The sequence below is a fragment of the Pinus tabuliformis genome, chromosome 3_2 (assembly GCF_031772625.1).
Source record: "Pinus tabuliformis cultivar Carrire ecotype Pingquan chromosome 3_2, CPIR1, whole genome shotgun sequence".
Taxonomy (NCBI): Eukaryota; Viridiplantae; Streptophyta; class Pinopsida; order Pinales; family Pinaceae; genus Pinus; species Pinus tabuliformis.
This window is the reverse complement of record NC_142302.1, coordinates 1,247,255,816-1,247,544,173: the sequence shown is the minus strand read 5'-3', so window position 1 is coordinate 1,247,544,173 and position 288,358 is coordinate 1,247,255,816. Positions and strand designations below refer to the sequence as shown.

The window sequence follows — 288,358 nt, the reverse complement described above, 5'->3', positions numbered from 1 at the left end:
GTTCAGCAGGTGGTGGATTACTCGAGGGAGTATCCATAGGTTCAATTGACGGGGCTGCCCTGCTTGGTCCCTCTTCCTCGGAAGCAGCTGCTTCCTTCTTGACCACTACCTCGACCCGCTGTGAAGCTGTCTCGGTAGGTGGTGGACTCATTGGATGGGTATCCATTGGTGTTTCAGCCAACATCTCCCCTCTTGGTTCCCTTGTTTCAGAAACACCTGTCTCTTCCTCTCTTCTAGGTTCCTGGGAAAGGTCTCTTTGGGAGTCTGCGACCAACAGACCTGTGGCAGTTGATCCCTTGACCGACCCATCAAACTTCAAAATAGGCAGAACGGAAATGTCCTCCTCTGCGCGTCGGGGAGAGTGAGACACCCTCGCCCCTCTCGGAATGGAGAAATAAGAGGGGAATTGAAAGAAGTTTTCTGCCTGATCTATCCCAGCCCTGGTTGTGACCTCGAGCTCTTTTCCTTGATCTGCAACTGTTATGAAACCAGCTCACAAAAATATAGAAAAGATAGATCAACACCTTAGGAATAAGCCTCTTCTAGGGGGAAACGTCCTTTACATTACACAAATGAACAATTCTTGGATGATACAAATGACAAGACCTCCTTTCTATATATAGGAGTCTAAGGGGTCATAATATAATCAGAGCCGACATAACAATAATAATGTAAGGGCACAATAATAACATTAGTGGGCTTCTATGAGGCACACTAATAAGAATATGGGGACTACATGGGCACAACAATATAATAAGGGGGTCGTACTAATAACAACAAGGGGTTAAACTAGTAGTATAGGGACCTAACATGCCCCTCTCCTTCAAAAAGTGTTGTCCTCAACGCTTGAGTAGTTCTTGATGCTTCTGTATAAAATTCTTGTCCTCCCATGTGGAATATTCAGTGGGTAAGTTCTTCCACTTGATGAGATACTCTGAAATTGATCAATTTCGTAGCTGTCGGGTTCTCGGTTTTGTAAATGCTTCAGGTTCCAATATGCTTTTTCCTTCCTTGTCAAGTTCTGGCAATATTGTTGGAACTGGGATATTCAATAGCTTTTGAATGAGTTCCCACCCTGCTTTGCCATTCTTCCATTCATACCTTCCTTTGTTTATCAAATTTGGTTGGATAATTGTACCAACCTCTACCATTTCTGCAACCATATGTTCAATTTCACTCCTTTGGGCATATGGATATCTATAAGGTTTGACGTTTGGAGGAACACATCCTGGAATAAAATGAATAGCATGATCATGATCACAAATACCTGTGAGACCTTTGGGAGTCTCAAATACCTTGGAATGATTGTCCAAGACTTTTTGGAGATCTGGAGAAATACATGATTTCGATGTGCAAACAGTTAGCGAACATAATTGTGCAATTACGCCTCGTTGTTCTTTCTTTAGAAGCTTTGTCATTTCGTCAGAGTTGATTATCTTTCCTAGTTTCCCTGTGATACCCATTAATTCAACTTCCTTTCCTTCCAAAGAAAATTTCATAAAAAGTTCTTGAAAATTAAAAGTTATTGTACCCAAGGATTGTAGCCATTGGACTCCTAGTACAACATCAGCACCACCCATTGGAATGAAAAACATTGGGCTATTCAATACATATTCTCCCATGGATAGCTTGATATTATGGCACTTTCCAGAGCAATTTATGGTTCCTCCACTTACAACCGTCACTTGACACTCTAGTGCTGGATCTAGGAAGCAATTCAAGTCCTTGGCTATCTTACAATTAATAAAATTATGGGTACTACCCGAATCAATCAACACTATTACCTTTTTCTTCTTGATATGTCCTTCTATCTTTACAGTTTGAGGAGTGGTAATTCCAACGAATGCATTACAAGATATGGTTGGATTCATTTCTTCTTTCTTTGGGGTTGGTTCCTAGTGAGTATCCTTTTCTTTTGATGTTTCTTGATACTTTTCTTCCTGATATTTCACTGTTTGAACCTTCTTCTTCTTGATATGTCCTTCTATCTTGAGAGTTTGAGGAGTGGTAATTCTTTCCAATGCTTTACAAGATATGGTCGGATTCATTTCTTCTTTCTCTAGGGTTGGGTCCTGGCGCATATCCTCTTCTTTTGATGTTTCTTGATCCTTTTCTTCCTCCTCTTCATACTCTATGTAAAATAATTTCTTCTCAGCACACTTATGACCTTTAGTGCATTTGCTATCACAATTGTAACAAAGCCCTTTTTTTCTTTTTTCTTCCAATTGTTGTGGTGTAACCCTTGTAGGTTGTGGAAGGCTAGGAGAAACAACACTTCCATTATTATAGTTGTGAGGGGTAGACTTCCTTGTTGCCATAATTTTACTTTCCACTTTGTAACAAATCCCTTTTTCTCTTTCCAATTTTTGTGGTGTTGCTCTAAAGAAGGTGTTGCTCTTTGTATCCTCATAATGTGCTATCATTTCCTCCGTGAAAATTGACCAGGTAACAAGTTGTTTACGAGAACAAAGCCCTTTATACCATAAAAATTGATCTAGTTCTAAATATGAAGATGCAATACATACCTTTTGTAACAATGGTACACCATGTAGATCAAAATATTGCTCCATCTGAAGTATCCAATTTACCAGATCCTTGCCATCAAACTTCCTCATATCGCCTATTCTTGATTTTAGGAGCTCGATCTTGAAGCCACAATAACTTTATAGTTTTGGTTCTTCCAGTTCTGAAATTGCGACTTGCAGTAGCCCTCTGCTTCCTCTTTCTAATGCCACCAGTTTGATCGAATTTAGATTCTCCAAGAAAGAGTTATGCACAATCTCCCAAGATGATCTGATTATATACCTTTTCAGAAGGGCGAACTTGTATGAAATGCCACATGTCACTGTGTTAACCTTAGGATCTGAAAAATATACAAAGGAAACTACAGTCTGTCCTCTTTCTGTAACTGCATACGAAATTTCAATCTGATGCTCAAAACAAAAGTTATGATGATTTTTCCCAGGTCACCTATTTGGAATGTAATTTGAGAGTCAGCAAAAGGCCAAATTCCTCAGATCATATCTCCGTAAATATAGCACGAAAAGCTTTGAAATTCGGACCCGAGCTTCAGAATGATTTCAACCCAAATGGGTTTTTGTTTTAGCATCTGAAACGTCGCAGAAAAAAAGTTATAGTGCAAATTCCACGATGTCCTGTTTGGAGCAGCGAAACCCTAGAATCCAGAGCTTTGATACCAAATGCTATGAAACCAGCTCACAAAAAGATAGAAAAGATAGATCAACGCCTTAGGAATAAGCCTCTTCGAGGGGGAAATCTCCTTTACATTACACAAATGAACAATTCTTGGATGATACAAATGACAAGACCTCCTTTCTATATATAGGAGTCTAAGGGGTCATAATATAATCAGAGCCGACATAACAATAATAATGTAAGGGCACAATAATAACATTAGTGGGCTTCTATGGGGCACACTAATAACAATATGGGGACTACATGGGCACAACAATATAATAAGGGGGTTCTACTAATAACAATAAGGGGTTAAACTAGTAGTGTAGGGACCTAACAGCAACAGCTCCACTCTGGGTCGAGACTTCTTCCTATCCCGTGGTTCGTTTAGCCTCTGGCTCCTCTTGTCCTGGTCCATCTTCCTCCATTAGCTCTACAGTCGAGGCTGGTTCTTGTGGGACAACCTTGACCGTAATGTCGACAATTTATTCTACCTCAACCTACCGCGGTACCTCTTCTCCCATTATGGTGCTGCCAATTTTATCCCTTGGCTCCACAGTCAAGGTTGGTTCTTGTGGGACAACCTCGGCCATGATGCTAATGGCTTCTTCTATATCAACCCTCTCTTGCTGCAGCCCTTCCTCTTCCATTGGTTCCACAGTTGAGGCTGGTTCTTGTGTAACAGCCTCGACTGTCCTTTCCGCTTCAAGTTCTCTGTTTTGTTCTGACTCCTCGGTCTCCATCTCCATTTCCTCCAGTTCTTCTTGATCTATGTACTCATCTTCTGCTACTGGCCCTTCCTCCATGGCTTCCGGCTCTTCCCCCATTGCTTCTGGCTCTTCCTCTCTAGCGGCTATAATAGTTGCTATTTCTTCCTCTGTAGATTCTCAGAATGTTTCCCACAAGATTTGAAACTAGGAAATTGCATGCATGACCAATAGCCGAACCAGCCTGTGGTTAGTGATAACTACCGCAACTTGTCGTGAATGCCGAGCAGATTGCGCCATTAGCTGGAGGCTTTTTAGCAGGAAGAAAGGCATGTTTAATGAAAAGGCTTCCGACTGTGGAAACTGGAGGTGAGCCAACACTCTGAAATGGTATTTGAATACAGTGGTATACCTCCCTTCACAGGTTATGTACTTCATTACAAAACCTGCTACATCACCCCATGGGTGTGGTAATGAATTTCGGTCATATCCTCGCCCTTTTTGGATGACATTCTCACCAGCTTGCAGAAATGCTTCGGGGAACTCCGAGAGGGAGGTTCTTCATGAAAACCATCTCTGTCCTTGCTGTGGTAGCCCGCTGACCTCCGCGATGGCTTCCTCTACTTCCTCTGTGACAAGGATTTCTATTCCTCAAACCCGAGAGCTCTCCTCACCTAAATTGAGTGCAAATTCAATTGCAACTGCTTTGTTGAACCCCTGCAACCTGTCAAGGTAGACGTCCCAACCTGCATTTACAAAAATCTGCCATACTTCCTTGTTGTTTCGAGCCACTATTGTATCCTTCGGCTCATGGTGCACAACCAACCCACCCATCGCTGTAGAACGATAACAGCACGGTGGACACAGTTGGTAGGCAGGGGAAGAGTGGCCGAAATCCGCACTACAGTGGAGATGATAACAACAAATGGTCGTGAGATAAAAAGGTGGTGAAAGTGACAGGTGAATTCTTGGAAAGCGCAGCAATGATGGCAAGTTATTGCAGTGTAATTGAATGATTACAATAATTAAATGCATTGTACTAGAGAAAGGACTGATGAGGTTTTTGGTGTACGACTTCAAATCCCAATGCGTTAGAATCATCATTATAAAATCACAATTTTTTTTTATTCCCGTTCACATTGGATTTGGTAATGATGTGGTACGAATATAATTAATAATACGTCGTCGTTTGCTTATGACGAGACCCCCCAACTTAAACACGACCATCTGTGGCACGTAATAATCTCTTTAATGGAATATTTTAATTAAATCCGTAAGAGTCAGCGGGGTGTACCTGGCGGTGGAGTAACAACACTGACAGAGTAACAACAACGGCATAGTAACAACACCAATGTAGTAACAACAACGACGGAGTAACAACATCAACGGAGTAACAAAAACGGTGGAGTAACAACACTGACGGATTAACAACAACGGCAGAGTAACATCATTGACGGAATAATAGTAACAGTGGAGTAAAAACACCAACGAAGTAACAACAACGACGGAGCAACAACACCGACAGAGTAACAACAACGGCAGAGTAACAGCACTGACGGAGTAACAACAACGACGAAGTAACAACACCGATGGAGTAACAACAACGACGAAGTAACAACACTGACAGAGTAATAGAAACGATGGAGTAATAGCATTGATAGAGTAACAACAACAACAGAGTAACAACACCGATGGAGTAATAGCAACGATGGAGTAACAACACTGACAGAGTAACAACAATGACGGAGTAACAACACCGATGGAGTAACAACATGAAATATTCCTTGAAAACTTTTCTTTCAGCTCCTTGTCATAATTCGATCATTATCCCTACGAAAGGCAAACAAGTAAGTAGTAACAACATATATATATATATATATATATATATAATCTTTTATTATTATTATTATTATTTATTTATTTTATTATTTTTTTAATAGGCAGAGAGAGCATTCTCTGCACCAACAACCATCAAACCAGATTTATCAGAGAGATGTTTGATGAAGTCATCCTTAGAAGATGGACGATGGTATAATTTCAGACGATGTCCATTCACTAGGAAAGAAGTACGAGTTCCATCTATTGTAATTAGTTTGATTGTTCCATTGTCGAATGCAGCATCCACTTCATAGGGTCCCATCCAACGAGTGCGAAGCTTCCCTTTAAAATCTTTGAATCGGGAGTCATAGAGAAATGCCCAATCTCCTGTATGAAACACCTTGTTCTTGATGAATTTATCATGCCACTTCATTCTCTACTGCTGAATAGCAGTAGTTTTCTGGACATCCACTGAACGGATCTCATCTAACTCATTGAGTTGTTCCAACCGGTGTTTCTGGGCTTCTGATAAGTCTAATCCCACTTCCAAGGCTGTTCTGAGCGTGCTGATCTCAAATTCTACTGGGAACAAGGGGGATTTCCCATAGACTAACTCAAACGGTGAAAACTTGGTTGTATTCCTCCATGTTGTCCTATACGCCCAAAGAGCTTCCAAAAGTTTTTGAGACCAATCCCAGCGATGACTCGCTACAGTTTTTGTCAAGATATTTTCCAATACCTTGTTTGTACTCTCTACTTGTCCATTCGCCTGAGGATGGTAGGGAGTTGTCACTCTATGTTTAACCCCGTATTTCTGCATAAGCCTTCCTATCATGTGGGATGTGAACTGTGCTCCTCCATCTGAAACAATCTCCCTTGGAGTACCATATCGAGCAAAAATCTCTTCAAAAAGAAAATCTGCAACCACCTGTTCTGTTGCTTTCGCCACAGCTTTGGCTTCCACCCACTTAGTTACATAATCGGTGTAGACTAGAATGTAAACCTTCTGGTGAGACGGTGGGTTGAAAGGTCCAACGAAGTCAATGGCCCACTTTTCAAAAGGTTCGAGGACTATCTGAGGTTGTAGTGGCATCTCATCCGATTTCCCAGGCTATCCCATCCGTTGACAACTGTCACATCTTCGGACATAATCTCGAGCATCACGAAAGATAGAAGGCCAGTAGTATCCCATTTGTAGCACCTTGTGGCCTATTCTTTTATCTGTGAAATGTCCTCCACAAGGGCCATCATGGGTAGCCTTCAGTATTTCATAGATGTCATCCTCTGATACACAGCGCCAAATTTGTTGATCAACCCCTATATGAAATAGGTACCTTGCCATCCACGAATATCAGGTACTTTGATGAATAATTTTCCACTGATCCCAGTTCGACAAATGATGAGGTAACTTCCCTATAGCAAGATAGTTAACAATATCTGCATACCACGGAGTGTTAGTGGAAATTGCAAAAAGATTTTCATCTGGAAAACTATCTTCGATGGGTGTACCTTCAACATTATTTTCTAGTCTAGATAGAAAATCAGCAACCACATTATCCTTACCTGGTTTATCTACTATGGTAATGTCAAACTCTTAAAGTAACAAAAGCCATCTTGTAATACGACCAAAAGTAATGGATTTATTCATCAGATACCTGATTGCTGCATGATCAGTATGTACAAAGGTGGGGTACCCGGTAATATAATTCTGGAACTTGTTGATGGCATAGATGACAATGAGGAATTATTTTTTAGTCACTATGTAGTTCAACTCAGCTGGAGCCAAGTTCTTACTAACATAGTAGACTGCATATGGTACCTTATCCAGTTATTATCCCAAAAACTGCCCCAACTGCTGTCTGAGAAGCATTCGCATGGATATGGAATGGTAATGTCCAGTCTGAACCTCGAAGGATCAGAGTGCTACATACATGTTCCTTGATCTTCACAAAGGTTGCATCACAGTCATCTGTCCAAACAAAATCTGCATCTTTTGTCAGCAATTGAAAAAGTGGATGGGCTACTTTGGCAATGTTTTCTATAAAGCACCTGTAATAACCAGCACAACCAATAAAGCTACGTACCTGTGTGGGTGTTTTAGGTATCGAGAAGTGCAATATTACCTTTATCTTAACTGGATCCATTCGAATTCCAGCAGCTGAAAGTAAATGTCCCAAAACTATTCCTTCCTCCATCATCATGTGGCATTTTATCGTACTCAAAGAGACACGTGCCCGTTTACATATTTCAAGTACTTTTCTTAGATTTTCCAACCCCTCCTTGAATGAATCCTTGTATGGAGTGAAATTGTCCATATAAATCTCAACACTGTCATCTACCAGATAAGAGAAAATCCCCAAAATTGCCTTTGGAATGTTGCAGGTGCATTACAAAGACCAAATGGGAGGACCCGGTATGCGAAAGTTCCCCAAGGACATGTGAAAGTGGTTTTATCCTGATCTTCGGGGGCTATCTAGATCTAGTTATACCTGCTAAATCCATCTAGGAAGGAGAAGAACTTCTTCCCAGCCAGAGTATCCAAGACTTGGTCAATGAATGGTAATGGAAAATGGTCTTTCTATGTTCCCTTATTTAATTCTCTATAATCCACGCATATCTACCATTTACCATTTTTCTTAGGAACCATCACTAACGAGGAAACCCATTGACTGTGCGAAATGGGGTAGATAAAGCCCACATCCAGTAGCTTTTGAAGTTCTCCCTTGAAAATGTTTTTCAGAGAAAGGTTCATCCTTCTCTGAGGCTGTCTCACAGGATGACAATCCTCTTTGATGTATATATGATGGGTGCATAAATTGGCAAGGATCCCTTTCATGTCTGTATAATCCTAGGAAAACCGTTCCTTGTGTTCTCGAAGAACGTCCAAGAGCTGTTTCGTCTGGGATTTTGACAGATCTGGATTGATATTGAGGGTCTTCCCTGGCTCTATTTCCACCGAAACGCTGTCATGGGACGCAACTATAAGTAGCTCATCGAATCCATCGGCTGTTCCGATACTCTCTTGTGTTTCACAGCTCAAGACGGACTCTAGAATTCGTTGATTTGAGTCTAAAACATAACAAGGATCACTAATAAAGGTAGTAATTGTATCATCTTCTGTTTCTATTTTCAATTGAAGGGCTTGTCCAATAATAAGGATTGGCCTTAATTCCTCATTCTCAGATTTAGATTCTGCCTTTGGTAAAGGTTTCTTGCGGCCTGATGGTTTTGCTGATGGACTAGGTTCTGCAGGAGGATATAACATTAAATTCTTAGTACTCTGTCCATTCGAGATAACCATATGTCCAGATCGACACCCAATATAAGCATCTGTCGTTGCCAACCAGAGTCTTTCCAAAATCAGGGGATGGCCACCAGCCGACGATTGCATTTGCAGCACTAGGAAATCCACAGGGTAGTACCATGAATCAACTGAGATTGTAATATCTTCTAACTTCCCTACTGGTTTAACCATGGATCGATCTGCCAGCTCTAACACAATAGGTGTAGGTTTCAAGTTCCAAAGACCCAATTCCTACATAGTCTCAATAGTAATGACATTTATGGCATCACCCAAATCTACTAGCACGTTTGGAATTTCTATTCCATTAATTTGCACGGTTAAAATTGGGTTCCCTGGATCCCCATATTTCACAGGCATGATCTTCCCCATCATAAAATCAGATAGCTTCCCCACCACATGAATGGTGAGTGGGTCCCTTGATTTCTTTTTAGGCTTCTTAGCACAATATTCCCTAAGAGTTTTTGCATATATAGGTACGTCCCTGATTGCTTGCAGTAGGGGAATCTTAAAAAACAAATTTTTCAACTCCCCTAACAAATCAAACTCAGCTTGAGGGATCTGTTTACTCAAAGCCAACCTTTCTGGATAGGGTGGTTCAGCTTGGTGTTTTTGAGTAACTAGCGGTTGAGGAGGTGTATGATTTTTGTTGACTTGGTTTGATTCCTCTTCAACCATTTCTGGTTCCTTTACCTCATCGCCAACTTGTTCAGTGATATCAAGTGAGGGTTGAGCATCTACTACCCGCCCAGATCTTAAATTCATCTCATACAATTCTGCGGTGGAGATGTTGTATGAAGGTAGGTTGAGGGTGTCAGCTTGCTGAGCCCCTTTATTGTTAGGATTTGGATTGGGTTGGATGGGAAGTTGAGGACGAATAGGTTGATTACCAGGGGGTACATTAGAGGGAAACTAGAGTTGCTGTTGTGGCATTGACTGGGGAAACTACCCAGGAGGAGAAGGTCCTCGCCAGTTAGAAGTCCACGAGGAACTCGAACTAGCTTGAGGAGCCCATTGCTGCCAAGGTGGAAACTGGTACTGGGGCCACATAGGTGGATAAGGCATGGACTAGGGACCCATATTAAAATTACTAAAATATTGAGATGGATTCGGAAACATACCTTGATTTCCCATTGACGGCCGAGGTTTCCATGGCTTTTTAGGTCCCATAAAGTACAACTACTCCATCTCTTCGCCCGTCCCTTGAAAAACTACTTTCAATCCTAGCAAGGATGGGCATGAACTTGTCGCATGATTCAACTCACAGATTGCACACTCCTCTATAGAGTTTAATGGGCATTCCCTCTGTGGGTGTTTCTTCCTGCACTTTGGGCAAAATATAGCCATAGTTCTTTCCAATTCTAGCTGTTTCTATTTTACCTACAATGTGTCTATTTGTTCAGACAAAGTAATCAGGATATCAGTCCTCAGGCTGTCTAGCAGATTTCCAATTTTTGCATTTGTGACACCTCCACTAGATACTTTTGTTGATTGAATCCCTTGTTTATTCCTTGCAACTCCCCTTGAGCATTGGATGCACAATTCATAGATGGTGTCGAAGTTCACCTTTGATATATCTCCCTTTCCGACTATAGTTAACAATTCCAGAGACTCCTCTCAAAAGGCCCGGAGAAGGATAATTTTCAAAATGTCCTTATCCAGGTCAGAGTGACCTGATCTCTGCAATGTCTATTTAAAGTGTTCCACACAATTTTCCATATTTTCGTCCTCTTTCTGTGTAAACTTGAAAAGATTTTCCTTAATGTCCCGTGATTTATAGTAATCCTAGTACTTCTCCAGGAAAGCAGTTTTCATCTCCTCCCATGTTGTGATAGTCCTTCCCCCAAGACCCATAAACCATCACAGGGTTATCCCTTTTAGCGTAGCAGGGAATATTTTCAATTTTTGAGCATCTGTTATATAATCATATCCCCGACACACAATGTCAAATTCAAACAAAAACGTGTCAGGATCTTCTGAAGTAAGCCCATGAAAGCTAGGTAAAGCTGTTAAAGGAATGGGCTTTGTTGGTGCGCCAGTCCCAAGATCCCCAATTGGGAAGTCAATAGTGGAGGTTGTAGGTGCCATGAATATCCTCCAATACTCACTGGGGATTTCGGCAGGCTCTGCAGAAAATGATGGAAGGGCTCTTATCACAGGGGTTTGAGTTGCCTTAACAACACTCCCTCTATCCTTTGGTGATAGAAATATCCCTACAATTTCTTCCCTTCTATCACAATGGCTTGACCCTTCAGACCTCCTCTCTGCAACCTCTTCTTCCCTACTGGAATGGGCCGGTTCCTCAGATGTTCTACTTGCAACTTCTTCTTCTTCTGCTACGAGCAATGGTACCCCTTTATCAAGTGTACTGTTGCTTATCTCTCCGGCTGTTAGAAGGGTCTGTTGTATGAAATCAACAAGGGGTGCTATAGACAACACTGGTTGATCTACATATTGTCCTTCCGATCTTTTTCGTATACCCGGCCTTACAACAACACGAGAAGATGCCTCTGATTCAGCTTTCACGATGATTTGTTGGATATAAGTGTTCCTTCCCAAATCTTGTCCTCCCTTCTTTGGGGCTCTTCCTCTGCCCCTTTTATTCAAATCTCTATTCATACAAGTTGATGTGATGAAAATGTCGATATCATCACAATGCTCAAGACCTAGAGCAGGGTGTCAAAAGACCATTCCCTCCCTAGGACGAGAAATCAATGGAAAGGAAAACAACTTAAAGAAAAATAAACCTAGGGTTCAGGGCCTGGAGCAGGGCATCAAAGGACCCTTCCCTCCCTAGGACAAGAACCCAAACAAAAGAAAAGAATACACACAAGGGAATCCAACACTCGGAACCTGAAGCAGGGCGTCAAAGGACCACTCCCTCCCCAGGACAAGAGATTGGGTTTTCCCAAAATCAAAACAAACAAGAATGCAAAAATAATTTAAATTCAGGGCCTAGAGTAGGGCGTCAAAAGACCACTCCCTCCCCAGGACAAGAACCCAAATAAAAGAAAAGAATACATACAAGGGAATCCAACACTCGGAACTTGAAGCAGGGTGTCAAAGGACCATTCCCTCCCCAGGACAAGAGATTGGGTTTCCAAAAATCGAAACAAACAAGAATGCAAAAATAATTTAAACTCAGGGCCTAGAGCAGGGCGTCAAAAGACCACTCCCTCCCCAGGACAAGAGATTGGGCCTAAAAATGGATACATAAAAACAAAACAACAAAACAAAGAAATAACTACACTCAGGACCTGGTGCAAAGTGAGAAAACTCGTTCTCTCCCCAGGACAAGAGATTGACCCTCTGGTTGATACAGATTGTGTCTTGCACCTTGTTGGCCTTCCCTAGCAGCGGCCCCAAAATGTTGGTGTCCAGGTATGAACAAATTTGTCAACCCTTTTCCTACATTAATTTATCAATCTGGGTGCATACTCTTTTCAAGGTAACACGTAAGGTATATGTGGGGGAAAGATTACACTCTACATCAACCAAGGGTTTGTGGTTAAGAAATCAAAACATCGTTGTAACAGTAACAAAAATAATTGCAAAACTTAAAAAGGAATTCACAACAATCTATGTAATATGCAACAACAATAAAGAAATAAATGCAGCAAGTAAAACAACACACAAAAAGGAAACACGCAACACCTGATCAGAAGAGCGGGCCCAACTCTCTGATCAGGGCTGCGTTTACTCACAACCGAAGATCGAACAACAAAGTGTTATATTTTATTAATTTGAAGAAAACTGTTACAATGCATCCCCTGGTATGGCTAACCCCCCACACAGGAATGACCCATCTTTTATATAATACAAGGGTGATAACATCTTCCCCCAAAACCCAGCAACTACATGCCCAGAAATATACATCAGTTCAAAACAGCACTAGTGCCAAGAGAGCAAGAACAGAAATGATCCAAAATGGATTGGGAACAGCTGCAAGTTGGTTATGATGTTTTAGCGCTGCTGAACGACTGCTGTGAATCGCAGAACTGCCGCTATATGCTGGAAGATCAACACTTGTTCTCCGGAATCTGCGGACATAACACATTTTAGTGGCTCGCATAGGTAAAACCCTCGTGACTTTACTTCATTAATTAAATATTCCAAGAGATAGAGAAAGGAGGGTCACCTCATAGATTTAGCACAATAAATACATGTTAATGGGTGTAAAAAGGATGAAAAGATGAGTGGAAATGCAAGGAAAAGGTAGGCAGATTTAGCGCCCAATAGGTCCTACCTTAACCCCCTAATTTAAATATACTTATGAATTAGTTAATTAATGTACGAGTCCATCCTCTTTGGATAAGGCCCGTTAGATAGTCAGTGTATAGTTGATGTAAAATGGTTATATTTATCAAATGATGCCCATTACATGGTTGGTATTGATGATCAAACCACAAGTAGTTAGGATTTCTCTAGTAAGAATCTATTTATCTAGAAAGATACAGAATGTTTATTGAAGTGTTGTTGCCATATTTGTATCTCTATCCATTAAGAAGCTATCCTATTAAAAAAAGTTTTTGAACATTTCTTACGCTTTTAGAAATCATCAATACAAGAATAATATTCACATATATCATCTCATTGTCTCTTGTATCTACCTTTTACATTAGTATTTATTTGAATACCTTGTTTATGATAAATTTTACAGGTTAAGGACCACTACATAGGATAGAAGGTATTACATTTAATTTAAGATTATAGTTATAAATCAATTCCAAATGTGTTTGGTTTTCTTCCAAGTTTCACTAGGGTATCAAGTGATCTAGGAGGATCCAAAAAGGCCCAAAATTTAAAGTCCTCAAATCTCAACAAGACTAGCACCAAGTTGTGTAGATTTTCAAGACCATTCTAATGGCATGAACAACACCTCAATCCAAGCCTGTATGACAAAGTTATGCCTAGTCAAATTTTTGGTCAAACTAGGCAAAAGTCAAATTCAAATGATGACATGGCAGTTCGCACTACTTATGTCAGCAGGTTGATGTGGCAGTCTGTACTACATATGTCAGCAGGATGACATGGCATCCCAAGGACGTGCCACATGTCATGCACATAAGGCATTTTTGGGCATGAGTTAGACCAAGTAAAAATGCACCATGTGGCACCTCCAGAGTGCACCACATGTCATCACCAAAGCACACCACTTGTCACCCTCTACTCGTTTTCGTGGCAATCCAGTCAACACATTGGTGGATCAATCCAGGAACACCACGTGGTAGCACCTAATTGGCTAGTTTAATTGGGAGTATGACAAAGTTTGGTTGTTTTAATTCATTAGAGTTGTTTTATATATTGATATAATATAATGGATTTTAACCAAGAAAATGGAACTGGTGGGGTTTGACCCTAGGACCCCTTCAACAACCTATGCATTAACATAAACCCACTAACCAATACACCCAAATGTGGACTTTCTAAACGTTTCCTGCCCATTTATATATAAACCCTTCATATCATTTGTTAAGGGGGAGGCCGCAATCACATGAGGAAGGAAACATGCATTCGGACAAGTGGCAAGTTGAGAGGAAGTCTAGAATGGGCACATATCCTGAGGAAAATTCTAGAATATTATTATAACATATTTAATAGATTATTATGATCTATTGTGGCACAAAATTTGACGAGGAGGTGAAGTATCCAAACTTTATGAAGTTTATACTCATTTTTCTTGAAATTTCCGAGAAACATATTTGAGAGCTCATGGAAAAAGTCCACATGTGTTATTAAATGCTTGGCATGAACTTTGAGGTAGCCTTGCATATGTCAAAAGGTGGTAGTGTTTATACTCTACAGTTGTAGAATTCTGAGGTGGAGTTGCTGGTATGGTGTATGTTGTAGTTTGAGCAATCAAGTTTTGGGTCATCCCTGGATGTGAGGTATTGTCATGTAATTTTCCATGTATTTTCCATTATTTTGCCAAGATAATATAGAGGCATCTCCACTTTGAAGTTGGGCCCGAATACTTAGCTCACACATTGTGAGTGAACTCTGTTAACAAATATTGGTGCATGTTTTATAATGTCTTCATTTTGTGATGCTTCTTCATGAATGTTGCATTTATCATATTTCCATGCTCTTTAAGAAATTTTGTTTAACGTCAACGAAGAAAAGATCCTGGATCATCAAGGTCATTAAAAAGGACCTTATTTCTTCCAATAACTAAAATTCCACAATATTATAATTATTCTCAAGATCAGAGTATGTTTTCCAACTCCATTAATTCATTTTCCAACACTATAGTTCCAATTTAGCTTATGTTGAAAATCAATTCCACAATTCTTATACAAAATGGAATTCTTCCAATTTGTTTTTATCACAAACAAAAGGAGGGCATGCAATTTGTTTTAATTTAATGATCATTACCATGACTTTACTTGTATTTACAAACATGTTAAAGTTAGTACAAAAAAATTTGAAAATTTTGATTTGCTTATCAAGGTTAGATGGGCACCTTGTTAAAGGACAATATCATTTGCATATAGGAGGATGACTAAATCTACCAACAACATGCCCATACCTTATGCTCCTTCTAGGTGATCCTCTAACTTGTCAATATAAATACAAAAAATAACAAGCAATAAAAGGCAACCTTGTTTGATCCAGATATTGACAATTGATTTCTTCTAACAAGCTCTCATTTCAAATGTTTAGATCTTCTATCACATCATTGATGCAAATAATAAGATGTTCCATTTCGTAAACAAATCAATTTTAACAAATAAGGCCATGAAAATAGAAACATAGAAATTGATTTTGTTTTCTTTATAAGAAGTTTAATGAGTACTCACATAATTAATACGATGTTTAAATCCTTTTTATTTTTTTCAATAGTTAATTCTATATCTTAGATAATAAAAAAATATAAGTGGTTTTCCAAAGCACAAACTTGAAATACCATCCCATTTAGGGAAAACAAATAATTAGGTGGAACTAGAAACTCTAGTATGGCCATTATTAAGTTCATAAAGAGGGCCTAGGAAAAGAGTTTATGAGGGAGAGATATAGATCATCTTTGATTACATAAATAAGAGGAATGGCAATTAATCTTGGAAAATTATTATTAGTTAATTGATTTGAATAAGAATTCTAATAGAAAAACTAGGACACAAATTTGTTCACCATAAATAATGCTAATTAGGTCATGTTGCTTAGTTAATAAACAATGCCACATTACTCAAGATTGATCTTGTTAAATATATATAAACCCTAAATGTTTGAGGAGAATTGGAAAATGGACCTAAGAGAATTTCTTAAATCCCCCACTCCAAGGTAGACCACTTATATGTCATAAGTGGTTCCTCTCAATTATCATATCACCTTTTACTCAATAAACCACGCAATGGAAAGAAATAAAGACAAGGAAAAAGTTCTCTAGTAAAGTTGGCAATACAAACACTTTGGTAAATAGCCACATCCCAACATAGGAGTGAAAGTATTTTTTCCTACTTAATCATTAGATGTTTCAATGTTGGCCGCCCTCACCTTCACATCCTAGCTCTGTCTATTTGCATGCCTATTTTCTTTGCTCAATTCCATATTCTTTGCTTTTCTTTGGCCTCGCCTCATGGAAAATTTCCTAGCTCACAATGGAAGACAAAGGTCATGAACACATGTGCTTGTTATTACAAGCAATAATCACACTACAAATCTACTTCATACATGAGTGTCTTTGAGGATTTTATGGCTCAACATGTTCAAGATGGTTAACTAACCTCAAACTCCATTGTCACAAACAAAATAAGGCATCCAACAAAAGAATCATAGAAGCATGTTGTTTATTAGAGAATTTTGTCTACAAAGAAAAAGATATTGCAACACAATGACACACAATATTTTGTTGTAAAATGTAACTAGTTTTGGTCTTCATAATGACGTAATTATGATCTTTGTAAATGATGAAAATAAGAGAATAAAATTATTTTTGTAATGCCTTGCTTCATGGATTTCATGAGCAAGAGTTTTATCTAGATGGCTCCCATTGAGAGCCTTAGGATTTATCATTAGAGTCAAAGAGTCAATGTCATGTATGGAGTATCCCTTCTTGGGCATATGTCAAATATATTCTAGTCTATAGGACTGTAAAATAGCCCTCCAAAGGCAAACACGATTCTCCTTCTTCATGTCGGCCTTAAGATGTGTGAGGAAATCATGTTGGATTACCTATTTAAGAGACACACCTATTTGATGTTCACATCGGCTTATTTTATAGACGAACTACTATATATATGCGGTTGAGCTCTTCGCATTAGACAGTGAGAATTTCAGATCTCTCTGTGGTTTTCAAATGGGTAGTTATAATTCACAGTTCGGAGATAAGATCAGATAAAAGGGACAGCAAGTAGAGACAACAAGGACGTGTTTAAAGGGTGATCACAGTTAAAGAGAATATCGTACCTCTCCTAGAATTCAGATCACATAACAAAGGACAAGTTAGATATATCTATGATTTCGAATAGATGTGGAAGAGGCTAATTCAGATTCGAGTAGTAGTGATAAGATTCAAATGCAATCATAAGAAGAAAAAGGGATTACGGGTCTCTGTCTAGGGCTAAACACAGTCAACATAATTTCAGATAGATACAGTGACAAGGTCGAGGAAATCGCAGTGATAATTTTGGTGAAGAAGCGTGATAAAGGTACAAGATGTTGTCTTACAGTCAAAGAGTTCAATGATGAGTTCGGAAGACAAGTATTTTGGTGATGCTACAGTGGTCACATTTTGGTGACACTAAATTGTTATGTCTTGGTATCATCTATAATGTATCTACAACTTATTGAAGGTTGAAGAGGAAGAAGAGGATAAGTCAGTCAAGAGAACTTGTGTCTTGGTCTTGGAGTGGATACTAGGTCAAGGGTCTTAAACTTAGTATTCGTCAATTGGAATCTCTATAAGAAGAATTTGTGGGGGTTTTCCTCTCAAAGAGTGAGAGGTTTTGGCCCTGGCTCATAGCCTACATTTTGTGTCTCTTGTTTATTTATGTTCATGCATTGGTTATTGTTTGATGAAGAAGAACAATAATAATCTAAAGAAGAAGAAGATCCTAATCTAGAGAAGTTAAAAACATTCACAAGTAGTTACTAATCAAAGAGAAATCACCTAATGCTAATGCCCTAGATTTCTCAACATGGTTTCAAAGCTAAGGTGTCAAAGTTAAGAAAAGGGCATGCAATCATAGAGACACTCAAGGATCGAGTTTTTAAGAAAGGAATCAAAGCAAGTCGAAGGGTATCAAAGCGAAAGTTCAAGATCTACATTGAAGAATCAAACCCTAGATCGAAGAAGCAGTCTACACCAACAAAAGTTTTGGATCCTCTAAGTCATCATTAAAAGACCACAAAGACCCTCATCAAGTCGAAGAGATCTACAATGCAAGGTAGCCCAAAGTATAGACATCCAAGAGAAGGACTTCAAGGACTAAGATCACATCATCTTAGAGAAAGTCGAAACCCTAGAAGCATTTATTATCTACACTCATTCACCACTGAAGAAGTCAAAGTATCTTGAAGGCTAGAAGGCATTGTCATCATCTTCAAAATCTATAAGGCAAGTTCCCTCTCATTGAAGCAAGGATCCTCTCCTTATCCTTGAAGAAGATCATCCGAGGAAGAAGCAAAACATCCTCATCAATCACCATCAACAAAGAGAGCTAGATCTAAAGGCATTGTCATCATAAAAGGAGCAATCTCCTTTTATTGAAGAAGGGATTTTCATTTGGAAGAAGATCATCCAAAAGAGGCACTAATACATATTCTTCAACCATAATCAAAGTGATCAAGTTGAATATTTCATCTTCACTTCTCAAGTAAGTATCTTTCATTCTATAATAAAATTTGGTAAAATGACTTTGTTTTTGCAAGGAGATATATTATCTGGTTGGGTCATCGAAATTCCTTGCATGGAAAAGGAGGATAGACATAGTCCTCGAATAAAGTGAAGTCATTGAAAAGGTCTCCTATGAATACATGGAAATGGATTCTTATGAAAGGTCCCCTCATATAGCAGTATTGGAGACATCAAAGAAGATGTATATGATAAGCTCGTAGAACTATTCTCTGAAGATGCGATAAAGTAGGTCATATCACTTAGATTTGATCTACACAGATTGAAGGTATCAAAGGATAAAAGGTTATCGTCATAAGATCTAAGTTGCAAGATTTGGGATGAGATAATCTTCATAATCTAACTGATGAACAAGGTAACAAATATGTGAGGATAAGAAGGCTATCAACAACTTGTGGTTTCTATGCAAGATAGAAGAAGACAGGTTGGGGGCAAAAAGTATTCATACATTTGTCAAAAGGAAAAGAAGAACATAGATAAGATTCAATGCTATGAGCATTACAAGAAAGATTGTCCTAAGCTCAAGTAGGGAAATAACAAGAAAGATAAAGAAGAAGTCCATTTCACCGAAGAAGTGGAGAAAGCTGAAAGAAAAAAGTTCAGGGAAGAGGAAAAGCATTAGAAATAAGAGCTTGTGACATCACCATAGGAAACATGAAAGATGTCTGATAATCAACTATGAAGGATATATCTCTTGAGAACCTCATTGGAAACTTAAGAAAGAAAAGAAGTCATCCATGACAAGTCTCATCATACATCAAGTCAAAGGGAAACATCTGTAGGATATGGATATGCAAGACCCTAAAGAGTCTCTGATGGAATCCTCATTGAAGGATTCACCAGTCTAGAGTGGACGCAAGTGTTTCATCAGGAACTCCAACATGTGGAATTCATAGGATGATGATATGATGACATAAGAGATGAAGCAGATCAAGGGGTTGAAGATATTTTCAATCAAGGAAGTTGTTGAAAGAAGCCTATATGACCTAAAAGTAAATGAGGTATGTATGCTTCTATTTGTTTTTAAGAAGTCATGTCGTATGGTTGCAAGTAACTTGGATCATTGATCTATTTTGAGAAGCATGATGAAAGGAAATGAATCTCATATGAAATAATGTTGGAAGGCATGAGTCACACTAGATGAAATCAACATAATATGTCCTCATATGAAGTATGAGGTGGTTGACTACAATTGAGGAACTCTGAATGGAAGCTCTTGAGAATGAAATGTGTGAAGAAAGGAAGGAAGAGGTCGTGAGATATGCAACCATGGTAAAGACAATCAACATCTGAAAGACCAAGAAGTTTTGACTAAGAAATCTCCTAGAAAGATATGAAGACTCTGATGGAAGTCTAAAAAAGATGGAGACCCTTGACAATGGATATCTTTGGGAGATGTGTCAACATGTATGTAGGATGTTGATACCTACGAGAAGATGTCATGATGAAAGACCATCACAAAGGTAATTTTGATTTAAGTGTTCATTTCTTATCTTTGAACAAATATCTGGATGGGCTTATGCAGGACTACCAAAGGGAAGAATTGTGGATGACTTCCAAGAGGGCCATATAGAAGGATGTAAGATCCTGCCAGAAAATATAGCATGAAGGCGACAACAAGACATGAAGCAAGACCAGATGAAGATTAATGGATCACTTTATGATGAAAGGAATGATGACATGACTAATCCATGGATGAAAGTGATGGATGGTCTATGCCCTATGAAGAAGGCAGAAAAGATGAAGACTCCTTGACAAAGAAATTCATGACATCGAAGGAAGGAGCTCTTCAAGCAGTTGGTTGTGGAGCTTTTGTGGGTCCCTAATTAAGGGGGAACCTTAAAACAAGTTTCTTACTTGGAAGAAACTTGGAAATTCAGAAGACAAGAGGGAGCTTAGGTACATTCCTTCTATAGGAATGAGTACATTCCATTAGTAGAATTAATATGTCCTCCCTAATTGAGAGGGAGAGATAGACACATGATTCTAGTCTTCACCTAGGAAGACATAATGGAGGATTGGGTAATCATCTGGCATCCGCTACTCTTTGAGGATGGGATAGGGAATCCAAGATAGGAGTAGTCGTGGACCGATATTCTTTGAGGAATGGCTATCCAAGAGAAGAATAGTCCAAAGTAGGTCATACTACGTGAACACCCAGGTGGAGTATGTACCTTGAGAGACAATGATTATGGTGTCTATGAATCATTGGTCTTGCTAGCATTGTTCTCTGATAATGTGGATAGAGTTTTTAGTCAAGGCCTTACTAAGTGACAATTCTGGTTGGTATGATGCTAGACATACGAGTTACCAATCCGATTATTCTTATGAGGAATTCTTCAGATTGAGAATGACCAAGTACCATTATGAATACCTCCCTAGTTAAGAGGGAATGTTGTAAAATGTAACTAGGTTCGGTCTTCATAATGGCATGTAATTATGATCTTTGTAAATGATCAAAAGAAGAGAATAAATTTTTTTTTGTAATGTGTTGCTTCATGGGTTTCATGAGCAAGATTTTTATCTAGATGGTTCCCATTGAGAGCCTTAGGATTTATCATTAGAGTCAAAGAGTCAATGTCATGTATGGAGTATCCCTTCTTGGGCATATATCAAGTATATTCTAGTTTATAGGACTGTAAAATAGCCCTCCAAAGACAAGAACGGTTCTCCTTCTTCATGTCGGCCTTAAGATGCGTGAGGAAATCACATCGACTTACATATTTAAGAGACACACCTATTCGATGCTCACGTCGACTTATTTTATAAACGAACTACTATATATATGTGACTGAGCTCTTCACGTTAGACAATGAGAATTTCAGATCTCTCTGTGGTTTTCAGATGGGTAGTTACAATTCACAGTTCAGAGATAAGCTCAGATAAAAGGCACAACGAGTAGAGACAAAAAGGACGTGTTTAAAGGGTGCTCACAATTAAAGAGAAGCTCAGACCTCTCCTAGAATTCAGATCACAGAACAAAGGACAAGTTAGATATATCTTGTAGAATTTCCTGCAAATTCTCTACAAATCTACCTTTGAGATCTATGTAGAAAATCTGACTGTAGATTAACTCGATAATGCAATATACCAAAGCAAAATACTATAATCTACTTCTACTATCAAACTTGCAGAAGCTTAAAGATCGCGCTGAATCAAAGCTGAACACATATAACCATAAGAATAAGAATCAATGCACATGAAACACAGAAAATAGTCAGGGGAAAGCCTCAGCTAAAAACCCCACTATCTGTATTATCATACAAGGTGGAAATACATCAGAATTATACAAAGCGTTAGCTCTCATAGCTAGCCAGCTCTCAGTACAATCCTCCTGGATGCTCACAAGCAATCAAAGCTTTTCACAAGCCTTCTCCTCTGCCCTCCAAGCTCCTATTTCCTTGCGCAATTTCTCCTGGGTGATCCTCCTGTTACCAAGTGGAACACTAATCTCTCACACTGATCTCACACCCTATAAAACTGCGCAATCCTCAAGGAACCTTGCCTTGACTGCATGGATGAGTTTCCTTTATAGGAAAATACATGCAACTGATAGCAACCTGTCCTTGACATTTAGCTCAACTGGGTCTTTCTCTGAATAGACATGCATGAGTTTTTGATGAGGGAATCTTTAGTTATCTGGAGTACACTGGTTGAGCGCATGCATGCATCAACTGATTGATAACTCACAATTAGTTCCTTAAACAGTTTGGAACTAATTTAACTGGACTTAACTCAGTAAACTAAGCTAACTAATTACAACTCAAATATAACTCAATCTTATCTCCTTAATTAAGGGATAATCTCCTTAATTTAAGGGATAACTCTTGCATGACTTCAGAAGGACTTCTAACTTGAATTTCTCCAACTAATTAATCCATAATGAATTAATTAATTAATTCCAAGCAGCTGGTGAGACTAAATTCGAATGTTAATTCAAGGACAAATTAAAATTGTAATATTCTGGATTCTTTTTTTATCATTTCTTGTTGCTATTTTCAACACTCCCTCTCAAAAAGAAAGGAATTCAACTCGATCCCGATCCTGAACATTTGGAATGTTCTGCATGCAACACTTCTCTCGACTATTGTTGCTCCAGCAACTCCAGAAAAAAAAAAAAAAAAAAAAAAAAAAAAAAAAAAAAAAAAAAAAAAACAAACAAACAAACAAACAAACAAACAAACAAACAAACATCCAACCTGAATCAGAATGATTCCTCTGTCATCATAGTCGCTGACTACTATTGCCTCTGTCAACTGAAAACTTTGCGCTTCTACTGACTCAACCTTTCTGCACTATTTTCAATCCTTCTCTGCGCTCTTCAGTATTTGACTACTCTAGACTCTGTCACTTTCATCTCTGTCTACATCAAACCCATTGATTCCTCCCACTACTATGTACTTTGGGCTCACGTAGCAAGGTACGATCCATGAGATAAAACCTCTCAATGGACCCTGCCCAATTTCAGCCTTCTTGGGACTATCACTTCACATCACCCCACCTCACACCTGGAGGTATGGTTGCATGTGATCCCTCTGCTGACTCTAATTGTGGCTCCTCCACAATTGTCTAAGACTTCTTCTAGGACTGCATGTTGAGAGGTAATTTACTCTCCCTCTCAACCACCAAGTCTCTAACATTTTCCTTGCTCCTCAAGGCTTTGCATGCATCTTAAACCTCAAGAGCATACAGGTTCTTGACTCGTGAACCGATCTATTTCACCTGTCTCGTGGTGATGTGTCTAAGGAAAACCTTTCCCTTACTAAAGACAACATCGTAGCCTTTTTCCTCCAACATCGCGACCGATACCAAGTTCTTCTTCAGTCCAGGCACATACTTCACATCTTTCAAGGTGATAGGAGCTCCATGCTCCCTCTGAAAAGCAACCGTGCCCACTCCTGAAACACTAAAACTTTCGTCGTCACCCATGTCTATGCACATCTTGAGGTCTTTCTCCTCCAAGGCACTGAATAAACTTTTATCGTCAGTCATGTGGAATGAGGCTCCACTGTCAAGATACCAACCACAACCCATCATCGATGACACCATGCATGCGATGAGGGTGAAGTCCATTTCGAACTAAGAGGCTAATGCCTCACCTTCCGATCCTTTTGAGGATCCCTTCTTGGACTTCTTCGATGGGCAATTAGTCGCATAATGTCCCATCTCGTGACAATTAAAACATCTCACTTTAGACTTGTCACCCTTCTTCCCTCCATGAGAAGAATTCAATTCGAAATGGGACGCCTTCCCCTTCCCTTTCCTTGCCTTACTTGCTAAGGCTAGATTTTCTTCATCATCATCCTTGGATGAAGAACCATCTCGTGTGCTCCTCCTGATCTCCTCCTGCATGAGATCCGACCATAGTTGTTCCTAATCCGGCAATTTCTCCCTTGCATTCACAGAGTCCTAGTAGCTATTCCAGCACTTTGGAAGTCCAAGGAGAGTGAGGCTCACCATATCATCATCGGCAGTAGTTATTCTCATACTTCCAAGCTCATCTCTACAGGTGGTGAGCTTGTTCAAATATGTGGAAATAGTATCGTCATTCTCCATCTTGATTCTTCGAAGCTTATCCTTGAGCGCCAATTTCCTCTGGTCGCTACTGTTCTGGTATAGGTCCTTCAATGTATTCCACATTGAATATGGAGCATCCTTCCCATGGAGACTCAGACAATATGGTCTCGAACTCCCTCAAGGATGATCTGTCTCACCCTCGCCACACACTTCTTCCATTCAACCAACTCTTGCACATTAGTTGAACCTGGTTTTGGGATTTCTTGATCAATGAAATCCTTCAAGCCGTTGTCTTCTAATACATCCTCCTTGTGATATTTCCATGCTATGTAATTTGAGTTTCCTTCCAAGGCATACTCGAGTCTCAAGCCATAGAATGCCATTGGCCAACCTTGAAGTATGATAAGAATTCGATTTTCACCTGCAACCTCGAACTTCAAACTTCGAATTCTATTCTCCGTATACTGTTCACTACTCCGATAAACTCAACTCTAATACCATGTAGAATTTCCTGCAAATTCTTTACAAATATACGTTTGAGATCTATGTAGAAAATCTGACTGTAGATTAACTCGATAATGCAATATACCAAAGCAAAATACTATAATCTACTTCTACTATCAAACTTGCTGAATCAGAGCTGAACACATATAACCATAAGAAGAAGAATCAATGCACATGAAACACAGAAAATACTCAGGGGAAAGCCTCAGATAAAAACCCACTATCTGTATTATCATACAAGGTGGAAATACATCAGAATTATACGAAGCCTTAGCTCTCACAGCTAGCTAGCTTTCAGTACAATCCTCCTGGATGCTCACAGGAAATCAAAGCTTCTCACAAGCCTTCTCCTCTGCCCTCCAAGCTCTTATTTCCTTGAGCAGTTTCTCCTAGGTGATCCTCCTGTTACTAAGTGGAACACTGAACTCACACCTTGTAAAACTACGCAATCCTCAAGGAACCTTGCCTTGACTACATGGATGATTTTCCTTTATAGGAAAACACATGCAACTGATAGTAACCTGTCCCTGACATTTAGCTCAACTGGGTCTTTCTCTGAATAGACATGCATGAGTTTTTGATGAGGGAATCTTCAGTTATCTGGAGTACACTGGTTGAGTGGATGCATGCATCAACTGATAGATAACTCACAACTAGTTCCTCAAATAGTTTGGAACTAATTTAACTGGACTTAACTCAATAAACTGAGCTAATTAATTACAACTCAAATATAACTCAATCTTATCTCCTTAATTAAGGGATAATCTCCTTAACTTAAGGGATAACTCTTGCATGACTTCAAAAGGACTTCTAACTTTAATTTCTCCAACTAATTAATCCATAATGAATTAATTAATTTGTCAGGCTAGGAGGTAACTCCTTAAATCAAATCATGAAATTCATTCAACCTGCTCATAATTATATACAGGAGGGAGAGACTATTAATTTCATCTCCTGGTGACTCTTCATCTTTTCTATTATTTATTTACATTAATTACAGTTGTTCATCCAATCCCTATGATTAGTTGTCAACATTCCCCCCCTTAATCTGAAGGGATGTTGGTGAGTCCAAGCATCGTTCTGAATCTTTCAAGATTTTCTCTTCCAAGCGCTTTGGTGAATGTGTTTGCATTTTTCTCATTAGTGGAACAATGGCGGAGATCGATTGTTTTGGCCTCAACATGATGTCAAATCAGATGATATTTAGTATTGATGTACTTCGTTCAATCATGGAACTTTGGGTTCTTGGCCAACTTTATTGCCGAGATATTGTCAATCATGAGTGGAGTCGATTGTACTTGTTTTACCTGCAAATCTTCAAGAATTTTCCTAAGCCACACAATTTATTTTTTTGCCTCAGCTGCTACCACATATTCTGCCTTTGTTGTGGAATCTGCTGGAACTGATTGTTTGCATGATCTCCAGGAGATAGCTCCTGATCCAAGACTCATAGCATATCCTGAAATAGATACCCAATTTTCTTTGTCTCCATCGAAGTCTAAATCAGAGTATCCAATCAAGCTGAAGCCGCCCACCTGTGTATACTTGATTCCAAGGTCTTGAGTTCCCTTCAAGTACTTTAGAACTCTTTTTGCAGCAGACCAATGTCCCTCACAAGGCTTTTGCATAAATCTGGAGAGGATTCCTACATCAAACGAAATGTCTGGTCTGGTAGTAGTTAGGTAGTTGAGACTTCCTACAAGTTGTCTATACTTTGTTGCATCCTCAAATTCTTTTCCTTCAATGGATGTGAGATTTAAGTTTTGTTCCATTGGATTAGTCAGAGGATTGCATTTAGTCGTGCCAAACCTATTCAACAAATCTCCAATGTACTTCTTTTGAGAAAGGAATATGGACTTCGGATGTTGAGTTACTTCAATACCAAGATAGTAATGAACATAGCCCAAATCAGTCATTTCAAAACCTTTCTTCAATTACTTCTTTATGGATGTAATGTAGCTTTCATTGTTCCCTATCATCAAAAGATCATATACATATACCACAAGATATACAACTGTTTTGCCAACTTTCTTGACAAACAAAGTTGCATCATCAAGATCATAATGTTTGAAATTGAGTTTCAGAAGATGCTCATTCAGTTTTTCATACCAAGCTCGTGGTGCTTGTTTGAGGCCATACAAGGATTTCACAAGTCCGCATACTTTATGTTCATGTCCTTTCACAACAAATCCTTCAGGCTGGGACATAAAAACATTTTCTTTTATATCTCCATTCAAGAAAGCAGTTTTTACATCCATTTGATGGACTTTCCAACCGTTTTGAGCTGCTAGGGTAAAGAGTGTCCGGATGGTAGCCCATTTTGTTGTGGGGGAAAAGGTCTCCTCATAATCGACCCCTTCCTTCTGTGCAAAACCTTTTGCCACAAGCCTGTCTTTGTGCTTGTCAAGTGAGCCATCAGCTTTATACTTGTTCTTGTAGACCCACTTGCAACCAATTGTTTTGGTTCCTAATGGAGGATCAACCAGCTTCCAAGTGCCATTCTTTATCAGGGCATCATACTCCTTTTGGATCACTTCTTTCCATTCATCATGAGAAGCAACTTCTTTGAAGGAAGTTGGTTCAAAATCTATAGAAAAATTCAATTCACAATCATAAGAAACATCCATATCAACAAGTGAATTAGAGTCATCTACATCACCTTCATTTTGCCGGTTTGAATTTCTAGTTCCTGTCTTTCCAACCTCATCAGGATGAACACTTTCAAGTGTCTTTGTCAGCCACTTTGGGGGACCTTTCTTAGATGGTCCAGGCTGCTCCGTTGATTGAGTTGGGACTGAATCAAGATTGAGTCTCCCAATTCTATCAATCACATTACTTAAGGTATCATCTGTTGTTGGAGTTTCATGCGGGGAGAGAGTGCTTCAGAAGAAGATTCCACAGGTTGATCTAGTATAGGAATCCCCCCTTCAAGATGTGGAATCTGATTATCAAATTCTTGAAATGATTTTGCATTTGCGAATCTATCCAAGCGATCAAGTTGCCGCTCAACAACATTGTCATTTTTGGATGATTCAAGAAAGATTACATCTCTAGATACAACAAACTTTTTATTGACTTCATCATAGAGATGGTATGCTTTGGAGGTGTTTGAATACCCCAGGAAGATACACTTACGACTTCTTGCACCAAGTTTGTTTCTATATACCTTTGATATCAAGGCATAACAGGTGGAGCCAAAGACCTTGAGATGCTTTACCAAAGGAATGTGCCCATACCACATTTCATAAGGAGTCTTGTTTCTGATAGCATTATATGGACATCTATTCTTTATATATACAGCACATAGAATTGCATCAGCCCAAAACATCAATTTTACATTTTTGAAAAACATCATGGAGCGCACCATATTTAAGATTGACCTATTCATTCTTTCAACTACACCGTTCTGTTGGGGATTATAAGGCACAATTGTTTGATGTTTGATCCCATGTTGGCGAAGATAGTTTTCAAATTCATTTGAAGTGTATTATTTTCCATTATCTGTGCGAACAGAGCCAATATGAGATTGTGCATCATTTTCAATCCATGTATGAAAGTTCTTGAATGTTTGAAAAGCATCAGATTTGTTCTTCAATAAATAAACCCAGCACATTCTGGTGTAGTCATCAATAAATGTCATCATATATTTATTTCCATTTGCAGAAGGAACAGGATTGGACCACATAAATCTGAATGAATGAGTTCAAGTTTTCTATGTGCTCTTGAATGTGAATCATGAAAAGACTATTTGCTATGCTTTCCTAGAATGCAAGCATCATATTGCTTAAGTTTCCTAGGAATTGTAGGCAAACCAGTAACACCATTTTTCTTCAACAAGCGGAGGTTGTCATAGTTCAAGTGTCCAAATCTAGCATGCCATAATAAACTTGATGGAAGTGTACCTTCTTCATAATTAGAATTGTATGAGAAATGTTGTGCACGAGAAGAGGTACCCTGCAGCTTGAGAAGCCTTTCTTCTTTTATCCCTGTCATGACAAGTGAGTGGTCATATGCTTTTCTCACATCAAGCTTGCCATCAAACATATGAATGGAGTGACCTTGCTGGCGGATGTGGACCAAGGACAACAAGTTTCTCCTCAGCTATGGGAGATATAGAACATGATGCAGAAGAAAGTCTGGAAGACCAGGAAATTTAAGCCTGATTGTGCCAAGCTCTGATGGCTTGAGTTTTGATTGGTCTGCAAAGTATACTGCTCCATCAACATTGTTAGTAAATTCTTCAAAAAAATCTTTTCTATGAGTCATGTGGTAAGTTGCTCCTAAATCAAGCAACCAATCATTTTTCCAAGAAGAAACTGAAGCATTAAATAAGTCTTCATTTACTCCAATATTACAGCGTGCCACAACATAATGAGCGGATTCAGGTGCTTTACCTTTGTCTGTGTCATTAGTTTTACCTTTGGGTTGGTTTCTTTGCTGCTCAATTTTGTCCCAAGGTAACTTGCATGTGGAGGCATCATGTGATCCATTTCTTTTGCAGCGTATGTAGTGCAAATCTGACTTTTCTCCTTGAGAGTGTCTGCCCCCCCCCCCGGCCTCTGAAATATCTTCCTCTTCCTCTTCGACCACCTCTTCCTCTGGAAGAATCTTGAGTAAGATTCTTTTCTTTTTGAGCAAGACACACAACCTCTTTAGAAGATTCAGGGGTTGTCTTCTTTCCAAAAGCTTTCTCTCTTTCAGCGAATTTTTTCACAAGAGAGTCAAAGGTAATATCTTTGAGATTTCCATTTGCTTGCAATGACTCAAGATAATTGGAGTAAGTAGGATAAAGTGCCTTGAGAAAAGCGATCAGAGGAATATCCAGTTCAACCTTAATTGCTTTGATATCATGGATTATAGATTTTACTTCAGATTCAAGAGCAAGAGGATCATTATTTTGTAATTCAAGAGTGAAGAGTTTAATCATGAGTTGAACAACTTCAAGTGCAGAGTGTGAGTCATAGAGTTCCTTCAGTTTTTGTAAGGCTTCGAAAGCATTTGAAAATGGCGAAATATGACAACTCACCTATTCACTTACTGATGCTACAATCAATGCATAGGCCTTTTTGTTCTTATTTTCCCAAATGGCGAACTCCTTGTCTGAGGTAGGTTGTTCTGGTTCTTTGTCTCCATCTCCAACACACACTCCTTTCCACAACGCATTGAAAATGAGGGTGTGTTTTATCTTCCGGGACCACTCAGGATAGTTCTCCTTGCTAGTGAGAACTACTTCCATAATAGATATGATTGAATGCATTGTAAAATCTGTGCTGTAAAAAATACTTCTGCTGGCAAAAAATGTGTTTTTGAAGTAAAAAAAATTGCACTATAGTAGCAATATTCTGAATTCTTATGAAAATCAAGAAACAAGCTGCATAGATCAGGGTTTCTAAGGCTTCATTTGGAAAATAACAAGATCGAATAATATTGGATTTCACAATGAATAATATCAGACAACCAAGTTCCAATCCATTTGGAGCACAACCAACATTTAGGCAGACCAACACTGCAACAAATACTAATCCATTTATCCCGAGGCCTTTTGGGAACACAACATGGATCACAACCTTTAAAACATTCACACCATATATCAAAATGCAGTCAACACATATCTGCCTTTTCAACCATGGGCAGCGCACATAATTCAATACGACACTTCATATAATTCAAGATCGTACAACACTCACCAAAGGCAGGAGAATGCGCTATACAAAAAACATACGACCCTTCACACTATCAACACTTCTTAGATGTCAAGAACTTCCAGACATTGCTAATTACATAGTTGTTGGAATTCAGACAGTTTATTTGTAGCGCAGATTGGCAGTTCAATGTTTGGCGGCACAACAACTGGTGTTTTTGGAGCCACACAGACTCCCTCGCCACTAGCTTCTTTCGTTCCAGCAAAAGGCACCTTTAATTGTTACGCATAGGTGGGAGTAAAACTAAAAACGTGCTCCATAAATACTCTAGAGTGGCTGGGAATGGGAGCGGTAACGTTTTTTTTTGGTTCTTTTACCGCATATGGGAGCGAGGACTCCACGCTCACCGCATCTCCACCAGACTGCGTACAGGAACGAGGTTTAGGGGAGGGGCCGAGGTCGATACCAGGTGGGAGGGTACTATGATACCACTACGTTTCCAGTGATTCCAGCGATACCACCGAGCATGATTCAATGAGATACCACCAAGCCAGTGGATGGTTGGAAGGCCGACTGTTCAGAGGGAATATAAAACGCATATGACAGTGTATGGAAGGTGGGTTCAGGCCTCAGGAGCATGGCAGAGGTGTGAGTTCTGCAAAATAGGCAGAACATAGGCAGGAAACTGATACCAGGAGTTACATAGAAGCTAATTTTGGGAGCTGGCTCTGATACCATGTCAGACCAGGAGGTAACTCCTCAAATCAAATCATGAAATTCATTCAGGCTGTTCATTATTATATACAGGAGGGAGAGACTATTCATTTCATCTCCCGGTGACTCTTCATCTTTTCTATTATTTATTTACATTAATTACAGTTGTTCACCCAATCCCTATGATTAGGTGTCAACATAATTAATTCCAAGCAGCTTGTGAGACTAAATTCGAATTTTAATTCACAATTTTAATTCAAGGACAAATTAAAATTGGAATATTTTGGATTCTATTTTTATCATTTCTTGTTGCTATTTTCAACATACCTCTGATTTCAGATAGACAATGGAAGAGGCTAATTCGGATTCAAGTAGTAGTCATAATATTTGGATGCAATCATAAGAAGAGGAAGGGACTATGGGTCTCTGTCTAGGGCTAAACACAATCAATATAAGTTCAAATAGATACAGTGACAAGGTCGAAGAAAGTGCAGTGATAAGTTTGGTGAAGAAGCATGATAAGGGTACAGGATGTTGTCTCACAGTCAAAGAGTTCAGTGATGAGTTCGGAAGACAAGTATTTCAGTGCTGCTACAGTGGTCACATTTTGGTGACACTAAATTGTTATGTCTCGGTATCATCTCTAATGTATCTACAACTCATTGAAGGTCGAAGAGGAAGAAGAGTCAAGAAGAAGAAGATAAGTTAGTCAAGAGAACTTGTGCCTTGGTATTGGAGTGGCTACTAGGTCAGGGATCTTGGTCTTGGTATCCATCAATTGGAATATTTATAAGAAGAATTTGTGTGGGTTTTCCTCCCAAAGGGTGAGAGGTTTTGGCCCTGGCTCATAGATTACATTATGTGTCTCTTGTCTATTTATGTTCATGAATTGGTTACTGTTTGATGAAGAAGAACACTAATAATCTAAAGAAGAAGAAGATCATAATCCAAAGAAGTTAAAAGCATTCACAAGAAGTTACTAATCAAAGAGAAATCACCTAATGTTAATGCCCTAGATTTCTCAGTATATTTGACCCAAAGGGTTCTAAACATTATATAAGGCATATGTTTTGACATTAGATACACCAATTTGAATTGTCTCTATATGACTATACATTGGGTGCTAAAGTGCTTTAGATTCTCTTTTGAAGATGTTTATTGTTGTTAGTACAAGGAATAGTATGTGATAATCCATTGTAAGAAATGATAGTAGTTTTGCATAAACAAGCACTCAAGTCAAACATTTTTTAGCATTTTGAAAGTCTCATAGTTAAATGTCTAAATGGTATTTATAATGGAAAATATCTAATCTAAATATGCAATGTAACTTGGTCTTCTTTGAAAATGTATATAGATTTTTAAAAGAATGTCTATAAAATAAATAGTGTTAATAATACAATAGGTAACACTTTGAGATCTTCTAATGATTTAAAAATGACTATAAATGTTTCTGTCATCTCCAATATATTTTACACTTCCAAGTGTATGTGTGTATGTAAGTAAATTTCCACATTTTTTAAAATATTACTCTATTACTCCACATCATTGTACTATTGAAAAATATAGAATAGTCCCCATAAACCTCATCTTGATAACCCTCTATACCCCATCAATATAACATTGGGAAACATTGCTTTATACATCTCTTTTCCAAGAGGATAATCATAGCAGGAATTGGACAACCTAGTCAAATCACATGTGTAATATTGATTCTTTCATCCAAAAACAGGAAATGAATAGTGATCCATTACAATTAAATCTAGTTTGAGCAATCAAATTGATTGACAAATGCGTCATAATGATGTTTGATCCCCTAAAATAATTCATAAGTATGCCTCTTTTTAATGAAAACTTGATATCTTCTCTTGTAGATTTAAGAAAAGTTGTTCATAATCTTTCTAAGAACTTTGATTTTATTCATAATGGAGATCATTAATGCAACTCTCTACACTCTTAGAAAATCCCACTTTGTGATGCAAAGACACCCATGAAGTGTTTTAAGTATGAGCACAAGAAGTCTACACAAATAAGCACTATGTTAAGAAGAAAGCACAACGTTGAGAGGAGAAATGGTGTGGCACTATGTTAAGAAGAAAACACAACGTTGAGACGAGAAATGGTGTGGCACTATGTTAAGAAGAAAGCACAATGTTGAGAGGAGAAATGGTGTGGTTTAACTATGAGCACAAGAAGTGTACACAAATAAGAACTATGTTAAGAAGAAAGCACAATGTTGAGAGGAATGGTGTGAGTACAATAGAACATGTATGCATGGAAACAAGTTGGAGCAATATGCAATTTTCAAGAGAGTGCGCCAAACAAATGTGTGAGGAAGAATAATAAAAGTGTGGGGAATGGAAGTGCGCCCACACATAAGCCAAAGGCAATATGTTCAATGCAACGATGCTAAAAAATAAGGTCTACAAAGGATGAATACATCGAACAATGGATGGAGAACATAGATTGGCACAAAAGGAGAATAACAAGACCAAGGTAAACATGGAAGGTAGTTGATGAGATGTGCAACAAAGGAGAAATTGAAGAATCAATCAAGAAGTTGAAAAACCAAAATTTTAGATTCATCTAAATAAATAGCAAAAAGAAAGTGTAAAGTCACATACAATGCATGGAGCACACAGATTGGTATAAAAGGAGAATAACAAAACCAAGGTCAACATGGAAGGAAGTTGATGACACATATGAAACAAAGGAGAAATTGAATAGTCAAAAAACTAAAATGTTTAGATTGATTTAAATAAATAGCAAGAGGAATGTGTAGGATGGTTGTAGCAAGAAGAACGACAACAGACTTAAGGCTCAGCGGACGGTTGTATAGTTGTAAGCCAACATGCAACGACGACAGATCGGGGATAGTGGTTGTGGCATGCAATGTGCAAGAAACCAGGTAGTGGTGCTAGAGTGAGGTTTGTCGATGTTTAGGCAGCAACAAGGATGGTAGCAACAGAGCACTGGAGGAAAAATTGTGGTTGTGGTTGTATTGTTTGGATGTGAGCGGCTCAGAAGGATGCGAATGGTGGTTCGTCAGTGCAAGGAGTCAGCAGCGACGACTTCCGTTGAATTGCAGCTTAGATGGAGAAGCGGGGCCACAAAAAATTCGAAGGACGGTTATTGTAATTTCATTTTTTTAAAATAAATAAATTTATTTATTTGTTTTTGTTTTTATAAATATTTTTTTGTATTTTTTAATACATTATAATTATATATATATATATATATAATTTTAGTCTTTTTCCTTTTTTTATATGTATATTTTTGATCCTTTATTTTTTAATAGTTCTTTCCTTTGACTTCTTTTTTTATGATCTATATTTTTTTCTTTTTTCTTTTTTAAATGGACAAGGGCTTGATGATGAACCTTGCAAAATGGAGAACCTCCAAACTATGTAGTGACATGCTTCAATTGTGACGACGGATAGAGGATTGAACAACTTTGATACTAATGTAACAAACAAAATTCGTTCATGCTCTTATACCAATGTTACAAACAAAGTTTGTATACTCAAAAAGATACTCGAAATATCTGATATATAAGAATGTTCATGGAACAAATAATCTATTATATAAGAATATTTGAATATAAATAACATGATTACAAATGAGGATGACGGTATGCTTATATATCTAGGTGGGTACCCCTTCACAAACGGTCATGTCCTAAAATACATACCTCTTCAATAATAATTACTAGTTAATTAATCGTTATTTATGACTATTACTATTTATATTAATTTTATGTATATTTAGGCCGATAGGTCTTTCTTTTGAATCAATGGACCTCTGATTTTTGTCTACTTTTTTCATTTGGCAATGACATCTATGCCAGAGTGTGAGAAAGACATCTGTCCCTGTCCATGTTCGAATTTTCGAGGACAAGTTGAAGACTGTTGGCTGGGAACACTAAAACCGCTAGAAATTTAGGATCTGGAAACCCTATTTTCTTTATGAGCATCCATGGTGGAAGAGCGCTTCATATCGAAATTATGAGATTTATCTTCGTCTTCTACTTCTTTTTCTAATTCTTCAGACTATTCGACGACCTCCTTGGCTTCCTTAGACGACATGACAGATAGCGACAATTCTTCATGGGGTTTCTCGCCTCCATTGATACCCCATGGCAGCCCTCTCTTCCACATGAAATCTATCAAAGACAGCCTTCCCTCTCGCAAGTAAGTCGACAAGCCACAATTTATTGATTAAGAAAATTGCTCTGTTTGCATTTCGAACAGGGGATGTTGCAATCTTTTGTTGATTTTGGTTGTTTGTTTGAGTAATTTGCAGGAGGGGTTTGTCCAAATTTTTTCAGCGGCGGCAGATGTGAAATGCATGGAAGACCTCACCAAGCCGATGAAAAAACTCAAAGCTCACTGTCATATGCCTGTATGATTAACCCCAGCCACTGTCAGGTGCTTATATGATTAACATCCAATGAGGAGACTAGCCACAACAAGTGGCTAAAAAATCCCCTTTTCTTTGGGTGAGGTTTTGATATTGAAAAACAATTTCTATTTTTTTTGTTTTTCCACAGGGAAGATCTAGATGCAAGTTTTTGTTAGAAGAGCCTCTATGACGATTCTCTTTGATGTATGCAGTAATTGGGCATTGTCATGTTTTAATATTGACAAACAATTTTTCCTGAATTGCAATGTATATTTCTTTTACTGAATTGCATTGTATATTCAAATTTCTCTTTCAGGAATAGTAAATATGCCATTTTTTCTTTTGCAATGTATATTCAAATTTCTCCTCCTTTCATATAGTAAATATACAATTTCTATTTGAAATTAAGTAAATATGCCATTTTTATTTTTCCTGGAAAAGAAAAGCAGCAAAAACACAGTAATACGGCAAACAACACATCATAAATATCCGACTGTTTACTACAAGAACACAAACAAATAAGAAACATTTGTGGCTACTGTGAAAACGTTTGACAAAGAAATTCCACTATTAGGACATAGAACCAAACCGAAAAGGTAGACTAAAACGGAGCAAGAGAAAAAAGTTACAAGTTGCGAGCGTGAAGTAATTCTGAAGACAGGCTTGTAATTTAGGAAATTGGCGCTATAATTTGTTTGAATCGACAATCAATCCATAGCATGTCTGTGTTATATATCTATACAATAGAAGAATGGAACACCAAAATATCAATCTGTGAATAGAATGGCATTTGCAAACAAACAATAACAAGATTAATAATGGAATGGCATTTTCAAACAAATAATAACAAGATTAGTATCTAGAGCACTCCACTCCTCTCCCCTCAACTATTGAAAGATGTATATCAAGTGTAAAATCTCACGTACCAGAGCAGCTATTACAAACATATCTGCAGTAGTATTTTGATTGGAGTTGCAACTAGTTTTTTCTATTTTATATGATTTGAGGTAATAAATCTCACAAATTTTTTTTTTTTTTATTTTTTTATTTTTCTCTGTAACTGGCTACTGGACTTTATATAACCAACCAATCATGACAGTGAATCTTATTAATGTGAAACTTATGCCAGAAAAGTGAAAGAGTTGACTGGTTTACTCTCAAATAATTGAAATCATTTTTTGTTCTGCCATTGGCTAGAGAAATTACAGATTCAGCCATATGACTGCATTGTGTTTGATGACAATGGTGGATATTGAACTGCTTACCCATTATGTGAGTTTAAATTGTGATTCATGTTACAATGAATATACCCATTATGTGAGTTCAAGTTGTGATTCATGTTACAATGAATGAAACCATGATATCTAGGGAGTAAGAAAAGATGTCATGAAATACAATGAAATTCACTTTGAAAGTTAGGTTATAATAATTCTAATTTCTGGGTATATCATAAATGGATATTTTATGCAATTTTCAATACATTTGTTGCTTGTGGCAATATAGCATTGAAAGGCATAATAATTTAGGATTCAGAGATATAAAATTTGTCGAGTGCTAAAAGTGAAAATTCAAAATAGTTTGAGGGTGTTATTTTTAGTTTTTCACTTTTGATCATTGAAAATTTCAATGGACTAAAATCTTAATAGAAGAGTTTCCATGATGAAAGTTTTCTTCGATAAAAAAAATTATTAAAAAATTGAATATTTATTCAAGAAACCCGGGCTGAAGAAAACGATAGAATTCTGAATATTTATTCAGAAAAATAATTAAGTCTTTTTAAGTTATAATTATTTTTGTTACATTTAAATTTAACTGGTTGGAATTCTTATAATTTTGTTTTAATTATAAATTTGAACGGTTTCATCTCCATAATCCGAGTCTCTTGTAACGTTCAAAAATAGACCTGTACAACATAATTTTAATAAAAAAATCCAAAACTTAACTTTGAAAGATGACAAATTGAAACGAAATCGAAAATGTGGATCTCTATAGGATTTTAAGATGACAAATCTTAAGCTGCGAGGATTTTAGGATCTCTATGGCTGCCACTTGGCCCTATAGTTTGGGAGCATTAACAAACTCTCGATCCTTCAGCAGTACAATCTGCACAGCCACACGGCCATAGTTGCCATGTGACACTTGGCTATTCAGATTGAAATGCTGCTATAACGGTAAAATCTGCACAATTTCAGCGGTAATCGCCACATGTCTCTGGCTATGGCGTGCAAAGCACTGAAATCCGCGAACCATTACTCAGATTTCTTAGAATATAGAAAATGTCTTATTGTTTATTTTAATATATTTTATGCTAATGAAAATGGATTATTTCACACTAAGGGCCACACCTTATGTGCAGATCTCCTAAATTTCTAATTTGACTTTGTTTATATCTCTTTGTTTTTCGAAATATTTTAAATCTACAGTTGAAATATATTTATGTCACAAAAAGTAAGTTCATATGGTTGGAAATAATATTGGGAGGTGAATCAGTATTATAAAATCAATAAAAATTTTTCATCTCCAAACTTAGATACATATACGCTACTTCATTTAAGTGAACCCGTGTGTATACGCTACTGTGTCTAATGCAACTAACGTATATCCAGAATACTTATGATTCAGTTAATCCATTAAATGTTGATCTTTAGTTAGTGCATCAAAACTTCATTAACCACATGAACAGTAAGCAGGTGCAGTAAAACAGAACAGAACATCACACATAAGGAGCACACATGAACACCATGATATAAGTTGGAAACCCAATGTGGGTGAAAACCACCTGTTGCAATTCGTCTCTATCTTCCTTTAATAAGAAACTTCTTTTTACAATAGTACTGGTGCAGTCTTATACTAGTACGCAGGCTTCTACCTGCAGAAGGCTAAAACCTTCTTAGCTCTTATACTAGCCGATCTATTTACTAGTACGTAGGCGTCGGCCTACTGAAGGCTCCAACCTTCACTCGTTTTCTAGCTGATCCTGGAAGGGAGCTACAACCCCCTGGCTCTTGTACTGGCCGATATGTTTACCAGTACGTAGGCGCCAACCTACTGAACTCTACGATCTTCCAGGGACCACGTTTCATACATTTTCATACTGGATCCATAAATACAAAATAATCACCACTGCAAGACAATCATCAACTACACCTACATCATCAATCTCTAAATTACCCAATACTGAAACCCTGTCAACAACAGAGTCACCAGAACACAAAACAGACAACATAACTCTGCAACAACAACCAGATCCAACTGCAACTTCAAATATCATACTTCACACTGTATACGCTACTCGGATGAACCCAACCTGCGTGTATATGCGCTTTTACCAAAGACAACCCGCGTACAGATCTGCAAATTCTAACTTATAACTTTGCAGTTATTTTAGACATCAGAACATAACATTTACAGAATAAACATGCGTCAATAATTCAGATCTAGTCTATCCATAATCAAACCATATAATCATAAACATTCCAAGCCTTAATATCCTGATCCATCATCCATCATCATCCGCATAGGTGCATCCTTGATTCAGATCAAGCTAAGCATCACAAACCCATAACCAGCATAGTAGATCTCACACTTCATCAGATATTTGTCACCTTCTCCCTTACCCCTTGGCCTAATGATCTTCACCTTATATAGGTTTAGGCTTCTCTTAGTACCATGGCCAAAAATCATGTTGAACCAATACCTTGGACCCAATACTTGGGGTCAACACTTCGGACCAAATACCTCGGACCAATACCATGGACCAAATACCACGGACCAAAACATAGTTTTCCAACATGTACGCGCATTTACGTCTGTGAACTTGCGTGTGTACGTATGCGTGCCTTTTGCTCTGCTCACTCGTGTGTATACGCACTTTCATCAAGTCTAACCTATGTATACCTTTCTTTTGACCTACTACACTAGATCTGTGATCTGATTAAGTTGCCATCACCTGTATCATACCTCTGAGTGAGTTGCCATCAAGGACAACACCTATATCATAATGCCAACAATCTCCCCCTTTGGACCTGATGGCAACCACTACACTAAGTCACTCTCCCCCTTTGACATCAAGGGCAAAGGGCGAACCAAGATATTCTCTTCTTTGATCTACATTCCGTTGTCCATACTCCCCCTGAGTACATGCTGAAGTTTCTGATTGAGCTCCCCCTTTGTATATGCCAAGATGTACTAATTCGTCCATGCTCCCCCTGAGCACATGCAAGGTCTGCAAAAGTATAACATAACTCTATACATACATCAATCTCCCAATCAAGTGGGAATACACCATTTTTGACTCATCCACCCAACCAAGTGGGAATATACCAAATGTTTATACATGACTCATTACACCATCCATCCCATGCATAGTGGGGTAACAAAATACATCATGTGACTCACAAAGACCAAGGACCTAATCAAGACCATGATAGTGATCAGTAGCTATCATACACCATATGATCTACATTATAAGCATCTAGCATCCAGACCTGTAACCTGGAATCCATTCTTTTGGTCAAGCAAGATATGTCAATAAGCAACATCACCAAAGACTTTTAACCATAATGCCAACAATGCATTATTTGAAGTATATGCTCCCCCTGAACCTGTGCTATGCCATCATCAAAACAGTGACTGAACCATATCAGACTTCTGTACTTCTGATTTTCATCATATACGCGATTGTGCAGCATATAACTCGCGTATATACGCGACTTATCTTCATGATACCTGCGTATGAGATTTAGAACACTGATGTTCCACACTTTCAGCTTCCTCTGAGTATGTCATGTCTGTGTAATCTGCTATGCCACATCTTTCTGGTTGTACTTCCTTTTTCTTCCATATCTTCAACTGTGATGATGTTTTCTTCTTTTGGTTTGGTGTCCACAATCTTCTCCTGCATTCTTTCGCTATATGTCCAAGCTTGTTGCATGCATAACATCTTACATGTTTCATATTCCTCCTAAAACAGTCAATGGCTTTGTGACCAAACATATTGCAAGAAAAACAATATCCCTTAAAGTACCTAGAACGTGATGATCTTTCTGTTTGATGGTCTTGAACCATTCTACTTCTGCATCTGGCTGCAACATGTCCAAGATTATGACATACATAACATTCAACATTATTCATTGGAGGAAATAATCGTCTATCACTTCCAAAGTTAGGAGCAAAAGATTTTCTTTGAGGAATTCCTTTCCTTGGTTGTTGATGGGGTTGTCTTCTCATCTCCTTGTTGATCATTTTGATTTCCCATTAGAGTTCCTTGCCTCGCCTTGTGAGCTAAATTCACCTTTAGCAGATTCATAAAAACCAAGACCAGTTTTGATAGCAGGCGACCTTTGACTACTAAGAATATCATCCAAAATCTTAGTACTATCTTGAAATCGTAATAGTTTATCCTTTTCTTCTATTTTACCTTTCAAGATATTTACCTCAACTTGATGTTGTTCTTCCTTTTCAAGACATTTCTTCTTCAAAATTTCTTCAGACTTTCTTCCTTCTTCCACTTGTTGCCTTAGTTTGAGAATCTCCTTTTCTTTTTCTTCATTCAGCTCCTGCAGCATTTGACGAACTCTGAAGGCATATTCTAGCTAAGCTTATAAGCTGATAACTTCTTCTTTAAGGGCACTTTCCCTTTTGCTGAGTAGATCTTGTTGATCTATGATTTTATATGATACTTCATTTGCTTGTTCAGCTTCACTCTCGGGTGATTTAGAATTTGGATCCTTGCTTCCACTTACCGACAGGCTATCATTATTCCTTTGAGCTATCATCTTCTTTTGACGCGCTTTCTTTCCCATTGTTCATACTCCCCCTGAGTACATGTTGAAGTTTCTGATTGAGCTCCCCCTTTATATATGCCAAGATGTACTAATCCATCCATGCTCCCCCTGAGGACATGCAAGGTCTGCAAAAGTATAACATAACTCTATACATACATCAATCTCCCAATCAAGTGGGAATACACCATTTTTTATTCATCCACCCAACCAAGTGGGGATATACAAAATGTTTATACATGACTCATTGCATCATCCATCCCATGTATAGTGGGTAACAAAATACATCATGTGACTCACAAAGATCAAGGACCTAAACAAGACCATGATAGTTATCAGCAGCTATCATACACCATATGATCTACATTATAAGCATCTAGCATCCAGACCTGTAACCTGCAATCCATTCTTTTGGTCAAGCAAGATATGTCAATAAGCATCATCACCAAAGACTTCTAACCATAATGCCAACAATGCATTATTTGAAGTATATGCTCCCCCTGAACCTGTGCCATGCCATCATCAAAATAGTGACTGAACCATATCAGACTTCTGTACTACTGCTTTTCATCATATATGTGACTATGCAGCATATAACTCGCGTATATACGCGACTTATCTTCATGATACCTGCGTATGAGATTTAGAACACTGATGTTCCACACTTTCAGCTTCCTCTGAGTCTGTCATGTCTGTGTACTCTGCTATGCCACATCTTTTTTGCTGTACTTCCTTTTTCTTCCATATCTTCAACTGTGATGATGTTTTCTTCTTTTGGTTTGGTGTCCACAATCTTCTCCTGCATTCTTTCGCTATATGTCCAGGCTTGTTGCATGCATAACATCTTACATGTTTCATATTCCTCCTAAAACAGTCAATGGCTTTGTGACCAAACATATTGCAAGAAAAACAATATCCCTTAAAGTACCTGGAACGTGATGATCTTTTTGTTTAATGGTCTTGAACCATTCTACTTCTGCATCTGGCTGCAACATGTCCAAGATTATGACATACATAACATTCAACATTATTCATTGGAGGAAATAATCGTCTATCACTTCCAAAGTTAGGAGCAAAAGATTTTCTTTGAGGAATTCCTTTCCTTGGTTGTTGATGGAGTTGTCTTCTCATCTCCTTGTTGATCATTTTTGTCAGGCCAGGTTAGCTCAGAAATTAATGAGCGCAAAACAACTGAATGAGTTTATTCATTAGACTATTAATATTTATACATATACAAAAACGGATCAGTTCATCTTCTAGATGACTGTCCAACTTCACCTCATCCGTTTCGGATTAGGTGTCAACATTCCCCCCCTTAATCTGAAGGGATGTTGGTGAGTCCAAGCATCGTTCTGAATCTTTCAAGCTTTTCTCTTCCAAGCGCTTTGGTGAAGATGTCTGCAATTTGCTCGTTTGTGGAACAATGACGGAGATGGATTGTTTTGGCCTCAACATGATGTCGGATCAGATGATATTTAGTATTGATGTGCTTAGTACGATCATGGAACTTTGGGTTCTTGGCCAACTTTATTGCAGAGGTGTTATCAATCATGAGTGGAGTAGATTGTATTTGTTTTACTTGCAAATCTTCAAGAATTTTCCTGAGCCACACAATTTATTTCGTTGCTTCAGCTGCTGCCACGTATTCTGCTTCTGTTGTGGAATCTGCTGGTACTGATTGTTTGCGTGATCTCCAGGAGACAGCTCCTGATCCAAGACTCATAGCATATCCTGAAGTAGATACCCCAGTTTCTTTGTCTCCATCGAAGTCTGAATCAGAGTACCCAATCAAGTTGAAGTCGTCCACCTGTGTATACTTGATTCCAAGGTCTTGAGTTCCCTTCAAGTACCTTAGAACTCTTTTTGCAGCAGACCAATGTCCCTCACAAGGTTTTTGCATAAACCTGGAGAGGATTCCAACAGCAAATGAAATGTCTGGTCTGGTAGTAGTGAGGTAGATGAGACTTCCTACAAGCTGTCTATACTTTGTTGCATCCTCAAATTCTTTTCCTTCAATAGATGTGAGCTTCAAGTTTTGTTCCATTGGAGTAGAAAGGGGATTGCATTCTGTCATGCCAAATCTGTTTAACAAATCTCCAATGTATTTCTTTTGAGAAAGAAATATGGACTTTGGATGTTGGGTTACTTCAATGCCAAGATAGTAATGAACATAGCCCAAATCAGTCATTTCAAAAAAATTTCCTAATTCTTTCTTTATGGATGCAATATAGCTTTCATTGTTCCCTGTCATTAAAAGATCATCTACATATACCACAAGATATACAACTGTTTTGCCAACTTTCTTGACAAATAAAGTTGCATCATCAAGATCAAAATGTTTGAAGTTGAGTTTCAGAAGATGCTCAGTTAGTTTTTCATACCAGGCTCGTGGTGCTTGTTTGAGGCCATACAAGGACTTCACAAGTTTGCATACTTTGTGTTCATGTCCTTTCACAGCAAATCCTTCAGGCTGGGACATAAAAACATTCTCTTTTAGATCTCCATTCAAGAATGCAGTTTTTACATCCATTTGATGGACTTTCCAACCGTTCTGAGCAGCTAGTGCAAAGAGTGTCCGGATGGTGGCCCATTTTGCTGTGGGAGCAAAAGTTTCCTCATAATCGACCCCTTCCTTCTGTGCAAAACCTTTTGCCACAAGCCTAGCTTTGTGCTTGTCAAGTGAGCCATCAGCTTTGTACTTGTTCTTGTAGACCCACTTGCAGCCAATTGGTTTGGTTCCAAATGGAGGATCAACCAGCTTCCAAGTGCCATTCTTTATGAGGGCATCATACTCCTTCTGCATCGCTTCTTTCCATTCATCATGAGAAGCAGCTTCTTTGAAGGAAGTTGGTTCAAAATCTGTAGACAAGTTCAATTCACAATCATAAGTAACATCCATATCAACAGGTGAATTAGAGTTATCTACATCACCTCCATCTTGTCGGTTTGAATTTCTGGTTCCTGTTTTTCCAATTTCATCAGGATGAACACTTTCAAGTGTCTTTGTCAGCCACTTTGGGGGACCTTTCTGAGATGGTCTAGGCTGTTCTGTTGATTGAGTTGGGTCTGAATCAAGATTGAGTCTCCCAATTCTATCAATTACATCACTTAAAGCATCATCCGTTGTTGGAGTGTCATGCAAGGGAGATTGTTCTTCAGAAGGAGATTCCACATGTTGATCTAGTATAGGAATCCCCCCTTCAAGATGTGGAATCTGATTATCAAACTCTTGGAATGATTTCGGTTTTGTGAATCTATCCAAGCGATCAAGTTGCCGCTCAACAACACTGTCAGATTTGGATGATTCAAGAAAAATGACATCTCTAGATAAAACAAACTTTTTATTTACTTCATCATAAAGGCGGTATGCTTTAGATGTGTTTGAATACCCCAGGAAGATACACTTACGACTTCTTGCACCAAGTTTGTTTCTATGTACCTTTGGTATTAAAGCATAACAGGTGGAACCAAATATCCTGAGATGTTTTACCGAAGGAACATGTCCATACCACAATTCATAAGGAGTCTTGTTTCTTATAGCACTAGATGGACATCTATTCTTTATATATGCAGCACATAGAACAGCATCAGCCCAAAACATTGTCTTTACATTTTTGAAGAAAAGCATGGATCGTACCATATTCAAAATTGTTCTGTTCATTCTTTCGGCTACACCATTCTGTTGAGGATTATAAGGCACAGTTGTTTGATGTTTAATCCCATGTTGGCGAAGATAGTGTTCAAATTCATTTGATGTATATTCTTTTCCATTATCAGTGCGAATAGACCCAATATGAGATTGTGCATCATTTTCAATCCACTTATGAAAATTCTTAAATGTTTGAAAAGCATCAGATTTGTTCTTCAATAAGTAAACCCAACACATTCTGGTGTAATCATCAATAAATGTCATGATATATTTATTTCCATTTGCAGAAGGAACAGGCATTGGACCACATAAATCTGAATGAATAAGTTCAAGCTTCCTATGTGCTCTTGAATGTGAATCATGAAAAGACTGTTTGCTATGCTTTCCTAGAATGCAAGCATCACATTGTTTATGTTTTCTAGGAATTGTAGGCAAACCAGCAACACCATTTTTCTTCAACAAGCGGAGACTATCATAGTTTAAATGTCCAAATCTAGCATGCCATAATAAACTTGATGGAAGTGTACATTCTTCATGATGAGAAATATATGAGAAATGTTGTGCATGAGCAGAGGTTCCTTGCAGTTTAAGGAGTCTTTCTTCTTCTATACCCCTCATGACAAGTGAGTGGTCAGATGCCTTTCTTACCTCAAGCTTGCCATCAAACATGTGAATGGAGTGACCTTGCTGGCGGATGTGGACCAGGGACAGCAAGTTTCTCTTCAGCTGTGGGAGATATAGAACATGATCCAGAAGAAAGTCTGGAAGACCAGGCAGTTTAAGCCTGATTGTGCCAAGCCCTGATGGCTTGATTTTTGACTGATCTGCAAATTATACTGCTCCATCAACATTGTTAGTGAAATCTTCAAAGAAATCTCTCCTATGAGTCATATGACAAGTTGCTCCTGAATCAAGCAACCAGTGATTTTTCGAAGAAGCAAGTGAAGCATTAAACAAATCTTCATTTACTCCAATATTACATTGTGCCTCAATATAGTGTGCAGATTCGGGTGCTTTACCTTTGTCTGAGTCATCAGTTTTACCTTTCTGCTGATTTCTTCTCTGCTCAACTTTGTCCCATGGTAGCTTGCATGTAGAAGCATCATGTGATCCATTTCGTTTGCAGCGAATGCAATGCAGATCTGCCTTTTCTGTTTGAGAATGTTTGCCCCCCTGCCTCTGAAGTATCTTCCTCTTCCTCTTCGTCCACCTCTTCCTCTTGCAGAATCTTGAGCAGGATGCTTTTCTTTGTGAGCAAGGCAAACAGTCTCTTCAGAAGATTCAGGGACTGTTTTCTTTCCAAAGGCTTTCTCTCTTTCAACAAACTTTTTCACAAGAGAGTCAAAGGTTATATCTTTAAGGTTTCCATTTGCTTGTAAAGACTCAAGATAATTGGAGTAGGTAGGATAGAGTGCTTTGAGAAAGGCAATAAGAGAGATATCCAACTCAACCTTAGTGGATTTTATATCATGCATTATAGACTTTATTTCAGATGCAAGAGCAAGAGGATCATTATTTTTCAGTTCAAGAGTGAAGAGTTTAATCATGAGCTGCACAACTTCAAGTGCAGAATGTGTATCATAGAGTTCTTTCAGCTTTTGTATAGCTTCAAAGGCAGTGGAATAGCAAGAAATATGACGACTTACTTCCTCATTGACAGATGCTGCAATCAATGCAAAGGCTTTGCTGTTCTTGTTTTCCCAAATGGCGAGTTCTTTGTCTAATGTGGGCTGCACAGGGTCTCTGTCTTCTTCTCCGACACACACACCTTTCCACAGCTCATTGTAGATGAAGGTGTGTTTCACCATCCGAGACCATTCAGAATAGTTCTCCTTGCCAGTGAGAACTATTCCGACCATTGAAATGATTGAATGCATTCTGTAAAAATATCTCTGCTAAAAAAAAAACTTATGTTAATAACAGACTTCTGCTGGAGAAAAAAAAATTCTTATGCGACAGCAAGACTTCTGCTGGAAAAAAAATCTTATGTCATAGCCTTATGCATTCTGTAAAAAAAATCTCTCTGCCAAAAAAAATCCTTATGCCATAGCCTTATTTTCTTCAAACATACATCATTTCTTATATCACCACCACAATATTATGTTTTGAAAAAGGAAGGCGCTCAAGGGATCTCATATATCATATTAATGCAAAAACTGTTCAAGAGGACAGCGTAATAAAACTCTGAGATGGTCCAGGCATTTGTATTTGTTTAAGAAGATTATAACTCTGCTCCAAGTATACTATAAACTCCGCTGCTGGGACATTACAAACTGGTTATTCAAAGAAACAACCTTCAAAACACTGTCAGGCATCACACCACAGCCTCCACTTCGTTTGCTTTCCAGACGTGCAAAAGCCACAAAGGTTAATGCGTATATAACCATGGTCAATGGGAATATAACGCAGTCTTCAAATCCATGGTCTTGAATAAAAACGTAGTCCACAGCATTAAAATGTATATACCATGAGATGTTTGTCTTAAAAAAAAACGCAGTCCACAGCAGTTAACCATTTCAAGTTTTAAAAAACGCAGTCATCTATTCAGTTCTTATGTCATCAATACACCGCAATCTATCAACGCAGTCGCAGTCTTCAAAACAATACCACGCATGCTTGCATCCATTCTTCAATATACCGCAGACTTTAACACAATACAACGCAGCATTTCCATATAATACAATACAACATAGTTTCAATACAACGCTGATGTACAATACCACACTTCCGCTGCGGAACTTTGTTCTTACCACAGTAAATAACGCAGCACCAATACATTAAAGCAGCATCAATACATTAACGCAGCACCAATACATTAAAGCAGCATCAATACATTAACGCAGCATCAAATACATTTGTATTCTGCTCATACAGCAATTCCATGCAAACGCAGCAATACCAATAGACCTAAACCACAGTTCTTACAAAAATAGAGCGATACCAACCACAGTGCAGCGTAACGCAGTCTATACCACAGTCTTTACAATCAAAAGAAAACGATACCTCAGTTTTCAACAACGCATTCCACGCATCCAGGGGTCAGAGGCGCTCAGATCACCGCCAGAAGCACGCAGTCTCAGGACAGAGGTAGGTTTCATGAGGCAGTAGAAACCTGGCAGAGGCAGGAGCTATTTCTGGGACCTGTGCTCTGATACCATGTCAGGCCAGGTTAGCTCAGAAATTAATGAGCGCAAAACAACTGAATGAGTTTATTCATTAGACTATTAATATTTATACATATACAAAAACGGATCAGTTCATCTTCTAGATGACTGTCCAACTTCACCTCATCCGTTTCGGATTAGGTGTCAACAATTTTTTATTTCTCATTAGAGTTCCTTGCTTCACCTTGTGAGCTAAATTCACCTTTAGCAAATTCATAAAAACCAAGACCAGTTTTGATAGCAGGCGACCTTTGACTACTAAGAATATCATCCAAAATCTTAGTACTATCTTGAAATCGTAATAGTTTATCCTTTTCTTCTATTTTATCTTTCAAGATATTTACCTCAACTTCATGTTCTTCTTCCTTTTCAAGACATTTCTTCTTCAAAATTTCTTCAGAATTTCTTCCTTCTTCCACTTGTTGCCTTAGTTTGAGAATCTCATTTTCTTTTTCTTCATTCAGCTCTTGCAGCATTTGACGAACTCTGAAGGCATATTCCAGCTAAGCTTTTAAGCTGATAACTTCTTCTTTGAGGGCACTTTCCCTTTTGCTAAGTAGATCTTGTTGATCTATGATTTTATCTGATACTTCATTTGCTTGTTCAGCTTCACTCTGGGGTGATTCAAAATTTGGATCCTTGCTTCCACTTACCGGCAGGCTATCATTGTTCCTTTGAGCTGTCTTCTTCTTTTGACGCGCTTTCTTTCCCATTGTTCTACGGATCTCCTTCAAGCGATCAAGCTTCTACCAAAGGACCTGCTCTGATTCCAATTGTTGGAAATAATACTGAGAGGGGGAGGGGGGGGGGTGAATCAGTATTATAAAATCAATAAAACTTTTTCATCTCCATACTTAGATACATATACGCTACTTCATTTAAGTGAACCCGCATGTATACGCTACTGTGTCTAATGCAACTAGCATATATCCAGAATACTTATGATTCAGTTAATCCATTAAATGTTGATCTTTAGTTAGTGCATCAGAACTTCATTAACCACATGAACAGTAAGCAGGTGCAGTAAAACAGAACAGAACATCACACATAAGGAGCACACATGAACACCATGATATAAGGTGGAAACCCAATGTGGGTGAAAACCACTTGCTGCAATTCGTCTCTATCTTCCTTTAATAAGAAACTTCTTTTTACAATAGTACTGGTGCAGTCTTATACCAGTACGCAGGCTTCTACCTGCAGAAGGCTACAACCTTCTTAGCTATTGTACTAGCCGATCCATTTACTAGTACCTAGGCGCCAGCCTACTGAAGGCTCCAACCTTCACTTGTTTTCTAGCTACTCCTGGAAGGGAGCTACAACCCCCTGGTTCTTGTGATGCGCGAGCCTACTGAACTCTACGATCTTCCAGGGACCACGTTTCATACATTTTCATATTGGATCCATAAATACAAAATAATCACCACTGCAAGACAATCATCAACTACACCTGCATCATCAATCTCTGAATCACCCAATACTGAAACCCTGTCAACAACACAGTCACCAGAACACAAAACAGACAACATAACTCTGCAACAACAACCAGATCCAACTGCAACTTCAAATATCATACTTCATACTGTATACGCTACTCGGATGAACCCAACCTGCGTGTATACGCGCTTTTACCAAAGACAACCCGCATACAGATCTGCAAATTCTAACTTATAACTTTGCAGCTATTTCAGACATCAGAACATAACATTTACAGAATAAACATGCGTCAATAATTCAGATCTAGTCTATCCATAATCAAACCATATAATCATAAACATTCCAAGCCTTAATATCCTGATCCATCATCCATCATCATCCGCATAGGTGCATCCTTGATTCAGATCAAGCTAAGCATCACAAACCCATAACCAGCATACTAGATCTCACACTTCATCAGATATTCATCACCTTCTCCCTTACCCCTTGGCCTAGTGATTTTCTCATTATATAGGTTTAGGCTTCTCTTAATACCATGGCCCAAAACCATGTTGAACCAATACCTTGGACCCAACACCTGGGGTCAACACTTCGGACCAAATACCACGGACCAAAACTTAGTTTTCCAACATGTACGCGCCTTTACTTATGTGAACTTGCGTGTATGTATACGCGCCTTTTGCTCTGCTCACCCGCGTGTATACACACTTTCATCAAGTCTAACCTGCGTATACCTTTCTCTTAACCTACTGCACTAGATCTGTCATCTGATTAAGTTGCCATCACCTGTATCATACCTCTGAGTGAGTTGCCATCAAGGACAACACTTGTATCATAATGCCAACACATATGAATAATAATTAATAATCATAACTCTGATTTTATTTGACCACATTAATTTTTCATTTAGTGTTATTTTTTTTTGTAAGTTTGGTAGGACTACATCTTCATCATGTCCATCTTCTCACTCTGATCCAGGGGTTGCACAAGATTTGAACCCAAGGTTTCTGGTTCAATGAGACTTCATTTCCACGGCCATTGCCAATTGAGCTACCCAAAAGGACCATTTAGCATTATTTTAACTACAAAAATTTAAAATATAAAAAATCATAATATTTTTTAAGGTATATTAACGTGCCACAACTTGATGCGGGATATTTTTAACAGGACGAGCTTCCTTGGGAAACATCCTAGCTTTACTAGGCTACAAAATCAACAATGTATTCGAAATACATACACAAAAACATGCATAATATATATGTGAATGAGTTCAACTAGGATCTCAAATATGTTGGAATTCAAGTATGGCTATCCAATGTAAAAAAACCCTAATTTCATAAAAGAATTTAAAAAACCTTAAATTTTAGAATTGAATGCAGGTTGGAGTCCAACACAACAAGAAGACCTCATTATAGTTAAGACAATGACATCCATAATCACTATCATTACCAACAAGAAAGAATTATGTGGCAATCAAAAAAATATAGGCATTAGTATTGATGAATGCAAGTCATTATTCTTTATAGGCCATGATACAACTTCCATTAGGTTAATCTGGATAATCTTCTTTATTGCTATAAACTTAGAATGGTAGGGACTAATAAGGAAAAACCTTGTATTGAATCATATTAGTATGTAGAATTTGAAGTCAAACCAAATTTGATTTGGAGCCCATGTTTGGTAGGGTAAGGCTGGAACAAATAACGACAGATGGAAAATGATTATTAATTTTAAGTTTCATTTTTTATTAAAATGACAAACCAATTACGTATATCTATTAAAATGAATTTCATGTCCATCATTACCATATAGTCTATTTCAAAAAAATAAAATCCTTCATCATCCTTTAAGAAATTCGACTCAAAAATACTAAAAAAATTGCGTCATTATTGGTTTAGTTATTGTAATTGTAGTATCAGAGTTTTGTGTGTGTTTGTATATTGCGTTTGTATAAAGCGGTCAACTTTTAGGATGCCTTGTCGTGTGATAGTTTCCTAGAATCACCTTTTGCAAAGGATGGAATTGTTGCTAATGAGAATGTTGTTGAAGGATTGCAAGAGGTGATCATTGTGCATGACAGTTCTGCACCTGATTCAGAAATATCTGAAGATGACAATCCTGAGCAATAGGTTTACAAAATTAAGAATGAGGAGAATTCTGATCTCAACAATGAAAGTGTGAGTGCATTAACCAGTTTTGATTTTGAACTGGACAACAGATTGAGGGAAATGGAAGGCGATTAACCACATTATAATTTCTTGTTTTTTATAAATGCTTTTGTATGCATAAATGGATCTGACACACTCAATTTTTACAAATTAAACAACTTAAACTTATGAATTTTAAAAATCTATACAAAATTTTGAGCGAAATTAACCAGAAAAAAATACTCAAAAAAGATCTTCTCATCTATTAGTTAGACTGCTTTAAAATATGACATAATTAATTTACTCTGGTTGATTTGTAAAAGGCATTGGCACTTTGAGTGTCCAGTATTTAATGTTTCAGCATGCTGTTGTAATGACATGACATTTGAGAACGTTTTTAGTTACTCCGATATACTTGCATATTATAAACTTGTGAAAAAAATACATTAAAAAAAAAAAAAAAAAAAAAACTTATATTTAATGTCTCAATTGCTATTTGCTTGATTATGAAAATTAAAGTACAAATTTTTCAATTTAAAAATCCTATCGGCCTCTCTTTGCACCTTTTGGGACAATTGCTAGTTTATTTATAACCTTTTTGTAACTTCTGAGGCCATTGCTAGTTTATTCTTAACAATGATTATTGGCAAAGGACGAGATGGATTTTCCAACCTATGAAATATAGCTCCATATAAAACTACTCCACTCTATAAAAGACGCAGCCCTACCTATCGTAAAATCCTTTGCATTTTCATCTATATAAAACTCAGATTCTAAGAAATAAAAGATGATCTTACATGTTAACATCGAACTTATGTGGAATTTCTACTGCTATTATTTCCAATATATATATAAAAACAAAACATAATCCTCAAAAATTACAATAGTCACATCAAAACTAAATATTTTTTGAGGCCTTTCCATATGGGTACATTTCTTTAGTCTTGTTATTTCAGCTGTTGGTGTTTTAGCCACATTTCAAAACGAGAGGGCAATCAATAACAAAACGCTTCAAACTACAATGTTGTCCTACCTTTAGATTTGTACACAATAGAGTTGTCAGCCATCAAGTTATGTATACCTATCATGACTTATTTGATAGCAGATTGTGCACTTAAAAGGAAAGTGATGTTATCTACTATTTAAAGATTAATTATCTGTACTGAAGAGAAGTTATGGAAAGTAGCATGTGTTCATATAAAAAGGAAAAGTGAACTTATTGTAGCAGATGAATCAGGAAGGACGGACAAGGTTTTAGGCAAAAAAAAGGGACATTTTTAATAGACAAAAGCAGTGACATCTCTATAAAAATATTTTAGACCATGCTGGAAAAAAATCGCATGTCCCAAAACAGAACCAATTTCTGTGCTTTGACATATTCTGAAGGTCTTTATATGTCTGAAAATCGCCATGCAACAGCAAAAACAACCTTCCCTTGCCGGAGAAGTGCTTTACACAGTATTCATTACATACAGTGTGAGACCATGACTACCACCTTCGAATAGTATCGACAGGAACCATCATTCTTCAGTACAATATAAGACTTACTTCTTGATTCTCCAGCCAGACGAGCTATGCTGCCATTTATTTTCGGGGATGATTTCAGAATTACTATCTGCCTGCAGTTCCTCTGCCAGCAATTGCCTAATTACAGCTTCATCAGGATTGCTTGATTCTTGATTACTGTGTCCCAACAGTTTCAACAGCTTTTGATCATTTGTGGAGCTACTTTCAACAGGAGAATGAGATAGTCCACACTTTACATTGTTTTCTTGTTGACAACTTGAAGCATTTCCTGTGATAAAATGCTCTACATCCATATCATTGGACTTCAATGTGCTAGTCTTGCTTGTCTGGTGATCATCTGAGTTGAAATTCAGTCCTCTTATTTTCATGGTTCCGATGTTCACTGCACATCCCAACACGGCAAGATAAGCCAGTGCCATAGTCTAAAACAACAAGTGCGGTACTCAAAATTGCATGTCATATCTATAATTTGAATAAAACCATACCTACAGCTTCATGTCCAATCAGGTGAGGCAAATAACGATGGATATGGTCCTTGGCTTGCTCATCAGCTTTCAAAGTCCCACATTCAAAGGAAATGAACAGATTATTGTGCTTCTCTTTGCTCTTTTCAACCATGCAGATGACATCCTCCTCCCACCTGTAGAACTAGTTAACATCAACAAAGTTTCAAATAGTTCCATGAAAACCTTCAAAAAATAAAAGGAAAATACAGTCCCGCTAGATGTTGCTCTTGGATCTTTTTATTACTGTTAGGTATGGTAAGAGGTTTTGTTCAGTGTCCTAATGATACAGTGGATAAAATGCAAATTTGGGACTGGAAAGGATCTCTGGGGAGATTTTGATATGATGAATGAGAAAAGAGTAGGGCTGGATTGCACATGACCACATTGGGTGCAGCAAAGCAGTCTTCGGACAATCTGACACTTGGAGTATCTGATACAAATTGAAGATGGTTGGTTCATATGGTTAAATTTAGTGACAGATGGTTGGTACATGTAGTTAAATTGGCCAAAAGGTAATGTGAGAATTCAGATCAAATTGGATGATTTATGCTCACTCGTAGATGGCTACTTTCCTCAACAAATATAACGTCAGTGACAATGCCAATCGCGTGTCCATTGCCACTAGAATGTTAATTGGGAAGGATTTAAATGCCATACACTAACTTCCCTATAACCTGAATGTATCTCTTTTCAGGAATGTATTCAACAAATCAGCAGAGTTTGGCATTCGGTACCCGACCCATTCGGAGAGGCAGGAGGATAGTTCAGTGGGAACTGGCTATTCAAAGATGAACTAAGATCTTACAGGGCTGGGGCAGAATCGTAGTCTGAGCTAGGCCAGCAAATGAAAGCAAGCTTAGGGGTTGGACCTCTTCATTTTAGAAAATGTAAAAAGACTTGAGCCCTGGAGAGGCAACTCAGAGTTTTTGAAGAATATAGAGTTAGAGGAGCTTGATGGGATAAATTATGGTCAAGAATATACAGAATTTTATTTTGTGTGTTCAAAGAGGCACACTACCGAGAATTTGATCTCCAAATGATTAGCAACGGTTAATGACAGGAGATGAAGCCCAAATAGGAGAGGTCTTTCAGAACTACTTCAGAATATATTCACTTATATAGGTTGTACAAAGAGCAGGAAAGAGCATCATAGAAGCAGGCTTAGGACCAGTAAAAATCAGCACTAACAGCATCTGATATCAATTGGAGATAAAAACATTTAGCTACAGATGGCTGGTACACATGGTCAATTTGGCTAGAACACAATATGACAATTCAGGCTAGACTGGATGAATTTATGCTACCTTGTAGATGCCAATTTTCCTCAACAAACCTGACTTCAGTCACAAGGTGGATCATATGGCCATAATGACCAGCAAGTTAATTAGGAAGCATTCATGTGTTGCATACAAACTTCCTATAAGTTAATTAGTTGGCATATTTGAATTTTGTAGTGAGCTAACTCAAATCTAGGGCACCAAAAAAAAATGGAACTAATAAGTAATAACCACATCATTTTACAAAATAATTTTTTTGCTACATTATTTGCAATGTGAATTCAATGAAAAACCATAAATGACAATAAGAGGGTGTATTTGAAAGTTTTAAAAAAAAATGGAGTTTGCTCTCCAAATATGGAGAAAAGTTAAAACCCTTGCATTTGCTCATGGGCATGAAAATCATAGCAAATGGAAAAAAAAAAACAAGGAAAATGATTGTAGGCAAATAGGCAAGCAAAAATAATCCTAAAACTATCAAAAAATTCATTAAAATAGGGGTTTATTTGAACATACCTATTAATGGAAGAAATGAAATTGTCTCACTGTTCTTCAAGCTTAGATCAACAAAATCTTCGTTGTTGGTGGTGATAATAGCTATTCAACACTCAAACCCTCCTTGGCAGCAAGCACATAGCTCTCCCCTTCCTTCTCCAGCAATCAGAAATGAAAATGATTGAAAAAAAAAAAAACAAAATTGGACTTTTATAGCTACGGCGGCAATTTTTACTGTCTCCCGGCGATATTTTAAGTCGTAGCGCGATATTTCCCCGAGATATCGCCGATATTTCGGAAATATCGCGATATTTTCGGGGAGACAAAATATCGTGATATTTTCTCAGCGATATTTCGTCTCCCCGAAAATATCACGATATTTATGAAAATCGGCGATATTATATACACTGGTATGAATGTTGAAGGAGCATAGTCAAGCAATCAACAGGAGTATTGATGTTGGTACTCAGCCATTAGGAGAGGCAGGATCGATGCTTTGGTGAGATAAGCTATCCAAAGATCAACTAAAGCTCTACAGGGATAGGGAAGAACAGTAGTCAACGGCTCTGACCTCGCCAAGTGAAAGAACACAGGCTTAGCGAATACCTTAAGTGCGCTAGACAAGAGTTGGAATAGGACCTCTTCAATTTAGAAAACAATAAAACCACTGGAGACCCAGAGAAGCAACTCAGACTATTTGCAAAAGGAGAGCTAGAGGAATTAAAATTGATTGGATAAATGATGGTCAAGACTCCACCAAGTTTTATTTCAGTGTTCAAAGAAGCAATGTTGCGAACATCAGCATCGGGATAAAATCAGCAAGGGTTAGGAAAACCAAAAAATTGGGAAAATATCAGTAAAAAAAATCGACAAACATCAGCTAATTAAGATACCATAAAAATATCTTTAAAAATTGGCAAACATCAGCTAGGCCAAAAAATCATGATTTCAAGATAAAATCGGGATGTTATCGAGATGTTCGCAACACTGCAAAGAAGCATGCTACTGAGAATTTTGATGACTCATGGCCATCATCTTGCAAACCTGCTTTGTGATGAAAATAACAAGTGTTTGTGATAAAAAAACATAGCGTAAGCCTCATGAAAAATGAGGGAGATTGGAGGAAGGGAGAAGGCATTGGTGAGATTGCCTTGCTTCTCGCATAACATAGGTTTGAGTTTGTGGAGAGGCTTTCTCTTCATGGTGAGAGGAATAGTGTTGATGTTCACAAATTTGTGAGTACATGAAGGATCTCTAACAGTTAGACTTAGAAATTCCAACGCTTCATTATAACATCATCAACATCAGTTGTAATCAAGCTCTTAGCTGAAAGCTCTACTTTGTACTGAAAAATTTCTGAGCTAATAATAAAGAAAGTCTTTGGGGATAAAGCTTTGTGGTGTTTTTTTCAACATCTATGGTAATATCTTTTTGACTCATTTGCACTTAATATTCTACTTGTGCTAATTAAATTGTTATTTCCATTTGCCATTTTTGGATCTATTGATGTACGTATCTTGCATTGATATTTGGATTAGAGAAACACTCTAGATCTAGAAGCGCTAGTGGGTTTTCGGTTGAGCCCCTAGTCTTCTTTGTCGTTGTGCGATCTAATCCCTTTTGGATCTAACATTATCTTTCGAAAGTGTGTAGAGATTTTATTTTCTGAATCAGATCTTGGGCGTTTGGGAAAGTTTTTGTTCGAGAAATCTAGGGCAGCTAGATTAGGTGATTTCTCTTACTTTGATAATTGTTTGTGATGAATTTTTATTTTAATTAACTTCTTCTTTCTCTTGATTATTTTTAGTGTTCTTATCATCAAACAACTACCAAATCATAAAGAATAGTGAGACAAGACGACACGAGATGTAGGCGACCAACCAGAGCCAAAAGCTCTCCACTTGAGAGGAAAACCCACAAGAATTCTTCTCTTCTTATAGAACTTCAATTGACAATTCCAAGACCTGTACCGTTGACCAAGACCCTCCAAGACCAAGTAAAAGCCTTTCCTCCTTGACAAGATTTCCTTCCAGCGATTGCTCAGCAACTTCTGCAATTTCAACCTCCAGCAAATTCTTCTGCAATTTCGACCTCCCAGAAGATTCTTTTGCAGAAACCCTAGGCCTTGCACGTGAGAGAATTATGGCAGATTCTTCCCCCTTTCCTCTTCGCTTGAGTTAATTCTCTCTCCTAGAGAACTCGGCTTGCAAAGTGTACTTCTTGATGCCCTAATTTTGACTTGTGCACCTCGGTCTTAGTTGCTACAATAGTTGACCTAGTTCCTTTGCACGTGTGAAGAGTAGTAGCCCAAAACAATCCAAAAATCTCGTTCTTCTTTCTTCCTTCTTGACCTGCTTTTCTTTGCACCATTCTCTTTCTTGATCGAACTTGTGTGTAGTGAGTGAGTGCCTTAAGTGAGGTCAAAGTCTCCCTTATATATAGGTCTCCTACTAGGTCGAATTGCTTCTTTTAGGCCGACTTGTCCACTTGTGAAGGCCGGCTTGATATTTGCACCATGACAAGGTTTAGGGTTTAGGGTTTATTTGATCATAGACATGGAATGGTATTTCCTATTGATAAATCTTAAGATCTTTCACATTTGAAGCATCTAATTTTAGTTGTATCTCAGGTGAAGCAATTAACTTCATATCTAATTTGCATCTAGTTTGCATATTGCATTCTCTAAAATTTACCTCCAAGCATAAGTTTGGTTGATAGAAATTTAAGACAAACTTCCCTAACTGCCATTCAATTTCCTAAATTTGAGTTTGGAGCAAAGGTTAAAACGTGTGACCTCGCAGTTCTCTTGTGGTCGAGCCCTTGTAGGAACGAAGGCACATGGGTTGTACTAAAGTCCTAAGGGGGTATCGTTAATTAGGCATTAGCCTTCTCTCTTAGCCTTCTTGCAACAACCTTAGTCCTTACCAAGTTAAAGGAATTGAGGGGAAGTCAAACCTTAGACTAGGCATATAATAAAATTTACTGTTGACCACTACGTGTCAACTACTCATAGCAGTACACCCCCTTTTCCGACAAAAGGTATAGCGCTTGATCAACGTGTCTGTGCCATTCGACTGTCATCATCAACCCGATCATGTTATGTTGTAAACCCAGTCTGCATGTGTAAATTATAAATAATCTTAGCAGATCTAAGTCATGTATGTAAATTGCCTAGGCAAACCTAATTTTCTAGTGATAATCTACGTTCCGAAAGGTTTTTTGTCTCACCGATCCATGATCGGCAGAGTTTTCCTTCAACCTAACCCCAAAGCCAGAATGGATTTTGTCATTAGAATCTTAGGGGAATCCTAGTGTGCTTCGAGTCTATGTGAAAGTAATTTGGAAATAATCCTAATTATTTGGTTAGGTTATTTCAAATTGCTTGATCTGCTAGATTATACTTGTGTCGCAAAACTGGGTAGTCTATGAGGGTCTATGTCAAATGGGTTTTCCCCTTGAGATGTAAAATTGTAAAGGTCATGATGTAAAGTGTCTCGAGGGTTAGAAAAAGTTTTATCCCCTCAACAGTCCTAGAAGGTCCTAGGTGATTTTTCCAAAGGCTAAGTTCGAGGGTCCAATAAAAATAATAAAAAATAATTAAATTAAAAAATAATTAAAAATAAATAAATAAATAAATAAAAATTTAAAAATTAAATAATAAAATAATAATAAGTCAAAGTTTTGAGGAAATAAATGCAAAATTTTAATTTTTTAATATATTAAAATGTATTTAAAATTTCGATGGATGAGATTAAAAGAGATTTTGATCCTCATCGACGGTCAAGATCACTTTGACATGGATCACTCGAACTAGCCGTTGGGAATTTTTTCTTTAAATAGGGTGTCAGGGGTCATTTGAGATCATTCGATCTTAGAGTCGTGTGCTAAAGAAAGCTCTCTTGTAGTCATTTTTTCATGTGCAATAAAGAAAGACTTTGGGGTTGAAATCTTGCTGGTGTTACTCTTCCGAAAATGCTGTAAGATGTTTTATTTCTGTGCATGATTTTTAATTTCAGCCATTGATGATAGCTTTATGAAGAGTGATTTAAACACAGGTATCTTGTTTAGTCGCTAGGGTTTGAATGGTAGTTAAATTTCTGAATATGATGGCAGGTATCTCCATTAAATCTAGATTTTAGTATCGTTTTCTCCATCTTTGTTAATGGTTGAATTAGGTTGTGCAGGAAATCCCTTTTTTAGATTACCGGGATTTCAGGAAAGTTCTCGGCTGAACCAGCCAACTCCCGGATTGCATTTTCTGAAGAGCCCAACTGGTTTTAATCCTGGGCTTATCATTAGAATTTTTGTTGCAGCGACATGAAGGGTTTTCTGAAGCACGTCATCTTATATTCAAAATCTTAAAAAATATTTTCTATGGCACACTGACAAATCTGGCTATTTAAGAGCCAGTAGCCTGTGAATATTGTAATTATTTAGCTAGGGTTTTTAAAGTCTAAAATAGCAGAAATAGAAAAAGGAAAGCAGCCCACATTCACAGCTGCAAATGACTTGAACGCTGCAACTACCTTCAAAGAGTCGAATGTCGAGATTATTGAAGGAAAGAAAGATCCTATTATAGGATTCAGAGAAATGAGGATTTTGGTCGTTGAATATCAGCAACATCATGTACAGGTAAACATTTGCATACAAGGTGAAATGTTTTCATGAATTGCACTACTGGATTCTGGTGCAGATGTAAATATACTAAATACTAAAGTTATTCCAGCAAAATACTGGATCTCTGCAGACAGAAAAGTAATTGGTCTAGGAAACAAAACACTCGAGTATGAAGTGCCAAAAGCTTCTATCTGTTTTGACCAACATTGTATAAACCTAAAGTTTGCAGTTGCAGACATTCCCGTAGATTGTATCTTGGGGAATATCTTTTTGGCTGCAGTAGAACGCCATGGTTCAGTAAGACTGAAAGGAAATAGAGTTGGCTATTTCATTACTGTTCCAACCTCTAAAGGAAGTTCAAAAAGAATTGAGATGCCATACATCTCAAATCCAAGAGTTTCTACCATGGTCCAGACAATTAAAGAACTGGACAAAGCTGAAGCTAAATTGACAGATCTCAAAGATCTAAAATCTACAATACAGGTAGAAAAACAGTTGGAAAATCCTCTGACCAAAAAGAAAATTGCTAATCTCAAAAAGAGGATAGAAGATGATTGTCGTTCAGAAGATTCAAATGCTTTCTGGCAACGAATGCAGTACATAGTTGAACTGCCTTATAAAGCATAATATATTGGAAAGCCTTGTAAAAGCAGAGCTATCCCAATGAATAAAGAATACAGAGAACTGTGTGAAAAAGAAATCAAGCAGTTACTGGACAGGAAGCTTATCAGAGAATCTGATAGTCCATGGAACTGCTATGGATTTTATGTGAATAAAAGGTCAGAGCAAATCAGGGGTATTCCAAGACTTGTGATAAATTATAAACCTTTAAACGTTGTCCTTGCTTATAACACCTATCCTATTCCTCACAAAGGAGATCTTATAGGAAGGATAGCAGGAGCAAAAGTATTTTCAAAATTTGATTTAAAATTAGGCTTCTGGCAGGTCGCCATTTCTGAGAAAGACAAATTCAAGACAGCATTCAGCGTACCTGCAGGACACTATGAATGGAATGTAATGCCTTTTGGTTTGAAGCATGCTCCCTCTAAATTCCAAAAGGTAATGGATTCCATCTTCAGGCCATATTTTCACTGGCTTTTGGTTTATATTGATGATATTTTAATCTTTTCAAAAAATATCCAAGACCATTTTAGTACAGACATTTGTACAATAAGTAAAAAGAAATGGATTAGTCTTGAGCAAGAAAAAGATAGAAGTATTTCAAACTTCTATAAAATTCCTTGGCCACACTATATTTAATGGTTAGATATCTCTGCAAAAAAAGGCCCTGGAATTTTCTGATAGATTTCCAAATGTCATCACTGATAAGACCCAACTTCAAAGATTTCTGGGATGTCTCAAGTTCTCAACTATGTTAGCAACTTCTACCAAGATTGTGCAAAAGACAGAAGTCTGCTAAATCAGAGACTGAAGAAAGAACCACCTCAGTGGTCAGAGGCGCACACAAGGGTTGTCCAGCAAATTAAGGCCAAGGTAAAAACACTCCCTATTCTGTATGTAGCTGATGATAATGCTTTTAAAATTGTTGAGTTAGATGCCAGCGATATTGGATGGGGAGGCATCCTTAAGCAAAGAAAGGATGGGATTGAACAGATTGTTCAGTTCACCTCAGGGACTTGGAACCCTGCGGTACAAAATTATTCCACCATAGAAAAAGAAGTCAAAGCTGCGTGGAATTGTATAGATAAGTTCGAATTTCATCTAGTAAACAAGAAGTTTCTACTAAGAACCGACGCCTCGGCTTTGAAAAAGGCATTAACCAAAGATATTAAAAAGCCTGGAGAAGCTAAGTTTTCCAGATGGCAGGCCTTATTTGCTAACTTCGACTTTGAAGTTGAGCACATTAAGGGAGCAAAAAATTGTTTACCAGATTTTCTCAGCAGGGAGTATATCCAGTATCAAGAACATGTGATGGTGATTGTTACAGAATGGGACCAGGGTCAAAACCAGGAAATTCTGAGAACAATCCTTGATAACCAGAGTTGGTCCGAGTATAAAGAAAATTGGAAACCAACCTGGCAATTAAGAAATACTAAAGTATTAGATGCAAACCTACAAGCTCATACTGACATTTTGCACCTAGTACCTGAAAGGAGAGTGTACCCTAAAGGCAGTAGATGGATCCATGATATGGTCTACACAAAAAGCAGAACAGATGCACTCTTGGCAGAAGATGCTCTTAAAAGCGATTTCCATGACATCACTATGATTTGGTCTCATGGAGGAAATCAACGAGGGATATATCACGGATACTTTTGTATTAATCGCACTAGGAATATCTCCTAGCCAATGAGGACCCACAATGCAGCTTTATGGCCTAGAAATTATCCCAAACTTATTTTCCCTGATACAGTCTATGATTTTGCAGGCTATAAAAAATTATGGTGGGATTTTCTAAATATTGATGGAAAGGATGAAACCCACTACGCTAAATTAACGTGTGGGACAACGGGAATCATGCAAATAAACCAACAGTGCGATTGGTTGCAAGCTCGGTGGGTCGATTACGGAGTTAATAGAACAGCTATCGATCCGGTCTACCATGAATCCTACAGCAGATTGGGATGCAACATTTGTTTTGAGCATAACATCCCCGACTGTTTTCACTCTCCCTACAACAATGTTAAAGAAATGCTACAGATTTCAGATAATGAAACCTTAAGAGAATATATGACTAGACACTATGAGTGGCTTGTTTTGACCAAGATCAAGCATCAAATTGTTTTAAATAAACCCATGATTGTTAGAAGAATATTTACCAAAGCATGGGATGAAAATTTGTACAAAAAGTTTCGGTTTCCCGAAATCACTGTTTTTTAAAAAAGGGTTCTCGTGGGCTTGTCCTTAAAGCCTCCACTTTGTAATAATGATGTCCAGTGACAAGGACTATTTGTGACCAGTGTTCTCGTGGGCTTTGTTGTACTAAAGCATCCACTATGTAAATATTCTCCGTAAAATCATCCACAGTATACTCTAGTACAAAAATTCTTCAGTCACGAGACTCGGAGCACTTCTCCGACTTTTGGTGCGCTTTGAGCCACATCTCAATGGCTGACAGAATATTAGAACGAGGTTTGTCGGCCCAATGACTGGATGTTTTTCCCCTCCTTTTCCTATATAAGAAAGCGGTAAGGCTCATTCGAGGCATTCGAGGTTTAGAGTCTTAGAGATCTGAGAAGCCTGCGTATCAGTGTGCTCGGCATTGGTAAGAACCTAAAGTGGCCGGATCTAGTAGAGGTTTAAAGTCTTGAGTCTATATATTCTGAGACAGAGTCTGTGTCTTGCCAGGAAGCCTTCGGTAATGCTCTCTCCTATGAGAAGCTAAAAGTCCGATAAATGCAAACACAGTCAATCTCTGGAAGGGATACATTGTAATCAGTTCCATTTTCTGAAATAATATGAGAAGAGTGTTGTTGTTCATTCCGCATTTGAGTACTTGTGCGCTTGAGTAAATGTTTGTTGTGTAGTAGTTGTTTTCAAATTATCTTTGCCTTGAAGTTCGCCAAAAGTTCGCCAGAAGTTCGCCAAAGGATAGAAGGGACGCCAGACCGTTAAAAGGCGAGGGAAGCCATGTGAAAGGTCGACAGAGCATGAAATATCCGAGTAGGTTCGTGTATGGGTTCACGTTGGGTTCATGTAAAGGAAGATAGTTGAAGACAAGCGAAGATCCAGCAAGGCCAACAGTCAAGCAAGCTTGTGTGAGAAGCCCCTGCTTAAAATTGGTATCAGAGCCAAAGAGTTTTTGGTTAGGTTAGTACTCACAAAACACTCTATATTAAAGATGGAATCTTTCAGAAAGTCTATTTCTTTCCGTGAACTAGAAGAAAGAGAATCCTCGGCTATCGAAATTCCCCTTCGAGTTATGTTTGCATCTTGTTCTAGTTGTGTGATAAACCAAGCCGAACTAGAATATCAAGAATCACAGCCATCGGCAAGATGGCAGCTTCCTAGCATTTCTGCATCTGAAGTCTATTCAAATCTGTCTGTATTTCATTTAAAAGTTGCTACTAGGATCAGTGTTAAAGAGTCAGTAAGTCACATCTAAGAAAACTCCGATAGTGTACAGTCTATCCCTCTTCTTGATCCGAAGCAATTACAAGCTGAAGCAAAAAGGCTTAAAACTAAATATTTACATTTGGGATGTTTTAGAATCGGCATAAATCCTCTAACCCATCAAGGCTTGAATACTTTTGTGTTAGCCACTGTCAGAGATTTAACCCATAATAAATACACTGATTCATTAATAGGAGGAATAGTTGCTCCTTTGTCTAATGGCCCAGTCTATTTTGACTGTTATCCAAATTTCTCAGTTTATGTCTTTGACAAAACCATTGACCAGATCTTACAACTGCAAATCCAGACAACCGGATTTGACATGCATAAGAAAAGACATAACATTGCCATCCAGACAAGAGGTTGTTTTCGGCATACTAATACTTTGCATCCAGCTGTCCTCCATACGCCCAGTGAAGATTCTAAGTCTAGTGTCGTTGTTTTGACTGATTCAAAAAATCAAAAGATTGAACACCAGACTATCCGTTGGGAAGATCTCACTTTCCCAGAACACTGGGTCGTTTTAAATCCCAAACCTCCAATTTTAAGAAAAATAACTTCTGCAGATATACAAGAAAATCAATCCTCTGTCGTACTATCTTTTCCTACAAGATCCACAATAGACCGCAGAAGAATAGAACAAGCCTACAAAAGCTCATCAGCTTATCAAGATCCAAGCATTATAGATACCGCTTGCTCCAATTTTGTTTTTAATCCTTGCCGCCATATTTCATTATTTGAATTTGCACAGATTGTCAATTTTTCTTCATTAGAAGTAAAATGTCCTGAGTGTCATTCATCCGTAAACTTAAGCACTCTTGCTGAATCTGCCATACATGAGAATCATCATCCTCGGACTGGTGAAGCACCTCCATCCACATCCATAAATCCATGTCCCAATCTGAAAGTGCTCAAATATTCCATTTCCACACGAATCTGACCATGTTCTCATGATGCATGAACTGCCCACTTTAGAAGATCCAAGGCTGACAGAAATGTTCAGCAAAATGAGGCCAAGTAATATGCCTAAGTATGGCTTAGGATATTTGGAACAGATGAACAACCTCATCATAGAATCAAGATTTTGCTCCTTACCACCTGACTGCAAAAAGCCCTCTGTACCAGAGATGCATAAATTTTTTACCTTAATGGATGGCTGCAGAAAGACCAAAATAGAGTCCCAATGGATGAAAGAGATGTTGAATTGGGATATCTAGATTCTACACACACCCTGAGGCAGAACACTTTGGCCTTAGTCATACAGTTGAGGAAAAAAGCAAGCTATCCCAGGAGTGGAAAAAGTACATGGATAAAACAAGTTCCTAGATTTCTTTTTATGTCTGGAAAAGAAAGGCTCAGTCAGAAAATGTGTTGATGACTGACGCAGCATCCTCCTCCTCAGCCAAACATTCTTGGACTACTCTAGATGGTAATAAAGTAGAGACACCATCTACTTTCCCTCCATATAAGGGTATGATCCTAGGAGAAAATCAGAACACTGCAAAGGCCATTCCTTTGGTTCTCAAGGATGACAGTACACTGGGTATAGATGGAAGAATACAAAAAGCCAGTGAACAAATTAATTGGACCAACACGGCAGTCAAAGGGCTTGAAATGAGCACCGCAAAATCTGTTGAAATAAAAGAACAGTTTGATATTGTTCAAGTCTCTCTCAATGATGTAAATAAGTGTCTTAATGATGTACAATGTTCATCCTCTATTGTAAAAACTTGTGTTAGAGAATCACTCAACAAGATCGAAGAAGTAGAAGAAAAAATGATAGACCACATTGGTTCTACTAAGGGATTGTTAACAGACTTAACAGAAAAAGTTGACAAGATGAGTCTGTTAAAAATAGATAAACCAGTCCCTACTTCTTTCTTATATAAAAGAAATGTACAAATACAGAATCCTGTCAAACCTGTTGACAGATTCCCAAATTTGTTTCCAAAAGAAGTAGCTCATACTTCCTCAGATAAATCTGAAGCTACAAAATAGATTTCAATTGCTTCCTTATTCAAGGAAGAAAAAGAATCAGAATCTCAAATTCTTCCTATCTATGAACCACTAGAAAGTCGGTTCAATAAATATTCAGCTCCTGACTTGGAAGGAAAAGGCAAAGTTCCAGAAACACATACATTCTTCCCTGATTCACACAGAGAATGGAACATTGATAACCTCAGTGTTGGCCAGATCAGACAAATGATCGACATGATGTTCACTGAGTACAAGTTAATGTGTCTCAGAGGAAAGAATGAAGTTGAAGCATGTAAGACTATCATTCAGTGTTTTACTAGAACACTTCTCAGATGGTGGGAAACTGAATCATCTCCAGCTCTACTGGTAAAAATGGAGAACGAATTACTCAAAGATGAAGCGGGAGATATTATACATAATTCAGATGGGGCAACCCAGAGCAATATGATTGGGGCTCTGACTTCTATGATATTAGAGCACTCGTGTGGCTCTGAGACGGAGATTGCTGATAAGCATGAGGTCATACTTATGAACCTCAAATGTAATAAGATGTCATAGTTTGAAGACTTTCACTGAGATTGGATGCAGAGAATCTATGAGGTGAAAGATTCTAAAAATCTGCTATGGAAATAGGTATATCTTGCAGCTTTGCCTTCTAGATTTGTTGATTATATTAGACTGCAAGAAATATTTCAATTACCATTTGAATCATATACCTGGGGAGAAATTTATTCTCTCATCACAAAAGCATTGGTCAGTCTGTGTACTAGCTCTAAGGTAAACAGGTCCTTAGACAAATTGTCAAGGCTTCCAGATAGTAAATCTATTTGTAGTAAATATGGTCTAACCATTGATGATCCCCTGGTTAGAAGAAGAAAAGCTAAAAAGAAAGCTAAGAAGGAATATAAACAGACTACCAAATATCACAAAGGCAAAAGACAGGTCTCAAATAGACCCAAAGCCTCTTCAAGGCCTAGAAAGGGATACTACAGGTATGTCCCTAGAACACATTGCTACAAGCCTTCTGATATACACTTGCATACCTCCAAACAGGAGAAATGGAACAAGCTTACTTGTTGGCTTTGTGGTAAGACTGTACATACTTCCAATAAATGTCCAGTAGGAGAAGAGTCGAAGAAAAACAGAGGTAAGAAATCTCAATCTCTGTACAGACGGGGTAAAGCTGTCAAAATTGAGACCCAAACACAGTGTATGAAATGTGGGTCAAGAAGTCATGCAACAGATCACTGCCCTAACATAGTGATCAGAGAACAAATTCAGCAGCAACAACTAGAAGAATCATCTGCTGATTAATTTAGCTCCTCTTCTGATTCTTCATCTGTTGAAGAATTAAATACTCATGTACAACCTTGTGATTGTTCAGATTCAAAAAATTGTAAATGCCAATTTTGCTCTGACTCTGATTCTGATGATTACAGTGAATCCTCCATTGAAGAAGTTTATACAGCACCACAGAAAGAAAAGGGGTTGATGGCTCAAACAGAAGAAGAGGAGATGAAAAACCTTTCATAAATCCGTGCCATGGAAGAACGAGATATGAAGAACAGACTCACTGAAGCATTTCTGGATCAACTCTGTTCTTCCAGTTCTTCCAAAAATTCTGCTAAAAAACCATTGTTCGTAGATGCCTCTTTTGAGCGAAACACCAGGTCTTTCCAGAAGCACCAACTACAGGATAAGGTTCGCTCACTCACCTTGGGGGAGGTAAGCAGAGAAATACATAATCTCAAAACTGAAATTTCTGTTTTAAAGTCTAAAATAGCAGAATTAGAAAAAGGAAAGCAGCGCACAGTCACAGCTGCAAATGAGTGGAACGCTGCAACAACCTTCAAAGAACCGAATGTCGAGATTATTGAAGGAAAGAAAGATCCTATTATAGGATTCAGAGAAATGAGGATTTTGGCCGTTGAATATCAGCGGCATCATGTACAGGTAAACATTTGCATACAAGGTGAAATGTTTTCATTAACTCCACCACTGGATTCTGGTGCAGATGTAAATATACTAAATACTAAAGTTATTCCAGCAAAATACTGGATATTTCTCGCTGTGTCGAACTTTCACACGGCTTCCCTCGCCTTTTAACGGTCTGGCGTCCCTTCTATCCTTTGGCGAAATTTTGGCGAACTTCAAGGCAAAGATAAATTGAAAACAACTACTACACAACAGACATTTACTCAAGCACACAAGTACTCAAATGCAGAATGAACACCAACACTCTTTTCATATTATTTTAGAAAATGGAATTGGTTACAATGTATCCCTTCCAAAGATCGACTGTGTTTGCATTTATCGGACTTTTAGCTTCTCATAGGAGAGAGAGCGTTACCGAAGGCTTCCTGGCAAAACACAGACTCTGTCTCAGAATATACAGACTCAAGACTTAAAACTCTACAAGGTCCGGCCACTTTAGATTCTTACCAATGCCGAGCACACTGATACGCAGGCTTCTCAGATCTCTAAGACTCTAAGACTCTAAACCCCGAATGCTTCAAATGAGCCTCACCCCTTTCTTATATAGGAAAAGGAGGGGACAAACATCTAGTCATTGGGCCGACAAACCTCGTCCTAATATTCTGTCAATCATTGAGATGTGGCTCAAAGCGCACCAAAAGTTGGAGAAGTGCTCCGAGTCTCGTGACTGAAGAATCTTTGTACTAGAGTATACTGTGGATGATTTTACGGAGAATATTTACACAGTGGATGCTTTAGTACAGCAAATCCCACGAGAAAGCTGGTCACAAATAGTCCTTGTGACTGGGCATCATTATTACAAAGTGGAGGCTTTAAGGACAAGCCCATGGGAACCCTTTATCAAAAGACAGTGATTTCGGGGAACCGAAATCTTTTGTACAAATTTTCATCCCATGCTTTAGTAAATATTCTTCTAACAATCATGGGTTTATTTAAAACAACTTGATGCTTGATCTTCATTAGAACAAGCCACTCGTGATGTCTAACCATATGTTGCTTTAATATTTCATTATCAGCAAGCTGTAGCATATCTTTGACAGTGTTGTAAGGAGAGTGGAAGCAGTCGGGGATGTTATGTTCAAAACAAATGTCGCATCCCAATCTGTTGTAGGATTCATGGTAGACCGGATCAATAGTTGTTCTATTAACTCCGTAATCGGCCCACCAAGCTTGCAACCAATCGCATTGTTGGTTTCTTTGCATGATTCCCGTTGTCCCAAACTTTAATTTAGTGTAGTGGGTTTCATCTTTTCCATCAATATTCAGAATATCCCACCATAATTTTTTATAGCCTGCAAAATCATAGACTGTATCAGGGAAAATAAGTTTGGGATCATTTCCAGGCCATAAAGCTGCATTGTGGGTCCTCATTGGCCAGGAGATATTCCTAGTGTGATTAATAGAAAAGTATCTGTGATAGATCCCTCGTTGATTTCCTCCATGAGACCAGATCATAGTGATGTCGTGGAAATCGCTTTTAAGAGCATCTTCAGCTTGGAGGTGTCTGTCCTAGTCTTTGTGTAGACCATATCATGGATCCATCTGCTGCCTTTAGGGTACACTCTTCATTCTGGTAGTAGGTGAAAAATATCAGTATGTGCTTGCAGGTTTGCATCTAATACTTTAGTATTTCTTAATTTCCAGGTTGGTTTCCAATTTTCTTTATATTCGGACCAACTCTTGTTTTCTGGGATTGTTCTCAGAATTCCCTGTTTTTGACTTTGATCCCATTCTGTCACAATCACCATCACATGTTCTTGATACTGGATACACTCCTTGCTGAGAAAATCTGGTAAACAATTTTTTGTTCTCTTAATGTGCTCTACTTCAAAGTCGAAGTTTGCAAATAAGGCCTTCCATCTGGCGAATTTAGCTTCTCCTGGATTTTTAATGTCTTTGGTTAATACCCTTTTTAAAGCTGAGGCATCAGTTCTTAGCAAAAATTGTTTGTTTACTAGATGCACTTCAAACTTGTCTATACAATTCCACGCAACTTTAACTTCTTTTTCTATCGTGGAATAGTTTCGTTCTGCAGGGTTCCAAGTTCCTGAGGCAAACTGAACAATTTGTTCTATCTCGTCCTTTCTTTGTTTAAGGATGCCCCCCCATCCAATATCACTGGCATCTGACTCAACAATTTTAAAGGAATCATTATCAACTACATACAAAATAGGGAGGGTCTTTACCTTGGCCTTAATTTGTTGGACAACTCTTGTGTGCGCCTCTGACCACTGAGGTGGTTCTTTCTTCAGTCTCTGATTTAGCAGTCTTCTGTCTTTTGCACAATCTTGGTAGAAGTTGCTAACATAGTTGAGACATCCCAGAAATCTTTGAAGTTGGGTCTTATCAGTGATGACATCTGGAAATCTATCAGAAAATTCCAGGGCATGTTTTTGCAGAGATATCTGACCATTAAATATAGTGTGGCCAAGGAATTTTATAGAAGTTTGAAATACTTCTATCTTTTTCTTGCTCAAGACCAATCCATTTCTTTTTACTAATTGTACAAATGTCTGTACATGTTTAAAATGGTCTTGGATATTTTTTGAAAAGATTAAAATATCATCAATATAAACCAAAAGCCAGTCAAAATATGGCTTAAAGATGGAATCCATTACCTTTTGGAATTTGGAGGGAGCATGCTTCAAACCAAAAGGCATTACGTTCCATTCATAATGTCCTGTAGGTACGCTAAACGCTGTCTTGAATTTGTCTTTCTCAGAAATGGCGACCTGCCAGAATCCTGATTTTAAATCAAATTTTGAAAATACTTTTGCTCCTGCTATCCTTCCTATAAGATCTCCTTTGTGAGGAATAGGATAGGTGTTATCACCAAGGACAGAGTTTAAAAGTTTATAATTCATCACAAGTCTTGGAATACCCCTGATTTGCTCTGACCTTTTATTCACATAAAATCCATAGCAGTTCCATGGACTATCAGATTCTCTGATAATTTTCTTGTCCAATAACTGCTTGAGTTTTTTTCACACAGTTCTTTGTATTCTTTATTCATTGGGATAGCTCTTCTTTTACAAGGCTTTCCAATGTATTCTTCTTTATAAGGCAGTTCAACTATGTACTGCATTCGGTGCCAGAAGGCATTTGGCTCTTCTGAACAACAATCATCTTCTATCCTCTTTTTGAGATCAGCAATTTTCATTTTTATCAAAGGCTTTTCCAACTGTTTTTCTACCTGTATTGTAGATTTCAGATCTTTGAAATCTGTCAATTTAGCTTCAGCTTTGTCCAGTTCTTTGATTGTCTGGACCATGGTAGAAACTCTTGGATTTGAGATGTATGGCATCTCAATTCTTTTTGAACTTCCTTTAGAGGTTGGAACAGTAATGAAATAGCTAGCTCTATTTCCTTTCAGTCTTACTGAACCATGGGGTTCTACTGCAGCCAAAAAGATATCCCCCAAGATACGATCTACTGGAATGTCTACAACTGCAAACTTTAGGTTTATACAATGTTGGTCAAAACAGATAGAAGCTTTTGGCACTTCATACTTGAGTGTTTTGTTTCCTAGACCAATTACTTTTCTGATTGCAGAGATCCAGTATTTTGCTGGAATAACTTTAGTATTTAGTATATTTACATCTGCACCAGAATCCAGTAGTGCAGTTAATGAAAACATTTCACCTTGTATGCAAATGTTTACCTGTACATGATGTTGCTGATATTCAACGGCCAAAATCCTCATTTCTCTGAATCCTATAATAGGATCTTTCTTTCCTTCAATAATCTCGACATTCAGCTCTTTGAAGGTAGTTGCAGCGTTCCACTCATTTGCAGCTGTGATTGTGAGCTGCTTTCCTTTTTCTAATTCTGCTATTTTAGAAATTAAAACAGAAATTTCAGTTTTGAGATTATGTATTTCTCTGCTTACCTCCCCCAAGGTGAGTGAGCGAATCTTATCCTGCAGTTGGTGCTTCTGGAAAGACTTGGTGTTTCGCTCAAAAGAGGCATCTACGAACAATCGTTTTTTAGCAGAACTTTTGGAAGAACTGGAAGAACGGAGCTGATCCAGAAATGCTTCAGTGAGTCTGTTCTTCATATCTCCTTCTTCCATGGCGCGGATTTATGAAAGGATTTTCATCTCCTCTTCTTCTGTCTGAGCCATCAATACCTTTTCTTTCTGTGGTGCTGTATAAATTTCTTCAATGGAGGATTCACTGTAATCATCAGAATCAGAGTCAGAACAAAATTGGCATTTACAATTTTCTAAATCTGAACAATCACAAGGTTGTATATGAGTATTTAATTCTTCAACAGATGAAGAATCAGAAGAGGAGCTAAATGAATCAGCAGATGATTCTTCTAGTTGTTGCTGCTGAATTTGTTCTTTGATCACTACGTTAGGGCAGTGATCTGTTGCATGACTTATTGACCCACATTTCATACACTGTATTTGGGTCTCAGTTTTGACAACTTTACCCCATCTGTACAGAGATTGAGATTTCTTACCTCTGTTTTTCTTCGACTCTTCTCCTACTAGACATTTATTGGAAGTATGTCCAGTCTTACCACAAAGCCAACAAGTAAGCTTGTTCCATTTCTCCTGTTTGGAGGTATGCAAGTGTATATCAGAAGGCTTGTAGTAATGTGTTCTAGGGACATACCTGTAGTATCCCTTTCTAGGCCTTGAAGAGGCTTTGGGTCTATTTGAGACCTGTATTTTGCCTTTGTGATATTTGGTAGTCTATTTATATTCCTTCTTAGCTTTCTTTTTAGCTTTTCTTCTTCTGACCAGGGGATCATCAATGGTTAGACCATATTTACTACAGATAGATTTACTATCTGGAAGCCTTGACAATTTGTCTAAGGACCTGTTTACCTTAGAGCTAGTGCACAGACTGACCAATGCTTTTGTGATGAGAGAATAAATTTCTCCCCAGGTATATGATTCAAATGGTAATTGAAATATTTCTTGCAGTCTAATATAAAAAACAAATCTAGAAGGCAAAGCTGCAACATATACCCGTTTCCATAGCAGATTTTTAGAATCTTTCACCTCATAGATTCTCTGCATCCAATCTCGGTGAAAGTCTTCAAACTATGACATCTTATTACATTTGAGGTTCATAAGTATGACCTTATGCTTATCAGCAATCTCCGTCTTAGAGCCACACAAGTGCTCTAAGATCATAGAAGTCAGAGCCCCAATCATATTGCTCTGGGTTGTCCCATCTGAATTATGTATAATATCTCCCGCTTCATTTTTGAGTAATTCGTTCTCCATTTTTACCATTAGAGCTAGAGATGATTCAGTCTCCCACCATCTGAGAAGTGTTCCAGTAAAACACTGAATGATAGTCTTACATGCTTCAACTTCATTCTTTCCTTTGAGACACATTAACTTGTACTCAGTGAACATCATGTCGACCATTTGTCTGACCTGGCCAACACTGAGGTTATCAATGTTCCATTCTCTGTGTGAATCAGGGAAGAATGTGTGTGTTTCTGGAATTTTGTCTTTTCCTTCCAAGTCAGGAGCTGAATATTTATTGAACCGACTTTCCAGTGGTTCATAGATGGGAAGAATTTGAGATTCTGATTCTTTTTCTTCCTTGAATAAGGAAGCAATTGAAATTTGTTCTGTAGCTTCAGATTTATCTGAGGAGGTCTGAGCTACTTCTTTTGGAAACAAATTTGGGAATCTGTCAACAGGTTTGACAGGATTTTGTATTCGTACATTTCTTTTATATAAGAAAGAAGTAGGGACTGGTTTATCTATTTTTGACAGACTCATCTTGTCAACTTTTTCTGTTAAGTCTGTTAACAATCCCTTAGTAGAACCAATGTGGTCTATCGTTTTTTCTTCTATTTCTTCAATCTTGTTGAGTGATTCTCTAACATAAGTTTTTACAATAGAGGATGAATACTGTACATCATTAAGACACTTAATTACATCATTGAGAGAGACTTGAACAGTATCAAACTGTTCTTTTATTTCAACAGATTTTGCTGTGCTCATTTCAATCCCTTGGACTACCGTGTTGGTCCAATTAATTTGTTCACTGGCTTTTTGTATTCTTCCATCTATACCCAGTGCACTGTCATCCTTGAGAACCAAAGGAATGGCATTTGCAGTGTTCTAATTTTCTCCTAGGATGATACCCTTATATGGAGGGAAAGTAGATGGTGTCTCTATTTTATTACCATCTAGAGTAGTCCAAGAATGTTTGGCTGAGGAGGATGTTGCGTCAGTCATCAACACATTTTCTGACTGAGCCTTTCTTTTCTAGACATAAAAAGAAATCCAGGAACTTGTTTTATCCATATACTTTTTCCACTCCTGGGATAGCTTGATTTTTTCCTCAACTGTATGACTGAGGCCAAATTGTTCTGCCTCAGGGTGTGTGTAGATATCCCAATTCAACATCTCTTTCATCCATTGGGACTCTATTTTGGTCTTTCTGCAGCCATTCAGTAAAAAATTTATGCATCTCTGGTACAGAGGGCTTTTTGCAGTCAGGTGGTAAGGAGCAAAATCTTGATTCTCGGATGAGGTCGTTCATCTGTTCCAAATATCCTAAGCCATACTTAGGCATATTACTTGGCCTCATTTTGTCGAATATTTCTGTCAGCCTTGGATCTTCTAAAGTGGGCAGTTCATGCATCATGAGAACATGGTCAGATTTGTGTGGAAATGGAATATCTGAGCACTTCGGATTGGTACACAGATTTATGGATGTGGAGGGAGGTGCTTCACCAGTCCGAGGATGATGATTCCCATGTCTGGCAGATTCAGCAAGAGTGCTTAAGTTTACAGATGAATGACACTCAGGACATTTTACTTCTAATGAAGAAAAATTTACAATCTGTGCAAATTCAAATAATGAAATATGGCGGCAAGGATTAAAAACAGAACTGGAGCAGGTGGTATCTATAATGCTTGGATCTTGATAAGCTGATGAGATTCTACAGGCTTGTTCTATTCTTCTGTGGTCTATTGTGGATCTTCTAGGAAAAGACTCAAAATTCTAGCGCATGTAATTCAAAATGAATGTTTGACAGCGACATGTGATTTGGTGGTTGTTCAGACAACAATGAGCTCTGTATGTTGAACTACGTACTGTATGAAAGCACTGACTTCTTCTTTTTGGTTCGATTTGGTGAGTTTTTTTTTTTCTCACCCAATTCGTTTTGATTTTACGGGCAGCAAAGTTTAACTGGTATGGTCAGTCAATTTATTGATTTTGAATGGACTGTCATTAAATAGCGCACAAATTTTAATTGTTTGAATGGCACAGCACCAGGTAATATATGGGTTGACAGCAAAGTACAGATGACTGCAATTTGCACAGTGTTAGGGTGATAGTACAGATGGTAAACAGAATTTGATGGTGATGGTATGCACATCAAACACAAATTTTGTTGGATGGACAAGTGTGGAAATGGAAATTGGCTGCAGGATTGGTGGTTGTGCACACTGGGGTTGTTTTTGCAGCTAGGAAGGAAAAAGCACAATGGCAGCTAATGGCAGAATGCACAGTGACTTCTTATTCTTTCTTTTTTTCTATTTTTATTTAATACGCTTTTTAATTTTTTCTTTGTTTGTTTTTTTTTCTAGATTTTTTTTTAAATATAATCCCTTTTTTTCATTATTTTTTTTTATAATTTTTTTCAAATACTTGATGAAAAATACTTTAAAACTTTGCCGGAAATGGAGAAACTCCAACTTGTGTAGTGAATGCTTCAGTTGCAATGACAACAAGGCTGACAAAGGATTGATGGCCAAAGGTTGGGATCAGCCAACTTGGCTCTGATACCAAAGTGGAACGAACAAAGTTTGACCTTCAAGTTAAATACTCCAAAAGACTTGGAATACAAAGATCTCCATTGAGATACAAAAATATATATTAAAACGTATGAGTAAAAATGATGATACAAATGAGAGTGAGGGGCCTAATTATATACCCTAGACAGGTGTCCCTTTATGAACAGTCATGTCTGCTTAGACATGCCTCTTTGTTTAACTAATTATTATTTTAATTACATATTATTGTGATTATTATTTATTATCTAGATTTATTAATTTTACTTTTACATAATTATATTCATAACAATGTAAAGAAATAAAATAAAATTATTGTAATGTTTGCATTATGGGTTTCATGAGCAAGAGATTTTATTTTAGTATAGGCTCCCATTGAGAGCCCTTAGGAATTTTGTCATCTAGTCATAAAAGTCTAAAGAGTCATTGTTATGTAATGAAGACATGTTACACATTGTAAAGAGTCATACTTGTCTATGTAAAGTCATCCTCCAAGACCTTGTCACTAGCCCTCATCAAGTCGGCCTACAACGAAGAGATTATTCTAGAAGATGAAGTCGGCCTTCTCCAAAGAACATGTCGGCCTAAACAGTGATGACCAACGACTATATATACAAGTGCTTGTCCTCATGTGGACACAAGCAATTTGGTAAAGCAAGTCTACAAAGAAGTGCGAAAAAGAGACTAGAAGAAGCCTCTACATTAGCGCAGCAAGAACGAAGGATAGTGAAGATAGGTGTGGACTGTTTTGGGCTAATATGTCTTCCCACAGATGAAGGTAGCAGATCCGAAGGTGTCAACAGAAGGTCGAAAGATTGCAGCTACATTGAGGTGATCTTGTTTGGGTAAAAGACCTCACTAGAAGGAGCCGAGTAGAAGTGCAATAAGTCTCTCTCTTAAGGAGACTATTCAAGGAAGCGAAAGTAATCTAGGGTTTCTGTGGTAGGGTTGCAAACCTACAAGAAGAGACCGAGATTTTGAAGGAAGCCGAGAAGGAGAAGAGGAAGAGCAGCGTTGGAGAGGAGGCTAGTGACTTGGTCTTGGGAGGACTCTAGTGTCAAGGGTCTTTGTCATGGTCTTGGTATTCGTCAATTGAAGATCTATAAGAAGAATTTCGTTTGGGTTTTCCTCTCAAAGAGTGAGAGGTTTTGGCCCTGGCTGACAAGCCTATATACTATGTCTCTTGTCTCTTTATTGTTCATGATTTGGTAATTGTCTTGATGAAAAGAACACAATAATAACTCAAGAAGAGAAGATCATAATCAAGTAGTAAAAAGACTATCACAAGCAATTATCACAAGTAGAGAAATGATCTATACAATTGATGCCCTAGATTTCTCATCAAAAAGGTCAAAGAAGAAAATCTAGCTACTAAACACAAGGAAAATTTGGAGAAGGGAAAAAGAGGAACCAAAAATAGAAGAACATGATTTTATCCAAAACTGTTGAAGTGTCGTCAAGGACAAATGCTTCAGTTAGGCTCTTAATCATGCTGATCCTCAAGCCTGGCCACAGGGGCATCAAGTTCATAACCTCAAAAGGCAGGAAGAAGGATGCAGGTAGTTTGCAAGAAGAAGCTTACAGATGTTGTTCATCACACCCTGTTGTAGCTGCCAATGTACAGTCTCTTCTTTGCAAGTTGTCATACTTGGTACAGAGTTTCTATCAGTATCCACACCAAAATGCACGTCTTGAAGGGTAATGTGAAGGATTTCCTTCCTGCAGATGACCACCATACATGACCTGATCTGTGTAGCCAGGAATAAATTGTACAGGGACTGCCTATGATACTCACATTAGCAAATTGAAAGACACCGTCAATTCAAAGGTCTATACACTCCAAGATAGGGCAGAGCTTACTGCTCTCAGGGACATGTGTGCTCCTCTGAAGAAGCTTTTGAACGTGTTTTTTAAATGAATGCTGAATTTGATCCTCCACTATACTCCCTCAACAAGTAACATGAATTTGCAGATAAATTTTTCATTTTCCTCCCAATCTGACAGGTCCAGGTAACTTTACACCATTATTCTTGGCAGCCAGCATACAAAATAGTGAGCATTGACAAGTGATCTGCAAGATGTTGGGTTACAACTGATCTTGACCACTGCACAGATATAGACATTGGTGGGCATGTACTAACACAATAGGCAGCACAATATTTCAACAACCCTTTCTATAACACTCAGTTGATGCAGCAAGTCCAATGCACAGCAACCTCAACAAGCATCTAGTTTGACTTCTGGGACAAGTGATACTCAAAAACAACAATATCAACGTTTTCCAAGTGTTTGCAGTTTTGGTCTTTTAGGATCACCTCAGCAGATCTCATGGTCACCATATTACAGCACTCAAACACTTCTCGCAAGTGCAATGCAACAACGACAGCAGTTGACTGGAAAGAAAAATACAGCAGCTGAAGCTGTTTCAGCAAATGAAATGAAGCCATCAACAGCTCAGAGAAACATCTATAGCAAAAACCCTTCTTCTATGCAGGTTCTGACTATAAATTCGTCTTCTTCTCTACTTGCCACTGGCATGCCTATATTATCCATTTGTCATCAAGATCTTAACCTGATGGCAGCCTTTTAAGGGAAACAAGATGGGACTCTACAACAAAAGAAAGAAATGTACTTACAGTCTCATCAACTATTCATGGCTGCTAGTCAGCAGCAAAAACAGCATCCTGCGCAAGTGCAGAAATTAGTTTCAAGAGGCCTTAAAGATAACAGAGAAAACACCAATGAAGGAAGTTGCAGTAAGGGTGGACGTTTAGATGACATGAAAGTATCAGCAATTTCCTAACCAAAAACTAGCACAACAATTAGAAAGACATTAAACTCTACTGCTGCTGGGGGTTATCTCAGGTTGTAATCAATTGATGCTTTTCGGCAGAACATAGTGTCTTTGGGCGAAACCCTTAACAAAGTATGGAAACATTCATGAACTAGTGAATCCACAGCATCAAGGTCAATGTGATATTCATCAAATGCAAAGAATGAAGCATGACAGGGGGAGTTCAACTACCTTAACCACTGCAAATGCCATAAACCATTGTTTGGATGTCTATTTTGGCCTCCAAACAAAGAGGAAGCAAAAGGAGCAGGAGTAACTCATGGGGGGAGATGCAGATAGGGGGAGTGCCCCATTTGCCATTGATGACAAAGGGGGAGAGAATACTGAAAGGAGGAGAGTATTGCCATCAATGACAAAGGGGGAGATTGTTGAGATGTCGTCTTGATTGTCATTGATGGCCAAAGCAATAATATGAAGGTCTGTTGCTACAATGTTATCTCTATATGGCCAGTTGATGATATTCCTTGCTGCCTAAAACAATTTAATGAGAAGGATTCAATGAGTTGAAACTTGATACCAAGGCATCTTATCTAAATATTCAATGACAAAGAACTTGAACTCTTGATTAGTGGACTACCTGAAATTGACCTTGATGATGTGAAGGCCAGTACAGAGTACACAGGATACACTGCAGCATCTCCTTTAATACAATGGTTTTGGGAAGTTGTGCAAGGATTTAGCAAGGAGGACATGGCAGCTTGTCACAGGAACATGAAAGGTTCCATCAGAAGGGATTAAAGCTCTTCAAGGTATATCTGATCCTCAAAAATTTCAAATTCACAAAGCATATGAAGCACCAGAGCATTTGCCATCAGCTCATACCTATTTCAATCAGTTAGACCTTCCTAAGTATTCTTCAAAGGAACGATTATTGTTGGCGATTCATGAAGCTAGCGAAGGCTTTGTGTTTGGTTGATGTTTTGAAAGGACAATTTTCTCACACTAATGGGATATGACAACAGTGTTTTCACATTTATTAAACCATATTCAAGCTGTTGTGGGTTTATGCTTCCATATTTTGTATCAATAAAACATTGCGGTCAACTTCAATATATAAATGACAAGTCAGCTAAAATATATAGACAGGTCGGCTTTACCAATAGATGTGCCTCTTCAAAGGTCAGCCCCATTATAGGCTTGCCCAAATCATATATATAGACCAGTCATTGGGTAATCTAAGGTAAGGAACTTGGTTAAGACCACAAAGCAATTTGAACCTGAGATAGATGAGATAAAAAGAACCTTGGAGCTAATTAAGAGATCAAGACGTGGACTGTTCTTTTGGGTTCTTTATTTATTATTTCTGTTTTGGGTAGAGGTTGTTGGTGGTCTTTTCTCTGCCCTGGTTACAAGTCATTCCTTGTTGAAGTTCAAGACCTTATGGCATATTTTGGAAGATATTTAGCCTCCTTGTGGAAGACTAGATCACGGACTCTTGACAGACCAAGACCTCGGCCTCTTGATAACTATTATGTAACTTGGCCCTGAGGCAAAAGCCTGAAGAGTTCGGACCTGTAGCAGAATCTGGGCTTCAGCTCTTGGAACAGTCATTTATGAGCAGAACCTCACCCCTATTTGGCCCCTGAGCATAACTATTCAAGCTGAACTATACTCCTTGGACCTGTGACAGAGTGCATATTAATCTTGACGCCTGAAGTCTCGGACCTGTAACCTCTGTTTCAGACCCATAGCTCGGACTATACTCCTTGGACAGTGAACAGAGCACTTGACTGTGATTTTCCATGCTATATTTCAGACATGTGTTTTGGTCTAGTTCTGAAACCTGAGTTGGATTAAACATATTTGAAATCTCTTTGAGGATTAAGAGCGAAGTCTAAACTGGACTTGGATGTAAAGTAAAGATTGGCATAAAGTCCTATGACTGTGACCTTGACCAAGCAGCTCAAACCAGTTTTTGAAGAGTTCCTTCTTTAGTAAATTATTTGGAGCACTTTTGAGCGGCCTTTGATGAATCTTTGGATTAGTCCTCTGAGCAAATGTTGATCAGACCTTGTGTAAAATTTAAAGAAGTCTTGGAACAAACCTATTGAAGCAAACTTGAGGACTTGAAGCAGATTTATGGAAGGCATTTTTGAGGCATATCTAAAGCAATCTTGAAGCAGATCTCAAGCAGCCTCATTGAAGAACTTTTGTGTTGACTTGAAGACTGTGTTCGAGCAGATTTGTTGAAGACTGGTTGAGCTGATATAGAGAAGGGATCTTTGTCTACACTTAGAACACTATTGGAGACAGCCTTGAAAGCATTATTTGAGTTAGACTTGGAAGCAACTTGGAGCACTATTGAAGGGTGTTTTGGAAGCACTATCGAAGGCATTCTTGGATCATTATTTTAGATATTTTTGGAGTCTTGGAGACATCTGTAGAAGCAGTTTTGGAGACACCTTGTTGCAGACATGGAGCCGATCTGGAGTTCAAGCTGATCTTGAAGACCCCTTGGAGACATCCTTGAAGTATTATTGAAACTTTGTTGGAGATATCTTTCTAGCCTTGTTGAAGAGACTTTTGGAAGACTTGAAGCAGTATTGAAGTTACCTTAAAGGATTGAAGCAAGTAGAGAAGGGTTGGAGCCCTAGAGGATTGGAGTCCTCATACAAGGTTGGCGTCTTGTAGGTGGCGCCCGGATTGTCTTTGAGGATTGGAGTCCTCATAAGAGGTTGGAGCCTCATTGAGATCAAGGTTGAAGCCTTGAAGAAGTTTGAATCTTGTTGTATTGGTTGGAAGCCTAAATTGTTGTAGAGTGGAGTCTTTACTGTTTCTATTAATAAAAATTATTTTTCTTATTCTACATCTTGTGTTCTGGTTTAACTAGTGATCTTAACTTGCATAATTTAACCATTGTAAAGATATATTGATTCCCCCCCACCCCCCCCTTCATTATTTCCAACAGAATTTGTCTAAGACTCATAGATTTTTCATGACAACCTTTTAGTCATAGGCTATAGCCCTGGTCTCATGCCATACCTTACACAGCCTACCTCACAAAAATAATTTGAATCCAGACACAGAACTAGTGCAGTTCTAGTACCCAATATTATGGAACCATAAGGCCCCTTTCCAATTTTGTCAAGTGCAAGAGCCCTTTGTCAGAGAAGTTAACCATATGGTCACTGGATGGGGGCCCAACAAAATCTCAACCAAAGCACAGGCTTTCCTTTGAGGAAAGGGAACACATGAGAAAAGGGAACAAAACACCCTAGTTCGAATCTATGGATTCCAGGAGAAGCCCCTGTTGTTGGCAAAATTTAGAGAAGTTGATAACTATCATCACAAGAAGTTCAAAGAAGCCATTGAGATTGAAAAACACTCTGGGAATTTGAACAAGGATGATGGTTGGAAGATTAGAACGAACTAGATTCCTGCCCTTTCTTCCAGTTTTGCTTCCTCTTGAATCCTTTCTCTCCCACTTCCTTTTCCGCTTTTAATTTTAATTATCCTTTCTTTTATTTTATTTTTTTAATTAGTTTATCATTATAGCTATGGTTTCTAGTATGTATATATGTGTGTGTGCGCGCACATTTTGGTATAGATATAGTATTTATAGACATATACCTCAATTTTAAATATGCTATAATATATTTGTGCTAAATAAAAAAAATGTTTATGTTACTTTTTATTGTTATTTTCATTTATTTTATTTATTATTTATTCTTTTATTTTATTTTGTTTTATTTTACATTATATTTTTTTCTTTGACTTTTTCCCTTTTTCTATTGTTTATAGTCAATTTTGGTTTTTGAGCTATTTTATTAGTAATATATGGTCAGTGTCTATTTTATTCTTCATATTATTTTATAATGACTTTTTTCTATTTTTCATATATAGATATATATATAATTTGATTATATTATTACTCATTCTTTTCATTTGTTATTATGTTTCATTATCTCTTTTCCTTTAATATTTTTTTCTATTTTTATATTATTTATTTAATTAGTAATATTTGGTCTTGACTCTTAACTCATCAATTTGTTAATTAACTAATAGTATTTGGTCTTAGTTTGTTTTAATTTTTTAATAGTTTAATAATTTTTTATTTTATTTTTTCTTAGCATTTATAACCTTTGGATTTCTTCTTTTTTGACTTCCCTGCTAGCATTCATATTCTTATTAATTATTTGAATGTTTGAAACTTGTTTATTCCCTTTTAAAATCATTTTCATTTTTGACCTCCTAACGTCTCTTCTCCCCGCATCTCTCACCTATTTGTCTATCAACGTTGGATCAGATTTCATATCTCTGTCTTGAGGATGAGCCACACTTGATGGCTCGAAATGTCGACCATAAAAGCTTCAATGTGAGTAATTTGGAAATGCTAGAACATAATGCTCTTCTCACATAAGCCTCCACTCTGAGACAATTGAATTGATAGACAATTATCCTCATGGTTGGATTTTTAGAGATTCCATTTCTTGGAGCTTAACTGACATATTTTTTTTGGACCCTATGGGTGTGTAAAGGTTTCTTTCTTTGTGGATGATTGTTGTCAATTCTCGAAGCTTTTTTATCCTAGTTCTTATTTGGTGCATAAAGATTGATGGTAAAATATTCAAGTCTTCTACAAGCTAACCTAATCATTCCATTGAATGATAAATTCTACCACTTGGAAAAGATGACATTTTGGGGTATCTCTAATCCTTCCTCCTTTATTGGTTTGGTAATTATTTGGTACCTTGTCTTGTCTATCCATCTTGGAACCTGTTGTACAGTATTTGTCAAAGTTCCAAGGAAGCAGAAGTACCAATTTTTTCAACAAGATCAGATCATTTGTCAGCAATTCATATGTCATTGTAAACCCATTTTGCAAGTTGTGTAATGTAAATGATCCTAGTAAGACCATGAATGTATGTAACAACCTAGGTATGCCTATTATTTTGGCGAGAGTTTCATCCTAGGAGGTTTCTCGTCTCACTAATTCATTTGTGTTTCCAGAGTTTTTCCCTCCAGCCTCACCCCAAAGCTAGGGTGGAATTCTTTGTCAAAGTCTTAGGTGAGTCCTAGTGTTCTAGTCGAGTCTTATGTAAAAGTGATTTGGGAATAATTTAAGCTATCTGGCTAAATTATTTTATTACTAATCACTTGGTCTACTAGCTCATATTGTGTTGCAAATTGAGTATGTTTTTTGAGGGTTTAAGCCGAACGAGTATTCCCCCTTTGAGGGTTGAAATTGTAAATCTTATGTAAAAAATATTTTAATGCATGGTCCATCATACTTAGACACCATGGTTAAAATATTAGAGGGTAGAAAAAATAATTAATCCCCTTGTGTCAATTAATTAAATTTTCTAGCAAAATTAAATTAAAATCCTAAGCCAAAAATTTAATTTATTAGAGTCAAAATTAAAATGTCTTGGGAAAATTAAATTCTCCAAGTGAAAAAGATCGTGGGCCTTAAAGGAATTAATTTTTTAGAGGTCCTCCACATAGGGAATATTGAATATTTCAAGAAAAATTGGACCCTTGGGCCTTGTTGGTTAAGTCAAAGTTAAATTTTTGAGGAAATTAACCCAAAATAATTAATTTTAAGCTAATTAAAATGAGATTAAATAATAAATTCGAAAATTCCTCAAAAATAAAAATTCAACGGCTAAGATTAAAAAATGATCAAGTATTTTTCGACGATCAAGATTATTTTAACAAGGATTAAGGAAACTAGGCGTTATTTTTCACTTGGAGAATTTATCTATAAATTAGAGAGTCATTTGAGTCTCTAGCCATCTGATTTCTGGCTAAGAAATTGCTACTGAAGCATTTGTGTAAACTATTGTCCCGCTAGGAACTATTTTTTTCTATCATAATAAAGACTTTTGGGTGCAACTCGAGGTGTACTTGTTCATTGATTTGTGGTATGTACTAACTACGAGCTTCCTATGTTGTGCTAATATATGATTATTTTGAGATAAATACATAGTGTTTGTAGGTACTTTAGTCCTTGGTCTCCAAGTTCACAAACTGTGGGCAAAGATCATTTTCCTTGGATCCTGAATATTTATATGGTTCATTAAATCTTCGCTAAGGCTATAGTGTGCATGGGGTTTCTGAAGCGTTTTTAGCCATTTATCAAAGAAAAAGCCATAAAAATATTTTTCTCAAAAAATTAAATTTTTATAACCTTTGTATATTTTAGATTTTGTAAATATAATTTGTAAATTATATTTGCTAACTTGGGTTTGGGGTTTTAAGAATTTTTGTATATATTTTGTGTTTCCGTGTTTTATTTTCACTTTTTGTAGATTGAATCAAGAGATCAAGCTGAAGTAGAGTTAGATCTAAGCCCTTGAGGGTAAGATCTAGTCTCTAGAAAATTTTGCAAGACTACCCACAGAAAATTTTGCTGCAAAACTCAAATCCGAAAGAGAAAAAAATTTGAAGGGTTTCACTTTTGCAGGCCTCCCGGGCCCAGATCCACCTCCTCTAGCCCAATGTTTCCCTCTCTCCTCCATGCGTCATCCTAAAAAGGCTCAGCATCATTTGTTTTGGCCTTTTAGGGTAGGTCATAAGCCTCAGAGGCCTGGACCTCCCTTCCCTAGCCCTGCGTTGGTGTTTTAGGCCCTTTTTAGCGCTGGTCGTGGGCTTAAGGAGCCTCGTCCCCCTCCATTGCCCTAGACAATTGCCCATTGGGCTAGCCATGGCCTTTTAAGGCCCTAAATTGCCCCAAAAGCCCCAACGTCTAGCCTTCAAGGGCCTTCCTCCTCCAACGTTAGCCTTTTTCGATCTCCTCTTGCCTCTATGACCCCTGAGATCTCCTCTCCCAACCTCCTCTTACCTCAATGCTAGTCCTTTTAGGCCTAGAGTTGCCCTTCCTTGGCCTATTTTGCCCTACTTTCCCCTAGTTCCATCTCTGAACTTTTTAAGATTGATTCCTTGGTGGTTTTGCAGGAGAAATTTGCTCAAAAACTTGTGTTTTCAGGTACATGATCATTGGAGAACTTTTGGGTTACTTGGGCAAGTTGGTCTTCAAGGCCTTGGGTTTAGGGTTTGATCTCTAAACCCTCATTTTGCGTCTGTTTTATTACAGCAGTGATAATAGTGACATAATAGCCCTAAAATCACATTTAAATTGGTCAAAATAGCTAAATTTTCCTAAATTTTGGCCACTTGGGCATCTCAGATCTAGCCTAGATCTAAAAGTCTTATCGCTGGAATTTACTGGATAAATTACTGAATCAGATCTAGAATTTATGAATCACGCATTTAAAGAAGGCTCAAAAAAATTGAATTTTTCAAATTTGGTGAATTTTTACTATTTTTGGCATATTGGGAATTGGTTTAAACATCATTAGCTTGTTGATCTACTGATTTGTTTACTGTTGTTATAAGATATATCACATCTGATCTAGCACTGAATACTGCATCTTAAAGTGGTTTAAAACTCATATTTCACTTTGGCAAGTTATTGGACATTTTACTAATCATTGCCAGTCACTATTGGTTTGATATCTATTGGATCTAAGGTGTTTTCCTTGCTGTTGTTACAAGTTTCTTACTGTTATCCTAACAGTCACATATAACATCTTAAGAGGTCTGAAAATCATAAATTTACATTTGCTGGTCATTGGAAAATTTCATGCTTCATGTGTCGGCCAAATTTCATTGTTTAAAGTGATCTTCTTACTGCTGTTCTATAAATAATAAGTGCTTAAATTTTCTGAAGTTACTGCTGATATGATTATTGAGATCTAACACTTGTTTATCTCATTCTAAGTTTACAAAAAATTCTGAATTTTGCACTAAAAGCACTCCCACACTCAAGACTCTCTTATCTCATTGATGGTCTAAGTTGTTTGAGCATTGAGATCTAATTGGCATTATTGTATTTGACATTTAATTGTGGCATTGTTAAGAAATCATCGGATAATTGCTCTTAAGGAATCATAATCTTAAGAGGTTTTGATATCTTGGTTGTTTATCTTAAGCATTTGGTATCTTAAGTTTCATTGGTCATTTGGCAATTTTCTAAGCATTTTGTGGAATATTGTTGAATATTGGCACTTGTATCTTTGAGCACATGTCTTGCCCTAAGATTGTTAGTTAATCATTGTTAAGTACTCTTGCTATAAGATAATTCACACTAAGTACTTAAATAACATGAACCAATCTTAACTCAAGATAAGTTCACTCAATCTATCTTGCATAAGCATTCTAGGATCTAGCTTGCATTAAGAACTTACCTCCTAGCATAAGCTAGGTTGATAGACTCTTAGGGCACTCATTTTCCAATTAGCTTGAGGGATTCAACTCTTCTTAGTGGTTAACACAGTGACCTTGCAGTCATCAGAGCCACAGTGTCTGCAGCGTCGGAGGCACTGGGTGGGTGGAACACAAGGGGAGGTATCGTTAATCAGGCCACTGCCTGCTTCCCATTGGCTTCCATTTCACAACCTACTCTGAAGATTGTTTCTCAAAACAGTTAAGGGAGAGGTTCTACTTAGACTAGGCACATAATTAAAAATAACCAAGATCATTGCATCCAATGTTTTAAAAACCAGCCGATTTGAACCGGTAACCGGTCGAACCAATCGGTTCACTAGCCGACAGGGTCAAACTGGCCAAAAAACCCAATTTGACCCCACTCTTCGCCAAAAAATTAGAAAAAACGGTCCTAACCGGCCGGTTTAGGACAGAATCAGCCGATTTATGGTCGAACCGGCCAATTTATGGTCAAACCGGCCGGTTCCATCATAAACCGACCGGTTTATTGCCAGGGCAGCTATAAACCCAACATAATGCATTTTTGTGAGTTTTGAAGTTGTTTTGAGGAAAATTTGGGGTTGTTTTCCTGCAAAAATAGTCCCTCCATGAAAAACATGCCTACCCTCTCATTTTCCTGACACATCTCAACCCTAGCAATGTTGGCAATTAATGGTAATGTTAAATTCTTAAAGTAAAAGAATGAAAATGAAAATTAAACGAAATGTCACTTTTACTTAAATTTTTAACATTACCATGAAATGACTTAGGATGTTTGAGAGTGGTTTCGACCTCATTGGATTTCATATGGAAAAACTAGAATTTTAGATTTCACTCAAAATTTAGCAGACTTAATGGTTTTCAGGAATTCATGGTTTGGGGGTTTGCAATGTTTCCATTTGATTCTATCATGAGTGAGGGTATGATTTCATATGGAGAAATTAGAATTTTAGATTTCACTCAAAATTCAGCAGACTTAATGGTTTTCAGGATTTCATGGTTTGGGGGTTTGCAATGTTTCCATTTGATTCTATCATGCGTGAGGGTATGAAATTGGCATTTGATCAAGAGCATGAAGCCCTTTAAGAACCTTGATGTTGGTGGCATTGATTGTTGAACTTTGTTGATGTTGGTGGTATTGATTGTTGAACTCCTCTACCATGGCCTTAACAAGAATGCACCCTTCACTCAAAGGAAAACAACTAGTTAGGCATGCTAATCTTTTTCTACCACATTATAAGGTTGAGGAGATGAACCCTTCACTCAAACCAAAATCATTGGTTAGGCATGTTAAACCTTTTCAAATTCTATCATGTCATAATGTTGAGCAATCCAAGTCCGAAGACTTTGAGCTAGATGATGTTTATGTATCTCTTATTGATGATGTTTATGTATTTCTAGTAGTGTTGAATCAATGATGAGTTTCATGAGTGACCATGTTGATCAGTGATTTGTAGTTTTGATGTATGTTTTTGCTACTACTACTAAAGTTGTAGAGGAGTTTTAGGAGTCCTCAAACTTTGAGCCATATTATTCATGTAGCTCATGTTGATAATCTCTTGTCTAGTAGTGGTGATGAGTTTGATCATGATGAGGAGTGATCATGTTGTTGATCACTGATATGTAGACTTGTAATAGGTCAGTGACCCTAGAGCTTAGAGCATTGTTTTCGGACTCTAGAGGCCATTTACAGCCTCATTGATCATGTATTTTGTTGCAGATATGTATTGCACTCAATGCCATTTTGATCTATTCACCTTTACATGGTATATAGATGAGAAAACCTTGCATATTTTGTCTCTATTGGTTTGGAATCATGGTTTTAAATCTTAAAAATAGCTTTTTTTATTAAAAACTAATTATTTCATGTATTTTTTTAAAGACCGGTTCATTTAGACCTGACTAGTCCTAGTTTGACTGGTTTTAGTTTGAAACCCGGTTTATTAGGTGGACCGGTCCGATCACCGGTTCCGGTTTTTAAAACTATGATTGCATCACACATAGATCCTAGGATTTGCACATCATATAGGTTAGTCGATCATTCAAGCAGCGGATGTCCATCCGGTTACTTGGTTTCAATTTATAATAAGCAAGAAATGTGACTCCATAAGGCACTGGTCTCATACTTAAAATTTAATCTAATCATTAATCTTACTAAATTCTACCGAGTAGCTAGGCCACTCATCCCTGTCTCCCAAGCAAGTTGGTTCCCAACTTGTTTTCCTTCACCTCATTCCATAGGGACTACCGCCCATAGCCTACTATTGGGAGACAGCTAGAATGGAGTGGGCGGGGATCGGAGTGACAGCCCCCACCCTAAGTGGTTGTCGCGGACCGCGGTACCTGTACAATCCGGGCGACCACAGAACCATAGCAAGATGTATTAAGTAATATTGTCAAGCCATAGATGATCTTGTTGGTGAAAGTTGTCCCCTTGAGAGTCCCTTTTTGTTGGGCCTTGATTTCCATTGTTGATCATGACTGGATGAGGGATTATTCTCCTATTTAGTTATAATCTCTTACCCTAATCCTTGAAAGAAAAAGGCCAATTCTTAAGATGGTTTCTTCTTGACCTCATCTGCCATTTGATCTCCACTGCCCTTGTTGGATTTGGCACTAATCTCTACTTCCTTCAATCGACCCTTATGAAACCATGTTCTGGGGCGGCAACTCAATTGGTAATCCGAGATATGTGAAATCAATGAAACTCAAGAGACCTAGGTTCAAATCCCCCTGTTTGCGACCCGGTTTACTGAGAGGAGGACAGGCCATAGACCCCCAGAGGTTTACTAATAGTTACATGTCAGGCGAGCTGTTGGGTTCCTTTGGGTCACAAAAAAAAACCCTAAAAAACCCCAAAACTATGATTTACTAAGGCAATTCTCACTTCACCTTATTCCTCATTGCTTAGCTTTGATAATCCTACTAGTGGTACTGCCCTTGAGCTGAAGGAGAGCCGGCCTAAAATGAAGATGATAGCTTATTGAGGCGATAGTGGTGACCTTCCTAACAGTTGCCACTTGAGTTGTACCTTGTGGATTAGGGTTTTGATCGTTAAGTACAATTTGGGTGGTAATAGGTCCTTAACTGTAAATGGGAGATCAAGAGGTGCAAAGGAAAGCCTTTTTGCTTTTTACCTGGGATATGTTTACCCTCCTACAGGAAAAGGGGGCACTCAGATGAACAAATATTTGAATATATGTTCCAGTTTTGGCAGCAAGAGCATTGAGCAGGGATGAGCCATGGCAGATATTAGTTAGTCACTGAATAAACACTCCAATGTGGTAGGTGTAAAGGGATCTATTTGGGATTTGTGATGTGACTAGAGAAGCTAATCCATTCATTATCAAGATTGGTTGTCCTTAGCATAAGGATTATACATATTTGGCAAATAATTTTAAGGTACCTGCACTAGGAATTTGAGAGGCCAAGAAGTGATCAGGGCTTGGCCGTGTGCTCTATTTTGACTTTGCCCAAAGTTCAAAGACAAGCAGGCAGTTTTTTATTCAATTCCATGATGAAAAGATTCTCTATGAGACTTTTGAGTTTTTGGTTATGTGGGGTGTTGTGGGATATAGAGGTCCTAATTGGTAGAGTTGAAACCTGTTAATCATGCCCAACGTCTCTTAAATGTAGACAAAAAATGCCTACAGTGAACTCTGTAAATTTAGTCCAGAATCTAATCTCGTTAAAAATGTAATCAAAAGTGCAAGGTTCTACCTAGAAAGATTGGTCGTGGAGTTATTGCAAGCTCCTATTTTGCTAGAAAACAAACAAACTTTGTGAGATGACAATGTTTACACCACCCATTGCAAAAAGAGTTATTAAAAAGGTAGGGGATCAAGATGGGCAGCATAGATCAAAATAGGAGCTGGATTGTATTTAACCCAAGTTTCACAGTTAAGGACAGGCATCATAACTCGGGACTAACAAATGGGTGTTGCTGTTATAAGTCAAAAAGAGAAGACAACAAATCATGTTTTTCAGGTATGTTGAGTGCCTTGAGCATTGTGGGCATGGATCTCATCATAGTTTCCTACCGTCTTAGTCAAGCCTCTATGTTGGAAGGGAGTGTTTTAGGGGATGTATGGATTATCAGGAAGCATGTAAGAGGAACATGGAGTACTATTATGCTGAAATGGATTACTTTTGTCTATATAAGAAGATGCAAAGACACCTTTAGTGGGGAAGTTATTACGATCTGTTTTATATTTTTAAAGATAATTAGCTGTAGACTTTTATGCTAGGATGAAACCAAATAGAAAAAATATGACTCCTTAGAGATTGCTGCTAAGGAAGATGTGTTGGACTTATACTGAGATAGGGTGTAAACATGGATGCCATATAGCTATCAGATGATATTAAGAAAACACTGTGCATCTCAATGTTACAAAGAGACTAAGCTACCTTTAGAGTACACCCCTAAGCCACCATTTATAGTAACGCTAACAAAAATTTGAAACTACAAGAAGCAAATCCAGTAATCATGAGAAACACAAACTTTGGATTGGAATCTAAAATTAAAATAATACCCGTGGACATGATCAGCATTCTGGAATCGAGCAGCATCTTGGCCTCTGCACTCCACTATGACATCTTGTTCCTTCTTGCTCTGCCTTAGATGAGGTATGAAATGTAAGAGTATTATGAAACCAAACAAAATGATCTATCAAATACCCTAGCTTTAGGAAAACAACAAGAGAAAATGTGAAAAATATTTTTGATGTCTTGACACTTAAGCAGAAACATCTAGTACACATGGGTACACTAATTGTCTGACAACTGAAAGCTGAAATGCAAAGCCTGAGAGACAAAAAGGTCATCTGAACAGAGGAAAGAATCAACAGAGCAAAAACGTAACAAAGCTAAAATATGAGAATACTTTCAAGTGTTTAATTATTCTTGACACAGAAATTACGATGTCCAGATAATGACCCACAGTAAAAGGTTCTGGGGTTACAATGATAAAAAAATCCAAACCTGATGTCTGGAACATTTTCATGCAGTTTAGCTTGTTTCAATTTAAAGATTGTACTTGGAGAAAATTACATGAACAAACCACAAACCATGCAAATTTGAAATGAAAACAATCTAGTGCATACCAACACAGAATGGCTCTAGAAGTAAACTTACCAAATAGTCAAATATTGTAAGCTTAATCATTCGATAATCTTCACCTCTACTACACTCTCTCTCACATGGCAATTCTGAAATATTTTAAAGAACAGCAAAACAGTTAGCTCAAAACAGAAAACATCAGTTCATGCTTCAACACATCAATTAACCCAATATTTCAACTTGCATTCACATCAAAACCCCATTGCTAAACTGGACATTAAAAAGTGCAACAAGTATCATAAATACTAGGGAAGAAAAACTTCAACTGATTTTTAAAAACCCAATGACGCTAAAAGCATCTAATGGAGAGGACAAAATAATTTATGTTTCAATTATCAAATAAAAACGGCCACTCATACGAAAGCAGGCATACACTAAATACATAGATAATGCTACCCCTCATGTTGTATGAGGTCAAATTAGTTATTTTTATCACAATCCAGTTGCACAAGACAGAAATTTTTATGACATTGATTAATTATTGGACATATACAGGAGCTAATTTTTGGGTGTACACACTTTCCTTAGCATTACTCTTATGGTTCTGCTGACTAAATGCCTCAACAATTAGGTGTGTGATGTCTAGAGGAGAGTGAATAGTGTTGAGAGATTTGCTAATGCCTCTACGGCCAAGCAAGAGCACCATTAATTGACCAATAATACATTACTTGCAGAGCACCAGTGGTACCCTTCACGTGTTTCATTGACATGATGGTACCTTTAGTATGAGGTATCCTTCATCAAATGGTTCCGAGATGGTTAGTGTGGTTTGACATGATGCACATGATGATGTGGTACAAATTTGTCTTGGGGTGGTTTTCCTAGTACATGGGGTTCTATTTCACATGATAATGGCACATTCCTATGGCTGATATTATTTTATTAGAGTGCCTAGTTTATTAACCCCATTTACATGTTTCTAGAGGCAATCATTGGTGCGTTGATGTGGATACACCCTCCTGGTGACAGCTCCCTAGTTCACGAGGGTATATTTTTTGTTTATTTCACATTATTATGGCATATACCTTAGTCTAGATGGAGAGCCACTCTTTATGCATGTTATATCACAAACTAACACCTTTAGATTAAAGTCCAAAAGATCGTACTGTTACCGCCCAAAGGCTTGCCAAGTTCCTTGAAGCTGCCAAGATGGCACACATAGGACAACTGCCCACTGTCACCTCAGCATGAGTCCCCTTTTTTAGCACAACTCCTACTTGAATGGCTATGGGAGGATTCTCTATGTGAGACAACTTCATCCAACAAATGATTGACTAATGCCTTGAATGGGTTCTTGGGTGAAGAGATGTTAATTATTTACTGTTTTACTGATCTGGAAGTGCAAATTATGCAAGAAAACAGTGCTGACCAACAAGATGATTTACTCAAAACTGAAGATAAACAATGTGCTAATGGCTCAAATGAGTAAAGTTTTAATGTACTTACCAAATCTATAAGTTATTCTTGAATTGAACCTTGTGTGTTTTTGCTTGCTGTCTTGTGACTGCAGATCTGAAAATATGCAGGAAAAAGTAGGAAAACAGCAGCAAATCTACCTTTATAGGGCCACCCAATAGTGCCTACACACTCTATAATATATATTGATCATCTAGGGGTGGGGAAGCTAGGACAACAATGTTAGATCACTTTAGGCGCTTCTTAAGATTCAGATCCGCAACAAGTATGAGTTTTCAACTAGCTACAAACTTTGTCACTGTGGTTTTAGGATCAAATCCCACTAGGTAAAAACAAAGAAATTAAATCTAACCTACATATTGGACTTCTAATTGCTAGAATAAGTTAGAAATAGTTCCAGTTTAATAATATATGCTTGAAATACAAATATACACCATTACCAGTTCGATGTGCCCAGGAAGGGAGGATTTTGGCGCTTACCTTAAACCCTTTACTTACGATATATTTTGCTTCGAATAGATTGGAAACTATCACAAAGGTTTTTTTGATCTGTAAACTGTTGTGGATATTCCATTAGGCAGTCGTCACATCATATCTTGCAAAATAAACTGAAACCTATACTATGAAGGGTTAATTCCTTTTAGATTCTATATTTGTTATTACTATGTTGTTTATACATGCAATAGATAATATGTGGAAAATAGAGAACAAGTAAATACACTCGCTCACAAACCACAATGAACACAAAGATATGCATTGGTAAACCGTTACGACAGAAAACCCAGCTAGAAGGAGAGGTTGCTCTGCTCTCTTTTGTTTGAAATGTAAATGATGCAAGTACAAAGGAGAAGGCACTCTCTATGGAGTTGCCTGAGACCTATGGCCCATGGGCTGCTACAAGACACACGCTCTCTTTGTCATGTTCTCCCTCTATCCACAACTAGCTACTCTACTCTACCATGGAACAAAATGCAAGCAAATAGAATGGAAACCCTTTTCCTTCTAGTGGCCCAGTTTTAACACAACTTGATAGCCAACTAAGGGTTAAGTTATATGCCTTCAACTTTCAACTAGAGTTACAACTTTGACCCTTTTAGAGTCTTCTTCATAGTCTTCACATGGCTAACTCCTTTTCCATGAATAATAGGGGTTGATGTGGCATCCTCTTTACTTATGATGGTCAATCACAATAAGTCAAATTCCGAAAGGCATAACTTTTGCATTCGAGCTCCGATTCACGCAATTCTTGCACTATTGGAAAGGTCCTCAAGTGTGAAACAACATCGCAAAGTCCAATGCTTAAGCAGGAAGTTCTTACCCAAAAACATCATTTAAGGCCTCAAACTAGTCTCGGAAGGTTTTAGACCCCAATTCTCCAATCGGAATCCCGCCAATAAAAATGCTCCTATAAGTTGATTCCTTCAATTTTTCTACTCTGAAAGCATCAAGATGTATAAAAATTATATAATGACCCAATCTGGATCATACCTCCTTTCAATGCAATGTACCAAAGGTCATCTTGCTCCAATCTTGTAGTTTTGAACCTCTTTTTGCAAAATTGTATTCTCTGCCAACTCTGCCTAAGCATCTGGTGCTAAATCCTCTATGGAAGGTGGGACTTACTCCTCCCCCTAATTCAACATGAAGGCTCATAAAGCTTCAACTTTTCCACATTCGCTGCTAAGTAAATGCATATGTTTGGGGATAGATTGAGTCTATAGCATTACTTCCCATCTTATCAAGTATCTCAAAAGGACCATTTCACAGAACCTAGATTTTCTTACCCAGACCCTGTAGCCTCTCCGTGTTCAACTGCAACCATATTTTTGTCTCCCACTATGAATGACCTCTTTGTCCTACACTAATCATGCCTAGCCTTGTATTTTTTCTATGACTTCTTCAACGCATCCTGTATCTGTAAATGAAATCTACCTAATCTTTTAGACAAATTTTTCTGCTCTTAAAGCATCCTCTATAAGATCATCCTTGACTCCTCCTTGATGCTCATATCTAACATATAAAGATGAAGGTGGCAAATATCAAAAACATGTCCCAAATGGTGACTTACCAGTTGACATGTGGATTGCTCTATTGTAGGAGTTTGTATGAAAACCAAATTTTCATCTTAGGTCTTCGGATGCTTCAAATTGTAACCCCTCAAAAGTTGTACCAAAGTCCTGTTGACTACTTTTGTTTTCCCATCTATTTGTGGATGGAATGTCGTAGACCTCTTGAATTTTGTGTCCATCTTTTCCCACAATGTAATCCAAAATGTATTGAGAAACATGGTGTCCTTGTCTAAAACAACGCTTCTTGATATCCCAAAATGCACCTAGACCTGTTCAAGAACAAGTTTGTTCCTTATTGCCCCTTTATGGCCTTTTACAGTGCACGATGTTGAAATTATGATGTTCTATGTTGTAACAATCCCTTATTACAAAACTTCTTTATGTTGCAATATTAGATAAGCAATTGTAGATGGAACATAAATCAAATGCACAATAGAAGACAAACAAAAACAAAATGAGACAGAGAATTTAGGTCCAATGACTAGGGCAAAACCCACAAGGGGTAAACCCAACTAGATTCTTCTTCTATTAGAAATCAATTGTTCAACAGAGATATAGAGTACAATGAAAGATCAAGAGAATGAGTAAGTACACCCAAATCTGAAAAAGTTGTAGCATCAAGATCACTGGTAGTAGCAGCAAATGCACACACTAAACCAACCTTCCCTTCAACTGAATCAACCTTGGCTCACCAAGTTCTGCTCTTACTTTCCAAGTCTCTCTCACAATCTTCTCCAACTCTCTATCAAGTTTAAATTCTTCTTTCACAATGCATTGGTAGTGAGGGGAGAAAGAATGAGGCACATATATATGGGAGGAGCAATGAATCCATGCCATAAAGGAGGAGTAACTTGCATGCCAAGAGGGAGAGTAACATGTACCCATTTAGGAAATGTATCTCATGCAGTGTTGCACACATCGCGATCGGGATTTAATCGGCGCCGGGAAAAAAGCGGAAAAAATCGTTAAAATCGGGAAAAAATCGGAAAAAAGCAGGAAAAAATCGTTTGGCACAAAAATATTCATTTTTTTTCATTTTTTTTCAATTTTTTTAATATCTAAACCATCTACAACATAAAATAAATACATTGACACATAAATATGATAAAAAAACTAATATATAAGATGTTTAATATCATTTCTAGCGCTAAAATCACACATAACATTGAATCATGTCCTGAATAGTAAGTCCTGAGTCCCAAGTCCAACTCAGCCTCAAAATATCAACAAAAAATATGATAATGTATCTCATCATGTCATAATGTCATATACAATAAAATGAAAGTCTAATCCTATTGATTTCCTCTGCCCCTCTTGCGAGAAAATGGCACAGCTTTCTCTTTCCCTCTAGATGTAGAAGCTGGTGCCTGTGCTGGTGGAAATGGCAGTGGAGTCTGACGTGCTCTAGAAGCTGAAGAACTAGAAGTAGGAGCTATAGGAGGTAGACCACGTCCTCTACTGGTGGCAGGGGTAGGCTGGGCGGATGGTGTCACCTCGAAACATTACAATCTCCCAATCCTAAAATCCTGAAAAACTGATAAGTCTGCTGGATTTTAAATGAAATCTAAAATTCTACTTTCTCCATATGAAATCCAATGAGGCTGGAACCACTCTCAAACATCCTGAGTCATTTCATGGTAATGTTAAAAATTTAAGTAAAAGGATGAAAATGAAGATTAAGGAGAATGTCACTTTTACTTTAAGAATTTAACATTACCATGAATAGCATATCCATACTAGGGCATAGACTTGATCATTAAGTTGCCCCACTCAAAAATTATTTGTTTCTTTCAAAAAAATTGCATGAAAAAACCCAAAAAAAGTTATAAAACTATGCTGTACCAAGCCCCCACGATTTTTTCCTTAAAAATCGCGATTTTTTCGATAAAAATCGGTATAAAAAAAAGTGGCGATTTTTACGAATAAAAATCGCGATTTGATCGGGCAGAGGAAAAAATCGCGATTTTCCGATTTTATCGCGATTTTAACAACACTGATCTCATGCCATTAAGGAGGTACTCGTGCCTTTGTAACTTATGCTTTTAAGAGAGAGTGTAACATATGCATTAAAAGTGCATAAGAGAAATCTTTTATGACATGCTTTTATTGTGTAAGAGTGTAAGAGAATCCTTTATGACATGCTTTAATGAGTGTAACAGAGTGTAAGAGCATTAAAGAGAGTGCAAGAGGAATGTGCCATGCCAATACTGAGAGTGTAAGAGAACATTATTGAGAACCATGATTGAGTGTCTTGAAATTCCTTTTAATAATAATACTAATAATATCATAAAGAGGATAATAATAATATTGATGATAAAATATTAAGTCGAGATTGAACTATTATGATTGATTAATGATAAGAAGTGATTTTTCATCAAGAATACTTAATTAACAATTGATGCAAGGTGATTTACTATCTTGAAACTTTCTAATTTTAGACTTTCTATTTTTAGAAATCCTATTTTTAAACTTTCTAATTTTAGACTTTCTATTTTTAGAAATCCTATTTTTAAACTTTCTAATTTTAGACTTTCTATTTTTAGAAATCCTATTTTTAAACTTTCTATTTTTAGAAATTCATCCTTGAGCTGCCAATTTTCAACACTAGGGAGGAATTTCTCAGCTAGGGAGGAATTTCTTTCTGCAACAAAGATCTATGCTTTCTCTGCTCATCTCTATCATGTATCATCTGGAACAATGATGTCTCACTTTAATGAAGAAGAAGCATCATAAGGGAGATTCATCCATCACCCTATATTCACTTGGTGGGATTGCCACTTGCCAACATATGACAAGCATCTTGCACAACCAAGTCTCATCTCTGCTTGGGAGGATAACCCACTTGTCAAGGATCTCACACAATCAAATCACATCTTTGCTTGGGGGGATAATCCACTTGTCAAGGATCTCGCACAACCAAGTCACATCTCTGCTTGGGGGGATAACCCACTTGACAAGGATCTCACACAACCAAGTCTCATCTCTGCTTGGGGGGATCCACTTGTCAACACATGACAAGGATCTCGCACAACCAAGTCTCATCTTTGCTTGGAGGGATAACCCACTTGCCAAGGATCTTGCACAACCAAGTCACATCTCTACTTCGAGGATAACCCACTTGACAAGGATCTCACACAACCAAGTCTCATCCCTACTTGGGGGGTTCCACTTGTCAACACAAGACAAGGATCTCACACAACCAAGGCTCATCATCCATGACCACCCTCTCTAGGAAGGGTGACATCCGTCAATCCAAGTTGCTCTCTGAAAACCAAGAACTTCCCTTTCGACGAAGGCTTGGTAAGAATATCAATGATCTGCTCATCAGTCGTTATATGATGGAGTCTTACTACTCCTCCCTACACCATGTACCGGATATAGCGATATTTGACCTCAATATGCTTGGACTTGTCATGGAACACGAGATTTTCTACAAGTTGAATCCCACTCTTATTGTCGCAATTAATTACAATTGTATCCAGAACATGCTCAAATAGTTCTCCAAAGAGCTTCCTCGGCTATACTGCCTCACAGCTAGCCATGCTAGAAGCAATGTACTCAGCTTCAGCCATGCTGAGGGCTACAGACTTTTGCTTCCTGCTCATCCAAGATATCATGGTAGATCTTAAGTTGAAACAGCACCCAGATGTGCTTTTTCTGTCAGTAGAGTTATCAAACCAATCAGCATCAGAGTACCCAAGTAGTCTTACATCTCTCCGGCAATATATTTCAATCCAAGATTGATGGTCCCATGCAAGTATCTCAGCACATACTTTGCAACAATCCAAATTGCATGAGATGGTTTAATCATATATTGGTTCAGAGTATTGACTGCAAAACATATGTCCTGTCTAGTGTTCATTAAGAACATCAGTGCCCCCATCAGTGGTCGATACTCAAAGGATTTGCCAAATCAGGACCTGCAGCTTCACCACATAGCTTCTTGAAGTTCATCTCCATTGGCGTATTCATGGGTTTACATTTTGTCATACCAAATCCTCCTAGCAGATTGATAACATATTTTCCTTGAGAAAGGAAAATCTCACCAAGTTTCTGCCATACTTTAGGACCCAGAAAGTAATGCATCAAATGAAGATTTTTCATTTCAAATTTGGAAGCTAACTCCCTCTTACACTAGAGGATAAGAGGGTCACCATCAGTCAGAAATGAATCATCAACATATAATACCAAAATCAAAGGCATACATTGGACTGTCTTGAAATAAAGATTTGGATCAACATTACTTCTAGTCAAACCAAGCTTCATCAAAAATCTATCAATGTGGGCATACCAAGCTCTTGGAGCTTGCTTCAAACCATAGAGGGCTTTCTTCAGTCTACACACATAAGTTTTCCAGTTATGTACTTCAAAACCTTGTGGTTGCTCCACAAATACTTCTTCCTTGAGGAAACCATGCAAAAAAGTAATCTTCACATCCATTTGGTGAAGGGACCATCCTTGGCTAGCAGCTAGAGCCACAATAGATCGGATGGTTGTATAATGGGCAACAAGTGCAAAGATTTCATCATAGTTTATTCCCTCTTTCTAAGTGAACCCTCTAGCCACAAATCTATCTTTATATTTTTCAAAACTGCCATCAGCGCCATGTTTAATTTTATATAGCCAATTAGAAGACACGACAGATTTACCTTGGGGTCTTGGAACCACTTCCCATACATCATTATGAATGATGGACTCATATTCTTCAACCATTGCATCTTTCCACACTTGAGCCTTCACAGCTTCTTCAAAAGTGCATGGTTCAACTTGAATAATGTTGCTCATGGCTACAACATAGCCTTGGAATCGGCACGGTTTCTTGCTTTCTTTGAAGGTTCCTCTGGGAGCAGCTTGATTATCAGCATCTTGAAGGGTGACACGAAGCCATAAAGGTCTCCTTTTAGCAGGAGGAACAAATGGAGGAGGATCCATGGGTTCATTAACATGATCAATTTCAAGCTCAGGATTTTCTTGTAACTCAAATGCATCATCTTGGCTATCAACATTAACAGGAGGAAGAGGAGTGTCTATTGCCTTTCCAAGAGTTGCATATTCATCAAATTTTATATCTCTAACAAACTCTATAGTTTTTTTACCACGCACATATATTTTGTAAGCTTTAGAATTTTCACAATAACCAACAATCATACCTTTCTTACTTGAAGCTTCCAGCTTGGTACTATTTTCCTTTGGCACATGAAAGTAGACAGACCAGTCAAAGATCCTTAAGTGCCCATTTTGATTTGGGTTATATGTTATGGTGGTCTCATTCTTGATTCCAAATTCCTTGCAGAAGTCTTGAGCTCTTGTCCACTTCATGTCCACTCAAGTCATGGGATGGCTTGACATCTTCCTCAATCTCGATACAAAGGACTAGTGATGAAGCGGGTCTTTCTATCTTTTCTAGGTGTGAGAGTGACCCCTTCATTATCCTTACACCAGCTTCCTCTTAGAGTTTACTCTCCCTCCACATTCTGCACCCTGATGATCTTCAGGATCTGTTTTTCTTGATCGCATCCTCATCAAGAAGTCAGTGAAAGAATCATTCAAATACTAACGCAGGAAGAATAACCAACAATCTATAAAGATCAATCTAAACAAGCGCAGTAACACAAAGAAACAACATAAGACCTGAAAATACTTTTTTTAAGGGAATTGAAGGAAGTTGTTAGCTCCCTCTTGATCTGGCCTCCATAAATTACCGTTGTCCATCCGTCATATGTCATTGGCAGAAGAAATGCATCTTCTTGAACACCACTTGGCAAACTCCATCATGATCCACTCTAATCTCAGGCATTATGGAAACCATCTTTCTCACACGAGGTAATGCTTTGTGGTGAAGATGAGTGAACTTTTGGTGCCACGGTTTATATTGATGATTACTTATCATGAATCAATGCATGGATAGGTTTTCCATTGATTTTATAAAAATCTTCAAATCTTGATCTCAAAGTGAAGGCATGTAATAATAATTATACATATTGACTTCATTGTCTGCAATGATATTAGTTATAATCCATCTTTGATCACTGCAAAAGAGGCTAGTTTAGAAAACTCTCATTCCATCTTTTGCAAAAGGCATGATTCTTACCTACAAGCACTATTGTTAGTAAACACTAATATCAAAATTACTAAAACCCATAAGATTGTGACCTTTCTCATATAATGTAAGAGTCAAAATCCCCCTATCTTCAACATTCAATTTCTATCAATTATTCTTTCATAACCTTCTATGCATTATACTTCTTTTCAAGACAACACTTTCTTGCACATGCATAAATAGAAGTAAAACTACTATTTACTTTTGCATGCATCAACAAGTACCAAAACCACAACTATTAAACACATGCAACACCTTAATCATTATCTGCAAAATTACTATCATATTGTGGGTTCCTTGAAATCTTGGAAGAACAGTTGCAATAAAATTTCAGAAGTATGATTTCAGTAGTAAAATTTCAGCAATAAAATTCAACAGTAAAAATTAAATAGTAAAATTTCAATTGTAAAATTCCAGCGATAAGATTTCAGTAGTAAGATTTCAGTAATCAAATTCAACGGTGAAAATGCAGCTGAAAAAATTTCAGCAGTAATTAAGGAGCAACAAATAAGATTTCAGCAGCAAGGAAGGAGTGACAGTTCTTATCTTCTTGGACTTGTCTTCACCAAAGCTTTGATACCATGTTGAAATTATGATGTTCTATGTTGTAACAAACACTTATTACAAAATTTCTTTATGTTACAATATTTGATAACCAATTGTAGATAGAACATAAATCAAATGCACAATAGAAGACAACCAAGAACAAAATGAGACAAAAAATTTAGGTCCAATGACCAGGGCAAAACCCACAAGGGGAAAACCTACCCAGATTCTTCTTCCATTAGAAATCAATTGTTCAACAAAGATACAGAATACAATGAAAGATCAAGAAAATGAGTAAGTTCACCCAAATTTGAACAAGTTGTAGCATGAAGATCACTGGTAGCAGCAACAGATGCACACATTGAACCAACCTTCCCTTCAATTGTATCAACTCTAAAACACTGAAGCACTAAAGCAACCTTGGCTCACCAAGTTCTTCTCTTAGTTTCCAAGTCTCTCTCACAATCTTCTTCAACTCTGTCCAACTCTCTTTGAAGTTTGAATTCTTCTTTCATAATGCACAGGTAGTGAGGGGAGAAAGAATGAGGCACATATATATAGGAGCAATGAATCCATGCCATAAAGGACGAGTAACTCGCATGCCAAAAGGGAGAGTAACATATGCCCATTTAGGAAATGTAACTCATGCCATTAAGGAGGTACACATGCCTTTGTAACTTATGCTTTTAAGAGAGAGTTTAACATATGCATTAAAGAGTGCGTAAGAGAAATCTTTTATGACATGCTTTTAATGAGTGTAAGAGTGTAAGAGAATCTTTTATGACGTGTTTTAATGAGTGTAAGAGAGTGTAAGAACATTAATGACAGTGTAAGAGGAATGTGCCATGCCAATAATGAGAGTGTAAGAGAACATTATTGAAAGCCATGATTGAGTGTCTTGAAATTCGTTTTAATAATAATAATAATAATAATATTATTATTATTATTATAAAGTGGATAATAATAATATTGATGATAAATTATTAAGTCGAGATTGAACTATTAGGGTTGATTAATGATAAGAAGTGATTTTTCATCAACAATACCTGATTACCAATTGATGCAAGGTGATTTACTATCTTGAGACTTTCTAATTTTAGACTTTATATTTTCGGAAATTTCATTTTTAGACTTTCTATCTTTACAAATCCTATTTTTAGACTTTCTATTTTCAAAAATTCATCCCTGAGCTGCCAATTTTCAACACTCCTTCTCAAATAGGGAAGAATTTGTTTTGCAACAAAGATCTCTACTTTCTCTGCTCATCTCTGCTTTGTATCATCTGGAACAATGATGTCTCACTCTAATGCAGAAAAATCATCATACGAGAGATTCAACCATCACCCTATATTCACTTGGTGGGATTGCCACTTGCCAACATATGACAAGGATCTCGCACTACCAAGTCTCATGTTTACTTGTGGGGATAACCCACTTGACAAGGATCTCACACAACCAAGTCTCATCTATGCTTGGGATGACAACCCACTAGTCAAGGATCCTGCACAACCAAGTCACATCTCTGCATGGGGGGATAACCCACCTGTCAAGGATCTCGCACAACCAAGTTACATCTCTGCTTGGGGGGATAACCCATTTGACAAGGATCTCACACAACCAAGTCTCATCTTTGCTTGGGGGGATCCACTTGTCAACACATGACAAGGATCTCGCACAACCAAGTCTCATCTCTGCTTGGGGGGGTCCACTTCCTAGCACATCACAAAGATCTCGCACAACCAAGGCTCATCATCCATGACCACCCTCTCTAGGAAGGGTCACATTCGTTAGTCCAAGCTGCTCTCTAAAAACCAAGAACTTCCCTTTCAGCAAAGGCTTGGTAAGAATGTCAACGATCTGCTCATCAATCTTTATATGATTGAGTCTTACTGCTCCTCTCTGCACCATATCCCGGATATAGTGATATTTGATCTCAATATGCTTGGACTTGTCATGTAACACAGGCTTTTCCGCAAGTTGAATCCCACTTTTATTGTCACAGTATATTACTGTTGCATCCAAAACATGCAAAAATAGTTCTCCAAAGAGCTTCCTCAGCCATACTACCTCACAGCTAGTGATGCTAGCAGCAATGTACTCAGCTTCAATTGTGCTGAGGGCTACAGACTTTTGCTTCCTGCTCATCTAAGATATCATGGCAAATCTTAAACTGAAGCAACACCCAAATGTGTGTTTTTTGTCAGTAGAGTTACCAGCCCAATCAGCATCAAAGTACCCAAGTAGTCTTACATCTCTGGCAGTGTATTTGAATCCAAGATTGATGGTCCCATGCAGGTATCTCAGCACATGCTTTGCAGTAATCCAAAGTGCATGAGATGGTTTAATCATATATTGGCCCAGAGTATTGACCGCAAAAGATATGTCATGTATAGTGTTCACTAAGAACATCAGTGCCCCATCAATTGTCGATACTCAGAAGAATTTGCCAAATTAGGACCTGCAACTTCACCACATAGTTTGTTGAAGTTCATCTCCATTGCAGTATTCATCGATTTACATTTTATCATACCAAATCCTTCTAAAAGCTTGACAACATATTTTCCTTTAGAAGGGAAATCTCACCAGGTTTTTGCCATACTTCAAGACCCAAAAAGTAGTGCATCAAGTGAAGATCTTTTAATTCAAATTCCGAAGCTAAATGTTAAAATTCGAGTTAAGATGTTCTCTGCTTAATTAGTTAATTCATTATCAATTTCCATAAGACCATAAACCATCAACATATAACAGTGACTAACGAAAGAACATTCAATGTAAATGTAGAAGACAAGCCAAGCCATAAGAACACAAAGATATGGCACAAGCCAGGGAAAAACCCCAAGATGGGGAAAACCCTTGATCAATTATTCTTATTATTATTATCGAATGTTCAACAAAGGAAGAGAGAGTACAACCATAAACTTGCCAATATGAAGATCATAATCACTGTTTAAATTTCAAAAGAACTGCCTCCGCAAGTCTAAGTTCTGATTAGGTTTAACTTCATGCTGATGTAGTCCACTTAACCACCCTTTGTTCACATTCCAGGGCAGCGGCCTTCCTTCATAAGATACGTTGCACATCAATTGATAGATCTGGGCTAATATCATCCTCTTCATGTGCCTTTCGGTCCACTTGAATATGGAGACAAGGCCCACGGCCTAGCTGTGAGGATAAATAACCTCACAGCCTTCTGTGACAAGGGTTGTGATTTACCTTAAGGAGTGCGGCTTACTGTTGGAGAGGAGACTTACAGAGAAAAACCACCATCCAGTAACCCTAGTCCAGTTCGACTCCTTTTCTGCTCTTACACGGTTCTGAAATAGATAATGATTGCGGTCAAAATCAACCATAGACAAGCCCAGACTTACATCATACAAACCTCAGCCTCCTGCCCGAGGAACTCGGCTTGATGTGGGGAAAGGGGTTTACCACAACTAGCCCAAACATGCCCTAAAAACTTGCGGCCTTCCCAACAGAAGATTCTCAGCCCTGTGATGGAAGAGAAAACCCAAAACAGAATATTCCTGCGTCCTCCTTCTCAGCTTCGGCTACCTCAGACATGATTCAACCTTTTTTGATGTGTCAAATGAGGTTGAAAGCACCTCTATATATACTAGTTGTTGGGAGGAAGAGACGTGATATTTGGGCCTATTGAGCCAACATATAGGTGAGGCTGACCTTGTTAATTTTACATGAGAGAAACATAAATTCAAAGTCACACTTCTCCTTAACCAAATTCGATAATATTTAGGTCGATTTTGGTCCTCTCAAAAAGAGGAATTTAATGCTACAATTATTTTCCCTATAGGAGCTGTCTAAAGTGGAATTTGGCCCTAGTTGCCAATTTTAACACTCCCTCTCAACTAGGGTCCACCTGCCAATTCCATCCATCATCAATCATCATGCCATCCTTTCATCGTGAACCATCTTTGTATCTCATCTCTGTTGAACACTAATGTGAATAATAAAGAATAATCGATCGAGAGTGAGTCAAAAGACCTTGCCACTCTCCACTAACAAAAGTCGGTCCACATAACCAAAAGGTGAACTCCAATCGGACTTAATCCCAAATGATCAAGTTGAAGAAACATCATTCATCCTAGACATAGGGAGTAAGGTAGTACACGATGCGTCCATCAGTAGTGCTATGGTCCCAAACCACTTTTCCCAACTCATTGGCCAGATGAGAGGTATTTCCCATGTGTCCCAGACTACATGGGTAGAATGATGAAAGAACATTAGTAGGGAAAGAATATATCACATCTTGCTCACAACCACAGTTAGGGAAAGGATAAACCACATCCTACAATCAAACATCACAACCATCGTAGGGAAAGGATGAACCACATCCTACAGGTATGCAAATCACCGAGAGTAGGGAAAGGATGAACCACGTCCTACACGCACAAGTTACAATCACATGTAGGGAAAGGATAAACCACATCCTACAAACACAAGTCACAATCATCAATCGTAGGACAATTCCTATACGTGGGGAAAGGATGAACCACGTCCCACCGACATGTCAACCACCAATTGTAGGGAATGAACATCCTATATGTGGGGAAAGGATGAACCACGTCCCACCGACATGTCAACAGATCCCTGTATGCATCTATCACTGGGGTATCCGCAGGAGAAGGTGAACCACTCATCCTGCTCATATGCCATAGGAGAAGGTGAACCACTCATCCTATGCATATGTCATCTACAGTGGGGGAAGGTGAACCACTCACCCACAGCGCACCAATAGAGGAAGGTGAACCACTCACCCTATGGTCGCTCATAGCTCAATAAGTACCCCAAGCCCCCAGAAGCTCCCAGAGCTCAATATTTAATCTTAACCAAGGATCCCTTCATATAGGAAACAGTGTCAAGTTGCTTTTTTAAAATCAAAACTATATCAATGGGAGCCTCATAGCTCCTATTCGGCAGCATACAGATGTATATATATATATATATAGCAAACATATTTATTTACAGCAGAGATCTTGACAGCAACTAACAATCCTCTACTTCTTGCACATCTTGAGGAAGAAAGTATTTGACCGATCTTACTCCCTCTTACTCAGGGAGACCACGGCCTAAACTTTGATTTTCAAGGTTGCACAGTGTCCCTCAGACAACCTGCTCATCATGAGATCTGTCCACTCAAGCATGCCATAAAACAGGAATGTCCTTTGCTGTACCATATAAAGTGGTATGTGAAGTAAATCTTCTTTTGCAATATACAACAAAGGTGTGCTCAAATAACTCACAGAAGTGCTAACTCAAATGTCTTCATAGTAAGCCCAGCTTACTGCTTTATGCATTCAGCCACAACGAAACTCCCGGACTTCAGTCTTTCATGAAATAAGGTGAATTATAGCATCTTACTGTTCACCATACTATGCTTCAGCAATTTTACAAGATGTCTGAATCAACAACTTCTCCATTATATCAGACCTTAAAGCTAAGGAAGAAATCAACTCCCTCTGAGTCATAGCTCGTTCTGAATATTTGAATTGAGACCTAGCCCAACGAGTCATCTGCATAATCATTGGGTAAGAGGAGCTATATAATCCATTTGACCATTTCTGCATGAGGAGTTGTCACATAACTTATCCCAGACTTTTGAAATACTCCTATACCCTTTGATCCTCTTCGAAAGAGATTTTGATGATGTGATCAAAAAAGGAAGTTTGTCATCAACTACTGCTCCGATTTAATTACATAAAGAAAGGACAAGATTACTGCAATCATCTTTTTCTTGGTCGAGCATATAAAAATAATGGTGAAGGCTTGAACAATATCAACAGAAGAAAATATTTCTTAATTGACCCAACCCTTTTTCTTTGAATTCCTTCAGAGATTCGGATATAGATTCACCCACCAGATGGTAAGGGTTTATCAAGGATTGAGTAAAGTGCACATCCCCATTTATGACTGGAAATCTTGCTGCTTCTGTACTTCATGGTCACAGGCCCGTAATGGGATGCCAAGTTCTTGTTCTTCAAGAAAGAAGACTCCTAAGGTACTTCTCCCCTTATCCAAGATGCCAAGGTCGAAGGTACTGCATTAGCTGGTTCATATAAGAACAAAGTATACAGGTGTCAATTATCCTCTCTTCGATAGTTGATAGATTGAATCATGGAGATGATGAAGTCATGCCATGTAATTGTTACAAGCAGGTTTACTTCCAACAATATCTTCCAGGTCATGTATATTATTACTTAGGAAATGCCTAGTCTTGAGATGAGAAGCTGGAGATTTTCTTCAACTGAGATCATGACTGGGCTATAATACAATTTGTCCTGCAGACATTGATTCACAAATCTCTACTTGATCTAAAACAGAAAGAAATATAACTTCACATATATCATGTTGTCACCTTGTCATGTTTATGTTGTCAATTCTGTCACAGGAGCATTGTCAATCATATGAGAATTATGTTACTGTCATCGAGGTGTAGAGGTCACTGCAATATTAACAAAACCCTTACAGAATTAGGGTTATTTCCTCCATTGAATGTATCATAGTCTGTGATGAAGGCACTATCACTGTCACCAACACAATCATCAGTGCAACGAGATCATACTGTTATCAATGTTTAGTGTAGAGATCACGGTCTCATATTACTGTTCATTTATCTTAATACAAGTTATAGAGAATGTGTGAGTTACTATAGGATGATGGACCTTCTAAAAAGGTGATGTCCCAGAGTACATAGAATCACAATGGGTAGTGATGACACTAGTGGATAAAATACTAGTCAAATGGGAAGAATATGTCGCATATACATTACCACTGTATTGGATAGAGATGAGAGTTCCAGAGTTAATCAGTACTAAGTGTGAGCAAGATACTATTCATTGTGCGAGCCAGAATATGAGCCGCAGACCCAAAAGCTGACACGATCTGTCATATAACCAAGGAGACAGAGATTCTTTAGAGAACGGAACATAAATAAATGTGATTCTTTAATACGAGCCCTCAAAAGGTATCCAGATTTGACACGAGGAACCAACAATCAAATTTTTGTATGATCCACAGCCTTTAGATCTCATAGTGTTCCTATTCATGAAGCAGGTTATGAAAAGAATTATGATGCATACAGCAGAGAACTGTGTCAACCATAGTATAGTGTACGTACTAATAACCCAGATACAAACCATACCATAGGTTGTTGCAGATCATACCTTGTGAGATTTGGAAAGATTTGAATGCTATAATATTTCATAACGATGCCATATTATTGTGATGCCTTAGATGGCAATACTTGCAGTGCAAATATATACTATGGAGTGATGTCGAGATCAGCCATCAAATATATATATAATGTCTTATAGTAAGATCAGATATCCTTGATCTGAAGCGATGATGCCATACATCATTGTACTGTAGTGAGAATACAATCCTGTAGCATTATCTGAGGTCAACATAAACAAAAATACTACTTGTACGAACCAATGTTTTAAAACTCCGACTCCAACTCCGACTTGGCCGAGGGTCGACTCCGACTCCGACTCCGACTCTGTATCGACTCGGCCGGCTTGATTTCAATGACTTGGTCATTGTAAAAAATACATTAAATATTTATTTTTTATAAAAACACATAATTTTAAAGATTTTCATTCATGTTTCCAAACACACAGCATTAGAATATAGATAGAGGATAACATATGATCAAAGTAAGCTCCTGAACATATCCATTATATCAAAATGGCACCCAGTGCACTGTCCAACACATACACGATGATGATATAGAGATCAAAACAAAAACACATAACTAAGGAAGCTAGAAATGGCCTCTACAACAAAAGTCTGTGACCAGTACTACTGGCTACTGCTAGAGTTGCCAACATCATCTGGCTCAGTGTTACTTGGGAGCGGGAACGAAAGCGGGGAGTGGGAGCGAAAACGGGAGCGGGAGCGACATTTTCAGAAGCTCCCAGTTTGGGAGCAAATCCCGGAGGAGTTCGACAACCAATGTCACTAACATCAAGGTACATAGAGGGATTGGTGCTCTTGATTAAATACGAGTTCCATACCCTAATACATGACAAAATTCAATGGAAACATTGCAATCCCCCAATCCTGAAATGCTGAAAAACTGATAAGTCTGCTGGATTTTGAATGAAATCTAAAATTCTACTTTCTCCATATGAAATCCAATGAGGCCAGAACCACTCTCAAAAATCCTGAGTCATTTCATGGTAATGTTAAAAATTTAAGTAAAAGGATGAAAATGAGAATGTCACTTTTACTTTAAGAATTTAACATTACCATGAATAGCATATCAATACTAGGGATCAGAGTCAAACAGGGAAACCCATGAGTCAGACAGGGAAGCCCAGGGAGTCCCCCACACTCAGAAAAATTAAAAAAATAAAAAATAAAAACGGTTTTTTGGGGTTCACTGGCCGCTGTCTGTAACCCGGCCGGGTTGATACGGACTCGGCCGAGCCGACCAGGTTAATACCGAGCCAGCCGAGTTGTTACACAACTCGGCCAGCTCGGTATTAACCCGGCCGGCCGAACCGGTTCAATGGCCGGGTCAAATTTTTTTTGACCGACTCGGACCAACTCGGCCGAGTTGGTTCCGAGCCGACCGGGTTTAAAAACACTGGTACGAACCCATGCATACAGAGATTCAGTCATCACACAATATACCTTATTAATGTCAGGTTAATTATAGCAGATCAAAGACAAATTTCCGACTGAGGTATTAGACCTTAAAACTGTATTGAATAGGAGCACTTTTCTGTTCTTAGGACAAGATTTCTGCAATTAAGTTGCAGAACTGGGTAATCATGATTGAAGACTTGAACTTAATAACTTCCACAATGATAGAGGTTGAACAGAATTTCTTGAAGGACCGAATAATGAGGCTTTAAGCCCTGACAAGGTCGAGATCATTGAAAGAGACAGCGAAGGTATGTATACGTGATATATTCAAGAAGTTTGTATAGATGAGAGTGACCATACCTTACCAGTGATGAATTCATATAATGTGGAAGAGCTTAGATTTATGTAGAAATTTACAAGGTAAGTTCCTTAGATTGAACACCAAAGGACACCGCTCACAAACAGATCACAGATCAGTACACCAGTATTCTTGACGTGATTAAAACCCTCAAAGAGGGAAACAGTCCACGGCCTGCGCCAACACAGCCACTTCAAGCAATATTATTAATAAAAAGAAAGAAAATTCACATAAGCTTCTCTCATAAACGATCATAGACAAATGACCCTCCATGCTCTTTAAATAGAGATCATGGACCAATCGGGTGTTAAGCCACGGATCAAGTATCGGTAATACCAAAGAGAGAATGAACTGTCAGATCACTTCATGTCTAAAACATATCGTGACCGTCGGATTGTAAGTTACAAAAAGTACATACTAAAGAAACACACTTTACCTAACTATACACTAAACCAAGTTATACTTAATTATTTCCTAAGTGTCGGAATATCTTAACATCCCCCCTTAAGAACAACTCCGGATAGGATTGAAGGATGTACAAAGATGACACAATAGGAGAAGGAATGAGGCATTAGAGCCTATCCCCCCATAATGACAACTTCCAGAAATCCAACCATAACTCGAAGTTTAGTAAACTTCACCTCTGTGAGAGCCTTTGTAAAGATGTCACAACTTGATCATCGGTTGAACAATATTGCACTTCAAGGACATGGTCATGAATGAGCTTTTTGATGAAGTGCATGTGTAGTTTAATGTGTTAGTTGCGCTGATGTTGGACTAGATCTTTGCATAGTTGAATGGAACTTTGATTATCACACCAAAGTGTAGTCGGATGTTGCTGCTGAAAACCAAACTCTAACAGGATCTGACGAAGCCACAAGGCTTTCTTACTAGCTTGAATAGTGCCACGATACTTAGAAAGAGAAATGGCATTTTGTTTCTTGTAAGCCCATGTAATAAGTCCAGAACCAAGAGTGAAGACATAACCTGCAGTAGACTTCTGATCATCAGGGTCACCAGCCCAATCAAAATCAGTGAAACCAACCAACAGAGGAGATGCTCCTACTCTATAATGAATCCCAAACTGAACTGTACCTCAAACATAACGAAGTATTCTTTTAGCTTCTTTCTAATGACTTTCATGTGGTTTGTGCATAAACCGAGCAACAAGGCCAACAACAAAGGAAAGTTCAGGACGGGTATGGGTCAAATACAAAGGTTTTCCAACAAGTTGACGGTATAAGGTAGCATCAACTTCAGGGGAAGTACAAGTGACTGAAAGTTTGACTCCAGACTAAAAGGGAAAAGGGGCTGGCTTACAGTCTTCCATGTGAAAGTGGCGTAGAAGATCACAGGCATACTTGGACTGAGAAAGGGAAATACCTTCTTTGGATTGCAAGACTTGAAGACCAAGAAAATAATGCAAGTGTCCTAACCCTGTCATTTCAAACTTCCTTTTAAGGCTAGACTTCACATGGTTTATAAGGTTGGGATCACTACCAGTAACGATAAGATCATCAACATAAAGAACAAGAATGATAAGGGACTTACCCACTTTCTTGGTGTACACAGTGTTGTCAGAATGACACCTAGAAAAGCCAGTATCTAAAAGAAAGCTATCAATTTTGGCATACCAAGCCCAAGGGGCTTGTTTGTGACCATAAAGGGATTTCTTAAGCAGACGTACAAGGCTAGAGTCTTTTTGTATAAAGCCAGCAGTTTGTTCCATATAGATTTCTTCATGCAAGTCCCCATGCAAGAAGGCGGATTTAATATCCATCTGATGGACTTCCCATTTGAAAGAGGCAGCAAGGGAAAGCACAAGGTGGATAGAGTTCATTTTGGAAACAGGGGAGAAGGTTTCAGTATAGTCAATGCTTTCAACTTGTGAAAAAACCTTAGCAACAAAACGAGCTTTATGTTTATCAACTTTTCCATCTGGTCCAAACATGGTTGTGTAAACCCATTTGCATCTAACAAGTTTTCGTCCCTTGGGAAGAGGAACAAGGTCCCATATAACATTTGCCAATAATGAACGATATTCTTCATTCATAGCTGCGTCCCAATCTGGATGGCCTGAAGCTCTGCAAAGGTGTCAAGATCATAATTCGTTGAAACTTGAGCCAATAAAGCGGAGGCTCTATCGAACTGAGAATGTGTACGACGCTCCTATGTAGGATCACCTGCAAGAGCACCTGTTGCATCCCGAGTAACGCAGACCCATTTTGAAAGCTGAGGAGTTGAAGGAAGATCCCAAGAAGGTGGGGGAGGATTGTCATCCTCGCTGTCATCATCTGAAGAAGGAATGTTCTCAGAAGTAGAAGAGATAGAGAGAGGTGGCACATCCGCCGAACTAGGCTCGTAGGCCGATATATTTTCATCAAACTTTACATCTCTTCTAACGATTATATTTTTGGAGTTAGGTTAAAGAAGTCTACATCCTTTGACATCTTCAGAATATCCAACAAAAATACATTTTTCACTCTTACGTTCTAAGGCTTTATGTTTCTCATCTGGAATATGGGCCCATGCTTCACTTTCAAAAACACGAAAGTGACTTAGTAGGAGTGTGATTTACTATATAATTTGCACAGTTAATTCCTTCTACCCAAAAATTAAGACTAAGTCCTTTAGATTGAAGCATACAATTAGCCATTTCCTTTAAGGTGTGATTCTTCCTTTCAGCTACACCATTTTGCTATGGAGTATATGGAACAGTGTGTTGCAATTGAATTCCATGCTCAGTGCAAAAGTTGATGAATTTGTTGTTAACATATTCTCCACCATCATCAGATCTTTGCTTAAGAATTTGATGTCCAGATTGTTTCTCAACAAAGCCCTTAAAGGCCAAGAACATGTTAAAGACTTCACTCTTGAGTTTTAAGAAGTATACCCAAGTGCGTCTGGAGAAATCATCAATTAAAGTTAAGAAATACTTGTAGCCAGAGAATGAAACAACTGGAAGTGGACCACATAAATCAATATGCACGAGCTATAAAGGGGCTAAGGCGTGCCAAGAGGCACATTTTTCAAAACTATCCCGATGATGTTTTCCAAGTACACATCCGGAACAAACACCATCTCTGCAAGATACCATAGGAAGACCTGTCACCATATTTTCTTTACAAAGATTTTGAAGGGAGCGATAGTTTAAGTGACCAAATCGCCCACGCCAAAGTTTGCTCACTTCATCATTATGAGCAACAAATACCAAGGGAAGAGTTGACGACCCAAAGTTGTCAAACTTATACAACCTTGTAGAATCATCAGCAATGCCAGTAGCTAAAATCTGTCTAGGATCTCTTAGGCCCTTAATTACAACATCATGAGGTGAAAATTCGACGGTTTTACCTTCACCTGAATGAGTTATCTGATATACAGATAGAAGGTTGCAGGATAAGGTAGGAACACATAACACATCATTAAATTTACCATTGTCTAGATGAATAGTTCCAAACCCTACAACACTAAGAGATCTATCATCACCAACATGTATATTTTTGGTGTTACAATCATTTAAAGAAGAAAACATGGCTTTGTTTTTTGCCATGTGATAAGAAGTTTTAGAATCAATGAGCCACTCATGAGAATGAGAAGAAGAAGATACATTTAGTGCATAACCAGACTGAGATGCTTGACAACCACATGCAGAAAGTGTTATTCCATGAAGTTGAAGTTGAAGAGTGCTCCAAATGGATGTTATGCTTCTTCATTGCTGCTTCCAAAGCTTCCATCTTCTTAAAGCATTTGGATTCTAAGTGGCCATCACGATTACAAAAGTTGCAATGTCTATCAATCTTCTTCCCTTTGTTTTTATTTGCCTTATCATTTTGTTGAGTTGATTTTTCATTTTGAGACTGAAATTGCTTAGGACCCTTGTTTGGTTTAAGACCATTCTTTTTAGGATGTTGCTTCTTAGGATTCTTTGAACTTGGTTGCTACTGGGCTGCTAAGGCTTTCTTAGAAGAGTTTTCAATATTAAGAAGACCAAGATGTAAGAGTTTTTTTTTTCTCTTATTAAAGAATCAAAAAAGGCATCAAAATAAGGGGACTTGTAGTCTTTTTCTTGAGAAATAAAGACTTCTCTAGTGGAATGGAAGGTGGAAACAAACACAAAGTAGGTTGGTCCTAACTTAGTAAAAATGGAATAGATAAGGCTACCATCTTCCTTCTTAACCTCAACACCTTCCAAGAGAAGTCTAAGGGTCTTGAACTTGGACAAAAAATCTTCAATGGAAGAAAAATTATTGGGGTCCAAAGTAAGCAACTCATTTTCGAATTAATGGGCACTAATTTCATTTTTAATTCCAAAAATAGTACTGAGTTTTTTCATTGCTTCATCGGGGGTATCAATTTTTGCAATATGGAATCTAAGATTTGGAGAAATAGACATCCCTATTAACCCATGTGCTTGATCTTGCTTATTTTCCTATTTGGCTAGCTTATCTTCATCTTTAGGTTTAGACTGTTGGTCTGAGGCTATTCTATAAAAACCTTTACTTCTAAGTAAATCCACCATGTAGGATAGCCATTGGAAGTAGTTGGTGCTATTAAAAATAACTAGGCATGGACTTTCCATTTTAAAAAAGACCGAAGCTGTAGATGCTGAAACTAAGTGTTCCAATGGAAATATCTTGAAAAATTAGGCCGATTCAAAAAAAACAGCTCTGAAAATGGCTTCCGGATGAAAAAGTTATGCCTTTCTGAATAAAAATTGTTGAAGATTGTTAAATTTAGGTATGTTCTATGTTGAGAGCAATTTACTTCAATATTTCACATTAACTCAATATCAATTCCAAATTAGCAATCACATTTAACATGATAGTAAAATGCAGATAGAACATAAACATAAATCGCAGAAGACAAGCCAAGACAAGAGGACACAAGATGTGGCGATAGCCAGGGACAAACCCCAATGTGGGGAAACCCTTGATCAATTCTTCTTATATGTTCTTCAATAGTTCAACAGAGAGAGAGATAGTACATATACATCAGAAGCCAACCTTTTGACTTATCTAAATAACAGCAGAGATCTTCTCTAAGAAGATAGCATATGAGGTAGTTGATATGAGCTGAGTTGAAAGCATACTGCTTCCACTAATCCAAGGTGACTCCATCACCATGCTGCACCTCACTGTGCTACACTCAATCATCATGTTGGACCTCATTACCATGTTGCACACATCATACTGTTGCACCTTATCATCATGTTGCACCTCCCTGTACTGCATCATCAAGTTGTGCCTTGTCATCATGTTGCACATCCATGTGCTGCATCATCAAGTTGTACCTTACTATGCCCATCACATTGCATCTCATTGCAGCATTCATTATCACAGTGTTGCACTTTGATACACTTGTGCTGCACACATCATGCTGCCCTACACTTCATCATGATGCCCATCATTATGTAACAGCATTCAACATCATGCTACACCTGGCTGTCACATCTTATCATGGACTGGATTAGTTCACTGTTTAGGGTCTCTATTTGCTGCATAGGATGGTAGATTGGACATCCTTCATCATGGACTGTTTAGGCCATCAAGACAGTCCTACCAACCCTCACACATTGGCAGCAATATCAAATTGATCCATGTTGCACCAACCTTGTTTGCATATGGTTGTTTGTGACTGTCTGGTTAGGGCATATAGTTGTTGATCCAAAATGGATTCATTTTTACCTCCAGATTAAGTCTTCAAATGCAGGTGAAAGTAGGCTCAAGTCAAAGTGCTCGTTAATACAAAACCAATGGTGCAAACAGCGTGTAAATCCGAAAGCAGATGAAGAAATTAGAGCCAATTAAAGATTTAGGTCAAAAAGTCAATGCCTACATCAGCAGGACACGTGGCAACCTGGGAATGAGTCACAGGTTCTGGATGATGTCAGCAGAGAAGGAATGGCATATGTGTGATTGGTTCACACCATAGTCGTTGGATCATCTGATCAAAGGAGATCGACGCATATTGCGTCGAGACATGCAAGCAGGTTATCTTTGAAAACGAACACGATGAGGATATTCAAAAGAAGTTAAACTTCATTGAGTTCCGGCAGGTTCTCGCACGCCTCAAAGGTTGGAAATGGTTTTTCAGAAATCTACGCGATTCCACTCAGCGGTCGACACGTAGCATCCCGAAACAGCTTTTCTCGCGTGCTTTCGGAGAATTAACCGACGTGCTAGTTGGAGCGCGAGATTGCACGACAGCCATCGGATCAAGCAGGACAGATCGACGGTGTAGATCGTCCGGATTAGTTGACGAGCAGGACGCGATAACCGTCGGATCGTATGGTATCGAGATCTGCACCAGGAAAAGGCTGGATGGTCGGGGTCAACTCCACGCCCGCCGGTCCTTTGGTTTATCCTCTGTTTTTAGTGTAATCATGTTATTTCGCATTTATTGCAGTTTGTAACTAAACATGGTATATTAATACCATATCACCAAAAAAGTTGAGTGGGTAGTTTTGAACCGTGCCAAGGGGTCTGGAGGTCATGGTGGCCAAGTACGGTCGAGTGTACTCATTTTGACTCGAAAACTCGAGCTGAACACAATGGTGAGATCCATTTTCGTGTTTGAGACTCTGTTTCTGAGCTCACACCTGTAACAGCAATTTGAAGACATAATAGAGAGGTCAACACTGGAAGCGAAAGGACCAGGAGACGTAGCTAGGAAGTCTGGTGAACTCCTTTATTAAATTTGGTTGTGTTGATGTGTTTGAATGTGTTTTCTAATTGTTTAAGTGTTTATGTTATTCGCAATCTTTTCGATCCGTTGCACTAAGTAACATAGGCAACTTCACACATAGTCTATAATACCTTTTTCATTAATTGATCAGTTGTAGCCTTAGACTTCTCCAACAGACTCCCAAACAGCCCTTGAAAGACTACGGCATACTTTAGGATAGCCCCTCCTTTATTACGTTGCTACCTTTGGGCATATGACATCCTTAGCTTCCCTACGCAAGCCCAGTTATGGTGCTATGGCTTGTGGCCTAGCACAACAGCAACTTGTGGCTGTCCAAAGCAACAGCATTTAGCCTTCCTACTACAGCCCACACAAACATATAGATAACCCACCTTAAAACTGCCCCACAGACCTGCCTTATCCTTTGTTGAAACTCGACCCTCAAACCAGCGCTTCGGACATCTAACAACAACTCGGATATCCTTCAATGACCCCTAAAGCAGTCCTCAAACTGCCTCGTTGTCTTTGCCTCTTTGTTGTGTCTATAATAGGGCACCATCTCCATGACTACGTTTAGCTAGGGCATCCTCATCATCTCCATGACTGCATTTAGCTAGGGCATCCTCTCCATAGTTGCGTTTTAGGCCTTCTTCACCATAGCTAAGTTTTAGGCCTTATTCACCATGACAGCGTTAAGGGTTAGGGTATCTCCTTTAGCGTAGAGCATCTTTACATTAGGGCAGCGTAGATTCTTGGTGATGTCTCCTTCCACCAAAACCCAGAAGAGTGGAGAGGAGAGATCTCAAGAGTGTGTCTAAATGGCTATCAAGCCACCTCCTTTTTTACTAAAACGTTGAGCACAAGTGAGGGTTATTTGGTTGCTGGCCGACCTTGACAAATTGTCCCATAACACAAATAAATTCATATCTCCATGAATACTTATCGGAATCGGATGATCTTTAGATCAATCCTACACCTCTCAATGAGAGGAATCCAAGAAAAATATCAGCTGCCATAAATAAGATGGCCCACATGGAGTTTGGCCCTAGTTGCCAATTTTAACACTCCCTCTCAACTAAGGAGAACTCCATCCGTTGATCCATCTACCAGACTATGCTATCTCTGCCATCAGTGCCCTGCACTGCTCTGTTCTGCTGAACCATGAAGAAGAAGAATTGATCGAAAATGTCTCATACCATTCTCTACTAGCCCGAAGTCAGTCCCATTAGAAGAGAGTGTCTCATACCACTCTTACTAATCCAAAATCAGTTCCAAAGAGAGTGTATCATACCACTCTTACTGATCCGAAATCAGTTCCAAAATAGAGTGAGTTATATCACTCTTACTGAACCGAAGTCAATTCCAAAGGAGAGTGTCTCAAACCACTCACACTGTCCCGAAGTCAGTTTCATTGATCCCAAATCAATATTATCCTAGCATAGGGAGTACGGTAGTAACACGATGCGTCCATCGTTACTACTATGGTCGCTATCCTCATTTCCCTACTCATTGGCCAGATGAGAGGTACTTCCCATGAGTCCTAGACTGCATGGGTAGGATGTCTCAGCAGGGGAAGGATGAACCACTCATCCTGCCTACATGTCACCAGGGGTATCCCAGAGGAAGGCTGAACCACTCACCCTGTACACAACAAATCACTAGGGAAAATTGAGCCACTCACCCTATGACTATGTCTCTGCAGGAGAAGGAAGAACCACTCATCCTGCCTACATAGCAGACCACTAGGGGAAGGCTGAACCACTCACCCTATGGTTGCTCATTGCTCCACGATGTACCCCCAAGCCCCCGGAGCTCCCAGAGCTCAATGTCCATATCATACAGGACCCTTACGAGAGAGTCTCTCCACGACTCCTAGTCGTTCTCGGAAAGTCACAAATTTGACCTTTCCCAGGGGCTTCGACAGAATGTCAACGACCTGCACATCAATCCCAATGCGATGGAGCCTTCTTGCTCATCAATGTACCATATCCGAGATAAAGTGCTACCTGATGTCTATATGCTTGGAGCGATCATAGAATATGGGATTCCTCAACAATGAATCCCCCTCTGGTTGTCACAGAAGATCACGGTGGTATCCAACATGTGTCCAAACAGCTCACTTAAGAGCTTCCTCAACCAGGCAGCTTCACACGAGATCATACTCGTAGCTATGTATTCGATCTCAACGGTGTTCAAAGCAACCGACTCCTGCTTCCTGCTCATCCAGGATATCGAAGCGGGAACCCAAAGAGAACCAGCACTCAAAAGCGCTCTTGCGATCCTCCACACTACCTGCCCAGTCAATATTCGAATATTCATGCAGCTTCACATTTCTGGCAATGTATCTCAATCCATGAAAGATTGTGCCCCGAAGATATCTCAGAAGATTCTTGGCACCAATCTAGTGAGGCTCAACCATATATGAGCCAATATGCTATCTGCAAAACATATATCCAGACGGGAGTTCACCGAGAACATCAATGCTAGAATGAGTTTATGAAACTCAGAGGCATTTCCCAAATTAGGTCCGACATCACTACCACATAACTTCTGAAAGTTAAGCTCCATCGAGGTAGTCACGGGCTTGTAGTTTACCATTCCAAATCCGGAATCCAACTCTCTCTTACTTTTGCAAATGAGAGTGTCTGCACCTATCAGAAAGAGATTTGGATCGGCTTCACTCCTAGTGAATCTCAGCTTCATCAGACAGCTATCAATCCTCTCATATCAAGCCCAGGGTGTTAGCTCTAAATCATAGAGAGCTTTCTTCAACCTGCATAAATGAGATTCCTAATCATGAATCTCAAACCCCTCGGGTTGTTCCAAACCTTTGGACTTGCTACAAGAGGGGAATGGTCCCCTTGTAAGATTTTTCTTTCGGTACATCTAGGACATGTACCTTCATGCCCTTCTTGAATTCAGGGATCCCTGTCACCATTTGACTCACATCAGGTAGGGCCCCATAACAAGCAAACCTTCGGTGCTATAGAAGAGATGTGTCAACTAACATGATCCCCAATGGACTTCCTGCAACTTGATACAAACTGCCAACCCTGAGTAAAAGCATCTTTGAAAAATCCATTTTCAAACACGTACCTTTCCATCGATGAATGCCACCTTGAAACCTTTGACTTCCATTGTTGAAATGGACACCAGGTTCTTCTTGAGATTAGGTACATAAAGAACTCCTTTTAATGAATCGTGTTGCCCTCATTCAATTGAGGGGTAACATTTCCTACACCCTTTCCAGGATAGGTGGCACTAACTCCAAGTATAATCCACAGATTGTTTCCATCTCTACCAAATTAGAGAGAGCACCCTTCTATCCAATGAAGTGCCTTGAAGCACTACAATCAATAAGCCAGATTCCCAAAGAGTCTAGAGGAGAAGTAGTGGAGAGGGCCAATATAGGATAACACTCTTTTAGCTTATCAGAAACAACATTTGATTCTTCATACCTGGGGTTCCTTGCTTTCTTTGAAGAGTCGGCCATTTCCTTGATGACCTGCATTACCTGTCATTCCTCCGATCATTGAAGATGTCCCTGGAATGATTGATATCATCATCAAGTGATGTGTCCCTACCATTCGGACACTCCTTCGCATAATGGCCGAACTTATTGCAAGCAAGGCATCTGCCTTTCCTTGCACCCTTAGATCCGGACTTCCCGTTAAAGTGATCTTTCGGTAGGCCATCAGATGCTTCTGCTGCGCCACTTGGATAATATTCTCTGTTTCGACTTCACCCTTGGTGAATTTGAAGAGGGATGAGGAACCCATTGAGCCTTTTTGTTCTTTCGAACTATCTTCGGTGATTGCTCTTTCACTCTTGCATGGGCTTTGTCTTCACCTCACCTCTGATACCATGTTAAATTTAGGTACGTTCTATGCTGAGAGCAATTTACTTCAATTTTTCACATTAACTCAATATCAATTCCAGATTAGCAATCACAATTAACATGATAGTAAAATGCAGATAGAACATAAACATAAATCGCAAAAGACAAATCAAAACAAGAGGACACATGATGTGGCACTAGCCAGGGACAAACCCCATTTGTGGGGAAACCCTTGATCAATTCTTCTTATATGTTCTTCAATAGTTCAACAGAGAGAGAGATAGTACATATACATCAGAAGTCAACCTTTTGACTTATCTAAATAAGAGCAGAGATCTCTAAGAAGTTAGCATATGAGGTAGTTGATATGAGCTGAATTGAAGGCATACTACTTCCACTAATCCAAGGTGACTCTATCACCATGCTGCACCTCACTGTGCTACACTCAATTATCATGCTGGACCTCATTACCATGTTGCACACATCATACTGCTGCACCTTATCATCATGTTGCACCTCCCTGTACTGCATCATCAAGTTGTACCTTGTCATTATGTTGCACCTCCCTGTGCTGCATCATCAAGTTGTACCTTACTGTGCCCATCATGTTGCATCTCATTGCAGCATTCATTATCACAGTGCTGCACTTTAATACACTTGTGTTGCACACATCATGCTGCCCTACACTTCATCATGATGCCCATCATTATGTAGCAGCATTCAACATCATGCTGCACCTGGCTGTCACATCTTATGATGGACTGCATTAGTTCACTGTTTAGGGTCTCTATTTGCTGCATAGGATGGTAGATTGGACATTCTTCATCATGGACTGTTTAGGCCATCAAGACAGTCCTACCAACCCTCACACATTGGCAGCAATACCAAACTGATCCATGCTACGCCAACCTTCTTTGCATATGGTTGTTTGTGACTGTCTGGTTAGGGCATATGGTTGTTGATCCAAAATGGATTCATTTTTACCTCCAGATTAAGTCTTCAAATGCAAGTGAAAGTAGGCTCAAGTCAAAGTGCTCGTTAATACGAAACCAATGGTGCAAACAGCGTGTAAATCCGAGAGCGGATGAAGAAATTAGAGCTAATTAAAGATTTAGGTCAAAAAGTCAATGCCTACGTCAACAGGACACGTGGCAACCCGGGAATGAGTCACAGGTTTTGGATGATGTCAGCAAAGAAGGAATGGTGTATGTGTGATTGGTTCACACCATAGTCGTTGGATCATTCGATCAAAGGAGATCGATGCATATCGCGTCGAGACATGCAAGCAAGTTATCTTTGAAAACAGACGCAATGAGGATATTCAAAAGAAGTTAAACTTCTTTGAGTTCCGGCAGGTTCTCGCACGCCTCAAAGGGTGGAAATGGTTTTTCATAAATCTACGCGATTCCACTCAGCGGTCAACACGTAGCATCCTGAAATAGCTTTTCTCGCATGCTTTCGGAGAATTATCCGACGTGCTAGTTGGAGCGCGTGATTGTGCGACAGCCGTCAGATCAAGCAGGACAGATCGATGGTGCAAATCGTCCGGATTAGTTCACGAGCGGGACGCGATAGCCTTCGGATCGTATGGTATCGGGATCTACACTAGGAAAAGGCTGGACGGTCGGGGTCAACTCCACACCTGTCGGTCCTTTGGTTTATCCTCTGTTTTTAGTGTAATCGTGTTATTTCGCGTTTATTGCAATTTGTAACTAAACATGGTATATTAATACCATATCACCAAAAAAGTTGAGTGGGTAGTTTTGAATCGTGCCAAGGGGTCTGGAGGTCATGGTGGCCAAGTATAGTCGAGTGTATACTCATTTTGACTCGAAAACTCGAGCTGAACACAGTGGTGAGATTCATTTTCGTGTTTGAGACTCTGTTTCTGAGCTCACACCTGTAACAGCAATTCGAAGACATAATAGAGAGGTCAGCACTAGAAGCGAAAGGGCGAGGAGTCGTAGCCAGGAAGTCTGGTGAACTCCTTTATTACATTTGGTTGTGTTGATGTGTTTCAATGTGTTTTCTAATTGTTTAAGTGTTTATGTTATTCGCAATCTTTTCGATCCGTTCACTAAGTAACATAGGCAACTTCACACAGTCTATAATACCTTTTTCATTAACGGATCAGTTGTAGCCTTAGACTTCTCCAACATACTCCCAAGCAGCCCTTGAAAGACTGCGGCATACTTTACGATAGCCCCTCCTACATTGCCGCCTTTGGGCATATGATAGTCCTTAGCTTCCCTACACAAGCCCAGTTGTGGTGCTATGGCCTGTGGCCTGGCACAACAGCAACTTGTGGCTGTCCAAAACAACAACATTTAGCCTTCCTACTACAGCCCACACAAACATATAGATAACCCACCTTAAAACTGCCCCATAGACCTACATTATCCTTTGTTGAAACTCGACCCTCAAGCCAGCGCTTCAGCCATCTAATAACAATTCAAATATCCTTCAATGAGCCCTAAAACAGTCCTCAAACTGCCTCGTTGTCTTTGCCTCTTTGTTGTGTCTATAATAGGGCATCATCTCCATGACTACGTTTAGCTAGGGCATCGTCATCATCTCCATGACTACATTTAGCTAGGGCATCCTCTCCATAGTTGCGTTTTAGGCCTTCTTCACCATAGTTGCGTTTTAGGCCTTCTTCACCATGACAGCGTTAAGGGTTAGGGTATCTCCTTTAGCGTAGAGAATCTTTACATTAGGGCAGCGTAGATTCTTGGTAATGTCTCCTTCCACCAAAACCCAACGAGTGGAGAGGAGAGATCTCAAGAGTGTGTCTAAATGGCTATCAAGCCACCTCCTTTTTTACTAAAACATTGTGCACAAGTGGGGGTTATTTGGTTGCTGGCCGACCTTGACGAATTGTCCCATAACACAAATAAATTCATATCTCCATGAATACTTATCGGAATCGGATGATCTTTAGATCAATCCTACACCTCTCGATGAGAGGAATCCAAGAAAAATATCAGCTGCCATAAATAAGATAGCCCACATGGAGTTTGGGCCTAGTTGCCAATTTTAACACTCCCTCTCAACTAGGGAGAACTCCATCCATTGATCCATCTGCCAGACTGTGCTATCTTTGCCATCAGTGCCCTGCACTACTCTGTTCTGCTAAACCATGGAGAAGAAGAGTTGATCAAAAATGTATCATACCATTCTCTACAGACCCGAAGTCAGTCCCATTAGAAGAGAGTGTCTCATACCACTCTTACTAATCCAAAATCATTTCAAAAGAGAGTGTATCATACCACTCTTACTGATCCAAAATCAATTCCAAAAGAGAGTGAGTTATATCGCTCTTATTGACCCAAAGTCAGTTCCAAAGGAGAGTGTCTCAAACCACTCACACTGACCCAAAGTCAATTCCAGAGGAGAGTGTCTCAAACCACTCACACTGACCCGAAGTCAGTTTCATTGATCCCAAATCAATGTTATCCTAGCATAGGGAGTACGGTAGTAACACGATGCGTCCATCGTTACTACTATGGTCGCTATCCTCATTTCGCTACTCATTGGCCAGATGAGAGGTACTTCCCATGAATCCTAGACTCCATGGGTAGGATGTCTCAGCAGGAGAAGGCTGAACCACTCATCCTGCCTACATGTCGCCAGGCGTATCCCAGGAGAAGGCTGAACCACTCACCTTGTACACAACAAATCACTAGGGGAAGGTTGAACCACTCACCCTATGACTATGTCTCGGCAGGAGAAGGAAGAACCACTCATCCTTCCTACATAGCAGACCACTAGGGGAAGGCTGAACCACTCACCCTATGGTTGCTCATCGCTCCACGATGTACCCCCAAGCCCCCGGAGCTCCCAGAGCTCAATGTCCACATCATACAGGACCCTTAGGAGATAGTCTCTCCAAGACTCCTAGTCATTCTCGAATAGTCACAAATTTGACCTTTCCCAGGGGATTCGACAAAATGTCGGTGACCTGCACATCAATCCCAATGCGATGGAGCCTTCTTGCTCATCGATGTACCATATCCCAGATAAAGTGGTACCTGATGTCTATATGCTTGGAGCGATTATAGAATACGGGATTCCTCAACAATGAATCCCCCTCTGGTTGTCACAGAAGATCACGGTGGTATCCAACATGTGTCCAAACAGCTCACTTAAGAGCTTCCTCAACCAAGCAGCTTCACACGAGGTCATACTCGTAGCTATGTATTCGGTCTCAACGGTGTTCAAAGCAACCGACTCCTGCTTCCTGCTCATCCAGGATATCGAAGTAGAACCCAAAGAGAACCAACACTCAAAAGTGCTATTGCAATCCTCCACACTACCTGCCCAGTCAGTGTTCAAATAGTCATACAGCGTCACATTTCTGGCAGTGTATCTCAATCCATGAGAGATTGTGCCCCGAAGATATCTCAGAAGATTCTTGGCACCAATCTAGTGAGGCTCAACCATATATGAGCTCAATATGCTATCTGCAAAACATATATCCGGACGGGAGTTAACCGAGAACATCAATGCTAGAATGAGTTTATGAAACTCAGAGGCATTTCCCAAATCAGGTCCGGCATCACTACCACATAACTTTTGAAAGTTAAGCTCCATCGAGGGAGTCACGGACTTGCAATTTACCATTCCAAATCCGGAATCCAACTCCCTCTTACTTTTGCAATGAGAGTGCCTGCACCTATCAAAAAGAGGTTTGGATCGGCTTCACTCCTAGTGAATCTCAGCTTCATCAAACAGCTATCAATCCTTTCATATCAAGCCCAGGGTGTTAGCTCTAAATCATAGAGAGCTTTCTTCCACCTGCATACATGAGATTCCTGATCATGAATCTCAAACCCCTCAGGTTCTTCCAAACCTTTGGACTTGCTACATGAGGGGAATGGTCCCCTTGTAAGATTTTTCTTTCGGTACATCTCAGACATGTACCTTCATGCTCTTCTTGAATTCAGGCATCCCTATCACCATCTGACTCACATCAGGTAGGGCCCCATAACAAGCAGACCTTCAGTGCTATAGAAGAGATGTGTCAACTGACATGGTCCCCAATGGACTTCCTGCAACTTGATACAAATTGCCAACCCTGAATAAAAGCATCTTTGAAAAATCCATTTTCAAACACATACCTTTCCATCGATGAATGCCACCTTGAAACCTTTGACTTCCATTGTTGAAATGGACACCGGGTTCTTCTTGAGATTAGGTACATAAAGAACTCCTTTTAATGAATCGTGTTGCCCTCATTCAATTGAGGGGTAACATTTCCTACACCCTTTCCAGGATAGGTGGCATTGACTCCAAGTATAATCCCACGATTGTTTCCATCTCTACCAAATTAGAGAGAGCACCCTTCTATCCGAGGAAGTGCGCCTTGAAGCACTACAATCAATAAGCCAGATTCCCAAAGAGTCTAGAGGAGAAGTAGTGGAGAGGGCCAATATAGAATAACACTCTTTTAGCTTATCAGAAACAACATTTGATTCTTCATACCTAGGGTTCCTTGCTCTCTTTGAAGAGTCGGCCATTTCCTTGATGACCTGCATTACTTGTCATTCCTCCGATCATTGAAGATGTCCCTAGAATGATTGATATCATCATCAAGTGATGTGTCCCTACCATTCGGACACTCCTTCGCATAATGGCCGAACTTATTGCAAGCAAGGCATCTGCCTTTCCTTGCACCCTTAGATCCGGACTTCCCATTAAAGTGATCTTTAGGTAGGCCATCAGATGCTTCCGCTGCGCCACTCGGATAATATTCTCTGTTTCGACTTCACCCTTGGTGAATTTGAAGAGGGATAAGGAACCCATTGAGCCTTTTTTTTCTTTCGAACTGTCTTCGGTGATTGCTCTTTCACTCTTGCTTGGGCTTTGTCTTCACCTCACTTCTAATACCATGTTAAATTTAAGTATGTTCTATGCTGAGAGCAATTTACTTCAATTTTTCACATTAACTCAATATCAATTCCAGATTAGCAATCACAATTAACATGATAGTAAAATGCAGATAGAACATAAACATAAATCGCAAAAGACAAGCCAAGACAAGAGGACACATGATGTGGCACTAGCCAGAGACAAATCCCAATGTGGGGAAACCCTTGATCAATTCTTCTTATATGTTCTTCAATAGTTCAACAAAGAAAGAGATAGTACAGATACATCAGAAGTCAACCTTTTGACTTATCTAAATAAGAGCAGAGATCTTCTTTAAGAAGATAGCATATGAGGTAGTTGATCTGAGTTGAGTTAAAGGCATACTGCTTCCACTGATCCAAGGTGACTCCATCACCATGTTGCACCTCACTGTGCTACACTCAATCATCATGCTAGACCTCATTACCATGTTGCACACATCATACTGCTGCAGCTTATCATCATGTTGCACCTCCCTATACTGCATCATCAAGCTGTACCTTGTCATCATGTTGCACCTCCCCGTGTTGCATCATCAAGCTGTACCTTACTGTGCCCATCATGCTGCATCTCATTGCAGCATTCATTATCACAGTGTTGCACTTTAATACACTTGTTCTGCACACATCATGCTGCCCTACACTTCATCATGATAACCATTGCTTGAATTCCTAGTGAATCCAGCTTCTGAGGACGACCTCTTTCTGACAGGTGCAGACACTCTCATTTGCAAAAGTAAGAGAGAGTTGGATTCCGAATTTGGAATGGTAAACTGCAAGCCCGTGACTACCTCGATGGAGCTTAACCTTCAGAAGTTATGTGGTAATGATGCCGGACCTGATTTGGGAAATGCCTCTGAGTTTCATAAACTCATTCTAGCATTAATGTTCTCGACGAACTCCCGTCCGGATATGTGTTTTGCAGATAGCATATTGAGCTCATATATGGTTGAGTCTCACTAGATTGGTGCCAAGAATCTTCTGAGATATATTCGGGGCACAATCTCTAATGGATTGAGATACACTGCCAGAAATGTGACGCTGCATGACTATTCGAATACTGACTGAGCAGGTAGTGTGGAGGATCGCAAGAGCACTTCTGAGTGTTGGCTCTCTTTGGGTTCTGCTTCAATCCCTGGATGAGCAAGAAGCAGGAGTCGGTTGCTTTGAACACCGTTGAGACCAAATACATAGCTACGACTATGACTTCGGGTGAAGCTGTCTGGTTGAGGAAGCTCTTCAGTGAGCTGTTTGGACACATGTTGGATACCACCGTGATCTTCTATGACAACCAGAGGGCGATTCGTTGTTGAGGAATCTCGTATTCTATGATCGCTCCAAGCATATAGACATCAGGTACCACTTTATCTGGGATATGGTACATCGATGAGCAAGAAGGCTCCATCGCATTGTGACTGATGTGCAAGTCGCCGACATTCTGTCGAAGCCCCTTGGAAAGGTCAAATTTGTGACTTTCCGAGAACGACTAGGAGTCTTGGAGATACTCTCTCCGAAGGGTCCTGTATGATATGGACATTGAGCTCTGGGAGCTCCGGGGGCTTGGGGGTACATCGTGGAGCGATGAGCAACCATAGGGTGAGTGGTTCAGCCTTCCCCTGGTGGTCTGCTATGTAGGCAAGATGAGTGGTTCTTCCTTCTCCTGCCGACACACAGTCATAGGGTGAGTGGTTTAGCCCAGTGTTGCACGAAACATTCCTCCCCCCAAGGATCCAAACTACGATTTGCGACCCGTATGGATCCATGGGGGATCCGCCGTCGGATCCACGTTTCGGAATTTCAAAACCGCGGATCAGGCCGGCGAAGACAATTCCATGAAATTCAGAATTGTACCAGCCCGATCCGCGGTTCGGGATTTCCGAACCGCGGATCCGATGACGGATCCTCCTCAGATCCACGGCGGATCGAGCATGGATCCCAAGCAGATCCAAAGGGAGATAGGCGGCTCCACAAGGTTTCATAGGTTCTAAATATTTTTTATTATTTTTTCTTTGACTTAAGTTGGGTTGGGGCTTCTTGGACGCTCCCAACGTGCTCCCTTGATGCTTCCTAGATGCTCCCTCATGGTAATGTTAAATTCTTAAAGTAAAAGTGACATTTTCCTTTATTTTTCATTTTCATCCTTTTACTTAAATTTTCAACATTACCATGAAATGACTCAGGATGTTTGAGAGTGGTTCCAGCCTCATTGGACTTCATATGGAGAAAATAGAATTTCATATCCTATTCAAAATTCAGCAGACTTAATAGTTTTCAGGAATTCAAGATCAATGGGATTGTAGCATTTCATTAGATTATATCAAGTATGAAGGTATGCAATTAGCATTTAATCAAGAGCATCAAGCCCTATATGTACCCTAGTGTTTGGTGGTGCTAATTGTTGAACTCCTTTGTCACGTCGTTAGCAAAAAATTACCTTTCAATCAAGTCAAAATCATCGATCAAGCATGTTAAGCTTTTTCTACCATATTTTAAGTCTTGGATTAGGTAGTTTGATCAAAATTGGGCAATGTTAACTAATATCCCTAGACAACCGAGGTAGAGGCATAGGCTAGACAAAAGGAGAAGAATCTAGATTCTAGATGGTTTATGCATCTAAATGGTTGATACTCGAATAATTAATCATTAATGTACAATGGATGCTATATCTATCTTGATTTATGTAAAAATATGCATGCTTCCTTATCTTCTACAACTAATTTGGTATTTTGGATGTTTTTTTTAATATAAAATAAAAAATAAAAATAAAAATAAAAAATTTATATATATAGTAGACACTTCGCTTCCTAGAATTTTGGGAAATGATGCTTCCGCGTCCCCACTTCCAAAAAACGTCCCTGTTTTGTCCCCGCTTTGTGCAACATTGGTTCAGTGTTCCCCTGGGATACCCCTGGCGACATGTACGCAGGATGAGTAGTTCATCCTTCTCCTACTGAGACATCCTACCCATGGAGTCTGGGACTCATGAGAAGTACCTCTCATCTGGCCAATGAGTAAGGAAATGAGGACAGCGACCATAGTAGTAACGATGGACACATCATGTTACTACCGTACTCCCTATGCTAGGATAATATTGATCTGGGATCAATGAAACTGACTTCGAGTCAGTGTGAAGGGTTTGGGACACTCTCCTTTGGAATTGACTTCGGGTCAGTAAGAGTGATATAACTCACTCTCTTTTGAAACTGATTTCGGATCAATAAGAGTGGTATGATACACTCTCTTTGGAACTGATTTTGGATCAGTAAGAGTGGTATGAGACACTCTCTTCATATGGGACTGACTTCGGTTCAGTAGAGAATGGTATGAGACATTCTCCATCAATTCTTCTTTTTCATGGTTCAGCAGAGCAGAGCAGTGCAGGGCACTGATGGCAGAGATAGCACAGTCTAGCAGATGAATTAGCGGATCGAGTTCTCCCGAGTTGAGAGGGAGTGTTAAAATTGGCAACTAGGGCCAAAATCCATGTGGGCCATCTTATTTATGGCCGTTGATATTTTTCTTGGATTCCTCTCATCGAGAGGTGTAGGATTGATCTAAAGATCATCCGATTCCTATAAGTATTCATGGAGATATGAAGTTATTTGTGTTATGGGACAATTCGTCAAGGTCGGCCAGCAACCAAATAACCTCCACTTGTGCTCAACGTTTTAGTAAAAAAGGAGGTGGCTTGATACCCATTTAGACACACTCTTGAGATCTCTCCTCTCCACTCATCTGGGTTTTGGTGGAAGGAGACATCACCAAGAATCTACGCTGCCCTAATGTAAAGATGCTCTACGCTAAAGGAGATACCCTAACCCTTAACGTTGTCATGGTGAAGAAGGCCTAAAACGCAACTATGGAGAGGATGCCCTAGCTAAACGCAGTCATGGAGATGATGAGGATGCCCTATTATAGATGCAGCAAGGAGGCAAAGACAGCAAGGCAGTTTGAGGACTGTTTTAGGGCTCACTGAAGGATATCCGAGCTATTGTTAGATGGCCGAAGTGCTGGCTTGAGGGCCGAGTTTCAACAAAGGATAATGCAAGTCTGTGGGGCAGTTTTAAGGTGGGTTATCTATATGTTTGTGTGGGTTGTAGTAGGAAGGCTAAACATTGTTGTTTTGGACAGCCACGAGTTGTTGTTGTGCTAGGCCGCAGGCCATAGCACCACAGTTGGGCTTGCGTAGGGACGCTAAAGACTGTCATATGCCCAAAGGCAGCAACATAGCAAAGGAGGGGCTATCCTAAAGTATGCCGCAATCTTTCAAGGGCTGTTTGGGAGTCTATTGCAGATGGCTAAGGCTACAGTTGTATCATCAAGCTGCATCATCAAGCTATACCTGACTGTGCCCATCATGCAGCACCTCATTACAGCATTCATTATCAGAGTGTTGCACACATCTTGCTGCCCTACACTTCATCATGATGCCCATCATTATGTAGCAGCATTCAACATCATGCTGCACCTGGCTGTCACATCTTATCATGGACTGCATTAGTTCATAGTTTAGGGTCTCTATTTGCTGCATACGATGGTAGATTGGACATCCTTCATCATGGATTGTTTAGGCCATCAAGACAGTCCTACCAACCCTCACACATTGGTAGCAATACAAACTGATCCATGCTGCACCAACCTTGTTTGCATATGGCTGTTTGTGACTGTCTGGTTAGGGCATATGTTTGTAGCCTTAGACTTCTCCAACAGAGTCCTTATCTGCCCTACGCAAGCCCAGCTATGGTGCTATGGCCTACGGCCTAGCACAACCGCAACTTGTGGCTGTCCAAAACAACAGCGTTTAGCCTTCTTACTACAGCGCACACAAACATATAGATAACCCACCTTAAAACTACCCCACAGACTTGCGTTATCCTTTGTTGAAACTCGGCCCTCAAGCCAACTCTTCGGCCATCTAACAACAGCTCGGATATCCTTCAATGAGCCCTAAAACAGTCCTCAACCTGCCTCGCTGTCTTTGCCTCTTTGTTGCGTCTATAATAGGGCATCATCTCCATGACTGCGTTTAGCTAGGGCATCCTCATCATCTCCATGACTGCATTTAGCTAGGGCATCCTCTCCATAGCTGTGTTTTAGGCCTTCTTCACCATAGCTGCGTTTTAGGCCTTCTTCACCATGACAGCGTTAAGGGTTAGGGTATCTCCTTTAGCGTAGAGCATCTTTACATTAGGGCAGTGTAGATTCTTGGTGATGTCTCCTTCCACCAAAACCCAGACGAGTGGAGAGGAGAGATCTCAAGAGTGTGTCTAAATGGCTATCAAGCCACCTCCTTTTATACTAAAACGTTGAGCACAAGTGGGGGTTATTTGGTTGCTAGCCAACCTTGACAAATTGTCCCATAACACAAATAAATTCATATCTCCATGAATACTTATCGAAATTGGATGATCTTTAGATCAATCCTACACCTCTCAATGAGAGGAATCCAAGAAAAATATCAGCTGCCATAAATAAGATGGCCCACATGGAGTTTGGCCCTAGTTTCCAATTTTAACAAAGATGCCAAGGAACCACATGAATATTTGGAAGTTGATGATAATGTTATCTTTAAAAAAAATACCCCCCCATTTCCAAACTCAATCTAATTAGCTCACCTTAAAAAAAGATTACTTTATGTGACCCACTTGTATAAATAAGTGAGAGTCACTTTTACAATGGTACTTTATGAAGTATCCACTGAATTGTAACTTAAATAAAAGATAAAGTGACTTTAGAATATACGTGACTCACTTTTTATAATGGGTGAGAACATTTTTACATAAAGTAACTTTGAAACAAAAGTTACATAACCCAAGACCTCTATTCTCATAAAGTAACTCAACAAAAAGAAAAACTTGAATCCAAGACCTCTATTCTCATAAAGTAACTTTAGACCAAGTGAGCTAGTTAAAAGATTTAGTAATTGTTGGAAAGGAGGAAGTTTTTTTTTTTTTTTGCTCAACGAAATTTTGGGATGCATACTTGCTTTAAAAAAACCCTTTTTGCCTACAAAACAAAACAAAAACCACACAAACCAAACAAACAAGCAAAAGTATCCAAGCCTTATGGTTTAAAGTTAGATTTGGGGTGAGTCCCCCGGAAACCAGATATTTTCATCAAAGTTTCTCATTTTCCAAGATCACACTAAGGCGTGGCAGAAAAGAGCATACGCATGAGAAAAATCATTTCTTTCTGTTTCTGGTTTGCCTAGATCGCACAGAGTCGCTAGGCAAAGAGCATACACAGAAATGAAAGGTATAGATCTGGTAATAAAAAATTTATAGATGACTATAAACCGAAATAAACAGAGAGATAAATAACTATAACTACAAATGAAGACTATATACCTCCAGATCTTAAAAAATGACGTAGCCAGGGCTACCGAAAACCTTTTCGCGTGAAACGAAAGGGGTTCCTCACTGGAACAGATGCTCCTGACACAATAGAGCAGTCCTCTCGACCCGAAAGCGGTCAGAAACAATAGATCTAGGAATCGACAATCGGATGCAGTTGTACCAGCTTTGAATTTGGATCACCAACGGATGCGGCCCTCAAATGGCTCTGATACCTTATAGGAATTTACAGGGTAAGTTCCTTAGATTGAACACCAAAAGACACCGCTCACAAACAGATCACTAATCAGTACACCAGTATTCTTGACGTGGTTAAAACCCTCAAAGAGGGAAACAGTCCACGGCCTGAGCCAACGCAGCCACTTCTGGCAATATTATTAATATAAAAAAAGAAAATTTACATAAGCTTCTCTCGTAAACGGTCGCAGACAAATGAACCTCCATGCTCTTTACATAGAGATCATGGACCAATCGGGTGTTAAGCCACGGATCAAGTATCGGTAATACCAAGGAGAGAATGAATCATCGGATCACTTCATGTCTAGAACATATCGTGACCATCGGATTGTAAGTTACAAAAAGTACATACTAAAGAAACACACTTTACCTAACCATACACTAGACCAAGTTACACTTAATTATTTCCTATGTGTCGGAATATCCTAACAATTTATGACTGTGATGTAGAGATAATCATGAACCCATATGTGAAGGAAAAATTGTGTGCCATTGTCATCAAGCCCTTGTACCAAGCCTTGCAAACATAGTCTCTGAGCTAACCAAACGAGGATGTCATTACTATACGAACCTCGGAAAAATCTGTCATTCGAAATTATGTGACTAATCTATCTAACTCTTGCTTGGCCTTGACTTCTCCTAGCTCCGATACCATGTTAAAATTCAAGTTAACATGTTCTCTGCTTAATTAGTTACTTCATTATCAATTTCCATTAGACCATAAACCATCAACATATGGCGGTAACTAACGCAAGAACATTCAATGTAAATGTAGAAGACAAGCCAAGCCACAAGGACACAAAGATATGCCACAAGCCAAGGAAAAACCCCAAGATGGGGAAAACCCTTGATCAATTCTTCTTATTATTATTATCAAATGTTCAGCAAAAGAAGAGAGAGTACAACCATAAACTTGCCAATATGAAGATCAGAATCACTACACAAATTTCAAAAGAACTACCTCTGCAAGTCTGAGTTTTGATTAGCTTTAACTTCATGTTGATGTAGTCCACTTAATGATCCTAATTGGATCATTTTATTGTTTGTCATCCATCTTGATGCATTTGGAGTGGAAAAAGTGGAGGAATCAGCTCACGGGACCGTTTTTAGAGGCAGGACCCAGTTTAACAAAATGGGGTCTGAAACCTTCCAGAAACGTTTTGAGGCATCAAACGACGTTTTTTGGGGGTAAAACTTTGTCGTTTTGGCACAACACCTTTTCATACTATTCTACACATAGAAATCTTTCCAATGGCGCAAGAATCGCGTCAATCAGAGTCTATATGCAAAAGTTATGCCACTCAGAAGTTGACCTTTCTGTTTTCACACCTATAGTTCGGGAGGATGCCGCGTCAACCCCCATTATTCATGGAAAAGGGGCTAGCCACGTGTTTTTTATGTAAAAGACTCTAGGAGAGTCTATTTTTGTAACTCTAGTTAAGGGTTGATGTAGTCAAACTTAACCACTAATAGACTATCGAGTTGTGTTATAACCGGACCACTAGGAGGAAGAGGCATTCCATTCTTTTGAGAGCATTTTGTTCCATAGTTGAGCAAAGATAGCCAAGAGAGATAGGAGGTAGAGCACACACAGAGGATTTGTGCACTGTAGCAGCCCACGAGCCACAGACATTACTTCTTTGTATCTGCAACCATATTTCCAGACAGAGAAAGAGAGCGAAGCGGCCTCACCTTCCAGCTGGGTTTTCTCCTGAAAGGGTTTCCCAGAGAGCATATCTTGTGTATTATGTGTGTGTGAGCTTATTTTGTCGTTCTCTACTTTTCTGCTTGATTTACTTTTACATGCATGCACTAATTACAGTTAATTTTACAGATCTAGAAATTAAATAAAACTGTAATAGTGTAGAATCTCAGATTTTTAATATAATATTATCAAATATGTTGTGACGAACTGTCCAGTGGAATATCCACGGCAATTTACAGATCACTTAACCACCCACTGTTCACATTCCAGGGCAACAGCCATCCTTCATAAGATACGGTACATCAATTGATAGATTTGGGCTAATATCATCCTCTTCATGTGCCTTTCGATCCACTTGAATATGGAGACAAAGCCCACAGCCTCGCTGTGAGGACAAATAACCTCACAGCCTTCTATGACAAGGGTTGTGATTTACCTTAAGGAGTGCGGCTTACTGTTGGAGAGGAGACTTACACAAAAAACCACCATCCAGTAACCCTAGTCCAATTTGGCTCCTTTTCTGCTCTTACACGGTTCTGAAATAGATAATGATTGCAGCCAGAATCAACCATAGACAAGCCCAAACTTACATCATACAAACCTCGGCCTCCTGCCTGAGGAACTCGGCCTGATGTGGGGAAAGGGGTTTACCACAACTAGCCCAAACATGCCCTAAAAACCTACGGCCTTCCCAACAGAAGATTCTTGGCCCTGTGATAGAAGAGAAAACCCAAAATACTCTACGCCTGCATCCTCCTTCTCAGCTCCAGCTACCTCAAACATGATTCGACCTTTTTGATGTGTCAAATGAGGTTGAAAGCACCTCTATATATACTAGTCGTTGGGAGGAAGAGACGTGAATTTTGGGCTTATTGAACCGACATATAGGTGAGGCCAACCTTGTTAATTTTACATGAGAAAAACATAAATTCAAAATCACACTTCTCCTTAACCAAATTCGATGATCTTTAGGTCGATTTTGCTCCTCTCAAAAAGAGGAATTTAATGCTACAATTATTTTCCCCAGAGGAGCTGTCCAAAGTGGAATTTGGCCCTAGTTGCCAATTTTAACACTAACTCCCACTTACACTAGAGGATAAGAGGTTCACCACCGATTAGAAATAAATCATCAACATATAATACCAAAATCAAAGGCATACCTTGGACTGTTTTGAAGTAAAGATTTGGATCATCATTACTTCTAGTAAAACCGAGCTTCATCGAAAATCTATCAATGCAGGCATACCATGCCCTTGGAGCTTGCTTCAAACATAGAAGGCTTTCTTCAGTGTACACACACATAAGTTTTTCGGTCACGTACTTCAAATCCTTGTGGTTGCTCCGCAAATACTTCTTCCTTGAGGAAGCCATGCAGAAAAGCAATCTTCACATCCATTTAGTGAATGGACCATCCTTGGCTAGCAGCTAGAGCCACAATAGATCGGATGGTTGTATAACGGGCAACAGGGGCAAAGATTTCATTATAGTTTATTCCCTCTTTCTGAGAGAACCCTCTGACCACAAATCTAGCTTTTTATTTTTAAATACTGTCATCAACACCATGTTTAATTTTCTACAGCCATTTAGAAGATGCAACAGATTTACCTTGGGATCTTGGAATCACTCCCCATACATCATTACGAATGATGGACTCATATTCTTCAGCCATTGCATCTTTCCACACTTAAGCCTTCACAGCGTCTTCAAAAGTGCATGGCTCAACTTAAATAATGTTGCTCATGGCTACAACATATCCTTGGAACCGACATGGTTTCTTGCTTTCTTTGAAGGTTCCTAGACTTTCTATTTTTAGAAATTCTATTTTTAGACTTTTTATTTTTATAAATTCATCCCTGAGTTGCCATTTTTCAACACATGAGAACGCACATCTTGTTGAACATGTCAACCACCACAAACAGGTAGTCATGTCTCTCCATAGTTATAGGTAAACCTCTCACAAAGTCCATGGAAATGTTTTCCCAAGAACGAGCAAGTATAGGTAAGGGATGGCATAGACCCTATTCCCACTTATTAGGTTTGCTAGTACAACAAAGTATACATCCTCTAATGAACCTAACTACATCTTCTTGCATCCTAGGCTAGTACACTTACATTTGTAGATTGGCAATTGTCTCCCAAACACTAAAATACCCTGCAACCTTGGAGGTGTGAGCCTCTCTAATCAATTGTAGTCACTCACCTTTAGGAACACATAGCTTGTCCAGGTTGTAGAGTAACTCGTTCTAGAGATGATGCTCAATCTTGTTGTCTGCACCATCCACATGAATCTAGCCCTGTAGCTATCGATACGTCTCCTTGAAGGTCTCATCCTTTCTATATGCCTCGTTGTATGCATCATGGGTGATAGGCTCTATGTGCATCAAAGTTCCCAAATCTATGTCCTTGAAAGCATGTCAACCAACTTGTTTGTGTTGTGCACTTATTGTACTAGATCACTAAATGGGACTATTGTAAAAACCCCATCCACTTTTAAAACCTGGTTTATTATAACTTATGTCGGGCCTACAAGTACTATAGTGGCTAGTGATCTGTGTGGATGATTATCTCCTTTCCCATCAGACAATGTTTCCACTTTTTGACATCTTGCACCAAGACATAGAGCTTCTAGTGTAGCTGAGAACCTCCCCATGAGACACTTAAGAATTGTTGAAGCTTGTGGTAGCTTCAGAAGATCTTCTGCATAGGCTTGGTGTCTAAGCATGCATGAGATGGTTAATTGCCTCTTTAGGTGCTTGCTTGGTGGATTAAATGATTTATGTCTTTTTTCCTAACTTAGGAAAAGTACAATAACTAAATTCAATTAATTATTGTGGACTATTAAGTCAATTTCTAAGGATAAATAATAAAATTATTTAAGTGAAATTAGAAATAATCTCAATCATTAATCTCCTAGATCTTTTAGAAGGGAGATTAGGGTTGGGGATTTGGGCTTGATGAAGATTATAAATTAAGCTTGAGGGAGAGGTAAAGACACACATGTGGAGAAAGCGATTTTCTCTAGAGCAAGAGGCTTAGCTAAACTGTGTATCGCAGAGGAGGAAGAGTGCAAGTTAATTCGACAACATTTCTAGGCAGCTGAATTGTTGGAGATTGCAGGGCCAAATTGCTAAAGCAAGAAGGTCAAATTGTTAGATAAGTTGATTTTCTAGGGTCGAATTTCCTAAGGCGCAGAGGTTGTTCAAGGGGAAGGTGCAAGGCCAAGTTGCTGGTGAGAAGTGGGCCAAAATTCTCTAGGTTGAATTTTTCCAAAGACTAATTTCCAATGGGACAAAATTCCTAGGGCCAAATTCTTCCAGTGGTGTCGAGTTGCAGGTTCCAGTCAATGTTGATTTGGGGTAGCATTGGATGTGCTCTAGCCACGAAAATTGGTGGAGAGGCTAAGGCACATGAGATCTTCAATACCCAGAAAGGATTTGGGCAGATTCTAAGAAGTTTGGGAGATATTAAAATAATTAATATTTTTAATGGAGTCCCTAAGTCTAAACTTAGGGAAAATAAAACATTAATGTGAATTGATATAAAACTGTGTTAGAATGGTCCAAAAGACATGGATCAAGCAAGATCTAATCTTAGCCATTGTTTAGGGACTTAACCTCGGCCGTTGATTTGTCAACGAGAAAAGTATAAGAAGAGGCTTGAAGGTCACTTGGAGAACACACCAAGAGATCAAGATTTTGACTTTCCGGGACTGGGTTTGCTGAGAAAGTTGAGAGAGTCATCAGATTTGCAGCTGAAGGGCAATGAATACAGAAGCAGAGAGGCAAAGATAGCACTGGGAGGATCAGCGCAGTAGCCGGAGAGAGGGATGAAAAAGCAGCCAAGGGTTCACACAGAGCCATCCAGGGCTCATGCAGAGGCAGCCAGGAGCTGCACAGTGCCTCAGAGGGCCAGCGTGGGTGACGCAGAGGGCCAGAGGACTGACGTAGTGCCTCCAGAGGCTAACGCAGGCCAAACCAGAGTGATGTTGGGCTAACGCTGGGCTAGAGAGAGGCTGACGCAATCCCTAGAGGCTAACGCTAAGGTTTCGTGGGGCAGATTGGAGCTGTGAAGCTGTCAGAGTGTTTATCCGAGGTTTCAGCCAGAATATCTGCTTCTGAGTAGAGAGGTACTATTGCCGAGATTTTTCTTTGTTGGGTGAGCCGAATTTGGCACCCAGATTGTATTTTGAAACTGCTTAATAAATCAAACCCTCAAATAGCTGCACCGGTTTTCCCGCATTGGGTTTTTCCGAGGACATTAGTCCAAAAACAACAGTGTCACTTGTGTGCTTGTTTCTGTTTCCTTCAGTTGATGATCTATAATGTGTTGAGCATGCACTTGTATTTATTTCCAGTATTTACATGGTAAATAACTTGTTAACTTAACGGAACAAGTAGGTAGGAATAAATCAGAAAGTACATGAAGGGTTTCTAACGGGTTAGACTTAGAAATTCCAACATGGTATCAGAGCGTGGTTGCATATCACAGGAGAACTGAGGACATCAGTCGAGCAGAGCAGCAGCAACAGAAGAAAACAGCTATCCCGAGTGACAGAAGTTGTTCCTAGCAGAGAAGCAGCAAGAAAGGGGTGATGTAGTGCCTCTTTCATCAAGGTTGAGCCAAGAAGAGGATCAGCGTAGTGGCAGAAGGGAGCAAACTCGACCTACACAGTGTCCGGTCATCTTTCTCAGCCAGGAAGGATTCATGCCCGTGGCCAGGAGGAGCGGATTTTGCTAGTGCCGGGATTGCGCAGAGCCTAGAAGCTCTAACCTTCAGTTTGTTGGAGCCTAGGAGGTTGTGGGTAAGTTGCAGAGTGAAGTTGGTGGGGTACTGTAATTAGAACAATACCTAACAGGGCAAGGCCAACGAGGAGGGAGTTGCTACCGAGGATTTCTAGCCGAGAAATCTGGATCAATGGTGCAACTACACTAGCGATCAGAGTGGGGGCATCTCGACATTGGCAGAAGGGTTTCCAGGAGGGAAATCGAGGCTCAAAGGGAGTCACACCGAGAACTTCCAGGAGGGAAGTAGAGGAGCAGCGAGATGGCAGTGAACAAGGTAAGAGACCAGGACAGACTGGACGGAGCCTCAAACTTCATAGTCTGGAAGGCCAGAATCTTATCCATTCTAGACAAGAATCGTGTCAAGCACTTCGCCTTGAGGACAATAGTTATCCCAATTGACCCAGCTGATAACGACAAGTACGAGGAGGCAATGGCGAGGGCCAAGAGCATCATTCTTGACGGGGTCAAGGACCATGTAGTACCACATATTGTCAAAAAGGAAACGACAAATGAGATGTGGGAGGCCCTAAAGAAATTGTACCAGCATACTTCTGTGCAGAGAAGGATGTTACTAGAAAATCAGCTGCGATCATACCAGATGCAAAAGGGAGAACAGATCGACCCTTCCTCGGTCGATTGAAAGAGATCCGGGATCAGCTGACTTCCATAGGGGCCACACCGAATCCAGAGTTGATGGTGAGAACAGCGCTGAACGCAGTCTCAAAAGACTAGGAGGTGTTCGTCAAGAGCATACTAGGCAGGACGACCCTTCCAGATTGGGAGGAAATGTGAGCTACTCTTCGCCAAGAAGAGATCAGAAGGCTAAGCAAGGTGGGAAGCAGCGGCAAGAGGATCAGAATCATGGAGGAGGAGGTGGATGCTACCCTAACATCTGAGGGAAAGTAGGAGAAACGGAAGAAGAAGAAGGACCTCTCCAAGGTCAAATGCTTCCACTGTGGGGAGCTGGGTCATTATGCGACCCAGTGTCTAAGGAAGAAGAGCAAGGGAGAGGCCTCCGAGACCAAGGATGCGCCAGCAAGGGCAGAGAAGGAAGTGGAGACAGACGATGATTATGCCATGAGTGCACACATACCACTTGAGCGGAAGTGGGGAGACATCGATCTGTAGTTAGACAGACTACAGGCGATGAGGGGCAAGATCCTCAAGGTACCTAGCCTCATGGATTAGACCTTGCTACGGGAGCCCCGAAGAGGAGTAGCAATACTGGCAATGTCAGTAGAGACGGATGCGGATGGAGCGACAGAGGGAGCTACAGTGCAGAATTCCCAAAACAACGTGAGGCTAGCAAGCTGCAACAGTGCGAGAGGCACAGGAGTGTTGCACCAGTGCAGAATGGCACAGAGAGGTGTGCAACGATGCAAGATGCATAGAGTTGTTGCGGCAGTGCAGAGGTCAGAGAGGGAGCAATTGTCAGCGACAAAGGGAGCTTCAGCATCAAGAGTGTTTCTAGTCTGACGTAGATGTCAGAGTTGGGAGATCAGTTACTTACTTCTCAGTAACTGAGTTGCAATGCAGCAGTTAGCAGTGGTAGTGCTATGGGCAGCACGATGCAGCATGATGAGAGGGTTGCAGTGCAAATGCAGCAGTGGCAGTGGCAGGGCCATGGGTAGCAGTACAAGATGCAACAGTGCAGAGGATGTTGGGCAGTAGACCTAGCATCAGCACAAGGACTGATGTCGAATGATCAGAGTGAGGAGTATTACTAGAGCACAGTCTTCGCTAAGAGGTAGTGTTGATTTGGGGTAGCATCGAATGTGCTCTAGCCACGAAAATTGGTGGAGAGGCTAAGGCACATGAGATCTCTGATACCCAGAAAGGGTTTGGGTAGATTCTAAGAAGTTTGGGAGATATGAAAATAATTAATATTTTTAATGGAGTCCCTAAGTCTAAACTTAGGGAAAATAAAATATTAATGTGAATTAACATAAAACTGTGTTAGAATGGTCCAAAAGACATGGATCAAGCCAAATCTAATTTTAGCCGTTGATTAGGGACTTAATCTCGGTCGTTGATTTGTCAACGAAAAAAGTATAAGAGGAGGCTTGAGGGTCACTTGGAGAACACACCAAGAGATCAAGATTTCGACTTTCTGGGACTGGGTTTGTTGAGAAAGTTGAGAGAGTCATCAGATTTGCAGCTGAGGGGCAATGAATACAGAAGCAGAGATAGCATCGGGAGGATCAGCACAATAGCCAGAGAGAGGGACGCAGAAGCAGCCAAGGGTTCACGCAGAGCCAGCCAGGGTTCACGTAGAGGCAGCTAAGAGTTGCGCAGTGCCTCAAAGGGCCAGCGTGGGTGACGTAGAGGGCCAAAGGACTGACGCAATGCCTCCAGAGGCTGACGTAGGCCAAGCCAGAGTGATGTTGAGCTAACACTGGGCCAGAGAGAGGTTGACGTAGTCCCTAGAGGTTGACGTTGGGGTTTCATGGGGCAGATTGGAGCTATGAAGCTGTCGGAGTGTTTATCCGGAGTTTCAGCCGGAATATTTGCTTCTTAGTAGAGAGGTACTACTGCCGAGATTTTTCTCTGTTGGGTGAGCTGGATTTGGCACCCAGATTGTATTCTGGAACTGCTTAATAAATCAAACCCTCAAATAGCTGCACCGATTTTCCCGCATTGGATTTTTCCGGGGACATTAGTCCAAAAACAACGATGTCACTTGTGTGCTTGTTTATGTTTCCTTCAGTTGATGATCTGTAATGTGTTGAGCATGCACTTGTATTTATTTCCAATATTTACATGGTGAATAACTTGTTAACTTAACGGAACAAGTAGGTAGGAATAAATCAGAAAGTACATGAAGGGTTTCTAACAGGTTAGACTTAGAAATTCCAATAGTCAATGCATATTTCCTTGTGATTTCTCTATGGGTCGAAACCCTAATTTTCCTAAGATTAATTAATGAAGGACAATTGTTGTGGGTGTTTATCCATTGTAATGTGTGATTGATATCTCTCTATTTTTTTATTTTTCCGTTGCATATTTATTTTGGAAGTTAAAATACCAATGACTTTATTCTTCAACAATTCAGAAATTATTTGGGTAATAAAATAAATTTATGGGAATAAATAATTGTTGCAAGAAAATAAATTTGAGTCGGTATTAGGAGATTTAACATGGTATCAGAGCTCTAGAAAACTCTGAAGGGAGATATGAGACTAGGGTTTGCAACAGCAAATTTATTCTTTTCATGGCAACAAAATTATTTTTGAATTTTGCAGCTATGGTTTTGTGGCCAAGTTACTAGGTCGATTTGTGAGATGACATCACTAAGCAGTTTGAGATATCAAGACAAGTTGGATGGGGCCATTAACTTCAGTCCCTGGAAGGAGTGGATCACCATAGTTCTAAAAATGAATGGCTTCTGGAATTTGTGAACACGGATATCTAGGTTCCTTCAGATCCTAACCAAGTAGTCGAGCACAATCAGAAGGATGTGAAATCGATGGGTATAATTTTAGATAGCATGAGGGATCATATAATTCCTCACATAATAGGGAAGGACACAGCACGTTAGATGTGGGTAGCCTGAACCGGTCTTTATCAAAGCACACACGGAAACAAGAAGATGGTGTTGCAAAAAAAATTAAACAGCATCAAGATGAATTAATCAAAGACCGTAACATCTTATCTCACAAGGATCCAACAAGCTCGTGATGAGCTAGTAGTAGTTGAGGAGATTGTGAATTATTCAAAGATTGTGAAAGTAGCTTTGAAAGGATGTGCCAAGCATTGGACCAGTTTTGTGGATGGGATCTTGGATATACAACAGCTTCCTAATTGGGGTCGGTAGTGGGATGATTTCATCCAAAAGGAGATCTAGGAGAATTCATTAACTAGAGGACAACGAAAGAGTGGTGATGAGAAAAAGGAGTTTGCTCTTGTTGCACAAGTGAAAAAAAGGCAAAGGGAAGGCCAAGCAAAACTAGGATGGAGGTGGATCTTCATATGGTAAAAAGGAGAAGGACATGAGCAAAGTCAAACACTTTGCATGTCACAAGTTCGGACATTTTGCCAGTCACTATCCAAACAAAAAGAAGGGCAAGGGAAAGACAACGACGGTAGCCACTGCACACATGAATGAGTTGCCTGAAAAGTTCGAGAAAAACTTCACCTTGGTGTCATGCCTTTCTGGAACTATCACGAGAGGTGTTTGGTTTGTGGACAGTGGAGAATCTTGTCACATGACAAGATCTTGAGGCATTTTCACCAACATGACCAAGAAGACTAGAGATATACATGTAGAGCTTGGTGACAATGCCAAGTATGTAGTAGAGGGCATTGATAGTATTTTTTAGATGGACTTAGGAGATATCATGGAGGTGAATGAAAAGTTGTTTATATCGAATTTGGAGAAGAATCTCCTATCAATTTCGGCCATGGAGGACATAAGACTAAAGGTTAGCTTCATGGGAGGTGAAGTAGTTGTTAGGATGAAAGGAATTGATCCCAGCAAGAGGCAAGTAATTGGGATAAGGGAGAAGAATCTCTATCTGTTGAGAGCACAACCGATGAAGGCTCTCGTACATGAGAGTGATACCCAAAGCGAGCTTTGGCACCGGAGAATGGGACACCTACACTACAGGGCTCTTCCTATGTTATGAAGAATGGTTACAAGTTTTCTGAAGATCAAGGTGGAGCAAGAGGGAGTGTGCAAGGGGTGTGCACTTGGCAAGCATGCCAAGATTGCATTTCCTCAGAGCGAGACCAGATCCAAGGGTGTGTTGGACTTGGTGCATTCAACCATTTGTGGTCTTATGTCAATGGAATCAATCACAGGATCATTATACTTTGTGACATCCATAGATGATTTTTCCAAGAAGACATGGGTCTACTTTGTGAAGACCAAGGGTGTGGTCTTCAGTTGGTTTCAGAAGTTTAAAGCTTTAGTGGAGAACCAAACGGGGAAGAGGATTAAGGTGCTAAGATCAGATAATGGGGGCGAGTATACCTCCAATGAGTTCTGGGATTTTTGAAGGGTAGCAGGGATCAAAAAGGAGATCACGACACCTTACCACCCTCAACATAATGGGGTTACCCAGATGAAAAACATGACCATAATGGAAGCAACGAGGGCAATGATTTATGACCAGGAATTACCTATGTTTTTGTGGGCAAAGGCCTACAATACAGTTGTGTATCTACAGAACAGGAGTCCTCACAAAGTATTGGAGGAATTTACTCTTGAGGAGTCATTCACGGGAGTGAAGACAGAGGTAAGTCATCTGCACATCTTTGGTAGTGCAATTTATGTTCACACTCCAATGGAGAAAAGGACTAAACTTAAGCCCTTGTCAGAAAGGGGCATATTTGTGGGCTACAGTGAGGTCTCAAAGGCCTATCGAGTCTACATTCCAGGACAGAGGAAAGTTATCGTCAGTCGAGATGTCAGTTTTGAGGAGAGTTGGACCTTTAGAGGTCTCATGAGAGAGACCCAACAAGGGTAGAGGATTAGGAGCAAGAGGCTCCTAAGGTTGAGCATGGACCAGTAGCACCAGCAGTAGGGACATAGCCTATAGATTTGGAGGAGCGAGATGTTCCTTCGAGCTCTACCAAGAGGAGGCCAAGATGGGCCAAATAGACCTTGAGAGGTGCTGAGGAGCATTTGAAGGCCCCTAGCAGCACTTTCAGGCAAAGCAGACCACCAGCGAGATTTTCCAGTTATCTATCCTTGTCGAGCAGCATCAGTGAGTCCGAACCTTCTACTTTTGAGTATAGCTCCATCATGGAGAATGATGTGTGGGACATGGTGCCAAGGCCTGAGAGAAAATCAACGATCACTTCTCAATGGATCTAGAAGATCAAACATGCAGTTGATGGCAGTGTCGAGAAGTACAAAACAAGGTTCATGGGGAGAGGGTTCTCCCTGCAGGAAGGAGTAGACTACGAGGAGACATTCGCACGTGTTGCCAAATATGCATCCATTAGAGCAGTCATGTCCATTGCTTCAAATATGGGCTAGAAGATACATCAAATGGATGTGAAGATTGCTTTCCTCGGCGGGGTGATTGAGGAGGAGTTGTATATTGAGCAGGATCAGGGCTTTGAGGTGCATGGGAAAGAATCTCATGTGTGCAGATTGAAAAAGGCCCTTTATGGGCTGAAGCAGGCTCCATGTGCTTGGTACACTAGGATCAATGGATATCTTCTTGGTTTGGACTTCACCAAGAGTGAGGTGATCTCCAACTAGTATTATGTACTTGTTAAAGGTGAGTCGCTCATCTTGGTCCTATATGTTGATGATCTTTTCTTGACAAGATCAGAGAAACTCATAAGGATGTGCAAGGAGGATCTTGCTTTAGAGTTCGTGATGAAGGGCATCAGCTCAAAGCATTACTTTTTAGGATTGGAGGTCTGCCAGCAACCAGGAGAGATTTTCCTAAGGCAGGGCAAGTACACAATTGAGATCTTGAGGAGGTTCAGGATGGAGGATTGCAAGCCTATGTCTAGACTGTTGAAATATGTAACTAGGTTCGGTCTTCATAATGACATATGTAATCATGATTTTATGTATTTAATGTAAAAAGGAAAAATAAATTTATTATTGTTGTTCTTGAGGCATGGGTTTCATGCTCAAGGAAATTTATTTTATAGCTCAAGCACCCATTGAGTGCTTCTAGGTTTGTCATAAAGTCAATTGAGTCATTGGAATGTATTGAAGACCCATTTGGGCATGTTACATATTGTAAAGAAAAATTTATTGAGTCAAAGTACAGTCAAAAGACCCTCCAAAACCTCGTCATGGCACAAAAATCAAGTTGGCCTACATGAAGGGATAAGTCGGCCTAAAGATAGCAATTCGTACCCCTCAAAAGCCTATATATAAGAAGGAACTTGACCTCATTTAGGCACACACTCAAGCAAGTTCGATCTCCTAAGATAGAAGTTGGAAAAGGGACGAAAAAGAAGAAGAGCAAGATCGAAGTGTTGGGCCTCTCTCTCTCTCTCTCTCTCTCTCTGTGTTAGGGTTTCTACAGTTACTGGGCAAGACGAAATTCTAAAGTTGCATCGAAGCTGTGAAGCTGCAAGATCGAAGTTGTGAAGTTGCTTCTAGGTCAAAGTTGTGAAGTTGCAAGTTCGAAGCTGCAAATCTACTTCTAGGTCAAAGCTATGAAGTTGCAAGGTCGAAGTTGTAAAGTTGCTTCTAAGTCGAAGCTGTGAAGCTACAAGGTCGAAGTTGTGAAGTTGCATCAAGGTCGAAGTTGTGAATCTACTAGGTTGAAGTTGTAGAAATTGTTGTTGGGGGTCAAAGTTGTTGGAAGGTCGAAGTTTGTTGCTGGAAGCTGTGCAAATCAAGAAGGAAGGTTGACTTGGTCTTGGAGGAGTCTTGGTCAAGGGTCATAGGTCTTGGAATTTGTTAATTGAAGATTCTATAAGAAGAGAATAATTCTTGTGGGTTTTCCTCTCAAGTGGAGAGGTTTTGGCCCTGGCTGATCGCCTATATCTTGTGTCCTCTTGTCTCATTGTTCTTTATTGTTTGGTAGTTGTTTGATGATAAGAACACAATAATAATCAAGTTGAAAAAGAAGCTAATCAAAATAAGTAAAAATATATCACAAGCAGTTATCAAAGTAAGAGAAATCACCTAATCTAGTTGCCCCTAGATTTCTCAACATAGACCGATAATCACTAACTTGAAGTTGAGTGCTTTTGAGGACAAGTTGATGGATCCCACACTATATAGGCATCTAATAGGTTCTTTGATGTATTTGATCAACACTAGGTTGAATATCTGGTTTGCTACAAACACACTTAGCCAGTTCATGGTGGAGTCAAGACAAGTTCATTGGGTAGTAGTGAAGCATGTGTTGAGGTACCTGCACAGTACAGTAGACTTTGGGCTCAAATATGTTGTAGTTGGTAGAGTGGAATTGCAAGGGTACACAGACTTTAATTGGGTTGGGAGTGTTATGGACAGAAAATCAACATCTGGATGTTGTTTCAGCTTGGGATCAATCGTGATCGTGTGGTACAACAAGAAGCAGCAGTCAGTTGCACTTAGTTCAAGAAAGGCAGAGTACATGGTAGTGAGTATGGCAAGTTGTGAAGCAATATGGCTTTGCAAGATACTTGCGGGATTATTTGGTCTAGAGATGGGGCCACCAAAGATTCACTATGACAAACTGAGTTGCATTAAGCTCTCTAAGAATCATATGTTTCATGATTGGTCCAAGCATATTGAGAATAGATATCACTTCATCAAAGACAAAGTCTAGAGAGGTGTTGTGAGATTGCAATTGTTAAAATTGGCAACTAGGGCCAAACTCCATGTGGGTCACCTCATTTATGGCAGCTGATATTTTTCCTAGATTCCTCTTGTCGAGAGGTGTAGGATTGATCTAAAGATCATCCGATTCCGACAAGTATTTATGGAGATATGAATTTATTTGTATTTACTTAACAAATTGTCAAGGTTGGCCAGCAGTTAAATGCGTGGCACACATGCCCAGTGAATCATATAAATACAAGAGAGGTTTATTCATTTTCTCATCATATCATCTCACTCATTCTTCTCTCTCTCTCCATAGCTTTGGGTTATACAAGAAGCAGCTCACATGTGGGAAGAAGGAGGACGCATTAGGGCAAGGAGGACGTTGAAAGGAGCAAAAGCAGCTAAAGGTATCTTTGACCTGCGTTGACCAAGCGTTGACTCATCAGGGGTGCGGTTTTGGTGTGGCCACCTCTCCTAGGCAGGCCACAGATTTTGGCACAAAAATCAAGGCAATCCGTCCACATGTTTGACCAGCATTGACTGCCCTAGTTTTGGGCAGTAGGTTGACTTCAGTCAACAGCAGTTTGACTGTGTTTTTGGGGCTGTTCAAGGGTTGTTTCTTCAAGTTGTTCGAGAGCTACTTGACCAGAAATTGACCATGCATATTGGAGGTCAATTTCAACTTATTTGACCAAGTTTGACTTCGCTGATCTAGGATTCGCTGTTGCTGATATAAAATTACAGAATTCTGATTTTGTACTATTTCTCTCTGCTGAACTATTGAAGATAAAAGAAGATTTGATCAAAGGGTTTCCCCGCATTGGGGTTTGTCCCTGCCTAGCCGCCACATCTCGTGTCTCTTGTCTTGGCTTGTTTTCTGTTGATCGTTTAATGTTCTATATGCACTTTACTTAATGTATATGTGATTGCTAATCTGCGGCTAATAAGAAGAAAAGAAGTAAACTGCTCTAAGCATAGAACATACCATAATTTAACATGGTATCGGAGCTGAGGTGAAGACAAAGCCCAAACTAGAGCAAGAGCAAGAGCAACCACCGAAGAGAAAGTTGGCAAGGCTATCCTAAAAACTTCATGGGGTCCTCAACACTCTTCCCCGCCGAAAACAAGCTCCGTGAGAAGTCTGACTATCATGGATGGAAGATGTCTCTCAATCTGACTTTAGAAGATCAAGAAGTGTTGGACCATGTGAGAGGCAATATTGTTACGCCTCCATCAAATGCATCCACTGCCGCCAAAAGCAAGTGGTCCAAGGGAGAAGTCAAAGCAAGGAAGATCATCCGAGACTCTATCGACAAGCGCCTGGTGGCCTATGTTTCCGAGCTGACAACCTCCAAGGAAATCTACGATACACTGGTGAGTTTATTTAAAGTTAATGATGCAAATCAAGTTTTGTTCCTTAGCAATACGCTGAAGGAAATTAGGAAGGGCAAAGATGAGAGTATGCAAGCATATTTCTTAAGAATCACTGAGATCAAGAATGATCTCCTATCTATTGGGGAAGTAGTTCCTGACAGGGAAATGACTATCACAACTCTTGGAGGACTACCACCTGAATGGTATATATTCAGGACTACTCTTCTCAACAATAATGTCATCCCAGGATTTGAGGAATTAATGGCTAGATGTATTCAAGAAGAGACAAGGATGGAAGCGAAAGAAATGCCCACACTTAAAGGCCATCCCTCTGCCTTTTCTTCTCATGCTAAAAGAAGAAACAATTATGGGGCTAAATCCAAAGGAAAGGTTGGACCGAAGGGTGGAAGAAAAGGACGATGTTACAATTGCAATAAAATGGGCCACTATGCAAGGGAGTGCCCTGATAAAAGGGACTCACACCATGACAATGACCAAAATCACTCTCAAGGCAATCAAAGGAATGGCAGGTCCAATGGCAGAGGTAAAAGAAATGTCGAAAATCAAGGAAGAGGACAACCCTCCAAGAAGGCAAGAAACTCTAGGTATGAATCCAACGTTGTTAACAATAAGCAAGATGAATATTTTCTACCAGTGGCCCTCTCTACTACTGCTCCCCCGGACACGCTGGGAAATTGGCTTATTGATAGTGGTGCCTCAAGGCACTTCACTAGTTTCAAAGAAGCTCTCTCTAATCTGATAGAGAAGGAGACCAACCTGGAAATTGTTCTTGGGGACAACGCAAAATATCCCGTGAAAGGCATAGGGAATGTCACTCTTCAATTGAATCAGGGTAATACAATTCATTTGCAAGAAGTCCTATATGTACCTGATCTCAAAAAGAACTTGGTGTCCGTTTCGGCAATGGAAGACAAAGGCTACAAGGTAACCTTCATCGATGGCAAGGTACGTGTATGGAAAAAGAATTTTAAAGAAGCTTTCACTCTTGGGTTTCGAGTCGATTCATTATATCAGGTCGGAGGAAGTCCGCTGGGTGTCATGTCTTGTGACACATCACTTCAGTCCAAACTATGGTATCGAAGGTTTGCTCACCTTCAATATAAAGCTCTACCCAATGGAAGACAAATGGTGACAGGGATGCCCGAGTTCTGAGTATAGCAAGAAGGTGTATGTCCGGGATGTGCCAAAGGGAAGCTCAAAAGGGGACCGTTCCCCTCAAGCCAAAGCAAGACCTCCGATATATTGCAGCTGGTTCACTCAGACATATCTGGTATGATGCCTATGAACTCCTTGGGAGGATATTTATATTACCTCACTTTTACAGATGACTATTCTCGCAAGACTTGGATATACTTCTTAAAAAAGAAGGATGAAGTGTTCACTTGGTTTCGTCACTTCAAAGCCTTGATTGAGAATCAAACCAAAAAGAAAATCAAGATCTTAAGGACTGAGTATGAATCCAATGAGTTCCATGACTTTTGCAAAGAAGTTGGCATTAAGAGGGAGACTACAACACCATATACTCCTGAGCAAAATGGTGTGGCGAAAAGGAAGAATCGTACGATTGTGGAAGTTGTCTATGCTATGCTTCATGATCAATGACTTCCGAAGTTTCTATGGGCCGAAGCTGCAAATACCGTCGTATATGTGCAAAACCACTGCCCTCATCAAGCATTGGGTTCCAAGACTCTCGAAGAGATGTTCACTGGTAAGAAACCTGACGTATCTCATTTTAGAATTTTTGGAAGTCCGGTATACTTTCATGTGCCGAAGGAGAAGAGGAATAAATTGGGTGCATCTGGAAAGAAAGGAATCTTCGTGGGCTATAGCGAAAACACTAAGGGCTATAGAATCTATGTGGCTGGTCAAAGGGAAATCGAGATTAGCCATGATGTCACCTTTGACGAAGATATGGCTCTTAGCAAAGTTGACAATCTTCCTACTCAAAGGGAATCTAAAGAAGATGACACCAGGGAACCAAAGGAAAAGGAAGATGAGACAATGCCCGATGTGGAAGAACCTATGGATCCTATTGATCCCCCTCCGCAAGAGCCTTCCTCTTCTAGGAAGAGGCCTTCATGGCTAAGGGGGACACTTGATGATGCTGAAGGGCACGTTGCACCCAGGGGAACCTTCCGGGAAAGTAAGAAGCCGACCAAGTATCAGGGATACTTGACCATCATGAGCACGATCATCCAAAATGAGCCTTCATCATTTGCAGAAGCTGTCAAGCATCAAGTATGGAAGGATGCTATGACTGAGGAATATGAGTCCATCATGAAAAACGATGTCTGGGATGTGGTTCCCAGACACCAGGACAAAGCAGTTGTCACTTCGAAATGGCTTTACAAGATAAAGCATGTAGTTGATGGAAGTGCGGAAAAGTATAAGGCTCATTTTGTCGCTCATGGCTTCTCACAAAAGGAAGGTATAGACTATGACGAGATATTTGCACCTCTTGCATGATATACCACCATTCGCTCAATCATAGCCCTTGCTGCTTCACAAGGATGGAACCTACATCAGATGGATGTCAAGACCGCGTTCTTGCATGGTTCGATCAAAGAGGAGGTCTATGTGGAGCAACCCGAAGGATTTGAGATTCATGATCGAAAATCTCACGTGTGCAGGTTGAAGAAAGCCCTCTATGGGCTAAAGCAGGCACCCCGAGCGTGGTATGAGAGGATCGATAGCTACCTGATGAAGCTAGGATTCACTAGGAGTGAAGCCGACCCTAACCTTTACTTTAAGGTTGAAGATGACAAACCTCTCATATTAGTGTTGTACGTTGACGACCCCTTTCTAACAGGTGCAGACCCTCTCATTCTCAAATGTAAGAGGGACTTGGCTTCCGAGTTCGAGATGAAAGACCTAGGACTGATGCACTATTTCCTAAGACTGGAAGTCTAGCAGAAACCAGGGGAGATTTTCCTATCTCAAGGAAAATACGTGGTGAAAATATTGGAGAGATTCGGTATGGTGGACTGCAAGCCCGTGACTACCCCGATGGAGCTTGACTTCAAGAAATTAAGCGGTAGTGTTGTTGGACTTGTTTTACGAAATGCTACCGAATATCGTCAACTCGTCGGAGCATTGATGTTCTTGGTGAACTCCCGTCCGGATATATGCTTTGCAGTCAACACGTTGAGTCAACATATGGTTGAGCCTCACCACACACATTGGATTGGTGCCAAGAATCTGTTGAGATATCTTCGTGGCACAATCACTCATGGGTTGAGATCATTGGCGGAGATGTGAGACTACTTGGATATACCAACACTGATTGGGCAGGCAATGTGGTGGACCGAAAGAGCACTTCCAGGTGTTGTTTTTCTTTGGGATCTGCCTCAATATCCTAGATCAGCAGGAAGCAGAAGTCGGTGGCTTTGAGCACCACCGAGGCAGAGCACATTGCTGCTAGTATGGCCTCTTGTGAGGCGGTCTGGTTGCGAAAACTCTTCAATGAGCTATTTGGATTTACATTGGATACTACCGTGATCCTGTGTGACAACCAGAGCGGAATTCGTTTATCAGAGAATCTCGTATTTCATGATCTCTCCAAGCATATCGATATCAAGTACCACTATATTCGGGATATGGTGCAACGGGGAGCAATAAGGCTCCAACATATCAGTACAGATGAACAGGTCGCTGACATTTTGACAAAGCCACTGGAAAAGGTCAAATTCTTGACTTTCCGAGAACGACTTGGTGTCATTCAGAGACCCTCTTATGAGGGTCAAGTATGATGTATTGAGCTCTGGGAGCTCCAAGGGGGCGCGGGGTACTTCTTGGAGCGACATGTGACCACAGGGCGACTCACCATCCCCTGGTGGTGCACTATGTACAGGGTGAAAGGTTCAACCTTCCCCTGTGACACTCTGTGACAACCGTAGGACAGGATGATTAGTTCTCCTGTGGGCCAGGATGATTACTTCCGTGGCGACTGTGGAACAAGATGATTACTTCTCCTGTGGCCCAGGATGATTAGTTCTCCGTGGCGACTGTGGAACAGGATGATTAGTTCTCCTGTGGGCCAGGATGATAAGTTCTCCTGTGGCGATTGTTGGATAGGATGATTCGTTCTCCTGTGGACAAGATGATTAGTTCTCCTGTCGAGGCATCCTACCCGTGCAGTGTAGGACTCATGGGAAGTACCTCTCATCTGATCAATGAGTAGGGAAATGGGGTTAGGCACCATCAGTAGTACTATCGATGGACGCATCGTTGTATCTACCGTACTCCCTATGCTAGGATGACCTCCATTGATCTGGGATCAATGATACTGATCTCAGATCAGTGAGAGTGGTATGACACACTCTGAGACTGACTTCGGGTCAGTGGAGGATGGTATGATACATCCTCAATCATTTCTTCTTCTTCATAGTTCAAGCAGAGGAGAGCAGAGTAGAGCAGGGCCAAGCAGTGCAGGGCAGTGCATTTGATGGTTGGGATAGTAGCGACGGTCAAACGGATTGCAAATGGAGTTCTCCCTAGTTGAGAGAGAGTGTTAAAATTGGCAACTAGGGCCAAACTCCATGTGGGTCACTTCATTTATGGCAACTGATATTTTTCCTAGATTCCTCTTGTCGAGAGGTGTAGGATTGATCTAAAGATCATCCGATTCCGACAAGTATTTATGGAGATATGAATTTATTTGTATTTACTTAACTAATTGTCAAGGTCGGCCAACAATTAAATGTGTGGCACACATGCCCAATGAAACATATAAATACAAGAGAGGTTGATTCATTTTCTCATCGCATCATCTCACTCATTCTTCTCTCTCTCTCCTTAGCTTTGGGTTATACAAATAGCAGCTCACACGTGGGAAGAAGGAGGATGCATTAGGGCAAGGAGGACGCTGAAAGGAGCAGAAGCAACTGAAGGTATCTTTGACCTGCGTTGACTCATCAAGGGTGCGGTTTTGGTGTGGCTGCCTCTCCTAGGCAGGCCATAGATTTTGGCACAAAAATCGAGGCAATCCGTCCACAAGGTTGACCAGCGTTCACTGCCCTTGTTTCGAGCAGCAAGTTGACTTCAGTCAACAACAGTTTCACTGTGTTTTTGGGTTGTTCAAGCGTTGTTTCTTCAAGCTGTTCGAGGGCTACTTGACCGGAAATTGACCATGCATATTGGAGGTCAATTCAACTCGTTTGACCAAGTTTGACTTTGTTGATCTAGGGTTTGCTGCTGCTGATATAAAATTACAGAATTCTGATTTTGTACTATTTCTCTCTGCTGAACTATTGAAGATAAAAAAAGATTTGATAAAAGGGTTTCCCCGGATTGGGGTTTGTCGCTAGCTAGCCACCACATCTTGTGTCTCTTGTCTTGGCTTGTTTTCTGTTGATCGTTTAATGTTCTATCTGCACTTTTCTTAATGTATATGTGATTGCTAATCTGTGGCTAACAAGAAGAAAAGAAGTAAACTGCTCTAAGCATAGAACATACCATAATTTAACAGCAATACATTTCCACGGAGAAGCAGGTGGCAAATATTCTCATTAAGCCTCTAGTGAAAGGGAATTTTGTGAAGTACAAAGACAAGCAAGGGGTAGTGGAGAATCCCTTCCTTGTTGGGTGGGAGTGTTGAAGCTTGTGGTAGCTTTAAAAGGTACATTGGCTTGGTGTCTTAGCAAGCAGGAGATGATTAATTTCCTCTTTAGGTGCATGGTTGATGGAGTGAGTGATTTATGTTTTCTTTCCAAATCTAACTTGAAAAGTACAATAATTAAAGTCAATTAATTATTATGGACTATTAAGTCAATTTCTAAAGATAAATAATAAAATTATTTAAGTGACTTGGAAATAATCTCAACCATTGATCTCCTATAACTTCTACAAGGGATATTTGGGTTTAATGAAGAGTAAATAATAAACCTAAGGGAGAGGTGAAGACACACAAGTGGAGAAAGTAGTTTTATCTAGAGCGCGAGGCTCAGCTAGACTGTAGCAAAGAGGAGGAAAAGTGCAGGTTGATTCGAGAGCATTTCCAGGAGCTCAAATTGTTGGACATTGCAAAGTAGAATTACTGAAATGGAAAGGAGGTCAAATTGTTGGAGAGGCTGATTTGCCATAGCCAAATTTTCCAAGGCACAGAGGTTGTTCAAGGGGAAGGTGCAAGGCTGAGTTACTAGTGAGAGGTGAGCCAAAATTCCTAGGGCTGAAATATTCCAGTGGAGTCGAGTTACAAGTTCCAGTTAATGCATATTTCCCTGAATTTCTCCATGGTTCAAAACATTGATTTTCTTGATATTAATTAGTGAAGGAAAATTGTTGTGGGTGTTTATCTGTTGTAATGTGTGATTGATCTCTCTTTGTTTTTTATTTTTTCGTTGCATATTAATTTATGAAAGTTAAAATACTAGTGATTTTATTTTTCAACAATTCAGAAATTATTTGGATAATTAAATAAAAATTTGGGAATAAATAATTGTCGCAAGAAAATAAATCTAGGTCGGTATTAGGAGATTTAGCATGAATGGTAGCATACGGGCCTTCCTCCCTGCATCAAGGTTGCTCCCATACAAGGTTACTTGGGAGCAGGAGTGGAAGCGAGGAGCAGGAGCGGGAGCAGAAACGGGAGCAAGGACTGACATTTTCAAAAGCTCCCGATTCTGGAGCGAATCGGGAGCGAATTTTTATATAATATATATTTTTATATATTTTGATGCATATATGTCAACAAAAGCATGTAGAATTGTTGGACACCTAATCCTCAATGGGTTAGTGTGGAAGCCAAATAGACAAAAGGAAGTCCAAGAGACCTTGGGATGTGAAACCCAACAGTCAAACCATGTACTAAAAATGTATATGATTTGTTAATAAAATTGTACTCTCATGTTTTATCTTTCATACTCTTTTTGCCATGTGTGTGCTTAACATGGTATCAGAGTAGGCGTATTCCTGCCCTACATAATTACTTTGAGCCATTTGTTTTATGGCCTTTATGTGCAGGTCATTCTATCACTTATGCATTTTATGAATATTTTCTCAGCTAAATTCTAGTTGCAACCTCTGTCATTTCTCCAGCCCTATTTTTAGAATTCCTGCCCTTGTAACTCCCTTTTCTGCCTATTTGCCTATTCTGCCTATGTTCTGCCCATATTGCAGAAACTGACATCACTGACATGGTATAGAGCTAGAGCGCAGGTTTCAAATGTAGGTTTCTGCATCGTAACTCCACTGCCATTATTCTCTGTCCTCTACCTCTTTCCCTTGATAGAAAATCTGTCTTGATTCTTTGTCTGCCATTTTGTTTCAGACTCATCCTTCCTCTCTACCGCTGCCTGCGGTTAATCAATCTCATACCCTGATGAAACTCGGAGCAGCGAAGAAGAAACAAGCTTCTACCAAGAAGAACGAATGTGTTCCTTGATCTCTATGATTTTCGTTTTGATTTTAGTTTATATTTGATTCCAGGAGAAAGCATCAAGATTGATTTTGCAACAATGCTCCGAGCATCTGCCACGGGAGTGGCTGAGTTGAGCCTCAATTTGGCAGCAACATCAACCAGAGAAATTCGGGAATAAGAAATGTTGATATTCTGAAGTCCATTTCTTATCACACTGTGTCGTAACCCTATAATCAAATTATGTGTTCTATATGCATTGAATGCCTTTGAATATTTATCTCCTTTTTGTGTTCATTAGGAGGTAATCACAAAGCCCTCACAACTTCATTGTGCATGTTAAGACAAAAAGCTATTCGAGATTCGAATGTTTTGATTCACTCAAGATCGGTCTCATAGCTCCAGAAAAGACTCTGCAATTGATCCAGCATAAAGAAAAATGTTTGTTTATTCTCTGCACACAGGAATACAAGTTGTTATATTTTGGTATGTTAAAAAAAAGATTGTTTAGAGAGAGTTTTGATACTTCTACAGTCATTTGTGAATGACTTACTAGTTCTGGAGCTTGATCCGCTATAGGCTACCAGTCTTCGTCTGAGGAGGATTCAACCTTAATGGAGAAGCCAAGACTGTAATATAATTTCCGAATGTCGTTCAAAGCAGCTGCGAGGGTGAAATTGGTATCAGAGGTGAACGCTACATTAAATCTGTGGAGGTCGAAACCACTGCCACAGTGAACGGTTATGTGTTGAGGTTGAGACCCTTCATCTCGACTATATGTGGTCTGCTACCTGACGATGTAATGTTGTGTATTGAATTTCATATGCAGTAGTGCAATGGTGTGTTTGACTACGTTGAATAGTTTTGAAAGTCGTGGCGTTGCGTGGTCGTGTTGACTGATATATGCTTTGCATTGGAGAACGATTTTGAACTCTGCAAGTGAAACGTTAATCTTGAAAATATGTCTTTGATTCCCTGCGCTGTGCATTGAATGCTCTGCTGCAATTGTTGGTCCGACTGAACAGCACCGGCTTGCTGCTGGGCAATCTGCTGCAACTGTGGTTGCGATACTGCGTACATTTTTATGGCCTTGCAACCGCTGAATTTAAAAGCCCTATGTAGAGTCTCCACTTTACACTTGGTTGTCCATCTCCACAGTTTTCCCTCATTCATCTCTCCCTTTTGCTCCATTTTGCTGCATAAACTCACCCAGATCATTACATATGATGGCATTAAGCATGATTTAGGGATTTTGCTAATGTGTGACTGTTTTGTTTAGATTTTGATGTATTTACAGGCATTCCGCAGCCATCTGCTGATTCCGCAGCCATCTGATGATCCCGCAGCCTTTTTGTTAAACTAAAGGTTCCACGTGTCATTTTGCCAAATGAGCCACATGGGCACTTAGGAATCAAGGTGCTCGAGGTTCCTGTGCTATCCGTTCAGCCATCCACGTCATCTGTACCTCCGGTCAACGAGGGTCAAGTTACGGTCAATAAAGGTAGCTTAACGGTGATACGTAAGCTGCTAGGTCACGTCAGTCTAAAAGGTGACTTGTCCGTCTTATGCAGGCCGTGGGGGACATAATCCAACTCTGGATTCAATGCCCATATCGACCAGAACCTCCAGCTCATCCACGCAGCATTATGACGTGTTTTGTTCCTTAATTACGCATGACAGTTAGTTAGTTTTCCAGTTTTAGCTGTACGCATTAGGCCGTCTTTCAGATGCCTATAAAACTAAGCGTTTGCATACGCTGAAGGTTACTTTTTTTAGTTGCTGCACTTTATGAACTTGTTGTTATTTTAGAGCATTTGAAAACTCTGTTTTTATAGTGCTGTTCTAGCACTCTGAGCTGTATTTTTCTGCACATGGAGTAATAGAAACAGTGTTGTTCTGAAGTTTACAATTCTTTGAGTTTTCTTTGGATGATATGAATAGAGGGCCCCTGTTCATGTTAGCCTTGTAAAGTATTTCATGTATTTTATGTGCAGCATTTCTTTATTTCTTTTCAGCATTTCTTTTAGTTGAAACATGTACAGCGTAATTTCCTTTCTTGTTATTTCATTTCCAGCCTTTCTTTTTAGCTGATCAGCATTGTTCTTTTGCAGGTTTTTAAGCCCGGGATTGATTTTGTGTTTGTGTATTTGCTTAAATATCTAGTGGTAGTTTTAGTTGACAGATTCAAGTTGTTGCCCTTATTTTATTTTCATAGCTGATTTTTTAGTTTTATTTCTCAAAGTGGTTTGCTAACATATGAATGATCTTTTTATCATAAATTGTCTATCTTTTAAAGATCAGAATATTAATAACTTGCAGCTGGCTTTGGGTGCTTTTTAGACTAATCTTTAACTACTCTCTAATCGTGTCTTACACAGTACTATGTGTTAGAGGCAGAGAGTTAGAGAGAGCTGAATATCATAACTAGTCTTTAAAGTAGATTTTTCTCATTTTTATCATTTCCTAGACTTATCTTTAGCTACTTCCTAATCGTGTCTTACACAGTACTATGTGTTAGAGGCAGAGAGTTAGGAAGAGATAAACTTTATTATTGGTCTTTTAAGTGATTTTCTTATCTTTTATTTGCAGCAGCATGAATGGTGTCTAATGCCATTAGAAAGTGGTTCTTTGCTTTCAAGTTGTTTATTTCATTCAAGCTTTTCCTTTTCAGCAAGTAGTTAGAAACCACTTACACACACTCTCACTCATCTAGAATTCACTTTACACGCACCATCACTCATCTGTTTATAAATCACCACTCCATTTTAGGAAGATAAATCAACCACAAACAACACCCCCAAACGACAAAAACTCTAAGAGGTTGCTTAAGTACATATAGTACACCTTCACTTCATCAGCTTACGAGCCCCGTGTTGACAATTAATGACATCAATTTAGGAACACTAAATTGACTAAACATTTTGGCGCCGTTGCCAGGGAAGTGAAATTAAGTAGCCATATTCTTAGAAAAAAAAAACATAAAAAAAAAAAGATTTCAAGGAAAGAAGTTGATAACCTATCAAAGTATGCTCTCCTCTTGCACCGCAAGGTGATCTGGAGGATCAGAAAAGAGAAAGTTATTGATTTGGTAGTTTCTTGAGTATGCTCTCTTCTTGCACCTAGAGTGAACTGGAAGATCAGAAAAAGAACTATTAACTTGACTTGAAGGAAAATAAAAATGACATGCATAGAGCTAGAGATTCTATAGGAAGGTTTTTAGCTAGAGCTCGAAGTTCAATTTTTACAAGTCCATCTGCTTCAAGGGATAGACAAGAGACACCCCCCTTATCTCCAACCGAAACTCCTAGTCCTAGAATTCCTGGAATTCAAGAGCCAAGAGTTGACTCTCCTACACCTTCTATTGAGTTTGAACCAGGAAGAGACTCTTCTCTTTCTCCCACAGGAAGACCAATTGTAATTGAGGAATTGGAATCATCTGAAGAAGAAGGAGAAATCTCTTCTCATTCACCTTTTGTAGAGGAACCAGAAGATTTTGAAATCCCTAGGAGAATCATCATGGCAGAGGAAGAAGGAGGAGGTAGAGGTAGAGGTAGAGGAGGAGGAAACAATAATAACAATAATGGAGGTCCCATTGGAGGAGGAAATAGAAATGGGGATAATTCATTTGGGTTTCCCATTGTTAATGAGGATTCCCGAGCCACCATGAAAAACATATCACCATCTGTCCTCCCTAACTTCCATGGGTTAAGGACTGAGGACCCTGAAACATTCTTATTTGAGTTTGAAGTGGTGTGTCGAACTTATGACTACCTGGATGACTCTCAGAAACTCAAGTTGTTCCCTTCAACACTGAAGGATCAAGCCTTGAAATGGTTCATGGGGTTACTCACTCAATCCATTAGGACTTGGGATGAGATGAAACAGACATTTTTGGATAGGTATTTAGACTATTGCATGCCTACTAATCACAAGGACGAGGTTTTTAAAATGATACAAAAATAAGATGAGAGCCTAAAAGATTTACTTGAAAGGTTTCAATATAACTTGAAAAGAGCAAAAATGAATACCTTGGATGAAGAGACCTTAAAAGCCCTCTTATTAAAAGCCATCAGGGATGAATGGATAGACATCTTAAACATGATGGGGAAAGGGGATATTTCTCAACTTTCTCTCAATGACATAGCAGAACTTTGTATCCATCTTTCAAGGGGCAAATCAAAAACTCAAAAAGGGCCTAGAGATCCTTCTCTCCTTAAGGCAAATAAATCTGCAACAGGATCAGTGAGTAGGGCTGAAATCGGCAGTATGCTTGATGAATTTAAAACTGACATCTTAGGGAGTCTTAGTGAACAACTTGATACCCTTAAGATTCACAATAAACAAAAAGCAGAAGCTGAGGCTTTGGCTATCTTTTGCCCGAAATATAGAAAGAAACATGCTTTAAGGAAATGTCCCTTAGATGCACACGTTGTAGAAACATGTGTAATTTGCTCAGAAACTCATGAGACCAAGGATTGTCCCTCAATTCCTGGCCTCAAAGCAGTCTTTCAAGAGGATCCAGATACACTTGAATCTCTCTGTTTTATTGCAAGGAGACCTTGGCAAGGACAACAGAATCAAGGGTTTAACAACTCTATGAATTCTCAATCCCAACCAAATTGGAATCCTTGGCAACAACCTTGGCCTCAACCTCAAAATGCTTTCCAAGCATGGATGCAAAGCATGCAAAATCCTTATGGGAGATTTGCACAATTCTATCAATATCCTCCATCATTTCAGAATCAGCAAGCTCCACAACTTCCAAACCAAGGTCAACAACTATCATTGCCATACCCTCAACAACAACAACCTCCTCCACAAAATCAAAATTCTCAATTAGCACTTCAATCCCAGCAGAAATCAAATCAACTTCCCTCTCAACCATTACCAAACCCAAATAATAGGAACCCTCAAAATGCTTACATGATGGAAGGTCAACCATTCCCTACCTATATGGTTGTTCCTCTCAATGAAGTACAACTTAGATCAGGTAGAATCTTAGATCAACCTTCTACAAGTGTTCAACAACCAAGCATTTCTGAGGAGGAATCTCTCAAAGTCAATAAAAGTTCTGAAGTATCACTTCAAAACCAAAATATCCAAAAAGAAAAAGAAAAAGAATCAACCTCTACAACTCCCATAGTTGAGCAACCTACACCTTTAGCTACACCTCCCTTTCCTGAAAGATTGCAAATTGACAAAGGGGTGGAAAAGCAGATATGGGTGCCTGACTATAGCTTCCTAGATGAATTGAAGAATGTATGTATCAAGATCCCCTTGTTACAAGCCATTAAAGAAATTCCCATTCTAGCGAAGACAATAAAGGAGTTGAGTTTGAAGAAAACAGGAAAAAGAACCAGAGATACTAAAAGGATACATCTAGTTGGAAAAATTGCAGACATTATGATGGGTAAGATTACCATGCAAAAATATGTAGATCCCGGTAGCCCTATTGTCAAAACTCATATTAATGGGGTTGAAATCCCAAATACTCTGATTGACTTAGGAGCCGCGATCAACATCATGAGTAGACAGACCATGGATCAGTTAAAGCTTCCTAACCTTCTTTTTACACCTACTTTGCTGCAGCTTGCAGATAGATCAATCATTAAACCTGATGGTGTATTGGAAGATATTCCAGTCTCTCTAGATTCTTGGGAATATCCAGTTGATTTTATGATTTTAACTCCCAAGAACAATCTAGGAGGACATCCTCTTATATTAGGAAGACCTTGGCTGGCCACAGCTGATGCTTTCATAAGCTGTAGGTCTGGAGACATGTATATATCAGATGGTAATTCCACCAAGAAGTTCAACTTGTATCCCCCAGCAAAAGCTATAACAGAAATAGGAGAAGATGAATGGGTAGAGGATGAAGATACTATTCAACCTGTTCTAACCATCTCTGAGATTAGTGAAGACAGTCAAATTCTAAATACATTAGAAAATTTTGAAGTATCTCTAGAATATGACTCTACACATTTTCAGATAGATGCAGATATTGAATATCTCTCCTCTAGACAGATGTCTCTCTTCTCAATGGAAGAGTTTGGTAGTTCTACAGTTGAAATCCTTCCAGGAAAAACATTGAACATTAACAAAAACTTGGGAAGACCACAACAAGAAGAATTAACTAAACTGTTGCAAAAACATTCCACCGCTTTTGCATGGGAATACAATGACATGAAAGGAATCGATCCTAAGACTTGTATTCATCACATCTACATTGAAGAAAATAGCAGACCTATTAGACAACCACAAAGAAGGATGAATCCAAACCTTAGGGAAATCGTGAAAGAAGAACTCCAGAAATTGCTCAAGGTAAACTTCATTTACCCCATTTCAGATAGCCAATGGGTTTCTCCCTTGGTTATAGTACCCAAAAAGAATGGTAAATGGAGAGTTTGCATTGATTATCGAGAATTGAACAAGGCAACCTTAAAAGATCATTTTCCTTTACCTTTTATCGATCAGGTACTAGACACTTTAGCAGGTAAAAAGTATTTCTCATTCTTGGATGGTTTTAGTGGATACAATCAAATTCAGGTAGCACCTGAAGATCAAGACAAAACCACATTCACTTGTCCTTGGGGAACTTTTGCCTACCGAGTACTCCCTTTTGGATTGTGCAATGCACCCGCTACATTTCAAAGGGCTGTATTAGGAATCTTTTCAGATCTGATTCATGATTGTGTAGAGGTATACATGGACGATTTCACAGTTTATGGTAATACATTTGAAGAAGCTTTGGAAAATTTGGAAAAAGTACTGGTAAGATGTAAGGAAACAAATCTTTCTTTAAGTCATGAAAAGTGTTTTATGATGTTTACTGAAGGGATTGTTTTAGGACATCATATTTCAGGAGATGGAATTAAGGTTGATAAATCCAAAGTTGAAGTCATCTCTAAGTTACCTGTTCCAAATTGCCAGAAGGATGTTAGAAGTTTTCTTGGGTTTACTGGGTATTACAGAAGATTTATTGAAAACTTCACTAGGATAGCATCTCCTCTTTTCAAATTGCTTACCAAAGACTGTGAGTTTAAATGGGATCCTGAGTGTCAATCTGCCTTTGAAGCTTTAAAGTCTAGAATATCTGAAGCACCCATCTTAAGGGGGCCAAATTGGAAACTCCCTTTCCACATCTCTATTGATGCTTCAGATACAGCTCTAGGAGCTGTTTTGGGACAAAGGGATTTGATCCCTTATGCCATTTATTACACAAGTAAGAATTTGACTCCCACTGAGTTAAATTACACTGTTACAGAAAAAGAGTTCTTAGCTGTGGTACATGCGATCAACAAGTTTAGACACTACATAACCGGCTATGAAACCTTTGTCCATACTGATCACTCTGCCATAAGATATTTAATGAACAAACCTGTCACTAATGGTAGAGTTACAAGATGGCTTTTACTCTTACAAGAATTCAACATTACTGTGTTAGATAGACCTGGAAAACAAAACACAGTAGCTGATTTCTTGTCTAGAATCCAAAACACTAATGAGGATTCTCCAGTAGAAGATAAGTTTCCAGATGAATACTTGTTTGCAGTGACTACCAAGACTCCTTGGTATGCAGATATGGCTAATTATCTTGTTACAGGGAAGCTTCCTCTACACTTGTTTTCTAATGAGAAAAGGAAAATCATTCAGGAGAGTGCACATTATTCTTGGATTTCTAATGAATTGTTCAAAACAGGGCCAGATTGTATAATCAGAAGGTGTGTTCGGGAAGATGAAATGCCTGACATCCTTAAGGCATGTCATGATGAACCTTGCGGCGGGCACTTTGCTGACAAGAGGACAGCCTATAAAATCCTTTCTCTAGGATATTATTGGCCTTCTCTCTTTAAAGATGCAAAGCAGTATGTTAGAAGGTGTGACAGCTGCCAAAGAGTTGGGAAACCAACTCCTTCAAATGAAATGCCTCTACAGCCTCAGGTATGCATCGAACCCTTTGAGAAATGGGCTCTAGATTTCGTTGGACCAATTAATCCACCATCAAAGCAAAAGAGGTATATACTGGTTTGTACTGATTATGTTACTAAGTGGGTAGAAGCAAAAGCATTGCCTTCTGCCACTGAAAATTCAGTTGTTCAATTTCTTTTTGAGGATATTTTCACTCGTTTTGGTGTCCCAAGGGAAATTGTGACAGATCAAGGCAGCCAGTTTACATCTAAATTGATGGAGAAGTTGATGGAGGAATATAAGATCAAGCACAGAACATCTACTCCCTACCATCCGCAATCCAATGGCCAAGTGGAATCTACCAATAAAGTTCTTGAAGGCATTATCACCAAGACTGTTCATCTTCATAGAAGAGATTGGGCGGAAAGGCTCCCTGAAGCCTTATGGGCCTATAGGACTACATGGAAGAACACAACAGGACATTCTCCCTATGAACTTGTTTATGGGAAAGAAGTCCTGCTCCCCATTGAGTTCCAAATCAAGACCTTCAAGATGGCAGTCCAATTGGGAATGAGCCTCTCAGAAGCTCAAAGACAGAATGGACCAGCTAAATGAGCTAGATGAAATAAGACAAGATGCAATTCTAAGGACCGATCTAGTTCAGCACCAAAGATCTAAATGGCATGATCGTCATATCAAAGAAAGAAAGTTTCAGAGAGGAGATTGGGCTCTATTGTTTGATTCAAAGTTCAAAGACTTCAAAGGAAAGTTTCAAACTCATTGGCTTGGGCCATATGAGATTGATAAAGTCTTTAGCAATGGAGCAGTTCGAGTAAAAACTATTGATGAATTTCATACTCCTCTTATTGTGAATGGCCACCGCTTGAAAATCTACCAAAAGCCATTCTCAAAAGAAGAGTTTGTCAAATTGTTCAAAGAAGATTCTGCAATCAGGTTGGTGGAGAAGGATTCTTCTCCTCCATCAGCCTAATCTTTGGTTTTTGAAAAAAAAAAAAAAAAAAAAAAAAATAAATAAATGTATGAGCCTGAAAACCAATCTCTGATTGGCAGTCTCATACAGAAAACCTGAGGTGAAAATCAGGGTCACCTGACACCTCATGTTTTCCAATAAAAAAAAAATCTCTCTCTTCCATCTCATTTCACCATTTCATCCACCTCATTCACCATCTCATCACTTTCACTCCACCTCATTTCTTTCTATCATCCATCCATTCATTACATTTCACTCCATCAATAAAGTCATTTTTTTTAGACAACTAAAGTTATTTTGTGCAGCCGGAGGGTACTACTGCAGATTCCGCAGCCATCTGAAGATTCTGCAGCCATCTAACGATTCCGCAGCTCTCTGCACCTGCATAAAAACACAGTCTGTTTGAAAAAGTTACAGTCAGAAGTCATCAATAATAAGAGGAAAAGGGTCATGCAACAGCAACAACACAATGAAAGGTTAGTGGAAAATAATCAAAAGCAATTCAAACGCGGACCTGAGGTATGATTTAAAATCCTAAACTTACAGTTATCGCATTTTGCTAAAGTTCCGGGGTTATGTTTCTTGCCATTAAGTGTAATGATTATCCGTTTTTATCATACAACCAAAAATCCACGTATCTCCCCACTCATCGGTCATAATTCATCACGATTTTGAAACTGGATTGCGGCTGCTCTTTCATTAAGGGTTTCGTACCTAAATGACGTAGACTGTTGTACTACGTCTCTCCAAGTCATAATCCCGCAGCCAAGTGGAGACCTGTGACCGAAACCTAAGGATCTAATCGTTTACACCCATCACTTCATAACCCTCATACACTCATATCACTCCATTTCATTCACGTTGTTTCATTTCCTCATTTCCCTCATTCCGCTGTGCTCACTACGCTGCTCAGTCATACTCTGTTTTACGTATTCCTCTCTGCTAATTCAGGTTATCAGTGTTACGGCTGTTACATTAGAGTCGTAATTTTATGGTGTTAAGGCCACTGTTGAAGCCGTGTAGCCTTTTGACTTAGAACAGAGCCGTAAATTCACTGTGCTAAGGCTACTGTTGAAGCCGTGTAACCTCCCTTTTCCAAAAGTTTGAAGAACAGAGCCGTAGAGTCCATGGGTAAACTTTTAAGGGCAGAACCCGAGGGTTCAAAATTTTTGGAGGGATATCCTCAAGTTAAAGAAGCGTTGCAGAAAGCAAACTGGCTCCAATGCATCCAGAAGTTTAAAGGTTACCACAGAGAAGTTACGAAGGCCTTTGCACGTTCCTTCAGGGATAAAGATAATCAAGTGGAGATAGGGGACCTGAAGTTTACAATCACTGAGAGCAGCATAGCACAAGCCACTTCCCTTCCACAAACTGGAGAAAGATGGTTTAAAAACCGATCAGTCCAAGACCAACAGTGGAAGCAAATCTTGAAGAACCCAGGTATGGATACCAGCATCTTTACCAAAGGGAAGCCTGTTACTTATGTCAAGGAAGAATGGACAACTTTACTGTTATTAGTGCAAAAATTCTTTACTTGTGAGGGAAGGTTTGGAGTCTTATATGTTTACCATGCTAAAGTCATGATGCATTTCTTAGGAGATGATATCAACCTTCCATATTTTCTACTCTCAAGTCTTAGGAAAATGTGTTCAATGGCCCAAAAGAACCCAACAAACATTGAATCACATCTATGTCATCATGGTCTTGTTAAAATGCTGGTTGAGGAACAGTTGGAAGCAAAAAGAGATACCTGGGAGAAATTTCTTGTAAGAAACCATTTTGAGGAAGCAGGAGAAACCTCTGTGCCTAGAAAGAGTAGGAGAAAACGAAAGGAAGCCACCCCTGAAACTGCTGACCAAGAGGAAACTATTGTTCAAGAGGAAACTATTCAAGAGCAGATTGTAGAAGAAACTGATATACATCATTCTGAACATGATATTGATCCTGAGCCTGCTCAAACAGCTCAAGGAATTATCACAGAAACCCTTTCAGAACTTGCCCAAGAAATTGCTCAAAAGAGAAAAGAGAGCAGAATGAAACAAAAGAAAGATAAAGGCAAAGCTGTAGCTCAAGAAACTTACGCTACTCCTGAGAACTCTAGTGAAGAAGATACTCAGCCCTTAGCACAAAGAATGGCCAAACTCCATAAAACTGCCCTTTCCAAAAAGGAGGAAAAACAAAAGCAAAAAGTACCAAAAGAAAAACAGAGTACCACCTCTGTAAGAAGGAGCAGCAGATTACAAAACAGAAAGGTAGGGGCCACAAAGGGTAAACAGTCATTCTTTATTGACTTGAGTACACCTCAAAAAGGTGCTACAAGTCCTGACTTGGAGAAAAGTCCTTCACACGCTGAGAATGTAGAGAACAGTCCTCCACGTGAGGAAAGTCCATTTGAGCATGAGCCTGAATTTGAACAAGGATCTGAATTTCAGTATGAGCATAGCCCAAGGCATTCACCTGAGGTTGACCCTGATCAACAAAAAGTTTATAATTACCTGGAGACGCTGGAACAAGCAGTGGCTGGGCCAAGCACTGCTCAACCCTTGGAGCAACAAGTCCAATCACTGAAGCAGGAAATATTTGAACTAGAGGTGCTAAATCGCCACATAAAACAAGAAAATGAAAAACTGAAGATACAGGGCAATGTGGACAAGATGGTCCAAGACAACACCATGCTTCATATGGGTCTGTGGCAGAAGGAAAACAAAAAGCTCAAGAAGAGATGCAGAAAATTAAACAGAGCTTTAATCAATCTGAAATTCAGGTGTTTGATGAAAAGACCAAGGGTCAATGTGGCCACACAGAGAAAGAAGAGAAGGCTGGATGTCCTAGCTGAGGCATCCCAGCAGGTGGACTGAACCATGTTTTTGATTGCATGAGGACATGCAATACCCTCGCAGTGGGGGTATGTAGAGTCTCCACTTTACACTTGGTTGTCCATCATTTTCCACAGTTTTCCCTCATTCATCTCTCCCTTTTGCTCCATTTTGCTGCATAAACTCACCCAGATCATTACATATGATGGCATTAAGCATGATTTAGGGATTTTGCTAATGTGTGACTGTTTTGTTTAGATTTTGATGTATTTACAGGCATTCCGCAGCCATCTACTGATTCCGCAGCCATCTGATGATCCCGCAACCTTTTTGTTAAACTAAAGGTTCCACGTGTCATTTTGCCAAATGAGCCACATGGGCACTTAGGAATCAAGGTGCTCGAGGTTCCTGTGCTATCCGTTCAGCCATCCACGTCATCTGTACCTCCGGTCAACGAGGGTCAAGTTACGGTCAATAAAGGTAGCTTAACGGTGATACGTAAGCTGCTAGGTCACGTCAGTCTAAAAGGTGACTTGTCCGTCTTATGCAGGCCGTGGGGGACATAATCCAACTCTGGATTCAATGCCCATATCGACCAGAACCTCCAGCTCATCCACGCAGCATTATGACGTGTTTTGTTCCTTAATTACGCATGACAGTTAGTTAGTTTTCCAGTTTTAGCTGTACGCATTAGGCCGTCTTTCAGATGCCTATAAAACTAAGCGTTTGCATACGCTGAAGGTTACTTTTTAGTTGCTGCACTTTATGAACTTGTTGTTATTTTAGAGCATTTGAAAACTCTGTTTTTATAGTGCTGTTCTAGCACTCTGAGCTGTATTTTTCTGCACATGGAGTAATAGAAACAGTGTTGTTCTGAAGTTTACAATTCTCTGAGTTTTCTTTGGATGATATGAATGGAGGGCCCCTGTTCATGTTAGCCTTGTAAAGTATTTTATGTATTTTATGTGCAGCATTTCTTTATTTCTTTTCAGCATTTCTTTTAGTTGAAACATGTACAGCGTAATTTCCTTTCTTGTTATTTCATTTCCAGCCTTTCTTTTTAGCTGATCAGCATTGTTCTTTTGCAGGTTTTTAAGCCCGGGATTGATTTTGTGTTTGTGTATTTGCTTAAATATCTAGTGGTAGTTTTAGTTGACAGATTCAAGTTGCTGCCCTTATTTTATTTTCATAGCTGATTTTTTAGTTTTATTTCTCAAAGTGGTTTGCTAACATATGAATGATCTTTTTATCATAAATTGTCTATCTTTTAAAGATCAGAATATTAATAACTTGCAGCTGGCTTTGGGTGCTTTTTAGACTAATCTTTAACTACTCTCTAATCGTGTCTTACACAGTACTATGTGTTAGAGGCAGAGAGTTAGAGAGAGCTGAATATCATAACTAGTCTTTAAAGTAGATTTTTCTCATTTTTATCATTTCCTAGACTTATCTTTAGCTACTTCCTAATCGTGTCTTACACAGTACTATGTGTTAGAGGCAGAGAGTTAGGAAGAGATAAACTTTATTATTGGTCTTTTAAGTGATTTTCTTATCTTTTATTTGCAGCAGCATGAATGGTGTCTAATGCCATTAGAAAGTGGTTCTTTGCTTTCAAGTTATTTCAAGTTGTTTATTTCATTCAAGCTTTTCCTTTTCAGCAAGTAGTTAGAAACCACTTACACACACTCTCACTCATCTAGAATTCACTTTACACGCACCATCACTCATCTGTTTATAAATCACCACTCCATTTTAGGAAGATAAATCAACCACAAACAACACCCCCAAACGACAAAAACTCTAAGAGGTTGCTTAAGTACATATAGTACACCTTCACTTCATCAGCTTACGAGCCCCGGGTTGACAATTAATGACATCAATTTAGGAACACTAAATTGACTAAACACCCTATCGAGCTATAATGACACTACGATATAATGACATTGCAAAGATGGAATATGCCTATGGCAGGCTGTGCAAGTGGAGAATATATGCTGATTCTAGTTCCTATGGCATGCATCTGCAACTTGGACGACATCTACAATAGATAAGCTCAATCGTGTTCTATAACAAAGAGAATCACACAAATTTGGGTCCTCTTGGAAAACATGTCCAACAAAGCATTCTCATGGGAAATGCGCATAGTTAGTTGCTAAAACAACCCTAGATTGATCTATAATTTTTTGAAAATACCAAATGCAGTTTCATTGACACTCTATGCACATTTGAAAATTAGTTTTTAATCTGTTTTGAGGGAATCTCTCACAAAGGGACCGTAGATCTCATAGCTTTGTATTAACTAAGTGTTGTCTTGGAAAAAGGAGGTGAACCCACATACAAAAGTCGACTGTAGATTAGACCTGAATCAATATTTTCCATCTCTCCACTGGACAAAGGGGAAATTTCTGCAGATTGTTTCATCTGTTGCACTATTGTGTAGGAGGAGGCTCTCTATAGAATTATTGAAACTTTAGGTTTTGTAAGAAGGTGGTTGTGCATTATTGTTAGCCATTTGTCGAAGGAGAAAAGGTTTCAAGGACTGATATACATGTATATGTACAATGTTGGTATTGGGCTTATAGTAATTGATTTTATTTTCAGTAAAAGTATTGTCGAAGTCGAGATGTCCATCAAAATAAAGGACTCTTTCTCTGGCGATCTGTAATCCCACAATTGCAGTTGTTCCACATGCTATCATCAATGGTTACAAGAATGTATTAGCAGTCGCCATTTAACTTGACTATTCTTTTCCATTGGCCGAGAAAGTGAAGGAGTATTTGAAGGATCCAAGCAAGTTTGCAGTTGTTGCTGCCCCAGTTGTGGCATTGTATTTAAAACTCATTATAGTTTCTGTCTACATATATATGCATTGATTCCTTGTTACTTCGACTGTTGCATAAGAGTTTGGTGGGTTGTATAAAGGCAATGATTGTTTTGACAAATAAAAGTAATCTTTTGTGGAGAAAAGTTTAGTCGATTGTATTGTCAGAACATAGTGCTGGTCATGAGTAAACTCTTATTTTTTATGTAATGGATTGTAATTGGTGCTTGTTGGTTGCACACTGATCATTTGCTGCACATTTATAAAGGATATTGTTGTGTACTGTGAGTGGGTATTACTTTTCTGCATTGAGTAGTAGTTGTGATCAGTTTTTAAGGTGTAATTCTGACATTAAAAAAAAAATGGTCAGAATCAATGAAGTATTAGAGTTCCTCAAAACTCTGATATTGTCTACTACTCATGATACATTAAAAATCAGCAAAGTTTCTCTCATAGACATTCAGGTCTATCTACAAAATGCACAAGAGAAAATTGATTGTTTGCAACTCGAATCTCAACTACAGCAAGAAAAATTAAAACAGAGGAGTCATTCTGAACCTGTTTCTGTTCAGAAGATTGAAACAGAATCCCATAAAGCAACAAGGTTACATGCAGATGCAGAAGTTCAGCTTGCACTTCCCAAGCCCATCATTAGACCTTGGGAAGAGCTTGTCCACAACAAACACAGAACTGGTCTCAGATATGAAAAGGACTTGTCCTTTCATATTCCAGACTACTCAAAGCCCATTCAGTTTCAGAGTGCTGGATTCCTTCATGACAGTTCACCTCCAACTGTTCCAGATTCTACTCCTCTTCCACAACAACAACAACAGATTGTGAAATGCCAACACTGTGACCGAGTTGGCCATTTGAAAGATCACTGTTTTGATCTTCATCCATGTAAGCATTGTCATAAAACCACCCATTCTTCACACAGATGCTTCAGAAACAAACGTCCTGCAAGAACAAAGATTCATCTTGGATGGATCGCTTCTTGGCAATGGGCATCAACAACCAAGAAGATATTCCAATCACATGTCAGAACTTGTTCCAGAGTATTGAACAGTCTTGTAGTTGAGTTTTCTCCATCATCTCACCTTGTATCTGACAGGGGGGAAATGATGGTCATCTACAAGCTTCAAAGTCACATCAAGCGAACCTGAGCCACAACCTGCCACACCAGTTTCAGAGCTGTAGCCAAAGACAAAGATGCCCCTGAGCATGCCTTCATTTGGTAATGCCTCTTCAAAGAATCTGGGACACTTCCTCTAGCAGAAGACTTCAGCTTCTTGCCAATTTCGGAAGAATTCCAGGAACAAAATTGGGGACACTTCCTCTAGCAGAAGACTCCAACTTCTTGCCAATTTCGGAAGAGTTCCAGGAATTGCATTAAGCATTCCAGAGTTGTTGGTCATCCTTAAACCATCACAGGTTGAGACTTCCCTTTTCAGGTTGAAGTTCTCCCTTTTATGCCGGGTGAAACCTCCCTTTCATGGTTGAAGGTTTCCCTCTTCAAAACATCAAGAGCACTTCCTCTAGCAGAAGACTTCAGCTTCTTGCCAGTTTTGGAAGAGTTTCGGGAACTGCACTAAAAGTTCCAGTGTTGGTGGTCATCATTAAACCACCACCCTTTATACCAACATTTCAGAGAGCACATTCAGCCTAGTGTTGCCATGGATTTTTGCACATTTTGTATTACAGCTCTCTTCTTGGACTCATACATAACCCTTCGGATTAAGGGGGGGGGATGTTGGACACCTAATCCTCAATGGGTTAGTGTGGAAGCCGAATAGACAAAAGAAAGTCCAAGAGACCTTGGGATGTGAAACCCAATGGTCAAACCATGTACTATAAATGTATATGATTTATTAATAAAATTGTACTCTCATGTTTTATCTTTCATACTCTTTCTGCCATGTGTGTGCTTAACAAGAATGATGAACTAGATATAAAAAAAAAAAAAAAATGGATTGAACGATATAACATCAATCATCTAGAAGTTATAACTTCATCAACCATGTCCACAAGTTAGTAACATACAACATATCGAGTCTCATGATTCATCAATCTTAAAGATTAAAGCTTTCAAAATTCAATATATAACATTTATCATCATTGATCACTAAAGTTGTAACTTGTATTTGTGTTAAAATTGGCAACTAGAGCCAAATTCCACCTTGGGACAGCTCATTTCATGGAGATGGTGATTGCATTAAATTCATCTTTTCAAGAGGACCAAATTGATATAAAGATCATCTCATTTGGACAAGCAAAAGTGTGATTTTGAATTTATACCCACACATGTGCAAATTGTCAAGGTCGGCCACATCATCATGTAGGCTCAGAAAGCCTAATGGATGTGTCACTTCACCCTCAACGACTTGTATAAATACAAGTGACCTTTCACCTAATTTGGCATGTCCATCACCCACACATTCTCTCTCCTTCCCTCATTGGTTCGTACAACATTGGGCATTCTCTCTCTCTCACACGTGTGGAACAAGGAGGAAGAATTTCAGAGCTAAATTGCAAAGCTGAAAATCTCAGAAAATTTCGCAGTTTAACCAGCGTTGACTTCAACCTTCCAAGGAGAGTTTGACTTTGATTTTTTGGGAGATTATCTATTTGGGCAAGCTGCATCTTTTGGCATAGAAATCGAAGTATTTTGAGCACTTTGACCACAAACCAAAATTGCAGGTTGACCGTAGGCGCAAATTTTAGGATAGCAATTTGACCAAGTTTGACTATTGACTTTGTCACTGTTTTGGGCTGACTTTGTCCTCCTAATCAGGTCGAGATTGACTAGGAAGACTGAGCTATTTTGAGGACATCCTATTGTTGCTTTGACCATCTTTGACTTTCTAGTTAGGGTTAATTTGACCGCAGTTCACTGCAGATTTTGACAAGGTTGTTTTGACTTTGAATGTGGTATTCTCTCCCTCTGTTGAACATTTGATATAATAATAAGAAGATTTTATCAAAGGGTTTTCCCCATCTGGGAGTTTTTCCCTAACATCCGCCAAATCTGGTGTTCTCTTGTCTTGGCTTCTCTTCTGCATATTGTTTTATGTTCTATCTACTTTTACTATCAATGTGATTAATGGTTAATGTGATTGCTATTAGAAATTTTCATTGGGTTGCTAAAGGAACATTGACCTAATTGTGCTAAGCATAGAACATACCATTGTTAACTAAAATTAACATGAAATCATAGCACAGGTGAAGACAAAGTCCAAACAAGAGAGAGAAAAGTAATCACCAAGAGAGATCTGTTGGTCAAGACTATTGATCTAGCTTCAATGGCTTCTACATCTTACTTCAAATCTGAGGATAAGCTCAAGGACAAATCTGACTATCATGCATGGAAGATGACTTTGGACTTGACTTTGGAAGAGCATGATGCCATGGACTATGTCAAGGGTAGAGTGGTAGAGCCTCCTTCAAATGCACCTGTCGTTGCAAAGACAAAATACAAGAAAGGTGAGGTCAAAGTTTAAAAAATTATTATAGACTCTATTCAAAAAGCATTTGGCTGCTTATATTTCTAATTTAAAAACATCTAAGGAATTGTATGATAAGCTGGTTAGGGTGTTCAAAGTGAACAAAGCAAATAAAATCCTCTTTATCAAGAACAAGTTGAAGGATATCAAGATGGATAAAGGGGAGTCTATCCAATCCATTGACGGTGCTGGACCTGCCAACATGTAAAGGGATCTCCCCAGTAAGAAGTCCCAATTAGACCTCAAACCGTTTGGTGTAGGAGTCCCAGCAGTGGGTCGTAAAGCAATGCCTTGACCGCGATGTCACACAGAGGCAAGTAAGATAACTCTGTCAGTAGCAAGGGTGTGACCGTTGCAGTGAGTCAAGGAAGGTGTATGAGAGGTTTCTAACACAGGTGGGTTGAGATGAGTGCGCCCCTTGGCAACCTGTAAGTGTACTCAGCTGGGAAGGGAATGCGCAAGCGAATATGCATCACAAGCTAGAAAGCAGGTCAGTCCGGCAATCCAAAGTGATGGTTAAACCAACAGCACATCTGCAACAAGATTCATATAATTGCATACAAAAGTGTTCATACACAACTACGTAAGTTAAACAACATACATTGCTACAGCAACCGAAACAGTCCAACTACAATAACAACATATGCATGAAAACGTGTTGGCTCTTATTATATAAAGAAGTGTAAGTTCCAATCATACAATACATCCATGTAAACCTGCTAGCCCCAACAATGGAACATTACAACCACATCCGCTTGCTCCTCCAAATAGATGAACTAGCTCCGTGCAGTGGAGAAGCCAAGGCGCGTTACAATATTGTCCAAACTCTTTCCAAGATAGTCTTATCAGAAGCTTGGCTGACCAAAAGCCTATACAATGAGTTATGAGGTTCTATTTATAGCAAAGGGTGGGGTGACCCTTGACATTCCCCTTTGTGATAGTTCATCTACTCTCATGACTCTTCGTCTACTATATGATTGTTACATCCAACTATCGACTCTTGACTTACACTTGACATGACGTTACATTACAATGCACATGTTCCCATGTGGGACCAAATGGCTTGAGCAAGCCATGCAAGACATCACTGACACTTGGTCCGTTGTGATGAGACCAACTCTTTAACATGCTTGTGATGGTGAAAGTGGCGAGTTGATGCCAAGCTTAGTCGTCTGTGATGGAGTGCATGTACCCCATGGTGACATCTTGCTGAAGCGAACTCTTGCCTCTGTTGCAACCGGTGCATTGGTTCGGCTCCTTCATCCAACTCATCTGTTAACATGCGCATGGTCTTCTTGGGTGCGGCTGAACCGGCAACACACTGATGCATAGTGTCCGTGCTGATCTTCAAGTGTGTCCTAGTGGTCATGCGCATCAACTTGTCGAAGTACATGTTCAGCTCCAGTTGGACTTGCTTCTTGTCTTCGCCTTGGTGAGTGTGCTGAATGGGTTGGATTGCATGCGTGCACACAATGACATGCATGTTGCTGAATCCCTTGCATGCAATCAACAACACTGCTCACCATGTCTGCTCCGTGCCAGCTGCTGAGATGGATCTTTAACTTGTACAAGCGTAGTTTCATCTGTGAGTGCATGTTGCGCCCAATGTTGTTCCTATTCCTGCTGCAACTCATTCATCTGTCTGCGCAGCTTCAGGTTCTTCCTCGAGTTGTTGCTTCCTTCTTTGTTCCATTATCTGTCTTCGTGTGATCTTCATGTCGTGCCGTCGCCTCATAGCCTGAGTCTCCAAAGTTGCTTAACAGTGGATCTGCTTGATCTTGCAACTTTGTTCTGCCTCTGTGTTGTCAATAACCTTCCTCTTTCATTCAGTGCATTCGTTGTGTTCGCAGCATTCGCTACATTCGGTATGCTACCTTCAGTTGTTGTTCATGATGTTGCTCGCTGTGATATCTTGATGTTCTTGTCTACGAACAACTTGATGTCTTCGTGAGTAGGCAAGCTCATAGACATTTGATCAACTGCATCTCCAGGTGTGCTCTGAATGGTGTCTTCAACTCTGCCCTCTTGGAAACCATTGTACTTGCACTGTTGAGAGGCAGATGAACACCTACAATACCTGGAGACATGGCAACACTCATGGCAAGCAATCTGTCAGTCGAAAACCAAAATGAACTTGAGAACTAACTTTCAACATACCTGTGTGACTGATCATGAAGGTTGCGCAATTTCAGCCAGGAGGTCGGGAGACTGACTGCCAAGACTGCAAAAGGCACAGTCTGGGCTGCTAGGAGACTGGCTGACTGCTGGAACTGCGCAATGCACAGTCCAGTCTGGCTGCTGACTGTTGGAATTGCGCAATGTGCAATCTCAGCTGGCAATGGTTGCAGGCTCAGTGACTGCATTGCGCAATTTTCTGGGCCAGCAGTCACTGTCCCTCAGAAATGCACAAAACAGTCCTGGAGGACAGTGCCTGGGCAGAAATGCGCATTTTGGAGAGGAAGATAGAGCCTTCCTTCCCCAAATTGCGCAATGCTATCTCAGTGAAGGCAGAGTCCAGACCAAGGTTGGTCTGACTCGCCGACGGGCAACTGAAAGCAAATATGACAGTGGATGCATGGCGACACTTAGTGAAAGTAGAAGTGATTGACAGTGCATGCAAACATGAATGAAAGATTCAGTAAACAAATCAACATCCATGTGGGTGAGGCGAGTCGCCGAATCGGCGACCGTTCATGAAAAACAGTTTCATGCATGCGACAGCAGTGAGATAGCAACGAAAACTGAAACAGTGTTAGGACAAGCTAGTATGTACCAAAACGATAGCAAGCGTTCATTGAAATCAAGCAGACAGTACTCACACAAGCGAAAACACAAAAAGTGTCAGAAATGAAACACAAGGCATGGAAAGCGGGCTTACCCCAAAACAGTTGAGTTGGCCGTGCCCACTGCTCCTAGATGTGATGTGGAATGTCAGCGCTGCAAGGTTGATGTGAGGAATGAGCTCTGCAGCGTCCAGTTGATGAGTTTTGATAATATCGAGGTTATGACGCTCATGCCACAAATCTAGGGAAAGCAACACTTGGCGGGAGGTTCCTGAAATGATCATTGCATGTAACCTCCAACTGTTAAACATAGATCCCTGAAACAAGGGATGTCTTTGCATGCTGCCTTGGGAGAAGCAGCCCATGCATGCAAGTCAGTTTTGCTCGGTCCCGGAGGGAACCGGTCAACTCAGCTGCACATGCAAGAGACTACTCGACTGCTGGGAGAAAATGTGCATTTCTCACTGGGAGTTGGGCTGGATGCCCAGGAGATTTGTGCAATTTCTGGGCAGAGCAGCTGACTGCTGCCCAGATTTGCGCAAATTCTGGGCTGAGCAACCCTGCTAGGGAAAATTGCGCAATTTTCTCTGTGAGGGTTGGCTTGCAGAATTGCGCAATTCTAGAGCCCAGCAGGCTGCTAGTCAAGATTGTGCAATTTCTAGAGGGAAGGTTGGTTGCCCTCCAGAATTACACAATTCTTGAGGGAGCTGCTCAGCTTGCAGCTGAACCAAGTCCGAGTGATCAGCCTGTGAGGGGAATGCATTGAGTTGTGATCGACGAACTGCCTTTGTGCAAGCAAAACGCTGAAGTTTGTGAACTTGACGAAGCAAGGTGAGCTGCTGTGAAAATTTGGTAGGGAGGCTCCAAAACGAAGCTAAGGCAAAATTTTGGAGGGTGGTTGTAGCCGCTACAACACAATCCTACTTCATGAGGATTACAAAAATCAAGAATGACCTTCTATCTATTGGAGAAGTTGTTGCTGACAGGGAGCTCACTCTCATCGCTCTTGGAGGTCTTACAAGAGCATGGGATGTGTTTAACACCACCATTCTCAACAATGACAGGATTCCTAGTTTCAATGAATTATTGGCTAGATGCACTCAAGAAGAGACGAGGATGATGGAGAGAGACAAGCCTTCAAATGGAAATGAACCTACTGCTTTCTCCGCTCATGCTAAGAGGAAGAACAATGTTGGTCCAAAGAGACAAGGTCAAGGATTCAAGCAGGGATTCAAAGAAGGAAGAAAAGGAAGGTGCTACAATTGCAACAGGTTTGGCCACTATGCTAGAGAATGTCCTCACAAGAAGGATACTCCAAGGGATGATGACAACAACAACTACAAAGGCAATGGCAATCAAAGGAACAACAGGTTCAACAATAAAGGAAAAAGGAATGCTCCCATTGCTCGAGATGGAAATGGTCGACCTCCCAAAAGGACAAGAAATTCCAGGTATGAGGAAAGTAACGTTGTAGGAAAACAAAAAGAATTTTATCTTATTTCCGCTTTATCCACTACCTCTCCTCTGGATACTTTGGATCATTAGTTGATTGATAGTGGAGCCTCAAGGCACTTCACTGGGTACAAGGAGGCCCTCTCAAATTTGGTTGAAAAGAAGACTAATTTGGAAATCATACTTGGAGATAATGCCACCTATCCCGTGAAAGGAATAGGTATTGTCACTCTTCACTTGAATCAAGGTCAAACCATTCATCTACAAGAAGTGTTGTATGTGCCCGATTTGAAGAAGAACCTGGTGTCGATTTTTGCGACGGAAAACAAGGCTTCAAGGTAGCATTCATTGATGGAAAGGTACATATCTGGCAAAGAAACCCTAGAGATGCTTTTAAACTTGGATTTAGGGTTGAAAGTCTCTATCAAGTTGGAGGAAGTCCTTTAGGAGCCTTAACTTGTGAGACTTCTCTTCAATCTTAATTATGGCACTGAAGATTTGCTCAGCTTCATTACAAAGCCTTACCTGGGATAAGGAAGATGGTCACAAGTATGCCTGAGTCCAACATGAACCATGAAGGAGTTTGTTAGGGTTGTGCAACTAGGAAACTTACAAGGGGACCATTCCCTTCAAGTGAAAGTCAAATTACCGACATTCTTCAATTGGTCCATTCTGATCTATTTGGTATGTTGCTTGTGACATCATTAGGAGGATACTTATACTATGCAATTTTTGTGGATGACTTCTCTCGCAAAACATGGATCTATTTCTTGAAGAAGAGGATGAAGTGTTCAAATGGTTTTGTTCTTTCAAAGCCTTGGTGGAAAATCAAACAGGGAAGAAGATCAAGATATTAAGGACCGACAATGGAACCGAATAAGAATCAAATGAATTCAATGACTTTTACAAAAATGTTGGCATTAAGAGGGAGACAACTGTTCCATATACTCACTAGTTGTGTGACAGGGAAGTGTTCTTAATAGTTGAATTGTTTCACTTTGGGATGGATTCAGAATAATGTGATTCAGATTCATTTTGGATAACAAATGGAACTATTCTCTTTGTCGTTGGTTTCATTACCAGATCTCATTTTTTGCTCCTTTAATCAGGATTTAGTTAGATACATTTCACACAGCACTCTTGCATTGTATGTAGTGTATACAGTTACATTTCATTCAAACTCATAAAAACCCACATTACAACAGCCAATGCCACAAACCAGAGAGCTCACCCCAAAGGAGAAAGTTCTAATTGAATGCTTTCACCATGAGGTTGACAAGGGTCATTTGGCCATGTCAACGGGCACTCGCGCATTGTCATTATTACTTGATATACATTTGAGTTCCATTGACCTTATTTGCTCTAATGCAATTTCTCCCTTTCTTTGAAGCCAACAGAATATCGTCATTGGTTATAATCAACGCGAACTTTTTTCTACATACATTCCAATGTATTAGCTGAATGAATCCCTAAGAACTGAGCAAACCCTGAGAACTAAACAATGTGTCGATTAAGGTCGACGACTTGCCTTCGTTCATGAATGAAGAGTATGAAGACAATTCTATGTCTGAGAAAAGTTTAACATGTTGAATTATACAATCTTCTCCGGGATTCAAAATCAAAAAAACCGAACAATCGGAAAATTCAGCAAAAAGACCCATACATAGTAAGATACGGGGCTGCTCCCGTTGAAAAATTTGAACCCTCTACCCAAAATAAAAAGAACAACGTCAAGAGGAAAAGAAATGTACTCGTGTTATCTAATTAAAAGAACAACTGTCTCAAATAGTTCAAGGTGGGTGAGGTAAATACGAGTTCCATAAATCGCGAAACAGCGAGTAGCGTTGGTGTGAGGAATGAAATGGCCTGATATGGAGCCCGATTGTAATAATGCGATCGATGCAATTCCCTCCATCTCCATCTCCATCTCGACCTCCATAAACCCTTCTCCTGCTTCAACTTCTTAACCCCGTGGGGCGATCTTGCATCTCAGGATTTGATTTGAAAGAAAGTGCCACTCCTCCCTCCCCTTTGCCGGCATCGTCTGTTTTCGTTTAAACCATTAAATGAATCTTACTGGAGCCTTCGAAGAGTGTAAGCTTCAAAAATGTTACTGTGGTGAGTGTTGGCACAAATCGCTTGAGAGGATGTAGGTGCGTAGGTTTATTATTGCTTTACATAACAAGGATATATAGTTAGTGTTGCCTGGCACTTTAGTTTAATTTAGTATATATTTCAATTGAAATGAATTGTATGAATATTTGTTTAATTTTTTTAATATATTTAAACATTTATTTTGTAAATAAAGGTTATATATATATAATAACAAGTTAATAATTATTTATTTAATATTGAATGATGATAATTTTTTTATATAATGTTTATATTATAGTACACATGTCATGTTATTAGAGTATAGATTGATATAATGAGAGTTGTACAAATTGTACACATGTTATTTTTACCTTTTTTCAAATTTATATTTTCCAAATCATTTTTTTTTAATTTAAAAAATAAAACTCATAAAAATTGTCTATTCAATAATTTACACGGATGAAAAAATAGAATTTTTGAATTTAAATACAAACCATTTGTGTTTATGGTGCATAGTAATTAATATATAATGCTATTTTTCAAATTATTTATATTTATTGTCCATAGTAATTAGTGATATAGTACATAGTAATTAATAATAAAGTACACAAAAGTCAATTCTTGTCATCATTACACAATAAGAGGGGAGACATTTTAACTAATCATATTTGAGATAAATAGAAATAAATTTTATTTAAAAATAATAAATTTAATTTCATAATGTTAAACTTTGGATAGATTTTAAAATTTTTTAATCAAAGAAAAACTAATAGCAAGTGAATGAAAAATTGAGTACGTTATATCCTACGAGCAACAAGTATAATAAGAAAGTCTATGAAGCTAAATCTAAAGATAATTTATGGGACAAAAGATATAGTTTATGGGACAAATTGTTTTGTCATCTAATTTCTATATTCATATATTCATCGCTTTTTCTGTGGAGCCTCACAATAAACCCTTCTAGTTTCTCCACAAATCTCTCGGTGGAATAAATTATCCCAAGAGTTAGCTGCCAGAATATCTGCATAACTTTTCACATTATCTTTGAAGGCCTTTAAATCTAAAATGAAATGTTTGTGTTTTCACTTTTCTAGAATAGCAAAAAAATACATGCTCTTTCTTCCCACACTTCTTTTGGCCTTTTCCAACACTCTATTTCACAAAGGAGTTAATAATATCTAGAATTTTGTGGGGCATAATATCAAGTTGTACAGGATGGTATCACCTTCTATTAATTGTAACATGAATGGCTACAACCCTCCTTCCAAGTTGGGGCATGCTAGTTCAATTTTTTCTAACTCTTTATTATTTTTATTTAATCTATATTTTTTTTAAGTGAATGGGTGGAATTAGTAACTAGGGTCAACTCATACTTGCATGACATGGAATCTATTCCAATTGTTACCACTATAACTTCTAGGCACATTAATGCAACCTCTCACATGATGCTCAGGTCTAATCAAGAGTTTGAATAAGCAATGTTGTAAGAAATACCTTAATTATACATTATACAAAAAATTTATGACTTAACAAGAACCAAGACTCTACAAGGGTGGGGGAGCCTACTCCTTGAGCCTTATCATAAGGGGCCAAAGATGTCCCCTTTTGGTATTTAAAATTGGGTGGAGGGGTAACATCCCATTGTGCAAACCACTTGATTGTCCCACGAGAAGAGATTTAAATTAGTATTTTACATTATACATCTTAGTTTATTTTGGAACTTAAGAAAGCTTACTTTAGCAAACCTTAATACACTTTCATTATTTGTATTTCATATCCTAAATCCACTTTAAATATATTTCATATTATAAATGTTTAATATTTAAATTAGTATTTTACATTTTACATTCTACATCTTAACTTATTTAGAAGTCACTTTGTCCTATCCAATTATATTAACATTATTGCACCCCACAATGACACTGCCCTATTTTTATAATCATTTGTTCAACATTAATAAAATTATCTTATCTCATTTATAGAATATTCTCTTAAAATAATATTAATAATATTTTTAAAAAGAAAATAGAAATTTAAATTTAATAATTTAATAATTAGAAATATATGGTTTATACTATTTAAAATTTAATTAAAAAAAAATATTCTTATCTTAGTAAGTGTAAACTAACAAAAAAAAAATATTTTGCTTCTTGATTCAATTAGAAAATTAAAATCCAGAGAAGAAAGTGTGCATATCCTTTCATGGGGCTTTGAATGACAAATTTGATGCACTATCAAGGTTGAAATTGAAAAGAATATATTTATCTTTGTCGTTTGCCAGGCTGCTCAAGCTTCTTAATGTTAAGAGTGACAAGATTCAATTAAAAATAAGGATAAGAACTGCAATGCAACATAGTCCTAGCCTCTATTGCTAATTAATTGATTAAAGTTTGTGCAAAGTGCGAGAAAACTCTACACAAAACTCTCCGCACTGCACAATGAAATCTCTTCGCACAGTGAAAGCTCTCCACACAAAGTTGATGCAGAGCTCCGCATAAGCTAAAAAGCAATAAGACTCTAGAAAAGTTAATTTATATTAAAACATGATATTTGAATTGGGCAGCGAGCAATGTACATTTTATAAAAGAGTTTAGCCAATGTATTTTACGCAAAGATGCAAAGCAAATTCGTTGGTGCGGAGCTCCGCATAAGCTTCTCTAGTGAGCAATATTATATGTCAATTTATTTGTGCGGAGGGGAACGTATGCGAAAGTGCAAGTTTGTCCATTGTGTGGACTTTGAAAATTCATATTAAGCATATATTAAGGAATACTAAGCCCAAAAAATCCTTGTGCAGAGTGTCAAGATTCATATGAAGCAAATACTGAGCAATATTACATATCAATTATTATTGTTGTGTTCGCATTTTGCATTCCGCATTGTACATAATGGAAGGTGACTAAACGTAACATGTTTTTGCAATTTCTCATTATTTACATATTAGCATAACTGCGAGAAGTGTGAAGTGTCGAGGGATAGTAAACGTTTAAATTGTGCGCAGTGCAAAAGGCCAGTGAACGTTTTATTTGTACAGAGTGCAGAATTTGAGTCAAAACTTTTATTGTACGTAACGCTTATCTTCCTTCACCTATCTCCGCACATAGTTCTTGTCGACCGACGACGAGAAGTTGTAAAGCACACGCATGACGAAAGATCAAAGCAACAACCTAGTTGCATGAGAATCAAGGAAGAGTGATTACAAGAATTGCTTAGTTGCATCAAAGCATTGAACGCCTTCTTGCCATTACATTAAAATACATGTACCATAGTGTTTGCATGAATATGAATACATGACTCGTTTGCATATAAACCTTGCCGAAAAAAGACTCTTGTGATGTATCACCAATTTGACATCATTATCAGTGTTGAATCTTTCTATCCTTGAAACTGAGCATAGCTCATTGTGCAGAAGTGTTGAAGCTCCACACTTCTTCTCACTCTCGCACAATGAGCTTCCTCCGCACTATATGATGACTCATAAAGTCACGGAAGGTTTGGTTAGTAGGTAGGCAATGCATCGTTTGGAGCATCATATTATCATCATATCTATAGGAAAAGGTATTATATTTGGACACTTTTATTTGGCCTTGTCTTTGGCATGAATATGTGATTTGTATGCTTGAGCGAATACCTGCATTTCCGCAATTTGTCATTTTCTCGTTACTCGAGAATACCTGCATTTGCGAGAAGTGCGAAGTGTCAAGGGAAAGTAAACATTTTAGTTGTGCACAATGCAGAAGGGTAGTGAACGTTTTCTTTGTGTAGATTGCAGAAGTGGAGTTGAAACTTCGATCATAAAGTTAACTACATTCGCTTATCTCTGCACATTGCTCTTGTCGGCACCTCCGCACTTGACACATGTGGTCGCCCAACAATGTGTCTTAGAATTATAATGGAATACCAATATTTTTTTATACGTTGTACGAAATGCAAAGGTGTGGATTCATACATAGTATTGAACATAGTTAATAGTTAATAGGGGATTTCATTTGATATTAGATATTAAGGTTGCAGTGCAGAAGGGCAGTGAACATTTTCTTTGTGCAGAGTGTGGAAGTGGAGTCAAATTCGCTTATCTTCGCACGTAGCGCCTGTCGACACCTTTGCACATGTGGCCCTTAGACTATGTGTCTTAGATACTAAGGTTATCTTTCTTTTTGCAGGACCTGCATTTTCTCGTTATTTGAAAAATGTCTGCATTTCCACAATTTGTTGTTATTTACGTGTTTGCATAAGCGCGGAAAGTGCGGAATTTGGAGGGGTAGTAAACAATTTAATTGTGCATAGGTAGAAGGGCAGTGAAATTTTTCTTTGTGTGGTGTGTGGAAGTGGAGTTGAAACTTTTAGTGTACGTCATATCAAGATTTTTTGATACATTGTATGAAATGCTAAGTTGCAAATTCATACATTGTATTAAACATAATTAATATCTACGCAATAAAAGGAGACTTCATTTAATATTAGAGTGGGGCCCATATTTTCTCGTGCATGGTGCAGAAGTGCAGTAAACATTTTCTTTGTGTGGAGTGCATAAATGAAGTCAAAAATTTTACTGTATGAAACACATCTTCGCTTTTACTTATCTACGCACATACTTCTTGTCGGCACCTCCGCACTTCGCACATATGGGCACCCAACAATGTACCTTAGAAATATAACAAAATATCAAGAATTTTTTATACATTGTACGAAATGTGGAGGTGCGGAAGATTTCATTATGAAAAATATGGAGATAGTGGAGAGGTGCAATGTAGAAGAAGAACAAAGGGTGAGAGAAAAATGTGGACTGTGGAGGGGCAATGAACGTTTTCATTGTGTAAAATGTGGAGGGGCAGCGAACGTTTTCATCATGCAGAGTGTGGAGGGGCAATGAACGTTACGCACACTACATAGGAAAAAAGCATGATTCCAATTAACAAATTCTCCTACACTCAATTTCTTTACACACTCTTTCTCTTGCACTTCCTCTACAACCTTTCTCCTTCCTCTGCAAATTACAGAATTAGACTTCCTTCACAATCACAAAATTAGTTTTTTTTGTCCATGCCTTAACTCTACATATTAAATTAGTCTTATGCGGAATGTACAGTAAGAAAGCTTGTTCACGCACATTAAAAAGACACTTGATTTAATATTGCATAAAAATAATAAGTATTTAATGCACAAATGTGAAATCAGAAATGAAAGAGAAATAAACGTTACAATTCATTTGAATTCAAAAACCAACCGCTTCAAGTAAGTTGCACAAGTTCATTGTGAAATTTTTTTAGGGGCAATAAATGTTTACATTGTGTGGAGTTCCTTATCTTTGCATATACTCATTTTGCAATCGAAGTATGTTCAAGAAAAAAATATGATTAAATAGATGGGTCGACAATAATTAGACCACTACTTTGTTTAAAAGCTTGTCGCCCAAGAGATCTTTGGTGCAAAGATATATGGATTCTTTAAATAAGATGGACAAAAATACTTAGAAGGCATCGGGGGGTGGGGGCTAAATAGATATGTGGAGGAAGGAGAGAGAGTGTGCGAAGAGTGCAGAAAGGTAGTTAATGTTTTCATTGTGCGAAAGGGGCAATGAACAATGAAAGACTTTCCTGCACTTCCACATTCCGCACAAATTAAAAATATTAAAACTTCCTACATTATTCAAAATGCATGAACAAGTCCATAAATAATTTATTTCATTATCTTAAATCAATTTATATAATAGAAATAAGACAAACACTAGGATTTTTTTTTAATAATAACACTTCGTTTTCCAATAAGTTCTTGTTGTGCTTAAGATCAAAACATTTTATTTCAACCAAGTGTATACTTCGAAATTGAAATTGCACAAAATTAATATATCAATTTCATTTCGAGATATGGAAAAAGCTTTCACTATGCACAATAGGGAGATATGGGGAAAGCACAATAAAATCCTTTATCGTACCGCCGCACTCTTCACAAATTTAAAATATTAAAACAATGAACATTATTCGAGCTTCATAGCAAATAGAACTACTAAAATTAAAAAAATATTAACTACATTTCTCTTATGTATTCTTGGTAAATGTATGCATGACATAATACAAGAGCTCAAAGCATAAGTCTCAAACATTAAGCAACACAATCACAGTAACAAGAACTATATCAAGATTCAAATTTTGGTTATCATAGATATGATTAGAAAAAAATACAATACACAAAACATATATCTGAAATGTAAAATTGTTCTCAACCATACATTCTCAATGCGATCAACAACAGAAGATTAGATATAATATAAAGTTAAAAGCATATCCTCAAAAACTTATATTCTATTAATGTTTTTTAGAAATGTTACATAATTCAGATGCATACAAGATCTTATGCAACACATTAAGAACTCTAATTTTAAGCAGAAGTCACTTATATCAATAATGAAAATGTTCAACAACTCAGCTCATGAGCTCATTCGCTATGTTATTATGACATCTTCTCTTTAACTATCCGCTCATGCATTCTGGGGAAAATGAGTAAACAAAATAAATCATAATTTATCTCTGAAACAAAGATATATGGTAAAAGCAAAGCACATGCATATGGAAGAGATTATGTAACTGAACCTACATTTATGTTTGATGTCTAAAGAAGCTATCAAAATCATGCTACCTAATCATCAAAGTAAATGTGTTCGTCCCAATGGGGACTGGGATTAGGCTCCTATGGACCGTAATATTCAAAAAGGCAATTGCAAAAGAGAACAAGGAATTGCATTGAGCAATTGGACTAGGTGACATTAACACAATTAACAAATCCCAATAATTAAATACTAGTAAACAAAAAACGAATGTGCAAAGATTTAATGACACTTACAGTATGTGAAAGCATATACCGTAATTATTTCACTATCAACTGTCTTTCAGATCCTTGATGTCTTGAATGAATTTCTTCAACATAGATTTAATGAAATCTTTCTTTATACCGATTATAATCTCTAGCTTAACATGTTCATTAAATATCTGCTTCTCAATCTCCATAACCTCTTTTTGTAATTGAGCAGCTAAGACAAACTTCTCTTCATTAATACTAACAAAGGTTATTAGCCATTTTCTAATTTATTTTGTAGTAAAATTAATTATATCATCGAATTATCTTGCCATCGACTCTTTTAGCCTTTCCAATTCAGATATTAACGTATCTTTTCTGATCAATTCAGAATCGCATATGATGCGTGGATCGTTTAGATCTTGAACAATTTGCACTACCTCCAGAAACGCGTCACCTATTCTATTCTTTATGCTTTCACATTCAGAATTAATGTTTCCTAGTGTACTTATTCTTTTAGATCATCTAGCTTTGTTTTGCTTCATTCAATTGACATTTGGGAGTTCTCTATTTTTTTGTCCAGACCAGACAAAAATTCAAGCCTTCGACTAAAAGTGAGTAAGTCATTGTTAATGAAATACTTGTCTTCGTTAACATTACCTTTAACCAAATCAACAATTGAGTTGATTTCTTGTGCTAAACGTGGCAAATTAGAAGTTAATTTACATGCATGTTCAATGATTTCTAGTCTTTGACATATATTAATGAGAATATGGTATTTTACTGCATTAAGGAGTTTCAGAGCTTTATTAGGTCCATGAGTTGTGCTGATGGGTGAAATTATAAATGACAGTGTCCATATTGTGAGTGGAGTCATAAAAAAGGAACTCGAATTTAGATCCTTTTCTAGCTCTTTTATTCTTGCTTTTAGTGTCAGTCTCTCTGCTTCCCGTTGGTCAATAAACATTGCAAGTGCGTTACCAGTAGCTTGATGGAATTTCATGAGTCTATTGGCTGCAATTCCAGACACATCAACATTCATGTCTGCTTTATCAATAACTTTTTTATTATTCGTCTTTACTTTTTCAATTTTCAATGTTTTATTGTCCTTGTTATAGTTTGCATCTTGCAAAGTGAGGAGATTGTTAGGTGTGGAGCATGATTATCATCCTAATTTAGAGGTCTTTTTGTTTCAACCGGATGTATACCCTAGGAAGATTGTACACCCCTCCATGCGGGGGGGGGTGCGGGGGGGACTTGTCCCCCCCGCGGGTGTTTGGGGGGGACCATCCCCCTCGGCTGGGGGGTTCGGGGGCCAGCGGTGGTTTCAGGGGTAGCGCCCCCGAAGCTAAAAACAGATGTAAAATTGCCTTGTAAAAGTATAGTAATTTCTAGTCAATCTGGGCCGTTCATCAGGCAGATGATCTTATGGTAGAATTTATGTTTAGTTTAGGGATTTTTGCCCTAGAAGGCAACGCCTCTTTTTGTATGAGGGTAATGTATTGAGGCTGTTGAATATATGTGTATTCTCAGAGTGAGAAACAGATAGGTGAGAGTGTGAGAGAAAACAGAGGATATTACAGTGGATTTGTTGTAGGTTGTGTCTCTTCATTTCGCTGGATAATAGAGAGGAAGGACTAGCTGTTCGGGGTGGACGTAGCGCAAACTGGGTGAACCACATATATTTGTGTCTCTCTAGTTTTATGTGTTAGTGCTTTTCTGCATATTATATGTCTTGCATTTCTCTGTCATATATAATATTTTTCTAACAATGACGATCATCGAAAGTAGAAGTTTGTTTAGCAAGTTAATCCATTATTTTCTTATTTTTTTGCTAAACAAGTACTGACCCAATGAGGTAGCATAACACTTTAAATTTCCACATTCATAGCTTATTCAATGCTTCTTTTTTTTCAGGGGACTTTTGGATTTGGTCGATTCAGCGATGTGTGTTTTGTTCAGAATGAATGTCTGAGGAGGCTCTTTGCCATCTTCGCCAATTGATAGCTGACCGGGAATCAATTTTGCACTTGTAGTATCTTTTCTCTTTCTTTGACTCGAAGATGAATTCAGACCATTTCCGGATGTGTGAGGTGGAAATTGTTGCAGATGGTTTGCACCTCTTTGCTTGTACTTTGTTTCGATGTTGATGCTAGCTTCTTCAACAATTTCTCTAGTACTCATTGTCGGTTATTGATTATTGCTTGGAGTAGTGTGAGTCTCTTCACTTTGCTCTGCAACTCTTATAAACAAGGTCTCGTATTTAACAACACCTATATGTGCAATAAATAGGCCTTTGGGATTAAAGCCTTCTCAGGCTTCAACTTCTTTTAAATTAAAACAATGCAAAGATTTTGCAAGCTCTACAATGTGAGTTACGTTCTTCATAATTACTTGTCCAATAGTAAATGAAAAAGAAATAAAATGTTTCTTCTTTTTTTGTTCAAACGTAACTTTCCAATCACAATATTGTCTACAAACTATAATAACAAAATGCTTGTACATAACAATTCTTAGAAGCAACAATGGGTTACCTCAAAACCCATAATTTCGAACCATATTATTTTCTCTTTCTTCATGCATCCCTTTTCCCCATAGGAAAAATTAGGCTTGGGTATATATTCGATGAGGATCTTGTCCAGTTATCATGTAAATGATTTGATTTGCAAATATATCTTGGATTAGACAAAAAAAATTGAAGTGGCTTCATGCTTTGACAGTATGAGATACCAGAACTACATCATTCTTGTTTAGGATTGAACTTAGGGTTATGTGGTAAGTCATGAAAGACATGACTCAAGGCGAGGGTTGTTATCAAATACGTCATCATGAAGAATCTATTGCTTTTGTACAAATCCACTAACTGAAAAGCTAATTCATTTGAAATAAGATCAGCCTAGTCGAATAGACAATCTTTTTTATATGAATAATAGAGCATATAGAGGATGGATTTCGAGACATTGGTCATAGTTTCTTGGCCCATCAAACAGGCACAAAACTAACAGAAGTCTCTAAAATTTGTCTAACGAATGAAAAGATCAGAAGGAACCTGAGAAGTTGGTGAAATGAATTCTTAAATGATGTTCATGCCCCCTACTTGTGACTCCAAAAAACTATTTGCTTTAGACAATTTTAAGCATATATTCGAGTTCAGTAACTTGAATATGCCTCTGAATGCCTCCAAAGTCAAAGGAATAGGATTCTTCTTGGCTACTAGCATAATTTTCTCGTCTTTGAAACAAAATTTTGTGTGCACAAATAAACGATTTCTTTGAAATCAAACACTTATGGGATGCATGCAGCATTCGTTAATCCACTAGATCAAACCTTATTGTTATTATATTCTTTCATTGACAGATTCACATATTATAGATACACAAACAACCATTGAAATATCTCATTGATAAGTGCAAGTGAGTTAAACGCATTAATGCAAATCGCTTCTTTCCTTCCTTTGCTAGCCATTTTTGCTTTGTACTTTCAAAATATTTAGTCAATCAGTAACATTTTCAATGCCTTTAAGTATAAATTTATTGATATACTAAATAATCACCATCTGTTACTATTATGCATGTGAAATATGTTTTACAAGACACTCTCAATAACAATTCAAAATAACAAAGCTAGTGTTTAGGACAAGTGGTGGAAATAATTCATGTAATCTAAACAAGCCACAATTTCACCCCAAAAACAATAGAAATTTTGGCATGATTTTTAGAAAATTCGGCAGAAATTTTTGAAAATCGGGGTACAACTGGAAAGATTCAGGATTTTGGGTACCCCAATGATTATTGATGGTGCTAAATCCATTTCTGCCATAAAAAATGATTTAAACACTCCCACAGCCAAACTTTATGAAAAAAAAATTGTCAATTTGTGATAAGAAATTCATTGTCTGGGAGAAATTGTGGACTCGGTAGACAATGTCGAAATGAATCTCAAAATTATAACGCTAGTTTGTAATTTTGTGATTTTTTCCTGTTTATGTTATTTGTTACTATTATGCGTGTGAAATTTGTTTGACAAGACACTCTCAATAAATAGTAATTCAAAACAACAAAGCTGACGTTTACGAAAAAGTAGTGGAAATAATTCACGTAGTCTCAAAAAATTATTTAAACACTCTCACAATCAAACTTTTTGATTGTTTTTTCATTGGTTTTCGACAACAAATTCATTCTCCAGGCAAAATTATGGCCTCGATAGACAATGCTGAAACAAATCTCAAAATCCCAAAGCCACCTACTCCATGTATTTCGCACTTTGTTATTCCTTTAATAACATCAATATACAAATCAAATTAAATGTGATTTTTTTGTAATAATGACATCTTGCCTATAGGTTGTCAATAATAACTCTGAAGTCGAAATACGTGCAAGGACAGCCACGAACAAATCTCTATTAGGAAACAAGTTCATAGTTCAGTGGGGACCCACTAATATGTTGATGTCAAATTATACGTGGTAGCATTCATGGAAAATTTTAGGGGCGAATTTTCGCCCTTGGGCTAAATTAAGGGTTTTATATTTTTACTAGGCAAATATTTTGTATTACAATACATTGTTACAAATCGCCTCAAATTTATTTTATAAAAAAATTAAGTATGGAGGTTAGTCCACCTTATTTTAAGGGAGAGAGTAAAAAAGTAAATTTAGCCCTTGAAATTAGGAGTTACAACCTTCCATTCGCCCTAATTTTCAAGAATAGGTATCTATTATAGTTATTTCACCCTCCACATTCAGTGTAAAAAAGGTTTTTTCTTTCATTTTCCCGTATTTCGTGGTATTGGGGTTAATTTGGAGAAAATGACCTTATTTTTTGGAACAAATGGTCACAAAATGATAATTCATTTTATTTAAAAATTCAAGTTTCTTATTTTCATGTTTATTTAAATATTGAATAATGTTCTTGCCATATTCCAAGTTTGCATCTTAGTCATAATCATATAAAAAATAATGGAAAACATTTTTTTATATTTACTCCATAAGTCACCTTATATTTACGTGTAAATAAATAAAAATATAAATAAAGCGGAGTATGGCAAATAAATAAAACCTCTTTTTATACTTACTCCAAAGGTATGGTAAATAAATATAAATAAAAGTAAACTAGAGGTATGGTAAATAAATAAAACCTCTTTTTATATTTAGTCCATAACCATCTTTCTATTTAAGAAGGCTCAAAAAAGAGGTTTTATTTAAGTGAATCCTATGGGCCAAATACCATATTTATAAAAGAGGTATGGTAAATTAATAAAAATTTAAATAAACGAGAGGTATGGTAAATAAATAAAACATTTTTCTATATTTACTCAGAAGTCACATTATATTTAAGAACACTAAAAAAATGTGCTATATTTAGGTGAAGCCTATGGGCCAAATAATTATTAATACCATGCAAAAAACATTATTAACCCATTATTATTTTTTTCACATAAACGGGTATGAGCTTTCATTAACTGGGTGGCCAAAAGCCATAAATTCGGTTACAAAGACGGGGTAGATTTTCTGCATGACTTTTCAGCCAGCAAGCTATGCCACCTACTCTTAATAGGATCTTCTTATTACATATAACAAAGTGAGTTTCTGCTGCTAGTTTCCCAAGGTGGAAGATACAAACAAACTGATGTAGAAGGAGACAAAAAACATTTCACTTTAGGGAATTGATGCGGGAGCATCTCACTCAAAAAGAAATTATTGTAAATAATAGAAGTAGGGGTCATGCATTTAGGCTTTTATTAGATATTCTCAAATAAAAGAGCTTTTAGGCATAAAAGTGATGGATGTGGATAAGGATAGCTTTTCTATTTTAGAATAGGAAAAAGATGGAAAAAGACAAAAAGATGCTTTTCCATGTGTATGCATTGCATGAGCTTTAGTTGGGATTTTTATCATGCTAAGTTTAATAAATTAGGCATTGTGTGAGAAGGAGAAAAGAGGAGAAAGGTGGGAGGAGTGAATGAGAAAGATTTCTCCTTGGGAGCCTTCGATAGTTTGTAAAAGGCCATAGTATCGAATATCTGGCCAAAGATAAGTTTGTAAATAGTCTCCTTTTGTTTTATGTAAATAATGCTTCAGAGATATATATATATATATATATATTATCGATTGAATGAAAAAGGCGTGAAATTGGTACTGACTGGATTGTTCTTGAGTTCACTAGTTTTATGTATGGATAGAGGTTCAATCCAAAATGAATGGTTCTTATTCAGAGCCGCAATGTGTATATTTGTTATTGGCTATCGTTTGTCCATGCGCTGTTGATGCATGTACTAATTGTTGAATGGTCTTTCGTATGGGGAATGCACAATTGCTGTAAGAACTTAATTGTTAAATGATAATACGAGTATCTGTGGAGCTGCGCCATATCTATATACAACTGCGTGGTTGCTGGTTAATTGAATTGTTACTATGTATCAACCAGTCCGGATTACGATGCCATTTTGAATGTCGTTGTGTATAAAGGTTCGGGTGGAAGAGCAAGAGCAGGCGATTGAATCTTTTCATCAGGACATCGCATTCCAGGGATAAATCCGCGTTACTCAATTCTTTGAAGGAAGCCCGCTTTCAGTTTTGCCTGCCCAGATTCGTAAGTGCCAGGAATTTCCGTGTTCTTTGGTTTGATTCTTAAACCGCAGTGCGTAAGAGCTTCAAGTATGATCATTGATGGCATTTGGAACTCGCTGGATCAGTCGTAAGTTTAACGGTGAGTATGGGAGGATCGATCCAACATAGAGTCTATTTTTGGTCGATAGCGAAACTTAAGTTGGAGTCTGATATATGTAAAACGATGTATGTTTAATTGTGAGTGCATGCGCTCTAATTACCAGTTGTGGCTATCCGAGTTGTTATTCTTCGGTGGAACTGTATGGAGGATTATACCTGCTGTAAGTTGGATTAACGAAGAAGCGGTATTGGCTTACAAACGGAACTGCCATAACTATATAACTCTGGTTACGAAGAAGGTTTGGGGAGCAGAGATCTATATGTCCAATCCCGGTGCGCTCACATATATACGCCTGCAAGTCATAGTAAAATTAGATTTACAATATTGTGTTATTTTGCAATTGAACCCTGGTCAAATATAAACGTAAGGGCGCACTCTTTAATTGAGCGCAACAACATACATGTTGATATTGTTTATGAGAGAATGAGTTATGAATTGGTCAGGGTTTTTATAAATTATCTTTAACGGTACACTGACGTGTGTTGAATGCATGGTTTGTATGCATGGAAGTTGGGATGATCCTGGTAGTTGTGGCCTAGGAGTGGCCTGGGCTGCATCAGGTGGTATCAGAGCAGGAATATTTTGTTGAAGAAAGTTTGTTTTTTTCCATAAGTGCAGTTGAAAACTAAAGTATATTTCTTTGAATGAGTGATGAATGATTTTTAAATCTGATATGCAAACTACACAAGTGAGCAGGATTGCAGAAGAAGAAGGAGGACAAGATCATGCAAGATCTTGAGAGGTAAAATTATTTTCTGATTTGAAATTTATGAATTGAAGTTTATGGTTGCAGAGAAGTGGCAGTGAACCTGAAGAATCCAATAAGGAATTGGATAAAGAGGACAACTGAAGTGTTCTCAGGAGAGAGAAGGAGATTGCAGAAGCCTAGAGGGAGCAAAGGTGTTGCTCAGGAGAAGGTTCCAGACAAAGGACCGTGCTTACCAAAAGACTAAGTGAGGGGAGCTTAGTGAGGTAAGATTGCAGCTAGGAGAACTAGCTGTTGCAGAGGCTTGTTGCAAAGGAGAATCAACAGAGGTTGAAGAAAGTTGCAGATAAGAGAAGCCTGAAAGAGCAATGGAGAATGCTCGAAAGGTTCTAGTAGAGGACCAATGATTACCAAAAGACCACATCCTGAGGGAAGGATTGGTGAGGTAAATGGCAACAAGAGAGCTTGCTGTGGCAGAGGCTTCATGCAACGCATAGGTGAGGAACTTATGGCGAGGAAGATGACTACTGATGGTCATAGCAGAGGTTCAGGAAAAAGCCACGGTAGAGGACAGAAGAAAGAGGATGCCAAGGTAAATGGCAAGAAGACAAGTCCAAAGGAAGTTGAAGTGGAAGGATACATTTGTGAACCAGAACAAGGAGAATTTCTGGGAGATAGTGAAGATGAAGGCTTGAAGACTAAAACTTCAAGTAAGACCAAAGGGTCATATAGTTTTAAATCTGATAATTTGTGGATGTTTGTAGGTGAAAGACAAAGAAATGGGATGACTGCAGGAGTTCGAGAAAGAGATATTGCAGTAATGAAGTTACAATTGCAGGTAATGGAAGAATGGCTGCAAGAGCAGAAAGATCAGAAAGGAAAATGGATCTTTCCACTGGAGGGAAAGAGAGTGATCTGGCGACAGTTGCAGAAGAGGTTGAGGCAAAGTGAGCTTGCATTACTAAAGAAGGGACTTAGAGTTCTTGTGCCAGAGATGGGGAATGAAGATTCCAAATGCAGATCTGTTCGAAATGAAGCCATGGAAGAAGCAGTCAAGACTGAAAAGTCTCATAATTTAAAAACTAATGAATTGTGCATGTTTGCAGGTACAGAACAGGAAAATAAACAAACTTTAGAGTTTGTGCAAGAAGAGTTGAACCTGAAAGCTGTTCAGATCGATAATGAGTTAGCAAGATCTCAGAAGCATATGGAGAAGGAGTCTAATCAGGATGTTGATGCAGAAAGAGAAGGACCAGCTGATGATTGGTCAAAAACTAGTGGAGGTATAGAAAATCCTGTGAAATTTCCAAGGTCTACTCCTAATGAAGTTGTTGAATTGTATAGGAAACTAGATCTCCAGAGAAGAGAGTTGGAGAGACAGAGGACTAATTGGATGGAGAAACAAGGGAAGAGAATCCTTGGGAATGACAGTCATAAAGCTGAAGATGGTAAGAAGGAAGGACTAGCTAACAGTCTCATGGCGAAGGCAAATCAGCATACTGATGTGCTGATTGGGATGGAACAGCATACTGAGATACTGGCAGAGGGAAGTAAGGCACTGATGCCTTATGATTTTTGTTTTAACATGTGTTTTGTGAATGTAGGAATTGTTGCCGGTGCTGAGAAACATTTGACTCAGCTGAACAGTGAGTTAAAGAGAAAATAAGTTCTTTGTTCCAGAAAACAAGAGGGGGTGGATGATCGGGTCGCAGTAAGAAATGAGAAAGTCAGAACAGAGATGAGTATAGAGGCAAGAAATCAGCAGCTTGAAGATTTGTTGGACAAGGAAATTGAATTCATCAGAAGAATCATGCTGAAAGTGTCTCAGAAAAAGACATCAGCAAAGAAGAGAAGTAGCAGAAGCAGCAAGAGGAAGAAAGCAGAAGATTGCAAGAGTGCAGCTAGTGCAGCTAGTGCAGCAAAGCAGCATAAAGTGTGGAGACCTGGAGAAGAACAAACAAAAGCAGCGGCAAGTGCAAAGTTACAGTACAAAATATGGGATCCAGGAAAACATGGAGCTGAACACATGATCAGGAGATCATGAAATTTTTCTACCTTGGGAGTATGATGCGGGAGCATCTGACTCAAAAAGAAATTATTGTAAATAATAGAAGTAGGGGTCATGCATTTAGGCTTTTATTAGATATTCTCAAATAAAAGAGCTTTTAGGCATAAAAGTGATGGATGTGGATAAGGATAGCTTTTCTATTTTAGAATAGGAAAAAGACAAAAAGATGCTTTTCCATGTGTATGCATTGCATGAGCTTTAGTTGGGATTTTTATCATGCTAAGTTTAATAAATTAGGCATTGTGTGAGAAGGAGAAAAGAGGAGAAAGGTGGGAGGAGTGAATGAGAAAGATTTCTCCTTGGGAGCCTTCGATAGTTTGTAAAAGGCCATCAGTATCGAATATCTGGCCAAAGATAAGTTTGTAAATAGTCTCCTTTTGTTTTATGTAAATAATGCTTCAGATATATATATATATATATTATCGATTGAATGAAAAAGGCGTGAAATTGGTACTGACTGGATTGTTCTTGAGTTCACTAGTTTTATGTATGGATAGAGGTTCAATCCGAAATGAATGGTTCTTATTCAGAGCCGCAATGTGTATATTTGTTATTGGCTATCGTTTGTCCATGCGCTGTTAATGCATGTACTAATTGTTGAATGGTCTTTCGTATGGGGAATGCACAATTGCTGTAAGAACTTAATTGTTAAATGATAATACGAGTATCTGTGGAGCTGCGCCATATCTATATACAGCTGCGTGGTTGCTGGTTAATTGAATTGTTACTATGTATCAACCAGTCCAGATTACGATGTCATTTTGAATATCGTTGTGTATAAAGGTTCGGGTGGAAGAGCAAGAGCAGGCGATTGAATCTTTTCATCAGGACATCGCATTCCAGGGATAAATCCGCGTTACTCAATTCTTTGAAGGAAGCCCGCTTTCAGTTTTGCCTGCCCAGATTCGTAAGTGCCAGGAATTTCCGTGTTCTTTGGTTTGATTCTTAAACCGCAGTGCGTAAGAGCTTCAAGTATGATCATTGATGGCATTTGGAACTCGCTGGATCAGTCGTAAGTTTAACGGTGAGTATGGGAGGATCGATCCAGCATAGAGTCTATTTTTGGTCGATAGCGAAACTTAAGTTGGAGTCCGATATATGTAAAACGATGTATGTTTAATTGCGAGTGCATGCGCTCTAATTACCAATTGTGGCTATCCGAGTTGTTATTCTTCGGTGGAACTGTATGGAGGATTATACCTGCTGTAAATTGGATTAACGAAGAAGCGGTATTGGCTTACAAACGGAACTGCCATAACTATATAACTCTGGTTACGAAGAAGGTTTGAGGAGCAGAGATCTATATGTCCAATCCCGGTGCGCTCACATATATACGCCTGCAAGTCATAGTAAAATTAGATTTACAATATTGTGTTATTTGCAATTGAACCCTGGTCAAATATAAATGTAAGGGCGCACTCTTTAATTGAGCGCAGCAACATACATGTTGATATTGTTTATGAGAGAATGAGTTATGAATTGGTCAGGGTTTTTATAAATTATCTTTAACGGTACACTGACGTGTGTTGAATGCATGGTTTGTATGCATGGAAGTTGGGATGATCCTGGTAGTTGTGGCCTAGGAGTGGCCTGGGCTGCATCAGGAATTGGGTCCCAAAGAATTTTGTTGTCTTTGAGAAGGGAACCAACGTCTAGCTAAGCTGCCTTGTTTGCCTCGTTGTCTGCTTCTTTGTTATTTGTTCTTAAGACATGGAAGTACTTCAACTTCATGGACTTTGTCTTACCTTTGATCCTTGAAATTATCCTTGCAAGTTGCAAGTCTGTTGAGTTGGAATGGGTCGCCAAGGCTTGGATAATCACCTGGGAATCTCCAAAGACATTTGCCTCCTTATAGCCCATATCCTTGAGGAATTTAATTCCTTGGTAGAGGGCCATCGCTTCCGCTTGAATGCTTGTGGAGTGGCCTAATCCCCAAGCGAATCTATGCACCCCTGTTTCGTATGAACTTATGATAATACCTCTGGCTCCCGTAGTGCCTGGGTTCCCTTTAGCAGCCCCATCGAAGAAGAGAGATTAAAGAGCTTGGATGGACATCCAGCTTTGGAATTCGTGTTCATTTTTTCTGATTTGCCAATCTTTGCAAGGAGAAGAGAAGCTATTAGCTTTTGGGAATTTAAATTTTAGAGCAGATCCTACCTCTATGTCCTGTTGGCTTAAGTTTGTGTTGTCCCCTTTATCTTCGAGCCACTTAGCTAGTTGGCATTTTGCTGCATTGGCCACTAGTCTGAAATCCTGTTCCTTATTTCGAAAAATTCTTCGGTTCCTTTCCAGCCATACTTGCCAGCTGATGAACTTTGGTAAAGCACTCCAAGCTGACCTGACTGTTTTATTTTTTGGGGAATAGCCTGGGTATTTGGTCATCCAACTCGCAAATAGATCCTGGATTGTTGTTAGGAAGGCGAATTTATGATTCCAGGTGTTTAGGAGCTCCTGCCATATAGAGGTTGTGAATCTGCATTCAATCATGATGTGGAGAGCAGATTCAGAGTTTTCCTTGCATAGAGAGCATCTAGACGGCCCATAGAAGCCCCTTTTTAGGAGCCTGTCTTCAGTCAAAATTTTCTGATGGCAGAGGAGCCAGTAGAAGTGGTCCACCTTGGGGATTGAAGGAATTCTCCAAATGTTGATCCACGGAGTAGGGTTTGGAGGCACGTGAGGCCTCTCGAGGTGTTTGGCGTAGCCCTGAGCTACAGAGTAGCCTGATCGACTTGTTCCCCAGCCTCTCACGTCTTGATTGATTTTTCGTGATGGAGCGATCCCATGCAAATTCGTGATAAGAGTGCTCAAGTCAGAGCGAAGATAGGAAGGGACTGCGAGTTGCTTCCACCCCAACCACGCATTTTCCTCCCAAGTTGATAAATCCCACAACGTGTTTATGCTGGCTTCTACCATCTTGAGTTGCAGTTCTGGCATGCTCCTTGCTTCTGCTAGCGGAGGTCTATTAAGGATGCTATCATTCCAAATATGTATGCGCTTTCCATTTCCTGGGATCCAATATGCATGGTTCCTTATCAACAAACTAGTTTTGCTGATAAACTTGCTGAAAGGCAAATTGAATTTGTTCTTGGGCTGCTCCAGACATCTAGTTCTCGGTCCTCTAAAGTATTTTCTCCATAACGCAATTTGCACCCAGCCAAGATTTGGAGCTATGATTTTCCAAATTATTTTGGTTCCCATGGCTAAGTTTTGGGCATTGAGATCCTTAAAATTCAAGCCTCCCTCCTGAAGCAGTCTCATGACTGTGTCCCAATTTACCAACGAAATTATTTTCTCGTTTTGTTTACCTCCCTTCCAGAAAAAAATTTCTGATTAGATCTTCCATTTTTTTTATGATTCCTACAGGTGCCAATAGAATTGAGAATTTAAATAGGGGAAGGCTGCTGAGCACTGATTTTATGAGAGCTGATTTCCCTGCTATATTTAACCAGGAGGACCCCAGGACTGCAATTTAAATTTAAATTTGTCTAACTGAGGCAGCCAGTCTTTATTCAACGCCCTTGAATGAAAGATGGGCAATCCCAGATACTTGAAAGACAACCATGAAACTGAGATTGCAAAACCCAGGTAGCGAGCAATGGAGCTTGCAGTTGAGGCAAGAACATTCCAGTTGTAGATGTGACATTTGGCGTTGTTTAGGACACTGCCCGAAACCTTGCAATATTCTTCCAGAACTTCTTTAAATTTGGATGTTGAATGAGGTGTTGCAGCCCCCAGCAAAATAGTGTCATCCGCGAAGAGGGCGTGATTGATTCTTTTGACCCCTCTAGCTATGCACAGGCCTGATATGTCTTGATCTTGTTGCTTTCGTTGTAGATGGAAGCTGAGAACAGCGGCATGAAGTACAAAAGGGAGTGGAGATAGGGGGCACCCTTGCCTCAGCCCTCTAGTGGCTTTGAAGAAGTCAGCTGCCCTTCCATTCACCAATGGGGCAATCCATGGCTCCGAGATGTAGGCTCTAATCCACTTAATAAAGCTTGGACCGAACCCCATTTTTTGCAAAACATAAAACAAAAACTATGCCTAACCCGATCAAAAGCATTTGCAAGATCTAGTTTGACAACCATACCTTTGTCCTTTCGGTGAAGACTAGAATGGATCGCCTCTTGGACCAGCAATTGTCCACCAGTTGCCTTCCATGGATAAATCCACCTTGATTGTCCAGGATGATTTTGGGGAGGATCCTTTTCAACCTATTGTCTATCACTTTAGTTATGACTTTGTACCCAATATTGCATAGGGAAATTGGACGAAATCTGTTGAAGGAGTTTGCTCCTTTCTCTTTAGGAATGAGGGCGAGGAAGGCTGAGTTTGTACAGCCACCTATCTTTTGGCAATCTTGAGATTTCTGTATCATTTTGTAAAATTCCTTCTCTACAATCTGCCAGCAGACCTGGAGAAACCTGGGCGTGAAACCATCTGGCCCCGGGGCTTTGTCCGGGTCCATTGAGAAGAGGGCTTCCTTAACTTCCTTCAACGTGATTTTTGATTCAAGAGATTGATTCATTTTAGAGGAGATCATATTAGGGACAACGTCCAACAGGTCAGCGTTGAATTCAGCTCCTGATTCCTCTCTATATAGCTGTTCAAAATGATCAGTAGCTGCTTTTTTTATGTTGTTAAAGTCCTTCAAAACGTGGTTATCTTCCTTTATTTCGTTGATGGTGTTGCGGCCTTTCCTGGCCTGGGTTTGTTTGTGGAAGTATGAGGTGTTTCTATCTCCAGATTTGAGCCAGAGGCTTCTGGACTTGAGCCTCCAGAATTCTTCCTCTGCTAGGCAGGCCTTGTGGAAGCTTTGTTGGAGTTTGGCCTCCTTTTCTAACTCGTCCTTAGTGATTTCCGCTGTTTCAATATGCAGATGTTGTCTTTCTAACTCACTTTGGATTTTTTTCCTTTCCGCTGCAGGATTTGACAGGGTCTTGGCCCAATTTTTTAGCATGCTTTTAACTCTTCTGAGTTTTTCCTCCCACACAAAAAACGCTGATCCACTGACTGGCTTTTTCCAGCACTCTCTGATCTTATCCATAAAATCCTTTTCTTTGATCCACAGGGAGCTGAATCTGAAAGGAATAGGCCCCAGATCCTTAGGGGTCAACAGTTCAAGACTTATGGGTTTATGATCTGATATGCTGCTGTGGAGGATGTGCGATCTGGCTTCTAAACCAAGGAGCAGAAAGGAACTTTGCACCAAGAATCTGTCCAGTCTTGCCGCTATGTGCCCCGGGCCAACCCTTTTGTTTGACCACGTGTACTTGCCAATAGCCGGCTTGATATCTATCAGATCCCAATCCTGCATGAGGTCATCTACTGATTCTCTTGCCGGATCTCTAACTATACTGCCTCCTCTTTTTTCTGACGAGAGGAGGGTGAGGTTCAGGTCTCCGGCAATGATTATATTTTCCAAGTTTTCTAGATCTGCCAAACTTTTGATGGAATCCCAACATGATTTTTTTTCACCTGCATTGTTAGGAGCATATACATTTACCAGGCAAATAGTTTCCTTAGATTCTAAGTGCTGTAATTTTAACAAAATCCAATGAGTATTTAGGGACTCAGAGATAAGAGAGAACTTATTTGGATTCCATAGCGACCCGAGACCTCCCGATGCTCCACGGGCAGAGGTTGCTTTTGCTCCATCTTTTTTCCAAAATTTTTTGCTTGCTTGGAGGAAAACTGAGTCCTCCAATTTAGTCTCCTGGATGAGAAGAATGTCTGGGGCTTCCAGTCTTATTAGACTATTCATAGCTTCTTCCTTGGCTTTGGAGCCCATTCCCCTACAATTCCAGGAGACTATCTTCATCATTTACTTTTGCTGTGTTGAGCCCCTTTGGAGCTCTGAGTTTGGATCCTCTTCATCTTCGGGGTTTTAGCTAGGAGTTTCTCTAGCATTGGCTGGCTGCCCTGAAGCTTGTCTTTATATGTCTCTTGGTCTCTTTTTTCCTTTGTTGACATCCTGCCTCTCGTAGATCTTCTGGGGGTAGATTGTGATTCCCCTATCTCCCCTTCTTCCTCTGATTCCTCGGACTCTTGAGTTTCCTCTTCATCTTTGACAATTTCTCTTTGGATCTCTCTGGTATGTTTATGGATTTGGTCGGAGAGACTACTTTCAGGATTTCTATCTCTTGCGTAGTCATGATATCTGATCTGAGGATCTCAAATTTGTTCCCTTAGCTTTCCGAGGGTGGATTCTAAGATCCCGCTTGGGGGGCTTTGACATTAATGTTTGCGTTCTTCTTGAATGAAGTTTTGGATCTTTTTGCCTGGTTCCATCCCTCGTCTTTCCCTTTTTCTTCAACCCCTTTGGTTGGGCAATCTCTGGCGAAGTGGCCGTAGACTTGACACTTCCAGAATTTGAATGGCAGCTACTCATAATCTAATTTTTGGACATGCGTCCGCGGACCTACCCTTATTTTGATGGCCTCTGGTAATCCGACCTCCAGATCTACCTCCACACAAATTCTGGCATAGTCGTATTGATCTTTGCTGTTAGCCTTGTCTATGAATTTCCTGAGGGCATTTCCGATATGCTTCAAAGAGTCCCAATTCCAGCAGTGGACGGGAAGATTTGGGAGCCTTACCCACACCGGGACTACAGAAGGCACATCCACCGCTGGATCAAAGTCTGGTGTCCATTTGTTTAGATACAACCCTTGGGGGCCCATGAAATAGGGGCCGTTTCTGAAGATGAGATCCTTATCCTCTTTATCAGTAAATTCAAATAAGAAATATCCTCTTCTGAGGAAGTAAGAGGTTACCTTGTTCTTTATCAGTGGAGCCCAGTTCCTAGCAACCCAGTTCTTTGTTGATTTCGAGGAAGGCCAGAGACCTGTAAACTGGACAACCAGAGTGCGATCCGCTAGAGATAAAGCCACTTGAATTGGACCTTTAGGAGGAAGAGCGATCTCTGGGATGTCTTGTAGTCTTTTCACGAATTTGGCGACTTCCACAGATTTCTTCTTGGGCAGAGAGGCCAGCAAGGATCTAAAGGCCTCAGCAGCAGAAGGTGGAGAAAGGGAGGAAGGCCCCTGGGGGGGATCTAGTTCCTCCATGATGATCCAACACAAACCCTAGCCGACCGCAGCTAGAAGCTAGTGCCTTCAGCGGCCAAACCCTAGCCAACCGCAGCCAGAAGGAAGAGCCCTCGGTGGACCTTCCCGGAGTGACCGAAAGGAGCAAGAGCGAGCGCGCTCGCAACTTTCTGGATCCGCGGGATGCGGACCTCGCAGGTTGCAGGGCCGAATGATCACGCGCAGTAGCTCAGGTCAAAAAAAAAAAAAGAACATCAAAAACCATATCACTATAAGATGCAGAAGAGAAACACCACCATCAATGTAAACCCCAAAGACTTTGCATTATTATTATTCCATAAAAGATTACAAAAGAGCTCCAAGAGCAAGTACATGATCCAAAGATCGAATATTATTAACCCATTATTAACCCTAATATTAGTATTAATAAAAAAAAAGATGGCACATGGTACTGACCCATGGTATTCACGTGGAATGTAGGCTATTTAAAGGGGGGAATTAAACCAGCATAGATCCATCTTTACTCTGGATATACCAAGCCCCGGGAGGGATCAAATATCATGATATGCAAACTAGCATAGAGTGAATTTTTTTTGATCCTCGGGCTTGTAGATCAAGGGTAAAAATTGTTGGCATTATGATGCATGTGTTGTACTTGATGGCAACCCACTCATAGAAGAACATCTCACTTATATACATTCAGATGAATCTACAGAAGAGATATCAGATATGACATAATACATAGATCAAGTTCTTAGTAAGCTTTGCCATCAAGTCCAAAGGGGGAGATTGTTGGCATTATGGCTAAAATGTTTTCCTTGATGGCAACTCTTACAGGTGATGGATCACTGTACATCATGTCAGTAGTAGAGATTGATGATTAGCTCACAAATAATGAAGAAAATAAGAGGTACGCAGTACAAAAGGTGCGGACCCGCAGGAATATCATAGATAAAGTGCGTACATACCCGCAGGTACACCATGTAAAAGGTGCGGACCCTAGTTCACGCACTTTCATGCAGTGAAAAAGTATTCTCACGTGGGAATCCAATGGTGGACCATAGTATTTAGCCCGACGTATTTGATCCTATGGTTTGGTCAGTGGTATTGTTTTATATTATTATTATTATTATTGAGCCCCATGTTTTTGGGCCCCTTGTATTGGTTATCTATGGTATTGATTCATGGTTTTAGCAAGAGCTTGCCTATATAAAGCAAAGGAGATCATTTGGCTAGACACTTGTGAAATTAGAAGATCTTAAGAGAAGCTAGATCTGAAATTCTTGTAATCGATTTGTGAGAGAGAGTTGAATCAATATCAAGGAGAAACATGAGGGTTACAAGTCGGATCTACTAATGGATTGAGATCCCTTCGGCGCATGATCAGATCTGTAGATCTGATAGTCTGGGTTATCCTTGAAGTCTGAAAATTGTCTATACCCGCAGGAACGCAAGTGCAATGAAAGAAAATTGCGGAGATACGCAGGCGCAGAAGCGTTGCAGGTGCGCAGATACGCAGGCTCAGAAGCGTTGCTGGTGCGCAGATACGCAGGCGCAGAAGCGCTGCAGGTGCGCAGATATGCAGGCCCAAAAGCGCTGCAGATGCGGAGGTGCGCAGGCATTCCATTGGACACAGAGCGGAGGTGCGCGGGAAGTCCGTGAGACACAGTGCGAGGGTACGCAGGAAAGCAGTTGGAAACAGTGCAGATGTACGCAGGTGGTCTATGGGTGAAGCTGCGGACTTTTCATGAAATCTATTTAGCTGCCCCTGTTTATTATTGTTGTGTTCTGGGTTTTGAAGTGATGTCTGGTATTATGTTCTGATAACAGCAGTGATTGATTGAATGATTATGATTAGCTTCAGTATTGATAGATGAATGGATCAGGTTCATAATGACTTATCCTTATATGATCTGGTGGACTAGATCTGGTTGATAACTCTCATTGTATATGTATTGATCTGGTGATTGGGTGATTCAGAAGGTTGTTTGATTATGAGCTTCAATGTTGTTTTTGGGTCCAGTATGAAAATTGGATGAAATGTGGCCTTTCAGATTATGTGTTGTGCTTCAGTGTATCCAGTATGAAAATTGATGAAACGTGGTACCTGGAGGAGAAAAGATTGTAGGCCAGCACCTACGTACTAGTATCTAAGCTAGTACAAGAGCTAAAGGAAATCTTTGGAGCATTGTAGTAGGTAGCAGCCTGCGTACTAGTAAATGGATCGGCTAGTACAAGAGCAAAGGGGGTTGTAGCTCCCGTACTGGTATAAGACTGCACCAGTACAAAATATTGTAAAAGGATTTTCTTATTAAGAAGAAGATTGAGATGACTTGCAGCAGGTGCTTTTCTCCCACATTGGGTTTCCACCTTATATCATGGTGTTCATGTGTGTGATGATCTATTCTATGTTACTGCATCTATTAACTGATAATATGGTTGATAATGTTCTAATGCACTCATTGAAGATCAATTAACTTAATCATAAGAAGTTGTGGAAGTAGAATATATGAATCTGATTATGGAAATGAAAAAGTTTTATTAATGTGACAATACTAATTCACCCCCCCTCTCAGTATTATTTCCAACAATTGGTATCAGAGCAGGTCCTTTGGTAGAAGCTTGATCGCTTGAAGGAGATCCGTGGAACAATGGGAAAGAAGCTTAAGAAGAAAGCACCTAAGAAGAAGAAGACATCTCAGAAGAACTATGACAATGGGAGAATCGATTGGGGATTAGGTATAAGAAGCTCTTCAGATTCAGAATCAGATTCAGAATCATTTCAGAATGAAGATGAACTATCAGGTATGAATTTGCTATCCTCTGATGTTCCAGCTATCTTTCCTTTTGGAAAAGATGAAAGTGATAGTGAGACTACTGAATTTGCTCTTATGGGTGAGCAAGAAAGATATCAAATTGAGGCAAAATTTAAAAGTCTTACAGACAAAATTAGAACTCAGCAAGATCTGTTGGACAAAAGGAACTGTGCTTTTGAAAGGGTAACTGCCGAACTAAAAGCTCATCAAGAGAGAGGAAGCAAGGTAAGGAAGCTATTTAAGGACAAATATCAAAAGTTGTTGGATGAAGTAACATCTCTAAGAAATGAAGTCATTGAAAAGAACACAACAATCAAGGAGCTCAGAGATTGATCCAGTTATTATGAAAATCTTGAAGCCCCGATCCACTCACTAAAGGAAGATCTTGAAGAATCAAAGAAGTAGAATAAAGATCTAGTCCAAGATATTGAAAAACAGGGAAACGAAGTTATCAGCTTAAAATCTCAGCTAGAATTTGCCTTCAGAATTCGTCAAATGCAACAAGATCTGATTGAAGAACAAGAAAAGGAAATTCTCAAACTAAGGGAACAAATGGAAGAAGGAAGGAAAGCTGAAGAAGATCTGAAAAAGCAATCTCTTGAAAGAAAGAACAGCTTCAGGTTGAGGTAAATATCTTGAAAGGTAAATTAGAAGAAAAGGATAAGATTTTACGATTTCAAGATAGTTTTAAAGTCTTGGATGATATTCTTAGTAGTCAAAGGTCTCCTGCTATAAAGACTGTTCTTGGTTTCCATGAATCCGTTGAAGGTGAATCTAGTTCACAAGGTGAGGCAAGGAACTCTAAAGAGAAATCTAAAATGATCAACGAAGAAATGAAAGATCAATCTCATCATCAACCAAGGAAAGAGATTCCTCAAAGAAAATCCTTTACTCCTCCTATGAATAATGTTGAATGTTATGTATGTCATAATCTTGGGCATGTTGCAGCTAGATGTAGAAGAAGAAGGGTTCAAGACCATTATGCAGAAAGATCATCACATTCAAGGTACTTTAATGGATATTGCTTTGCTTGCAATATGTATGGTCATAAAGCTGCTGATTGTTACAGGAGGAATATGAAACATGTAAGATGTTATGCATGTAACAAGCTTGGAAATATAGCTAAGGAATGCAGGAACAAAGTGTGGGCACCATATCAAAAGGAGAAAATGTCATCATCACGCTTGAAGATATGGAAGAAAAAAGAAGTACAGTCAGAAAAAGACGGCACAGCACAACATACAGACATACCAGAATCAGAGGGAGCTGAAAGTACAAAACTTCAGTGTCCTGAATCACATATGCAAACTCCATAAAGGGAAGTCGCGTATATACGCGAGTTGGATACTGCACAATCGCGTATATGATTGTTTGAAGAAAGGCAGTAGGGAAAGTGAAGTTGGAAGTGAATCTATGAAGTGTGATCTCTCGAGCACAAGATCAGATCTGGGAATCTGACTGTCAGTAGCACAGAGGAGGACTGTTAATTGGGTTCTAATCAGAGGTACGCAGACCATTCACTGTGAAAGTGCGAGGGTACGCAGCACATCAATGGTCCTGATGCGTAGCTACGCGGCTAAATAGAAGTTCAGGTGTGGAGGCACAGTGAAAGTACGCGGCGCTACAGAAGCCGCAGGTGCGTAGATACGCGGCACAATTGACAGCACGGGTGCGTGGGTACGCGCTCTAATAGAAAGCTCTCTGCGGGTATACGCAGAAACACAGAAAGTCAAGTGCGGGGATACGCAGAGGAGCGGAAGGTGAAGTGCGGAGCCACGCAGGCCATATAATGAGAAACTGCGGATCTGTCTTAAGGCATTTATTGGCTGACTTTTCTTGTTGATAAGATCTGACAGATGGCACCAGTTTAGGGGGAGCATATGTTTTTAATGCATTGTTGGCATTATGGTTAATAGTCCTTGGTGATGAAGATTATATGGCTAAATGATATATCTTGCTATGATGTGGTTATGAGTTGTCCATCTCATATGATTCTTGGGGTTTACATAGTTGATTTTCAGATCAGATGCTACATATGTGGTGCTTACATGGTGATCTTCATAAGGATAAGGAGAAGTACATAGCTTGAATTCACATCTTCTTTACTTGATGATGAGTCACTCATATGTTGTTGTCGTCATATGCATAAAGATCATATATTACAGTTATGATGCAGGATTCCTATTGTTCTTGGCACATATATGGATGAGGATTGTTAGCTGGATACATGGATGATTATTCAAAGTTGCATTGTTGGAGACATGATGATGATAAGCTCTTACCTATATGATGATAGGTTGTTTCGTACATATGTTGATTGATGCAGATATTCCCAAATGATGATCTGGATGGCTTTGGTGTTTCTCCTTATGATAAAAGATGTTATGGAGCAGATCATACAGTGTTATTGCTGATGTTTATCTTAGGTGATTGGTCTCTGTTATAAATGTCATATCACGACTCATGATGTAATAGTGTGTCTCTATCTATTGTAATCATCTCTTCAGGTCATGTAACGACCTATGTTGGTTTCCCCACTATGCCTGGGATGAAGATGTAATGTATTTAGTTCCTGATGTATCCCCACTTGGTTGGGTGATGGATGTATGTATTAAGTTTTTTGGTGATAGGAAGGTCATTTATGATATATAGAGTCATGTTCTTCTTATAGAACATCTTTTTGCTGACCTTGCTTATAGTCAGGGGAAACTTGAGCATAAACAACACTATATAGCAGAGCAGACATTTCAGCTTGTTCTCAGAAAGAGCATGATCAGATTGGTGCACCATGGCATATACAAAGGGGGAGCTCATTCAGAGACTTCAACAAATCTGGTTTATAGTCAAGAGGAACATGTTCTTAGGGGGAGCATAACCCTTTGCCCTTGATGTCAAAGGGGGAGAGTAATGTGGTGTTGTTGCCATCAAGTCCAAAGGGGGAGATTGTTGGCATTATGATGCATGTGTTGTACTTGATGGCAACCCACTCATAGAAGAACATCTCACTTATATACATTCAGATGAATCTACAGAAGAGATATCAGATGTGACATAATACATAGATCAAGTTCTTAGTAAGCTTTGCCATCAAGTCCAAAGGGGGAGATTGTTGGCATTATGGCTAAAGTGTTGTCCTTGATGGCAACTCTTACAGGTGATGGATCACTGTACATCAGGTCAGTAGCAGAGATTGATGATTAGCTCACAAATAATGAAGAAAATAAGAGGTACGCAGGTACGCAGTACAAAAGGCGCAGACCCGCAAGAATATCATAGATTAAGTGCGTACATACCCGCAGGTACACCATGTAAAAGGTGCGGACCCTAGTTCACGCACTTTCATGCAGTGAAAAAGTATTCTCACGTGGGAATCCAATGGTGGACCATAGTATTTAGCCCTACGTATTTGATCCTATGGTTTGGTCAGTGGTATTGTTTTATATTATTATTATTATTATTGAGCCCCATGTTTTTGGGCCCCTTGTATTGGTTATCTATGGTATTGATTCATGGTTTTAGCAAGAGCTTGCCTATATAAAGCAAAGGAGATCATTTGGCTAGACACTTGTGAAATTAGAAGATCTTAAAAGAAGCTAGATCTGAAATTCTTGTAATCGGTTTGTGAGAGAGAGTTGAATCAATATCAAGGAGAAACATGAGGGTTACAAGTCGGATCTACTAATGGGTTGAGATCCCTTCGGCGCATGATCAGATCTGTAGATCTGATAGTCTGGGTTATCCTTGAAGTCTGAAAATTGTCTATACCCGCAGGAACGCAAGTGCAGTGAAAGAAAAGTGCGGAGATACGCAGGCATAGAAGCGTTGCAGGTGCGCAGATACGCAGGCTCAGAAGCGTTGCTGGTGCGCAGATACGCAGGCGCAGAAGCGCCGCAGGTGCGCAGATACGCAGGCCCAGAAGCGCTGTAGATGCGGAGGTGCGTAGGCATTCCATTGGACACAGAGCGGAGGTGCGCAGGAAGTCCATGAGACACAGTGCGAGGGTACGCAGGAAAGCAGTTGGAAACAGTGCGGATGTACGCAGGTGGTCTATGGGTGAAGCTGCAGACTTTTCATGAAATCTATTTAGCTGCCCCTATTTATTATTGTTGTGTTCTGGGTTTTGAAGTGATGCCTGGTATTATGTTCTGATAACAGCAGTGATTGATTGAATGATTATGATTAGCTTCAGTATTGATAGATGAATGGATCAGGTTCATAATGACTTATCCTTATATGATCTGGTGGACTAGATCTGGTTGATAACTCTCATTGTATATGTATTGATCTGGTGATTGGGTGATTTAGAAGGTTGTTTGATTATGAGCTTCAATGTTGTTGTTGGGTCCAGTATGAAAATTGGATGAAATGTGGCCTTTCAGATTATGTGTTGTGCTTCAGCGTATCCAGTATGAAAATTGATGAAACGTGGTACCTGGAGGAGAAAAGATTGTAGGCCAGCACCTACGTACTAGTATCTAAGCTAGTACAAGAGCTAAAGGAAATCTTTGGAGCATTGTAGCAGGTAGCAGCCTGCGTACTAGTAAATGGATCGGCTAGTACAAGAGCAAAGGGGGTTGTAGCTCCCGTACTGGTATAAGACTGCACCAGTACAAAATATTGTAAAAAGATTTTCTTATTAAGAAGAAGATTGAGATGACTTGCAGCAGGTGGTTTTCTCCCACATTGGGTTTCCACCTTATATCATGGTGTTCATGTGTGTGCCTTATGTGTGATGATCTATTCTATGTTACTGCATCTGTTAACTGATAATATGGTTGACAATGTCCTAATGCACTCATTGAAGATCAATTAACTTAATCATAAGAAGTTGTGGAAGTAGCATATATGAATCTGATTATGGAAATGAAAAAGTTTTATTAATGTGATAATACTGATTCACCCCCCCTCTCAGTATTATTTCCAACAATGGATCTTGTAATTTATTGTCACTTAAACATTTTAATTTGTTTAAAAAAAAAATCAATTATTAGTTTTAGTAATTTTTATAAATTACTAATAGTAGTTTTTAAGCTCGAGGTTTCTGATAACCCATGGTATTGACCCATGGTAATATCATGGTATTCAAGTGAGCATAGACTATTTAAAGGGGAAATTCTATCAGCTTAGATCCATCTTAATTCCGGGTCTACCAAGCGCTGAGAGGGATAAATAGATTTCATCCTTCCAAGAGTGGTAGAAGTGGAGTTAAGATGGATATAGGCTGGTTTTTATGATATGAAGATATTAAATAGACTTAGGAAATTATATTATAAAAAACATCTTAAGGTGAATGGTTAAAGCTACATTTAGTCACTTCACAAAATTTAGTAAAAAATACCAATATCTCCATTAATATTGGTTTTTTTGATTTAACAAAAAAAAATTCAAAACAGTGAAATCTTATCACTCTTTTCGCATCACCCTCGCAGAAGAGAGATAGTCAATGTCCAGATTTCCCACCATTTTTCAAACGTTCTCAATATGATATCTTCATGAAAAAGTTAAGGTACTGATGTTGGATTAGTTGTTTGAAAAATATGCTGGTTTGTACAACCTTTCATCTTATCTGTTATTCTTAATTTGTCGTAATGATCTGTAGGGGTTGGGCTAGTGCCTGAAAAATATGCTGGTTTGTACAACCTTTCGTCTTCTCTGTTTTTCTTAATTTTTCGTAATGATCTGTAGGGGTTGGGCCAGTGGACCATATTGTCCTAAAAGGTGGAGATTGTGCACCAAAAAGGAATTAATCCACATGTTACAACGTTGTTAAAAAATGCAAGATTTATGAAGGTAGTGAATTATGCTAATAAGCAATTTAGATTGGGAGAGACGTAATTAAATTTTATTATTTAATTGAAGATTTCCAATTATAATAATACTAAATCTATATGTATATATTAATATATTGATTGGAAGGCTTCTGACAATGGTCAGTTCTTTCCATTAGATCCCCTTAGGCCATTGGGATACCTACTACTTTCTTATATTATATAGTTGGGGCTTGCTACTTGTTGGCGTGTTGGGGTAAACAAAATGTGTGTGTGTGTGTTTTTTTTGTTTTTGGTTTTTTTTTGTTTGTTTGTTTTTTTTTTTAATCTCGCAGTTGGAGTCTATGGAATAAGAAATAAATTTGATAGCTTGACAAAAGTGGTACAAAATATGTTTGTTTGTTTGTTTTTTTTTTTTTGTTATCTCGTAGTTGGATTCTATGGAATAAGAAAGAAACTTGATAGCTTGACAAAAGTGGTAGAGAAAAGATTAATCTCTCCTACCTTGATAGAACTGGTGGTCAAGATCAACACCTACAAGAACTTTGTTGTGGAATATTATCAAAACTAATACAAGGATATGAAAGAGTGTACAATGAGAACCTTGACAAACATGGCCACTGAAACTTGCAACATTGTTTCTAGGAAGAGAAAATTATGTTTCTTTTTCCAAACATGTATGTTAGTATATTACAATTTAATGAATATGTTTTCCTATTTTCATATATGGTTTCATAACTTAACAAAACATTGCCAAGACTTCACTTTTTATTATTCAGTGAAAGATTTGCCAAGGTCTTACAAGATTTTATAATTCAGTGATAGCTTCGCCATGAATTTACAAGATAATATAATCCGCTGAGATATTTGCCAAAAAAATTATATATACATATTATATTATTGATAAAATCGCCTCCCATTTTTCCTATGTATCATGGGGATTCGCCCATTTATTATACATATAAATTTAGGGTGGTTCTTAAAATTTTCCCTGGTAGCATTTATCGTTCCCAATTATGTGTCGATTCGCTCATTTGTCGAAAGAATGCCGAAACGTCTTAGTATTGAGTTAATGTCATTGTGCGGAAGACGAAAATGTGGAAAGCGCACTCCGCACATTGAAAAAAAATCGGTTGTACATAACACTAGTTTGTAATTTTGTGTTTTTTCCATTTGTGGTGTGCTCTTTTGCATTCCTTACAAGGAATATTATAATTTTGTGGTCTTAGTATTCCTTAGAGTTAGTATCCTATAGCCATAGTAGTCAGAAAATAGCTTTTGTCTTTCAAATTATTTGACAAATGTATAAAGGTTTGGCTATGATCTTGTAGAAGATCAAGCTATGAGTCTCAATTTAGAATAAAATTTTCATTATTCAATGTAATTATGTTAAAGTGTGTGAAGAGTCACAAAAATGGTCTTTTATATCTTAAGGGGTCAAGTAAAGTAGGTATAAGATCAAGTTTCATCAAGAGATCATGAGAAAGGTCGTGTTGTCATGCCTTGTCATCATGGGCACATATTTGTAGGGTATCTTGAGTTAGTTAGAATGTTGAATCATGACAGGGGGACAACGCTACGCTTTTGCGAAGTGTTGCGCTTTCATCATTCAAATTCAAATTGCAATCGTCACCCATCAAATATGTACTCAGCCACCTTGGGAGTTTCAATGCATGGTTTATCTTCAAGAAAACCTTATAGATTTTCATTTCTTCATCAGAACCTAGCTATATGGTTTTCGGAGGTTGTTGTGCAAAGAAGGCAGGGGAATTGTTTCTCTTTCAAACAACTACTGCGCTCACACACAAGGTTTCATTTTTTCAAATCGGTGGTCAAAATAGTTTATCCAGGAAAAAATTATTGTCTTGTTCAAAGCCTCTGTTTTGTATGATTTTCAAATTGCATGCATGTGCTCAGAGAATACCTAGGAACCCTACAAATTCCTAAATTTTATGCTTGCTGTGTTTTCTGCACACTCGCTATGCTTTCTCCAATTTCATTGTGTTTTACCTGTCCGCTGCGTTTTTATGTTTTATCCTTGCCAAACAGCCAAATTCTTGTCTGCAACCTTCATATGGAAAGTTTACCATGTCATTCAAGTAAATTGAAGCCTCTTACCTAATCTTCTCGTTCCTCAAAGGTGATTGGGTTTGTTTTTTTCCATGTGTTGTGCTTCTAGCAATGTCATTCAAGTAAATTGAAGCCTCTTACCTGACCTTCCCATTCCTCAAAGGTGATTGGGTTTGTTTTTTCCATGCGCTATGCTTCTAACACTGTGCCTGTTTTGTTTTGTTTTTTGTTTTTGTTTTTTGTGTTTTGTTTTTTACCATTGGGATCAAACATACAATAGTTGTTTTGGGGTTTTTGAGAAGTGATTTGTGTTGATTGAATTGTTTCATAAGGTTTTCCATTCTCAATTTTTACACAACCCTACTTTGGAGCTCATTTTCATCATTACCATCCTACTTGTTGCACAAAATAAACCTACACTGAGATTGCATTTTAGAAACCCTAGAGTATCCCTCTACGGCAAAAATCCATGTCAACCCATAGGGAAGGGGACATAAGGGAGGTGTCATTGTTAGGTTTGAACCCCAAGACCTCACATTCATCAATTCATACCCAACAATCAGAGTTGCCTTTGAGCAAGTTGGATGTATCAAATTCTGTGAAATAATTCAAGGGTACAATCTACAATTCACTAAGGATTTTGCTATGAATTTTCATGGGATGGAGGTTAAGATTGGAGAGCTCACCTTTCCAGTTTCAGATGTCACAATGTTAGCTGCAACAAAGATTCCCCTTTAAGGAAAGTAGTGGTTCAAGGGCATGCCTCTTTATATTGCCAACTATAAATATTTTATGAAGCTTGAGTATAGAGATAAAGGCTATGGATCCATTGTCCCTAAGGAGTATTTACTTGAACACCACAACAAGATTTTGCAAGCAATTCATATATATTTTACCTCTGAGGGTAGGTTTGGGAGGATATATCAGTACAATTTTAGATTTTTGATGCATTTTACAAGGAAGAGTTCGTTGAATCTTCCCTTTTACCTATTTAGGAGTCTCAACAAGATGGAAGACAAAGTGTAGGGAAAATAAAGCCAAGTGGAACCTAGTCTTTTCCACTTCTCCTTAACTAAATTGCTGGTATTGGAGGAGCTAAATAAGAGAAATGAGTCATGGCAGTCATTTGTAGATTCTTCAAACTTGGAAGCTGACATACTAACCAATTCCTTGAGCAAGAAGGACACAACTTCATTAGTGGTTAAAGATATACAATCACCATCTAGAAGTTTTGTGAAAAGGTTCTCAGTTGCAATTCATTTATCAAAGAAGAAGAAAGGCAAGAAGTTGCATTTTTCTCCCAAAGTAGTGGATGTCCCAACGAAGCCCCTTACTAGATCTGCTGCAAAGAAGTTTCCCTTGGAGAAAACGTTTGAAGCAATGGAAACTATGCCAGAAGAAGATGTTATTGATGATAAAGACAAAGAGCTTGCATAGTTGCAAGAGCAACTAAAGAAGGCCCATATGGTTATTGCACAGTTGAAGCAGGACAATAATGAATTAAAGAAGGTTGCTCTAGAAAGGAAAACTAGGCTTAGCGAAGATGAACCAGTGGCTAAGGCTACACCAACTATTACCAAATCCAAGGGCAAAGAAAAGATAGTAAAAGAGGATATTAAGGAGGCAGAAGCTCCAACAGCTAGAGTCACTAGATCTTCAGCCAAAAAACTACAGATTCAGGAAGAGAAGACAGTGCAAGAAGAAGAGAAGACAGAGATAAATGAGGGAAAACATACCTTTAACAGGTTGAGGATGCAATTGAAGAAGGCTCACAGTGAGATTTTTCAGCTCAAGCGGCAGGATGAAATGGCTAGGAAAAAGCTGAGTAATCTTTTGGAAATCTATGAGCCAACAATGGATAATGATAAATATATGATGAAGAGGTCCCTCCCACTACATATGCAACTAAAGTACATATGCAGGCAAAATATTACCATGAGGAAGGAGTTAAGGGATACCAAACAATAATTGAAAGAGATGCAAGAGAAGGATAGAGGTAAATTGGACCTGTTGGCTGAAGCAACCAAAGTTTGAATGTTGGAACAGGGTAAAACAAGGTAGTTTTGATTTTTGTTTTTTTGCCTAAGTATGCTTGTTTAATGGGGTTGAGGTTAAAGATGATTATATTTTGCATGAAGTCCCTCTTTCAAACACAGTTAGTCAGGATTCTTAAGTCACTTTCAAAAGAAGCAACTCACACAATAGTTTTGTGTCCTAGCCAAGCATTAGGGTTAGGGTTTTTGATGTGAAGGTGGAAGTTTTGCATTTTTGGTGAAAGGGGGCTTGAAAGGAGTCTACAACATGATCAAAATTGTGTCAGCATCATCACTAAGATGTGCATCTTATTCAGAGTCCTCACTGTTAGTGAAAACCATGAAAAATAGGTGGCGCTACGCTTTCTCACTAGCATTGCGTTTTTGGCTGTAGATGAAATTATCAAAGTTGGGGGCTTTATATGATGGAAGAAATCTTCTAAGGAGGAAGTTGTCCATGTCCATGCCTATTCACACGTGCTAAAGTCATCAAGCAACCCAGAGATTGACCAAAGGTACTTCAACCATGGAGCGTTGCGCTTTTCTGCTACGTTTTTGTCTTTCTGATGAATTAGGAGGTTCCACACAATCATCATTTTGACCAAGTTTTTCAAGTCAAAACTTCTTGTAATTTGTTTTTATGGTCTTGGTAAATGTAATGAAGCATCTAATGACTCATAGGCTCGATTTGGACTGAGTATTTAATGTAAATAAGCTTTAAAAAGCTTTGGTTAAAAAGTTTTATGAAAAATCAGTTCTATTTTCATTGCATTAGGTAGAAACTGAAATCCTATTAGGGGATTTGGTTCCCTAGAGGTGGGAACTGATTTTTTTCATCTATTTATGATGTAATTGTAATTGAGCAAAGGGTTGGTCAGGTTTGAGAAGGAATAACATTGTGTGCATTGTATTTTCTTGATTTTCTAGTGAATGAAAGGACAAAGGCCGAATTTTATAGGGATTCCTGTGTTAGTTGCTTTGGATATGTGCTTCTTGGTTTTGTAAGTTATCTTTTGTATCAATCATGCTTTGAAATGTGTCTTCTTGTTTAGTTGAACAAAGATATTGACTCATAATTCACTTCAAATAGTGTTATGTTTCAGTTTTCTAAACATTTATGTTTTCTGCTAAAATGACATTTAGAATTCATATTGTTGTCTAATGCTCTGTATGTCATTTTCCATTTATCTTCCACTCACCCTTCTACAATGATTTTGACTAAAAAACTCCAAAAAGACTAGCTACCTTGCCACTATAAAATATCCCTCTTTATCTTCATCTTTCCACTGGAAATCATCAAATTTATGACTGTATTGGCCAATGGATCTATCTTATTTCTTGCGAGCAAACCTCTAAAATTTATACCCCACTAAGCACCATACCTAGCCTAATATCCAAGTGATTGAATATTTCAGACAGAGAGAGCCCTCTCTGAAGTTGGAAGGGCTAGATTCCAACTTCCAAGTGGTTTGTGGTTACCCTATGAGTTTCTCTCCTTAGCCTAGGGAAATTACAAAGAACTGACATTGTGGCACCATTACTGGGGAACGAGACTTGAAATATTCCTTGGAAAAATCTGCAATTAGAGAAAAAATCTGGTTCCCGAGGGTGACAGTGAACTAGAGATTAATAGGTTGAATATTTGCCCGATTTTTAGTGATTTTAGTATCAGTTGTGATAAATCTTTGTAGGAAATATGGCTTCAAGAAGAGTGTACACTAGACATCATCAAGATCTTAATCCACTTGAGGTTTTTAACAGTCCAAAAAAGTTGTTTAGAAGAAAGAAGCCTGCAAAAGAAATATATATCGGTGCCATAAAAAGATCATTCTCTCTGCCTAAAAAGGTTGAATCAGTGTACCACACTCATTTTGATTTGAAGTTTGAGCAAAGCATTTTTATATCTAAATTAGAAAACAATTTGATAGAGACGGTCTCTGAGCAATCTAAGGTTCAACCTTCTATTCCTTTTCAAAAAGCAAGTGTGTTAGAAGTAGATAAGGACAATTAGGCACAATTTCATAAGTTAGAACATTTGGTTAATCAGCTATAGTAAGCTGCTACTAAGTCATCTAAATTACCACATTCTAACCCATCTTTTTCTACCCCATTGAACATCCCATTGAGTTTTGCTCCTACTATGCCTTTTGTTGTTAATCCCTTGTCCTCATCAGTTGCTCAAATAACAATCCCCTTACCTTCCTCATCTACATTACAAACCATAATAATTAGTATAAGTAATTTATTCATGGCTGCTCGTTATGCTCCATTGAATTTACAAGGTCCACTATATGATTTACCACAAAACTATGGTCAAATATTGCCTTAGTTCAATGGCACAGGGGTTATTATAGCTCAACAACACCTTGAAAAGTTGAATGATTTTATAGACTTGGAAGAGGTGGATCATGAGGATGCCAAGTTGAGGCTTTTTGCTCAGAGTTTTTCGGGAGAGGTGAAGAAATGGTTCAAAGGTTTTCCAACTACTAGAATTTCCAATTTCCAACAACTTGAACAAAGCTTCCTTGCCAGATGGGAAGTAAAAAAAACCCTCTATAGATTTTGGCTGAGTATGACAGTTTGAAGAGAGCTCCAGGAGAATCAATGCATGATTTTTTAGCAAGATTTAACAAAGTATACAATTCAATACCAGCTGAAATTAAACCCCCTCCTGGATTGGCCTTGCTTCATTACCTGGATGGTTTTGATGCCGAGTTAGCCTATCAACTTAGAGAAAGGAACCCAACCACTTTGGAGGACATGCAAAAAAATGTTGTAGTAGTGGAAGCCAATTTGTTGAACAAAAAGGACAAAATGAAAGTTGAGAAAAGGGGAGTTAAAGAGGAGGCTTCATCTTCATCAGACAACAAATTGGAGGTCATGGTTAAAATAATGGAAAAGTTAGTGGAGAGATTGACCTTGGAGAATAAAGTTGTTGGTAGAGATCAATAGGCCCCTCCTCCAGTAAGAAATCCAAATTTTCGGAGGCCTCAAGTGAAAATAAAGCAGAGAGAACAGAGAAATCAAGCAGATCAACAACAAATTAGACCTCCTTTCCAAGAGAATTTTGCAGAGGAGGAAGAGGCAGCAGAAGAGTAGGATCAAATTCATTATTTTGGTGAAGAAGAAGAGGACAATGTCTTTTTGACAAAGGAAGAACAAGACTTGTTTTATCAGCCACAAGAAGATATTATGCAAATGGAATCAGAAGATTACAAGCAGGGGTATCAAAATTCCATCATGGAGGTACATAGATAGTATAATTTGAGAAATATGAAAGTTCCAATGAATCCTCTGAAGAAAGGCCAAGCTGAGGCACCTACTTCTAGTCAGAAGAAAGTTAATCCTCCAAAAGAAATTCCTGAAAAGAGAGAAATAACCATCAAAGAGGTAGAGAAAGGTCAATCATCCTTCAGTTTAGAAAATGAGATATCTAAAATCAAGATTTCTATTCCATTTAATGAACTGATTAAGAATGATGTATACAAGAATCAAATTGTCAAAGCATTGAAGATAGGAGAAGTTTCAGACACTGTCAATTTGAATGATGATCATCCTGAATTTCTTTTTGGTCCAAAAGTTGATGGAGATTCTCAAGATGGAGATGTCCCACCTTTTTATGTCAGTTTGAATGTGCATGATCTGATTCTACACAATGCAATGCTAGACTCAGGTGCTTCACATAATTTAATGCCGAAGGTGATTATGGATAAACTTGGATTGGACATCACAAGGCCTTATAAATATTTCTTTTCTTTTGATTCTAGTAAGGTGAAATGTTTGGGCTTGATCAAGGATTTGGTAGTCTCTCTTACTCAAATCCAAACAAAGAGCTTAGTGATGGACATTGTTGTTGTTGATATTCCCCCTAAATTTGGCATGCTTTTATTAAGGTCTTGCTCTGCAAAGTTGAAGGGTACTCTCCAAATGGACATATCTTATGCCATAATTCTTGTTTTTGGGCAGCCAAGGAGATTGTATAAAGAAACTTTGATGACGTACATGATAAGTGGCAAGGAAAGGCCTAACAACCATCCTATTTATTATGTGCATTATGATGTTGACTCTTTCATATTATATAATGATTCACATTTGGAGGAAGACAGTTGAAACATGGACAACATATCAGAGGAGAATGTAGGTGAATTGTTGGGAACAAAATCAGAACATAATGAAGATGAAGAGGGTTTTTGGAACATGGATTTTGATGGAGTAGTTAACAAATAGGGGGTTGGAGCTAGTGTGTGGATAATGATCTTGAACGTGGACAAGTCAAGTTTATGTTCTTACAAATTAGCTTTCGACTACACCAACAATGTGGCCGAGTACGAAGCATTGATTTTGGGATTGCACACTTTGAAAGATTTGGGAGCAAAGAGGATTGCAGTTCATGGAGATTCAGAGTTGGTGATCAATCAAATTAAAGGTGTGTATCAATCTAAAAACCCTAGGATGAGGGCCTATAGAAATGTTGCAATTATTTTTAGAATATGATTTATCTGTGATTCCTAGGGAGAAGAATATGATAGTTGATGCTTTAGCCACCTCAGCTAGTGTGTTTAAGATTCCCATCTATCCCAATAAGAAATATGAAATAGAAGTTAAACACAGGCCAATAGTCCCAGATAATGTGAAATATTGGCAAGTTTTCAAAGATGACAAGCAACTTGAATTTTTTTTACAAATGACTGAGGAATTTTCCAATTTACGCATAGATGAAGAAAATTGTTTTAGTGAGAATGAACAACAAGTATTGGGTTCAGATTTAGATGATTTTGAGAATCAAATGACAGATATGGATGTTATACAATTGAAGAACAATACAATTTTGAGAGGGCTAGTGCCTCTTGAGAAGTTATTTGACCAGAATGATGTAGCAAAGAATCCAAAGGTAGTTCCCATTGAAACAAAAATAGAAGATTGTAACATAGGAACAAAACAACAACCTAAGATTGTCAAACTCTCAAGATCCTTAACTCCTGAAGACAGAAAGAAGTACCTTGATCTCATAAAAGAATACTCAGATGTTTTTGCATGGGGATATGAGGACCTTAAAGTATATGATAAGAGCATCATTCAACACACAATCCCCATCAAGCAAGATCAAAATCCTTTCAAGCAGAAGTTAAGAAGAACAAACCCCTTATTGTTGCCTCTTATTGAAAAGGAAGTCAGAAAACTATTTGATGCAAAGATTATTGTTCCCCTAAGATTTTCAAAATGGTTGTCCAATTTGGTCCCTGTGAGGAAGAAAACAAGAGAGATAAGGCTTTGTGTAGATTTCAGAAACCTCAACAAGGTGTCTTTAAAAGACAATTACCCCTTGCCTAAGATGGACCATATATTGAAAAAGGTGGTTGACTTAAGAAGGATGTCCATGCTTGATGGTTTTTCAAGGTACAATAAGATCTTGGTGCATCCTGATGACCAAGAAAATACAACTTTCATCACTCCCTGGGGTACCTTCATGTATGCCAAAATTCCCTTTGGACTAATGAATGTAGGGGCCACTTTTCAAAGGGCTATGGATATTGCATTCGTTGATGAGAAGGACAAGTTCATTGTGGTTTATCTTGATGACATAACTATGTTTTCAAAATCTGATTTTGATCATTTGCAACATTTGAGATAGGTTTTTGAGAAGTGCAAGAGGTATGGCATATCCCTGAATCCAAAAACGTCACATTTTGAAATGGAGGAGGGAAAATTTCCGGGACATTTCATTTCGAAAGATGGCATCAAAATTAATCCAAACAGGATCCATAAAATTGACATACCAAGAAATAAGAAGGAGGTACAATCATTTTTGGGTAGAGTCAATTTTTTGAGAAGATTCATTCCTAATTTGGCAGAAATTATTAGATTTATGACTAACATGCTTAGGAAGGAAAGTGAAATCAGATGGACTATTGAGACAAAGAAATCATTTGATGAGGTAAAGCAGGCTCTCGCTAGTGCTCCTATTTTTTTCAAGTCCTGATTATACTAAAGATTTCGTTGCTCTCTCTTTTGCATCTGAACATACAATTGCAGCAATCCTTATGCATAAAAATTAGCAAGGCAATGAGCAACCCATAACCTTCTTTAGCCGAGGTTTGAGAGACTCTTCCCTGAAATATAATATTATGGAGAAGCAAGCATATGCATTGGTAAAAGATTTAAAGGATTTTAGAGTTTATGTGCTTCATTCACATGTGATTGCCTATGTTTCGAGTGCTGTTGTGAAGGACATTCTCACTCAACTTGATCCTGAAAGTAGAAAAGGCAGATGAATAACAACCATTCTTGAGTATGATGTGGAGATTAAGCTTACTACGTTTATTAAGGGTCAAGGATTGGATAAGTTGATGGCAGATTCAAATCTAGGTGTGTTGGATATAAATTTCACAACAGTTTTGTCCAATGACAACAATTCTTAGCCTTCTCAACAGGTATCAGAAAGTTTTCTCTCTTCTCCATGGTATCCTGACGTAATCTATGTTTTACAACATTTACAGGCTCCTCCAAGGATGACAAAAACCAAAGCAAGATTTATAAAATTGAAGGTTGCAAAATTCTGCATTTTTAATCAGTTTTGTATTGGAAAGATCCAAGAGGTGTGTTTTTAAATTGTTTATTGGAAGATTAGGCACATAATTGTATGGAAGAGTTTCATAAAGGAGATTGTGGAGGTCACAATTTCTAGAAAGCCACAACAAACAAGATTCTCTGAGTTGGTTTTTAGTGGCCAACATTATTGTTCATGTTCATAAAAGGGTATCAAGTTGTCATGAATGTCATATGTTTGAAGGAAAGAAAAAAATTGTACCATTACCTTTGAAACCTATTGCAGTTGAAGCACCTTTCTAGTAGTGGGGTTTGGATTTCATCGTGGAGATTCATTCAATGTCTTCAGGTCAACACAAATGGATTATGATAGCCACAAATTATTTTACTAAGTGGATAGAAGTGATACCAACCAGGCAGGCCACATATACAGTCATCATCCAATTCTTGGAAGGTAATATTATTTCGAGATTTGGTTGTCCTCGTAGATTAATCATAGACAATGTTGTTGCCTTTAAATCTAAAATAATGGTTGAATTTTGTCACAAATATCACATGTACTTGGTCAGGAAACTACAAATTACCCATAGGGTAATGGTTTAGCTAAGTCTAACAAAATCCCGATGAATATCATACAGAAATTGCTAAAGGAAAACAAGAAAACATGGCACAAGAAGTTAATCTATGCCTTGTGGGCTGATTGGGTAAATACTAAAAAATCAATTGGTATGTCTCCTTTCCAACTAGTGTATGGGAAAAATGTTGTCTTCCCTTCTTCCTTGGGGATTCCAGTCATGAAATTGTTGCAGGAAGGGGATGCAGAACCAAATGACATGCAAAGGAGGATAAACCAAATGATTCAGTTGCAACAAACAAGAGAGGAGGTGTACAACAACACTCAGACAATTAAGGACAAGATAAAGAAAATCTTTGATTGGAGGAAAAAAGCTAAGGTCTTGCAAGCTGGTGACTTGGTTTTAAAGTGGGATGCTAGAAATGAAGACAAAGGGAAGCATGGTAAATTTTAAAACCTTTGGAAGGGACCTTTCAAGGTTGCAACATTCCATGGAAGCAATGCTTACTTGCTGGAATATTTGACTGGACAACTTCTTGCTGGAGGGCTTGTAAATGGTAGGTTCCTCAAGCATTATTTCACTTGAGATCAACTGATTTTGATCATTTCATTGTATATATCCATCCAATTTTTAGTATTGTAGGTGTGGGAAGCTGACATTAGAATTTGAAGCCCGAAGAGAAGGCCCTAATATTTTGATGGTCTGCTGCCATTTTTCAGAATGTAATAAGTCTTGACTTTGTCTTGAGTTGGTTGTGAGTCTAGTTAAGGAGTTTATAAGCCCAATGGCGAGGCACACTGTCTACGGTGTTCTTGCCACCTCACAAGGAGGATGACATCCCCATTGGAGCCAATGTTAGTATCCTATAGTCATATTAGTCAGAAAATAACTTTTGTCCTTCAAATTATTTGACAAATGTATAAAGGTATAGTTATGATCTTGTAGAAGATCAAGCTATGAGTCTCAATTAAGGATAAAAATTTTAGTATTCAATGTAATTATGTCAGAGTTTGTGAAGAGTCACAAAAATGATCTTTTATATCCTAAGGGGTCAAGTTAAGTAGGTCTAGGGTCAAGTTTCATCAAGAGATCATGAGCAAGGTTGTGTTGTCATGCCTTGTCATCATGGGAACAAATTTGTAGGGTATCTTGAGTCAGTTATAATGTTGAATCATGATCAATCATGACATAATCATCAGTCCAATGGTCATGAGGACAACACTACGCTTCTGCCAAGTTCTACACTTTCATCATTCAAGTTCAAATCATAATCATCGCTGATCAAATCCACACTCAACCACCTTGGAAGTTTGAATCCATGGTTTATCTTCAGAAAAACCTCACAAATTTTCATTTCTTCATCGGAAGTTTCCTATATGGTGTTTGGATATTGCTGCATAAAGGAGGCAGGGGAATCACTGCGCTTGCAGACAACTACTGCTCTCACACGCAAGAGTTGTGTTTTTTCAAACTGATGGTCAAAATCATTTATCCAGATGAAAATTCTTGTCTTGTTCGAAGCCTAGGTTTTGCATGATTTTAAAATTGCATGAATGTGCTAAGAGAATACATAGGAACCCTACAAATTCCTAAATTTTATGCTTGCCATGTTTTCTGCACAATCGCTACGCTTTCTCCAATTTCTCTACGTTTTACTCGTCCATTTCATTTTTATGTTTTATCCTTTCCAAACAGCCAAGTTATTATATGTAGCCTTCATATGGAAAGTTTACTATGGCATTCAAGTAAATTGAAGCCTCTTCCCTGATCTTTACATTCCTCAAAGGTGATTGGGTTTGTTTTTTCCATGCGATGCGCTTCTGGCGCTGCGCCTGTGTTTTTTTTTTTTTTTTTTTTTAATTCTGCCACTGGGATCAAGCATACAATAGTTGTTTTGGGGTTTTTGAGAAGTGATTTGTGTCGATTGAATTGTTTCATAGGGTTTTGTATTGTCAATTGTTACACAACCCTACTTTGGATCTCCTTTTCATCATTACCACCCTACTTGCTGCACAAAATAAACCTACACTGAGATTGCATTTTAGAAACCCTAAAGTATCCCTCTGCTGCAAAAAGCCATGTCAACCCAGAGGGAAGGAGACATAAGGGAGGTGTCATTGTCAGGTTTGAACCACAACACCTCACATTCATCAATTCATTCCCATCAATCAGAGTTGCCTTTGAGCAAGTTGGATGTATAAGATTCTGTGCAAAAATTCAATGGTACAATCTACAACTCACTAAGGAGTTTGCTATGAATTTTAATGGGTTGGAGGTTAAGATTGGAGAGCTCACCTTTCCAGTTTCAGATGTCACAATATCAACTGCAACAAAGATTCCCCTTCAGGGAGAGCAATGGTTCAAGGGCATGCCTCTTGATATTGCCAACTATAAATATTTTCTGAAGCCGAGTATAGAGATAAAGGGTACATATCCATTATCTCTAAGGAGTATTTAATTGAACACCACAACAAGATTTTGCAAGTAATTCAAAGATATTTTTCTTGTGAGGGTAGGTTTGGAAGGATATATCAGTACCATTTTATACTTTTGATGCATTTAACAGGGAAGATCCCCTTGAATCTACCCTTTTACCTATTTAGGAGTCTCAACAAGATGGAAGACAAAGTGTAGAGAAAACAAATCCAAGTGGAACCTAGCATTTTCCAATTCTCCTTAACTAAATTGCTAGTATTGGAGGATGTTGGGACAGGGTTCCCTAAGGTCAATTTTTGGGCAAAAACGCAAGTTTTGGGGCTGAAAGCCCAAGTTTTGGGGCTGAAAGCCCAAGTTTTTGTATATAAAGTGTAAAGTCTCCGCAGTTTGTGGTTGCGGAGTGCGTAGATGTAAAGTGTCATAAATGGTTTTTACCCTTCGTTTATGTAAATTGTGTCGGCTTTAGAAGACCTACCCATGGTCCGCGAAGCATGGGATTGTATAAAAAGGGAAGTCTTAGAAGAGTCTAAGGCAAAAGTTTTAGCGAAGAATGAATGTAATGGGTCAATAGGAGCTAAGAGTGAAGAGTCTTAAAGTAGAAGAGAGGATTTGCATCTGTGTGCATAGAGGCCTACAGCAGAGTCTGCAATTGAGTGCGCGGACGCCTATAGCTGAGTGCGCAGGGTAGTTTTGAGTCTGTAAGCAAATCTAAAGTACCAATAAAGAGACTATTCTGGAAATATATGTGTTTTGTCCATTTAGTTCTGTTATGAATGAATGTGTTTATGTTACGATGAATATTGGGTTTATGATTTAATATTGTATTGATGCGCGATTCTGCTTAGTTTACATTGTTATATGAATACAAGTAATAATATCTGTTTACGCGAAGAATATCTTAACACATGCTAAAGATATCAGACACTTAAGCCGATCTGGGTAATAATAGACTTAGGAGTGATTACATAGGCGCGCAAGTGGTTGATTCACATGTTTAGGGTCCACGAAAGACATTTGTAGAACTTCGCGAAGGTTTAGAGGTTGGTAAGAGGAAGTTATATCAATAAGCCTCAAGGGCTTATCGATCTGCGTGAAGGCAGAGTTAGGGCATAAAATGACATCATAACCATCTTTGGGTGTGGAAACTTGGTTCCAACATCCCCCCATATTGCTTCGGGTGAGACTTCAGTCTGCGGTTCGTGGATTGATGACGAAAGGGCTAGTAGTGTAGGGATTTGTTTGGAAAACTTAGTTCTGAACCTGGGTCAGGACCCACTAAGCCAACAAATGGTTCCGTTGTTAGAACTAGGATATTCATAAAGAGTTGTGTGATGTCGCATCACTGGAATCCAACAAAGAAAGAAATTGAAGATTGGGGGGATAGAAAGATCAACGAATTCGCGGCGCAAGAGAACAAGAACCCACGATTGATGAAAGAAAAGTGGTTGGATAGGTATCTGTACACAGAGATACACAGAATTTTCTTTTGTTCCTTCCCGATCGAATTTTACGAGTGGATCACTAAATTGGCAGACGACCAAGGAAGGTGGAGGCTTGACGGTCTGATAGTGTGGACCTCGGAGTTAGTGCGAAGATTGGAATCCTCTAAAGATAAGATCACATGCGTTGTCGATCAATGGCTTGATCGCATCATAGGAGGATTTGTGATAGAGTTCGCGGTCGATACCTCGGTCAACTAAAACGAAGCAAAGCGATGCTTCCTTAAAGGGACTGCGATGTAAGTATTTAAGATATTTGAATACTTGGATTAAAATGCTCTTGTGTGAAAATAAGGATATGCAATTACCTTGATGTTTGGAGCTACGCAAAGTGGAAAGTTATTTAGGGATTGAAAAGGAACAAGACCTGAATATAGCCCGCTGATTGAGCCTCCTCTGAGTGACAACGAAGAAGCAGCACAGGCTTCTCCGCAAAGCGTTGTCCAGTTAATAAGGCGAGGGTTCCTGCAAATACCCCATCCACCCAGACCACCTCCATATTCACCTCCACCGCATACACCTTCGTCCACACTGCCACCACCTCCAACACCGTTCAATATGGAGAATTCGGTAAAATTTCCCGTTTTCAAGGGCTTGGGGAATCAGGACCCGTACCAGTTTTGGTTCGTTGTGAAGGCTGTGTGGGAAGCCCAGGTGATTACAGATGATCAAATGAAGAAATATATGTTGGTTACTTCTTTACAGGAACGTGCACCAACATGGTACATTAAGTATTGCACTGATAACTCAATGGCTGCGTTGGCAGACATTCAGACAATGGTGAATAAGGAATTGAGTAGGCCCAAATATGAAGCACAATCGATCGTTGGATTCAAGGAGATCATGATGAAGTGTGGCCAGACACCCTCAGAGTTGGATCAGAGATTGACGTGCAAGATCCGCGAAGCTAACATGAATCTTACGGATGGGCAACACCGTGAATGGTTTGTGGATTCACTCTTACCTCATCTGAGGGTTGCTTTATCACAAAAAAAGATTGAGACCCAGGCAGAGGCCTTGGAGATTGTGATGAGATTGCATGAGACACCAATTCAAGATGCTTCTTTGGGAGTTTAGCAGATTCACGCGGAGTTGCAGAACCTTTGCCTAGAATTCCAAAGTCTAAAGAAGGATAGAGCGGCTCGGCCAGAGGTGCGCGAAGAGGTTTGGTGTTTGAAATGTAAGAGTCAAGGGCATGATAAAGATCATTGCCCTATCTTCACGAATTATGTTGCAGGAGGAGGGTCGATGCCTCTAAGGCCGGAAGCTCAAGCAGGGCCAAGTGCAGGGCCCGCGCTGTGGTGTGCTATCTGTCAAGTAGCTAGAAAACATGCGACAGATAATTGCCATTTGCTGCAGAAATTTGTATAGGCACTGCAAAAACTCTTTTGCAACTTCTTCCAATTAGTAGGTCACGATGAGCGCAATTGTCGTAGTTATGAGTTAATGATGGAGAGAACGCCCACCTATCGAATGTAGACAGAAACTTGGCCTCCATATCAAGGTGTTGGGGAGCGTGAGGAGGATATCAAGGGCATGGACGAGGTTGAGGCAGAGGAGGACCTGCGAGAGGTCGAGGGAAAGTTATTTGCTACAATTGTGGAGGTCCACGACACTACACACGAGAATGCACGAACCCAATGTGCTTGTCACGCCGATACTATACCTAGTTTGACCACGCGACATAAGATTGCCCTGTATTAATAACTAAGATGTGCGAAAAGGGGACGTAACCTCAGCATTCTACGCAGAACCTACAGAGGATGAGGGCTGAACCCTGCGAAGAGGACTCCAATGTGAATGTTGTGCTGTGCAGTTGTTGTAGGGAAAAGTATCCGACTCGGATGACCCTATCCCACTCTAAGGGTGACAGTTCCTTAGCAACAACTGTAAAACAAACCACTGAAGGTTTACTTCTTTATGAAAGCAAAAGAGAATGGAGAAATGCACTAACCATTGCCTTGCGCTTAATGTCGAATCCAGACTCTTCTCTTTGGCCGCTTGCTCCTAGCTCCTTGTCCTTTTGCTTGCCCAGCTACAATGAGATCCTGCAAAATAACAAAGAAGGAAACTACAAGAGGCATGCAATCATAACTGGTTCATGGATTAGTGTAAACCAAACATGCAATCATCACAATATATTATTGAAACAAGAGCACATAGAAGAACCTCAATAGCTTTTATTAATGAATAAGTAAAGGTTCTGAGAGTATTACAACCATTGAAGGCTCCAACCCAGCAACACCTCCCAGCAGAAAGAATTGCTCTTCTTCACCTCTCTCAAACAATCACCCAATAGCTCAATAGTGAAACCAACAGCATATCATTACTTTGCACAAAATTCCAGCCTCATGAGCTCATAGGAGAGAGCTCAATATATAGATGAATTGAGAAAGGATGAGTCAGCTTGCAACTGATGTGTAGCTGCCTTGTGTCCTCTCTCTCTTCAGTTAATCTTTAGTTGATCTTCAGTTCTTGAGTCCACTTGGTGAACTTTGCTTCCACTTGGAGAAACAGAGCCTCTGACTCATCACAAGGCGAAATCCCTGATCCAAGTGTCATTTTTGGAAGATTCCAAAGCAATGACTCATTGTGCCACTTGTCCCATCTCGCTCAGCGCAGGTGGCCTTTGTCCCACTTGCTTTGCAACGCAGGTACACCATGGAGCAACTGAGTTTCAGCGCAGAAACCTAGTGGAGCACCTGCTTTGATTTCAGGATTGCTTGTTTTTGAGTGTTTTCAGGTGGAGAACTGATCTGAGAGCTGTTGGTTTGCTGACCTTGTTCCTTTAGGGGTAGGAACATCATGTTTAGGGAACTTTGGATCCCTTGGATTATTGACAATTCATGCTTGTTGCTGTAAGGCACAAAATTGTCTATAACAGATGCCCCCTAAAGTATGAGGTCGTTTATCGGGTGAAATGCTTTATTGAGAGGATCCGAAGTTCATTCAATCTGCTGAGAAGTGTCCTGTAATAAGATACAATACAATACATTATTTTTCATACATTTTTCATGATCTAGCTGAGGCGGGCATTCCCATGCTCAGATTTATGAATACATTTTGGTACATAGAACAGACGATCATCTGATTGTAGACTGATAATTCTCTGCTGAAATTACCATCCTTTGAGAAGGATGATCATCTGCTGTAATGATGTACATATCAAATGTCTTTATGTCCTGAATATATATCGCAGCCCGGATGGATGAAACTAGATCCGGGGTCTTCAATCTCTTCCGATCTTCACTCGATGTACAAGTCAATCCATGTGAGAATTTCTTGAAGTCGAACATGGAAAGACATCGCTTGATTACCGGTCAATGATGTAAACCGTTAACAAGCACGAGAGGAATCACCGATAAGGATGATGACCCTCAAGGTACGGCAGCACAATCCACATGGTGGGAATAAAGGACTTGACGTCGACCACCATGCAAAATCTTCTGGTCGAAGGTCATTGATGTATACCTGTTGCCGGAAGTGAGAAACTTGCCATTGAGGCATGCAAGCTTCAAAGTACTGAAGGGGGTGTTCCTAGATCAACTCCTTGGATAATGAGCTGATGTCGACAAGGAGCGATCCGTCAAAGGAGGGCCTTAATGAATCCCACATCAGTGACACGGAACGGAGCTAGTGATTGTGATGAGGTGAAAACAAACTGTGATGTATGATTCAGGGTGGCGGTCATGAAGTGGATGAAGGATAATGTATGGCAGTGGGTGGAACACGGTTGACTCTTTGCAGAACCACATCTCTTGAACATATAACGACACTGATGTGATGGATTGGTAGCATTACCCCAATTGCGGATGGTGTGGCGAGGACCATGGTTATGAGACCGGTGAATGAAACAACCCAACCCGATGTGATACGGAGGACAAAGTGTCATGTTCAAGAGCGACTTGCTACCATTAATGCTGTGAGGTTCTCCCAATTTTTCCCCAGTCATTGCTGACCAGTACCTCTTTATTTTTGTCAAGCTTGAGGAGGATAACATATGCTTGTTCTATAACCTGCCCTTCGGGCAAGCCCATCGCTATGTTTTAACGAGCCTAGCGATAGGGAAACTCGTTCTCGTCTAAAGACAAGTTTGTCGCTATTTAATCATTTTAACGAGTCTAACGACAAGGAAAACTCGGTTCTTTTCATTTTTAGAGAGTCTGAAAAGGTACGAAAAGTTAACTCCAAAATTCCTTTTTCGTCTTCTAATCCCTTAAGTCCGAAAAAGTATAAAACAATACAGAAGGGATGAATTTTCGATTTCTTTTAACGAGCCGAACAAAACAAGCGCTCGATCTTTTTGTGCAATAATCCCTCAGGTCCAAAAAGATTAAAATCTAGAGGAGGGATAGCTCTTCTTGTCCTTTTAACGAGCTGGAAGGCCAAAACTCGGCAAACTTTTCATATTTTACGAGTCAGTGAAAAGAGCTCAAAGAAGACTCGTCTTTTGAGGAACGAGTGATGAACAGGGATAGCAGCAGATTCCAGGTACAGGTTGGAATTCTCCAATCACGGCAGTGTCACAAGGATGGCTAAGTGAAATCACTCTTCGCAGCTGTTCCTCAAAATGGGTAAACAAACATATGGAGGTGAACGATTGGCCAAATGAACGGATGAGGTGATGGCATATAAACACGACCAAGGGCTTTTAATATGGCTTTCAAAGGTTACATTTCTCGAGGTTGTTTACCGGTTCATTTTTTCTGGGTGAGCTTGAACTGCTAGGGCAAGATTGCTCACAATTTATGTTTATTTTTTAACGAGCATGAACTCTACACAAAAACTGCTCGATTCTTGCGTTTATTTTTTAACGAGCATGAACATTGCTAAAACTGCTCAATTCTTGCGTTTATTTTTTAACGAGCATGAACATTGCTAAAACTGCTCAATTCTTTTGCATGCCCCCAGCATCATAATAACGCATGTCAAAGGAGGGTGCCCCCCAAGCTTCATTGCATTCTACTTGGTGGTTGGAGTGAAGGTTTACCTTTGAATTTTGAAAAGGGGATTTGTTTCATTTTTTTATTGAGGTTGCCATAGTAAAAGAACTATCCTCGTGACTCCTTGTTTCATTTTTTAACGAGGTTGACATGAGATAAGAACCGTCCTCGGGGCTTACTGTATTTACAGTATTTCCATTAGGGCGACGATCCATGCTGACAAAATATTTAGGAATCTTCTGAATCCGTTGGATATAGAAGATTTCATATTGTAGGTTTCCACTGTGGCTACTTCCGCCAGATTACCTGCCGGCGGTAGGGCAAAAGTACCCATTAAGGCAGGGTCTTTTAGGAGACCTACTCCAATATTTTGGAGCGATTGATTACTTTCATGGATCATTGTGTTGCTTCCCGTAACTTGAGAACTGCTGGGGAGAAATGTTTGTTGGTCGACGATTGTAATTTTTCCTTGGAAAGGAAATACAATCCTCCTGAAGTAGGTCGACACAACTGCAGCCATGGCATATATCCAAGGCCTTCCCAGTAGGATGTTGTAATCGAGGTTTCCGTCGATTACTTCCACATCAACTTCTACTGTTTTGCCCCCCAGTTCAACTTGCAAGTTACTTAAAATCCCGTATGGAGTGTATGATCGTCCATCAAATGCTTTTAAGGTCGTTGATGATTTCGACAAGGGTGGTGAGCCTAAATTTTTCCAGCAACTCATCGACATAAGACATGTAGATGCCCCCTCATCAATAATTGTTCGATGAACCGTTTTGTTGAGGGCTTTCACTTGAATAAGGAAAGCTTGTTGAGCTGGTAACTGAGGGTCATATCCTTTATGATCAAAGGCCACAAGATTGGAATCGATTGGGCCAATCCCACCTATAGCTGATAATAAAGCTTGCTCTTGGGAGGTGCAATTTTGCGCTACCTCAAGTGTCGACATAGCGGATGACGATTGGGCCAGGTCCTCTATTATATTATAATCCTGTGTTATTTTTTCACGAGGATTAAATGTCGATTTGTGTACTACTCCCTTTGGCGAGTTTATTATTGGCTTAGGAACGATGGGTGGCACAACTTCGTTCAAAGTTGTTGTCGAACTACTAGGTTGTTTATCAGCCTTGTTATTCGACCGCTGTGGATTCCGGTAACCTTTATTCCTTGTCAAAGCATTATTCTGCTGCTTTGAGGTGGACAACATAAGCACTTGGGATCGGGAAGCATTTTGATTCGCAACCAGATTTTGTCTTGGATTAGGAAACGGATCAGTCAATACTGCCGGGGTTTTTGAACTCTTGAAGAGTTTCTTAACTTCAGGTATATGTGGACAATCTTTTGTCCAATGATCCTCATCGCATATATGACACCCTGTCGGGGGTCTCCCTTTCCTTTTCTTTTTCTTCTTGCCCCCTGGTTGCTTCAGTTGTTTGCCCTTGTCGGTAGACATGGCATTTACTTCTGAGGCAAGAAGTTCCTCATTTGCATTTTGACTAGAAATTTTGCGTTTGCCAGTCACGCCATTACTGGCGTGAGAGTTAGTATTCGATTCAGGAGGGGGAGGAATTGAAAATTCAGGTCTAGGGGCGTCAGGTATTTTGTCGTAGAGCGTGCCCGACTGAGTATATACTAAGTCTAAGTATTGAGCACGAGCAATGACTTGCTCCTCTGTTACGACTCCTCCCTTGGCCACATCTTCCGTTATAGCCGGAAGTAACGACTTTATAAACCATTCAGCTAACAGCTGATCGGGAACGTAAGTTTTCACCATCCTACGACGATGTCGCCACTCATGTATATGATCAGATATGTGAGTGGCCGTTGTCTGTTTGAAGTTGGTAAGGAGTTCTGTTCCCATTTCATACCTTATCGGTAATTGAAAATGGGTTAAGAAAGTCGTGGCTAAGGAGTTGAAATTGTCGAAAGAGGCTCTTGGCAATTCAATGTACCATTTAGCCGCTGGACCTGTCAATGTCCTCTGGAAGAGGCGAAGTCTTATCGAATCATCATTCAGGGTGTTTGATGAACACCATAGGTGGAATGTCATCACATGATTCGACGGATCTTCGCCTGGATTTCCATTGAATTTAGGGATGTCCGATGGAAGTTTATGCGGAATCGCTGGCCACCAAGGGGCATAAGCAATTGGATCATTCGTCAGCCGGTTTAGATCTGGTAATTCTAGAGTTGCTATAAAGGGCAACTGTTGGTTCAGGTTAGGCGAAGCATATCCAGGATAAGATGGTATCGCCTGAGCAATGGGTCTTTGCAGACCAGCATAATGCTGGCAACTTTGACAAGGTTGATGGGCATAACCATTATAGTATGGTTGCCCATTACTTACAAAGACTTGTTGCTCAGGTCCTTGATATGATTGCTGGAATGGCGGTTGTTGACCAATACTGGGTGATTGACCAGGATGAGGAGTCACAGTAGTTGTTTGAGCCTGAGTCGCTCCAGATAAGGAGGCACTACCCTGAGATTGCGATTGAGTCGTTGAGACAAGTGGTTGTTGTATTGCAACCTGAGATTGGGGTTGACATACAACAGGTGGAGCTTGTACTTGCGACACATTCACTATAGCAGGTACGGTGGGAATATTCGACACAGGGTGTACTGGTTGCATTGAATATACAACTCCTGGTTGTTGAGGCAGTATTGGTACCCAACCGCTGGATGTAATTCCAGTTTGACCTGAACTTTGTTGTGAACTCACGTATGGGTACCCTCCCGGAGGAGGTAATGAAAGGGCATACTGCCCCCCATACGGTATCAATCCGGAACTCAAGGGGATTGATTGCCCAGATTGACCTCCAAATGGATCAATTTGGCGAGTTTCAACATAAGAAATACCAGATGATAATCCGGATGAAGAAATAGGAACTAACCATGTCGTTGTCTCTGATTGGACTCCGGCTTGTTGTTGACAATTCGCCGGGACAGATGGTATACCAGCGAACATCGTTGGAGTAGCAGCAGGAGGTTCTGCTGCTGCTGTGTCGGACGACACAGTCCTAGATGTCGACGGTTGTTCAGACATATCTAGTCTATCCAAAAGATTTCTTAGCGATTCTACAGGAACTTCCACTTGTGGTGGACTAACTTCGAAGATCAACGAGGGAAGGGTGATGATTATTCCGCTTAAAATAAATTTTATAACGACGCTTTAGACACAACTTGCTTTTTCAGTTTTAAAGAGTCGAGAAAAAGCTAAAGATGACTCTAGTCTCCTTCGATGTTTTAACGAGCCCGAAGTGACAAATGCTCGGATGGACTTTTTCAGTTATAGAGTTTGAAAAAGGCCAAAAGAAACTTCTCTGGAGTTCTAGGCAGAGGGTGTGCCAAACTTTTCGCGAAACCACAGAATACGTTTTACGGTACGGGTGGTCGATCTTCGTGAATGCTGTGTTCACTGCATCGTGATCAGTAGGGCGGCCGACACGGCTTCCTATGGATAAAGGATAATTGCCTATAGGGGTCTCCCAATATATACGCGACGGTACGTGGGAGCACAAGTCCGTATTAGTGCCACCGACTCTCAGGAGGAATCACCCACCTTCGTAGAGATCGACAGTCACTATGTTTAACGACGCCGGAACACGTCTCTACCTAGACCTCTATGTGTTTGCGTTATGTTACAAAGCGTTGTTATGTAAATTGGATTTATTTTAATGTTGATCTTGTTTAGCAGTTTGCCTTTAAGGATCACCACGAGATGTATATAACAAATTCCTGAATGCAGTCTAAGATGAGAAGCAAACTTTTCAATCTTTCAACTTTGAAAACCTTAACTACTGAGGGAAAAGAAAGGCAAATTTTTTCACACAGATCATAGAGCACACACTAAATGCAAATTTTTCCTAAATCGTCAAGCAAACAGTCAAATGCAAAATGCACAATGCATGTATTTTCTTTTCCCTTTCTTAATGTGGATGGATTACAAAAAGAAAGTGGTTATATAACTTTGATTTCGATTTAGAGCGAAAACAAACAAGTTTGTCCAAAATCAAAAGACACCTTAAGATTCACTTGTTTAATCACTGGAAATACATGAAATCAAACCATAATGACGAAAGTAAAATGACTAATCAGCTATGGACAGCAAACAAGCTAACTCTTTAGACCAGCAAAATGCCTAACACAGGTTCAGATCTAAGAGGCCAAAAGCAAGACTAGTTTACTCTTCGTTATGGGAAATTGTAAATGAGTAAGAAATACAAAGAACAAGTACAATTTCGTTATATAACAGAGGCAGAATGATGGCAAGTAATATTGGTTTCAGAATAGGTACAAGACTGACACTTAGCAGCCAAATCTAAGTGAAAACAGGCAAGAGAAAGGAGGAAACCCCAAATGCACTAGGCAAATTTGGGCCAACGCAGGCTCTGCACAGCCAAACTGGCTCTCAGCGCAGGTAGCCCCTTCGGGACCTGCGTTGCAAAGCAGGTAGCCTGTGTACTACCTGCTTTGGAAAACGAGAATTGCGTTTTCACAGTTTCCGGGTCATAATTTTCTCAAAAATGCACGGTTTTTGCTCAAATCAGAAGCAATCAGTCAAGCACACTCAAAGGGATGATTAGGAAGGTGCAAAGCTATCACTAAGAGCTTACAAGGATCCTTGTAGATCAGCTCTTCAAATCATGAACTTGCTCAGAAATGAGCTAGAGTAGCTGCCTTCTACTTCGCTTTTGATATAGTCAAAAGCTTTTCGATTTGGTACTCTTTTGTTCAGGAAATGAATAGCAAAATACTACAAACACAATCAAACGGATACGATCCCCAGTGGATTCGCCAGTTTGTTGTAGGGAAAAGTATCCGACTCGGATGACCCTATCCCACTCTAAGGGTGACAGTTCCTTAGCAACAACTGTAAAACAAACTACTGAAGGTTTACTTCTTTATGAAAGCAAAAGAGAATGGAGAAATGCACTAACCGTTGCCTTGCGCTTAATGTCGAATCCAGACTCTTCTCTTTGGCCGCTTGCTCCTAGCTCCTTGTCCTTTTGCTTGCCCAGCTACAATGAGATCCTGCAAAATAACAAAGAAGGAAACTACAAGAGGCATGCAATCATAACTGGTTCATGGATTAGTGTAAACCAAACATGCAATCATCACAATATATTATTGAAACAAGAGCACATAGAAGAACCTCAATAGCTTTTATTAATGAATAAGTAAAGGTTCTGAGAGTATTACAACCATTGAAGGCTCCAACCCAGCAACACCTCCCAGCAGAAAGAATTGCTCTTCTTCACCTCTCTCAAACAATCACCCAATAGCTCAATAGTGAAACCAACAGCATATCATTACTTTGCACAAAATTCCAGCCTCATGAGCTCATAGGAGAGAGCTCAATATATAGATGAATTGAGAAAGGATGAGTCAGCTTGCAACTGATGTGTAGCTGCCTTGTGTCCTCTCTCTCTTCAGTTAATCTTTAGTTGATCTTCAGTTCTTGAGTCCACTTGGTGAACTTTGCTTCCACTTGGAGAAACAGAGCCTCTGACTCATCACAAGGCGAAATCCTTGATCCAAGTGTCATTTTTGGAAGATTCCAAAGCAATGACTCATTGTGCCACTTGTCCCATCTCGCTCAGCGCAGGTGGCCTTTGTCCCACTTGCTTTGCAACGCAGGTACACCATGGAGCAACTGAGTTTCAGCGCAGAAACCTAGTGGAGCACCTGCTTTGATTTCAGGATTGCTTGTTTTTGAGTGTTTTCAGGTGGAGAACTGATCTGAGAGCTGTTGGTTTGCTGACCTTGTTCCTTTAGGGGTAGGAACATCATGTTTAGGGAACTTTGGATCCCTTGGATTATTGACAATTCATGCTTGTTGCTGTAAGGCACAAAATTGTCTATAACAGAAGTGGAATGATGACTGGTGAAGATAAGGGAAAGCAGCCTAAAGAAGGTGAATGGGTTCGTAAAGCTCTAGAAAAGGAGGTTGGATTTGATTTGGAGCACGCGAAGGAAACCTTCATGGAAGTAAAGAAAATATTCATTAAGGCTTCTACCTCAGGACGTCAGGATAAGCAGTCTGAATAAATGGACCCATTCATGCTTACTACCTTTTTGGAGACTTGTATGAAGTTGCTATGCGATAGCAAGGCCGTAAAGGGATTACAGGAGTTAATCAATAAATGTGCTGGTAATGCTCCTGAGGGACCATGCGACCGCGCATGGTTAGGAAAATTGGTAAGCATAAGGCAAGAATAGGGCGTGAGATGAGGCTCACCGCACAAATAGGAGAGTATGAAATGGACCAAGTTATTCTGGATCTTGGGTCAGATGCAAATGTTTTGCCAAAACAAGCATGGGAGAGAATGGGGAGGCTTGTGCTGCAGTGGTATCCTATTCAATTGAGGATGGCGAATCAACAAAAGATTATCCCCATGGGAAGATTGCAGGGAGTTATAGTTGATATTGAGGGCGCAAGCACATTGGTAGATTTCAAAGTAATAGAGATTGTTGATGACAACAATCCCTAGCCCACTCTCCTTGGGATCAATTGGGCTATCAACATGAATAGGGTGATCAATTTGAAGAAGCAGAAGATGTCATTTGAAAGAAAATCACTCCGTGTAGTAGTACCTTTGGATCCCGCAAAAGGACCGTGCTCTACTGAACCGATCCACGATTACGAAAGATGATGATTTGGACCAGATTTATAATATAACGGTGCAAGATCAAGATTGGGTGAATCCGACAGCTGATGGAAGTATTGCATGGGACCGCGAGAGCTCCTTCACATCAGATTCAGATGAGGAATTGGAACACTGGCAGAATAGATTGCACGAAGTGTCTACGCTACGATGTAACACGACGACCAAATCGCTGCGCTTCATAACATCTGAGGTAAGAAGTATGCCTTATTATGATGGTTTGATTGACGTTGATAAATTTCTAGATTTATTTGAAAGGGAAGTGCCAGAGAAGCATCGCTTCCAAGCCTTGGACTTGGCACTACGCGCTATGCCTGCAAGATGGTGGGGTACGCATAAAGACAATTTTGATGGATGGCGTGAATATAGAAGAATGATGAGGGTGCGGTTTGGTCACCCAAAGGTGTGATTGACAAAGAAATACAATGGAAGGAGTGATCCGCGTGACCACTTGGCAAAATGGACTGATGCTTATGGAGCAGAACCGCAACCAGAGTGGGTGCATCTATTCTGTCACACTTTGGGTGTAATACCTATGAATTGATACTTGGAGACAGAGTTTGCCATGGCATGGACGAGCGAGATATTTTAAGATAGGGATTCTTGATGACATTCAACTTTGAAGATGGATTCGAGTGCATTGATGAAGCATTGCAGGAGGTCAAAGCAGCGATCTTCAGAATCTCGCAGGATCCCTTGGATTTGATTCAACCAGATTGGACCACCCAGTTGCGCCATATGCTGGAGTGCTATAATATGACTGCTGAAGAAGAAGAGGAGGATCCAAGGAACATTAATATCCCAAAGACAGAAGGTCACTGTGAAGTCGAGGGGCCGCAGATAGAGAATCCAAATATTACCACATTGCTGAAAACGAAGCAAGTAAACATTGGAACATAGGCGGAGCCGAAGTTTGTGAAGATAGGGGACTATTGGGATGATGCTGCGATGGAAAAGGTCGTAAGTTGCTCTGCGAGTACCAAGACTTATTCCCTACAAAGTTTTCAGACATGAAAGGGGGAATAGGAAATTTAGGAGTGATGAGGATAACATTAAAACCAGACACGAAGGCTGTGAAATAGAGGCCATATCACCTCAATCCTAAGTACAAAGAAAGGGTCAGCTTAGAATTGGACAAAATGTTTGCAGTAGGAATCATTGAACCAGTGGAGGAATCCGATTGGGTCAGTCCTATGGTAGTTTAGGAAAAGAAGCAGAAGGATGAAATAAGGATATGCGTAGATATCAGGAAGGTAAACGATGCTTGTGTGCATGATCCTTTTCTAACTCCGTTCACCGATGAAGTGTTGGATAATGTAGGAGGATAGGAAGCATATTCATTCACTGATGGGTTCTGAGAGTACCATCAGGTCAAGATCACACCAGAAGATAGGAGTAAGATGACCTTCATAACCGAGTGGGGATGCTTCCAGTATACAATAACGCCTTTTGGACTGAAGAACGTGCTGGCGATATTTTCGCACGTAGTCATCTCGGCGTTCAAGGACTTCATTCACAAGTTTTTGGAGGTATACTTTGACGATTGGACGGTGTTTGGGCTGGTGAAGTGCCATGTAGCTAGTCTACGCTTGATGTTGGATACATGTTGGAGGTATAAGATCGCGCTAAACTTAAAGAAGTGTCTATTTTGCGTCCCTTTCAGAATCTTGCTGGGTCATGTAGTATGTAGACAAGGATTAATAGTGGATGCAGTTAAGATCGCAATTATAATAAATTTGGAGGCGCCAAGAAGTGTCAAACAACGGCCTGCAACGCTGGGGCATACTGGTTATTACCAAAAGCTCATCAAGAGGTATGCCCATATTACCGTGCCGATGGAAAAATTGTTGAAAAAGGATGCTACATTCTATTGGAATGAAGAATGTCAGTAGAGCTTGGATGCATTAAAAGAAAATATGGTCACCGCGCCGATCCTAGCCTTCCTGGATTGGAAGAATGAATTTCATGTGCATGTGGATGCGTCATGTATTGCGCTGAGAGCAGTACTGACACATGCCAGTGAGGCAGAGTTGGATCACCCTATCGCGTTTGCAACCGAGAAGTTATCTAAGGCTGAGAAGAATTATTCGACGATAATCAGATCATCTATCGCACATTGAAACATGTGAGGAGCCCACTAATTTGGAGGAAGGACTACCTGACGCGCAACTTTTTGTGGTGCGTGTAGGAGATAATCATTTTGTTGACATCATACACTTTTTGACTACAGGAATGGCTCCAGAAGGGTACACTAGTCAACAAAAGAAGGAATTGGTGGTGCGCGCGATAATTTTTTCTCTTATTGCAGACCACTTGTATAAGATGGGAGCAGATGAGATATTGTGACGTTATGTGCTTGATTTTGAACGAAGTAGCATCCTAGATGAAGCTCATGGAGGGGTTGTAGGAGGACATTATGTAAGAAAAACAATAATGCATAAGATTTTACGCGTTGGGTTGTGGTGGCCGACACTACATAAGGATTCCAAAGCTTACTGAAGGGCATGCGATGCATGTCAGAGGACGGGCATGCCATTGTGGAGGAATGGGCTGCCTCTGAATCCACAAGTGTCGTTGTAGCCATTTGAAAAATGGGTAATTGGTTTTGTAGGACTGATTTAGCCTCCAGGAAAGAAGGCGGGTGTGTGGTATATCATCACTGCGACTGAGCATTTGACCAGACGGTCGGAGGCGCAACCTGTAAAGGATTGTATAGGGGCAACCACAACGAAGTTCCTATTTGAGTATGTGTTGACCAAGTTCGGTTACCCGAAGATTTTGATGAGTGATCGTGGTATGCATTTCCTTAATGAAAAGATCGGCACGCTAACTGAGGAATGCCAAGTTTATCATCAGAAGAGTACGTCATATCGTCCTCAGGCTAATGGGATGGTCGAAGTGTTTAATAAGATATTGGAGAACACGCTAAAAAGGGTTTGCAATGCGTAAAGAAATGATTTGGACATGCGTGTACTAGCGGTGTTTGGGTTCATAGAACTACTTGTAAAAAGCTGACTAGACAGACACCTTTTCGACTGGTTTATGGTGTAGAAGTTGTGATGCCGATGGAGTACATTGTTCCTAGTCTATGTATAGTGGCGTTCATAGGAATGGCGGACTGCGAAGCCTTAAAAGAAAGGCCTGTGCAACTGATAGAGCTGGAGGAAGATAGATTCTTGGCTAGATTCCATCAACAAGTTCAGAAGGAGCGTGAAAAGGCGTGGCACGATCGACACGTCAAACCGCGCACCTTCAAGGTAAACAATTTAGTTTTATTATATGACAACAAGTTTGATAAATTTCCAGGAAAATTTTAGATGCATTGGCTGGGGCCATATGTGATCAAGGAGATTGTTGATGGTGGAGTAGTTCAGCTAGTGAAATTGAATGGATATCCATTTCTCGAAAAGGTAAATGGCAGCTGATTGAAGCCATACACCGGGGATCCGGCCAGATGACTATATGACGATAGCATAGTCTTAGCGCTCCAGGCAGCTGCAAGGAGGCACGGGACTATAAACTACACTGCTCGGGTTGTAGAGCTGCGCGATGAGGGGCCTACACGGAATAGAAGGGTGTCACAGTATCAATAGACACGCGAAGGGAGGTGCGTGATGAGGGGCCTACGCGGAATAGAAGGGTGTCAAAGTGTCAGCAGACACACGAAGGGAGTTGCGCTATAGGACGAGAGACCGCGCAGCGTAGCCAGAAAGTGACCGTTGTCGTCACTGTTGATGATTTTACAGTGAGAAAACAACTAAGAGGAGTGGGGGGGCTGCATTTAAGGCTGAATTTAAGAGCGAGATCTTTGAAAATTTGCTGCTAATCTAACATTTATGAGCAATTTTAGGGGGAATGGTCAAATTTGAGTTCGAAATTTCCTATAAATTATAAATGGCCGCCCAACGAGAGACACTTTGAATTCTGAGAGTTTATGTGTCCCACTGTCTGGTGTGCATGAACCGTGTGTTCTTTGAGGACTTGGTCACTAGTTCTGTGTTTGATAGGTTACTTGAGGAAACCCAACAACTTATTAACAACTTCATGTCTGAACCCGTGGAAAATACAAGTGCTGGAGGGTCTATTGCCTCTGAGGGAGATGCCCCTAAGGTCTTAAGTATGGGGGTGCCCACAACGATGCCAAAATCACCGAGGTCATCTAGGCTGAAGCCTACGCTGGTAGGAGAGGTTCCCAAGTTGAAGAAGGATAAACAGAAGAAGACGTTGTCGGTGCGTGAGTCACCAAGGAAACATCAGAGAAAAGAAAAGCCAACCGCACAGGAAAAGGGCAAAGTGGTTGACCTGGATGGTGATGAGGGTGCAGAGGACAATGATATTGAGGGGGTAGACCCTATTTCAAAGATTCCAGAATAGATCCCTCCACGCTAGGGCAAGGTGAAGGTCCCAAAGGACCCAGATGAGGGAAAGTTTCTCCTTCATACACCCCTGCTACCAGAGAATATCATGTTTGAAGGTCCGCGCTTGGCGTGCATCCCACATTTGAAGCTTGAAGATTGGGACTTGGGGGACACTGAGTGGTTCCCCCACCTGGCTATCGATAATTTCACGCAACAAGTATTCTACAAGTAGTTTGGTGTCACCACGCTAGAGTCGGCGAAGTGGATTCGTGGGGTGGAAAAGGTAGGATTGTTGTATCTGCTATGGGTGTCGCATTACCACCGCTCTCCCATAAATTTGATTATTATCAAATAGTTGTTGTGCCTGGTGCATGACGGGTGCCTATGGTTGGAGGATTCAATCCCTATAACCGACATGTTGATCCATAGGATCACCTTACTACCACATTCAAGACTAAATCCAGCTAGGGCATTTGGTGGAAAGACGGGCGAAAGCGACCTCGTCGAGTGGATGAAGGACAAGTTTAAGCTTGTCAAGAAGTTGCGCGGGTATTCAATTTCAAGCATAACCGACCCCATGGTGAAGGTGGCCACCCAGATCTTGGCTGGAAAAATAATGAGAAAGTGTCGTGCAGATGAGGTGCCGACACCAGTTGTTTCACTAACAGCCCAATGCGCGGAGGGTGTACAATTCAACTGGGCGTGCTACCTGTGCAGCGAGTTCCTCGCAAACTACAGGGAGGCATAGGACTAGAGCAAGACGTTTCACTACTCATGGCTCTTACTTTCGATTGTGCTAGTCGTGTGGGAGTTGCCGAAGGACAACCAATTTCCTCCGATCGTGCCAGATTTGCCAGAAGCAACGAAGTTTGCTTCGCTATGGGCCACAAAGGACACTGAGCGGGTCTGGGAGAGAAAGGTGTTTTGAGTATTGATTGCGATGAGCATTAGTATGGCCATCAACCCAAAGCCATGATTGTCACCAACCGTCTTTGAGCAGCTGTCTCGGTACATGGAGTTCAAAGCGAACTTCCACTGTATCTCCATCCAGGCGCGAAAGGACCCAGAACAAAAGTGGTATGATTTACCATACGTCGCGACAGATGATGCCATTGCAGCGTTCCTCGATCGATGGCCATCAGACTGGCGCACAACATCAGATTTGTCCGCCAAGACTAGTAAGTCTGCGGAAAAGTAGAAAAAAGAAGTGACTCGATTGAACGTTCAACAGTTAGTTGAAAAGCGAAAGAAGGAGACTGAGGAGAAGTCACGTGCAAAAGTGGAGTGCGCTACCAAGGAACAAGCAGAACATGAAGAGTGCGGCTTTGACAGGAACCAGAAATACCCTTAACCACAGACAGAGGATGACAAGCAATCAGAACAGGGCAGTGGAGATCTGGAAAGCACTCCCTTCCGGGTGAAGCGAAATAGGGAGCAAGAGAAGGAAGGGCCGCACAAGAAGACCAAGGCCACTAAGTCATCGCTAGACCCGATCACCTTGATAGAGGGTGACTTGGATGATATTGGGGATAAGGTAAGGGATATGACCACAGAACTGCTGCCGCAATTTGAGCATCAACATAAGCAGGCACTCAGTGCCATACATATGGGTCTACATGAGTTGCAGATCCAAACAAACAGACTACAAGAAGGAGCATGTTAGAGCAGCATGGCATCAACCAATTTAGCACCGAGGACAATGGCAACGACATAGTTGGTCTGATCCTTGGATCTCCAGTGATGCTGTCGGATGGAGCTCTGAGCGCGGAGGTAGAAGCTGACAAGGCTACTGTTAGTGCGCTGAGGAATGTTGGCCTCAACTGGGTCGCGCTCCCCAGTGAATTCCTTCACACCTTACAAGCAGGTGTGATTGAAGAGATTAAGGCCCGAGAGCAGTGCAGGCTACGCATCATCAGTAAGTAGAAAATCAATAACGAACATATATTTGTTGAGAAGATAACCATGTTGGAATCCAGGAAGAAGGTTTAGGAGAAGATTGAGCACACCGTTGCAGTAGTCGCCGAAGCATGTAGAAACGTTCTAGAACTGCATATCCCAGAAGAAGCATCAGTGAAAGCCAAGATTCAAAAGTTGGTTGCAGGTATGCGCAACACAAAGGCCGAGATGGCCAAGGTTCAGTTTGAGCTGAACCTAAAAATTACAAAGCTTGAATTGAAGACATAGCCTTCAACTCCACTAGAGGTCAAAGAACAACGTGAAGCTATTGTGAGGGATGGAGTTGCTGCAGTAGATGCTGCGGTGGCAGAATGCACTATGCTCTTCGAGCAGTCTATGGAGATAATCACGAGTCTACAGGAAGATCCTAACCTGTAGAGGTTGAACAAAGAGGCCCAGGAACTACAACATTAGTATGACAAAGCAAAGGTGACAACGCGCACCATCGCTGTCACACACAAATTGGCAAAGTTGTAGGAGGCAAAGAAACTACAAGAACAGGTGGAAGTAGCGCAGTGGAAAGAGGCAGTCCTCAAGGACAAATTGGGGCCTTGGTTGGATTAGGCCTATGTGATCTCTGCCACCATTGGGAAGAAGTTGGACAACTTGCAAAGATCATAGCAGAAGATCTGGGAAGATAGCGCAAGACCGACAACCGAGCAGCTCATGGAGCAGGTCAAGCAAGCACCTATGCAGTGCACAACTGAAGTTGCAGTAGCACAAGTGGAGCTGGGAGGTCTTCGCAGTAAGATCTCCGCGCCAACAGAGTGACACGAGGGCGAGTCACATATTTGTGTTGGGGGCTTGTTGGGATAGGGTTCCCTAAGGTCAATTTTGGGGCAAAAACCCAAGTTTTGGGCCTGAAAGCCCAAGTTTTTGTATATAAAGTGTAAAGTCTCTGAAAGTTCTGGTTGCGGAGCACGTAGATGTAAAGTGTCATAAAGGGTTTTTACCCTTCGTTTATGTAAATTGTGTCAGTTTTAGAAGACCTACCCATGGTCCGTGGACTATGGGATTGTATAAAAATGGAAGTCTTAGAAGAGTCTAAGGCAGAAGTTTTAGCAAAGAATGAATGTAATGGGTTAGTAGAAGTGACGAGCGAAGAGTCTTAGAGTAGAAGAGAGGCTCTGCAGCTGTGTGCACAGAGGCCTAGAGTAGAGTCCACAACTGAGTGCACGAACCCCTGCAGTTGAGTGCGCAAGGTAGTTTTGAGTCTGTAAGAAAATATGAAGTATCAATAAAGATACTATTATGGAAATATCTGTGTTTTGTCCATTTACTTCTGTTACGAATGAATGCATTTATGTTACGATGAATATTGGGTTTATGATTTAATACTGTATTGATGTGCGATTCTGCCTAGTTTACATTGTTATATGAACGCAAGCAATAATATTTGTTTACGCGAAGAATATCTTAATGCATGCTAAAGATATCAGACACTTAAGCTGATCTAGGTAATAACAGACTTAGGAGTGATTACAAAGGCGTGTAAGTGGTTGATTCGTTTGTTTAGGGTCCGCGAAAGACAGTCGTAGACCTTCCCGAAGGTCTAGAGGCTTGCAAGAGGAAGTTATATCGATAAGCCTCAAGGGCTTATTGATTTGCGCGAAGGCAGAGTTAGGGCATAAAACTACATCATAACCATGTCTAGGTGCGAAAAATTGGTTCCAACATCCTCCATATTGCTTCGGGTGAGACTTCAGTCTGTGCTCCACGAATTGATGCTGAAAGGGCCAATAGTGTAGGGATTTGTTTGGAAAACTTAACTCTAAACCTGGGTTAGGACCCACTAAGCCAAAAAATGGTTCCGTTGTCAGGACCGGGATGTTACATTCTGTTGGAATGAAGAATGTCAGCAGAGCTTGGATGTGTTAAAAGAAAATATGGTCACCGCGTCGATCTAGTCTTCCCGCATTGGAAGAAGGAATTTCATGTGCATGTGGAAGCGTCATGTATTGCCCTGGGAGCAGTATTGATAAAGGCCGGTGAGGGAAACTTGGATCACCCTATCGCATTTGCAAGTAGGAAGTTATCTAAGGTTGAGAAGAATTATTCGACGACAGAGCGCAAAGGTTTGGCAATGGTGTACGTGCTCCAAAAGTTCAGACACTACTTGCTAGGCGGACACTTTAAGATGTATACAGACCATTATGCATTAAAGTACCTAAACAAGCCTGTGTTGGGGGGGGGGATATGCAGATGGTTACTGTTGTTTCAGGAATATGATTTCGAAGTCATTGTGAAGCCAGGGTGATTAAATGCAAGACCGGATCATTTCTCACGCATTGAAACAGGTGAGGAGCCCACTAATTTGGAGGAAGGATTGCCTGACGCGCAACTCTTTGCAGTGCGCGTAGCAGATAATCATTTTATAGACATCATACACTTTCTGACTACAGGAACGAATCCATAAGGGTACACTAGTCAACAAAAGAAGGAATTGGTGGTGCGCGCAACATATTTTTATGTTATTGTAGATCACTTGTATAAGATGGGAGCGGATGAGATATTGCGATGTTATGTGCCTGAGTTTGAATGAAGCATCATCCTAGCCAAAGCTCATGGAGGGGTTGCAGGAGGCCATTATGTAGGAAAAGCAACAACACAGAAGATTTTACATGTTGGGTTGTGGTGGTTGACACTGCATAAGGATTCCAAAGCTTATTGTAGGGCATGTGATGCATGTCAGAGAATGGGTAGGCCATCGAGGAGGGATGAGCTGCCTCTAAATATGCAAGTGTCGTTTCAGCCATTTGAAAAATGGGCAATTGATTTTGTAGGACCGATTCAACTTATAAGAAAGAAGATGGGTGTGCGATATATCATCAACATGATTGAGTATTTGATCATATGGGTGGAGGCGCAACCTGTAAAGGATTATATAGGGGCAACCACAATGAAGTTCCTATTTGAGTATGTGCTGACCAGGTTCGGTTGCCCGAAGATTTTGACGAGCGATCACGGTATGTATTTCCTTAATGAAACGATCAACGTGCTGATGGAGGAATTCCAAGTTTATCATTAGAAGAGCACGCCGTATCACCCTCAGGCTAATGGGATGGTGGAAGCATTTGATAAGATATTGGAGAACACGCTGACAAAGGTTTGCAATGCGTAGAGGAATGATTGGGATGTGCGTGTACCAGCGGTGTTATGGGCTTATAGAACTACTTGTAAGAAGCTGACTTAAAAAACACCTTTTTGACTGGTCTATGGCGTAGAAGTTGTGATGCCGATGGAGTACATTGTGCCTAGTCTACGCATAGCGGCGTTTACAGGTATGGAGGATCGTGGAGCCTTAGAAGAAAGGCTTGCGCCGCTGATAGAGTTGGAGGAAGGTAGCTTCTTGGCTGGATTCCATCAACAAGTTCAAAAGGAGCGTGAAAAGGTATGGCACGATTGACACATCAAACTGCACACCTTCAAGGTAAACGATTTAGTTTTATTATATGACAACAAGTTTGATAAATTTCCAGGAAAATTTCAGATGCATTGGCTGGGGCCATATGTTATCAAGGAGATTACCGATGGTGAAGCAGTTTAGCAAGTGAAATTGAATGGAGATCCATTTCTCGGAAAGGTAAATGGCAGCCGATTGAAGCTATACACCGGGGATCTGGCCAAATGACTATATGACGGTAGCACAATCTTAGCTCTCCAGGAAGCTGCAAGGAGGCACGGGACTATAAACTAAACTGCATGGGTTGTAGAGCTACGCGATGAGGGGCCCGTTCGGAATAGAAGGGTGTCACAGTGTCAGCAGACGCGCGAAGGGAGCTATGCTACAGGACGAGAGACCGCCCAATTAGCCAGAAAGTGACCGTTACTGTCACTGTTCATGATTTGACAGTGAGAAAATGAATAAGAAGAGTGGGGGGCGACATTTAAGGCTAAATTTAAGAGAGATATCTTTGAAAATATGCTACCAGTTTAGCATTTATGAGCAAATTTTGGGGGGAACGGTCGAATTTGAATTCGAACTTGGCTCTAAATTATAGATGGCTGCCCAACGAGAGACACTTTGCATTCTGAGAGTTTATGTGTCACACTGTCTGGTGTGCATGAACTGTGCGTTCTTTGAAGACTTGGTCGCTAGTTCTATGTTTGACAGGTTACCTGAGGAAACCCAACAACTTATTAGCAACTTCATGTCTGAACCCGTGGAAACTGCAAGTGCTAGAGGGTCTATTGCCTCTAAGGGAGATACCTCTAAGTAAGCTACCCCTGAGGTTGTAAGTATGGAGGTGCCCGCAAAAGTGCGAAAATCGCCAAGGTCGCCTAGGCCGAAGCCTATGCTGGCAGGAGAGGTTCCCAAGCCGAAGAAGGATAAACAGAAGAAGACGCTGTCGTTGCGTGAGTCACTAAGGAAAAATCAAAGAAAAGAAAAGCCAACCGCTCAGGAAAAGGGCAAAGTGGTCAACCTAGAAGGTGATGAGGGCAGAGAGGACATTGATATTGAGGGGGTAGACCCTATTTTGAAGCTGCCAAAATACATCCCTCCGCGCTGGGGCAAGGTGAAGGTCCTAAAGGACCCAAATGATTATATTATATCACTGGTTTCTTATTGGTTCAATACTTCATACATAATTAAAAAGTTTTGTTTAAATTTTTAACTCCATTTTATTCAAAATTTTAATGTCCTATTTTTACCGTCCACTTTTTAAGAGCATATCAAATAATTACAGCGATTTATTCAACAATAAAAATATTTGAGGTCTTGTGTAAACTCTTCTAAAGACATAAAGAGGTTATGTTTATTTTAAATTAAAAATTTATATATTTTTAAAACAAATTTTCTTCTATAACTAAAACAATATTAAAATATAGATTTTTTTTTGGATTAGGTGCCTCATTTTATTCAAAATTTTAATGTCCTATATCAAATTTGCAACAATTTATTTTATTCAACATTAAAAAGTTTCGAGGTCTTGCGTAAACTCTTCTAAAGACATAAAGACTTTATATTTATGGTTATTTTAAGTTAAAAAAAAACATATGGTGATTTTAGGTTTAAAAATTATATTTATTTTAAATTAAATATATATATATATATATATATATATATATATTTTAATTACAATAATATTAAAGTTAAGATTTGTTTATTATTAGGTGATGGAGATTGGTCGTTTCGTATTCAGTTCTTGGTTAGTTGATGCTTTTGAGTTTTTTTTCTTGGATTGGAAGTGTCGAAGTCACTTGCTCACACATGCCCAGTCCATAACAATTGCATGAGCGCATTCTTTTACGCAAGCTTGAACAAGCATAATACGGTCCATCAAGACTGTTCCTATGCAATGTCCAATCCATATCAATAGTCAGTGTGCACTGACATCGACAATTTCTCACTTCTAGTTGCGTTGTACTTCTATTTTGGTGAGTTTTGTAAATTGTCGCTTTACGCACCTTTGTTTTCATCAATGTCGTTTTCATGTTTTCGGTTGTCACTTTTTCTTGCTTTCCCTTTTATTAGTGTCATTTTCATGTTATCTTCGCCCTAACATGTGTTGTTTTCACCATCATTCGCATATTGCAAGTGTCGTTCACACTTTTATTTTAATATAGCAAGCCTCGTCTTTTGGCGTGGTAATTACTGCTTATCGTGTAAAGTGAAGTTTTGGTTTGTTTCAAGGGAAAATATTTGTGATAATGAGTTGTTCTTATCATGTAGACATGTTCCGCACTCATTTCCAAAGTTTCACGCACTGTCGCACAAGTTTTGTCATTGCCATGACAAAGCGTATCTTTAGTGTCGCACTTGGAATGGGTTGTTGCATTAAGGAAAGTATGTTGTTCATGTGTTTTGAGTGTCTCTGTTGTGTCGTCAAGTGAACTAGGTGTGGGATGATGTTCAAGTATTGCTTGTATTCAACTTCCTCTCACTGATCCAACACTTAATCAAAATTAAAAAAACTCCCGATTGAGCCTCTTAGCCTCATCCCACCCCCCTGAACTGCGCACTGCATAGTCTCAATCCTCAAGCAACAACCTTTTCTCTTGGCACTGCGCAATGCACAATATATTCCTCCTAGAAATGCGCATTTCTAAACCTCAATGCTCAAGCCCAACTCTTGAGTCGTAGAACTGTGCAATCATTCTCTCCAACCAAGCCAACATTTCGTAGTCTCAGCCCTCAAGCTTCAGTCTTGAGCTCTTGAATTGTGCAACTACACAATCACCTAACCTCCTTTTCTTCCAGTAATATGCATTTCACAATTTCAGTGCTCAAGCCCAGGCCTTGGCCTCCAAAACTGCGCAATAATTCCCTCTAGTCAGGCCTGAACTGCACATTACGTAGTCTCAGACCTTAAGTCCATCCCTTAAGCTGACGAGTTGTGCAACAGCATGGTGACTTGGCCTCCTCTACCTTCCACAACTGTGCAGTTAGCTGAAATATTACAAAATCCCTTAACCTAACTCACTGACTCCCAAATCTGCGTAATCTGCTTACCCGGTCTAGCCTAAACTACGCATTGCACAGTCTCAAGGCTCAAGCTTCACTTGTGACTGCCTGACCTGTGCAACTGCGTAGTTATTGAGACTCTCCCTCAGCTTGTCACCCAGTTCCGACTCAGTCAATGGATCATCATGCAACATCTAAGACTGGGGGTTTATCAGACTGATGTCATCTTGTCATGAGTGGATTGCATATGCAGGTACTCTATCATGTTATGGAAAGATGATGAAGGAGATGGAGAAAGAGGACATATTAGAAGACACCTAAGGATTTGAGGAGATAAGATGATCATCAAGAAAGAAGACAAAGGAACATTGGACTATGACAGAAGATGGAAGATCAAGACCACATTGAAGACTCCTTATCTTCAATTCATAAGGAGGAAGAAGAAGAAGAACATGCACCATCTTTTCAAGAAGACATAAAGAAAGAAGTAGTAAAATGTGACTTGACATTGACAGGTCATTGTGCAGTCCATGTCATCAGTGCCATGTCATGTCGTGTCATGAGACATCATGTGCCACTTCATGATTATGTTTATATTGGAAAATGTATTGTGAAGTGGATGTCCAAGAGTCATCTATGTAATGTGAAGAGTCATGTAGCAAGTCAAAAAGTCATGAGAAGTCAAACAATCACGAGGGTCTTCCAAGAGTCATAAGGGAGGTGAAGGATCACCCCATTCGTTATATATACACCCTCATTGTAAATGCAAAGGAATTTTTACCTTGGCTTCTCCCATAAGGCATCAGAGAGACAAAGTTAGTACTTTTTGGGAGCAAGTCACGGCTCCAATGCTCCACTATTGGAGCTAGTGATGCTCGTTGTATTCATGTATCTTGGAACTTTTACTTAATACTTGAAGCCTGATGGCTGACATGGTTTCATGCATGGATTGTGAATATTTGTAAGACTGTTCTGTGAATATTTATGTTTCGTGTTTTCTTTCACCTATACTAAAGTAGTTGAACTATTTCAGTTATTTGTGCTTATCTAATTGAAGAGGTGTTGTAATGGTTATAACAATTGTCACGTCTATGTGGGCTATTCAGCTTGATGTTTCTCTTTTGCTTGTGTGTGCTTCTATTAGTGTGGTATTATTACCTCTTTCTTAGAGGATAACCTTTTCTCCCCCTATAGTGTAATAACCTTGATACACCTGCAACTGAACATTCACTAAGCACACTTACTTGCTTTTCGCAAAGACACATACACACTTCTCTCTCTCTTGCGGACAACTAAAGATAAGGAAAATCTATAAGAATATATGGCAACTAGATCGATATTCTAGATGAGGCTCATATTCCAAATGGTGTGAGGTATAATTTGGACTTCGCATCGGGGAGACCCCCTTGGTTGATGGATTTCAGGCACCGTCAACAAGAGTGTAAATCCGTCATGGGAAATGATGTATGGGACATAGTGTCGAGACCAGAGGGAAAGTCTGTGGTCACTTCTTAATGGATACATAAGATCATGTATGAAACTGATGGCAGTATCGAGAATTACAAAGTGAGGTTCACATTAGAGGAAATTGTAGCCTAAAAGTGGCCACCTAAGGAAAAATAACAAAATAATAGTTAAAAAAATAAAATAAGAGTTATGAATTTTGGAGGGAAAAGAAGAAAACTATTTTTTAATTGTATTTTTGGCTTATCTCCTTATATATTAACTCAAATTTCATGTGTAGACACTCATTGGATGAAAAATTAAATCTCACATCCAACGAGTACCCATTATGCATATTTTTGAGAAGACCCACATTCATAAAAATTGAAGATATATTAAAAAAACGTGTTCAACACAATTTTTTAATGTATCCTCATTTTTTATCAATGTCGGTCTTCTCAAAAGTATGCATAATGGGTACTGTTGACACGGTGAATGTTCGTTGTGCCAACAAAGGGAACCAACCCGATCACAGACCCCAATCAGATCCGCTCTCTTTTGGAGTGGCTAGTTCCAACGGGTTTTAAAGGATCCTGTAAACTGTTATAGGTGTTGAAAGATTGCTTCTTGGAGGAAGACTTCAATTAAATCAAAAAAAGAAATAGCTAACCTATATGTATCAAATATTATCTACACTAATACTAACTACTTATGCTAGCCCTAACTATTCTAATCTATCCTGCAAGAGCATAACAAAAGAGGTTAAACATCATATATGGATTCCAAGTCCAAATGAATCAATTACTGGTTCATAGATGAACAAGGCTGTATTAAATCTTAATTGCAATCTAATTACTCATACAGGAATTCACATTACTTTCCATACAAATAAAACTTGCAACTGATGTTTAACAGGTTTAGAATCAACAACCTTTCATGAATTAACCGTGGTAACAAATTATATTTGAATAACCAAGGTTAGTCATGAACTGTCTGTTATCAATATGCATAAAAACAAAACATATTTATATTTATGCCAGCAACAACACCCTGATTCCAAACACATGAAATAAGACGAAAATAAATATGAAAAAGGCTCTTTCTCGACCAAATAATCTTCTTTATTAGCACAATAAATTAAAAGTTGTTCTGCCAAAAAAAAAGTCCTCCCCTGATCTTCGGAGGTAATACTTATGTAGAAGGAATTGACCCTCAGTCTTCCCCTAACCTTTCACCTCTCTTCTCTTTTCAATATACAAATCAAACTATATAGACGTAGAACAGTTGGTGTAACCGCTGACACGTCGAGGTTACATTTGCTGGACCGTTCTACTTCTTGGGGGGGAATGAACGGATGCCGATGGAAAGGAGAATGACTGCATGTCATCTCTTCATGATGAAACCCCGGAAAACTTCACTTTTGGAATACACAGGCAACGCGTGGAAACCTGCCTGAGAACGCCTAAGGCTGGATCTTTAACTAGAAAACACCTGCATATATGAACTCTTCGGATTTGCTCATGCGTCTTTTAATCCTCGCCTGCAGAGATAATTAACATTAGCTTTATGATTATGAAACATATGATAGAAACACCTAAGAACAAATCTTGCCCTCATTAAAACTTTATAAAATGATAAGGCGTATTGAAATCAAAAGGAGCGAGTGTGAAAGAATCGGCCCCTGGTTCAACCAAGGTTGTGATGCAATCAAGTCGCAATCGCACATTGCAGCGGGCAATCACATGCAACATCACCCCTATAGGATTTTCCTTTGAAAACCTGGACCACAACATTTTATCGGAATACAAGGGAAGGCACAGGAAAACCCACGGCTGGACTTCAAATATTATGCACCCAGCTCTATAGTTATCGCCGGGTTTGCTAATCGCATCGTGCCTTATGTATAAGCCTCAGGATCCACCAATTACGATATGTGATAGGCCGGACCTGAAAATATATATGCTGCATTTAATGGTTCCAGGGGGTCTGGTATATCGCGGTGCGCCTTATATATAAACCTTGGGTTCCGCCAATTGCGATATGCGATTGGGGAAGCAGACCCGAAAATATATGTATTATGCTTGATAATCCTGGTGGGTCCATTGTTCGCATCGCACCTTATGTATGACCGTAGAGTTCTGCCAATTGTGATTTGCGATGGGCTCCGGACCCGAAATAAAATGTGTTGCGCTTAATAATCCTGGTGGGTTTTCCATTCGCGGAACGTTGAATCTTGGGCTTTGGGTCTTAGCAAAGTGCAATTGCGATTTGCAATTGGAGGCCTGATCGCATCGCATTTATTCATGAGAGATAGGCCTTGCCCTTGATCAATGCGACCTGTGATATACAATAAAGGTATGCAATGAGGATGTGCGGAGATGTTAAGTCATGCGTTCTTTGCAAAGCATTTCTATTATAAAAGAGTTATAATAGGAATAAAGATGCGATGGAAGGTTTTGAGGGGTAAAGAGTGGGGGTGGTTATATGTGTGGGCATAGGGCACCATGAAGGTTTATGAGGATTGAAAGAGTCCTGATGAAGGATATGAATGAAGGGCTAGACTGGGTTATGAATGAATCATGCAGCAAAGATTTATTCAAGGGGGGTCTTGACCATTAAGAATTGAAGATTTGACTCGGCACAGAGTTAAAATCCCTGAGATAAAAACAGATCATTCGGAGAAGTGAAAGATCAAACTTCTAGGGGACCCATTCAAATTTGCTACCAGAGCATGTTTTAATAGGGTGGTGGTTGTGGCCACAACAAATGGCGAATCGCTGGGTGAACCAGTTATCTCTGTTACCAAATAAACTCTGGATCAGTAGAACATCAGGGTGTTAAGATAAACTTGAAATGTGAACTGTATAGATGGATAGGCATGGGTTGCACTTCAATATTTAATAGCTTTACGCGGGATAAAGACAAGTAGCTTCTACTTACTAATAAGGTTTTGACAGGCATTCTCCAATGGTCGTATTATGGGATTTATTGAGCTTCCTTTACCCGTTTTCACTTTCAAAATCCTTTCGAGGCGATCATCGGTCTGTCAATACCTGTTTAGGTGTGTACCTCAGCTCTTTATCACTCTTCAAACTTGATGTAGATATGTTTATCTCCATTTTATGTAATAATTTTAGTGCTATACTTTCCTATGATTGAATGGGGCGCAGTCATGGATCATGCCATATTTTTAAACCGCTTAAGCAAGGTTGGGCTTGCTGTGTCAACCGATACTCTAAGTCCAGCAACAGTCCCTACTCCAACTGGCTTCCCAAACAACTTGTCCTTCCAGATTGGCACAAGGACTTGACATTTCATTTTCTTTTAGATAAGTCTTTCCAGTTTCAGGCACAAGGACTAGAGCACAATTGGAATTGCCACAAGATAAATGACAGTGAGCTTAGCCCATGAAAGGAGGTTTACTTGTAGATGAAAAATATTGGAAATTTTAGTGTGGTGGATGGAACCAATGGAGAATGACTGTAAACCTTATAGACAAGTATAGGCTAGGACTGGATGGAATTTTAAAAATGCAGCATTCCGCCTTGCCAGTCCAGTTGTGGTTACACATTTTTCGTTTTATAAAGATGCCCCTACATGCTTTGGTATCCAAGTTATCAACAAATCCTACCTAGTTCCCAACAGATGCCAATGAGTGGCTTTGATTTGAATTTCACCACTGATTTTCTAGTTCTCATAGGCTCATTGAAAGTTTGCTTGATTTTCAAGGTAACGATGAATTTAGGATTGGCAGACTCATCAGCAGGTTATTGAGGGAGGCAAAAAGTTGAAGGTGCGGAATGAGGGCAATATGAAGAGAGTTGAAAAGGTGAAAACGAGACTGAAGGACCGAAATCAATTGGCGGAAAAAGACTGAAATTCAAAAGGAAAATAAACTTTGCGTAAAACAGGAAAGGACAGGATGAAAATGTAACTAAGCTAATAGAAAAATAGAATGAATCCTAACCTACTCAGGAGGTATCCACCATGTGGTGGCTACTGGAAGTATCTCTTAAGATGTTAGCCAACATGGAGTTTTTCAGTTTCTCCCTGTAAAGTTTTCAATTTGTAAGTTCCGTGACGGAATTTTTCTTCAACTTGGAACGGGCCCAACCATAACTGTTGGAATTTCGTGTGCTTACCTTTTGGCTCACTCAGCTTTTCCCATTTCAAGACTAGCTCTCCTACTTGGCAATCTTTATCTCCTGCCAGATGATGATCAAACCATCTCTTTACAATCATTTGGTGATTTCTAAATTTATTTCTGGCTTTATCTCTCAATTCCTCCAAACTCACTAGTTGGTTGATCCTTTTTTGAAGTAAGGCTGAAGGGGTCCCTCTCGAAGCTTGGGAGAGCTGTAAAGACGGAAGGGTAATGTTAGGAGGCAATATGGCTTCCTGTCCGTAGACGAGGAAGTATGGGGAGTTTCCTAATGCTACTTTTGGGGTGACCCTATCGGCCCAAAGGGTGTTTGTTAGAGCGTTGTGTCAATTCCCTTGGTTGTCGGCGACAGATTTGTGAATTATGCGGATGAGGTTTTTACATGAGGACTCTGAACCTCCATTTCCCTGCGGGTAATAGTTTGATGCATACCTTATGCGAATTGATTTATCGATAGAAAATTTAGTCAATTTAAGGGATGAAAAGTAAGAAGCATTATCAAATATGAGAGCGTCAGGGATGCAAAATCTGTTGATAATAAATTTCTCAATAAAAGATATTACTTAGTCTTCGTTAACCTTAAAAAGCGGGATTGCTTCGGTCCATCTGGTGAAGTAGTTGGTTGCCGTGAGTATATACTTATGCTGCTATGAAGAGTTCAGAGTGATCTCACCTATGACATCTAGGCCCCATTGCTGGAATGGGTGATAAATCATAATGGGCCTGAGGGGAACGACTGGCTTTCTTTCTCGTCCTGCAACAGTTTGACATACCTTGCATTTCCGAGCGTAGGCATGCGAGTCTCTGAACATTTTGGGCCAATAATATCCAGCCCTTATTATTTTTCTAGTAGTGGTCTCTCCACCATAGTGACCACCTGATGGGCCGTCGTGCATTTCTTTCAAGACATGATCGGCATCATCCCTTTCCAAACACCTCAGCCAAACTCCATCATAATTTTTTATGTATAATGTGTCATTGGCCAAGTGATACTGATTAGATTTCAATCTGAGCGCTCTCCTTCGTGATGCATCCATGTGCTTGGGACATGATCCCCGTATTAAATAAAAACGTATGTCATAGTACCACAACTCAGGGTCGAAAGGGACTTCCGACGTTTCGCGCTCACACATCAGCATCTCATTAATCCATAGGGGCTCCTCCCTGAATTCTACTTGTGCATTCCATATGCTTTACGCTTCTGGTTCTTCGGACGCCCCTTCTTTATCCACCAAGGCTTCTGCCGTAAGCTCACACAATCCCTGCCCTTAAACTATCTTCGCCGGCTTAATCTCGAGGTCGTATTCTTGAAGGGCGGTTATCCAATTCCCTCTCCGTTCACCCATTTCTTTCTGCATGAAGAGGGCTCTTACAGCAGGATGGGGAACGATTACTTTAGTCCTGGCCTTTAATAAATAAGGGCGGAAATGTTTTACGGCTTTAAAAACCGCAAAGCCTTGTTTCTCCATGTCTGGGTAGTTCAGTTCTGCTCCCTGAAGATTAGAGCTCATATAAGAAATAGGGACTTCATTGCCATCATCATTTTTTTGGGTGAGGATTGCAGCATATGAAACATCAAAAACGAAAGTGTACAAGAAGAATTCCTTGTCGAAATTAGGGTTGACCAACGCAGGAGCTTCTGTGATGGCCTCCTTAATTCACTGAAACAATTTCTTAGCTTCATTGCTCCACCTATACACAATGTCTTTCTTCATCATTAGCTGCATGGGATGCACTATTTCTGTTAAACTTGAAACGAATTTCCTAACGAAATTGATTTTCCCGAAGAAAGATTGCATTGCCTTTTTATTTGCAGGGGGTTGTATTCTCATGATGGTCTCTATTCTTTCAGGATCAATAACAATCCCTTCTTTAGAGAGGATATGACCCAAAAGTTTCCCTTCTGTAACTGCGAAGATGCTCTTCTTGGGATTCAATGATATTCCGTATCTTCGAAATCTTTCAAAAATCTGTTTGAGGTGATAAATATGATCCCTTTTGTGATACAAATACACAATAATTTCATCCATGTACACTACTACTGATCTGTTAATCAATCCTTGGAAAGCTATGTCCATAGCTCTCTGAAATGTGGCGCCGCATTAATAATTCCAAACGGCATTTTACGGTATGCGTAAGTGCCCCATTTAGTGTTGAAGGTTGTCTTAAGTTGATCTCCATTCGCCACCAACACTTGATTTTATCCCCAAAAACCATCCAATGGGGACAACATTTCAGACCTAGAAATGCACTGAAGAATGTGTTCCATAGAAGGGACTGGATAGTTATCTTTCTGCGATGCTTTGTTCAGGTTTCTGAAATCGATACATAATCTGATGTCTCCATTTTTCTTTCTTACTGGCACGAGATTGGCTACCCAGCGGGTGTGCCTGACAGGAAAAATGATTTTGGTGTCCAACATTTTGTTTAATTCTTTCTTCACCAACGATTCCAGGCTTGGATGCATCTTGCGAAGCTTTTGTTGGTATGGCCTAACATCCTTCTCCAACGGAATCACATGTTGCATAACGCTGGTATCGAAGGTTTTTAAGTCGCCATATGTCCATGCAAAGACGTCCTTGTACTCTTTAAATAGCTTAACAAATGCAACCTTTTCTCATGGAGAGCATCCCAAGCCCAAATTAACAATTTTTGGGTATTCTTTGGTTCCAAGGTTGACCGATTCATACTTCAAGGATGAGCTATGCATTTTGCAGTTAGTCGGCTTCTTAAATTTATCATGAAGGTCATACAAGTGCTCCATCTTGACAACTGACTTGGGAATTATATTGGATTGATCTTTTTCCTCATCTTCACTCTCATTCATAAGCCTGTCATGCTCTTTTTCATCAATGAGTGCATTTTTGAATGTCTTCTCGCAACGTAAGAACTCAAGGATTTGCTCGTCACCTTCGAATACCTACCAATTTGAGATGTTATTGGGTACGGATGGTCTGAAAATTAATTCAACATAATATTTATTCTTGTTTGATCTAAGGTCAGGCAAGAGTTTTGAAGCCATACTTCTCATCAGATCGGCATCTCGGTTTTGCCCTCGAGGCATGTATGTGATATTAAAAGAATCAAAACTGTCAATTAAGCTCCATACCTCATGTTGGTATCATACTAGGTGTGGCGAATTGCAGTGTATCCTTTTCCTTACCTGGTCCATAATTATCTGTGACTGACCAAAAACTTTAAGATTTTTTACCTTCATATCAATGGCTTTCTTCAGGCCCTACAGCAAGCCTTCGTATTCTGCCGTGTTGTTGGTGCACGCAAACTCTAACCGAATGGCCATCATATGTTGGTTCCCTTGTGGGTCAATGAGAATGCTCCCAGCACCTACACCTTCAAGGCAGTCAGAGCCATCAAAATAGCGTGTCCAAAATATAGAATCTAATGTTACATCAATTGAACTACTTTCTACGAAATCAGTCCTATCATCTACTATAATACAAGATAATTCATCAGTCGGATTGCAGGGGAGAGCTTCCAACTGTGTTTTTATTGCAGTTTCTTCAATTGCCTCTACATGAAATTCTCCAAAACAGGTTTTCGTGGCACAAACATCGACACTATAATTCCCAAGGATAGAGTTGGTAAACTTAACGGTTCATTGGGGTCGTTTAGTTCCATCACCACATACTTCATGTATCTTTCTTGATCAACTCTAGGCATATCACCTTTTCCCTTTTGAGGCAGCAAGAGATGGGACCAATCAGTTGAGAAATATCCATTCAGTTTTGCTGACCAGTCCCTACTAAGCAGCATTCCATAAGCCTCGGGTATGTCGACTACCACTATGTCAATTACTTGTGTGTATTGTGGTTTGGTAGCCATCCGAATCAGCACATCTTTCAATTCTCCAATTACTTTTACATTCGTTTCGTCCAGTTGCATAATTCGAGTTCTAGTTTTCTTGGGTATTGCATGAAGTCTTTTAGCAATAGGGTAAGGCATAACAGTGGACGAGGCACCAGAATCTACCAAGCAATTGTATATGTTCATGTTGAAGATTTCAAATGTGATAAGGAAAGGTGGAGTCATGGATTTTGATTTCCTTCCTATCATGGCTGCATTGACATCTTGGGGGTTCGATTCATCTTTGACAGAGTGGCTTCCATGGCTGATGGCGTTTGGGCTATACTGGGGGTACTAACAGGTCTGGATGCCGACTTATTGGTTTGGCTACTCGGATTGGTGGGAGATTTGCAATTTCATTCATTCATAGCTTTCAAAAGGAGATCTCTTTGCTGCGTTAACTTTAAAAAATCAAAGTATGTGATATTAGCTCGAGATTTCTTAAGATCATCCACAATGTTGTAATCAATGTTATAAACAGGGTAGGGCAGAGTAAACATACCTGTTTTTCCATTCTTAGGTGGGAGTTTACCATTTTGAGTCGCCTTCGTTGTAGTCGGAGATGTATTATCTTTCTGTGGATAGTTCACAACTGGAGTACTCTTGGAATCACCACTAGGTCTACCTTTCTCAACAAGGACTTTAGGAGAGGATGCCTTCAAAGGGTGAACATATTTCTTTGTCTGGTCTACAGGCTTCATCACGCCCACAAGTGGCCCTTTACTTCGTGTGTGGATTTCATTAGTGTGGATTTCTGTCGTACTACCTCCTTCATCGTCATCGTTCTCATTTGTATAGAAATCCCATAGTACATTGATTTGAGATTCTTCGTCCAAGGGCTCTTCTACTTGGTATTCTTCCTCATTTTCTTGTTCTAGCTCCAGCTCCACTATAGGTTCTTCTTTGTTAAGGAGCAATCCGATAAGAGCCAGCTCTTCCATATTTAAATTCCCTTCATTGGGTGGAGTAGGCAATGCAAGTTGGCCATGACCACCTTCTGTCTTCTTACAATAGAAAGGTTTGAAGGGTTTTCTATTGTTATAATCTCCTCCATTCCCACTTGTACTCTCCCCAGAATTCCTTTTCATATCGATGACTGCGTTCATCAATTTCTTAATGATCCGATGCAAACCTTCCACATTTGTGGTGCCCCTTTCTTTGACCTCAACCACTTTGTTATCACTCCCATTATTCTTCTTGGATGACTGAGAGGCTTTCTTTCCTTTGGTCGTATGATGACATGTTGTGATATTGATCATTCATTCTCGACTTTTATTGCTTCATCGATAGCACCTTGTAAGGTTTGTGCGTTAATTCTCTTGACCCACATCGCAGTAGGGACAAGGAGAGCAGTGATGTAGAATTCCATGAGCACCTCATCAGTAGGTCTAGCGTTAGCTGGGATTCTGTTGAACAAAGTGTTGAACTGGATGTTAAAATCCTTGACCTTTTCTTTGGCTTCCATTTTTAAATGGGATAGTTCTAAAACTAAGGCCGCGGGTGTTTTGTCATTGCCAAACTTGTCTAAGAAGGCCTACTGAAAGGCACCCCATGAGGTGATCGATCCTATTCTCAAGCTAAAGTACCATGTGGAGGCTACACCAATCAGAGTAAAAGGGAATAAGTGACATACCACATCTTCATCGGCTACCCCCAACATGCACACGGCTAGGAAGAAAGAGTGAATATGGTTATCAGCAATGTCTCCCCGCTCAGGGTCGAATTTAGGCAATACTCTTTCTGCATTCTTGGGTAAGGCATGCTACTGCCCAGGTACCACTACGACATCCTGAGCGAGCCAGGGAGGGAGTGCTCCCAGAGGAGGTGGGGGTTGATTCCCACCCGGAGGAGGCGGTAGAAGCGGATTCCCACTTGGAGGGGGCGGTAGAGGCGGATTCCCACCTGGAGGGGGAACGTTAGCCATATTATGGATAGGGAGGTTCTGGTTGAAGGTTTCTTCAAGGTGTTCTTTGTTAGGATTTTCCAAATCAAGCCAGGGATTACCTTTAGAGGGGGAATCCTCAGGAATTTCTTCCCAAGGAGTGTCGATACTTTGCAAGGACTCTAGCACAATATCTTCAAGAGAAGGGGTTGCATATGTCTCTTCGCTTATGTGATAGATCCTTGCCTTTATTTTAGTTGTCGGAGGTAAAGGCTGAAAGATGGGGAGCTGTGATAGGGAACGAGCGTAAGCACAAGTAAGTACTCTGACTGGTTGTTCCTGAGTGACAGGGTACTCCCAGAGTCTATCTTCCTTGGGTGACCTAAACACGAGACTTAGAGGGATCTCTGTTTCTTCGAAATGAGGCTTTTCCAAATGGGAGGAAGGATCTTTTTGACCTTTATGATCCATGCATTAATCTTTTCAAATCCATGTGCGACATTTATAGATGAAATCATAAAAAGTTGTGGACGATGGTTTAGGCCCTCCTTCTAGCGCCATTTTGTTGACATGGTGAATGTTCGTTGTGCCAACAAAGTGAACCAACCTGATCACAGACCCCAATCAGATCCGCTCTCGTTTGGAGTGGCTAGTTCCGATGGGTTTTAAAGGATCCCATAAACAGTTATAGGTGTTGAAAGATTGCTTCTTGGAGGAAGAATTAAATTAAATCACAAAAGAAACAGCTATCCTATATGTATCAAATCTTATCTACACTAATAATAACTACTTATGCTAGCCCTAACTATTCTAATCTATCATGCAGGAGCATAACAAAATAGGTTAAACACCATATATGGATTCCAAGTCCAAATGAATCAATTACTGGTTCACAGATGAACAAGGTTGTATTAAATCTTAATTGCAATCTAATTACTCATACAAGAATTCACATTCCTTTCCATACAAATAAAACTTGCAACTGATGTTTAACAGGTTTAGAATCAGCAACCTTTCATGAATTAACCATGGTAACAAATTATATTTGAATAACCAAGACTAGTCATGAACTGTCTGTTATCAATATGCATAAAAACAAAACATATTTATATTTATGCCAACAACAACACCCTGATTCCAAACACATGAAAGAAGAGGAAAATAAATATGAAAAAGGCTCTTTCTCGACCGAACAGTCTTCTTTATTAGCACAATAAATTAAAAGTTGTTCTGCCCAAAAAAAAGAGTCCTCCCCTCATCTTCGGAGGTAATACTTATGCAAAAGGAACTCACCCTCGGTCTTCCCCTAACTTTTCACCTCCCTTCTCTTTTCAATATACAAATCAAACTATACAAATGTAAAACAGTCGGTGTAATCGATGACACGTCGAGGTTACATTTGCTGGACCGTTCTACTTCCTGGACGGAATGAACGGATGCCGATGGAAATGAGAATGATTGCGTGTCATCTCTTCATGATGAAACCTGGGACAACTTCACTTTCAGAATACACAGGCAACACATGGAAACCCGACCGAGAACGCCTAAGGCCGGATCTTTAACTAGAAAACACTCGCATATATGAACTCTTCAGATCCGCTCATGCGTCTTTTAATCCTCACTTGCATAGATAATTAACATTAGCTTTATGATTATGAAACATATGATAGAAATGCCTAAGAACAAATCTTGCCCTCATTAAAACTTTATAACATGATCAGGTGTATTGAAATCAAAAGGAGCGAGTGTGAAAGAATCGGTCCCTGGTTCAAAAAAGGTTATGATGCGATCGAGTCCCAATTGCACATCGCAACAGGCAATCACATCCAACATCACCCCTATCGGATTTTCTTTTGAAAACCCGGACCACAACATTTTATCAGAATACACGAGAAAACACGGGAAAACCCGCGGCCGGACTTCAAATATTATGCACCCAGGTCTATAGTTATCGTCGGGTCCGTTAATCGCATCGCGCTTTATGTATAAGCCTCGAGCTCTGCTGATTGTGATATGCAATAGGTCGGACCCGAAAATATATATGCTGCGTTTAGTAGTTCCGACGGGTCCGGTATATTGCAGGGTGCCTTATGTATAAACCTTGGGTTCCGCCGATTGCGATATGCGATTGGGGAAGCAGACCCGAAAATATATGTATTATGCTTGATAATCCTGGCAGGTCCGCTGTTTGCATCGTGCCTTATGTATGACTGTAGAGTTCCACCGATTGCAATTTGCGATGGGCTCCGGACCCGAAATAAAATGTGTTGCACTTAATAATCCCGGCGGGTCCGCCATTCGTGGAACGTTGAAGCTTGGGCTTTGGGTCTTAGCAAAGTGTGATTGCGATTTGCGATTGGAGGCCTAATCGCATTGCATTTATTCATGAGAGATAGGCTTTGCCCTTGATCAATGCGACCTGCGATATACAATAAAGGTATGGAACGAGGATGTGCAGAGATGTTAAGTCATGCGTGCTTTGCAAAGCATTTCTATTATAAAAGAGTTATAATAGGAATAAATATGTGATGGAAGGTTTTGAGGGGTAAAGAGTGGGGGTGGTTATATGTGTGGGCATAGGGCACCATGAAGGTTTATGAGGATTGAAAGAGTCCCGATGAAGGATATGAATGAAGGGCTAGACTGGGTTATGAATGAATCATGCAACAAAGATTTATTCAAGGGGAGCCTTGACCATTAAGAATTGAATATTTGACTCGACATAGAGTTAAAATCCTTGAGATAAAAACAGATCATTCAGAGAAGTGAAAGATAAAACTTCTAGGGGACCCATTCAAATTTGCTATCAGAGCATGTTTTAATAGGGTGGTGGTTGTGGCCACAACAAATGGCAAACCGCTGGGTGAACCAGTTATCTCTGTTACCAAATAAACTCTGGATTAGTAGAACATCAGGGTCTTAATATAAACTTGAAATGCGAACTATATAGACAGATAGGCATGGGTTCCACTTCAATATTTAATAGCTTTAGGCGTGATAAAGACAAATAGCTTCTACTTACTGATAGGGTTTTGACAGGCATTCTCCAATGGTCGTATTATGGGATTTATTGACCTTCCTTTACCTGTTTTCTACTTTCAAAATCCTTTCGGGGCCATCACCGGTCTGTCAATACCTATTTAGGTGTGTACCTCAGCTCTTTATCGCTCATCAAACTTGATGTAGATATGTTTATCTACACTTTATGTAAGAATTTTAGTGCTATACTTTTGTATGATTGAATGGGGCGCAGTCATGGATCATGCCATATTTTTAAACCGTTTAAGCAAGGTTGGGCTTGCTGTGTCAACCGATAATCTAAGTCCAGCAATAGTCCCTACTCCAAATGGCTTCCCAAACAACCTGTCCTTCCAGATTGGCACAAGGACTTGACATTTCATTTTCTTTTAGATAAGTCCTTCCGGCTTCAGGCACAAGGACTAGAGCACAATTAGATTTGCCACAAGATAAATGACAGTGAGCTTAGCCCATGAAAGGAGGTTTACTTGTAGATGAAAGATATTGGAAATTTTAGTGTGGTGGATGGAACCAATGGAGAATGACTGTAAACCTTATAGACAAGTATAGGCTAGGTCTGGATGGGATTTAAAAAATGCAGCATTCCGCCATGCCAGTCCAACTGTGGTTACACATTTTTCATTTGATAAAGATGCCCCTACATGCTCCGATCCAGGTTATCAACAGATAATGCCTACTTCCAACAGATGCCAATGAGTGGCTCTGATTTGAATTTCACTGCTAATTTTCTAGTTCTCATAGGCTCATTGAAAGTTTGCTTGATTTTCAAGGTAACGATGAATTTAGGATTAGCAGACTCATCAACAGGTTATTGAGGGAGGAAAAAAGCTGAATGTGGGTAATGAGGGCAATCTGAAGAGAGTTGTAAAGGTGAAAACGAGACTAAAAGACCGAAATCAATTGGCTGAAAAGGACTAAAATTGAAAAGGAAAATAAACTTTGCGTAAAACAAGAAAGGACAGGATGAAAATGTAACTAAGCTAATAGAAAAATAGAATGAATCCTAACCTACTCAGGAGGTAACCACCATGTGGTAGCTACTGGAAGTATCTCTTAAGATGTTAGCCATTAACATGGAGTTTTTTAGTTTCTCCCTGTAAAGTTTTCAATCTGTAAGTTCCCTGACCGATTTTTTCTTCAACTTGGAACAGGCCCAGCCATAAGTGTTGGAATTTTGTGTGCTTACCTTTTGGCTCACTCAACTTGTCCCATTTCAAGACTAGCTCTCCTACTTGGTAATCTTTATCTCCTACCAAATGATGATCAAACCATCTCTTTACAATCATTTGGTGATTTCTAAATTTATTTCTGGCTTTATCTCTCAATTCCTCCAACCTTACTAGTTGGTTGATCCTCTTTTGAAGTAAGGCTGAAGGGGTCTGTTTAGTCAATTTAGTGTTATCTAAATTGCTAGTATTAATTGTCAACCCGGGGCTCGTAAGCTGATGAAGTGAAGGTGTAATATATGTACTTAAGCAACCTCTTAGAGATTTTTATCGTTGGGGGTGTTGTTGTGGTTAATTTATCTTCCTAAAATGGAGTGGTGATTTATAAACAGATGAGTGATAGTGTGTGTGGAGTGAATTCTAAATGAGTGGGAGTGTGTGATTAGTGATTGCTAACTACTTGCTTGAAAGGAAATGCTTGAAAGAAATAAATAACTTGAAATAACTTGAAAGCAAAGAACCACTTCCAATGGCACTAGACACCATTCATGCTGCTGCAAATAAAAGAAAAGAAAGTCACTTTTAAAACCAAAGATAATGATTATCTCTCCCTAACTCCCTACTTCAAACACATAGTGCTGTGTAAAGTACAATTAGGAAGTAGCTCAAGTTGAATTAGAAAAGTGATTAAAAATAAGAAAGATATACTTTAAAGACTAGTGATAACGTTTTGCTCTTTCTAACTCCTTACTTCTGCCATATGTACTATGCAAAGTATGATTAGAAAGTAGTGAAAGACTAGTCTAAAAAGCACTCAAAGCCAACTGCAAGTTAGTGGTATTCTGATCCTTAAAAGATAGCAATTTATGATAAAAGATCATTCATGTGTTAGCAGAACTTTGAGAAATAAGACTAAAAATCAGCTATAAGAACAAAGGCAGCAACTTGAACCTGTCAACTTCAAATACCATTAGTTTGTAAAGCAAATATACAAACATAAAAACAAATCCCGGGCTAAAAATCTGCAAGGAAACAATACTGATCAGCTGAAAGAAAATAAATCAAATAAATCAAACTATACATGTTTAAAGAAATGCTGAATGAGAAAATAAAGAAATGTTGAACATAAAATACTTTACAGAGGCTAACATGAACAGGGGCCCTCTATTCATTCAGCCACAAGAAGACTTAAGGAACTGAAAGCTTCAAAACAGCACTATTTCTATTGCTCCATTTGCAGAAATGTACAAAACAGAGTGCTAGAACAGCACTATAAAAACAGAGTTTACAAATGCTCTTAAAATTATCACAAGTTCAGAAAGTACAGCCACTAAAAAGTAAAATAAGCGTACGCAGACGCAGGTATATATAAGCATCTGAAGGATGGTCTACACGTACAGCTAATAACTGAAAAACAACTAACTGTAATGCGTATTTAAGGTTCATTGACACATCATAAGGCTGCGTGGATGAGCTGGAGGTTCTGTCGTCATGGGCAATGAATCCCATGTTGGATCATGTCCCCTACCACCTGCAAAACGCGGACAAGTCACCGTTTGAGCTGACGTGACCTAACAGCTTACAATCACCGTTGAGCTGCCTTTATTTGACCATAACTTGACCAGTTTTGACCGGCGGTACGGATGACGTGGATGGTTGAACAAATGGCACAGGAACCTCGAGCACGTTGATACCTAAGTGCCCATGTGCCTCATTTAGCAAACTGACACGTGGAACCTTGAGTTTAACAAAAAGGCTGCAGGATCATCAGATGGCTGCGGGATCGCTGAATGGCTGCGGGATTGCCAGACAGCTGCGGAATTCCTGCAAGTAAGTCAAAATCTAAACAAAACAGTCATCCATTAGCAAAACTTACTTGATCATGCTTAATGACACCTAATGTAATGATCTGGGTGGTTTTACAGTGAAAATGAGGCAAAAGTGAAGAAAATATGAGGAAAAACTGAGGGAAATGGTAGACAAGTAGGTGTAAAGTAGAGGCTCTACATACCCCCACTACAAGGGTATTGCATGTCCTCATGCAATGAAAACACAGCTCAATCCACTTGCTGGGATGCCTCTGCTAAGACATCCAATCTCCTCTTCTTCCTCTGTGTGGAGACATTGACTTTTGGTCTCTTGAACATGCATCTGAATTTCAAATTGATTAAGGCTCTGTTTAGCCTTCTACATTTCTTCTTGAGTCTGCTGTTTTTCTTCTGCCACATGCCCATGTGAAGCATGGTGTTATCTTGGATTGCTTTGTCAATATCAGCTTGCTGCTTCATTTTTTCATTTTCCTGCTTAATGTGGCGATTTAGCACCTCAAGTTCATAGATCTCTTGTTTGAGTATGTCTATTTGCTGCTCATGAGGTATGATATTACTTGGGCCAGCAGTGTTCTGCTCCAATGTTTCAAAATAGTTGTACACCTCTTGCTGAACTGGGTCAACAATTGGTGACTTTCTTGGACTGTGTTCATGCTCAATTTCAGTTTCAAACTCCGGCTGAAATGGACTGTCCTCCCTTGGAGGAGTAGCTGCATCACGTTGTGGACTATCCTCAAGGTCTGATTTTATAGCACCCTTCTCAGGTGTGCTTAGATCAATGAAAAGTGTCCTTGTGGCTCTCCCTTTATTCTGCAATCTGCTGCTCCTTCTTACATTGGTAACACTCTGTGTTTCTTTTTGTGCCTTTTTCCTTGGTTTCTGCACTTTTACTTTCTTAGAAAGGGCAGTTTTTGCATGGAGTTTGGCCAACCTTTGTGCTAAGGGTTGACTATCTTCCTCACTAGAAGTCTCTGGAGTTTGATAAATTTCTTGAACTATGGATTTTCCCTTGTCTTGCTTTTGTTTCTTCTTATTTTCTTTTATCTTCTGGGCAGCTTCTTGGGCAAGTTCTGAGAGGGTTTGTGTGATAATCCCTTGAGCTATTGGATCACTGTCCACAGTAGGTTCAGGCTCCATCTCATGTTCAGACTGATGTATTTCAGTTTCCTCTTCAATCTGTCCTTGGACAGTTCCCTCTAAGATATCAGTTTCAGGGGTATCCTCTTTTCTTTTCCTTCTACTTTTTCTAGGTACAGAGGTTTCTCCAGGTTCTTCAAAATGATTTCTCACAAGAAATTTCTCCCATGTGTCTCGTTTTGCTTTTAATTGTTCCTCCACTAACATCTTAACAAGACTATGATGACAGAGATGTGCTTCAATGTTTCGTGGATTCCTTTGGGCCATGGAACACATTTTTCTAAGGCTTTGGAATAGAAAGTAGGGAAGATTTATATCATGTTCTCCTTGAAATTGCAGCATAATTTTACCATGATAAACATATAATACCCCAAATCTCCCTTCACAAGTGAAAAACTTTTGCACTAACAACAGTAAAATTTTCCATTCTTCCTTAACATGAGTGATAGGAATTCCTTTTGTGAAGATACTTGTATCCATACCTGGGTTTTTAAAAATCTGCTTCCATTGTTGATCTTGAACTGACCGGTTCTTAAACCACCTTTCACCGGTTTGTGGGAGAGATGTAGCTTGTGCTATGCTGCCCTCTGAGACTGCAAACGTTAAATCACCCACCTCCACTTGACTGTCTTTATCTCTGAATGACCTTGCAAAGGCCTTAGTAACCTCCTTGTGGTAGCCTTTAAATTTCTTGATGCACTGTAGCCAGTTGGCTTTCTGCAATGCCTCCTTAACTTGAGGGTATGCTTCCAGGAATTTTGAACCTTCTGGTTCAGCCCTTAAAAGTTTCCCCATTGACTCCACGGCTCTTGTTCTTAAACACGACTTCAATGGTGGCTTTACACAGTAAATTCTCGGCTCTGTTCCAGAATTTTGTGGAGAGGAGGTTGTATGGCTTCAACAATAGCCTTAGACACGGTGAATTCACGGCTTGAACACAGTGAAATGGTGGATTACAGCTTTAACACAGTGGAACGGTGGCTTAACAGTCGTAATACAACCGTAACATACGTTCACTGGTTATATGTATTCAATGTTTCTCAGAATTAGCAGAGAGGAAAAACAGAGTATGGTTTATGGAGACAGCGTAGTGAGTGGAACGAAATGAAGGAAATGAGAGAATGGAACAGCGTGAAATGAAGTGTTATGAGCGTAGGAGGGTTTCGAAATAATGAATAGGAACGGCTAGATCCTTAGATTTCGGCGGTAGATTTACACATGGCTGCGGAATGAGGACTTAGAGAGTCGTAGTACATTAGGCTACGTCATTAGGGTACGAAAGTCTTAATGACAGAAGCAGCCGTAAGTGATTTTCAAAATCGTGATAATCAAAGACTGATGGACTTGGGAGATACGCATGGTATATGGTCGCATGGTAGGGAAAATGGGTAATCATTACAATTAGTGGCAAAAAGACATAACCCAGCAAACTTTGCGTAACGAAAATAACTGTAAGTTTAAGATTAAAACATACCTCAGATCCGCGTTTGGTTTGCCTTTCAATGATTTGCCATTAACCCTTTGTTAACTTATTGCTGTTACATGACTTTTTCCTCCTTGTTATTGATGATTTTTGTACTGTAAAAATTTCTCAAACAGACTGTGTTTCTTTGTGCAGGTGCAGAGGGCTGCGGAAAGGCTAAACGGCTGCAGAATTGCCAAATAGCTGCGGGAACTGCAATGGTGTCCTTCAGCTGCACAAAATAACCTTAGTTGCCTGAAAAAACTTTTATTAATGAAATGAAATGGAATGAATGGATGAATGGGTGGAAAGCAGTGAGGTGAAGTGAGAATGGTTAGATGGAATGAGATGGTGAAATGGAATGGATGAAATGGCGAAATGAGATGAAAGAGAGAGAGATTTTTTTTTTTGGAAAACATGAGGTGTCAGGTGACCCTGATTTTCACCTCAGGTTTTCTGCATGAGACTGCCAATCAGAGATTGGTTTTCAGGCTCATACATTTATTATTTTTTCTTTTATTTTTTTTTTTCTCTTTTTTTTATTTTTTTATTTTTATTTTATTTTTATTTTTTATTATTGAACTGAAATTGAAAGAAACAGAGATTAGGCTAATGGAGGAGAAGAATTCTTCTCCACCAGCCTTATTTCAGAATCGCCTTGGAACAACTTAACAAACTCCTCTTTTGAGAGTGGCTTGTGGTAAACTTTCAACCGGTGGCCATTCACAATAAAGGGAGTTTGAAGTTCATCAATAGTCTTCACTCTAACTGCTCCATTATTAAAGACTTCATCAATCTCATATGGCCCAAGCCAATGAGTTTGAAATTTTCCCTTGAAGTCCTTAAATTTGGAATCAAACAAGAGTGCCCAATCACCCTTTTGAAACTTCTTTTCTTTGATATGTCGATCATGCCATTTGATTCTTTGGTGCTGAACTAGATCGGTCCTTAGAATTGCATCTTGTCTCATTTCATCTAGTTCATTTAACTGGTCCATTCTGTGCTTCTGGGCTTCTGATAAGCTCATCCTCAATTGAACTGCTGTCTTGAAGGTCTTGATTTGGAACTCAATGGGAAACAGGACTTCCTTCCCATAAACAAGTTCATAGGGAGAATGTCCAGTGGTGTTCCTCCATGTAGTTCTATAGGCCCATAAGGCTTCAGGAAGCCTTTCTGCCCAATCTCTTCTATGAAGATGAACAGTCTTTGTGATGATGCTTTCAAGAACTTTATTTGTAGATTCTACTTGACCATTCGCTTGCGGATGGTATGGAGTAGATGTTCTATGCTTGATCTTATACTCCTCCATCAGCTTCTCCATCATCCTTGATGTAAATTGGCTCCCCTGATCTGTTACAATTTCTCTTGGGACACCAAAACGAGTGAAAATATCCTCAAAAAGAAATTGAACAACTGAATTTTCAGTAGCAGAAGTCAATGCTTTAGCTTCTACCCACTTAGTAACATAATCAGTACAAACCAATATATATCTCTTTTGCTTGGATGGCGGATTAATTGGTCCAACAAAATCTAGAGCCCATTTCTCGAAGGGTTCGATGCATACCTGTGGCTGTAGTGGCATTTCATTTGAAAGAGTTGGTCTTCCAACTCTCTGACAACTGTCACACCTTCTAACATATTGCTTTGCATCCTTAAAGAGAGAAGGCCAATAATATCCTAAAGAAAGGATTTTATAGGCTGTCCTCTTATCAGCAAAGTGTCCGCCACAAGGTTCGTCATGACATGCCTTAAGGATGTCAGGCATTTCATCCTCCCGTACACATCTTCTGATCATAAAATCTGGCACTGTCTTGAATAATTCATTAGAAATCCAAGAATAATGTGAACTCTCCTGAATGATTTTCCTTTTCTCATTAGGAAATAAATGTAAAGGTAACTTTCCAGTAACTAAATAATTAGCAATATCAGCATACCAAGGAGTTTTGGTAGTTACTGCAAACAAATACTCATCTGGAAATTTATCCTCTACAGGAGAATCCTCATTAGTGTTTTGAATTCTAGACAAGAAATCAGCTACTGTGTTCTGTTTACCTGGTCGATCTAACACAGTTATGTTGAATTCTTGTAAAAGCAAAAGCCATCTTGTAACTCTACCATTAGTGACTGGTTTGTTCATGAGGTATCTAATGGCAGAGTGATCAGTATGGACAAAGGTTTCATAACCGGTTATATAATGTCTAAACTTGTTTATCGCATGAACAACGGCTAGAAATTCCTTTTCAGTAACAGTGTAATTTAACTCAGTGGGAGTCAAATTCTTACTTGTGTAATAAATGGCATAAGGGATCAAATCCTTTTGTCCCAAAACAGCTCCTAAAGCTGTATCTGAAGCATCAGTAAAAATGTGGAAAGGGAGTTTCCAATTTGGACCCCTTAGAATGGGTGCTTCAGATATTCTAGTCTTTAAAGCTTCAAAGGCAGATTGACATTCAGGATCCCACTTAAATTCACAATCTTTAGTAAGTAGTTTGAAAAGAGGGGATGCTATCTTAGTGAAGTTTTCAATAAATCTTCTGTAATAACCAGTAAACCCAAGAAAACTTCTAACATCTCTTTGGCAATTTGGAACAGGTAACTTAGAGATGACTTCGACTTTAGATCTATCAACTTTGATTCCATCTCCTGAAATATGATGTCCTAAAACAATCCCTTCAGTAAACATCATAAAACACTTTTCATGACTTAAAGAAAGATTTGTTTCCTTACATCTTACCAATACTTTTTCCAAATTTGCCAAAGCTTCTTCAAATGTATTACCATAAACTGTGAAATCGTCCATGTATACCTCTACACAATCATGAATCAGATCTGAAAAGATCCCTAGTACAGCCCTTTGAAATGTAGCGGGTGCATTGCACAACCCAAAAGGGAGTACTCGGTAGGCAAAAGTTCCCCAAGGACAAGTAAATGTGGTTTTGTCTTGATCTTCAGGTGCTACCTGAATTTGGTTGTAACCACTAAAACCATCCAAGAATGAGAAATACTTTTTACCTGCTAAAGTGTCTAGTACCTGATCAATAAAAGGTAGAGGGAAATGATCCTTTAAGGTTGCCTTGTTCAATTCTCGATAGTCAATGCAAACTCTCCATTTACCATTCTTTTTGGGCACTATAACCAAGGGAGAAACCCATTGGCTATCTGAAATGGGGTAAATGAAGTTTACCTTGAGCAATTTCTGAAGTTCTTCTTTCACAATTTCCCTAAGATTTGGATTCATCCGTCTTTGTGGCTGCCTAATAGGTCTGCTGTTTTCTTCAATATAAATGTGATGAATACAAGTCTTAGGGTCGATTCCTTTCATGTCAGTGTATTCCCATGCAAAGGCAGTGGAATGTTTTTGCAACAGTTTAGTTAATTCTTCTTGTTGTGGTCTTTCCAAGTTCTTATTAATGTTCAATGTTTTTCCTGGAAAGATTTCAACTGTAGAACTACCAAACTCTTCCATTGAGAAGAGAGACATCTGTCTAGAGGAGAGATATTCAATGTCTGCATCTAACTGAAACTGTGTAGAGTCATATTCTAAAGGTGTTTCAAAATTTTCTAATGTATTTAGAATTTGACTGTCCTCACTAATCTCAGAGATGGTTAGAACAGGTTGAAGAGTATCCTCATCATCGACCCACTCATCTTCTCCTATTTCTGTTATTGCCTTTGCGGGAGGATACAAGTTGAATTTCTTGGTAGAATTACCATCTGATATATACATGTCTCCAGACCTACAACTTATGAAAGCATCAACTGTGGCCAGCCAAGGTCTTCCTAAAATAAGAGGATGTCCTCCTAGATTGTTCTTGGGAGTTAAAATCATAAAATCAACTGGATACTCCCAAGAGTCTAGTGAGACTGGAATATCTTCCAATACACCATCAGGTTTGATGATTGATCTATCTGCAAGTTGCAGCAAAGTAGGTGTAAAGAGAAGGTTAGGAAGCTTTAACTGATCCATGGTCTGTCTACTCATGATGTTGATAGCGGCTCCTAAGTCAATCAAAGTATTTGGGATTTCAACCCCATTAATATGAGTTTTAACAATAGGGCTACCGGGATCCACATACTTTTGCATGGTAATCTTACCCATCATAATGTCTGCAATTTTTCCAACTAGATGTATCCTTTTGGTATCTCTGGTTTTCTTTCCTGTTTTTTTTAAACTCAACTCCTTTATTGTCTTTGCTAGGATGGGAATTTACTTAATGGCTGTTAACAAGGGAATCTTGATACAGACATTTTTCAATTCATCTAGAAAGTCATAGTCAGGCAACCAAATTTGTTTTTCCACCCCCTTGTCAATTTGTAACCTTTCAGGGAAAGGAGGTGTAGTTGAAGATGTAGGTTGCTCAACTATGGGAGTTGATTCTTTTTCTTTTTCTTGAATGCTTGGGTTTTGAAGGGATGCTTCAGAACCCTTATTGACTTTGAGAGATTCTTCCTCGGAAATGCTTGGTTGTTGAGCACTTGTAGAAGGTTGGTCTAGGATTCTACCTGATCTGAGTTGTACCTCATTGAGAGGAACAACCATATAGGTAGGGAATGGTTGACCTTCCATGAGTGGTTGACCTTCCATCACATAAGCATTTTGAGGATTCCTATTATTGGGGTTTGGTTGAGGCTGAGAAGGAAGTTGATTTGGCCTCTGTTGAGATTGTAGCAAGAGTTGAGAATTTTGATTTTGTGGAGGAGGTTGTTGTTGTTGTTGAGGGAATGGCAATGACAGTTGTTGACCTTGATTTGGAAGTTGGGGAGCTTGCTGATTCTGAAAGGATTGAGGATATTGATAGAATTGGGCAAATCTCCCATAAGGATTTTGCATTTGCATGCTTTGCAACCATGCTTGGAAAGGATTTTGTGGTTGTGACCAAGGTTGTTGCCAAGGATTCCAATTTGGTGGGGGTTGGAAATTCATAGAGTTGTTAAACCCTTGATTTTGCTGCCCCTGCCAAGGTCTTCTTGCAACAAGACAAAGAGATTCAAGCGTGCTTGGATCTTCTTGAAAGACTGCTTTGAGCCCAGGGATTGAAGGACAATCCTTGGTCTCATGAGTTTCTGAGCAAATTACACAAGTTTCCACAACTTGTGCTTCCAAGGGACATTCCCTTAAAGCATGCTTCTTTCTACACTTCGGGCAAAAGATAGTCATAGCCTCGGCTTCTGCTTTTTGTTTATTTTGAATCTTAAGGGTATCAATTTGTTCACTAAGACTCCCTAAGATGTCAGTTTTAAATTCATCCAGCATATTACCGATTTCAGCCCTACTCACTGATCCTGTTGCAGATTTATTTGCCCTAAGGAGAGAAGGATCTCTAGGCCCTTTTTGAGTTTTTGATTTGCCCCTTGAGAGATGGATACAAAGTTCTGCTATATCATTGAGAGAAAGTTGAGAAATATCCCCTTTCCCCATCATGTTTAAGATATCTATCCATTCATCCCTAATGGCTTTTAATAAGAGGGCTTTTAAGGTCTCTTCATCCAAGGTACTCATTTTTGCTCTTTTTAAGTTATATTGAAATCTCTCAAGTAAATCTTCTAAGCTCTCATCTTCTTTTTGCATCATTTTAAAAACCTCGTCCTTGTGATTAGTAGGCATACAATAGTCCAAATACCTATCCAAAAAGGTTTGTTTCATTTCATCCCAAGTCCTAATGGATTGAGTAAGTAACCCCATGAACCATTTCAAAGCTTGATCTTTTAATGTTGATGGGAACAGTTTGAGTTTCTGAGTATCATCCAGATAGTCATAGGTTCGACACACAACTTCAAATTCAAACAAGAATGTTTCAGGGTCCTCAGTTCTTAACCCATGAAAATTTGGGAGGACGGATGGTGATATGTTTTTCATGGTGGCTCAGGAATCCTCATTAACAATGGGAAACCCAAATGAGTTATCCCCATCTCTATTTCCTCCAATGGGACCTCTACCTCCTCCATTATTATTGTTATTTCCTCCTCCTCCTCTACCTCTACCTCTACCACCTCCTTCTTCCTCTGCCATGATGATTCTCCTAGGGATTTCAAAATCTTCTGGTTCTTCTACAAAGGGTGAACGAGAAGAGATTTCTCCTTCTTCTTCAGGTGAGTCTATTTCCTCAATTACAATTGGTTTTCTTGTAGGAGAAAGAGAAGAGTCTCTTCCAGGTTCAAACTCAATAGAAGGTGTAGGAGAGTCAACTCTTGGCTCTTGAATTTCAGGAATTCTAGGACTAGGAGTTTCGGTTGGAGATAAGGGAGGTGTCTCTTGTCTATCTCTTGAAGCAGATGGACTTGTAAAAATTGAACTTCGAGCTCTAGCTAAAAACCTTCCCCTAGAATCTCTAGCTCTATGCATGTCATTTTTTATTTTATCTTCAAGTCAAGTTAACAGTTCTTTTTCTGATCTTCCAGGTCACTCTAGGTGCAAGAAGAGAGCATACTCAAGAAACTATTAAATCAATAACTTTCTCCTTTCTGATCCTCCAGATCACTTCAAAGTGCAAGAGGAGAGCATACTTAGATAGGCTATTAACTTCTTTTCTTGAAATTTTATGTTTTTTTTTCTCTAAGAATATGGCTACTTAATTTCACTTCCCCGGCAACGGCGCCAAAATGTTTAGTCAATTTAGTGTTATCTAAATTGCTAGTATTAATTGTCAACCCGGGGCTCGTAAGCTGATGAAGTGAAGGTGTACTATATGTACTTAAGCAACCTCTTAGAGCTTTTTATCGTTGGGGGTGTTGTTGTGGTTAATTTATCTTCCTAAAATGGAGTGGTGATTTATAAACAGATGAGTGATAGTGTGTGTGGAGTGAATTCTAAATGAGTGGGAGTGTGTGATTAGTGATTGCTAACTACTTGCTTGAAAGGAAATGCTTGAAAGAAATAAATAACTTGAAATAACTTGAAAGCAAAGAACCACTTCCAATGGCACTAGACACCATTCATGCTGCTGCAAATAAAAGAAAAGAAAGTCACTTTTAAAACCAAAGATAATGATTATCTCTCCCTAACTCCCTACTTCAAACACATAGTGCTGTGTAAAGTACAATTAGGAAGTAGCTCAAGTTGAATTAGAAAAGTGATTAAAAATAAGAAAGATATACTTTAAAGACTAGTGATAACGTTTTGCTCTTTCTAACTCTCTACTTCTGCCATATGTACTATGCAAAGTATGATTAGAAAGTAGTGAAAGACTAGTCTAAAAAGCACTCAAAGCCAACTGCAAGTTAGTGGTATTCTGATCCTTAAAAGATAGCAATTTATGATAAAAGATCATTCATGTGTTAGCAGAACTTTGAGAAATAAGACTAAAAATCAGCTATAAGAACAAAGGCAACAACTTGAACCTGTCAACTTCAAATACCATTAGTTTGTAAAGCAAATATACAAACATAAAAACAAATCCCGGGCTAAAAATCTGCAAGGAAACAATACTGATCAACTGAAAGAAAAGAAATCAAATAAATCAAACTATACATGTTTAAAGAAATGCTGAATGAGAAAATAAAGAAATGCTGAACATAAAATACTTTACAGAGGCTAACATGAACAGGGGCCCTCTATTCATTCAGCCACAAGAAGACTTAAGGAACTGAAAGCTTCAAAACATCACTATTTCTATTGCTCCATTTGCAGAAATGTACAAAACAGAGTGCTAGAACAGCACTATAAAAACAGAGTTTACGAATGCTCTTAAAATTATCACAAGTTCAGAAAGTACAACCACTAAAAAGTAAAATAAGCGTACGCAGACGCAGGTATATATAAGCATCTGAAGGATGGTCTACACGTACAGCTAATAACTGAAAAACAACTAACTGTAATGCGTATTTAAGGTTCATTGACACATCATAAGGCTGCGTGGATGAGCTGGAGGTTCTGTCGTCATGGGCAATGAATCCCATGTTGGATCATGTCCCCTACCACCTGCAAAATGTGGACAAGTCACCGTTTGAGCTGACGTGACCTAACAGCTTACAATCACCGTTGAGCTGCCTTTATTTGACCATAACTTGACCAGTTTTGACCGGCGGTACGGATGACGTGGATGGTTGAACAAATGGCACAGGAACCTCGAGCACGTTGATACCTAAGTGCCCATGTGCCTCATTTAGCAAACTGACACGTGGAACCTTGAGTTTAACAAAAAGGCTGCAGGATCATCAGATGGATGCGGGATCGCTGAATGGCTGCGGGATTGCCAGACAGCTGCGGAATTCCTGCAAGTAAGTCAAAATCTAAACAAAACAGTCATCCATTAGCAAAACTTACTTGATCATGCTTAATGACACCTAATGTAATGATCTGGGTGGTTTTACAGTGAAAATGAGGCAAAAGTGAAGAAAAGATGAGGAAAAACTGAGGGAAATGGTAGACAAGTAGGTGTAAAGTAGAGGCTCTACAGGGTCCCTCTCGAAGCTTGGGAGAGCTGTAAAGAGGAAAGGGTAACGTTAGGAGGCAAGATGGCTTCCTGTCCGCAGACGAGGAAGTATGGGGAGTTTCCTAATGCTACTTTTGGGGTGACCCTATCAGCCCAAAGTGCGCTTGTTAGAGCGTTGTGCCAGTTCCTCTGGTTGTCGGTGACAGATTTGTGGATTATGTGGATGAGGTTTTTATTTGAGGACTCTGCAACTACATTTCCCTGGGGGTAATAGTTTGATGCATACCTTATGCGAATTTCTTTATCGATAGCAAATTCAGTCAATTTAAGTGATGAACAATAAGAAGCATTATCAAATATGAGAGCGTCAGGGATGCCAAACCTGTTGATAATAAATTTCTCAATAAAAGATATTACCTCGTCTTCGTTAACCTTCTGAAGCGAGATGGCTTCAGTCCATCTGGTGAAGTAGTCGGTTGCCATGAGTATATACTTATGCTGCTGTGAAGAGTTCGGAGTGATCTCACCTATGACATTTAGGCCCCATTGCTGGAACGGGAAATAAATCATAACGGGCCTAAGGGGAATGATTGACTTTCTTTCTCGTCCTGCGGCAGTTTGACATACCTTGCATTTCCGAGCGTAGGCATGCGAGTCTCTAAACACTGTGGGCCAATAATATCTAGCTCTTAATATTTTGTGAGCAGTGGTCTCTCCGCCATAGTGACCACCTGCTGGGCCATCATGCATTTCTTTTAAGACATGATCAGCATCATCCCTTTCCAAACACCTCAGCCAAACTCCATCATAATTATTTCTGTATAATGTGTCATTGGCCAAGTGATACTGATTAGATTTCAATCTGAGCGCTCTCCTTTGTGATGCATCCATGTGCTCGAAACATGATCCTCGTGTTAAATAAAAATGTATGTCATAGTACCACGACTTAGGGTCGAAAGGGACTTCCGACATTTTGTGCTCACACATCAGCATCTCATTAATCCATAGGGGCTCCTCCATGTATTCTACTTGTGCATTCCGTATGCTCTCCGCTTCTGGTTCTTCGGACGCCCCTTCTTTATTCGCCAAGGCTTCTCTCGTGAGCTCACACAATCCCTGCCCTTGAACTATCTTTGCCGGCTTAATCTCGAGGTCGTATTATTGAAGGGCGGTTATCCAATGCCCTCTCCGTTCACCCATTTCTTTCTGCACGAATAGGGATCTTAGAGCAGGATGGGGAATGATTACTTTAGTGCTAGCCTTTAATAAATAAGGGCGGAAATGTTTTACGGCTTTAAAAACCACAAAGCCTTGTTTCTCCATGTCTGGGTAGTTTAGTTCTGCTCCCTGAAGATTAGAGCTCATATAAGAAATAGGGACTTCGTTGCCCTCATCATTTTTTTGGGTGAGGATTGTGGCATATGAAACATCAGAAGCAGAAGTGTACAAGAAGAATTCCTTGTCAAAATTGGGGTTGAGCAACGCAGGAGCTTCTGCGATGGCCTCCTTAATTCACTGAAACGATTTCTTAGCTTCATCCAGGGGCCGGATCTTTAACTAGAAAACATCCACATATATGAACTCTTCGGATCCGCTCATGCGTATTTTAATCCTCGCCTGCAGAGATAATTAACATTAACTTTATTATTATGAAACATATGATAGAAATGCCTAAGAACAAATCTTGCCCTCATTAAAACTTTATAAATTGATAAGACGTATGGAAATCAAAAGGAGCGAGTGTGAAAGAATTGGCCCCTGGTTCAACCAAGGTTGTGATGCGATCGAGTCGCAATTGCACATCGCAACGGGCAATCACATGCAACATCACCCCTATCGGATTTTCCTTTGAAAACCCGGACCACAACATTTTATCAGAATACATGGGAAAACACAGGAAAACCCGCAGCCGGACCATAAGGCCGGACTTCAAATATTATGCACCTTGGTCTATAGTTATCGTCGGGTCCACTAATCTCATTGCGCCTTATGTATAAGCCATGGGCTCCACCGATGGTGATATGCGATAGGCCGGACCCGAAAATATATATGTTGCGTTTAATAGTTTCGGCGGGTCCGGTATATCGCGGTGCGCCTTATATATAAACCTTGGGTTTCGCTGATTGCGATATGCAATTGGGGAAGCGGACCCGAAAATATATGTATTATGGTTGATAATCCTGGCGGGTCCATTGTTCCCATCACACCTTATGTATGACCGTAGAGTTCCACCGATTGCGATTTGCGATGGGCTCCGGACCCAAAATAAAATGTGTTGCTCTTAATTATTCCGGCGGGTCTGCCATTCGAGGAACGTTGAAGCTTGGTCTTTGGGTCTTAGCAAAGTGCGATTGCGATTTGCGATTGGAGGCATGATCGCATCGCATTTATTCATGAGAGATAGGCCTTGCCCTTGATCAATGCAACTTGCGATATACAATAAAGGTATGCAACGAGGATGTGCGGAGATGTTAAGTCATGCGTGATTTGCAAAGCATTTCTATTAGAAAAGAGTTATAATAGGAATAAAGATGCGATGGAAGGTTTTGAGGGGTCAAGAGTGGGGGTGGTTATATGTGTGGGCATAGGGCACCATGAAGGTTTATGAGGATTGAAAGAGTCCCAATGAAGGATATGAATGAAGGGCTAGACTGGGTTATGAATGAATCATGCAACAGAGATTTATTCAAGGGGGGTCTTGACCATTAAGAATTGAAGATTTGACTCGGCACAAAGTTAAAATCCTTGAGATAAAAACAGATCATTCGAAGAAGCGAAAGGTCAAACTTCTAGGGGATCCATTCAAATTTGCTACCAGAGCATGTTTTAATAGGGTGGTGGTTGTGGCCACAACAGGTACTCATTGGATGTGGGATTTAATTCCACATCCAATGAGTGTCTACACTTGAAATATGAGTAAATCTATAAGGAGATAAGCCAAAAATACAATTAAAAATAATAGTTTTTCTATTTTCTCTCCAAAATATTTAAATGTACCTCTTTTTAAATTTAAAGGATTTTGATTGGTTTTGTTAGGTTCCTATACCAATAGGTGTCATATTTCATGATTGACTGTGGAAATTCCAAATATGTCATCCTTTCCATGCTGCAAAGGTTCCATATTTTCAAAGAAAATCAGAAATTAAAAAATGAAAAGAGGGTATGCCCTAAAAGAAAAATCAAAGGGCAAGAAGAATGAATTGGTCAAGGAAAAAGAAAAATGAACCCCAAAGAAAAGGCCAAGAAAGTGTGCTAGCTCAAATGCCACTGCTGTTCCATTTTTGAAAAATTTCATTGTGTGCAAACAGTGATTTCTGTCACAGTTAAGGGAAGGCCAAACAATTTAATCTTGGCTTCTCTAGGTTTAAATTTCTTGTTTTAGAATATAGAATGAAACCTGTCCAAACCGTTCAATCTTGGCAGGTAATTAGCTAGGTAGAGAAAACAAAGGTGCTCAACAGCTGAATCTGAGCCCCTAGAAGAGATAAGGGTAGACTTAGATAAGAGGGCAACTAAAAGAAAAAAAAGGGAATCAGGGTTTGCTAGTTCAAATGCACCCAGTCAAGAAGAAGAAAAAATGTTAGGTGTATTAGGCTGGGTAAGCAGTTTGAGGTTGCAGAAGCAAGTGTGTGAACAATTTTGTCTTCAAAAGGTGATCTAGCTCATGGGTATCATAACTACCAGGGTAAAGTGGCTGCAAAAAGAGTTGAAGCATGACTAATATCCCCTCCCCTTTTCTCCAAGAACATTTACTAACATCCCCTCAAGGACATCGGGATCCAGTAGTCCTAAGTTCACTTCATTTTATGAGAATACTAAGTAAAACTTTGTGTTTACTTGGCCAAAACAAGCCAGATTTCTTATGTAAAAAGATCCTTCCATTTCTTTTCCACTTCCCTAAAAACTTGAGTTGTTACCTTATAAACTTAGCATTTTCTATCCACAAAACCATATTAACATTAACTTTATTGTATAGCTCCTCTATAATGTTTCCCTCCCCATAATATGTAAAACTATATGAAAACCCCACAATATTTAATATATCCTTGCCCCGGTTGAAATATAACCATAAATATGTTTTGTCGGGAATTAATAAGTTTACTTGAAACTTATTAAGAGCCCCCTCCCCGTGCCCAAAGGAATTAATCAACACCTGGTTGATTAATAACCAAACCCCGAGCTCTTAAAACCATAAAAACACACTCATTTGACTTTCCGCGATGCGATCTAAATCGCAAATCGCAGATCTCAGTTTTGCCCTGACACCTCCGTTTTTTCCGATGAAATTCCACGATGCGATCCTGCGATCGCATATCACATTATTGCACATATTTAAACCTTCACCCCTTACTGTCCGCTATGCGATTCCGCGATGCTATTTTGATCACAAATCGCAAAATCACCTATCACGGATATATAAAGGCTCCAAACCCCTTGTACTCTGCTGACACGATATTGCAATCCCTCCTTAGCCATCTGATGTGCCCTTGCATGATCCAATGACCCTCATCCATCCATTCCATCCAACGGTAATCGCTCCCGTCCTTCAAATCGAAAATCTCCCGCCTAAAATCATTTTTGTCAATAAAAGGGGTGAAGAGGTCATTTTGTTATGTTTTTTCATTTAGCGCCCCTGTGCGCTCTAGGTATAAAAGGGACGAAGATTTCATTTTCAGCCGTTACGACCACCTCCGACCAGAAAAGCTCCGAACAACGAGCTGGCATCCTCAACCAAAGTTGCCATTGTACGGTCCTCCTCCTTTTTTAAATACTGTTCGAACTAGCACCTAAGGACTTCCTAGCCCACATAAAAAGAAATAAAGGGACACGATAGCAGTTCTATTCTGCCATAGAGTGGTAAGCAAGGGCGGTTCAACAATAAAGGGTATCAGAGGAACATTAAAGAGGATCCAAACTAGTCAAAGAGTATCAGTGGAGAATTAAAAGCTGAATCAAATCAGAATTAATGAACATCGGAGCTGACTAAGAAGAGCAGATCAGAAGTCAAGGAATAGTTATTACAAACAGTCGGCACAAAGCTACAAAGGACACCTGCAAGCTGAACCCTAAAGAGCCAGCCTCCAGCACAGCATAAGCTAGCTGTTTCTACCTTGCTTGTAAATTACGTTAGGTTAAACTTAGATATTATCTCAGAGCTTTTATGAGATATTGATTGTACATATTTTGTGATATAAATACCTCCCCAAGAGATGTATTAGTGGTTGGTTGGTGAATATCATTATGGACTTGCGCTGTAAATTTTGAGAACCCTTCTGAATAAAGATTGCTGGAATGCTTTGCTGATGAACTCGCTGGTTGTGGATTTAATGGCAGATGATTATGCTACAGAATTCTCGTGTTACCTCATGGATCAATAAGTGTTTTTAACTCTTGTGTCATTATTTTTGTGTTTTATATATCATTTACATATCATAACCTTAAATTACAGGAAAAAAGAATAGCTCAGAATTTACTTTGCTGTGCTCTGTGCTCAATTCCTGTGTTTTCTTTATGTTTTCTTCAAGACTAGCATAGGCAGGAATTCTTGATTGCTCTTGTCTCCCTGGTTTTTACAATCTGAATATAATTAAGGAATTCTTAACTGCTCCTTGGTAATATTTACTCATTTTCCCTCTGTTAGCATAATGAAAGATTCTTAATTGCCTTTCATTCCCTGACCTCATTTCATCTTAATTCCAACTTGAAGATTGTTCCATGTTTAACTATCTTGCTCTGTAGTTCCTTCTTTGCCAAAGAAATCACACCCAACAGTTCACCTTCATTGACTCCATTAACCCAATGGTCTGAATTTCTCATACTTTGTAGACCTGTCTTATTAAATGACACCATCCAAACACCAAACAAATACCTGCACTTCATAACTAGCCTAACATACATCAAAACTAAACTAAACTAAAAAGAGAGAGCCCTCTCTGGCTGTAGATTGACTAGAATCTACAACCAAAAGATTGGTATGTGGTTACCTCGGCCGTATTCCCTTTGAGGAGCTTAGGGAACAACCTGAGTGATAACATCATTGGCGACTCCACTGGGGAGCTTGAATAAATGTTTGTTACTGCTGTTTATTTCCTAAAAATACAGATGGAGCTTGAAGTTAGCCAGATAGCCTTTGAAACTGTGTTTGCTATGCAATTACAAGAGTAAATAAAAGTTGCTTCAGTCTATCTCCAGTCTAGTTTTAGGCTTTAAACAGCTGTCTCAAAGGTTTAATCATTTTCCTTGTTTTTAGACACATCTGAAGGAAATTCAAGCTCCTATTTTTCATAAGCTTCCTTTAAAACATTGTAAAAAGTTGTATCCTTCAATATATTTCCTGAAAATACCAAAAATATTTTTAGAAGCTGGCTCCAAAGAAGAAA

General features: G+C 39.3%; 1 protein-coding gene across 1 annotated transcript; it reads right to left on the bottom strand.

The window, feature by feature from the left end:
* Positions 1-53,132: 53,132 nt before the first annotated feature.
* LOC149185255 (uncharacterized) lies at positions 53,133-182,264 on the bottom strand. The gene is made up of 5 exons (XM_089417862.1): positions 181,929-182,264; positions 92,273-92,346; positions 91,672-91,751; positions 53,842-53,996; positions 53,133-53,738 (listed from the first exon to the last, which is right to left on the bottom strand). Exons 1-5 carry the CDS (start codon positions 182,053-182,055, stop codon positions 53,374-53,376), a joined length of 801 nt encoding a protein of 266 aa, XP_089273988.1. The 5' UTR covers positions 182,056-182,264; the 3' UTR covers positions 53,133-53,373.
* Between the last annotated feature and the right edge of the window lie 106,094 nt (positions 182,265-288,358).

Excerpts from the sequence above, each read along its gene's own strand:
- LOC149185255 (XM_089417862.1), bottom strand. The coding sequence starts at position 182,055 with ATGGAGGTCGAGATGGAGATGGAGATGGAGGGAATTGCATCGATCGCA. Across the intron at positions 91,752-92,272 it reads TTACAATATTTGACTATTTG|AGCAAGAAGGAACAAGATGT; the intron begins GTAAGTTTACTT and ends CATCTAAGGCAG. Across the intron at positions 53,739-53,841 it reads GATTGGACATGAAGCTGTAG|TGAACATCGGAACCATGAAA; the intron begins GTATGGTTTTAT and ends TGGGATGTGCAG.